Source organism: Dasypus novemcinctus, chromosome 5, assembly GCF_030445035.2.
Source record: "Dasypus novemcinctus isolate mDasNov1 chromosome 5, mDasNov1.1.hap2, whole genome shotgun sequence".
NCBI classification, from domain to species: Eukaryota; Metazoa; Chordata; class Mammalia; order Cingulata; family Dasypodidae; genus Dasypus; species Dasypus novemcinctus.
This window is the reverse complement of record NC_080677.1, coordinates 35,916,815-36,201,989: the sequence shown is the minus strand read 5'-3', so window position 1 is coordinate 36,201,989 and position 285,175 is coordinate 35,916,815. Positions and strand designations below refer to the sequence as shown.

Here is a 285,175-nt window from a genome sequence, read left to right as displayed (position 1 = left end):
TGTCCTTTGCCATGCCTTCCACGGGACTCAACGCCCTAATGACGTGGCCCAATTAAAGCCCTAATGATAACTATGCCCAGGTACAAACCAGATTGCAAACATAATCCAAGATCTGTTTCTGGAATTCATAACCATATCAAACATCAAACTGCTACACATTGCAACATGTCTTCTTGCTGTTCTGATTACATCACCTCACTGATGTTTCTTTTTTTTTTAATTTCTCACCTCCCACCCACCACCCCCGTTGTCTGCTCTCTCTGTCTGTTCACTGTATGTTCTTCTGTGTCCACTTGGATTCTTGCCAGTGGCACCAGGAATCTATGTCTCTTTTTGTTGCGTCAACTTGCTGCGTCAGCTCTGTGGGGGCAGGCTGTGCTTTTTTTGCATGGGGCGTCTCTCCTTGAGGGGTGCACCCCTTGCACGTGGGGATCTCCAACATGGGGTACACCCTGCATGGCACAGCAGTTCTTGCACTTATCAGCACTGCACGTGGGCCAGCTCACCACACGGGCCAGGAGGCCCTGGGTTTGAACTCTGGACCTCCTACGTGGTAAGCAGATGCTCTATCAGTTGAGCCAAATCCACTTCCCTCACTGATGGTTCTTTACAATCACTTTTGTCTAGATTTGTGATACTGTCCAATAGAACTTTCAGGGACAATGGACATGTTCTCTAAATCTGTGCTGTTCCAATATGGCAGCTACTAACCACATGTGTCTATTGATCACTTGAAATGTAGCTAATGTGACTGAGGAACTGAACTGTTAAATGTATTTCATTTAAATTCATTTAAGTTTAAATCGCCACATGTGGCATGCGGTGACCATATCAGACTGCAGGTCTCAAGCAGTGGTTCTCAAAGTTGAGTGCAGGAGAATCGCCTGGAGGATTTGTTAAAACATTGCAGAGTCCTACCCTCAGAATTTCTGATTCAGTGTTCTGGGGCAGGGCCTCATAATTAGGATTTCCAACAAGTTGCTAGGTGACGCGGGACGCTGCTGATCCCAGGACCGTGAGAAATACTGGCTTTGAGATTCACACTTCCCTTCTAATATCAATAGGGGGTAGCAGAGAGCAGCAAATACAGTCTTCAAATCTCTCCATTTCAGTCTAACAAGTAGCAGGAGGGCTAAAAAGTGAATTGTTAGATTTATATTCTACATGTGACCTTGGCAAGAAGTCATTTAACTTCTGCTGGATCACTAGCTGCAAAATGGGAGAAATAACCTATAAGGTAATGGGATGACTTGATTCATGTTTGCTGAGAATTAGAATTTCCAAAGGAAATTGAAATGTTTAAGTTACAAATTATTCTTGGAATTTCTTCTTCCTATGACTTAAAAAAAAATAAATGCCTGCATTTTAAATACTTCTGACTCATTCATAAACACTGGTTGCCCTTGCTGAATTTTCAGTTGTTTAATGGTTTAGAGGATAATGCTTTCAGTGCATTCATTACATCCAGAATGTATAGTAACTCCAAACCCAAGTGGTAGGCTAAGGGCAAATGAGAAGAGTCCTTCATGGAAGTGTCCACCTTCTGAGGAGGCTCCTGATGAGGGAACATCCTTTAAGATTGTTCCGTTTGTTCATTCCCCAAGGAGAAATGTCAAAGAATGGTCCCAAAGCTGCTGGAATAGGTACCCTACACATTCAGTGGTCAGCTCCTGGGAATCACCTTTTGTAGACCCATTTTGATCATTCATCCATCATTTACCGAGCATCAGTATGTCCCAGATACTGTTCTGGATGGAGACTCAGTGGTGACCAAGAGAAGAACTGTCTCTCGTGGAGCTTGAATTCTAGACTAGTGCAACATGTGATCACACCAGTGCTCCCTGCCGTGACCACTTCTGGGTTCTCAGGCTAATGAGAGACTCCCCCCCTGACCAACCCCACTGGCCTCGGCTTAATTTGCAGGGGCAGTTCCTCTGCTACCTATAACTGAGGAATTAGTTTAGGAATACCTAAAACTGTTTGTTTTGAAGTTCTGGAATGAAATTTGTTTTTGGAGATCTTTCATAGGCTTTTTGGATATTGGTGCTATAATGATATTTTAGGTTTTTTTTTTTTGTATTTTAATATTTAAACATTTTTCATTCTATGTATAATTTTCCCACAAATATCATGTCACCTCACTAATCAACACTGCTCTCAAATTTATTCATTTATTCAATTGTCATTATTAATTGAACTATACAAGTTTAATGATACAAATTAAATATCAAGGCTTGAGCATAATGAGTTCTTAATGTTAAGGTGTTTATTAGAATATATTCCTTTAGGGTAAAAAAAAAAAAGAGTAGCTACTGATTAAGGAAGAAGGAATGGCAGAAGGAATGGGCTTTGTGGCTATGGATGTTGTTTTAAATTTTAGTTTTCAAAATCAAGTAAACGGAGCTAGCGAGGACTTAAATCGAGAAACCTGAACTGCAGCCTGGCATTGCCACTCCCGAGCCATGTGGCAGGAGCCAGCCATTTCCCTCTCTACATCACAGCCTCCTCATTTATAAAATAGAAGAGAGGGAAGGCTAGAGAAACTCAACAGGATGAACGCTAAAGTGTCTTCTGGTTCTCATACTGTGTGACATGGGGGTGACACTCTTACCTAATTTCCTTACAGGGATGCCAGGAGGACTATTCTAAACCTGTGTAAGAGCCAGAGGCAGCCCTTTGCCTGTTTTGTATGGACCAGGAGCTAAGAATGGCTTTTATGTTTTTAAGTGGTTGAAAAAATCCAAAGAAAAATATTATTTTGTGACAAAAATGATGTGCAGTTCAAATTTCAGTGTACATAAATAAAGTTCTCTAGGAACAGAGCCACGCTTATTCATTTACATATTGTCTATGGCTGCTCTTGCGCTGTACCAGAAGAACTGGAATATTTGTGACAGAAACCGGATGACCCACACAGCCTTAAAATATTTATTATCCGACACTTTACAGCAAAAGTTTGCCAATCAGTTCCTTCAATCATGGTTGACCTCCATTCTGAACTGAATTGAAAGAACAAGAATTCTTCAGAGAGTTTAAATTATATGAAATGTAATTTTCTTTATTGAGTACTTTGGGTTCTTACCCTCAATTTCACATCACACTATTCTGTAAAGACTACAAATGCTGTATTATGTGACATAGTAAGTTACGTGTCCATTGCCTATGAATTGCTCTGTGGGAATGTCAGAAAAGACCTTCCTGAAGAAAAATATCTAGTAATCCTCTCAAGAGATATTATACACAGGAGAATCACAACATGAAGACCCAAATGATGGAGGATTTCATAAATCCCCAGGCACCAACCATAAAGAAAAAGATTGATATATCTGATTGTTATCATTTTAAAGTTCTATATGAAAAAGACACAAATTTCTTGTTTAAAAAAATTAAAAGTTGCAGAATTGCCATATATTGTTAGTGGAAAAGCAAATGAGACAGCCGCTTTGGAATTTTCAGCAGCTTCTTCTATTAAATATACATGTACCATATAATCCTACCATTCTACTCCTAAGTATTTAAGAGAAATTAAAACATGCTCCCATAAAGAAATGTACTCAGATGTTCGCAATAATGTCATTTGTAATAGCCACAAACTGGAAACAGCTTAAATTACCATTAGCTTGTGAATGGATAAACAAATTGTAGTATATCCATATAATGAAATACCACTCGACAATAAAAAGAAACTATTGATAGACATGACACCATGGATGAATCTCAAATGCATTATATTAAATGAAAGAAGCTAAACATACTGAATGAGCCTATTTATAGGCTATTCTGGAAAAGGCAAAACTATAGTGACAGAGCAGACCAGTGGTTGCCTGGCACTGGAGGATGGGGCAGGGAATTGCCCACAAAGGGATACAAGGGAGCTTTTTGGAGTGAAGGAAATATTTTATACCATGGTTTTTGTGCTTATATGACTGTATACACTTGTGAAAAACATCAGATTGTAGACTTAAAGTCAGTCATGCATGTCTTTTATAAATTATACCTCAGTGAAGCAGATTAAAAATGAAAAGGCACAGACTAGAAGAATATGTTTGATCTGTTTGTAACTGATAAAAGATTAGTACCCAGAATATCTAAAGAATTGGTAGGGAAATGCAGATTACCCCACAATGAAATATTTTCACACCCACCAGATGGGCAAAGATGAAAAAATCCAAAATAATCAAGTGTTGGTGAAAATGAGAACACCAGAGCTCTTATACTTTGCTGTTGAGAGTATAAATAGGAAAAATGGTTTTAGAAAACAAAATGGGCATTATCTGGTGAAGTTGAAGATGCACAGTCCTCAGACCCAGCAACTTCACTTTTCAGTATATGTTATTTTTTTTTTTTTAAAGATTTATTTATTTTATTTTTATCCTTCCCCCCCGCCGGTTGTCTCTTTTCGGTGTCTATTTGCTGCGTCTTATTTCTTTGTCCGCTTCTGTTGTCGTCAGCGGCATGGGAAGTGTGTGTGGTGCCATTCCTGGGCAGGCTGCACTTTCTTTCGCGCTGGGCAGCTCTCCTTAGGGGGCGCACTCCTTGCACGTGGGGCTCCCCTACACGGGGGACACCCCTGTGTGGCACGGCACTCCTTGCGCGCATCAGCACTGCGCATGGGCCAGCTCCACACGGGTCAAGGAGGCCCGGGGCTTGAACCACAGACCTCCCATGTGGTAGACGGACGCCCTAACCACTGGGCCAGGTCCATTTCCCTTCAGTATATGTTATTGATTGACCTGGCCCCCCAAGGATGTGCTGCAGTCCTAATCTCCAGTACCTCAGAATGTGACCTTTCTTGGAGTAGGGTGATTATTGGCAGAATTAGGAAGTTAGGGAATCTGATGAGGTTCAACTGATAGACAGTCTGCCTACCATATAGGAGGTCCAGGGTTCAGTACCTAGGGCCACCTGGCCCATGTGGTGAGCTGGCCCACGCTCAGTGCTGCTGTGCACCAGGAGCGCCATGCCACGCAGAGGTGCCCCATGCACAAGGAGTGTGCCCCGCAAGGAAAGCCACCCCACGTGAAAAAAGTGCAGCCCACCAGGAGTGGCGCTGCACACACATAGAGCTGACACAGCAAGATGATGCAACAAAAAGACACAGACTCCCCACGCTGCCTAACAAGAATGCAAGTGGACACAGAAGAACACAGAGTGAATGGACACAGACAGCAGACAAGGAGGCGGGGCAGAGAAATAAATAAAAAATAAATCTTAAAAAAAAAAGAATTAGGCAAGTTAAAATGAGGTCATCCTGGAGCAGGGTGGCCCTTAACTGGTGTCCTTGTAAGAAGAGGAGATTCGGGTGCAGAGGAAAGAGGGGAGAAGGCCAGGTAACGACTGAGGCAGGAACATCATGGTTTGCCAGGAGAGAAGCAGGGAACTCATCTTTCCCACAGACTGAGGAGTAAGCAGGGCCCTGCCGACACCTTGGTTTTGGGGTTTTAGCCTCCAGAACTATGTGACAATAAAGGTTTCTTTTAGGTTACCCTGTTTGGGGTACTTGAGTATGGCAGCCCTAGGATAGTCTCTCCTGCACATGTGTTCCAGGAGGCCCCACCTAGAATGTTCAAAGCAGCATCCGGAATAACCCAAATGCCCATCAGAAACAGAACAACTGGGAGCAGAGGTGGCTCAAAGCGGCGAGTGTCCACCTCCCATATGGGAGGTCCTGGTTCGATTCCCAGTGCCTCTTAAAAACAAACAAACAAATGATAAAACCAACTCAGGGGAACTGATGTGGCTCAGTGGTTCCCACATGAGGTCCTGGGTTCAATCCCCAGCACTGGTATCTCAAAAAAAAAATTAGAATGACTAAGCCATGTGTGGTATATAATGGACTATTAATCACTAGTGAAAATGAATAAACCTAAGCTACAAGCACCAAGAGGGATGAATTTGCCCACAAAATGTTGACTAGGAAAAGCACAGTGCAGGGAGCAGACATGGCTCAAGCAATTGGGCTCCCGCCTACCACATGGAAGGTTGATGGTTCAGCTCCCAGTGCCTCCTGTAGAAGATGGCAAGCTGGCACAAGGGGCAAGGTATGGCAAGCTGACACAGCAAGATGATGCAAAAAGAGATACAAGAATTGAGGCCTGCACAGGCCCCAACCTGTCTGTGGTTTGAGGTTTCTATCTGCCTCATAAACCAAAGTGGAGGATTTGTCTTCTAGGAAGACTATGTCATCTTTTCCTTTGAAAAAGCCTCCTACATAGCTGACTTTGGCATTTGCTAGGAATAGAAGGGCAGGGATTGAGCTCTTGTGAATTGACGTGTTCAACTGAGGTGGATAGAGAAGAGACTGATAATAGCCAGAAAGTCCAGAGTGGGGTGTAGATATCTCCAGAGCATGTTACTGTTAACTCAGCCTGGGCTCATGACGTCATAAATGGATTTCCTAATAATAAATTAATGACAAAAGGTGCTACCTCTTTAAAAAAAAGAAACACAAGAAGAAAAACGAGAGACAACAAAGCAGGGAGCAGAGGCTCCCAGTGCCTCCTAAAGAAGATGAGCAGAATGGCAAGCTGGCGTGACAGGCAGTTATGGCAAGATGACACAACAAGAGAAACAAGAGGAAAAACGTAAGGAGAGACACAACAAAGCAGGGAATGGAGGTGGCTTAAGCAATTAGGTGCCTCCCTCCCACTTCGGAGGTCCCGGGTTCAGTTCCCAGTGCCTCCTAAAAAAAAGAAACAAAGATGACAAACAGATACAGCAAGTGCGAACAACAAGGGGGTGGGGAGAGATAAATAAATAAAATAAATAATTTAAAAAAGAAAAAGCACAGTGCAGAAGAATACATACAATGTACCATTTATATAAAGGTTTCAAAAGCATGTGAAAGTACACACTAGGGGAATATATACAAACAGATGTAACAACTATATAGAAAAGAAGGCAAAAGAATGATTATACAAAACTGAGCAGAGTAGTTGCCTCAGGCAGGAAGAGTGGGGTGCTGTGGGGAGCAGCCCTCCAGCAACTTTTAGAGTTGGTCATGTTTTATGAAGCTGTCTGGAAGGTGCATTTAATTATTATTCTTTATACTTTATGTACACATACTACGCATTCTTTGGTAGTTTTCAAATATTATTTTTAAGTGGAACAAAAGGGCTTCTAAAAAGAAATTTTAAAATAAAAACAACTGAAAAAATTGGCAAAGGCTAGGGAATGGACAATTCATAAAAGAGGAAATCAAATGCCTACAAACATATGAAAAGATGTTCAACCACACTAGTATTTATGGAAATGCCAATGAAAGGAACAAAGATATGGCAATAGTAAGTCCTGGGTACAGTATGATAATATTTAGGTAAAATTCGAAAACATTTGGAACAATACTATAAATTGTTTTTTTGTTTATTTTTTTAATTTCTCTCCCCTTCCCCTCCTACTCCCGCTCCAGTTGTCTGTTCTCTGTGTCCATTTGCTGCTTGTTCTTCTTTTGTCTGCTTCTGTGTTGTCAGTGGCATGGGAATCTGTGTTTCTCTTTGTTGCATCATTTTGCTGCGTCAGCTCTCCGTGTGTGCAGAGCCATTCCTGGGCAGGTTGCACTTTTTTTCGCGCTGGGTGGCTCTCCTTACGGGGTGCACTCCCTGCACGTGGGGCTCCCCCACGCGGGGACACCCCTGCGAGGCATGGCACTCCCTGTGTGCATCAGCACTGCGCATGGGCCAGCTCCACACAGGTCAAGGAGGCCTGGGGTTTGAACCGCAGACCTCCCATGTGGTAGACGGACGCCCTAACCACTGGCCCAAGTCCGCTTCTCTATAGCAGGCGTCTTGGGGGCACTGAATGACACATGGACTTCTTGCCAGGTTCTAGATCCATCTGATTCCCTATTTTACTAGCCTGCTTCACTACAGGGCAGTTAGTAATCACCCAAAACTATCTAAAACACCTGTTTAGGGGACCCAGGAGACCAGAAGAGCTTCCTGCAGCATCCTTGGAATAATGGAAGGAGGAGATTGCCCATCTGCAGTGGCGATGCATCAGTAGAGCCCTCCATGGCACAGAGGCCATTGTGCATCCTCCACAGGTGGCACAAACCACGTCAGGAGCTATTCCATGGCTGGAGTCAGAAACTCCATTTCCCAAAATCAGGGGTCCATGGTTACGTGCTTCTATCACCTCCTGCACAGCTTCCAAGTTATTGAGAAAGCTACATGAAGGTCACAAAAGCTACATGAAGGTCACAGGAAAACTCGGCTGCCAGTGGTGATAGTGGGAAACAAGGCAGATCTTTCCCCAGCCAGGGAGGTCCAGGCAATTGAAGGGAAGAAGCTGGCAGAGTCCTGGAGCGCAACATTTATGGAGAAAATCAGTTGACTCGAGGCATTTTCCCCAAAGTCATCCAGGAGATCGCCCGTGTAGAGGATTCTATGAGCAAGAGCATCACTGGCGTCTCATGTGAGCCCTCAGATATGGGCTAACTGCCCTGTTCTTGCTCCTGGCACTTGCCAGGCTCAGTGGGGCAGGTCCTCAGGACTTCACAGGTGTGGTTGCCAGCTGTGACCCTGGCCCTCTGGGCAACGGTGTGACACCCTTGTGTTTGCACAGTTTCCCCAGGCTCCAGTGGTCTGGGTATCAATGCTTACAAAGGGGTAAAGATGTCTAATGTGCCCTGGCCACTAGAACCCCATTTTTGCTGACCAAGTTCTTTTAGAGACTGCAAAGGTGGGAGATGGGTCCTGATCATTGTTCACCCAGTACCCATCCTCTTGTCAGGGTTTCCTTGTTGGCTGGCTTAGGGAAGTGAGGGGCTCCTGAATCGGAGCTGTCCCCCTAGGACCACCACGTTTATATGCAAATAAACAGACACCTTACAAAAAATAATTGGGGGGCGCAATCACTCTGCAGTCTGGCACCAGCTTTCCCTTCTACCCTTAGGCCTCCTGACATGAGGTAGGATTACATAAGATTCTTCTGGATTATTTAAGATTCTTCTTAACTATTTTTCTGGTAATTCCTTAGGTTTAGAGAAAAAGAGCTAAAAGTATTCTCACTGTTATACATTGATTTTTAGTTTTGGACTACTGATGGCCCTCTAAATGCAGGAAAAGGTCTAATCTTCTCAGTGCCATGTTCATCTACTGTATTCTTGGTTTACATCATGTGCATAACACCCACTTCTTTTTTTTTCCTCTCCCCTCCCTGCCCCCCCCCCCCCCCCCCCCCGTTGTCTGTTCTCTGTGTCCATTTACTGCGTGTTTTCCTTTGTCCACTCCTGTTGTCAGCGGCACGGGAATCTGTGTTTCTTTTTGTTGCGTCATCTTGTTGTGTCAGCTTTCCCTGTGTGCGGCACCATTCCTGGGCAAGCTGCACTTTCTTTCATGCTGGGCGGCTCTCCTTACGGGGCGCACTCCTTGCGTGTGGGGCTCCCCTATGCAGGGACACCCCTGCGTGGCACGGCACTCCTTGCACCCATCACACTGCACATTCGCCACCTGCACACAGGTCAAGAAGGCCCAGGGTTTGAACCGCGGACCTCCCATGTGGTAGACGGACGCCCTAACCACTGGGCCAAGTCCACTTCCCAATACCCGCTTCTTGATATACCATTTCTTTACCTCCAGGCACAATATATTTTAATTTGCAAAGGAAAGTTTTTTTCTGAGCCTCATAAAGTAGTGGAAAGACAATGATGAATCAAACTAGCCAGACCCATGGAAATCTGTGTACTCTTCCTTAAGCTCTTGCTTTTCTCAGGCAATTAATTTTATCTTTGGGGACTGAAATTTGAAGAAAAATTATGACTTACAGAGTTAAAATAATAACAACTCAATCCTCTAAGGCTCTTCAAATGACTCTAAGGGTCCTAAAGTCCCTATAACAAAGGAGCCTTTACAGGAGCCAGGAGCTGAGCGAGAGGATGCAGCTCTCTGCTCAGCACAGTGTGGCTCAGATCAAAGCCAAACTGGGAGCGGCTACTGCTGTTCCCTACGTAATGGGTGACCTTTACTGTCAGCCGGAAGCAAGTCTTAGGGGGACTAAGAAAGATAAAAACCCAGTTTTGAATGCTGTTCCCTACAAGATGGGGTAGATATTCAAAGAAACCCCTTTCAATACAACACAACTAAAAATACCGAATAAAATGTAAAAAAAACCTTTTTAATGCATGATTGAGCTGGCGGGAAACTAATGGAATTCTCTCATGACCTATCTAAGAAAACACAAATCCACAGAACAGAAGAAAGGAAGTGTGTTCCCTGGCGGTACAAGTGGCCCAGGGCTTGGGTTTAAAGGCCCGCTCCTGTGGGTAAGGATGGAGGCCGCTCAGGGGAGATCACGCTGGAAACACATTCCCCTCCACACATACGCCTTCCCTCTTAAAGCCAGTGTCCTCGACTAAGACCCTCAGTGGCCGTGGCAGAATGAATCCTAATCCGCATTCCTGCGAGTGTGAACCCATTTGTAAGATGTTGTTTTTAGTTCAACTGTGGCCAACTGAATCAGGGTGGGTCTTAATCCGTATCACTGGAGGCTTTATAAAGAGGAACCAGAACCGGAAGTCGGAAGAGCAGACACAAGGAGGAGAGATGGCCTGTGACGCTGGGCAGACATAGAAGCCGAAGAACCCCAAGGACTGCTTCAAGCCGGTGCCAGAATGCTGCAGGCTTTGGAGGAAAAGCATGGCCTTGTTGATGTCTTGATTTTGGACTTCTTGCCTCTGAAACCATGCGATAACAAATGCTTGTTAGTTAAGGCCACCCATTATGTGTTCATTGTCATAGCAGCAAGGCAAATTGAGATAGTTGGTGAACCGGAGAAAAATCCACTGCACGGGGGTAGAGTGGAGATTGTGCTGAGTGGTCTCAGGATCCTGGAGGAATGAAATGAAGAGCTTCCTCTCCATAAGCCTACACTCCAGTGGTTTTAGAATTGGAAGTCAGAGTGAAAAGTCCGAAAATTCTATAAAAATTTCATTTAAGGTGGTCTTGGATGAGTAGTGTCTCCGTGAAGGAAGTCTAAGCCTCATAGAATTTCCACAGATCATGCAATTACAATGAAAATTAAAAAACAAAAAAAGTCACTAAACACACATAGCACACATTTCACATAGCACATATTGAATCTGCAGAAGTAATAAAACAACCAGATGAGCAACTACTGCAGATATTGGAATTATCAGATACAAAATAGAAATGAAGTATGCTTAGAATATTTAAAGTTATAAGAGAGGAAACAAAGTATGCTGAAGGAATAGAAGTGTAGTGAAAAACTCGGCTGGTCATTGTCCCCAGTTCCTGGGGAAGCAACCTCTGAATGTTTGGAATTTCCCATGATAGGAGTGTCTTTCATTATTCATGGTGGACCCAGGACCACATCTGAGAGTTCGTGTGCTAAGGATGCAACAGGGAATGGCCAGCCACACCTGCAGGCTTAGGGTGGCGGCAGGCCATACCAGAAAGACTGACCAGGTGATTAGGGGTTGGGGCTTTGAGACATGTCACATTAGTGTTAGACCTCAAAGCAGGGACTTTATGGATAACCAGAGATGGCATCAAGACAACTTCAACTCGAGTTAGGCAAACTCACATTTATTACGTCTGCAGAGGTAAGGAGCCAAGGCCAGTCTAAAGTGACTAGACCCGACTCCCCTTGCTACAGTTTTCTTGTTTAAATACCCAAGTTACTACTTAGCATTTGCTTTGATTATGCATTAGTTTTTATGCATATGGATGAACACACATAGCTGGTTAATAATTGTATGATTAGTATGTTTAGGAAATCATGCTTGCACATACAATGCATGATCAAGAAAGGGGCAGATAAGTCCACCCCTGGGTGGGAATTTTACTATGTTAATTAAGCAAGTTGAAGTGAGGACAGCAAGGGGCTACTTCTGCGCAGGTCCGGCCAGCTGGTTGAAGCTGGTTTTTATACTTCATTGCTTCAACAGGATATTCTTGACCACCAAAAATGGAATTTGGCCCAAAGAGAGGGTTGTATTTCATTACCTTCTGATTTACATACAATTCTTTGTATCCTAGCAACAGGGAGAGAAATAAGTTACTTTCAGGTATTTGGTCATCCTACATCCATCATTAGGATACTTCCCCAGCCTGGGCGGGGCGGGGGAGACTGCAGATTAAGCTCAAATGTGAACATTGATTCTCTCAATCATGCATGCGTAATGAGGCCCCATATGAATTCGGGACACTCAAAGCCCAGATGAGCTTCCATGATTGAGAGGTTATGTTGCTGGATTTTTCTAGTTTCTCGGTTAAGCTACAAAAAATGGATTTTAAGTGTGAGCCAGTTTAGTTAGGCCAGTAATTTATTAAGAAGAGAAATGGGAGAAAATAACAGATTTTGGGGGCCAGGTAGAAAAGAAAGGAGCTATAAAGGGATAAAGAGAGCTGATTTACAGACTACAATTCCCCATTACAGATTACAAAATGCCCAGGCTTGCCCGCACGCTGATTCGGGAGGGGGGGTGTGGCAAGAAGGCAAGAACGTTTGGCGCTTGCCTTTTAAACCAGTAATTATTCCTCTCCTTTGCTAATGACAGGGAAGGAGTCTCAGCTCTTTGCTATTTTGATTGATTACCCCACTCCTCACTCCCCCGAAGGACCCAACGATAAGGCCCCCTGGATAATATCTGGGGTTTCTCCTTGATTACGGAGGAAATCTCGTTCTGAATGGGAGTTCTAAGGGTCTTCCAGCAGCCATCTAGTAGGGTACTCACAGGCACGTGGATTTCCTGCCAGGTTCCAGATCTGCCTGTTGATTCCTAATCTACTAGCTTGCCTCAGATACATCTCTTTGCCAGGGGGAGGGTGACGTGTTCTGACTCCATGTAACAAGAACACAGAAGCTTGTACTGGAGACCCTCCCAGACTTTGCCCCTGTGTCTCTTCTTTTCACTTCTTATTCATACATGCTTTTTCCTTCTGTGCGGCATGCTTCTTTTCTTGTTTGCCTGGACCAATTCCTAGTTTAGACGTCCCTTCATCCAGGAAGCCTGCCCTGATACCACCCTCCAAGTCTGGGTTAGGTAGTTCCACTACGTGTTCCCATGGCAGCCTGTACTTAAATACATATCACAGCACTTAACACACAAGATGGGAATTTGTCTAGATTTTGTTGTTTACACAGCACCTGGCATATAGTAGGTGCTGAATAAATACATGAATATAATGAAGCAATACAAATACTACAGATGTTATGGGTCCCTAAGTATCTCTGATATGGTCAACTTCCTCCTTACAGCAGCAGCTTGACTAAAAGCAAAGTAACAACAGAGAGAGCCAGGAGGGAGTGAAGTGTCTTCAGAAGCCACTGACACTAGACTGGACTTGGACCAAAACTTTTCCCGACTGTAGGGACATGAAATGCCCACTTCTCCCTCTCACCAGTTATTTGTATAGATTACTAGAAAGGGTGGGGTAGAATTGGCCAACAATCCATCCTGGAAGTTTCCACTACAGCGCACACAGGACCCTAAGAGGAGTAATCATTAGCCTATGTACGTGCTGCTCACCGCTGTTCTGGGAACCCACACGATTCCCCCCATATGCTCCTACTCACTGTCAATCATTTACTAGGCGACAGGCACCCTCGAGCTGCTCTGTGCATTAGCTAGACCCCTCTTCGTGCTGTCTAGCCCTAATAATCTTTGTTTCCTCACTCTGTGGGTACAGTTGCTGCCCGATGGCTGTCACCAGGACATGTGAGTAAATAAATGGCATGGCTGCTGGATTTCTGTGTGGTTTCTTTGGAATATCAAAAGTATTCAGTCATTGAGAATCGAATTTGGCTCAACTGACAGATTGTCTGCCTACCACATGGGAGGTCCAGGATTCAAACTCTGGGTCTCCTTACCCATATGGTGAGCTGGCCCCCTTGCAGTGCTGATGCATGCAAGGAGTGCCGTGCCACATGGGGTGTCCCCCATGTAGGCGAGCCCCATGCACAAGAAGAGCCGTCCCACGCAAAAAAAGCGCAGCCTGCCCAGGAGTGGTGCCCACATGCAGAGAGCTGACGCAGCAAGATGATGCAACAAGAAGAGACACAGATCCCCAGTGCCGCTGACAAGAATGCAAACAGACACAGAAGAACACACAGCGAACAGACACAGAGAGCGGACAACGGGGGGTGGGGGGAGAAATTAAAAAAAAAAAAGCATTCAGTCAGCCTTCCCTGGCTTGACCTTCCTGCGTGCGTCACAACTGGTATAGTCAGCAGGATATTCCAGAGAATCCCACCGGGAGTAAGGTGGTTGGAAGCATGTCAGCCATTCCAGATATTACAGCAAAGCCAGGAGTTCTGAACCATAGAAACTCACAACCAGCACTCCAGAAAGGTGGATAAACTGTTTTATTATGTGTGGGCCCAGAGGAGAGTCAATCTCCAAATTCTGAGCCCCGTTTTTCCAGTTTTCATAGGTTTATATAGGATTTCAGGTGGGATCAGCATAACTTTTGTTCATTGGCTAACACATTGCTAGGCAAAATTTTGCAGGCAGGAGGGTTACAGAGGCAGAATGCAGCTGCAAGCTTGCGGGCTGATTTACAGAAGCAGCGGGTGAAGTCACTTGTTTGATATCTTCCTACTAGGACATGTTTTCATAGGTTGATTTACAGAAACAGGGGCAGGAGTTATTTATTTGATATTTTCCTACAAGGCCATGCCCTCATAGGCTGATCCACAGAAGCGGGGGCAGGAGTGACTTGTTAGATATTTTGCAAGGTTATGCATTTTATTTCTCAACAAACCCCCCTCTGATACCCTTATACACTTTTTATAGGGCGCCACTTATACTACGTGGAAAAACAACTTAAGGTAGTAAAGCATTCTGCAAGACACAAGTTCACTATTAAGATTAGTGTCCTTTCAGCTACACTCCAGTCTCTGGGAGCTGTAGCTGCCAGTCCAGTCCCAAACAGCAAGCCAAGCAGTTCAAAGAGGAGTAGGAACCAAAGGAAACAGGAGTCCATCTAGTCAGGTGATGGCGATTCTCAGTGGCTCTGGGCAATCCGGATTTTCAAGGGACAGTCAGGTACAGGGCGAGTTGTCGAATTGTTTTGTTTCTTGTTGAACTGTGCCCTTTTAACTCCAGTATGATGAATCCAAGGGCCAATACCCAAAACTCTGAGAGCAGTGGGGGTTATAAGGATAAGAGTTGGCCTGTCCTGGAGGCTGGAGGGGCTCTTTTTCAGTTTTTGTGACACATACTATTAAATAATTACAACCATGACTAACAACATTGTACGTTTGTCTAATATTATGCTGAAACATTGGTAGATTTCCAGGAATTTTATATACTTTTTAAGTATTCATATGAGCTTTTTACTCATATAACTTTAATTAACAGAGGGTTAAATAACCTTTTTAATTTTATAACACTTTTAAATACTTCCCATTCAACTTATAACATATTAAAGGAAAAGAACAAATCTTTTGCAATAGTTTGAAATAAAAAGATATTTTTCAGGATCTGATTTTGAGAAAGCAGGTTTGAACATTATGTTCCTTAAAAAGAGATGAGATTTGTTTGTTTGGTCTTTTTTTAAAGAAAACCAAGGAAATGATAAGGTTAAAGTACAAGAAGCTCTTTTGATAAAAGAGACTTTCTTTGTATAATGATTATTCAGGAGAAAAACTTTTTATAAACTTTTACTAAAACAGACTAATGATTTGAAAAACTTTGTCACACTAACAGAGAAAGAATAAAATGTTAACTTTGCATCAGTATACTATTTGATAGTAATGCTTTTTAAATTTTTAGATAGACCCATCAAATGTTACTTAACTTTAACCATAAAAATTGCCTTTTTCACAACCCTTCTGCACTTTCTGTATTCATTCAGGTTTTGTTCCACATTTTACTCTTTCTTAATAATCAATCATTTTATTTTAGGACAAAATTATTTTGTTTCCGTAATAATAAAAATACATTCTATATACCCTACATACATAAGTTACCAAAATGATTTTGGAAACTGTCTCCAAGCAAACCTCTTACAACACATAATTATGATTAACACTAAGTAAACTTGTTAAAATAATGATTCAGTTTGGTTATAGCAATTATAACCTTTTTAAAATTTTAAATACCTAGTGGCCTGCAATACTAGAAACAGTCTTTTAAAAACAAGTTGGCAGCGGAGGCTGACTGCCAACAAGTTTTCCTGTTATAAAATTACTTTTTGTTGTTATTATTAATTCAGATTTTTTTGTTGTTTTGTTTTACCCAAATTAGGTTTCCTAATGGGATGGGATCCTAAGACAGGACAGTTTTGTGTATTTGGGCTAGGATTTTTTTTAACTGCTGGAGGATAGACTCCTGGCCAGTTTTTCCTAGGAGCCTGAGATTTTCCTTGAAGGTTTGAATAATTGGGGGTGGTTGTTTAAACAGAACTTCAAAAGGGGTCCAGAGGTGCAGTCTGACTTTAAGGAGAGCTAATGGGAGTAGATTTACTCACCGGAGGCCAGTTTTTTATTTTTATTTTTTACAGACCTTGGCTAAGGTAGTTTTGAGGGTTTGACTTAAGAGTTTACTTTCCCTGAGCTTTGGGCCTATATGCTCTGTGGAGTTTTTACTTAATTCCTAACGTTTTGCTAGTTATTGGACAATGGCTAACATGAGAGCTGGGCTATTGTTGCTGCTTATGGATAAAGGTATCCCATGCTGGGGAACTATTTCTCCAAGCAAAGTTTTAGTTACTTTTTGTTTTTCAGTGCGGGTGGGAAATGTCTTAACCCAGCCTGAGGAGGTGCACATTATTAGTAATAAGCACCTATACTTTTAACCTGGTTTTATTTCTGCAAAGTCTGTTGTTAAGCTTTTAAAAGGGGCAGTTTCTGTGTGTTGGATGCCGGCTGGGGCCTGGGAATCCTGGTGGTTTTCAGCACAGGTTTGGCACCTGCTGCCATCAGTGGTGCAGAGCGAGGTCATCCGGGCAATGTAGCAATATTTTCTGAGCAGGGCCTTTAAAGCAGTTTTTTTTTTTTTTTTTTTTAGCAGTTTTTTTTTTTTTAAAGGGGATGAGCTGGTGGCATTGTCGAACAAGGGTGTAGGTGGCCCTGTCTGGGATGAAGACTCGGCCATCCCGGAATAGCCAGCCCCCCCTGGGGTCTGGGGTCCCTCCCCTTCCTCACCTACTCCTGCTTTCCCCGGGTACAGTTCAGTCTTTCAATGCATTGTTTTAAAAGGGACAGGTGAGGCACCAGCGGTGGGGCTGCAGCTCGAGCGCCCCCTTGGTTGCCTGTCGAGCCGTCCCGTCGGGCAGTGCATTTTCCCAGCAACAGCGTCCGTTTTCCTCCGATGCTCCCGACAGCACAGGACGGCGACCCTGCCTGGCCTCCAGACCGCCTTCAGCAGTTGAAGGATTTTCCTTTTTAATTTTTCCTGCAGTTAGGAGTCCCCTCCTTATAAATTGCTCCATGGATAGGTACAGCAGTGAATGCATCCTCAGAGTTAGTTCACCATTTGCCGGGTGGCCAGTTGTAGGGTTGGAATCAGGCCCAGAGTCCGCTTGCTGTGCAGACCACCCCCCACCTCCCCCCAGGCAGGGGAGCGCCTTCACTACGTATGTAGCTGCAGCGACTGCGCACTCGGTAAGCCTCTTCTCATTTCTGACAAAACCGCTGCCGTGGTGAACAGCGTTTGATCTGGGCAAGGAAATGGCCTGTCCTGGAGGCTGGGGCATCCGGTACACACCTTCGTGTCACTTTCGCGCAGTTGCACCCACGAGTTCCTCTTTCGGTCGGCAGGAAAGTGGCAGGGTTTAGGAAAAGAGGTGGGGGGGGGGGTTCTTGTTTGTTTGTTTTAAGCTCTGCAGGAGCTGAGTCCAAGTTAATTGAGTCCTTTAAATCCGGACACATAAACCAGGCAGCCCCAGGTGGTATTGGCAGCATCGGGGAGTTTCAGGGTGACGTGTTCCCCCTTTTTGGGGTGGCCTTTCTCGATTGGTTGAGTCTGGATTTTGAAGGCCGCTGCTAACAGGGAGACCTGCTGTTGCATTTGCTTTTTGTTTTCCCCTCAGCAATTTTCTAAGTCTTTGTTTGATGGCCAGTGCCGCCTGGACGACGAAAGCTGCACTGACCATTCTCTGGCTTTCTGGGGCCTCTGGGTGGAAGGTGGTGTAAATCTTGAAGGCTTTGTAAGTTGCTTATAAAAACCTTCCGGAGGCTCTTCGGGCTTTTGAGTGACAGGGGCCGTTTTGGACCTGTTTGTGGCCGCCTGGCTCCTTCCCCTTCCCCTCGCCTCCCCTGCAGGGCAGCCCCCCTGGTCTGTGTGACAGTCCCAGGCCTGTTGGATTTCTGGGGCCACCGCTCGGGCCCCTTCCTCTGGCTCCAAGACACCTGCCGGGCCTGTTCTCTCCACTACTCTCTGGCCCCTGCGGGTCCTGTGTCTCTCCTCCGTACTGGAGGAGTTGGCGGCAATCAGCCCAAGTAGCAGTGGGTTTGGAAAATGGACTCCATGAGGTGGATAAGAGCCTGAGGCTTTTCTGAGTATGACGGGGTGCGGGGCTCCCAGTTTAAAGATCTGCAGTTGTGAAAGGTTGATAAAACAGGCTTGGCCTCCTGGGCTAGACAGTCTCGTCTGCACTGATCTGGGCTGGGCCCTGTGTTTCCCAGAGGGGCATCTGAAGTGCAGGCTATGCAGATCGAAGATTTTGCCAAAGGGGTCTCAGGATCCCCCCTCGGGGGAGGCTGGCGGGCCCAGGGAACTGAAGGTGGAAGTCTCTGGGAGATCTGCCTGCGGAGGCTCCGGGGCAGGGAGATGCCCTGGCACAGCTGGAACATTCGGCAGGGTAAAGTGTCTTCCTCTGGAGGTCCTTGTAGAATAATAGGCTTTCGAGGTCTGGCCCTCTGAGCTACTGGGACCCTGCTCTGACTCTTCCTTTCAACACAGAATCGAACCTAAGGGGGCAGGGTCTGGGCAATTTTTAATCAGGAATTGATGTAGGGAAACTGATCAGGGTGTCCGGGAGCTTCAGTGTCTGCCTGCCAAACTGCATGAGCCTTGGTTACATCTAGGGCTCCTTTTGAGGGCCAGGTTACACCAAACGTGGGTCACTCCAACTCACACAAGGTCCGGAGAGTTCTGGGGGACATACGGACACCATAATCCCCAGAAAAATCTTTCTTGAAGTTTTTTAACATAATCTCTAAGACTGTGCATCTGGACTGTAATGATCCCATCCCTGAACCGGTGTTTTAGGACAAACAAAGGAGTGGGGCCCCTCACGAGGACACTCAGATGCCCGCCTGTCCACATCTCTCATGAGAATTAAGGCTCATCTTAGCTAAGGCATCTGTGTAGAGTTCGGATTAGCCGTTATGCCATATGTTGTAGCCATGGAGTGCAGGTTGTGCCCACTTGGGCTCCAAAGCACAGGCCGTGGAGCCACAGACTGGATCAGCAGAGCAAGCCTCTGCAGTCCCCATCATTCACTCAATCACTCAGAGGTTACACAGTCCCACCAAGCTACTACTCGACCCTGGGATCTCAAATCTCGAGATTTTGGGAGGTGATCAGTCTCCCCTTCCATCCGGAGATGGGCCTGACTGGGACTCAGAACCCTAGGGATTTACCTTTCCGACATTTCCTAAAGTTCAATCCACCTCTCCTCTGAGTCAGGCCAGGGTGGAGGACATGGCTCACAGGGATCCTTTCCCTGAAGAAGGCCCCATCAAAGGAACAGGTGGCACCGCCTTGTTCATGTGGAGATCTCTGCTGGCCATGCCCACCAGTCCCAAACTGGAGGCTCAAGGGGCCAGGTCAGTTGGGTTTCCCAAATGTTACAGCAAAGCCAGGAGTCTGAACCATAGAAACTCACAACCGGCACTCCAGAAAGGTGGATCAACAGTTTTATTAAGTGAGGGCCCAGAGGAGAGTCAATCTCCAAATTGTGAGCCCCATTTTTCAGTTTTCACAGGTTTATATAGGATTTCAGGATCAGCAGAACTTTCGCTCATAGGCTAACGTGTTGCTCGGCAAAATTTTGCACACGGGGTTAGAGAGGCAGAATGCAGCTGCAAGGTTGTGGGCTGATTTACAGAAGCGGTGGGTGAAGTCACTCGTTTGATATCTTCCTACTAGGCCATGTTTTCACAGGCTGATTTACAGAAACAGGGCAGGAGTTATTTATTTGATATTCTCCTGCAAGGCCATGCCCTCACAGGCCAATCCACAGAAGTGGGGGCAGGAGTGACTTGTCGGATATTTTGTAAGGTTATGCTTTTTATTCCTCAACACAGATACTGTAGGGGAGACCCTACAGTACACAGGGAGTCTGGAGGGAAATCCCAGGTGGTTGTGCACTTCTATGTGGTACACGCTTGCCCAGCTGAGAGACGATTAGGACCCGTGAGGGAGTTGGGGGACGCCCCATACATTCCCATTGGAATGGAGCAGTTAGAGAAGAGAACAGAGGAAACTTTTATTAAGAAGAAAGAGCAATGTGAGGTGGCTACAGCTGTTGCATGGCCTCTCTTCCTTGCCTTGTGTGATAGTACAAACAAGCAGCAGCCAAAGCAAACACAAGGCGACTGGAGGAGGAGGTGGGGTTGGAATGGGATCTCCGACTAGTACAAGTAGATCAGAAGGAAGATTTAACTAAGAAATTGGAAGAAGCACAAGAACAGGTGCAGACAATGGCCTGTCAATACGATTGGGTTAAAGGAAAGGAGAATTACACCTAGAAAGAAATTTGCAGACTTCGGCCTCTACCTTAGTGACAGGTCTCTCTGAGCAACTAGATAATGAGATAGTGACTCAGATGTAGAAACTATAGAAGACTCTTTAAATCATGTTAAACCCCTTGTGCAAAGGAAGGCTAAATCACAAATACAACAACCTGCACAAGTAGAAGTGCTAAATAAGGCACTTGCTGGTGAAACCATGCTTGTAAGAAAACATTCTGCTACAGAGTTAATTAAGATAAGGAAAACATTCCCGCAGCAACACTGCAGACCCACTGGGCCTGAATGGTGTGGCTGTGGGCTAATGGGGGCTGAGAGAATTAAACTGCTGGAAGAGTAGAAATTAATTAATGTTCTCTGTTTTGTTTCCATTCTAATTCTAATTGGGCCTGGATAGCCACATTGATAAAATTAGTGCTGTTAAAGTTTAGTAACTTTAAACTGGACAACCTTAGAAAGAAAGAAAAAAAATAGAAACTTCTAGCAGCTTTTATAAGCCTGCAATTAAAAATATATTACAAAAACGAAAGCCTGTGACACTTGTGTAAACTGTAGAAAAGTTTAAACAGGATGTATGTTACTTTAATATGTTTTAAGTCTTAGTCACATTTTATTTTGATCAGAATTTTTATCAAGGTGTTAAAAGGAACTTTCAGTTTCTATGTCAATAGCTTACTTCTGAACTTCAAGCCTAAATGTACTCCTGAAGAGAAATCCAAAATATGTGTTAAATATCTGTCTAAACTGCTAAATTAGTGCTTAACTGCATTTATACTGCTCAAGTATTCCTAACTGGTTGCTGATTACTACTAAAAGTGTGTCCAAGAGCAAATTTGCATATTACAGGCAACATGGATCCCAGAAAAGATCTTAAAAGCAGTAAAAATCAGACATGTTGAAACGATGGAGGGCTTGGAGACAGTCATACCAAAGCAGTAAGAATTGTGACTCAAATTAGTGAGATTTAGATTTCTGTTGGTGTGTCTTAACTCTTTTTGTGTTTGTTTTTTCAATGTATATTTTAATACCTCCAGATGGTAACATTAAATTAACAATGTGGGAAGCAGATGTGGCTTAAGCAATTGGGCTCCCATTTACCATATAGGAGGTCCAGGGTTCAATGCCCAGGGCAACCTGATGAAAGGCAAGCTGGCCCGTGTGGCGAGCTGGCCCAGGCAGAATGCTGCCCTGTGCAGGAGTGCTTGCCCAGGCGGAGAGCTGACACAGCATGATGACAACAAAAAGAGACACAGAGGAGAAACAATAAGAGATGCAGAAGACCAGAAAGCTGAGGTGGCTCAAGAGAATGATCACCTCTCTCCCACTCTGTAAGGTCCCAGGATCAGTTCCAGGAGCTGCCTAATGAGAATACAAGCAGACACGGAAGAACACACAGCAAAAAGACAAAGGGAGCAGACAACGTAGGGAGGGGGGAGAAATAATAAGTCCTTTAAAAATATATAAATTAATTAATTGATTAACAAATAAAAAATCTTAAAAGAGCTCTATTCAAATGGCCAAAAATTCAATAAGCACTCACATTGATAAATAAGTGTGGATACTAAAAAGATAAATTAGCATTATATGTGTTAAATCTTTAAAATGATGAAAATTATAAGTTTTGACTAATGAAATTACTACAAATTTATTTTTTTTAAAAATCGTTTTTGCCTAAATTGAAACGATTAGTTTAAATTTTCTTCACAGAACAGAATGAGGGATATAAGACTTAAATGGATATAGAAAGAAGTAAAAGGTTTATGGAAGTGCTGACTAAAATTTGATGTTTGTTTAAGGGAATGTGTTTTATACTAAGATAAGATGGCTGGATTGTATAAAATCAGAATGGAAGTATGTAGGACAAAACTTCAATGCATATGGCAAGTTGTAGAAGGTATTGCAAAAGGTAGCATTGAGTAAGGGAATGAGTTTTGTGAAGGTGAAATTTGCCTTGAGATAAGGTAACCAGTCTATGTGGTTATGTATAGTTATAAGAAGTTTGTAAAAGCATTGTTTAAACCTAAATATTTATATGGCTAATTCCAAGACACCATTATTAAATAAAAACTGAATTAATGTCTATAACAAAAAGTAACTTCATAGCAGGAAAAGATGTCAGAGGCCACTTCAATCTGCATATTAAAATGGTAGTAGGAAGAAGATAATCTTGATTCCATTGGGAATCTTAAGTTTTCATAAAATAATGAAAAAAGTAGTTTTTCCTGTACTGCGAAAATAAAATAACTATTAACTAATGCAATCATGGTAAATGTATAAAAATGAAAAGTAAAGTAAAATATTTAAGTTCATTTGATATGTTTTAAGTTGAATGAAAAGTGTTTAGAAACATAAAATTAAAAGGAATTTTCTAACCTGTTAAAGTTGTGTGGGTAAAATGTTCATATGACTGTTCAAAGATTGTATAAAATTCCTGGAAATTTAACAATGTTTTCTGCATAATATTAGATTAAAAATATAATGTTGTTAATCAAGGTTTTAATTATTTTAAAAAATGGTATGTACCACAGAAACAACCTCTTTTCCTGGAAATCAAGAAGTAGATGCTTTGGTTCATATTCATCTGATTTGCCCCACCTCCACTGAAGAAGCAGCTCTATGGCTGCAGGAAGAGAGTGGCCACAGGGGCTGCCAGAAGTGGTGCATAACAGTAGATTATTGTAAATTAAAGTAACACCACTTCCATGCAACAATCCCAAATATTGCTGGTTTGTTGCAAGAAATTAATACCCCCCCTAATATCACTATCACTTTGTTTTAGAACTTACTAAGGCTTTCTTTAGTATCTCCTTAGGCAAGTCAAGCCAGCCTGTATTCACCTTCCTGTGGAGAGGCCAACAGTGGATTCGGCATTGCTTCCCCAAGGCTATGTGCATAGCACAATCATCTGTCCTGGCCTGGTGGCAAAGGATCTGGCTGTGTGGAAGAAACTGGCTGTAACCCTACTTTTGTTACATTGATGGTATTATGTTAACCAGTAATTCTCAGAATTAAAAGAAGCATCAGAGACAATGGTTTCTTATCTTAAGAACCTGGGATGGGCAAACAATTAAGACAAGCTGCAAGGGCCCTGATGCTCTGTCATACTCTTAAGTGTTGTTAAAGTATAATGTTTTCCCACATCACAAACTCCAAAACAATTAATGGCCTTTCTGGGGTTATTGGAGTACTAAAGACCCTTCATCCCTCATTTAGCTCAGATATTAAAACCAGACCCTTCATCCCTCATTTAGCTCAGATATTAAAACCGCTGTATGTGTTAATCAGGGAAGGTTGTGCATGGAAATGAGAACACCAATCTGCAACAGACTGATTTTTTTTAAAAGTAAAGAGGGCAATAACACAGGCTCAAGCAGTAAAGGGGTGGACCCTGACTTACCCTGTGAATTGGATGTGCCCAGCACCAGTACTGGCTTTGGGTGGGGTTTGTGGCAAAGGCAACATTCCAACCAAATATTCCTTATGTTTTTTGTTTTTTTTAAGATTTATTTCTCTCCCCTTCCCTCCCACCCCGGTTGTCTGTTCTCTGTGTCTATTTGCTCCGTCTTCTTTGTCTGCTTCTGTTGTTGTCAGCAGCACAGGAATCTGTGTTTCTTTTTGCTGTGTCATCTTGTTGTGTCATTTCTCCGTGTGGGCAGCACCATTCTTAGGCAGGCTGCACTTTCTTTCGCGCTGGGCGGCTCTCCTTACGGGGTGCACTCCTTGCGCGTGGGGCTCCCCTATGCGGGGACACCCCTGCGTGGCAGGGCACTCCTTGCGCGCAACAGCACTGCGCATGGGCCAGCTCCACACAGGTCAAGGAGGCCCGGGGTTTGAACCGCGGACCTCCCATGTGGTAGATAGATGCCCTAACCCCTGGGCCAAGTCCGCCACCATACTCCTTGGTTTTAGTCACAATTGTGGAAAGGTGCCAAAGTACAATATAGTCCCTTAGAAGAGCAACTATGTGCAGTATACCACACCCTCTTGCAAGTAAAGGGCATAAACCGATAGTGTCTGGCCACTCTGAAGACTACCATCCCTATCCAGGGGTGGACTGCAAATACAGGAAACAGGACAGGAACAATGGACTGTCATGGGCTGCGCTCTGTGGGGGAGAGATCAGTGGAAGGACATCTGGGACTCCTGCCAGTGGGGGCAGGTAACAGTCTCTCATGTCTCTGCCCACTTCTCTAACACCCCTCTCAGGACTATTGAGGCAGATGTCCTCACAAACATCCAGAACCATACCATTGAGATCCAAGAAGCTGCAAAGTAACTACACAGGAAAAGTGGACATCATGGCTACCAAACCCTGTGGCAGCAATTCCAGCTGCCTGTTACTCACCAACAGCTCGTGGACATCAACAACAAGAGTCCATCATGCTCACTCCAATGACTGTGAAGCACAGACTCCAGTAACACAATGGCAAATGAATTACCTCAGTCCCATCCTGCTCTTGGAAGGGACAAGGTATTCTCTCACTGCTGCAGACTCTGCCATGGGATTCTTGTAACCAGCTGGCTACCATTCGCTGTCTAGCGAATGCAAGTGCCCTATATGTTATGCCAGCCCAAATTGACAGTGGCCAAAGAACTCCATTTACCAGTCACCTCATGCAGTCTTAAACTATGGGATTTTTATGGAAAGGATGAATGACTTTTTAAAGCAACAGATAAAAAATGATAAGGGATCTTTACAACAATGAACTGAGTTTAAATTAAGCAGCTTGGGTTATGCCCCAGCTCAGTTAAGATGCTAACTGCAGGATCAATGCAGGCATTAAGATTACATTAAAGCACTGCCTTACAGTCCAAAAGGGGGCACAATAATAACTTAATATTGCCTATGCCTCAAACTATACAAATTGGGGAAAATGAGGTCATTTGGCTGTGGTACTGGCCTCTGCCGCTTCACTGGTTGGGAATATAGAGTCCATGGGAAATAAGAGTCACCCAAAACACTGTTAGAAAACCACAGTAATTAATCTGGGGTCTCCTTTCCTGTTAGAACTCTGTGTGTGTCTGTGCAAACTCTTCTTATGCCTAAACTGGTTTTTAACCTCACTGAAGGAAACTCAAAAAATTTGGAAAGAAAAAAATGTATGGTATTATAAACTTCCTCATAAAGCCCCCCCACCTGGTACTTTGTTGGCTACTAATGAAAGTGTTGCTTGTATACTGTTAGACCAGCATAATCTGCCCTAGTCTGTATAAAACAACAAAAGGATATCTGTAATATGAAACCGTTACCCCCAAATTATATAATTTCATTGTCAAGCATTAATGTTCAATGTTGTGCATATGTTACCTCTGTTACTCTGTTGTCTTTTATATTGTTGTTGTAGAATCTGGATACAATATTCCAATGCCCTAACCGCTCAGGTGGTATCTTGGAAGATTTACATGTAGAATGGAAGGTGGAAAGGGCATGGAGTGGAGAATAAGGACATGAAATGCCCACTTCCCCCTCTCACTAGTTATTTGTATAGATTACTAGAAAGGGTGGGGTAGAATTGGCCAACAATCCATCCTGGAAGTTTCCACTACAGTGCACACAGGATCCTAAGTGGAGTAATCATTAGCCTGTATATGTGCTGCTCACCGCTGTTCTGGGACCCACATGATTCCCCCCATATGCTCCTACTCACAGTCAATTATTTACTAGGCTACAGGCACCCTTGAGCTGCTCTGTGCATTAGCTAGACCCCGATTCGTGCTTTGTTTCCTCACTCTGTGGGAGCGGGCGCTGCCCGAGAGCCGTCACCAGTACATGGCTGCCTCTGGCCTTCCATGTGGTTTCTTTGGAATATCAAAAGTCCTCAGTTGACCTTCTCGGGCTCAACCTTCCTGCATTACACCCACAGAGCTCAGAAACCTCCCCGTAACTTAGCAAGATGGAGTGCTCCAAAGTTCATTGGCTACACTTTTCAGAATGTCTTTGTCGTGTGAATTTGTGATGCTGCCAGAATGGATCTGCTGTGACTGTGGGAATATCTTCCTTAGGAGTGACCAAAAGATGCAGAGTTATAAAGGCAGGATCTGGCATCAAACTTAACCCACTCTGAAGTGTCCCCTGACCTCCTCAGGCAGAGTAGATCCCCTGTGCCCCAGCCCTCTAAGCACTCTTCTGTGGTGGCAAGTGTTCATACAAGGGACTGATGCACCAGAATGTAATCTTCTCAGGCAGGGATCAATCAGCGAAAATAAGCTAATGCTGGAAGAGATATTTTGCTCTGGCCCAGCCCTCATGAGTTTAACCAGCAGGGGTTATATTTATCTGCTATGAAGAATTGCTCATCTCATAATAATTACAAAATGAATGATCCTCAAAAAGTTGGGATTAGGAAAAAGAAAAGCTCCTGTCCTGATCAAGATGGCAGAGTGAAGTGACACGCTTCACTTCTCCATCCCACCCCCAGCCCTTCCCCACCCTGACCAGAAGCTTTGAACAACCAGCAAGAACTGGCAGAAACATCTCCCTCAAAGTTCTAGAAACAGTTAAAGGACTGTGGTAATAGTGTAACTGAGGGTTAAGAATTAACAAATAATTATGATTACTAAATCGTTACATAGATGCTGTTATATTATAAAATAGCCGAAGGTTAATACTGGGAATTACTGAAGCTAAATAGAGTGGCCTCACCCCTGTTTATGGTTACTCTAGATTAACCTCAACCTTTTGTAAGCTTACTTTTGTGATGGTAATTCTAGATTGATCTTACACGTACTTATAGATTATGCTCACCCTAGTGTATGTTTGTTATTGGGGTGGTAACCACTCTATCCACCTCTGTTTAATATTCATATGAAAAACCTTGCAAAGATCTTTGTTCTGTATACCCCTACCCCAAATCCTTGTGACTGACCCTGGTTTGTTACCATACCCACTCCCATCCTCTTCTGCCCCTTGATGTCTAGTAATAAAGGAACCTGTGTCCAGATCCACCTGTTATTCATTAGTACCCTGATGTTATAAAATATTAGAATTTCTAAGAAGAACAACAAAAATAAATAATAAAATAAACATTAGAATTCCTGCAGATCTGAGAGGCAGTTTTGGGCCATTAGGCCACTGTGCTCCTTTGCTTGTGCAATCAAATAAACTCTTTCTCTCTCTGAAACTCCACTGTCGCAGGAATTAGTTTTTAAGGAGCCTTGGGGGAAGCAGATGTGGCGCAATAGATAGAGCACCTGCCTACCATATGGGAGGTTTCAAAGGTTCAATACCCAGAGCCTCCTGGCTCATGTGGTGAGCTGGCCCAGGCGCAGTTCTGCTGCACGCAAGGAGTGCTGGCCCACGCAGGGATGCCCCCGCTCAAGGAGTGGCCCCTGTGCAAGAAGGGCTACCCTGTGCGAAACCACAGCCTGCGCAGGAGTGGTGCCATACATATGGAGAGCTGATGCAGCAAGATGATGCAACAAAAAAAGACACAGATCCCCAGTGCCGCCTGATGAGAATACAAGCAAACACAGAAGAACACACAGCAAATGGACACAGAGAGCAGACAACGGGGGCGGGGGGGAGTTGGGGAGGAGAAAGAAAGAAAGAAATCTTTTAAAAAAGAAAAGGAGCAGTGGGAGAATGAACCCACTTTTGTTCAGTTTTAACAGAGAGAGCACTGAATCAAGAAAAAGGCTACTTAAAAGTGGTAGGGGAGAGATGATGTAGCTCAGTGGTGAACCTCGGCTTCCCACATACAAGGTCCTAGGTTCAAACCCTGGCCATGGTACCTCAAAAAATAAATAAAATAAATTTTAAAAAAAAGGCAGTAGGATCTCATGGCACCTGGTTGGATGGGGGTGGTGGGCTCTGACTTAGCAGTTGTGTGGGGCCTGCCACAGAGACTCTGAGTTATCCAATACCACAGATCACTGATGAGACAAAAAAAGTCTCACAGGCCAGGTAGGTGTGGAAGTAAAATCTCACTGACTTTCAGAGTGGATGCCCTCCCTACATACACGCCCCTGCGTTGTGCCCTCACAGCACTTCCAAGTTGGTCCCTCTAGACATTGTCATTCCCAAGGGAGGACAAGATGAAAGGACCCCTGACGTTGGGCAGGGTGGTGGCCTGTAGACCCCTCTGCTCCTCCTGCATCCAGACTTAGATTCCTTCAAATACCACTGCCTTCATAGCCATCTCCAATTCCTCCAGGAGAAATGCTGCTGTTTCTCACAGCATTTTGGATTCTTCTCTTTCAAATACAAATCCATTGTACTGAGGCAGGTTAGCACAGTGAAAGGGGGAAGGCAGCTGGCCCGGCACACAACACGGCCAACACACCACATGGCCGTGAGACCCTGTCCAGAAACCTCCTGAGAAGAAGGCTGCCGGAAGGACCCTGCGAGATCCCAGTCACGAGAAACTTATTTGGAATGAGAATCCCATTCGGGGTCAAGGGAAAGCCCCAGATATTCTCAAAAGGCCTCATCATTGGCCCCCTGAGAAATGACAGGTGGGGCAACCAGTCAGACAGCAGACTTTAAAAAGCCCTACCGGGGGTCCCATTGTGCAATTCACTCCATAGTACTTGCATGGTCCATGCCTCAGACCACGCACTTTCTCATTTTCTTGTTTCTTAATTCTTTACTCCCTTGCTTACCCTATGGCATGTCCTTAAATTCTTTTATGGGACATGAGCCAAGAACCTAGAAGCTCAGAACTCAGAGCCATCTGGTATCAGTACTTTTGACATTTACTCAAATCATTTCTTTCTGCTCCTGTCTGGGAGCTCCTTAGGGGCAAGGACTATGTTTTATTCACCTTTATCCTCACTGGCCCTAGCCCAGTACTAGGCACCAAAATGTTTGTTGGCTTGAACCTTAATGAGGATCCTTGGTGAGGGAACGAGTCAGGTATTTATTCAGAGAGATCTATAATGTGCAAACTGCATCTAGACTTACTAGCATAAAGACAAGAAAAAGTAGGCTGGGCTAGTAGACCTTAAAATCTCTACCAATCCCTGTAGAAGGAAACAATTGCTTGACTGCTTGGCACAGCCCAGCAATCCGGGGAGAAAATGTGGATGTGCAGAGGCCAGGCTTCTGAACAAACAGTGACTGACAGCGTCAAGGGCCTCTGAAGTCTGAGGACACCTTACTGCCCAAGGCAAGTTGTGGGAGTGTATTTAGATGAAGTGTTGATCTAAGGACATTTTCCAAATGGTTTCCTTACACCTCTGTACCACCCCCCCCACCCCCCAGCCCTTAATACATTTTCCTCCTTGGATTTCAAATTTGTAAGGGAATCTTTACCTTTTTTTGGTAGGAGATGGGTAGAAAATTATATTCCTAATTCTAGTCTAAATCAACAGCCCAATTTCTATACATTCAGTATCGAGAACTATTTTAGTCACTGTAGAAAGAATAGTTGAAAGAAATAACAGGATTTTAAAAATTGACTTGAAACAGTTTACGTTCTAGTGGAGACTATATATATATATATAATACTGCGTCATTAGGACCTAGGGAAAAGCACCTAAGTATGCTTGTCCTCTGACACCCAAAAAAATCCCAAGCGCTATTTATCCCTTCCAGGTCACACCTTCCTCACCCGGCTCCCCACTCCACCCACCGCCCGAACGCCGAGACCTGGCACCGCCCACACTCCTGACGTCCAATACCCCGGCCGCGCCGGGCTGGCCCGGCCAATCGAAAGGCGCAGAACCTGCTTTGGGTTCCGCGAAGCTCCGCCCCGCGACGTCACCGCGCGGCGCCCGCCATGGGCCCGGGAGGCAATGGGGCCCGCTGGCTTGGGGCGCTTCTGTGGCGTGGAGCCCTTCCTTGGAGAGCGAAGTCCGCGGCACGCTTCGGGCCACGGCCTCCGCTGCTGGCCCTAGGGCGACCTGCTGCGGGGCCGGCGCTCTGCCTGGCCCCCGGCCCCGCGCGCTGCTTGCACGTCGGTTCCCGGACTGAGGAGCGGGCGGACGCGGCGGCCGGCGAGGGGTACCCGGAGTCGGGCGCTGCAGGTACGGCCGTGGAGAGATGATGGTGACCTCGAGCAGTGTTCCAGCCGAGGAAGCTCTGCGGTCTCCTTTTGATGCTTTCCTCTTAGGGTCAAAACTTCTGCAGCTCCGGAGCTGTATAGGAATGTAGAGCTTGTTGGCACCAACCTTGCTGTTTCACAGTGAAGAGGCTGGAAGGCCAAGAAACTAACAGACCTTTCGAAAGCCCCTCGCATCCGGACGGTCACATCGGACCGGACCCTCGGCGTCACAACCTCACCGTCCTTACCACCTCCCGCCCCGCCCCCCCCAACCCCCAGTCACAATTTTTCCGAGGGTTCCCGGGAATTGGCTTGTCAGGAGTGTGGGGGCGGGAGGATTTTGAGGGAGAGCCAGAGCCTGGGGTTTTTTAAGGTGGGAAAGAAGCGCTGATAGAGATGAGGTCAATTTAAGATCCTCTGATCATTGCAAACGCTTAGAAACTTGACAGGTGGTAAACAAATCACGTCTGTGAAAGGTTCGAGTGTGGAAGGGAGAGGTCTTAATGTATTTAGCCGCTAGGTCCTTAGAAGTCAGTTTTAGAACTTAAGAGGGCTGTAAGTTTACAGACTGTAATACTCCCAGTTGAAGAATCAACTCTCTTAATATCTACAGAAAATGATTTAGATTGCTACAGGTAACAATTGTTATGTAACCCAAATGGCTTTTTAAGGAAAACTTAAGGGTTCCAAATGAGAATGACTGTTCAAATCTCAGCTCTCTCATTGACTAGTTGGGTGATCTTGGGCCACATACTAATTTTGCTAGGCTTAAGTTTCTAAATCTTTCATGTGAAGGGAATGGACCAAATACTACCTAAGAGCCTCTCTACCTCACAGTCTTTGACCCTCTGTGACCCGGATTCACTTTAACATGCCCTAGAATATCACCCCTTTACCAACTTGTGCTACTGTTTTTGTCTGTTGTATAAACATTTCTTTTTCTTCAGGCACTAGTGACTAGAAATTCATCAGTAACTGATGTGTAGCTCTACTTTAATGTGGTAATAACAAAGGAGGTATGGTGGCTTTGTGTAACCTGATGATTTGACCATAAAACATGGTGCTATATGAAACCACTGTTCAGTTCAGCTTCCAGGCGGTCTGGGCCCTGCTATCTTTCAAAACATTTCAGATCTAAACACGCTCATGGAGGAGCAGTTTCACTGTCAACTGCCTGCAGTTCTGGGCCATCTGACAAGTGGAATCTGTATGTATTTCAGGTAACACTAGTCCCAAGTTTGACATTGATATGCTGGTTTCACTTCTGAGACAAGAAAATGCAAAAGACATTTGTGTGATCAAGATTCCTCCAGAGATGAACTACACAGATTACTTTGTGATTGGGAGTGGAACCTCCACCCGACACTTACATGCCATGGCCTACTACATTGTGAAAATGGTAGGATGTTTTCTTTTCTCTTTTGGACCATTAGCTGAGTGGAATAGTATCATTGTATTATGCTGAAGAGCAGCTTTTAAAGAGAGAATAAATGAGGTTACTTAAAACAAAATCTTAGAATTTGTATAAATGTGTTTTTTGTTCTTTGGTAGTGAAAGGAATGGTGACAAATATCCAGACCTATTAAGTCAAAGAGTATTTCTAATTTTGTCTATTGTGACAAGGGAAAGAATATTAAAAACAACCTGAAGCAAGCTAAAAGACTGTATACCGAAAGGGATTTCTAGGGTTGCACTGTCTAATATGATTATACCACTGGCCACATGTGGTTGTTTACGTATAAATTAAAATTTATAATTCAGTTCCTCAGTTGTACTAGCCACATTTCAGGTGCTTAATAGCCATAAGTGGTTAGTGGCTACAATATTGGACAGTGCAAGTTATAAAATATCTCCACTGTAGCAAAAAAGTTCAGTTGGGCAGTGCTGGTCCAGAGTTTTAATTAAAATGTTTGACGATATCCAGTATTCTCAAGCATTGTGTGGGTTTTAGAAAGGTAAGGATAAAGAAGATCTTAGTCCTTGTCCTCTGAGTTCATAGGTCTAGTTGAGGAAAGGGAAGGCAGTTTATTTTTCTGACTAGATTGAATATGAATCAGAATAAGGAAGAAGCTCTACTTAGAAAGCCTCCAGCTGATTCTGATAACATTCTCCAGGGGAGCATATCTCTCTCACCCTATTAGAAATTAGTGATAGAGAGGGCAGTTAAGACCAAAAGAATATCTGGGATTGCCTAGAGAAGGGTAGTAAAATAAGAGAGCTGAGGATAGAGCCCTGGCATAAGATGATAGAGCACAGGAAGATTTAAAATAAAAAGGGATAGTTGGAGAGACAAAACCAGGAGAGCATGGAGAAGAGTTTTAAGGTAGAATACCATGGTTTCTATCAGATGTAATAGTGAGGTGAAGCAAGATGAAAACTTAGAAATGACCATTGCACTTGGGGATATAAAAAGGAATGACAGGTTTTTCAGAGATCTTTCTGTGGAAGTGAAAGGGCAAGGGAATGAAAATTACTTTTATAAAAATTTTCAACAAGAAGGGAAAGAAATGTCAGGTCTACAAAACTTTTTATTGTTGTAAAGAAGGTTAAGAACTGAGACCATTCATGGGAACTATTGGGAATGGAAACATGGGATGATAAAGTCCCATTTCCCATCATGAAGTTAGATGAGGTGGAATCGTAGCATTGAGAAGGTGTAGCCTTGAACCAGGAAGGCGGCATGTCTCCCCTGAAACTAAGGGAAGCTGGGGTGGACAGAGGGATGATGTTAGAAGGAGCCCGCGTCTGCCCCAGCGGTGCTGTGGTGAATGGCAGGAAGATTCAGGGCAGAGTTGTCAGAAGGATGAGATGAAGGGGGGAATTAGTTATCCCAAGTTACTAATCATGGGGTGAGTTATAGCTACGAGGAATGACTAAACTATTTCCCCAGTTCAAATTAAACCAGTGAAAAATACCACCAGATCTTCAGTAAAAGCACAGACCTACCCCATACCCCTTTAATTTTTACCTGGCTTTTCACAGTACAAATACCTGAAATGTAAAAATGAGCCGCATGTTAAGATTGAAGGGAAGGACACTGATGACTGGCTTTGTGTGGACTTTGGTAAGTTATTTTGACACATTTTACAGATAAATATTTGGTAGTGCATTAATTTTGAGTTGGTTTTAGTTGTAAAAGGCTCAAGATCAAATTGCTGAGTGTTTTTCCATTTTTTTTGAAATTGGTTTAAAGTAACATAAATTTTATTTAATTATAACATAGTTGGCCTTACAAGTAAAATCGTCACCTAAATAAAATATGCTAGATAGCACTTCTGGAGAAAGATACATACTATATGGGGTATATAAAATTAACACAAGTTAGGAAGATGGTGGACAGCATGATGGATAACATGGTAGAAGATGCTTGGAGTGGTGGCAGGGTGGAGTACCTGTGACTTGGGCCTTACCTAACTCAGATGAGGAGGATGAAGGGTTTTTCAGATGCTAGAAATGACAAGAGCAGAGACCTGGAAATTTGAAAAGGCAGACAGAATAAGTATGAATATTGACATATGCATAGTTTCAAAGTACTACCCCACAAGATATTTACTAATTACAAAGAGAAAAATAACTGTAGGTCAAGACCTGGAAGGAGTGTAAGATTTTACCTTACTTGCAAGGTAACAAATTAGCCAGGTGGTTTCATGGAAAGACAAAAGATTACTGTGAGGTTAGAGATGAAGGACAGTTTATTACTTGCGGCAATAGCAGTAATCAGCATCAGAACTATGCCACTTCCCCAAACCCCAATTCCTATAAGGCAGTCCAGAGGGCCACATAGTACCTGCACACACAGTGGGTTGTTCCGGAGAGGAACTCTAAGTTTAGGGAATCTGAGTCTTTTATAATGGAGAATAAATATGCATGCCTGTTGCTCTGATAGGAGACACACACTCTCTTTTTAAAATTTATATTGTGATTAACATAACATACATAACATGAAATTTCCTATTTTAACCACTTTCAAGTATAAGATTCAGTAGTGTTAGTTGCATTCACAATGTTATGCTACCAGTTGCAGTCATCCATTACCAAAACCCAAAACTTTTTCATCATACCAAACAGAAACTCTGTACCTGTTAAGCATTAACTCCCCAGTCCTCTTTAGGGACCCAGTTAACCTGTAATCAATCTACCTTCTGTTTCTATGAATTTGTATAATTCAATATTTGACCTTTTGTGCCTGGCTTATTACACTCGATGTGATGTCTTTAAGGTTCATCCATGTTGTAGAATGTATCAGAACTTTATTTCTTTTTATGGCTGAATAACATTCCATTGCATGCATATACCACATTTTGTCTATCAGTTCATCTATTGGTAGACCTTGAGTGCTTCCACCTTTGAGCTACTGTGAATAATGCTGCTATAAACATTCGTGTGCAAATATCTGTTCGACTCCGTGCTTTCAATTATTATGGGTATACACCTAAAAATGGGATTGTTGGATCAAGTAATTATATGTTCTTAACTTTTGGAGGAATCATCAAACTATTTTTCATAGACGCTGTATCATCTTACATTCGGACCAGCAGTGTACCAGCCCCCTTTGACCATATCCTCTCCAACAATTTTATTTTCTGTTGTTTTTTTGTTTTTTGTTTTAAATAGTAGCCATTCTAGTGGGTGTGAAGTGGTATCTCATTGTAGTTTTGATTTGCATTTCCCTAATGGCTAATGATGTTGAGCATCTTTTAATGTGCTTTTTTGGCCTTTGTATTTCTTTGGAGAATTGTCTGTTAAAGTCTTTTGTCCATTTTTGAGTTGCTTGTCCTTTTGTTGTTGATTGTGAAAGTTTTTTTAATATATTCTGGATATTAAACTCTTATCAGATATATGGTTTCCAAATATTTTCTCTCATTCTGTAGATTGTCTTTACTTTCTTGATAATGTCCTTTGGTAGAAAGCCTAAGAATCTGTTGTCTAATACAAGATCCTGAAGATATTATGTTTTTTCCTAAGAGTTTTATAGTTGGAGCTCTTACATTTAGGTCATTGGTTCATTTTTATTTTTTCCTTATTTTTAAAGAAGCTTTAGATTATATAAATGTTAAATCGAAATTGATTCATTTTGAGTTAATTTTTATATGTGATGTGAGGCAGGGGTGCCCTTTGTTTTGCATGTGAATATCCAATTTTTCCTGCAGCATTTAAAAAAAAAATCTACCCTTTTTATTAACTTTTTCATTGAAGGAAGTTTGTGCTGTGATTAGACAAACATAGGTTCAAACCTTAACCTTTCCTTCATTGAGTGAACTTGGCACACTCGTCAAATATCAATTGGCCGTAGATGTGAGGGTCTGCAAATCTGTTCTTTGTGCCAGTACTACACTTTTTTGATTACTGTAGCTTTGTAATAAGTTTAGAAATTGGGAAGCATGAGTCTTCCAACTTTGTTCTTTTTCAAGATGATGTTGGCTATCTGAGATCCCTTTGCCCTTCCTTATTAATTTTTAAATTTATTTTTATTTATTTCTCTCCCCTTTCTCCCTCCCCCCGCCCCAGTTGTCTGCTCTCTGTGTCCATTCACTGTGTGTTCTTCTGTGTCCACTTCTATTCCAATCAGCGGCACTGGGAATCTATGTCTCTCTTTGTTGCATCATCTTGCTGTGTCAGCTCTGTGTGTGTGTGGCACCACTCCTGGGCAGGCTGAACTTCCTTTCGTGCTGGGCAGCTCTCCTTATGGGGTGCACTCCTTGTGCGTGGGGCTTCCCTACGCGGGGGACACCCCTGCATGGCACAGCACTCCCTGCGTGCATCAGCATTGCACGTGTGCCAGCTCCACATGGGTCAAGGAGGCCCTGGGTTTGAACTGTGGACCTCCCATGTGGTAGGCGGATACTCTGTCCATTGAGCCAAGTTCGCTTCCCCCATATTAATTTGTTTGTTTGGCTTTTCCATTTCTGCAAAGAAGACTGTTGGATTTTTTATCAGAATCCATTGAAACTGTAAATCACTTTGTTGTTTTTTTTTTTTAAAGATTTATTTTATTTATTTAATTCCCTCCCCTCCCCCGGTTGTCTGTTCTCTGTGTCTATTTGCTGCGTCTTGTTTCTTTGTCCGCTTCTGTTGTCAGTGGCACGGGAAGTGTGGGCGGCGCCATTCCTGGGCAGGCTGCACTTTCTTTCGCACTGGGCGGCTCTCCTCACGGGCGCACTCCTTGTGCGTGGGGCTCCCCTACGCGGGGGACACCCCTGCGTGGCAGGGCACTCCTTGCGTGCATCAGCACTGAGCATGGGCCAGCTCCACACGGGTCAAGGAGGCCCAGGGTTTGAACCGCGGACCTCCCATGTGGTAGACGGACACCCTAACCACTGGGCCAAGTCCGTTTCCCACGTAAATCACTTTGAGTAGAATTAATATCTTAATATATTTAGTCTTCCAATCTGTAAATACAGAATATTTTTCATTTATTAAGGTCATCTTTAATTTCTTTCCACAGTGTTTTGTGGTTTTCCACAAAGTCCTTTATATTCCTTGGTTGAATTTATTCCTAGACATTTCATTCTTTTAGTTGCTCTTGTAAATGGAATTGTTTTTTTGATTTCCTTTTGGATTGTTCATTGCTGGTATATAGAAACACCACTGATTTTTGTGTGTTGAACTTGTATACTGCCACTTTGCTAAATTCACTTACTATTTCTATATCTTTCTTGTATATTCTTCAGGATTACCTACATGTAGGATCTTGTCACTGCAAATAGTGGAAATTTTAGTTCTTCCTTTCCAATTTGGATATCTTTTATTTCTTTTTGTTGCTGAGTTCCTCTGGCTAAAATTTCTGGTATGATACTGAATAGCAGTAGTGAAAGTGGTCATCCTTGTCTTATTCCTAATCTTAGGGGGAAAGCGTTAAACATTTATTTTATTAGTATAATGTAAGCTATGGGTTTTTCATATATGCCCATTATCATTTTGAGGAAGTTTCATTCTATTCCTAGTTTTGAGTGTTTTTATCAAGAAAGGGTGCTGGAAAAAAAAAAAAGAAAGAAAAAAGAAAGAGTGCTGGATTTTGTCAAAGGTCTTTTTTGCATCATGTGTGTTTTTTCCTTCATTCTATTAATTTGGTGTATTACATTAATTGATTTTCTTATTTGAACCAACCTTGCATTCTAGGGATAACTCTCATTGATCGTTATGTATAATTCTTTTCATATGCTGTTGGATTTGGTTTGCTAGTATTTTCTTGAGGATTTTTACCTCTATAGTCTTAAGAGATGTAGGTCTGTTGTTTTCTTTTCTTTTGCCAGCTTTATCTGGCTTTGGCATGAGGGTGATGTTGGCCTCATAGAAGGAGTTAGGGAGTGCTCCATCTTCAGTTTTTTTTTTGGAAGACTTTGAGTAGAATTGGAGTTGTCTTCTTGGAATGTTTGGTAGAATTCCTTTGTGAAGCCACCTTGTCCTGGAATTTTCTTTGTCAGGAGGTTTTTGATAACTGAGTTAATCCCTTTACTAGTAATTGGTTTGTTGAGATCTTGTATTTCTTCTTGAGTCAGTGTACATAGTTTGTGTGTTTCTAAGAATTTGTACATTTCATCTAGATTGAGTTAATTGGCTTACAGATAGTTTTGGTATCCACTTACAGAATTTTTTTTTTTTTGAAATACCAGGACTGGGGATTGAACTCGGGACCTCATGTGTGGGAGGGCAGCAATCAACCACTGAGCTATGTTGGCTCCCTTGAGTTGGCTTTTTTTTTGTTTGCTCGTTGTTTGTTTGTTTTTTGTTTTGTCTAGGAGAAACCAGGAACTGAACCCATGACCTCCTATGTCAGAGGCAGGCACTCAACTGCTTGAACCACATCCACTCCCTTATAGTCATTTTTTAAAGATTTTATTCTCCCTACCACACCCCATTCGTTTGTGCTTGCTGTCTGCTCTCTGTGTTTGTTCGTTGTGTGCTCACCTTCTTTTTAGGAGGCACTGGGAACCAAACCCAGGGCCATCCCATGTGAGAGGGAGGCACCTAATTCTTGAGCTGCCTCTACTCCCCTGCTTGTTGTGTCTCTCGTTGTGTTTTCCTCATTGTGTCTCTTTGTTGCATCATCTTGTTACACCTGCCTGTCATGTCAGCTCACTGTCTTCCTCATCTTCTTTAGGAGGCATGGGAACTGAACCCAGGACCTCCTATATGGTAGGTGGGTACCGAATTGCTTGAGCCACATCTGCTTCCTTCTGGTTTTTTATTTCAGCAGGGCTGGTAGTAATGTCCCTCTTTTCATGTCCAGTATTTGTTATTTGTATCTTCTCTCTGTTTTTCTTTGTCAGTCTAGCTAAAGGTTTGTCCATTTTGTTGATCTTTTCAAAGGACCAACTTTTAGTTTTGTTGATTCCTTTATTGTTTTTTTGTTTTCTGTTTCATTTATCTCTGCTGAAATCTTTATATCCTTCCTTCTGCTTGCTTTGGGTTTAATTTGCTCTTCCAGTTTCTTTTTTTAAAATTTAAATATTAATTTATTTATTTCTCCCCCCAACCCCCCTGTTGTCTGCTCTCTGTGTCCATTTGCTATGTGTTCTTTCAGTGTCTGCTTGTATTCTCATCTGGGAACCAATCCTGGGGCCTTCTGGAGTGGGAGAGAGGTGATCATTCTCTTGCATCACCTCAGCTCCCTGATCTTCTGTATCTCCTTATTGTCTGTCCTCTTTGTTTCTTGTTGCATCATCTTGCTGCACCAGTTCTCTGCATTGGCCAGCACTCCTGTGTAGGACGGCACTCCCACATGGGCCAGCACTCCGTGTGGGCCAGCTTGGCATGCAGGCCAGCTTTCCTTCACCAGAAAGCCCTGGGCACCGAACCCATACGGTAAATGGGAGCCCAGTTGCTTGAGCCATATCTGCTTCCCATTTCTTTTCTTCATATATTTTTATTACAGAAGTTGTGCATTTACAAAACAATCATGCACATATGTAGAACTCCCATGTAACACCCCTTCACCATGGCATACCATACCATTGTGGAACATTTGTTACATATCATGAGATAACATCATCAGACTATTATCAACAGCTGCAGTCCACAGCGTACATTAGGCACATCCCTTCCATACTCCCCCATTATTAACACAGTACATCTTTGGCATTAATGCAAAAATATTACAGTATTGCTGTTAAGTATGGTCCATAGGTTACATTAATTGTATTTTTCTCATGCTTCTCCACATTCCCACCACCCTGCAATAGTGACATATAGCTGTTCAGTCATAGAAGGACATTCTTACATTGGTACTATTAAACACAATTTTCATCCACTTCTGGGTTCACTGTATTATTCAGTCCTTAGATTATTCTCTGGCTTTCTTTCAGTTGTCTAGTTCTTCCAGTTTTGAGGCTAGGTCTCTGATCTGACGTCTTCCTTTTTTCTTTTTAATTAATTAATTTATTTTTCATTCTCCCGCCCTCCTGAGATGGCTCCCTCATCTGTCTGCTTGTCATCTGCTTGTCTTCTTTAAGAGGCACTGGAAGCCAAACTTCCCATGTGGGAGTCAGGTGCTGAATTGCTTGAGCCACATCCGCTCCCTACTTTCTTCTTTTTTAGTGTAAGCATTTAGAGCTATAAGTTTCCCTCTCACCACTGCCTTTGCTGCATCCCGTAAGTTTTGGTATGTTGTATTTTCATTTTCATTCACATCAAGATATTTCCTAATTTTGCTTCTGATTTCATCTTTAACCCATTGGTTGCTTAAAAGTATATATAATTTCCACGTATTTGTGAATTTTCCATTTTTCCCACTGTTACTGATTTCCAACTTCATTTTGTTGCATTGTATGATTACAATGTTCTGTTTTTTAATTTACTGGGGACTTGTTTTGTGACCCAACATATGGTTGTCCCTGAAAAATGATTCATGTTCATTTGAGGAGAATGTGTATTCTGCTTTCAGTAGGAGCAATGTTCTATATATGTCTGTTAGAAGATCTAGTTGGTTTAGTATACCATTCAAGTCCTGTACTTCCTTATTGATCTTCTGACTGAATGTTCTATCCATTATTTTAGAGTGGTGTGTTAAAGTCTCCTTCTATTAATGTAGAACTGTCAGTGTTTCCCTTCATATCTGTCAGTATTGCTTCATATATTTTGGGGCTCTGCTTTTAAATGCACATATATTTGTAATTGTTACATCTTTCTTTTTAATTGTCCCCTTTATCAGTGTGTAATGACCATCTTTGTCCCTTGTAACTGTTTTTAACTTAAAGTTTATTTTATCCAATGTAAGTATAGCTGCTCCAGCTCTCTTTTGGTTATTACTTGCATGGTACATTTTTTTCCCATCCTGTCACTGTCAACCTACTTGTGTCTTTGACTTTAAGATGAGTCTCTTGCAGACAGCATATGGTTGGATCATGCATTTTTTCCATTCTGCCAATCTGTCTTTTGACTGGAGAGTTTAATCCATTTAAAATCACCACTGATAATACAGGTCTTCTGTTATTTTACTATTTTGCCTTTTCCCTCACTTTTGTTAAAGCCTGCTTTTATATTTATTTGCTTTTTTGTATTGTACCATATTGAGTGTTTTCTCATTTCTATCTGGATATATTTTTCATCTGTTTTTCTTTTGGTTACAATAGGGTTTAAATTTTTTTTTTTTTAAAGATTATTTATTTCTCTCCCCTTCCCCCCTCACCCCGGTTGTATGTTCTCTGTGTCTATTTGCTGCGGCTTCTTTGTCCACTTCTGTTTTTGTCAGCGGCACGGGAATCTGTGTTTTTTTTTGTTGCGTCATCTTGTTGTGTCAGATCTCCGTGTGGGCAGCACCATTCCTGGGCAGGCTGCACTTTCTTTCGCGCTGGGCAGCTCTCGTTATGGGGTGCACTCCTTGCGCATGGGGCTCCCCTACACGGGGGACACCCGTGCGTGGCATGGCACTCCTTGCGCGTATCAGCACTGTGCATGGGCCAGCTCCACACAGGTCAAGGAGGCCTGGGGTTTGAACCGCAGACCTCCCATGTGGTAGATGGACGCCCTAACCACTGGGCCAAGTCCGCTGCCATAGGGTTAAAATTTAACATTCTAAATACATGACAGTTGTATTTGGTTTGATACCAACTTAACTTAAATAGCATGCACATATACTTTTCCTATTCCTTTCTGTCCCCCACCATCTTTTTTGTATTTGTTAACCACTTACATTTTTGTACATTATATGTCTGAAATCCTAGAGTTATCATTTTTTATGCATTTGTATTTTAGCGCCTGTAGGAAGTAAGAATTGGAGTTACCCACCAAAAATACAATACAATAATACTAACGTTTATAATTACCCAGATGGTTGCCTTTACCTCAGGTCTTGATTTTTTTATGCTGCGTTGAACCTCTCACTATCTAGTGTCCTTTTGTTTCAGTCTAAAGAACTCCCTTTTGCATTGCTTGTAGAGCACGTGTAGTGGTGATGAATTCCCTCAGCTTTTGTTTATTTGAGAATATCTTAATATCTCTCACATTTGAAAGAGAGTCTCGCCAGATATAAAATTCTTGGCTGGCAGTTGTTTTTCCTTCAGCACTTTAAGTATTTCAACGCATTCCCTTTTGCCTCCATTTCTGATGAGAAATTGGTACCCAGTCTTACTGGGATTCCCTTGTAGGTAACATGTTGTTTTTCTCTTGCAGCTTTCAGAATGCTCTCCTTGTATTTTGCATTTCATACTGTAATCAGTACATGACAGTGTATTTTTCTTCATGTTTATCCTCTTTGATATTCTCTGAGCTTCTTGGATGTACATTTTCATGTCTTTTGCTAAGTCGGGAAGTTCTCTCTTGTTATTTCTTTGACTATGTTTTCTGCCCCTTTCTCAGTTTCTTCCCCCATTACACATATTTTGGTGCACTTGATTGTGTCCCAGAGCTATCTTAGACTATTTTGGCTTTTAATACTTCTTTTTTCTTTCTGCCCTGCAGCCTGACTCATTTCAAGTGCTTTGTCTTCAAGTTCACTGATTCTTCTGCCAGCTCCGGTCTGCTCTTGAAATTCTCCTGGGCATTTGTCATTTCAGTTATTGTGATCTTCAACTCTAGTAGTTCTGTTTGGTTCCTTTTTAAAATTTCTCTTTATTGACATTTTCGTATTTCTCATTCATTGTTTTCCTGATGCAGTGTATTTCTCTGTACTTTCCTTCATCTCCTTAAGCATTTAAGATCATTGTTCAGTATGTCCACAGTCTCGTTGTCTTTGTTGTTGTTTTCTATATTTTTATCCTCTTCCTTTGAATGTCCCATCATTTCCTCTTCTTTGTCTCATACTCGTTTGTTGCACATTATACATTTTATTTTTTTAAAATGTTAACTCTGGGATTTACTACCTGGGATGTCTGTTTCCTGGTTTTGTAGCCAGCTGGTGATAAGACAGATTTTTTTTTTTTTTAAGATTATTTATTTATTTAATTTCCCCCCTCCCCCGGTTGTCTGTTCTCTGTGTCTGTTTGCTGCGTCTTGTTTCTTTGTCCGCTTCTGTTGTCGTCAGCGGCACGGGAAGTGTGGGCGGCGCCATTCCTGGGCAGGCTGCACTTTCTTTCGCGCTGGGCAGCTCTCCTTGCGGGGCGCACTCCTTGCGCGTGGGGCTCCCTTACGCGGGGGACACCCCTGCGTGGCAGGGCACTCCTTGCGTGCATCAGCACTGTGCATGGGCCAGCTGCACACGGGTCAGGGAGGCCCGGGGTTTGAACCGCGCACCTCCCATGTGGTAGACGGATGCCCTAACCACTGGGCCAAGTCCGTTTCCCAAGACAGATTTTCTTGAGCTTCATTCAGCCCTCCTATTGGAAGGTCTGTGCAAGGTGAATGCACTGTGCAGAGTTTTCCCTGTTTTACTGGGCTCTGTCTTGTCCTAGTCTTTTGCTTGTTAGGTGACTTGGAGTTCCCCTGTTTACAGGAATTTGGTTGTCCCTTCTCTTTCACAGGGGACATACCTCCCTCTCCTGAGTATTGGCAGGTCTTTATCCTAGACTCTCCACTTCTGTAGTCTGGTACAGTTCTTTCATTGTGTCATGCTGCTCCTACCTGGAGGGCAAATTCTAAGAGAATCACTCCTAGAGGAATCCTTTCCCAATTTGGCTTTCCCAGCCTAAACAGCCAGGAATCCACAAAAGGGGCACAGAAGAGCTCTCAAGTGCTGAATTCACTTATTAGTTCAAGTAGTTTCCTTGTAGATTCTTTGAGAATTTTTATATAAGGGATCATGTCACCTGCAAATAGAGATAGTTTTACTACTACATTTGCAATTTGAATGCTGTTTTTATCTTTTTCTCTGTTCCTAATTGCTCTAGCAAGGACTTCCAGTAGTGTTGGATAGCAGTGGTAAAGGTGAGCAGCCTTGTTTTGTTCCTGACCTCAGATGCAAGGCTTTCAGTCTTTCACTGTAGTGTATAATGTTAGCTATGAATTTTTCATATACATCTGTGACAGTCTGAAATTATTTTATGAATCTTGAAAAGAGAAAGATGTTTGTAAACTAATCTTTTTCTCTGGGTGTGATACTGTTGCCAGTTTTGTCTAAGTTCTTGGGCTGCAGAAATGAATTTCAAGAGCATGTTGGGTGAGTTAGGCCAATGATTTATTCAGGGAGGAAGGGAAGAGACAATGGGGAAAAATAACAGATCATGGGTCCCGGGTAGAGAGGAAGGGGCTGAAAAGTGATAAAGCAGACTAATTACAGACTACAATTTCCCGTTATAGATTATAAATACCCAGGTTTTACTTGCGGGTTGATCCATGTGGGGGAAGAGGGCAGCCATAATCCGGGTCCAAAGAGGAGAGAGAATTCAAGGCTTGTGCCTGCTTTTTGAACGGTTAATTATTTCACCCCTTTGCTAATGGTAGGGAAGGAGTCCCAGCTGTTTACTGTTTTGGTTGATTACCCCACCCATCAATCCCCCAGGAGGGCCCAATTATAAAGTCCTTAGGGAATATCCAGGGCTTCTCCTGGCTTCTGGGGGAAATCTTGTTCGGAATGGCAGAATCTTGTATGTGTATGTGTGGGGGGTGGGGGTGGGGTCTTCCAGCAGCCATCTTGGGTTTATTGATGTCCACATGTACTTCTTGCCAGGTTCCAGATCCATCTATTGATTCCCTGTCTTACTAGCTGGCTTCATTACCCTTTTGATTGCATCAAATTTAGCTGAGGAGCCTTTGTTTAAGATTACTGGATGAGATTGCTTTAGGGTTTTTATTCTGCTGCATCAGTAAGGCATGACTCAGGTTGAGTCCGTGCCCCTTTGTTGGATCTGATATAAACAGACTGACATGAACAGACAGACACACAGAAAGAGAAAGTTGTCATTTTTTATCTTGTCATGTGACAAAAAGGAGAAGGCTCAAACTGCTGAGGCCCCTGGGGAGAGATGAGCCATTTGCTTGATAATTTACAGCTGACCTTGGAAAGAGAGTGGAACAGCTGAGACTGATAGAGGAAACCCAAAGAGACAAGCCCTCTGCCAGCCTCCAGCTGAAATTGGGAAGAAGCAGAGCAGCTGTGCATGAGAAAGGAAAAGCCTAGAGGGGAAGGAGAAACCTGAGCAGAGATAGGCAGTTATCTTGCTTCACCACGTGGCAAAATGCCAGGATCAACTGTAGCCAACTTTGGTGAGAAAGCATCTCTGAAGGTGCTTTAAGTTGGACTTTTTTCACAGTCTGGGAACTGTAGGCTTTTACTATAAATAAATGCCCTTTATAAAAGTCAACAGACTTTTGGGTACTTTGCATTGATAGCCCTTTGGCAAACTAATACAATGTCCTTTATTATTTTGAGGAAGCTACCGTCTGTTCATAATTTTCTGAGTGTTTTTATCATGAAAGGATATTGTCCAATCACTTTTTCGTATCAGTTTAAATGATCATGGTTTGTTTTTGTTTTCCCTTCATTCTGTTAATGTGGTGTATTACTTTTTTTTTTTTTTTTTGAGGTTCTGGGGCTGGGGATTGATCCCAGGACCTTGTATGGTAGAAACCGGTGCTTTTCCATAGAAGCACATCAGCTCCCCTGAGTTGGTTTTTCCATTTGTTTGCTTGTTGCTTGTTTTTGTTTTTAAGGGGCACTGGGACTGAACCTAGGACCCTCCCATGTGGGAAGCAGGTGCTCAACCACTTAAGCCACATTCGCTCCCCATACATGACTTTTTTTATGTTGAACCACACTGGAATTCCTGGGATAAATGCCATCACGTTATAAGTGTTTAATTCTTTTAAGAAGCTTTTGGATTCTATTTGCTTGTATTTTATTGAGGATTGTTGAATCTATGTATATATATATTTTTTAAAGATTTATTTTATTTTTCTCCCTCCCCCCCCCCGCCCCCACTTGTCTGTTCTCTGTGTCTATTTGATGCATCTCCTTTGTCCGCTTCTGTTGTTGTCAGCGGCACAGGAATCTGTGTTTCTTTTTGTTGCATCATCTTGTTGTGTCAGCTCTCCGTGTGTGCAGCACCATTCTTGGGCAGGCTGCACTTTCTTTCGCGCTGGACATCTCTCCTTACGGGGCGCACTCCTTGCACATGGGGCTCTCCTACGTGGGGGACACCCCTGCATAGCAGGGCACTCCTTGCAAACATCAGCACTGCACATGGGCCAGCTCCACACGGGTCAAGGAGGCCCGGGGCTTGAACTGTGGACCTCCCTTGTGGTAGACGGATGCCCTAACCACTGGGCCAAGTATGCTGCTCCTGTGATTTGTTCTTTATGACCTATTGATTATTTACGAGTGTGTTGCTTAATTTCCATATACGTATGACTTTTCTAGTTCTCCCTCTGCCTTTCTTTTCTAGCTTCATTCCATTGGTGTTGGCAAAGGTACTTTGTATGATTTCAGTGTTTTTAAATGTATTGAGACTTGTTTTGTGATATAACATGTAATTTGTTCCTAGAGAATGAACCATGTACAATTGAGAGGAATGTATCTGTTGTTTGGTGAAGTGTGCTATGTGTGTCTACTAGATCTAGCTGATTTTAGTATTGTTCAAGTCTTCAGTTTCTTTACTGATCTTCTGTCTAGATGTTCTGTCCTTTGTTGAAAGTAGTATACTGAGCCCTTCTATTTTTTTTATTTTTTTCATTATTTTTGTTTTACACATACTCAATATTCAAACATACACTCTCCCTTCTCCCCTTCCCCTGGTATCTTCTACTTTCTGGCTCTGCGTGCTTTCTATTTCTAGAAATCTCTTGTGACATACAATATTTATCATTATGTGTCTTCTTACTTCATTGAGCATAATGTTTTCCAGTTTTCCTCTGTTGAAGCACATGTCTTAGAATTTATTTCTATGGCTAAATAACATTCCATTTTTATATATACCACATTTTGTATTATCCGTTCATTTGTCAGTGGACACTTGGGTTGTTTTCACCTTTTGACTTTTGGGAATAATGTTAGGAATAATGTTAATTCTATATTCAGCTATTTGAGGAACCATATGGCTTCCTTTAGTGGCTGGGCCATTTTACGTTCCCATCCACTAGGGTCCCAGTTTCTCCACATTGTTTCCAATATTTGTTATTTTCTAATTTTTTAAAATTGTAGCCATTCTAGAGGGTGTGGGATGGTATTTCATTCTGGTTTTGTTCTGTTTTTTTTTTTAAAGATTTTATTTAACCCCTCTTCCCTGCCCCTGTTGTCTGCTCTCCGCCTCTACCCCGCTGTGTGCCCGTGTCTGCTTGCATTTCCACTGGGCAGCTCCAGGAACTGACTCTGAGACTCTTGAAGTGGGAGGGTGGCAACCTTTTCCCTACGCCACCTCAGCGCCCCGCTCTGCTGTATCTTGCTTATTGTCTCTCCTGTGTCTCTTGTTGTGTCATCTTGCTGCGCCAGCTCTCTGCATTGGCCGGCACTCCTGCACAGTGCGGCACTCCCACATGGGGTGGCACTCCACATGGGGCGGCACTCCATATGGGCCAGCTTGCTGCCCGGGTCAGCCTGCCCTCACCAGGAGGCCCTGGGCATCGAACCCTGGACCCCCTGTATGGTAGACGGGAGTCCAACTGCTTGAGCCACATCTGTTTCCCTCATTCTAGTTTTGATTTGTGTTTTTCAATGGCTAATGATGTTGAACATCTTTTCATACACTTATTGACCTTTTATAATGTTCTTTTTTTTATTATATCCCCCTCCCTTGTGGCTTTTTGCATGCTGTCTTGCTCTTTGTGTCCATTTGCTGTGTGTTCTTCTGTGTCTGTATTTATTTTTATTTCCCCTTCCCCTTTGTGGCTTGCTTGCTGTCTGCTCTCTGTGTCCATTCGCTGCACTCTTCTATGTTTTTGCTTGTCTCCCTTTTTTCTGTTGCGTCACCTTGCTGAGTCGGTTCTCCGCGGCGCCTGTGGGCCAGGTGGCACTCTGCGGCACTTGAGGGTGAGCCTGCCTTCACAAGGAGGCCCTGGGACACAAACCCAGGGCCTCCCGTATGGTAGACAGGAGCCCAACTGCTTGAGCCACAGCCGCTTCCCTATATATGTTCTTTTGAAAAATGTGTTTTCAAATTTTATGTCCTTTTTTAAAATTGGGGTGTCTGTCTTTAGATTGGTGTTCTTTATATTATCTGGATGTTAAACCCTTATCTGATACATGGTTTGTACCTATTTTCTTCCATTCTGTGGGTTGTCTTTTCACTTTTTTTTTCAACTCTAAACTTCCTTTAATCTCGAACTTACAGGACAATTGCAAAAATATTATAAAAGTCATACAGAGATTTCCAACATAATCCCCACCCAGAAACCCAAATATACCAAGTTTTAACATTTTTGCCATATTATCTATGTAACTCTATCCATCAAATGATCTGTTTTCTAAAAATTTGAGGAGGTTATATTTCATGCTGTTTGAACACATACTACTTCTATGCCCATGTTCTATAACCAAGAATATTCACGTATGTAGTCACCTTAAGCCCAGCTATCATCAGTTCAAGAAATTTAACATTGACATAAATCTTATAGTCATATGTCCCAAAAATGCCCTTTTGAGGCCATTTCTCCTCTTTTATGAGATCCCACCCAGGATTATATATTGCATTTAATTGTCATGATCTCTTTAATCACTCTTTTAAAATATATGTATATTTATATATATATTGTGTAAACTTTTGCATCTCAACCACTCCCAGGCATTCAGTGGGATTAACCACATTCACAGTGTTGCACTACCTTCACCACCATCCATTACCAGAATTTTCCCATTACAACAAGTAGAAACCCTAAACCCATTATGCATTAACTCCTATTCCTCCTCTTCCCTGCCTCTCCCCCCATCCCTGGTAACATATACTCTACTTTGTTTCTAGGAATTTGCATATTCTAGCTGTTTCAAATAAAATATATGATAGTATTGTCCCTTTGTGTCTGGCTTATTTCACTCAGCCAGAGGTCTTCAAGGTGCATCCATGTACTGGTTTATATCTGAACTTCATTATTTTTTAAGGCATAATTCCATTCTATGTATATTCCACATTTTGTCAATTCATTAATCTGCTGGTGGTTGATGTGTTGCTTCTACCTTTTGGCTATTGTGAAATAGTTATGAACATTTCCGTATAAGTAACTTTGATTCCCTGCTTCCAATTCTTTTGGTTATATATCTAGAAGTGGAGTTTCTACTTCTGGGCCATATGGTAATTCTATGTTTAAGTTTTTGAGGAATCACCAATCTGTTTTCCACATCAGCTATACCTTTTTACATTCCTACCAACAATGTGCTAAGGTTCTTATTTCTCCCCATCTTCATCAGCACTTATTTTCTTTTTTTTAATAACAGCCATTCTAGTAGATGTGAAGTTATACCTCGTGGTTTTGATCTACTTTTCCCTAATGACTAATAATGTTGAGCTACTTTTCATATGTTAATGTTTATTTTTGGAGAAATGTGTGTTTAAATCCTCTGTTTCTTAATTGGTTTCTCTTTTTGCTGAATTGTAGCAATTCTTTATATATCCTGGTTTTTAAGCCCTTATCAGATAACTGGTTTGCAACTGTTTTTCCCATTCAGTAAGTCATCTTTTCACTTTCATGATAACTTTGATGTAGAAAAGATTTTGATTTTGATGAAATCAAATCTTGTTTCTATTTGTGCTCATGCATTTGGTTTAATATCTAAGAATCTATTGACAAATACCAGATCATGAAGATTTGTTCCTTTGTTATCTTCTAAGTGTTTTATAGTTTTAGCTCTCATCGTATAGGTCCTTGATTCGTTTTTAGTTGATTTTTTTGTATATGGTGTGAAGCAGGGTTTTCCTAGCACCATTTGTTGACGCAACTGTTCTTTTCTCACTGCATGTAATAATAACCCATGTTGAAAATCAGTTGGTCATAGATGTATGGTCTATTCCTAGACTGTCAGTTCTGTTGCATTGGTCTATTTGTTTATCTTTATGGCATTATTACACTTTAAAAATAAATCAGCTCCCTTCTGGCCCCACCTCTTCTCTAATGAAGTCAGTACCACACAATTCGTTTTTGTCTGTTTTTTTTTAAGATTTTTAAATTTATTTCTCTCCCCTTCCCTGCTCCCCGCCCCCCATTGTCTGTTCTCTCTATCCATTCATTGTGTGTTCTTCTGTGTCTGCTTGGATTCTTTGTCAGCAGCATCAGGAATCTGTGTCTCTCTTTGTTGAGTCATCTTGCTGCATCCGCTCTGTGTGTGTGACACCACCCTGGGCAGGCTTCACTTTTTTCGCACTGGGTGGCTTTCCTTACAGGACGCACTCCTTGCGTGCATCAGCACTGCACATGGGCCACCTTATCACATGGGTCAGGATGCCCTAGATTTGAATCCTGGACCTCCCATGTGGTAGGCAGACTCTCTATGTTGAGCCAAGTCCCCTTCCCCCACACAGTTTTGATTACAGTAGCTTTGTTATTCAATTTGAAATTGTAAAGGGTGTCCTCCAACTTCAATCTTTTTTATAATAGTTTTTGTTATTTGGGTTCCCTTTAAGTTCTATGTGAATTTGAGGATTTTTATTTACTTATTTATTTTTTCATTTCTGTAAAGAGGCTGCTAGAATGTTAATAAGGATTTGTAGCTTGCCTTGGGTAATAATTGACTCTTTAATAGTATAAAATTTTTAAATTTTCTTAATTGTCTCTTTAGATTGTTCATTGTTAGTATATAGGAATGCAAGTGATTTTTATATGTTGATCTTGTGCTCTGCCATTTTTAACTCATTTATTAGCTCTAATAGCTTTTTTCGTATGAATTCCTTTGGATTTTCTATATATAAGATCATGTTATCTGTAAATAGTAATAGTTTTACTCATTCCTTTCCAATTTGGATATATTTTAACTTTTTTTCTTGCATAATTGTTCTGATTAGAACTTCTAGTACAATATGGAATAGCAGTGGTGAAAACAGGCATCCCTGTCTTATTCCTGATGTTAATGGGGAAGACTTTGAGTCTTTAATTATTAAGTATGATATTAGTTATTGGTATTTCATAAATGGCAGCCTTTATCATGTTGAGAATGTTTTCTTCTATTCCTACTTAATGTTTTTGTCAATAAAGGGTTCTGGATTTTTGTCAAATGCCTTTTCAGTATCTATTGCGATAACCGTGTGCGTTTTTTCCTCTTTCATTCCATTTATGTAGTGTAATATGTTGGTTATTTTTCATTAGTTGAGTCACCCTTGCATTCCTAGGTTAAATCTCATTTGGTCATGGCGTATAGTGCTTTTAATATGCTATTGGCTTCATTTTGGAAGTATTTTGTTAAGGATTGTTATATCTATCAATCAGTAGATAGATAGATACTTTAAAAGGTACCAGGGCTGGCGATTGAACCTGGGGCCACCTATGTGGGAAGCCAGCTGTCAATCACTGAGTCACATTGGCTACCTACATCTATATTCTTAAGGGAAATTGGTTTGTAATTTTCTTTTTTTTTTGTTATTTTTACTAGGGATTGGTATAGGAGTGATACTGGAACTACTGAATGACTTAAGAAGTGTTCCCTTCTCTTGAATTCCTTAGAAGAGTTTGAGAAGGAATGTTGATAATTCTTTTTTAAATGCTTTGTAGAGTTCACCAGTGGAAAGTCTTGGACTTTTTATAGAAGGTTCCTGATTATTGTTTCAACCTCTGTCCCTTTAATAGGTTTGTCAAGGTTTTCTATTTCTTCTTGAGCCAATTTAGGTAATTTGTATATTTATAGGAAATTTTGCTTTTTTATCTAAATTATGTAATTTATTGAGTACAGAATTTATAGAATTCTCTTATAATTGTTTTCAATAAGGTCAATGATTTGGTTTTAGTTATTTGGAACTTCTTTTTTGTTTTTCAATCTGGCTAATTTTATTGATTTTTTCCTCAAAGAATCGCTTTTTTGTTTTTTCTCTCCACTGTTTTTCTTCTCTTTTTTAAAACAAATCAATTTTATTGATACATTTTAATAAAGCATACAGTTCACCCAAAATGTACAATCAGTGGTACTTGGCACAATCACATAGCTGTGCAGCCATCACCCCAATCATTAGAGAATTTTCATTATTTCAATAGTAACAATACACTCACAACACTCCACAGCAAGCATTATGATCATTCCCACAAGGCAGGTGAGGGGCCCGTGGCTTGGGGAGATTAAGGCCAAGCTCACTTAACAAGCAGTAGCTGGGAAAATGGACTTGGCCCAGTGGTTAGGGCATCCATCTACCACATGGGAGGTCCGCGGTTCAAACCCCGGGCCTCCTTGACCCGTGTGGAGCTGGCCCATGTGCAGTGCTGATATGCTCTAGGAGTGCCCTGCCACACAGGGGTGTCCCCTGCGTAGGGGAGCCCCACGCGCAAGAAGTGCACCTGTAAGGAGAGCCGCCCAGCGTGAAAGAAAGTGCAGCCTACCCAGGAATGGCGCCACCCACACTTCCCGTGCCGCTGACAACAGAAGCGGACAAAGAAACAAGACGCAGCAAATAGACACAAAGAACAGACAACCGGGGAGGGGGGGGGATTAAATAAATAAATAAATCTTAAAAAAAAAAACAAAAACAAGCAGTAGCACAGTCCATCCGTCATCCCTGAGCCCCAGGTGGCTGTTTGCAGAGGAGTGCCACGGCTGGGGATGCCGGCCTGGCGCGGTTTGGGCTGCGGCATCAGCAGGGAAGCATGATTGCTGTTGTGCTTGTTGGATTTTTATTGTTTCCAGAGCCCTGGCTCTGCCTGACTCCAGCTTCCTTCTCCCTGGAGCCCTGCACTCTCCTCTCACAGCTGCCTCGTGGTCGATCAGCCTGGTTCAAAGCAAACTCTCCAGCTTATCATAGACTTCATCCATGTAGACATCAGCTCACAACCTTCCTCTCTCCCCCAAATTCCTTTTTAAGCCTATCTTCCAGTCTCTAGCTCTCTGAGACAGCTTGGTTTGCTTGTTTTGTCATGTATTATCTGCCTTTCAATGCCTGGCTTGCTTCTCTCTACGTAAGATCCTCAAGATTCACCCATGTTATCACATGTATTTGTACTGTATTCCTTCTTATAACTGAGTATTATTTCATAGTATATATATACCACATTTTACATATCCATTCATCTGTTGATGGGCATTTGGATTGATTCCACCTTTTGGCAATAGTGGATAATGCTGCTATGAACATTGGTGCGCATATATCAGTTTGTGTCCATATTTTCAGGTCTTCTGGATATATACCCAGCAGTGGAATTGCTGGGTCATATGGCAAATCTATAGCTAACATTTTGAGAAACCACCAAACTGTCCTCCAGAATGGATGGATCCTTTTGCATTCCTACCAGCAGTGGATAGTGTTCCCACTCCTTCACATCCTCTCCAGCACCTGTAATCTTCCATTTTTTTAATAGCTGCCAGTCTCATGGGATTAAGATGGTATCTCATTGTCGTTTTGATTTGCATTTCCCTAATTACTATTGATTTTGAGCATTTTTTTCATGTGCTTTTTAGCCATTTGTATTTCTTCTTTGGAGAAGCATCTCTTCAGTTCTTTTTGCCCATTTTTAAAATGGGTTGTTTGTCTTTTTATTTTTGAGATACAGGAGTTCTTTATATATGCAGGATATAAAATCTCCTATCAGATATATATATGGTTACCAAATATTTTCTCCCTTCGAGTAGGCTCTCTTTTCACTTTCTTGACAAACTCCTTTGAGGAGCAAAAGGCTTTAATTTTGAGGAAGTCCCATTTATCTAATCTTTCTTTTGCTGCTCGTGCTTTGGGTGTGAGGTTCATTAAGCCATTTCCTATTACAAGGACCTGTAGATGATTCCCTGAATCATTTTCCAAGGTCTTTATGGCCTTGGCACTTTATATTTAGGTTTTTCATCCATCTTGAGTTGATTTTGTATAAGGTGTGAGATGGTAATTCTCTTTCCTTCTTTGGCATATGGATATCCAATTCTCTAGACACCATTGGTTGAAGAGGCCATTCTCTCCAGTTCAGTGGGCTTGGTGGCCTTGTCGAATATCAGATGATTATATATATGAGAATCTATATTGGAACTCTCAATTTGGTTCCATTGGTCAGTGTATCTATTCTTGTGCCAATACAATGCCATTTTCACTACTGTAGCTTTTATTGTATGTTTTGAAGTCAGGTAGTGTGATTCCTCCAATTTCATTTTTCTTTTTCAATATGTCTGGCTCTTCGGGGCCTCTTTCCTTAACAAATAAATTTCATAGTTTTTCTAGTTCATTAAAAAATGCTCTGTTGATTTTTATTGGAATTGCATTGAATCTGTAGGTCAGTTTTGGTAGGATAGATATCTTAATAATATTTAGTCTTCCTATCCATGAACAGGGAATATTCTTCCATTTGTTTAAGTCTTCTTTGATTTCTTTGAACAGTGTTGTGTAGTTTTCTGTGTATAAATCTTTTACATCTTTAAATTTATTCCTAGGTATTTGTTTTTTTTACTTACTATTGTAAATGGTATTTGTTTCTTGATTTCCTCCTCAGATTGCTCATCATCAGTGCACAGAAATGCTACTGGTTTTTTGCATTGATCTTATAACCTGTGTGTGACTTTACTGACACATTTATAAGTTCTAGAAGCTTTGTTGTCAGTTTCTCAGGGCTTTCTATGTATAGGATTGTGTTGTCTGCAAATAGTGGAATTTTGACTTCTTCCTTTCCAATTTGGATCCCTTTTGTATCTGGTTCTTGCCTCAGTGCTCGAGTGCACAGTATTAAATAGAAGGGGTGATAGTGGGCATCCTTGCCTCATTCTTGATCTTAGAGGGAAAGATTTTAGGATTTCACCATTGTAAATGATATTAACTGTGAGTTTTTCATATATACCCTTTATCATGTTCAGAAAGTTTCCTTCTATTCCTATCTTTTGCAGTGTTTTTATTAAGAAAGGGTGCTGTATTTTTTTCCAATGCTTTTTATGCATCTATAGATATGATCATGTAGTTTTTTTTTTACTTCAATCGGTTTATGTGGTGTATTACATTAAGTGATTTTCTTATGTTGAACCATCCTAGTATACCAGGAATGAAACCTACTTGGTCATGGTGTATAATTTGTTTAATGTGTTGTTGAATACAAATAGCAAGTATTTTGTTGAGGATTTTCACATCTAGGTCCATTAGAGAGATTGTTCTAATTTTCCTTTCTTGTGGTGTCTTTATTTAGTTTTGGTATTAGGGTAATGCTGGCATCATAAAAAGAGTTGGGCAATGTTCTTTCTATTTTGATTTTTTGGAAGAGTTTAAGCAAGTTTGGTGTTAGTTCTTTCCAGAATGTTTGTAGAATTCACCTGTGAAACCATCTGGCCGAGGGCTTTTCTTAGTTGGGAGGTTTTTAATGACTGATTTTCTCTTTACTTGTGATTGGTTTGTTGAGATCATCGATTTCTTCTTTCGTCAATGTAGGCTGCTTATGTTTTTCTAGGAATTTGTCCATTTCCTCTAAATTGTTGTTCTTGTTGGAATATAGTTTTTCAAAGTATCCTCTTATGATAGTCTTTATTTCTGTGGGGTAAGTGGTGATATCCCTTTCTCATTTCTTATTTTGTATATTTGCATCTTCTCTTTTTCTTTGTTAGTCTAGCTAAGGGTTTGTCAATTTTATTGAACTTCTCAAAGAACTAGCTCTTTGTTTTATTTTTTCGAGCGCTTTATTTTCTATTTCATTTAGTTCTGCTCTGATCTTTGTTCTTTCTTTCTTCTTTCTTTGGAGTTAGTTGTTTCTTTACTAATTCCTCCAATTGTACAGTTCTTCAATTTTAGCTCTTCTTTTTTAATGAATTTATAGATATGAATTTCCCTCACAGTACAGCTTTCGCTGCATCCTATAAGTTTTTATATGTTGTGATATTTTCATTAGTTTCAAGGTAGTTATTGATTTCTGTTGAGATTTCTTCCTTGACCCACTGTTTTTCTAAGAGTATGTTATTTAACTTCCATATCTTGGTGCCAAATCTGGGTTTCTGGTCCTTGCGGATTTCTAGTTTCATTCCACTGTGGTCCAAGAAATTGTTTTGTATTATTTCAATCCTTCTGAATTCATTAAGACTTTCTTTGTAGCCTAGCATGTGGTCTATCGTGGAGAATTATCCATGTGCACTTGAGAAGAACTGTATATCCTGCTGTATTTGGGTGCAGTGTTCTGTATATATCTATGATGTCCAGATCCTCTATCATATTGTTCATTGTCTTTGCTTTATTCTCTTTTGAGATGTTCTGTCCAGTGGTGACAATGCTGTGTTAAAGTCTCCCACTATAATTTTTGAGACATCTATTCCTTCCTAGTTTTTAGTGTTTGCCTCACATATTTGGAGGTGCCCTTGTTAGGGGCATAAATATTTATGGTTGTTCTTTCTTCTTTAAAGATTATCACTTTCACTAATATATAGTGTCCATCTTTGTCTCTCACAATAGTTTTGCATATGAAGTCTATTTTGTCCAATATTAATATAGCTACTCCTGCCCTTTTTTGGTTATTGTTTGCCTGTAAGATTGTTGTCCAGCCATTCACTTTCAATCTCCTTGAAACCCTGGGTCCAAGATGAGTTTTTTGTAGATAGCATATAGATGGGTCATATTTCCTTATCCAATCTTCCAATCTGTGTCTCTTAACAGGTGAGTCTAATCCATTGACGTTCAGTGTTATTACTTTCAAGGAATTACTTATATTAGCCATATTTTCTTTGGATTTGTGTTTGTCATTTGTTGTTGGATTTTTAAAATCTCTTTTTGTCGTTTTAGTTGTTCTCACACTCTCTTCCAACTCTGTCTCTCCTGTTTTTTCTTTCCTCCTGCAGAACTCCCTTTAGTATTTCTTGAAGGGTAGGTTTCTTGTTGGCATACTTCTGTTTATCTGTTTATCTGTGAATATATTGAATATATTGATCTTTCCATCACTTTTGAATGCTATGTTTGCTGGAGAGAGTATTCTTGGCTGGAAATTCTTTTCTTTTAGTACCTTGACTATGTCATACCACTACCTTCTTGCCTCCGTGGTTTCAGATGAGAAATCAGCACTTAATCTTGTGGAGCCTCCTTGGTATGTGACGGTTCTCTTTTCTCTTGCTGCTTCTAGTATTTTCTCATTGTCTTGTGCATTGGATAATTTGACAAGTATATGTCTTGGGGTAGGCCTGTTGGAATTTATGCTGTTTGGGGTGCATTGTGTTTCCTGGACATGTACATGCATCTCCCTCAGCAGGTTTGGGAAGTTTTCAGTCATTATTTCCTCCAAAACCACTTCTGTCCCCTTTCCCTTCTCTTCACCTTCCGGGATGCCTATAATGCATATGTTTGCGTGTTTTGCATTATCATTCAGGTCCCTAAGTCCCTGCTGGATTTTTTCTATCTTTTTGTCTATCAGTTCTACTATCTGTTTAATTTCAGATGTACTGTCTTTCACATCACTAATCACTACTTCTTTCCTCTGTCTCTTCAAATCTGCTGTTATTTGCTGAGAGTGTATTTTTGATTTCTTGGATTGTGCTGTTCATCCCTGTCATATCCATTATCTTTTTGTGTATGATTACAATTTCTTCTCTACATTCTCCAAGAATTATTTTTTTTTTTAAGATTTATTTATTTATTAATTCCCCTCCCCTCCCCCGGTTGTCTGTTCTCTGTGTCTTTTTGCTGCGTCGTTTCTTTGTCCGCTTCTGTTGTTGTCTGCGGCACGGGAAGTGTGGGCGGCGCCATTCCTGGGCAGGCTGCACTTTCTTTCGCGCTGGGCGGCTCTCCTTTACAGGTGCACTCCTTGCGCGTGGGGCTCCCTTACGCGGGGGACACCCCTGCGTGGCAGGGCACTCCTTGCGCGCATCAGCACTGTGCATGGGCCAGCTCCACACGGGTCAAGGAGGCTCGGGGTTTGAACCGCGGACCTCCCATGTGGTAGACGGACGCCCTAACCACTGGGCCAAGTCCGTTTCCCAGTATTTTCTTAATATCCTTAACCTTTTTTTTAATTTCATTTAATTGGTCCATGTTACATGTTTTGAGCGCTTTAATTAGTTGTTCGGTGTTCCACTCCTCTTCTTGGTTTTTCGTTTGTTCAGTGGATTGGGTCATGTTTTCCTGATTATTGGTATGGTGATAGTTTTTTGTTGCTGGACATCATTTTATCTTGATGGGTTTATTCAGTTAATTAGTTTCTTCCTGCATGTTAAGTCTTTGTCACTTTGTTCTTCTTATCCTGTTTCCTTGTTGTTGGTAAGTTCCCATGAGGAAGCACTTATTTTGTAGCAGCCTCCCCAGATCGACGTCCAGACACCTCCTGCTTTGTAGGTTCGCAAAACAGCCTGATCTGGCAGGATTGCGTCACCTCTCAGCCGATCCTGGGGTTCATGTCGGTCTTTTGTGGAGAGCTGAGTGGATGCTTTTTAGGCAGCTGGCAGGGCCTTGGTGAGCCCTGCATCCAGCTCTCCCTCGTGCTCCTGGGACTGCAGGAGGACTGCAGGGTGGGGGTCCCTGCTCCTAGCAGCCTGGCTCACAGTAGAGCCCCCTCACTGGCCATGAGGACAGACAGACACTAACCGCCTGCCAGTGGCTCGGGCTCCATCCTGCTCTCACACTCCGTCCCGCTCTCCTCTCCATTGTTTTTCTGTTCTCTATTTCATTTACCCCCACTCTAGTATTATTTCTTTTTCTTCCGCTAACTATGAGTTTACTTTGCTCTTATTTTTCTAGTTCTTCATAAGAACCAGAAGTTAGGTTATTAATTTGTTTTTTTTAAAATTTGGGCATTTCATTGCTATAAATGTCCTTTGCTGCATTCCACAATTTTTTGCATGTTGTGACTTTGTTTCCATTCCTTTCTAAATATTTTTCTAACATCTCATAATTTCTTCTTTAACCCAGTGGTTGTTTTGAGTGTGCTTTTCAATTTCCATGTTTGGAAGTTTCCCAGTTCTTCTTCACTTTTAGATTCACTACATTGTGGTCAGAGAAGTTAGCTTGTTTGATTTCAGTATTTTTAAATTTGAGAATTACTTGTGCTAAACATATGGTCTGTGCTGTTGAATGATCTTTGTGCACTGGAAAAGAATGTGTATTCTGCTGCTGTGTGAAAGGTTCTAGATGTCTATTAGATGACTGTGGTTATAGTGTTAATCAGGTTCTCTTTCCTTGTTGATCTTGTTATTTTTTGTATTGAACATAGTGTATTGAAATTTCCACCTATTACTGTAACACTTTCTTCACATTATTTGTTTGTTTCCTATATTTTGGGACGCTGTTGTTAGGTGTGTGTTTTTAATTGTTGTATTTTCTTGTTGAATTGACCCTTTTATCATTATATAATCTCCTTCTTTTTCTTTTTAGATTTATTTATTTATTTAAACCCTCCCCCCCCAGCTGTCTGTTCTCTGTGTCTATTTGCTGTGTTGTCTTCTTTGTCTGCTTCTGTTGTTGTCAGCGGCACGGGAATCTGTGTTTCTTTTTTGTTGTGTCTTCTTGTTGTGTCAGCTCTCCGTGTGTGCGGCACCATTCCTGGGCAGGCTGCACTTTCTTTTGCGCTGAGCGGCTCTCCTTATGGAGCACACTCCTTGCGTGTGGGGCTCCCCTACGCAGGGACACCCTGGCATGGCAGGGCACTCCTTGCGTGCATCAGCACTGCACATGGGCCAGCTGCACACGGGTCAAGGAGGCCCGGGGTTTCAAGCGCGGACCTCCCATGTGGTAGATGGATGCCCTAACCATTGGGCCAAGTCTGCCGCCTGTCTTTTTTTTTTTCATTAAAAAAATTTTAGTGAAGTATATCATTCATACATGAACATAATTACACACTTATAAAACAATAAGTGTATAGTAAAAAGTGTTAGCTTATAAAACAAACATGCAGATCATCATACTGGGCTCCCTTACATCACCCCACGGCCAGTACCTTGCATATTTGTGACAAACTGTGCCTATATTTGGTGTATTTGCCTCCCTACCCACCTGATTATTCACACTGCGTATTATACATTTGTTATAATTCATGAGAGAACATTTTCCTACTTGTCCTGCTAAACCACAGTCTATTCTCCACCACTGAGTTCCTGTGTTATATAGTCCTATACTTTATATAGTTCAAAGTGTACACTCAGTGGCTCTCATTTTCATCACAGAGTAGTGCTATCATCCCCAGTCAGTTTTAGAATGTTTTCATTACTCCAAAAGGAAAAGTCCCATTCCCCCTTAAACCACCTCTTGTTGTCCCGTATAATTCAAATCTTCTTTGCCATTGTTGCAAAAATATTACAATATTAACTATCATCCATAAGTTACATTAGTAGTAATTTCCCTATGTATCACCATATTCTTAACATTTTGTAAAAAGGAACATTCTTAAATTTATACTGTTAACCAGTCTTCATCCACCATTGAAATCACTGTTACAGTCCCTAGATTATTCTCTGGCTTATTTAAATTGACATTTATATCTTGCAGACTATCCCTTTCAGCCACAATCACATTTCTAAATTAGCAGTTTTATTCACTCTGTTACCATCAACTCTATTCATTCCAAAACTTTAAAAATGAACTTTATAAAAATTCTAAATACATTTAACATCAGCTCTCATTCTCAACCCACATTGTCTCCTACTAGCTTATACTCTAGAGTTTACCTCTGTGAGTTTACTCATTATATTTAGTTCATAAAAGAAAGACCATACAATATTTGTCCATTTTGTGTCTGGCTTATTTTACTGAACATAATGTCCTCAGGGTTTACCCATGTTGTCATACGCTTTCTGATTTCATTTCTGAATAGTATTCCATTGTATGCATACACCAAATTTTGTTTATACATTCACTGGTTGATGGACACTTAGGCTGTTTCCTTATTTTAGCAATTGTGAATTATGCTGTTATCAACGTTGGTGTGCAAATGTCTATGCAGGTCCTTGCTTTCAGTTCTTTTCAATATATTCTAGTAATGGGATTGCTGGGTCATATCAGCTTCTTGAGGTACCACCAAACTGTATTCCACAGAGGCTACCCTATTCTACATTCCCACCCACAGTGGAGTGTTTCTATTTCTCTACATCCTCTCCAGCACTTATAGTTTTCTGTTTTTTAAGTAATAGCCATTCTCTAATGTGTGGGAAAATGTCTTTTTAAGTATTTTGCCCATTTTTTAATTGGGGTGCCTTTTTTTTTTTCCCTTGAGATACCAGGGACCTCTCGTATGGGAAACCAGTGCTCAACCACTGAGCCACTTGAGTTCCCCTGAGTTTTTCATTTGTTTGCTTATTGTTTGCCTTTGGTTTTTTTAGGAGGCACAAGGAGTCAACCTGGGACCTCCCATGTGGGAAGCAGGCACTCAATTGCTTGAGCCACATCCACTCCCCTGCGTGTCCTTTTATCATGGAGTTGTATGATCTCGGATATCAAACCCTTGCTGGATATGTGGCTTCCAAATATTTTCTCTAATTGCATAGGTTGCCTTTTTAAAAGCAAGAAGTTGCTTTTAAAAAGACTTCTTGACAAGTCTTTTGAAGCACAAAAGGTTTAATTTTGAGGAGATCCCATTTATGTTTTTTTCTTTAATTGCCTGTGCTTTGGTGTAAGGTTTAAGAAACTACAACTACTGGCTGTCACAAGATCATGAAGATGTTTCCCTCCATTTTCTTCCAGGAGTTCTAATAATGTTGTAGCTTTTATGTTTACATCCTTGATCCATTTTGAGTTAGTTTTTGTAAAAGGTGTGAGATAGGGGTCCTCGTTCTTTCTTTTGGATATGAATATCCAGTCTCCCAGCACCGTTTACTAGAGAGACTGTTCTGGTCCAGCCGAGTGGGCTTGACAACCTTGTCAAAAGTCACTTGACCGTAGATGTGTGAGAGTCTATTTCTGAGTTCTCAATTTGGTTCCATTGGTTAATCTGTCTTACTTAACTTTATACCAGTACCATGCTGTTTTGACCACTGTAGCTAAGTAATATGCTTTGAAGTCAAAGTGAGTCTTCCGACTTAATTTGTCTTTTCTAAAACATTTTTGGCTATATGGGGCCCTTACCCTTTCAAATAAATTTGATAATTGGCTTTTCCATATCTGCAAAAAAGGCTGTTGGGATTTTTATTGGGATTGCATTGAATCTGTAAATCAGTTTGGGTAGAATGGATATCTGAATGTTTCTAGTCCATCAACACAGAATGTCTTTCCATTTATTTAGGTCTCCTTAAGTTTCTTTTAGCAATGTTTTGTTGTTTTCTGAATATAGGTCCTTTATGTCCTTGGTTAAGTTACTACTAAATATTTTATTCTTCTGCTTGCTATTATAAATGGAATTTTTTTTCTGACTTCCTCTTTACATTGCTCATCAATAGTGTATATAAACATTCAGTATGATAAAGGGCATATATGAAAAACTCACAGCCAACATCATACTCAGTGGGAATAGTTGAAAGCTTTCCCTCGTTAAGATTAGGAGAACAAGACAAGGATGCTCACTGTCACCACTGTTATCCAACATTGTGCTAAAAGTTCTAGCTAGAGCAATTAGACAAGAAAATGAATAAATAAGTAAAAGGCATCCAAATAGGAAAATAGAAAGTAAAATTCTTACTATTTGCAGATGACATAATCCTCTATTTAGAAAATTCTGAAATGTCTATGCCAGAACTAATAAACGAGTTCAGCAAAGTAGCAGGATACAAGGTCAACATGCAAAGTTCTCCGTTCCTTTTCTATAGATTTTTAAAAATGTTTATGATTACCGTAGGGATTACATTTAATCTCCTAAATCTTATAATGGGTTTTGGTACCAACTTAAAATTTCATTAGCCTACACATTCTTTTCCCATATCCCTCATCTTTATATTCCTGTCACAAATCACATCTTTAAACACTGTGTACCTAGTAACAAGGGTTTGTGCTTATTTTTTGTGCATTTGTAATTTAAGCTATATAAGACAGTTATTACAAATGAAAAATGTAATATTACTGGCATTTATATTTACCCATATTGTCACCAACATCAGAGGTCTTTTTATTTCTTCAGCTTAGTTACTTGTCCTTTTCTTTCAACCTGAAGGACTCTTTACCTTTTTTAAGGCAGGCCTAGTGGTAAACTCTGTTTTTGTCTACCCCAAAAATATCCTTATTTCTCTCTCATTTAGGACAGCTTTGCCAGATCTAGTATTCTTAGATAATTATTTTATTTCAGCTCTTTAGGGTCCCCCCAGTGTCTTCTGGCCTCTTGGTTTCTAATGAGAAACTGGATACTAGTCTTATGAAGGATCCCCGTTGCTTGTCATGTGTTAGCTTCCTCTTGCTGTTTTCAGTATTCTTGCCATTTGACATTCAAGTTTGATTATAATGTTTCAAAGTAGATTTCTTTGGGTTCACCTGCTTGGCATTTGTATGCTTGATGGTTTCTCAGGCTCTGTTTTTTTCTTCCCCATTCTTTTTTCTGTTTAGACTAGACTACGTCAATTTTTTCTTTAAGATTGCTCATCCTTTCTTCTGCTTCTTCAATCTGCTGTTGAAACGTTCCATTGAATTTTTTCATTTCTGCTGATGTACTTCTCAGCTCCTGCATTTCCATTTGGTTCTTTATAATTTGTCTCATTATTGAAATTCTCATTTTGTTTATAATTGTACTGATTTCCTGTAGTTCTTTGCCCATGTTTTTAGTTCTCTAAATTTATTTTAAAGAGAGTTTATCTAAGATATTTGATTAGTAAATTACAGAGACTGAGCTTCTTCCAGAATAGTTTCTAATTTTTTTTCTTGTGACTGGGCCGTACTTTACTGTCTCCTTGTTTGCTCTGTAATTTTTTTTGAGAACTGGGATATCCTGTATATTATGTTGTGGTAACTCTGGAAATCTCATTTTCCTACTCTTCAGTCCATCAGACCAAGAACTTATTATTATTGAAATAATGAAAATGCTCCAACGATTGATGAATGCAAAACTATGTAATTATACCAGATACCATTGATTATACACTTTGGATGAACTGTATGCTTATTAATATGTACCAATAAAATACTTTGGTCTAAAAAAAGAAAAAGAGAGGGAAAGGAAAAAATACTAACAGCAATACGAAGCAGCATACTGCCTCTCCATGTCTCTTGGTAGATGCTGTTGGGAAGCCAGATCTGTTGCTGTCAAGTCAAAACAGAGGCCAGTGTCTGTGCTCATCCCTTTCGCATCTACCAGAAAAAAAAATTTTTTTGAGAGAAAGGAAACCAACCAACAACATAGAAGAAAAGGTACATAGATTCTGTGTCCTGGTAGATGGTGTGAGCCCTGAATCCACTCCTGCCAAGAGAGCAAAACCAAGGCTAGCATCCAAGCTGGCCCCTCAGGGATCTGCCATAGCAAACCACATAGGCAAGGCAAAGAAGAAACCTAGTTAAATAAGAAGGTACATTGTCTTTTTACATCCCAGCAGATGTTAGAGCGAGGCCAGAAGTTGCTGCTGCCTGTAGGGCCATCACCAAGGCTAGTATTCTCACTGGTCCCTCAGGGATCCTACTAGAAAAAGAAACATCCATATACAAAGGAAAGAAAACCAATGAAAAAGAGTGCATGGGCTCTTTACATCTTGGTGGTGAAGGCTAGAAACCTCTGCTGCCAGGTGAAAATAAGGACCAAACTGAGGCCAGAACTGGCCAGACTCTTGGGGATCTGCCAAGCCAAGAAATGCTGACACACAGAAGAAAAAAAAAATACCAACCAATGAAGGTGCACTGGCTTTTTACATCCTGGTGGCTACTAGAAGTCATTGCTGCCCAGAGGGCCAAAACCAGGGTTGGCATCCTCCTACACTGGTCCTTCAAGGGTTCCCCCACCTTCAACCCTAGTGCTCAGAAGACAGGGGTTTCCTCTGCCTGCCCTGGCCCCAGCTGGCCACTCCTGGAACCCGGGCCATGCTTCTGCAGCCACAGTTTTTATACAGCTGCTGCAGGGCGAAGGAATGGGCGCTGGTTGCTAGTTTGCACTTTCACTCATAGATCCGAATTCTCCATAGCCTCCCCCTTTGTTTGGCACTCCCTGTGACTTCTCAATCCCCTTTTCCAGCTTTCTTCTTCTGGTGGAGGGAACCATCTGTAAAACTTTCTATTCCAATATTCTGCCTCTGTCAAAGTTTCCTATTATTAGTGTACAACCACTCTTCTTTTCAAATCCATCAGTATTTGCTTCATTGTAGTCTGGTGTTTTGTTAGGTGCATATATATTTACAATTGGTATATTAATATCTTTTGGGCGAACTGATCCAATATATACTGTCCTTCTTTGTCCCTTGTAATATTTTTACACTTTAAAGTCTACTCCAGGACAGCAGATGTAGCTCAACAGATAAGAGCGTCCGCCTACCATATGGGTTTGATCCCCAGGGCCTCCTGACCCGTGTGGTAAGCTGGCCCACGTGCAGTGCTGTGCGCGCAAGGAGTGCCATGCCATACAGGGGTGTCCCTGTGTAGGGGGGTCCAATCCTTGTGCCCCATAAGGAGAGCCGCCCTGCGTGAAAAAAGCACAGCCCACCCAGGAGTGGCACCACACACATGGAGAGCTGACACAGCAAGATGACACAACAAAAAGACAGTTTCCCAGTGCCACTGGATAATGCAACCTACTTATATTTTTATGTAACATTTTCTGTAATCTAAGTATCTTTTAAAAATAAAAATATTTTTAAAAAGCCTAATCTGTAACAAGCTCATTTGATTTCATTCTAACTTAGCTTCAATAGCATATACAATATTCCTGTATCCCATCACTCCCCCATCTTTGTGATTCTTGTGATAATTACATTTTTTTAATTACTTTTTATGCATTTGTGGTTTAGGTACTCTAAGAATTAAAAAAATGGAGTTACAAACTAAAAAAATACATAACTGGCATTTACCCAATGTAGTTAATTTTACCAAGATCTTTTTCTTTTTGCAGCTTCAATCTACCATCTTTTCCTTTGAATCTGAAGCACTCCCCTTTATCATTGCTTGTAGGGAAAATCTAGTGGTGATGTACTCCTTCAGTTTTTGTTTATCCCAGGCGGTCTTAAGCTCTTCCTCATTTGTGAAAGACAGTTTTGCCAGATACAGAATTCTTTGTTGGCAGTTACTTTCTTTTAGCACTTCTAATATGTCATCCCAATGCCTTTTTAGCACCATGATTTCTGATGAGAAATCAGCATTTAATCTTCCTTGCACATGATACATTCCTTTTCTCTCCCCGTCTCTTGCATCTTCCAGGATTCTGTTTCCAGCATTCAAAAGTTTGAGGATAATGTGTCTGGTGTGGATCTAAAGTTTATTCTGTTTGGAATTTGAGCTTCTGGGTTTATCCCAAGTTTTCGGCCATACAGTCTAGAACAAAGGACCACCAATGCTTTGCTCAAAAGATGTGCAAAACTGGCCCAGGGAGAATTGACTCCTAAGAGAAACCTAATAACCACCACCTTTAATCACTTGGATAATGTTAACATCAGCAGTAATGTTACATATAGACATTTTGTAGTTCCTCTATGGTGGACTGAGAAAGGCAAGTGTTACTTCTATGATATTTGTCTAGAGTTAGGCCCACAACCATAATTTGCACTTCTAACAAGTTCCCAGGTTTTGCCAATATGGGGACTTGCTAATACCACACTTTGAGAAGCACTACTCTAGTTCCTAGTGTTAGACTAGCTGAAGCATAGTGAAATCTCAAGAATATATGCAAATGAAAGCCTTCATTGTAATTCTTATCTGTCCCCAATAGGCAGCATGGTGATTCATTTGATGCTTCCAGAAACCAGAGAAACCTATGAATTAGAGAAATTATGGACCCTGCGTTCTTATGATGACCAGTTAGCTCAGATACCACCTGAGACATTACCTGAAGACTTCATTCTTGGTATAGAAGACAACACCTTATCCCCGACTCCAGTGGACTTCAAGTGTGAATAAATGACGTGAACTGCTTTAGTCATTTCAGATTTTGAGTTACTTCTCTGAAAATCTAGCTTCTAAATCCCATCTAGTTGGTCAGTAGTTAACACAGGCTTTGTCTACCTCATAGGCACTCATGCCAACACCTGGAGATTGCTGCTAAATGAGCTTACTACTAGCACCTAAAATCAGTACAAAACTTTAATATGTTGTTGCTATTCCTAGAGATCCCAGCTGGATTTCCTGGAGTTCAACACCACTATGTATCTCATTGGTAACAGTAGAGGGCAGTAGTAATATCAAAATTCTAAGACAGGGCTTCTGAACTCTCCCAGAGTATTCTAGATGACAGAAGAATGCAAAAATATAGACAAGTTTCAGGTCTCATGCACCCTAAAGTCAGGCAAATTTGCTATGCTACTGAAAGATAGGCATATTTGTGGGCAGTGTGGAAAAAGAGATGCTCAATCTAAAATTTTAAAAAGCAGAGTATTAGAAAAAATTCTTTGAAACCTATAGTTCTTTCTTCCTATGCAATAGTATCACCATTAAGTACCATAGAATGGAAAAATACCAATTTACAAATAGGTAGTGGTGCTTACTCTTAAGACTGACGTGTATTAAGACCTAAATTTCCATTTGTTGTCTTGGTATCACTGAGCCTCATGAATCCCTAAGTACAAAACCCTGCATTTCCCTGCACTCACCAGGTACAACTCCACCCCCACACCCCATCTTGTGAGAAAGGCTCCTCAGCAGCTTAGTTCTGCTACCAGCTAGACCACTGCATTCACCTTGTCTGCAACCTCAAGGTTGCACTTGCCTGCACAATTATTCCAACAAGCTAGTTACATTCTTTCAGTGTAACTGGGGGTCACCTCATTCTCTTGTTACTATAGAGCTTGCCTCCCAAAGCCCCTGCTGGTTTACTCTGCTCCCAAGAACAACCCCATGTGACCCTACATGGTGCTGTTTCCTCGTCTTACCCCAGGCTGGAGTATATGTGACAAACTGCTGCCAATTACACGTGTCATGTGTTCTGGATGCTCAGAGCCTCACTGAGGGCAGGACTGCTCAATGGGGTGGAGAGGTGGCCCACAAAACCTGCAGTAGTAATAAATTCTTAAGTTCATAGTTTGACCAAATTCAGAATATTCGTCTGGAAACAAAACAAAATATACTATGCATGAAACTGCACCTAGTGATGAAAAACTTTATTTTGCATAAAGGTCTCTGGAAAACGAAGCTGTGTTGGGGACACGTTATAGATGAGGAATGATCCATACATAGTACAAAACTCAATTACAGAATTATTTTCTAGCTATTACCAGATACTCCAAATTACCAATGCTTAAAGTAAAACATAATTTGCCACACTAAAAGGCTAGAAGTGAAATATGACATTTAAACCAGCAGATATAAATGCAGCACCTATGTGTATTTTTAAAAAATCAAATACTGGAAAAAAATCAAACACTGAGGAAGAGCTCTGGCCTTAAATACATCTCACCTGAAATCCAACCATAGAAAGTCTTGTCTTTGATTTCTAAGCAAATTTAATTCATTGTATGAAAACAAATTATGAATGACAGATGGATTCGGTGACAAAAAAGGGCACTTTCTGGCTAAAACTACAAAATAAATTGGTTTTCTGAAAATATGTAGGAAAACATTTCAGACCATTTTCAAAATGTTTAATTGGTACACTGATCATCAGAAAAACTTACCTATTCTGTAGAAATTTATCTTGACATACAAATGAGGCAAAATTAATTTTATAAAAGGGTTACACCTGCCATTTAGGTCAGTGTAACATGAAGACTGTGATCATCTGATGAACCAAAAGCGGCACAGAAACAATTCGGAGAGCGCATGGCCAGGGAGACCACCCATAGCCACACAACTGTCCATTCAGGCTCTGCCTTCAGATGAAGGCCTGGGCAAATAAGGTTCAGTATCAGAGGTCACATGTTTTATCACAGTCATTCAAATATATTCCAAAAGTTGTTTTCCTGTATTCCCTACCTTTTGACTTATTTTCAAAGAACTGGGTACAGAGTATACAGAAATGTTGTTTCATTTAATATAAAATATCTTAGGTGGCCTTTCTTTTCTTCATTTATCATTGTTTAAAAACCTTCAAAATAGCTTAGTGAGGCCCATGACAGTGCCTATCACACGTAGATGTAAAGCCTGTTGTTGCCTCTGAAAACAACGTCACACCATCTTTCACTGCCCTGTGATTTTCATAAAGAATTTGGGGGCCTAATCATAAAGCGCAGACCAACTGGCTAAAGTGTACTGGCAAAGTAAACATCCTGTAAGACAAGCTGAGGCTTTCTTTTTGCCAGCTCAAAATCCACAGGGGCTGCATCTCTTCATTGATACACTATCTTTAGGTAGTGATAGTCAAAAAGCTCAAAGCATTTATGCATTCAATCACATAGCCGAACAAAAATACTCAAGTCTCCTGAAGCCATTTAAACTAGCCATTCCAAAACCTCCTGCATGACTTTACTGTTAGTACCATCAAAACTTTCCTGACCATAAATGAAAAATAAATGGTATTGCTGCTCTCCAAATATAGGCACTGCTCCATATCTTTGAACGTTTATTGGATTTTCCAACTAATAACTGTGTCAAAAGCCTCAAAAAAGCCTGAAATTATTTTTCCAAGTCTACTGTCACCAGCCAGAAGTAAAATTCTTTCCTCGGTTACTTGCCTGTTAGCTGGTAGCTAATTAATTTTTTCTTTTTAAACAAAGGTTGGGGTATTTTTCTTTATAAAGTATATAAAATTTTCAAAAAAAAAATTGTTTTTCATTGCATTACTGAATACCTGAGGTAGTTGAATAAAAATGCACGTTTAATACCCCTGCCAACACCATTCAGCACTTCCCTTAGGTTATTCATTTTAGTGTTAGATAAAAATAACACCAAGAACAGTTTTTCTATGCTAATGACTCTAAGTTCTTCTTGTGATAATTCTATTCTGATCCAATTTTAACAATTGGACTTAGGAACTATCCATTTTAATTTATTTATTTGATGAATTTAGTGGCTGCATCCTTAAACCAATCTCTGGCATTACTGGCAGAATATTAAGAAAAAATTAGAATATTTGTTACACTGTAAGAATACAACAAAAGGGAAGTGCAGAGCTGTTCTCTCTCCCTCCCCTCCCCCCTTATTTTTTTTTTTTTTTAAAGCTGGGTGTCATACATTTCAGAGAGCATAAAAGTATACATTCTCACAGAGGCAGGAGTTCAAAAGTTTGCCTGGTCCTCAAAGAAACGACTGGCTAGGTAAAAACTTGTGCGTGTGATTCTGGATAGGGGTTCAGCGCCCATCTGTTGGTTAAGCATTCTGTCTTTGGTTTGGCATCTGCCTCTGTGGTGGGCTGTTTCCTGAGCCTTTACTTCCGTCTTGATTGAGGTGGTCCACTTTGCAGAGCCTTCTGCTGTTGGTGCTGCTTTACCTGAGTCAGAATTTCCTGAATTTTTCTCTGGGCAACCTGCAAAAGGACAGAGCTTTGAAAGACTACCTGATCAAAAATTGCTAAAAGTTATTCTCCTTTCCCATGTCAATGACTTCTGTTTCCATTTGAGAAAAAAGCAAAAAACCTTGCTTATCACATTAGAGCCCACTTGCCTGGCAAGCATAAAAGTGACCAGTTATTTTGACAACCACTTGGTCATTCTCATCAGGCGTCTGATCACGAGGGACCACAACTTCTGCACTTGACAAATTCTGGAGCTCATTCACCTGAAAAAAATTAATACAAAAGCACTTACTATGTGTCAGGCACTAATAAATGGCTTTACAAGTCTTGTTTAATCCACTAATCCTATAAGGTTAGTATTGTCCCCCCTTCGATATAATTAAAACTGAAGCTCACTGAAAGAAACTGATTTGCCCAAAGTTATACAGTGAATGAATAGTAAAATCAGATTCAAAACCAGAAAGTCCGATTCCAAAATTCATGCTCTTAATCACTGAAAAATCCTTAGTAGCTTTGAAAAACAACTTAAAAGTTGTGTTAGAAAACTTGAAGCAGTTTGCTTTGTTCAGTTACAGATATACAAGTGTAGATATTTTTTATAGTTTTTGTTTCATGTTAGGTGTCTGTGCAATAAAAATTAAAAGCTGATAGTATAGCAATTGAATAATGCTTAGTGCCCACAGCAGATTGAGTTATCTACCCCAGAAATAAGCATGTCCTTAACTCATTTCTGTATTGTAAACTCATGATAAATAGGACCTATAGAAGATGTTATTTTTAGTTAAGATATGGCCAACTGAATCAGGATGGTCTTAACCTTACAATTGAAAGCCTCATAAAGAAGGCCACAGAGAAAAAGCCAATGGGAGGAAAATTGCCACCTTAGGCACATTATCACATGACAGAAAATCCGAAGTCCCAGAAAGTCACATTCTTCAGAGAGAAAGCATCGCCTTGCTCATGACTCAACTTTTGCACTTCTAGCCTCAAAACCATGAGCCATTAAATTCCCATTGTTTAAGCTGTTTAATGGAAACTTTAAGACAGTGCCTCGTAGAAACATGGGTCAGCCCTCTCACATAAAGTGGTCTGAGAGAGAGAGATTACTTTTGGTAGTCACTGATCCCAACACTCAAGAGGAACAAGAGGCAGTCTTTTCCAAACCTTGCCAAGATGGTCCTGGGTTTTTATGAATTAGCCAAAATTCAGGGACTTGGAACGCCTAAGTACCTTTCAACGCTTTCCCTTTCATACCACTGCACAGGTTTTGCTGAAGTACTTGCCGTTTTGCCTCCTTTTCCAATAACTCTGCCAGCAGCAAAGGATGGCACTCTGATATGAGCTTCAAGTTTCACCTCTTCTTTAGGACTAACAAAATTTTCTTCTTTAATTTTTCCATAAATTCTTCCCTGAGCCTAAGAATGAGAATGTATCCTATCAATGTCAAATATGTAGGAAACATAAAAGGTCAATTAACTTTAAAAAATGGCCCAAATCCAACTGGAAGAGCATGTGCTTTGCAATGATACATGTGCACTTGATAGATTCTTGGAAATAGTATAAAAGATGAAGCAAGTGTGGAAACCCTAGAAAAGGTTAACAATAATTATCATCCATCATAGGCAAAGCAACTGGTTGACTGATGAAATATAAACCATATTCTTCCAACAAAAATAATTAAAGGCAATTAATTAGTAGCCAGTATAACGAAATAAAGAAAAATTTTGTGGAAAAATGGCCACTTACACTCCAATCCTAAAGGCAAAACCTTTCACATTAGCAATAAGTTAATTGCATTTTTCTTGAGCAAGAGAAACTCTGGAAGAGCTGTAGAGCCAGCTCTGCCAGGCTCACAAAAAGCGAAACTCATGTCGAAATGGGCCAGTGAGAAACCTGCTGACAGGAATATTTTCTAGTTAAACATGTTTCTTAATCTTGGCCAGATGGTTTCTACTTTGAGTAAAGAGGCTACAAAAGCATCTGATATTTTCACTAGTGCTGAAATAAGCTTATTTTAGGGGATTACAGCATAAAACAAAACCCATCTTATCTTCCACTCATCCTCAAAATATCAGGCCATGGAAATAGCTATTATTGAACACAGACAAAGAATGCTAGGAATATACATTTTATTCTATAACAGAAGCTCTTGAGTTCACAGCTAAAAACAAGGGTTAGGAAGTTTACTGTTCCTTAAATCTCTGAAATAAAATATTCACATGGAATTATCACCAACCACATAATGAGATTTAACCATTATAACTTCTCTTATATGTTACATTTAAGACAACTGCAAATTAGGGTGTTAGTAGAAGATACGGGGAAAACAACTTTGAATTTCCCAGCATACAAACATTATAGGAATAGCAAGATAGTAATTCCATTCATAGAACAGTAAAGCTTAGCACCAAGAAGAAACACACTATGAATGACATTTTGTATTTATCTTCTAAGCTGTCAAACTACAAGTGACTGACCCTGAAGGTTCAGGAGAATTTGCAACATTTCTGAGGTATGATTTGAACTGCCTGGACCACAGGGCTGGCGTGAGGGAGTAAATTTCTTAGCCTGATTGTGAGCCTAGTCAACTGCCAGCACCCACATCACAAAGCACCTCCTTTATTTCCTGTTCTTCCTGTAAATGAAGTGAAAAAAAAAGCTTTAACTTTTTAATGAAAAATAGCCCAAAGAAAATAAAGGTCAAAGAAAGTCATGGTTTAAAAATAAATAAAGGGAGATGGGGAGAAAGGTAGGCACCATTACTGGCCACATTTTAGAACTAAGGAAATGAAGGCTTAATTAAGGTTAAATAATTGCCCTATTGCACAGCTGTAAGTGGTAAGATCAAGATACGGATTTTGGGATAAATCATATACTAATGGTATGTATTTGGGAATTTCAGGATTTGGCAGGGTCTTACCCTCATTCACCCAGCCCCTGCAGAATACCACACCACCTGCACACTTACATTTTGCTTCCAGTACATCAGACACTATTCTAAGCACTTTTCATATCCTCACAGCCCAACTTACAATGTGGGTCATCTTATCCCCATCTCTCAGATGAGAAAACTAGCCAAAGAAGAATTCAGTAACTTGCCCAAGGTCACACAGCTGCTAATGGCAGAGATGGGAATTAAACCAGCTGCCTGGTTCCCAAGACCCTGCTCACTGCCCTGCTGCACCGCTACCCTCAGCTCAGGAGCGGCACACCCCAGCCCCAAACGCCCCAAAGCCCATGAACTGCGTGCAGGGAGTGGTTCCACACGGGCACAGAGGCCGCAGGAGTTCCTGCCATTCCCACCTCTAAAATGCCAAGGATTGGAGTGATTTGTGGAGACACCATGGATGAGGTATAAAAGAGTTAAATCAAGGGTAAGAAAATAGGGCATTTTAAGGAATGGTAGGAGACATTTGGAAACGAGTTCTCCAAGGCATATTAACCAGAGGGTTTGATAAATTTTAGTCTTAAAGTCTCATCTTAACCTATAACAGGGCATTGAGCAAATTCATTTTTAGAAGACAGGAAAACCCAACAAACCTTACAAGCAACCATTAAAGAACTCTCAAAGTTAAACCAGAACATTCTGGTTTAATCATTTTTACAAGTAATTTGGATAGGTTGCTATGTTTCATTTAAGTGAATTTCCATTAAGAGATTCTGCTCCTGAATATCAAATATATTTAAAGGAAAAGCCAAATTAGAGTTCTTAAAAAGAAGACATTAATACTCACTACATCTGTTTGTTACCTGTCCATAAAATCTAGAGGTCATACCTTGAATTGAGCCTCTGGAGGCCCAGTGATAATCACCATCCTCACTTTAGCATCTGGTGCTTCAGCTGGCGCAATCTGTAACAGACCCATCAACAAGGAACTGTGACGCTTCTGAGTGTGAGTGCTAATGGCAGAAACCCAATGCAAACTAGCTTAACATGTGCACATGACTGACAAATGTAGAAGAATAAGCCCACTGGAAGGAATTTATGGACGGAAAGTGACTAATGTAGGTTCATTACGTACAGCTGCTGCCAGTGTACTTACACTGTGCCTGGCTCTAACCTAAAGACTCCACATGCACAGTGTGGTCCTCGGCTTTTTCACAGATACCTCCTGGACCACAAGTGCATGCAACAAGCTCCCCAGGAGATTCTGTACACTAAATTTTGAGGCCCCACAACTTTTTCTGCTTTTATGGAAAAGGACAGTGCTTTCTAATACTACCTAGGTTACTAAACCACTTCTATAGAATTTAAAAAGAAAATTCGATTTATTTCTGAAGTTGTTTTTATATTTTTTTGCTAAGTTCACAAATCTAAGACTATTAGTAAGTTCTCCAGAGAATTCCGTCACTCAAGATGATTACAATTATTTGATACAGTTTCCTTGACTTTTGCCCACGTTTCCAGACAAAAGAATGTTGTTGTTGTTTTTTAAATGTAATCATGCTTTCTCTTTCCCAACCTCAAAATGAAGCTAACATTTCTGTCCCCTACAGTCAAAGTAATATTATTCCTACTTTATGCTGGGCACTGATTACTCCATCTATAAAACAAGTAAATTACTTTAAATTAGTCGAAGCTCTCAGGATTATTCACAGGAAGCACAAGGAAAGAAGATACTCTTTGCCTTTTAAGCTAATTTTCTTTTTTAAAAAATATCTGTTCAATACCAATGTAAAGAGGGCTGGGGTTAAGGGCACTCATATACTGTCCTTAGTCCTAACTCTACACTGCAGTTAGTAATGAAATAGAATAATGTATAATCTCTCAAAAGCCTGAAAAATGCTTATACTCTTTGACCCAAGTCCACCTCTGTGAAGTTAAAGAGAGAAAGCTGTATATACCAATTTTGCTAAAAGAACTGTGTTCACTGACGTACTGTGAGGGATAAATTAGGAAGAATCTAGATGTCCAATAACAAGTTATGGTTTAATGATAATGAATATATGGAAATTAACATACTTAAATCTACCCCAAAGTATTAAGAGTGGCAGGGAGGGAGCAGATGTGGCTCAAGCAGTTGAGCGCCTGCCTCCCACATGGAAGGTCCCGGGTTCAGTCCCGGTGCCTCCTGGAAAAACAAAAACAACAAGCAAAACAAATGAAAAACCCAACTCAGGGAAGCCAATGTGGCTCAGTGGTTGAGTGCCGGCTTCCCACATAGGTGGTCCTGGGTTCAATCCCCAGCCCCTGGTACCTTACAAAAAAAAAAATAATCAGATTATGTTTCAGACATTTTGGAAACAAAACCATTTTTCAACCTCATTAAAAAATCTCCATGGAAAACACAAAAGAATAAAAATTGAGCCTCTTAATACCCAATTTGCCCTGTGCAATAACTGTTCATTGCAATTTTTCCAAAATGGATCTACTAGGTTCTTTTTATGAAACAGCATGTATCAAAAGACTCATTTTTAACTAATTAATCAGGGAACCAGGAGGATAGGAAAGCTGATTTCACCATTTGCTCTCTTACCATGCCCTTCTCCTTTACTCTTTTATTTATTTTGGTTGGATTTCCTGTACAAGTATTTTGTTATTTTTTGCTGTAAGAGAGTGTATGGGGGCTATTTATGTGTGCTATTTTTAAGTTTATATGCAGTAAAATTCACTTTTTTGATGTACAGTTCTATGAGTTGACACATAATCACCACCACAAGCAAAACACAGAACAGTTCCATCATTCCCCACTTCCAACTTTTAGCAACCACGACTTGTTCTCCATCCCTGTAGTTCTGCCTTTTCCAGAATGCCATACAAACAGAATTATATAGTATGTGGTCTTTTGAATCTAGTTTCTTTCTGTTAACACAATGTATTTGAGATTCATCCAAGATGTGTATCAATAGCTTGTTCCTTTTTATTGCTGAGTAATATTTTCTGTATGGATGGACTAATTTATCCAGTTACCAGTTAAAGGACATTTGCTTAATTTCCATTTTGGGGGCAATTATGAAGATGATATAAACATGTGAATAAAGGTTTTTGTATACATTTTCATTTCTTTTGGAAAAAATACCCAGGAGTGGGACTAGTGGGTTGTATGTAATTGTACTATAATCATTTAAATAAAGTTTTTTTTTTGTGGTAAAGCATATATAAGACCAAAAATCTCTGATAGAATAACATTTTCCTGAAGAAAACTATCAATATGACAAGCCTTTGTCAAAATGTTATCTTAAAACAATCTACATATTTAATATCATCTCTCAGTATATTAAGATAATCTTCAGAACAAACATCTATATGGCAGGCACCATTACTTATCCTCTGATATTTGTTACCCTACCTTTCAATGTAATAAAATGTTCAGAAGGCCACAGACAGACATTTCCCACCTGCCTCTCCAGCTATATCTGACCCTGTGACCAAGTTCTGAGCAATAGAAGGTAAGTAGAAATTCCCTCCTACTGCTAACAGGAATCTTCTTCAAGAAAAGGTCTTTCAGGTCCCTCCTCTCCTACTGGCTGAACGACAGACATGGCTGTTAGTGCGCTGAGTGGTGCGCCATCCGGGACATGAGGACCAAGTTGAGCTAGAATGAACCTAGGTCCAGGGACTTGGTGGGGCAGAGTGATCCTAACGATACCGGCCCTGGATGCTTACTTCTAGGCTGCCTTTTTCCACAGAGAGAAACAGACTTACTTTAAGCCACTCTTGTGATTTTTTTGGTCACACCTTTATATAACCCTAATCTACCCTGCCACAGCTAATTCAAATTATAAAGTGACAAAAGAGACTCACATTTCTGTAACTTTATTTAAAGTACCAAAAGAGCCAAAGATAAGCAGAACGGTACCTTAATAGAAGCTCCAGCAAAGCGAGAAAGCTGTTTGATGTGCTGCCCCTGCTTGCCAATAATGGCGCCGACCGATAGGGCTGGGATAAACAGATGAACAGTTTCTGTTTCTGATTGCTGTTGGAAAAGAGACAGGGCATGCATGCTTATTTGCTACACATCAGGCTTTTATTATGGTTGGCATACAGCTGGGGACATGTTCACACAGTAGGAATATTAGGAAAGTTTTAGGAAAAACCACAAGTTGACATGAATTTACGCAGCAGGTTGAGAAGATCTCACATATATTCATCCTCACAAGATTTGCATTTAAATTTTCACTTGGAACACAGTCTTAAAGTTTAAAATGCATTTGCATTATATATTTAAAAGATATGTAGACTATAAGTTTAAACATACTAGAATGGAGGGACAAGGCTGAGTTAAAAATTAAATAAGATCCCCTCACCACCATATCCAAAGTAGATTCTGAAAAGCAAACGAAACTCTGGGCTACACGCTGGCAAATATAACAACATCCAAGGGCGCGAGCTACACACCTTACTCTAACAGCCATGTAGGTTTTGCTTCTTATTCAACACATGTAATGGACCATTCTCTAAGAGAAAAACTCCTGACTCTCATCTGACTAAATTGTATGGAACCTTACTACTATCTTCAATACTTATTGATGAGCATAGGACAAGACTGGAGAAAAACTAGTTTACATTAGTGGTTAAATACCAGAAGATACTTTCTCATATAATTCTTTTTTCATTCCAGCTCTGCCTTTGCTTTGCACCTTGCATGTGGAAAAACTGGAAACCAACCTGAACACTTACTTCTAAAATATTGTGAATCAATTTTATCTCTATACCCCATCCTCCTACTTCTTCCCACCTCGACACACCTCTGCCCTTACTGAGTCTTCTTTCAGGAATGCTTGCAGGGCTAACGGACAAATTCACTCACAAGGACAGTTCCTAAAAGGCCATTCCAAGGTTCAATGGCACAGGTGAGCTAAGAGTTCTAAAATGCAGAAGCAGTACACAAGTCCATGCAGCTTGCACTTTATTTACATATGCTTCCAAAGATGTATTTATTCCAAGAAATACTTTAAGTTCAGCAACAACTAAATAAACCAAATAAAGCAAAATATACGTTTGTTTAAAAACAAAAACACCCTTTATGTGCCTAAAAACTAACATTTCTAAAGATGTTAGAAAATACTTCGTAATGAGAAATTTACACAGGAACTACTTGGTAAGAACACATTTCCTAGGAGTCTCTCTCAAGTTTTCTTGTATTCCTACTATATAGAATACTATATATTCAATTCCCAATTACTCAAAAGTTAATTCGTCAATACTGTAATATGTATACTTGGAGCCATAAAACAGCTCCAGTCTAATTTGTAACTTTTTATCCTAAACTCTTCTCAAATCTTAAGACTCAAACAAAAATATGCCAACAGTTTTGTTTTCAAAGCCAGGGAAATCTTTAGAGTTTTATCATTTTAGCACTTTTTGAAAATCTTAGTCAAAAGAAGAAAAAAGCAGGGCATGGATATAGCTCAAGCAGTTGAGTGCCCACTTCCCACTGAGATCCTGGGTTCAGTTCTAGGTGCCTGCTAAAAACAAAGACAAACAACAAGCAAACGAACAGAAAAAACAAAAAACAAAAAACAACTCAGAGGAGCCAATGTGGCTCAGTGGTTTAGCACTGGCTTCCCACATATGAGGCCCCAGGTTCAATCCCTGACCCGGGTACCTAAAAAAAGAAGAACACCGCAATAGCATTAGATTCCATTGTTTTGACAAATACAGAAACAAATTTTGTTTTAGCTTTGGTCTGCCCAAATAACATTACCTCTCTTACCACACAAAAAATTACTAGTGACACTAAAGTCTATTTGTTTTTGTCAGTCCACAGTATAGAAAGAACACAGGACACCAGATATCACAAATTTCTGGAGAGATACTAATCATTAACAGCACAGTGCCATGGATGGCTGGATAAGTCACTCCAGTACTCCCCCAACACTGATTTACCAGAAGGCTGTTCCATGGGACAGGGTTTACTCACTATTTGGTAGGAATTTTAATCACGTTGATTTAAATTTGGGAGTCCCTCCTTTTCTCTAGACTCCCATCTGTAAAGTTCACAAGTGAAAAATCAATCCCACTTGAAAAGTTGTTGGATTATATTCTTGCTTCTACTAAATTTATTTAAATTTTTAATCAAGAAAAATCTCATACTTCAAATGAAAAGGCCACTTAACTGTTTAGCAATCCTACTACTGGGTATATACCCAGAGGAACTGAAAGCAGGGACATGGAACATGCACACCAAAGTTCACAGCAGCATAATTCACTATTGCCAAAAGTTATAAACAACCCAAATATCCACCAACAGATGAATGGATAAATAACGGTATATATACACAATGAAATATTACTCAGCTGTACTCAGAATGCAGTATTAACACCGGGATAACATGGATGAATCGTGAAGACCTTACTGTTGAGTGAAACAAGCCAGGCACTGAAAGACAAATATTAAATTACCTCACTGATATGAATTAAGCAACTCGAGCCAACTCACAGAGCTAGAGTCTGGAAGGTAGGTTTACAGATGACAGAAAGGGAGAAGGTTGTGAGCCAATACCCACATGGTCAAAATCTACGATAAGATGGCAGGGTGGAGCTGTGCAGTGATGCTATTGGGTTGGGTGGTGCTGGTTTGTGAGGGGGGTAGCGGGGGAGGGTTGGAGGAGGGAACAGGTGAACCCTGGGGATCTGTGGGTATGTGGTTGAAATGACAACACTGGGAATGTTCTTTTGGCAAATATGGCAGGGTAGGGTTACTGGTTTGGGTGCTGGATGTGGGGGGCATGCAAGACAGGGCACACCTGGGGCAGGCTTCTAGGGAATGAATGTTCAGCTCGTCACAGTATGTTGTATTAGGGGGTGGAGACCCACATAATGAGTGGGAAGGGGTTGGACTTCCATCCTGGGGAGTCCTGCTATGTTCTCAAACAGAGCGGTGGGAGTTTCTCGAGAGCATACACAGTGCCTAACGGGGGAGGACAGACCAGTATGTCAAGCCCTCAATGTTGTAACTATGTATCTATGTAACTATGAATCTTGTTCTTCAAAGAGTACAGCTTGGTGGTTGCCATGAGTCCCAAGGGGAGGGGGAGGGAGGAATAGAATAGATGGAACATGGGGCATTTTGGGGGCAATGGAAGTATTCTATGTGATCTTGCAATAATGGATACAGGCCATGTTAAATTTCATCAAAATTTATAATAGTGTTTTGTCCAAAATGTAAACCATAATGTAAATAATTGACCATGGTTAGCAGAAATGTTTCAATATAAGTACATCAGATGTAACAAATGTAGCATCCACATGTAAAATGCTATTAAGAGGGGGAAGGGAAAAAGGGGGAAGATGTGGGGTATACAGGGGAATTCCTTATATTCTGTACATCACTTTTCTGTAAACTAAAGCTTCTTTGAAGACAAAATGAAAAAAATAAGACACTGGGGGGAATAAACAGAAGAAAATGTCACTGTACATATAAGACAACAAATCCTACAGTGATGAAAGTGTCAAAAATTTTTAATTTTATATATTATTCCAAATTTTAAAAGAAATTTTATTTTATTTTTTAAAACTATCATTATTTCACCTTATTAATTATAAGTGGTTATTTTGTTGGCTTCAACTTTGAAGACATTTTGAATCACAGAAGGGTTATACCTGTGGCAGGGGAGGATCACTGGTGCGGGATGTCAGTGATGGGGGGTGCATGGGAGGAGGTTCACCCAGGGCATACTTGTAAGCCATATAAATGTGTTCGAGTGTTCACGGGGCATTGTCACACTGGGTGGAGATTCACACAATAACTGAAAGAATATAGGATTCCCATCTTGGGGAGCTCAGCCATATTCTCTAATGGGACGGCAAGAATCCTGAGTACAGGGGCTGTGACTAGTGAAGGAGGATGGATCACTAATGGGCCCTGATATTGACGACTGTACTTATGAATCTTTACTTTTGAAATTGAAACTTAGCCTAGTATATAGGGTACCTAAGAGTTACCTCCTGAGAGCCTCTTGTTGCTCAAATGTGGCGTCTCTCTAAGCTGAACTCAGCATATAAATGTATTACCTTCCCCACAGCATAGGACATGGCTCCCGGGGATGAGCCTCCCTGACACCAAGGGAGTACTACCAAGCACCAACTAGCAATGCAAGTGGAAAAAGACCTTGACAAAAAGGGGGGAAAGGTAAAGACAAATGAATTTATATGGCTAAGAGACTTCAAAATCAGTCAGGAGCTCATTCCAGAGGTTACGCTTATGCACATCTCAGTAGGATCTCACTGACTGCCAAAGTAAATACTGCCTCAAATAGTGGGGCTCCTGAGGGCTCTGGAGACATCCAGACACTATAGGCAGGACAGACAGCTCAGGAGTTTGGTGCCCCGACAGTGGGTGCTACTTGGGAATTTTATGTTCCCCAGTGTGACATAATTGGAGTCGGTTATGGTTTCCCTACACATGGCTCTTCTGCCCCTTCTATTTGAACTACAGTTAGTACTAGAGTTGATAGATGTATGTCCAAGAGACTTAAATCTTTGAGCTGTCCCTGTGCCAGCTAGGCCCTGAATCTCAACAGAGTTGCAACACCTACTCTCCAGTTCATTGGACTCACCCAGGACAACTAACAAGGAGATGATGATGGACAACGACCATCCTAAGGAACAGAATGAGCCTGCAACTAGAAGAGTCTCATCCATCTGCCCCATAGGATCTAAGCCCCGATTCAATTAGAGGTGGAGTGGACATCACCATCCCAGAATCCTCAGGATTGGGGAATGAACGATAGACTAGAATAGGCTTACTGGTATTCTATTATAGACTTATTGTGATTCTAGCAATGGAAGAACTTTTATCATGGATGTGGAGGTAGTGGCCATTAGATGTTCAGAGGGGAGGGAAAAGGAAAAACAATTGTAATATGGGGGCATTTTCAGAACTTGGGAATTGTCCTGAATGACATTGCAATGGAAGATGCAGGCCATTACATATCTTGTCATAACTTACAAAATTGTGTGGAAGAGAGTGTAAACTACAATGTAAACTACAATCCATGCTTAGTAGCAATGCTCCAAAATGTGTTCATGAATTGTAACAAATGCACCACAATAATGAAGGATGTTGTTAATGTGGGAAAATGTGGGCGAGGTAGGGAGCAGGGCATATGGAAATCCCCTTATATATTTTTTTACCCCCTATATTTTTTATGTAACATTATGTAATCAAGTATCTTTAAAAAATTTTTCTAAGTATATTTTAAAAAGAATTTTTATAATCTTTAGTTTCCTTCCTTCAAAACTAACACTTTAAAAAAATGAATTAGTAAACAAAACTTACCCTACAGAAATAAGAGGATTGGTTCTTCAAGTAAAAGGAAAATCTTCTGCCCATTTAACAATTTTAAAAAGGAAAGAGAAATGGGAAAAGATACCTAGACAAGATAAAAACTAAGGTATGATGATGTGCTAATAGATCTGAAAGTTTGTCTATGAATTACCAAAATCACTTCAATCAAAAAAAAAAAATTGGGAGGGAAGCAGACTAGGCCCAGTGGTTAGGGCGACCGTCTACCACATGGGAGGTCCGCGGTTCAAACCCTGGGCCTCCTTGACCCGTGTGGAGCTGGCCCATGTGCAGTGCTGATGCGCACAGGGAGTGCCGTGCCACGCAGGGGTGTCCCTCGCATATGGGAGCCCCATGCGCAAGTTGTGCGCCCCGTAAGGAGGGCCGTCCAGAGCAAGAGAAAGTGCAGCCTGCCCAAGAATGGCGCTGCACACACGGAGAAATGACACAACAAGATGATGCAGCAAAAAGAAACACAGATTCCCGTGCCGCTGACAACAACAGAAGCGGACAAAGAAGAACATGCAGCGAATAGACACAGAGAACAGACAACCAGGATGGGGGGGCGGGAGGGGAGAGAAATAAATAAATCTTTTTTTAAAAAATTGGCCTACTGATAACTCCACGATTAACTACCTCAATAAAGGGCCAACCTCAATAATTTTATTAAGTCTTTCAAAGAATGACAAAGACCCAGAGAAAAAAGGGAGATATGAGAAACTAGAAAAGGATGGAGAGACATGATATATTTACTTAAGCTTTAAAACAAAAAAACAGGAGCATACTACAAAACATGTTCTAATTGGCTTTTTTTAAAGCTACATAATATACCTGGGAATCTTTCCATGTCGTTCATATGTCCCTACCTCATTCAATTAAGAGCCTATTCCCTCAAACAGATACACCACAGGTGATTTATTCCCTCCCTATCAAGTGTGTGCACCTGTGTGTATGTCTACTTTCCAATTCTCAATTCATCTAATGCTGCAATTCAACCTTTGTATGCAAATGTTTGTGCCTTTGTACAAATAACTTCTATTATATAAATGCAAAGTGCCTAAACATTGAAAACCAATATATTCTTAAATCATCAAATAAGCGGCTCCCACTCAGTCCACAAAGAATGATGCAATTATAGTTAAGACACTTGTGACACACTTGAAATGCTATTTTGCGTGTGTTTTAAAACAGAAAGTAGAAAGAGATGTGTAAATTTCACGCTGAAGTAAGTTTCCCCTGCACAGTGTTATGCATTACCTCATTTACGCCTCACAACTTCCCCAGTTGATAGGGCCTATCGACATTCCCATTTTAAAGGTGAGAATACCGAGCAGAGAGGTTAAGTCACTTGCCCAAGTCTATACAATGACAAATGGTGGATGTGCTCTGAAATATACATAAAACTGTAAAAGTTACAAGGAGGTGCTGCCTTCCCAGGTAGTGCCACTCTTCTCTTGATTTGCCTTGGCAGAACTTCCTGAGTCAAAAGAACTTTCTTATGTGTAGCTGGCAAAAGCCTAAGCCTCTGATCATCTACATACTAAAAAAGGGAATCTAGAGACAATATATTTTTAAAAAATCTTTATTCTGAATAATAGAGATGATTACAGTTTAAGAATGATAGGAGGGAAACGGACTTTGGCCCAGTGGTTAGGGCGATCGTCTACCACACGGGAGGTCCGTGGTTCAAAACCCTGGCCTCCTTGACCCATGTGCAGTGCTGATGCGGGCAAGGAGTGCCCTGCCACGCAGGGGTGTCCCCCACGTAGGGGAGCCCCATACACAAGGAGTGCACCCGTAAGGAGAGCCGCCCAGCGCGAAAGAAAGTGCAGCCTGCCCAGGAATGGCGCCACCCACACTTCCCATGCCGCTGACGACAAGAGAAGCGGACAAAGAAACAAGACGCAGCAAAAAGACACAGAAAACAGACAACCGGGGGAGGGGAGGGGAATTAAATAAATAAAAATAAATCTTTAAAAAAAAAAAAGAATGATAGGAGAGGAAAGCAGTAGGTTTGTTGACTCGCCTCCACCCATCCATGTTCAAATGTCTTGAAAATGTTCAAGACACTTTCTAACTTATAACTTAAGAGTTTCAATGTTTTTGATAGCACACTTTGGATGAATTGTATGTTTTATTAATATGCATCAATAAAATTGATTTGCTTAAAGAAAAAGTTTCATTGTTTAACTCCACAGAAAAATTAACAGAAAAATCCATAATTCCTTCATCTTTACCTGACAATTATTCTACTGCATTTGAGGATACTTTAAAAGACCTTCAGAACATCGTTTCTAATTCATATAATGATATAATCAAATCTTTGAATCTCTATGCCCCTGTACAAATACAAATCTCTATGCCTCTGAACCTATGTACCAGAACTGCTGGATCAAAGAGTATAAACATTTAAAACCGTTATTTCCAAATTACTAAGCTAACTAATTTTAAGGCCAATATATTTTTTAAAGGGGGAAATCATTTTAGTACAAACCATGTCTTTCACATTTATGAAAGATAAAGCAATGTATGATCTAGAACCTACACCTAGTTTCCTACAAATTAAAACTGTTCAATCTCAGTTCTTCCTAAGTTTCTTCCTTTATCTGTAATATACCTGTACATGTAATATGCATGTACTCATATTTATATGTACAAATATAAATATAAATATTTATATTAACCCAAAATTCAACTCTAGGAAATAAGAATGATGCAAGTCACTCATTTCTAATCATTTGAAACTGTTTCTTCAGTATCTGTGTAAAGAGATATATTAAATTTGTCCTATTTTTTAAAATATATTTTTTACAACTTGGTATTTCTTTGGTATTCTTCATGTTTGTGGGAAAATGTAACACACTGCAGGTATTAAAAGAGTTGTCAGTTGACTGAAATCCCCTGTATAGCTCTACTAGCATTCTCATAACAAACATATCAGAAGAGGATGTGCCTCCCCCAAAACTCTTGCCTGTAGAGATCCATGATAGAGGCCCGTCCTGCACTGCTTAGCGAAGTCACATTGTTACTATTCATCAGCCAAGGACGGCAAATAAGTTTATTACATTCCTCAGTATTTCCAAGTGGTAAGGACAGAACCTCCGTATGGAAGGCATTATGTTGCTACCTGCCAGTGTTAAGCAAGCACCACAGACCATCTATCCCGGGTGGGGGGGGCTTTTAAGGTCTTTCTTATTTTATAACTGGATATACCAACTGAATTGATGTTAATACTGACCATAAAACTAAGGTCAATATTAGCATTAACTTATTTTGTCATTCTGGTTCTTAGAATAAAACAACCAATGAGTTAGTTTTTAACCACATTAAGAAGAAAAATGTGAGTATAAGAGTCTAAATTTTTGGTATGAATGAAAATATACCATGTTTTTATGAACTATATGCATTGGGGGAAGTTCAGGGGGTGACAAAAATCCTTTCAATGAGAATAAATCTAAGGCGTAAACTCACCCAGAACTGCTCCAGAATTTTTGGCCATAACAGTCTTATTATTTGCTCCCTGGAACTTGTTCCAGAAAGAATTTTATCATGCTTACAAAAGACACCTAAATCTAGAATTTAAACAAAGCAGGTGAGAATATAAGAGCACAGGGACCCAAACAGAAAAGATGAAGCCAAAATATGCTAAATTTGGCTCTATGCTTCCTAGCAGCTAATTAAAAAAAAAAAAAAAAGAATTGTATGACTTACCATGACTATAAGAGAAAAACAACTGACTTGCTTAGTTAAAATGACTTTTCCTAGTCCAGAGAGGGACTTCTGAATGAATGTCCACAGAGGACACTAATATAGCAGAAATCATCCTCAACAATATTCCTTACAGTAAAAGTTTCAGACTTCACAAGCTCAGCCTTGGCACTTATCTTAGCCTAGAAAACGTTGAAGCCTCAAAATCTGAACCAAAAAAAAAAAAAAATCTTTCTGACATAGTGACGAAAGGCGACTGACGTTTTGTTTTGTTGGCTTTTTGGGGGGTGATAAGATGGAAGGCAACAGAAGTCAGTGGAGAAGAGCTTAAAGGAGCAACAGGTAACAGAAAGAAGGAGCAAAGGCATGAAAGATTCTTTCGTAGATAAGAAAAATGTCCTACACTAGGATGAAAACAGAAGCAACAGACCTCGTCAAATAGAAAAAGCAGAGATAGAGAGAAGCAAACTAAGTGTTTCTCTATACCAAGAGGCAGTGTCCAAGACTGATGAACAGTAGTGTATGCTCTTGGCAAGAGCACTATAATGAAAAGTCGATTTGTCAGAAGTCTGACACTCAAAGACATATCTGACCATCATCCAATTCCCTCTGCTCCAGTTCCACACGCTCTAAGCACCATGAGTGAGTTCTGTGGTACAAATCATTCTTATATGAGATTCAGCAGAGTAAGTCACATTTTCAAGATTTGGACATCCCAGATAAGTAAAGAAATTTTACTTGTAGGACTAAAAGCCAGAGAAATGGGTTATGATAAGCTTCTCCCATCTGCAAATTTAGGTCTCTGAGATCCAGCATGAAAAAGCCCATGAACATTATTCTTTCCTGTTACACATTCTTTGCATGTAAGTTAATGTTAAACTTCATTCTCCTGAATCCTTGCTAAATGCTCTTTTTAATATATTCTTTGGGGTGAAGGATACTCACAGGACACATGCTGCTTTCCAGTGGATTTCTGCCAGATGCCTATCAGCAAAACTTCCTTTGGACTTTTGGCAGAATCCATGCTATAGGTTGAAATAACAGAAGAACAAAGCAGCTCAACTGAAAATTTGCATAACTGGTGAAGTCTGCCAATGAGTAATTCCTAATCATCTATGTGAGGAAATTCAAGAATGAGCAAACAGTAAGGTTAAGTGTATTTACTTTGTGGGGAACAAAATCTGAGACATCACAAAGGCATGGAGACATGTATGCTAGCCAGCTAGCCAACAAGATCTGCCTCCAAGCGCCTGGAAGGATGCCAGTGTTTCTCTTTGCCTTATAAAACAGAGATGGGGCCTTTTTTTTCCTAAATGGAATTTGGTCTGGAATTAGGTTTACTCAACTCCATGACCTGAACAGACTACTGAGGTCTTTAAAAACAAACAAAATAAGTTTTTTGTTTTTTTTTTTTTTAAAAAAAGGCTTCTTCCCAAAACTAAGTAATCATGCCTCTTAGAAAGAGCTAAGGGGGAAGTAGATGTGGCTCAAGCAATGGGCTCCCATCTACCATATAGGAGGTCCAGGGTTTGATACATAGGGCGTTCCTGGTGAAGGCAAGCTGGCGCATGTGGTGAGCTGGCCCATGTAGAGCACTGCTCCATGCAAGAGTGCTGCCCTGTGCAGGAGTGCTTGCACATGCAAAGAGCTGGCACGGCAAGTTCATGCAACAAAGAGACACAGGGAAGTGGACTTGGCCCAGTGGTTAGGGCGTCCGTCTACCAAATGGGAGGTCCACGGTTCAAGCCCCGGGCCTCCTTGACCTGTGTGGAGCTGGCCCGCATGCAGGGAGCGCCATGCCACGCAGGGGTGTCCCCGCGTAGGGGAGCCCCACGTATAGGGAGAGCCACCCAGAGTGAAGGAAAGTTCAGCCTGCCCAGGAATGGCACCGCACGCACAGAGAGCTGACGGAGCAGGATGACGCAGCAAAAAGAAACAGAGTCCTGTGCCGCTGACAAGAACACAAGCAGACAGACGAACATGCAGCAAATGGACAAAGAAAACAGACAACTGGGGTGGGGGAGGAGGAAGGGGAGAGAAATAAAATAAATAAATCTTTTTTAAAAAAAAAGAGACACAGAGGATAATAAGAAACACAGCAGATCAGGGAGCTGAGGGTGGTGCAAGAGTATGATCGCCTCTCTCCCACTCTGGAAGGTCCCAGGATCAGTTCCCAGAGCCACTTGATGAGAATAAAAGCAGACACAGAAGAACACACAACGTATGGTCACAGAGAGCAGACAATGAAGGGAGAGGGGAGAAATAAAAAAATTTTTAAAAATAAAGGGGGGAGGGTAAGGGAGTTTTTTACTTTGAAATTGTTTACCAAAAAAAGAGCTGTACCAATGGTAAGAAGTCCTAAGTAAGGCTAAAAGAATCAATCCATGAAACCATCATCTGATCTTACAACTCTTATATAATATTTTTGTTTTTTAAAGAGCACCTTACTTAAATTGGCTAACAACTAGGAAAGTTCTTGCCCTGTTCATATGCAGGCAGACAGCAATTTTAAGGTTATGTTATCCTTCTGGAAGATTCCAAAGCAGCTACCAAAATTATGAAGATAACAGTCTTCAGGCTAGCTTCTCTCATCCCAACTGCAAACTGTCAAGACCATCCAACTATGGCACTGTGTGCTGTGCCAATTCCAGCTCTTGCTCTGCTCACTAGCTGCCAATTCCCTCTTCCCTACTGTTGGGAGCATTTCTAAACAAGGCATTTCCTGTCATTTATAGACTAGAAGTTTGCCAACTAAGTACTGCATGAGCCAGCTGTTAGGCAGGAATTAGAGATAACCCCCACCCCCAAGATGGCTCCGTCTGCCTGCTTGTTGTTTCTGCTCGTTGTCTGCTCACTGTGTCTGCTCATCATCTTTAGAAGGCACTGGAAACTGAACCCGAGACCTCCCATGTGGGCACCCAACTGTTTGAGCCACATCTGCTCCCAGAGACTTTTTGTGTGTGGGAAGATCCAATTCTTTGGCTTTATTGGAAAAATCAGCCTGGCAGGTTCTGGGAAGAAGACTACAGTGGGGGGAAATATGGGGAGGGAGGGACGTGGGGGAGGAAGGGGGACCTTGACGGATTTGGGAATGGAACAGTGGCAAGGGATTTAACCAAAGTCACGGTGCATCAACTCTACTTTCACGTTACAAAGCAGAAATGATAAAATATAAGTAGAGAAATGAAGCAACTCTGAAAAGAGGAAGCAATACAGAAAAGAGTTGTGTTCTTTAAAATATTTAGTCATCAAAATCTACTTCTTGCCAGGCAATATACTTTTAAAGTCAAAGCCAAGATTCACTGTCAACCTACAAAACATCAAGGATAAAGAGATGCCCTGCAAACTTCTCATCAGCAGCCACAAATATCAAAATGCAATAGAGGAATATCTTAAGAGTGCTGAGAGCAAATACTTGTCAACCTTTAATTCTAACCCAGTTTTCAAAAAATGACATCACAGACTCTCACATATCCATAATACTAGGTACTTCAGGAAGAAGAAAACTGAACCCAAAAAGAATAATCAGAAAGAAGCAACGGTAAGGAGAGAAACTGATAAAATTTAGTTTCAGTCACTATTTCATATGAAAATAGTAAGTTTGCATTTCAAAAAGTAGTGGAGAATTTTAATAGGCAACTTTCACCTCCTTGAGTTTAAAAAAAGAGAGCAAATCTTAATAATAAATTAATAATAAAGCTTGATAAAAGTGAGGCTACTCCAACTAAGTACTCTGCTCACCAGCACCATCCTCTAATGACGTTAAATATGCTAAAACAAAACATGTTAAAGAATATTCCCCTTAAACGTTAAATCAGAAAATTAACTGGCAGCTATTTGGAAGTAGAATTTACACTAATTGGTCTCCAGAGACAATAAAATTCTCTGAGTAATGACATTTCTCTTTACTAAGATGTAAATAACCTGTAAACGTGAAATCTGGAACATGAAATTGTCCCCTCCAGAATTAGAATCCCCCCTTTTTAAAGATTTTGTTTATTTATCTCCCCAGCCCTCGTTGTTTGCAGTCACTGTTTGCTCTCTGTGTCCATTTGCTGTGTGCTCATTTCTCCTTAGGAGTCATTGGGAACGGAACCTGGGATATCCTGTGTGGAAGAGAGGTGCTCAATCACCTGAGCCACCTCATCAGCTCCCTCATGTGTTTTCTCTCTCATTGTCTTTCCTCTTTGTCTCTTTTGTTACATCATCTTGTTGCATCAGCTAGCCACACCTGCCCACTGAGCCAGCTTGCCTTCTCCAAGAGGCACCAGGAACTGAACCTGGGGCTTCCCGTGTGGTAGGTGGAAACCCAACTGCTTGAGCCACATCTGCGTCCCCTCCTATTCTTTTTTAGAGACTTTCAAAGCATGCTTCCTCCCTCCCAGACACTGAGAGATTCCTTTAACAGGTTATTACTGCTAAATCCAGTGGGGCAGAGTCAAATAGCTTTCAGTTCTTCTGTCTCCATTAATAATAGACCTGGGTTTAGCTAGGCACATGGCTGCCCCAAGAAGAGACTGTTTCCCAGCTTCTCCTGCAGTTAGCTGTGACCAAAGGGCTATACTTTGGCCAACGCAATATCAGTTGAAGTATATAAGAGAGATGTTGAGGCAGTGTCATTTGAGGAGGCAGCTGATTTCTGATCTTTCCTCCTCCTTCTTAGCCAGAATCAGATCCCATGGCTGGAGTTTGAGCAGTCATCCTGGGCCAGGAAATGACAAACTATGACAGGATGTGGGAGAACTACTACCAGCCCTGGATTGTCTGCCATTTAAGTTGTCTCATGAAAAAGGGAAACTCGTTTAAGCTAATTTTTCTTTTATAACACACAGCCAAACCTAAACTTTTTTAAAAAAACCTTTATTTTGAAATATTTTCAAACTTAAAAGGGAATTACAAAAGATATTACAAACCCCATATAGAAAACTCCAACATTCCCCTATACCCTAAGATCCAATTTTAACATTTTGCCACATTTGCCATTGTCATTCTATCTATCAATTTTATGTCTACCTACCCACCCACCATCTGAACACTTGAGTGCCAGTTGTATACATCATTACATCATGCTCCTTTAACAAGGATATTCACTTACATAAGCACATTAAGTGCAGTTTATCCAGTTCAAGAAATTTAACATTGATATAAAACTTACAATCTATATATATATATATTTTCTTCCTATGTCCCAATAATGTCCTTTTGAGCCTTTTCTCTGCTCGTGCAAGGTCCCATCCAGGATCATGAACTGTATTTAATTGTCATTGTGTCTTCAGTTTTGTTTTTTTTTTTAAGATTTTATTTATTTATTTCTCCCCATCCTCTCGTTGTTTGCATTTGCTGAGTCTATCTGTTATATGCTGGTCTTTTCAAGAGACACCAGGAACTGAACCTGGGACCTCTCATGTGGGAGGGAGACACCTAATTGCTTGTGGGAACATATAAACTTTCTCACCTTAACCACTCATAAATATACCATTCAGTAGGATTAATCACATTCACAATGTTGTAGTAGCCTCACTACCTTCCATTACTAAAACTTTCCCATCTCCCCAAACAGAAAGCCTATACCCATTACACAGTAACACCCCATTACAAACTATACTCTACTTTTTGTCTCTATAAGCTTGCAAATTCTCCAATATTTTCTTTGTAGTTACTATGGGGCTTAAATTTAACATCTTAAACCTATAACAATCTTTTTTTGCTTTGATACAAACTTAATGTCCATACTATATAGAAACTACGTTCCTATATCCCTTTATGTATTGTCACAAAGTACATATTTATGAGTGTGAAACCACTGATTTATCATTGCATTCTATATATTTGCCTTTCAGATCCTATAGGAAGTAAAAAAGGAGTTACAAATCAAAAGCACAATATTTTGTTTTGCCAGTTATATTATTAATGAATAGAAGTCATGTACACTAAGACTCTGTCAAAAAAAAAAAAAAAAAAAAAGTAACCTGTTTTTATGAATCTCATAATACCTTACAATATCATTGGCACTTAATCTTATTGAGAATCCCTGGCAGGTGACACGTTACTTCTCTCTTGCAGGTTTCAGAATCTTCTCTTTATCTTTGGCATTCGATAGTTTGATTTTAACAATGTGCAGTATAGGTATATTTCGGTTTACTATGTTTGGAATTCACTGAGCATTTTGGATGTGTATACCTGTGACTTGCATTAAATTTGGGAAGTTTTCAGTCATTATTTCTTTGAATATTCTCTCTGCCTTCTCCTTCTTTTGGATTCCCACAATATGTAAACTAGTATGCCAGTGGTTCTTCAGGCTCTGTTTACTTTTCTCATTCTTCCTTTATTCTGCTCCTCAAACTGGATGATTTCAATTGTCTTATCTACAAGTTCACTGGTGCTTTCTTCCACCAGCTCCAATCTGCTATTGAATTCCTCCAGGAATTTTTAATTTCCGTTTATGGTCTTTTAGCTGTCTGTTTGGTTCCCTTTCATAATTTCCATTTCTCTTTGTGTTCTTCTACCATTTCCCTGATTTCCTTTAGTTCATTGTCCATGTTTTCCTTTAGCTCTTTGAGCATATTTAGGACCATTTTTTAAAAGTCTTTATCTGAAATGCTCCAGGTCTGATTCTCCTCATGGATGGTTTCCAATGCTTTAATCTTCAACTTTGCCTGGGCAATCACTTCCTGTTTCTTTGAGTTTTTTGTAACCTTTTGTTGAAACCTGGACATTTTAATATTTTAATGTGCTATCACTGGAATTTAGACTCTGAGACATCTGTTGCAGAAACATATTTGGAAAAAGAGGGCACAAGCTCAGAATACAACAATCTGGTGGTTTCAAAGATGGGCAAAGGAAATTCTCATTCTTAAAAGGGATAAAACACAGACAATCACAGCAATCTATGTTCTTTGCAGGATTCCAATGAGCAATTTACTCTCCATGTATTCCAGGCAGTGATTTAATATATCCCCAACTTATTACACCTGGATATTTCCCCTAAATGGGAGCATGAGGTACCACTCAAAACAAACAATAAAACAAAAGCCAAATGCGTAAAGGAAGAGATATAAAAACAAATTCACAAAGGAAGATCTTGAAATGTTAGTTTTCATTCATATGATTTACTATCTCCATATCACTGATAATGCAACTGAATTATGACTATTTTCAAAATAATTTATCACATCAAGTACCTGTTGTACTGCAATATTTTCACACTATCATTGGTCTCTCTATTTCTAACCTCAGGGGAAATGCTATTCTTAAAAAGTAAATATAAAGAGATATATTTCTTATATCTTCTACTTCTTTACCAAAAATTAAATTAAGACAGCTTAACATTTACACACCCACAGATATACTTGTGAGCTAAATTATCTGAGCTCACTGGTTCAAGAAGTACAAGCTATATCCAACAAAAGTTACTAAGGATAACTCATTTTGAAAACTCCCCCTTCTCCTGGCAAACCTCTACTTTATTCCTAGAACCTTCAAAATGGAAATATGTCGTCTTTCCCAACCTTTCAAAGCAATTAACTTCTAGGTGACAAACAGGATGGAAACCTTTTTTAAAAAAACAAGTGTTGACAACCCAATCATCCAAAACTTCGTGTACTCTACAAAGAGGCAAAGAAGGGTCTACTGACAAGACTTGGAGAGCACATGATGGCTCCTGACTGATGACAGGTTACGTGGCGACTAGGTTTTACATTAGGATTTTTCACAATTGGTTTTTAAAGCCGCCTAATAATAAAGTCTGACTGTACCCTGCTCAGCCGTAGAGAAAGTCAAGGTATAATATCTTACCTCGAACTGTGGATAAGGAGGACTCATAGCTGAAGGGGGTCCTGAGGTGGGAGGTGGTATCCCTGAAGTAGGTGGAAACAGGCCCAAGGCATTCAGATTTAGTCCAGGAATTAAATGTGCTTGAAGCTGCAATGGCAAAAAGAGCCCTTAATTTTACAATTAAAAGATCAAGCAAGCATCTGTGACAATATTCAGGTTGTGACCTCTTGTTTAATGAAGAAAAAATGTTCTTATGACTCAAATTTTAAAACAAAGCAGACATTCAGTGTGCCTGCACTTGAGTATATAGTTGACCTTTGTTTATGCTGTTTGGTATTTTTAAATCTGTGCACTGGTTTGGCCCCTCCTTGATCTGCAACTCCACTGAGGTTTCTCAAGGGCAGGGAATATACTGCCTTTTTCCCCCTTACCACCAGCTCCTCACTGCTTAGATAAGAGTACATCAGTGGGCACACAAGTACTGGCAGGCAAATCTTATAATACTTGAAAAGGTAAACAAATACAAGCATACCTCAGAGATATTGCAGGTTCGGTTCCAGACCACTGCAATAAAGCAAGTCACAGAATATTTCTGTTTTTCCAGTGCCTATAAAGGTCATGTTTACACTATAAGTTTATTAAGTGTGCAACTGCATCTAAAAAACAATGTACATAGCTAATTTAAATATGAGACACAAAGTGTGCACATGCTGTTGGAAAAATGATGCTGACAGACTTGCTCAATGCAGGGTTGCCACAAACCTTCAATTTGTAAAAACAAACAAAAACATGCAATATTTGCAAAGTGCAATAAAATGAGGTCTGTCTGTATGATTTGTTCATTGTAAAGCAAACAAAGTACACAGAACAAGCTATTGGGAAATCTCTAAAGACCTAAAACAAAGTCAAACCCTTTGGAAATCAGGTCCCTATCCCCATGTACCTGCTGCCACTAACCATTATTTTTGGAATGGGTACAGAGGTCAGAAAGAAGATTCTGCTTCAGTTTAACTTTATAAGGGTTAAGATTAAGCAAGTAGAGGTGGAGATAGAGTTGAAACTTGAAACACACATGAAAATCTTTTGAAAAGGCCTGGAGGGGTTGGATTTACTCCCAGTCAATCTGATACATCTGGACAAGCAGTCGTGTGGGCTAGCATGGCTAGCCTTCTAGGTTTGTTTCACAATGGAAATACTATTTTGGCATTTCTCTTCTCTTAGGTTTAATGCTTCAGATGAGGCCCAAATTGAGGAATTTTCTTTTCAATCATTTACTTCAAAATTCAAGATGTACTTCTGAAGTGTTCCATTTTCAGCACCACATCTTCCATTAAGGAATGTTAGCAATCCACTTTAATAGCCTTAGTTGCACTATACAGATTGTTTTACCATTTGAAATTCTTGTATTCCTAATGTTTATGTGAGTAACCAAATAAGTTTTAAACTAGTATTCATAGCAATAGCTTTTATATGCACTATAACTTCTGCAGTATTAATAAGCATGCAAGGTAGATAGTAGCTCCACTTTAGAGACTGGGAAACTGAGCCTCAGAGAGACTAAGTAAATTGTACAAGAGAATAGGAGCTGGAATTCAAAGCCAGTACACATATGTGTAAAGCCTACATCCCCACTACATTAAACTGCCTCAAATTAACACTGTAAGGGAGACATCAACCTTTTTAAAGTAGGTATCAGCCTTATTTTATGGATAAGGAAACAAAGGTATAGACAGACTAAATAATTTGCTAAAAGCATAGAAAGCCAAGCCCGATGCCAAAACCTGTGTTTCTCCCTCTATCCCAGGCTATTTGTTATCATGATAAAAATCCATTAGAAACTATTTCTTCTAACCAGACCAATAGAGAAATCAATATTAATGCAATTGAGAACACCTTTTAACAATTCATCAACAAGAAACATGTCCTTCAAATTAAAACTAACATTCATAGAAGCAATATCATTTTCATAAGACTCCCTTATTTTCTTCATTATCTCTTCCTCAGCTTTGGCACATGTTTCAACATTGCCTTTAACTGTAATAGTGCGTTCCGGATTATAGAGCGTCAATTCCTGCAATCTACAGATTTAAAAAGAAGGGAAAGAAAAATATAGAGACGGTTAATAATTATTTAGCCACTAATGGCAATTAAAACCCAACTGAGTAGGCTGACAATATGTAAAAGTGGGTGGTCAAACATGATGGGAAGTGAGTAAGCCCAATTACATGAATCTACGAATTGTAAAGCAGTAGGAGAGAAGAAAATACTTCTTCCCACCTTCTCAATAAAAATTACTAGGTATACACAGTTCAATTAAGTCCATGTTTTAAACTTACTTTACATCTTGAACACTTAAAAAGTTCAATGAAATGACAGAAGGTTAACTACAATTTTAGTGGAAACCAAGAACCAAGAACATACCTTTGGTATGTTCCTAGTCTGTTCTGACTAATTCCGGGCATGATCAACTGTACTGACTAATTCTCATGCAATTGCATTTTCTGGGTTACAATGCAAGGAAGAAAAATGGAAATATTCCAAAAAGGCAAACTACTGCTCATGTGTCAAACTTACTTTTGCCAGTATTTTTAGAATTTAGTTCAAAGTAGGTTGAAGGAAATAATAAAAATCAATTCACCTTGACCAAATAAGAAAATGGTCCTTGATGACCATTTAGACAACTGAAAAGTTAGATTGCTGCAATAGTATTCAAACCTCCCTGCTTGATGCAGGTCTGACTAAAGTTTCAAAACCCACTAAGATTACACTGGAGACCACCTAAGCCTAAGCTATTGAAAGGTCAGAAGAGGGAAAGCAATGGGAGATATTTACTATAGAAAACATGACTAACTGCTTATATTGAAAGGATATGGAATGCAGCATAGCTCTTCTCCACATTCCCAGCACTGAAATTCTCATTTTCATGATTAGCAAAACGTCTTAAACTAAACTTGAGACAGATGAATGGATATTCCTTAACTTTTTCTCAGACTTGCTAAAAATGTTAACATCTATACAATTAAGATTATTTGTCTGAGTCTACTAAGAAGTATATCATTTTAATTTCCAGTCTCGACCCACCCCGCCCCCACCAAGCATTCTGTACTACAGTTTTTAGAATAGCTGCTTCGAGAGTAGCTTTTAACAGTTTTTTTTTCTTCTTTTAAAACCCTTTCCTGTGATTAAAAGTCAAGAAAAGGTAGTGTATTAGTCAAAGGGGTACTGATGCAAAACACCAGAAATTGGTTGGTTTTTATAAAGGGTATTTATTTGGGGTAGGAGCTTACAGATACAAGGCCATAAGCATTAAGTTACTTCCCTCACCACAGTTTATTTTCACGCATTAGAGCAAGATGGCTACAGTTGGCTGTGAGAGTTCAGGCTTCCTGGGTTCCTCCTTTCCTGGGGCTGGCTTCTCTTACCTCTGTGTGCTTGCTTCCTGGGGCTCCAGCTTAAGGCTTCAGCATCAAACTCCAACATTAAAAACTCTCAATTTTGTCCTTTGCCCTGCCTTTTATCTGCGAATCTCCACCCACCAAGGGGCAGGTACTCAATGCCCTACTGACACAAGAGGTTTATCTGATAAAGTAACTAAGTAAACCTCTGAATCCAATATAGTCTCATATGCCCAGAGGAAAAGACCAGTTTGCAAACATAACTCAATCCTTCTTTTTGGAATTCATCAATAATATCAAACTGCCACAGGTAGGATCATTTCATGTTTTTCTTTTTCTTTCTCTACTATCAAACAGGAGTTATCTATTTCCTTACCACCTTCTTCTTTGAAAACCTGCATTGGTCTTCCCCAACACTTCTTCCCCAGTTTATCAATATCTTCCCACCTCATATTTTGATTAACTCTGATGGAAACTAAAAACAGTCACCCTCAAAAAAAGCAGCTCTTTCCAATAACCTCAGAGCATTCGCAGACCCTGTATGCAGGAGTTGGCCTCCAACATGGCTGCCAGTGGACTCCTACCATAATGCACAGGGTAACTCGTGGCTTTTGAAGCTATGTAATAAGAGACCATGCAGTTTCTGTTTTGCTCTCCTGTGCAGAGGCCCATGTGGTGAGGGGCTAGGCCTCCCATTAACAGCCACATCACTTTGGCATAAGCATTATAAACCCCAAATCCCACCCCACCCCCAGCCAAGCTGCTTCTGAATCCTTGACCCACAGAAAATAGGTGAAATAATAAATGTCGACTGTTGTTTCAAGCCATCAAGTTTTAGGGCAATTTGTTACACAACATTAGATAATCAGGGTTATATGCTCCAACTTTGTAAAAAAAAGTCAGAGAACCAGGGTTAATACTTCAGCTAGGAAACATGAAAGCAAAGCATTTAGTTCTCCCATCCTTTTCAGTGGGAACAGATAACCTTTCAATATGGATTAGAAACAGATAGGGAAAGCGGATGTGGCTCAAGTAATTGGGTTCCCATCTACCATATGGGAGGTCCAGGGGCCTCCTGGTAAAGGCAAGCTGGCCTGCACAGGGGTGCTGGCCCACACAGGGGCTGGCTTGAGCTGGCGTGGCAAGATGATGCAACAAGAAGCAAAGAGGAAAGACAATAAGAGATACAGCAGACCAGGGAGCTGAGGTGGTGCAAGGGACTGACCACCTCTCCCCCACTGAAACCTGAAGAGAAGACAAGCAGACACAGAAGAATACACAGCGAATGGACACACAGAGCAGACAGTGAACGCAAAACAAAGGGGAAGGGGTGATAAATAAATAAATCTTAAAAAAAAAAAATAGGCAACAGACTGAGTTTGAGAAATTAAATGTAAGTATGGGAGTACAAGGTAGCTGAAAAACAGCTATAAAGTAAAAGAATATACAACTTAAAAATGGTGTTTGAAATTTTTCTAATTCGAAAGAAAGTGAGACACACTTACGGAGATATTGTGATTTTAGTGTCTGTGTCTTGTTCAATTTTTTTCAGGTTTCTTCCTTCCTTACCAATAAGCCGGCCTACAAAGTTATTATGGGCTAAAATCTTCAAGGGAATCTCTTCTGTGCTGTAAATAGAAAAACGGTGATGAAATCTGGATAAACCTATTGTTTGGTAAAAAATATTATTCACTCATTAAATATTTACTTCTTACCTACCCATATGGGAAGCATTAAGATAGGTACAGTTTAAAGCTTGCCAACCATTAGCCTACATTCTAGCTATAGTACGAATAAAGGGGACAAAAACTCATTAGCAAGATAGAAGTTATTCACCTCAGAAAATGCACCTTCAATGTGAAGGATTCTATTAGCTCTTTTAACACCACTTACTTAAATCAAGAGTCTAACTCCCAATACTAAAATATAATACATAAATGCAAAACGGTATGATCTTAGTATACATTTTAAAATATATACCCCTATACCTAGAGATGCTTGCATAATTTATAGAGGGAAATTAGAAGAAACTCAACAGTGGTTACACTTCAGGGGAATAGTGTAAGGGCCGGGGAGAGGGGTTTTCACTTTTCATTTTGTACCTTCCTGAATTTCCAAGTCACATACCTATCATTTGCTTTAAAATGTCATTGAAATTATCTGGATACTGAGCTTTTTAATTTTCTCTATACTGAAAAATAATTACAACATCATATATAATACTTTATAGTTAAAACCTATTTAAAGATCCCTAACAATTTAATTGTTGGGGATAAGGTTCCCAGGCTAACTTAAATAGCTTACCATGAATTCTACTTCTAGCATATCAATGTTTTATAAGCTAAAAGTAGCACAGAACCCAACTGCCAATCTTAACTTCCTGTGGAAAAGATAAGAGTTTTAACCTGGAACACCCAAATAAATCTCTAGTTTACCTTGGCATAGGATTATGTATTTCCCCTACTTCCATACTCCCTACTGCTTCCAGGGCAGGGCAACAAGAAATACATGATGACCTCTTGAGTAGAGGACAAGTGAGGCTTTGGGGCCCCTGCCTCAATCCCAAGCCTATTTTTCAGTCCTAGGTGGGCTTCCCATGTGCCCCAACGGCCTTCCTCCACAGCTAGAATCCTTCTCCCCATTATCACCTATGCATCCCGTTTCCAAACATGAATGAAAATAAAATATTTAAATTCCAAAGACTAATGCTTCACAACTAAGTTGATAGTGCCATTTTAGCTCATCAAGACAGTTATGTCCCTTTGTTGGCAATTCCCAAAAATTGTATCATAGAAATCAGAAATAAAACAGGATCACTATAAACCTCTTCATAGTTTAATCCTCTTTACTCACAATTTTATATCTTGAGCTTCCTTATGCATAATCTCTAAAATAGATTTACAAGCTGCAGAGGTGCCTTCAGGGGTAGAGAGGATAGTAATTGACTTCTCAGCAGCACCTGCATTCTCTTTACGATGGACATCGATCCTTAGGGTGGGCACAAACAGAAAGGAAAACAAGATCTGTGAGCATGTATTCATAACAGAGCTTGTAATTACCAACTGCAAAGTCATAGCACTTATGGGCAAGGAGTGAATGACTCACTTCCTCCAAGAGCATAAACTCTTGATAAGCTGTCAACACTGATGCCTTAGAAACAAGTTTTAATTCCAGGAATGGTCCTGGTGCCCCGCTCTCCTCAATCCAACTGAGCAAGGGCATTTTTCCTTTCTGCCCAAGGTGTATGTGCTTAAAGCTTCGTTTTATATGCCATAGAACAAACATCTCATGTCAAAGAGTTTGGGTTCAGACAAAAGGTTTTCTTCTGCTCTAAAACAAACAGAACTGGAATGCACGCTAGGAGAGCTAGAGCTAGAATCTCACAAGCCAGGTCAAAGTCCTGAACAAAATATCCACGATTACACTGTATGAGCAGATTTCTCTCATCTGCTTTCCTTTGCAAGGTTCTATCTACATTTTGCTAACCAGAATGGAACCCAAAGAGATGGCAATTCTACTTCAAAGAAAGCAAATGGCTGAAAACCATAAAATGATGTACAGCCTCACTGTGTAATTACATATGTGTCAAGTAAGACAAGGTACTATTTTCTTCCAGATGTGCAAATATTTTAAAATAGATTAAATAAGTAGTAGTGAAAGGATGGATAAGTGGGCACAGTCACACTTTTGGTGGGAACGGAAAGCTAACTGGTAGGTCCTCTCAAAAGGTAAAACACTTATCTTTTTTTTTTTCTCTCCCCTCCCTCCCCATCCCCGGTAGTGTGCTGTGTCCCTTCGCTGTGTGTTCTTCTGTGTCACTTGCATTCTTGTTAGCGACACTGGGAATCTATGTCTCTCTTTTTGTTGCATCATCTTGCTGTGTCAGCTCTCCGTGTGTGCAGTGCAACTCCCTGGGCAGGCTGCACTTTCTTTGCACAGGGTGGCTCGTTTTGCAGGGCACACTCCTTACATGTGGGATTCCCCTACAGAGGGGACACCCCTGTGGCATGGCACTCCTTGCGTGCATCAGCACTGCATGTGGACCAGCTCATCACACAGGTCAGGAGGCCCTGGGTTTGAACCCTGGACCTCCCACGTGGTAGGCAGACGCTCCATCAGTTGAGCCGAATCCACTTTCCACTTATCATCTTTTGACCCAGCAACTCTACTTCTTGTAACAGCTAGCTATAGCTATATCCTCATATGTGGGCCAGTATTCATGTACAGCAGGGTTTCTTACCCGCAGCACTACTGACATTTTGGACCACATAATTCTTTATTGTGGGTGTGACCCCATGCATTATAGGATATTTAGCAGCATCTCTGGTCTCTACCAAATAGATGCCAGTAGCACCCTCACCCCCACCCCTCAGATTGTTAAAACAAACAAAAGTGTCTCCAGACACTGCCAAATGCTTCAGAGTGGTGGTGAGGGTGGAGGAAATCTCCCTGGTTGAGGACCAGTGATGAAGAAATGTTCACTGTAGCACCGTTTGTAAAAGCTGGAAAGAAAGAAAAGTGAAGATATCTTGAAAATGCCCCTTAGGAGTGATGGTTCAAGAACAATATACCCATATCATACAGCTATTTTTAAAATGTGGTAAAATTACAAGAACAAATATGACCAAAGGTCCTTGATCTAAATGGAAAATGCAGTATGAACCATGATACACACGTAAGTAGAAGCAAAGCAAGTCCTATGAGGAAGCACCCAAACTTGATGGCTACCTACAGCGGTAAGATGAAGGGTTAATAATTTCTTACTTTGTATACTTGTACATTTTAAATACAAAATAAATACGTTGTTTAGAAAGTAAAAGGAAGAAAAGCACCACCCAAAATAGTGTGGTTTGGAAAACTAAGTCCTATGAATCCCTCTGGCCACCCAAACACTAGAAGGTAAAGTTTGTGGCCATCAGAATGAGCACTGCATCACACCAATGAAACCAACGGCTGCCTTTCATTTTCCTGAATGTTTTTTGGTTGAAAAATGGAAGATTTACCTCAGAAGTAAAACCTATAACTAAAGGTTACAGAAAATGTAGAAATGAAATGAATACGGGCTACCTGGAAAAAATTAAAAATAACATTACTTAGGTAACTGTCCCTATCTCAGCATATATGTTTCCAGCCACTGTTTCAGCACCCAATCACTGTAAGTAATGCCTGTCTCTGGTACATGTTAATCTCCCTCCTTTCAGTTTATTTCCACCCCTTCACAGTGTTAACAACTACTAAACTCTGATCCCCTGGGAGAAGAGAATGTTGCTTTGCAAATTAAGGCAGCCCTCTGAGGCCATTCTAGTAATGGAGACTCTAATGACTACTTTCAATGGCAAGAGTTAATTAAATCCACTGGCAAAGATCTGGAAACGAATCACTGGACATAACAAAATCACTTCCCTTCCTTCTTATCCTCCATCTTTCTACTTTAAATAAAATAAACAGTACAATTTAAAGCAGGACAGCTCTTTTGTCTCACGAGACAATGAACGGCGCTAAAAAGGGACAACACACAAGAAAGGGAAACCAGTTTCTGCAGGTAAAGGTGGATCAAGGAAAGTAAGAATCCCTTTAAGTTTTAAGATTAAAATGGGAAAACTGATCTAGACTATGGTTCAACTGTCTTCCCCACCCCCTATAAAAGGAGGTCAGGATCACTGATTTTGCAACCAAATGTCTCCTGCTTCAAAGCAGGTTTGGATGTCACTGCAGGTGGAGTGGGTACGCAACCACCACTAAATACAGATATTAATATTTCTGGTACTGCATGAGAAATGAGTCAACTCGTTCACAGCAGTCATGGTGGCATGATGAATACAGATAGCCCCTTAACCCTGCAGCAGTAAACATGTAAGCAAGGGTACACACAACACCGTAATTCTACTTTCAAAGCCCATGCTTAATGCCTTGGATTACACAAAGTGAAATTATTCTCACTAAATTTTAAAAGCAAAATAACCCACAGTCAACTCTGTAGCTGGCCCAAGGCATTTCCTTACTCTCTTGTAGAATGATGTTGATTGCACTCAACCCCTTCTCCCTAGCACACTTACTTAGTCTTCAAGATATATGGCAGCCACAGTCCCAGATACCTGGTAGCATCTTACAGAACTAGTGGTGGAGAGAGAGTTCATCACCAAGCTTCTTTGGGTCAAAACACCCAAGTACTGCACAACAGGATGGCTTTAAAGCAAAATAAGTAGTAGAAAATGTAGTGGAGTTTCTAAATTAAGAAAGTACCTAAGTATATTTGAAGGGCATTAAACTTAATAGTCTTTTCACTCCTTCAGGAAATACAAGAGTCTTCTATATATCAGGCAGCGTGCACAGCATTAAGGCTACTGTGGTAAACAAAAACAAAGAGTTCCTGCTCTCCTCTCTTCAAAAATTAGCTTCAACAATTGACCAAGAATCTTCCAATCCCCTAAAACCTGCCAATGAAAACTGTCAAACAACATCCTGAAGAAAAAGCCTAACTGTAGGATAATTTGGACGATAAAATGAACAACTCTTTACTGAAGGAAAGCAAGACTGAAAAACCATCTATACTTTGAGACCACAGATGAAATGGACTAGACCCCAAAATTTACTTCTAAAAGCACTGAAGATGGGTATCATATGTGGGGAGTGGAGGATAACCTAGAAGTTACCCTCAAATCCACCAGGTCCACCCCATTAGAAGTGGATTAGGGGAAGCGGACGTGGCTCAACTAAGAGAGTGTGCACCTACCATATGGAGGATCCAGGGTTCTATACCCAGGGCCTCCTGATCTGTGTGATGAGCTGGCCCACATACAGGGCTACCACCTGTAAGGAGTGCTGTGCCACACAGGGGAGCCCCTGTGTAGGGGAGCCCCATGCGCAAGGAGTGCACCCTGCAAGGAGAGCCACCCGCATGAAAAAAGCACAGCCTACCCAGGAGTGGCGCTGCACATACAGAGAACTGATGCAGCAAGATGATGCAACAAAAAAAGAGATGTAGTTTCCCGGTGTCACCTGATAATACAAGCGGACGCAGAAGAACACACAGTGAATGGACACAGAGAGCACACAATGGGGGGGGGGGGGGAGGGATAAACTAAATAAATCTTAAAGAAAAAAAAAAGTGGATCTGGTACCATTTGTTCTCCATCCATGTGTGAAATTGAGATTAAGGTTTAGCCCCTAATTTACATAAACAGTAATGTATTGAATCAAAAGGCTTTTCCAGATTCATAAGTATTGTACAAGGAGGGATCATATCCACGTTCAGAAGGACACCAAATACCAGAACAACACACCCTGTTATTAAAATCCAAAGAGAGAAAGCGGATTTGGCTCAACTGATAGAGCATCCGTCTACCATATAGGAGGTCCAGGGTTCAAACCCAGGGTCTCCTCACCCGTGTGGTGAGCTGGCCCACATGCAGTGCTGACATGCACAATGAGTGCTGAGCCATGCAGGAACGCCCCCATGTAGGGGAGCCCCACGTGCAAAGAGTGTGCCCTGCAAGGCAAGGAGTGCTACCCAGGACAAAAAAAGTGCAGCCTGCCCAGGAGTGGTGCCGCACACACAGAGAGCTGACACTGCAAGATGACACAACAAAAAGAGACACAGATTCCCGGTGCCGCTGACAAGAATGCAAGCAGACACAGAAGAACATGCAGCAAATGGACAGAGAGAGCAGACAAGGGGAGGGGATAAAAGTAAAAATAAATCCTTAAAAAAAAAAAAATCCAAAGAGGACTGTGTTGCTAATAGTGGGTAAGGAAAAAAGTGTGCCAAATGTACACTATGAACCATGGCTAGTAGTTAACTGTCTGATGATATTACCCCATAATGTGTACAAACATTCCACCAGTGTGGTGTGTTGGTGAAGGAGTGTGGTATGGGAATTCTACATATGTTCATGATTGTAAGTTCACAACCTCTGTAACAAAATATATTTAAAGACAAATAATAGGGGAGCAGAAGTGGCTCAAGTGGTTTCCCATGTATGAGGTTCAGGGTTCAATCCCTGGCCACGTACCTCCAAAAAAAAAAACCAAACAAACAAAAACAATAGGTTAGGGGGAAAATACACCAAATATAAGATATGGACATAGTAGTAATATTTTGACAATGCTCTTGCACAGTCTATAACAAAGGTTACAATGCAAGGTGTTGGTGGTGTATGGGAGGCCAGTATGATGTTATGAATGTTTATTTGGTAAGTTCACAACTTTTCCTATATACTTATTGTTTATATGTTCATGTATGAGTGACATGTCAATAAAATAAAAGAAATCCAAAGGGGAAAACATTCACGCCCACCCCCCACCGAGGAGACTCACTTAGACTGCGTCTGCTTGGTGATGTTCCGAATGGTGGCACCTTCTTTTCCTATAATGGCTCCAACGAACTGGGTGGGAACCAGCAGGCGCAGAGGCAAGTCGCACGGCTTCTGCTTGGAGGCTGATCCTGGGGACGCCTGCCTCGATGAGCCCCTCTGCCCAAACCCACGGCGCCCCTGAGGCTGCTGCGAGGGGTTCTGCTGTGCGGCCATTTCGTCAGGGATGTAGGCCACCTTCAGCGTGAAGTTCTCCAACTGGAATCCATTCAGTTTGTCTAAGGCTCTGAAGGGTGACAAGGGACAAGGGATGGGAAGAAAAATCAAGCTACAAAACAAACCTTGAGGCAAAGCAACACTCACTTTCCTCACTCAGTTATTAGCTCTGAAACCACTGAATAAAGCCACTAAACAACTAGCCAGCTCCAGAACTTGATCTGATTTGGAAGTTTTAAAACATACTATTCCATACGCAGATGCATGCACACTTTCAAGTACACGCAGGAAAAAAAAAAGGCAAACAGGTTTCTAAAGGAAGATATTTGCCTATCCAGTAATGAAAAATAGAAAGTAAAAATCATTTCGCCAAATTCTTGATTACCCTGGTATTCATGAGGTTGTTACTTAGGAATATTCAAACAAGCAAGACAGGAATGAGTGAGCAGTCCTTGTCCAGGCTAATCCTTCCAAGTCATAATGGAGAACACATTATCAATATATGCCCCACCCCAGACTTCACTCTGAAAAAATACAAATAATTTAAACATGCTAAACAGAAGAACACACAGCGAATGGACACAGAGAGCAGACAACTAGGGGGGGAGAGGAGCGGGGAAGGGGAGAGAAATAAATAAATCTTAAAAACATAAATTTTTAAAAATGTTAAAAAATACAAATATTTAAAACATGTTAAGAATTAAAGGACAAATATCTTAAAACCACTCACAAAAGACTGATAGAATTTAATACTTAGGGATAGTCAATCACTCAACAAATTCTCAGTGCCTATTATAAACCAGACCCTGAGAAAACAGTGGTTCCTGACCTTGCAGAGTTTATGATCTGATTTGGGGCAGAGAGACAAGAGTGGGGGTCAACGAAAAAAACACATGAGCTATTTTCTAATTATTTGAATACACATTTTGGATCCATTTTGGAGGGAATTTTCTCCTATTTTTTAACCTTATCATAACATATATAGAAAGGTAGCCAAAATTTAAGCATATAGCTCAATGAATTTTCATAAACTGAACACTCATGGAAGCAGCATCCAGAATCAGAAAGTGAACATACCAGCACCCCAAAATCTCCACCAGTGTCATCTTCCTCCCTCAGAACAACATAGATTAATTTTGCCTGTTTTTTGAATTTTACATAAATAAGTATATATGCATACATAACCCAGGTAGTTCTTGTGTGTGGCATCTTTTATTATGTTTGTAAGATTCATCCAAACCATTGTGTTCTACTAACCTATGGATTTTTTAAGTGAAGAACACAATAGAAAAAAACTGGCACAGAGGATAAAACCAGGATTTCAAAAGCACAAATATAATCCTAGTAACACATACCTTTCTAACTCCCCTAATATGCAACAAAATGAAACAAATACAGCAAAAGGAAAGGAGAAAAAAAAAAAGTCCGCACACCTTCCTTAGGGTTAGATTCTTTACAGATTTTGCTCCAATGGGCCCTGAGTTCAGCCCACGCAGGAAAAGAGAAACAGGCATGAAATGGACTCTCTTTAGTTGCTCAGTGTTCTGGCTCACACAGTGCTTTCCTTATTTGGAAATCTACTTTCAATTCTTGACTTAGATGGAAAGAAAAAGGAAAAAGATGGTCCTTGCACCAAAAAGGGCACCACAAACACAAAACTGGAAGGCAGCCCTAGGCATCCAGGCTGAGAAAGCACAATGACATTCTCGGGACCCAGAGTTTTGCCCTCCTTCCCCAGTTTACACCTCACAGTTACATGGCTATCCCACATTCTCTAACATATGAATGAACTCCTATTGTGAAAATATTTCTGTCATATAGACACACAAAAGTAACAAGAAAGTGCTCTTTTGCCAACACCAAACCCTCCCAATGCCTTTACTGAAACCGCTGTCAACGGTGACAACCTCCACACGTGGACGTCTCCTTTCCAGGTTTACACGTGTGTGTGCAAGTGTTCAGTACCTTCCTTAAAAGCATAACTGGGATCATGATGTACATTGTTTTGAGGCTTGCTTTTTACAATTATTATATATCCTGGAGATATTTCCATGTGATTTCTGTGTCAGAGGGCACTCTGTTCCTATGCTTCATAGGATGCAGCAGGCATATATCACAACTTATTTTACTGATCCCCCGATGACAGAACCTGAAGTCAACCTATCGTTCCTTGCCTTCCTCCCTTCCCCCTTTTTTTTCTTATGGGAATATGGATTAAGAACCCTGAACTATTTTTGTTATTTCTAAAGTTATACAACTGCTGAGAAAAATTTTATTGGTATTTATAAAATATATATTAAGTGTATATTTACTGTGAAGCGGACTCGGTGCAGTGGTTAGGGCGTCCCGTCTATCACATGGGAGGTCCGCGGTTCAAACCCCAGGCCTCCGTGACCCGTTTGGAGCTGGCCCATGAGCAGTGCTGATGTGCACAAGGAGTGCCGTGCCACGCAGGGGTGTCCCCACGTAGGGGAAGCCCACGTGCAAGGAGTGCGCCCGTAAGGAGAGCCACCCAGCATGAAAGAAAGTGCAGCCTGCCCAGGAATGGCACCACACACATGGAGAGCTGATGCAGCAAGATGACGCAACAAAGAGAGACAGATTCCCACGCTGCTGACTGACAACAACAGAAGCGGACAAAGAACACGCAGCAAATGGACACAGAGAACAGACAACGGGGGGGGGGGGGGGGGATAAATAAATCTTAAAAAAAAAAAGTGTATATTTACTATAGAAATGTATATTCACTACAGAAAGTTGGAGTTGCGGAAGTTTCAATTAGATATTCATCCAAAGCAACTTTAAACCTTTTCAAAGGCCAGAAGAAAATAGATTGAATGTTGTTTCAAAAAATAAGAAAAGCTGAACCCAATGAGGACTCACCTATATCTATGGACATAAAAATCAGTAAAAGTTCATTATTATATCCTTAAAAAGAATATAATATAAAAAGGACATAAAGCTGGGTATTGCTGGCTAGCTTCAGAATGCTTCAAAAAAAGGCAAAATACTTTTTTCTTGAGAAAGAGAGAGGAAAGGGAAGAGAAGGGTATATCCATGGGAATAAACAGAGGTAACATGTAAGCCATCAGAGGCTTCTATACCCAGGAGCTATCAAAATAAAGTCACATAGGTCCCAAATTTCATTGTTCTGCTTTAAAGAGATTTTCCTTCCGGGGGGGAGATAGGGATAGATACACTTGCTCATGTGTTCAGATGCCTAGTGAATGCATTACAATGCCTAGGCCAGTAGCTCCAAACACAGGCTGCTTCTGTCGAGAGCAGACACCCACACTACGTGTACTATACTGCCTGCCGCCTAAACAGAGTTTACGAACCCCCAAACTTCGACATGGCTGAAAAGGAACAGTAACCTAACTGTAAAGCAATAACTCTCTCATGAGGGAAAGCCCTAAGTTTCTGAACTGTAAGTGAAATACTAAAGCATTTCCATGCATACAGTCTGGTGTACATGTCATTTGGTGGTCTAATGAGTTTTTAAGGAAAACAACTAATATTTCCATCAAACTTACTAAATACGCAAGACATTTACAATGAAAGATTCCTCATTGCTCATCATAATTATTCAAAACATATGCATTCAGTTCAACATCATTCAAGGAAGCTTATTCGAAATGGTCCAATTTTCCACCATTACTTGACTCTCTGTTCCGATGCTGCTTTAAGAAATTTTCAGAAAAAGGTAATTTTGCTCCTTAGTAGCACTTACCTAAAAGATTAGACATACAGTCCCTTTCAGCTCTAAAATTCCACATCTAAAATCTCCTCTTCCTGATTTCCAGACCTCACTGTTGAACCCTAACAGAGCAAGGTTTAGCCATTATTATAATGTTAGATTACTCAGCTTTCTCCTTGTACCAAGAATAAGTGGTTTATACTAAATATCTATGTATTTTAAGGAGTTTTTTCGTTGTCACACACACAAATTCCCCAAGGAGTAATACAGAGCTCTCACTGACTACTTTATCTGAACATCACTGGAAGAAGGCAGGAAATAAGCGTTCCTGAGATCTATGCCTCTCTTGCAATGAAGAAAAAAAGGTACATTTGCTAAACACATATTTAAGGATATAATGAGACAAAAAATACAATGTATTTTCCTTACGCGTATTATTAACCTTTGATTTTGTTTAACCACAAGGTGGCAGGAATTCCCAAGTTAAATTTTGTCTTAGAGAAATAGCCACACATTGAGGAATCCTCTTAAAGTGGCATTCTTAGAGTTTTAACTAACAAAAAGAGGTAATTACAAACACTTTTTAAATAAGTCCTGAAATCCTCATTGTAAGTGGCCATTCATCATCTGAAATGCAGATTATACACTAAATAACAACTGGATATTATCAACAGCAATGAAAATGCTCCAAAAATATGTAATAGCTGCAAACTTTTGAGCTCTAAACTTGGTAGGTATCATAAGTGTTTGGGGGACATTACCTTATTTCCTCTCAACAGCCTCATGAACTGAGGCCTCCAATTATTCCTATTTTAGATGGCAGTGACTCAAGGAAGATTAACTTGACCGAAGTCATAGCTAGAAAAGTGCTGGCACAGAGTACATTCTGTGGAATTGGACTCTGGAATGTAGCCTCTTAACCTCCACAACACGCTTGTAACTTCACAAGCACACACCAGGTAAAGACTCTCAAACAGCAGATGCTAAGAGAAGAGGTCACTGAGCGTATCAGCTCAGCCCTCGTTACCTGAAGATGTGCATAATGGGGAGGGAATGGAGAAATCCCACCCAGCAGGCTTAGGTAGCAGGTAGTCCTGCTGGAGCCCACCCAGCAGGCAGGATTCTGTGGCCTTTCCCAGCTCTAGCCAACTCAAGATGCTCCAGAAACAGTGGGGCAAACAAGAGTTACTATTTACTGAGTGCAGGTCCTTTTGACAATGTTATTATAAATACTTGCATATACACATGAATATATTAGTTTCTTTTCAACCCTCATTTTGCAGCTGAGAAAATGGAAGCTCAGAGAAGTCAAGGTTACCCAGTCAAGACTGCCTAACCAGAGTCTATGCTTTCTACACTACACCCAAATCCAATGCCTCACAAGTAAAATTAATTTTCCTCACAGAAAAAGCATGCACTACACATCCCTTTAAGTACAAAACTCTCAGAAAACTTTGGATGGACACCAATTTTCATAACATTGTATCGTAAAACTGATTTTCTGCATTCTTTAGATTTAATTTTCTCTGAATACCCAATCACTTTATAATTCTCTTTGATCTTTGGAATCCTTAAACAACAACAATAATATTCATATAAGGTAGCTCAATCTGGGCAGGAACTAGAATTCCCTAATACCCTCTTTCACCACTGCGAAGCATGTTCTTGACAGAGACTTGCCCTTCGTTCTTTGGCAATTTTTGGTCAATAGTAATGAATAAATGTTAACTAATTAAATATTAGAATAAGAGCTGTGATGACTTTTTCCCTAAATGAAATACCTAATTTATTTGTTTTGTCTTCCTAATTACATAAATTATAGAATTCCTAACAGACGTGCCCCCTTCAAGATTGACAGGGCACTGCCAGTCTCTAACAGCCACTACAAAGAACTTATAGAAATTAAGAGTTTCCACATTCAGCTTGCTGTCTTTAAAATTATTTTCAGTGATAACTCTGCCAGTCTTACCCTTCTTGTACTTGTACTCTTAATGCTTTGGAATCAAACAAAAAAAAAGATAAGGCTAAGTGCCAATTAACTTGTCCCTACTAAATTTCATTTTATGATGTCTCTTCAAAGCTAGCTTGAGTCTCCAATGTACGTTCTCCCCTATGACTAAATAACTATTATGTTTAGCATTTCTTCCCTTTAATAGCTACGCTCACCTAAGTTTTCATGCAGGTCAACTACAACAGACCAACTCCATGTATCCTCAGGTTTATTATATCATCCCATATTTTCCATCCAGAGGACTTAAACTATTAGAGACTGAAACAAGTAAAACAAAAGAAGTCTCAGTTCTCTCACTGCCCTCACTTTTACCTGATACTGAGTTGAACTGTGTCTCCCAAAGTTCAAGTCCACTGGCACCTCAGAATACGATCTCATATGGAAATAGGGTGTTTACAGGTGTAATAGTTATGTTAAGATGAGGTCATACTGGGTTACCTTGGGCCTTAAATCTAGTAACTGGTGCCCTTTAAGAAGGTGATATAAAGACACAGAGACAGGGAGAAGGCCAGGGAATCAAGGAGCAGAGATTGGAGTGATGCAGCTACCAGCCAAGAGACGCTAAGGACAGCCAGCCACCACCAGAAGGGAGGAAGATGCCAGGAAGTATTCTTCCCCTGAGGCTTCAGAGGTAGCACGGTCCTTCTGACGCTTGACCTCAGACTTCTAGCCCCCAGACTGTGAGAGAATATTTATTATATAAACAGGACTCCTGGTTTGTAGCAATTTGTTAGGACAGCCCTAGGACACCAGTATAACCCCCAACGCAGTGTGGGTATAAAATGCAAATTTTTCCTGTTCCTCCTCTTACTTGACATGGTTGAAGAACAAGGTTTGCTTAAGGGAAAAAATCTGTTTGTTTTACAATGCACACTACAAATGGCTAATTTATATAATATCCAAGGAACACATACAAATTAATTTTTTAATGGTGAAAGGATACAAAGAAAATAGCTTTTGAAAATATTAAAAGATGCTCGGCCTCATAAGAAAATGAAAATTGACATAATGATATGTCACTTTTATGGAGAAAAGGGCTCTCACACAGTGTTAGTGGGAATTTAAACTAGTTCAAGCTCTACAAAGGAAAACTTGCCAATATCTAAAAAATAAATTAAAAATGCTTATAAATCTCAATGCTGCATTCTACTTCTAGGAATTTGTCCTATCAATATATCAAACACATGTAAAATGACATGTAAAAGAGGATTCACTATAGCATGGTTCATAATTGCAAAACACTAGCAACAATCTAAACAATCAGTTTGGGACTGAGTCATTCCAAATCCATACAAAGACTATGCAACTACAAAAAAGACATTTATGTGTGTAAAAAAATCAAATGCTATAGCATCATGTATCAAATATACACATGTATTTGTCTTCCATATGGTTATTGCCGAGGAAGGGAACACTGTTGTTGGGGAGAAATGCTGGGAGGAAGATTTGTGCTACATACACCTTTGGAACTTTAAAATTTTGAGCCATGTGACTATCAATTTCAAAAATGAAGTTCCATTTGTGTCATGCAAATTTTTATCTCATTCCCAGCCCTATCTTTCCTTTCCTGGTCCTCCATAAGTGGGCACTGCCTCTGTCAACCTAGCTGATTTCCCACTCTTACAGTCCTTTTTTTCTTTCTTTTTTTTCTTACAGTTCTTTTTGCCTCTCCCACTTTAGGCTTGGGCCAGCCAGCATGGTAACCTTTCCACTTTCTCCACATCAAGAACACAGTCTGTTCCTGCCTGTACTGTGAGCTGGTGGTTAAGATTTCATGGTGTGCTGACACTTGGCATCCAGGATCGTGTTTTGAGCAGATCTGTCAAAAGCAGAATGTGTGATCCCCACTTTCTCTAGCTAGCGCTCAGTGGTTCATTAGATCATTTGCAATGGTATTTTCCTAGGGGAGAGTGTTTAATCTGTGAATTACTACCTATTAATTTCACTGAAGTGTTCTTTTTCCACAAACCCAAAAGCAAGTTAAGTTACATTAGCCCAATTACACTCCAAATGACCAGGGCAAACATTAGGAAAATCAGTGAGCAAGGAGACTTAACATTCAACACTATTAGCTTAACACAGAATCAACTCAACAACTTTGGAAAAAATAGCTGTACATTTAAGATACCAAGAAGGGGAAAAAAGTCTTTATGTAGTTTGGGAACAATATCCAGGCCCAGAGGCTTTTTTGGTTTGGGTTTTTTTTCCAAATAGGATATAATTTAGCTTCATATCACATAATTCCATTATTGGCATAAGGATACATTGAAAATGCAATAAAATTTTAACCAATGCAGATTCTCACTGAACATTTAAATTAAAAAAAAAAAAAAAAAAAGCACAATCGTAGGATCAAACTTTGCAAAATAAAGTTTCGTCCTACTACCCCCCAGCCCTTCTCCAAGTTATAAATACACAAAGTCATTGTACATAGCCTGGTTATAACATTTACAGATAAAATTTCAAACTGCTTACTGTCTAGCTTGGTCCTTACTGGAATAGGTTACATTTACGACAGCAGTTTCCGAGTCCGTATTCACTGGAGGAAGACAAAAACAACAAACAAAAAGAAAATAAGTTAATTTTCTTCCCATTTTTTTCCCTTCTACAAATTTGAAAGCAATTTAGAAGACATGTACCTTGCTCACAGCTCTCCACCACTCCATACTGGACTAGTAAACTATCCAGAACCTATCCGGAGGGGGAGAGAAAATTACAAACTTTGAGTTTCCCAAGTTACTAGGAAGGGCAGGAATATATTTTAAATCACGAATTGTGATGGGCAAAAAGCCAAAAGATGAGCTGGGGCTTTTCTGTCTACAGAACAGAAGGAAGGACACCACAGAAGGACAATATGGTGCCATCCCTCCCCTGCCCACCCCTGAATCCAAAGCTGGCAAGTCGAATCCCACTCCCACAGCTACCCACGAAGTAAGAGGGCTCAGCAAAGCGTTCTCAGCCACAGCCACCTAGTTTCTGAAGCTAAAGGAAAATGAAACATATATTTTTTTCATAATATCTAATGCATTACCATACTTCCTCCTTATGTAAAAAAATCACTTGAGACAAGGGCCCAAGTTTAAAAGCTAACTGTTACACATTCCTTTTCAAAAGTCTTTTTTTTTTCAGCTATAAACAGAATAGACTACTCTCACAGCGTGCTAGCAAAATGAAGAAATAACATAGTTGATATTTTACCTGAAGCCTTGATTTAAAGAATAACATAGGTATCATATACATACATAAGTGGTTAAAAGAAGGGGGAGATAGGTGACCATTTCTAATTCTATATTGGGTTGGAAAATGTACAATTTGGAAATACTTACGTTTAACCATCTTTCCTGTAAGTTGTATTATTACATCATGTATGTTATTCTAATGGAGAGGCTACTAAAGAGTAATTCTAATTTTATTACAGTATAAACACCACAGGGTACCTCTCCTTGCAATATAAACCAAATTTAACTGTCCTCAGCTTCCCAAAGCTATTATAAACTTTTCTTGAAAAACAAGAAAATAAAGTTCTACAAATTAATAGCAAACCACTTTCTCACCAATTTAATTGTAAAATCTGAAGAGTGTTCCCTTAAAAATGATTTCTGGTTCACATAACACAGTAGAAATACCCTAAATAAAATTTTTAAAAAAGATATTTTGAATTTATGCCCCCCCCGCCCCCGTTGTCTGTTCTCTGTGTCCATTCACTGTGTGTTCTTCTGTGACCGCTTCTATCCTTATCAGCGGCACTGGGAATTTGTGTCATGTTGTGTCAGCTCTCCGTGTGTGCAGCACCATTCCTGGGCAGGCTGCACTTTCTTTTGCACTGGGCGGCTCTCCTTACAGGGCACACTCCTTGCGTGTGGGGCTGCCCTACGCGGGGGACACCCCTGCGTGGCACGGCACTCCTTGTGCGCATCAGCGCTGCGCATGGGCCAGCTCCACATGGTCAAGGAGGCCCAGGGTTTGAACCACGGACCTCCCATATGGTAGGCAGACGCCCTATTCATTGGGCCAAGTCTGCTTTCCCCTAAATAAATTTTAATGATAATTTCATAATAAACTTTAGCAATTTCTTCAACTTATGTGGTTATCTTCTAGTGGTTTAAGCTTCTACTGGTTCCAGTTTGAAATATATAACAAAGTTTGGAGATTAAAAAAAAAAAAAAGATTAGCATCAAATTTATGAGCGGAATGATTATTCACAGTTAGGTTTCAAAGTAGTGAACGTCATTTGAGTGGCAAACACCAGTAGAGCACACTGTGGTGGACTGGAGCATTATGTACCTCAGAAAACCATGTTCTTAAACTTAATCCGTCCCTGTGGGTGTGAACCATTGTAAATTGGACCTGAAGAGGGTACTTCAGTAAAAGTGTGGGCCACCTCAATCAGGATGGGAATTCATCCTATCAATGGGGTCATTTACAAGTGGAATGAAAGTCAGACGGTGAGAGAAAAATCCATGGGAAACAAGATGTTGAAGGTCAACGGACCCTGGAAGGGAAGGTGGAGGCCAAGAAAGGCTGCCGTGTGCACTGCTATGGGCCAGCGGAGCGAGGACCAAGGACCACCGGCAGCCAGCTCCAGAACTCCAGCCTCTGTGAAGAGAGCATCGTCTTGATGCCACCTTCATTTGGATTTTTTACTAGCCTCAAAACCATGAGCCAATAAATTCCCATGGTTTAAAAGCCAACCCATTGCATGGTATTTGACTGAGCAACCAAGGATACTAAAACACACTCTAATCTATGTCACTGATTATAACTGCTCTTAAATCATTACTCTTAATTTTTAGATTTTTCTTCAGAGCACCTAACTGATGCTATCTGAAATATTCATTCGTTTGTCTGGCTCCCCCTCTAGTATAAAACCAAGGATTTTTTTGTTTACCACTTGATCCCCAGCACCTAGAATGTACAGGCACAAAGAGGCATTCAAGTATTTCATAAGGGAACTGACTTTCTCAGGATGAAATTCTAATACAGCTTATTAGGAAAAATACTCTTCATAACAGTTCTTGCCTATTTTAGAGGTAAATTTTCCATATAATGTTGATCACACTTTGTAAAGGAGCCAACAATTAGGAAATCTCTCAACAATGACATGCAAAGGTAAAATATACCATGTACTTTTTAAAACTTAAAAGAGCAACCTACTTATATACAGTTTGTCAAAGTTTGGTCATTTTATGAATACCAAAAAGGAAAAAGATTATGTTCTCAAACTAATCCATTCCCGTAGGTGTGAGAACCTGCTGATTGCACCGTATCAGTGATGCGTGATCTGGTTGTGTTCTCTGCCCTGCTGCTGGGTCTTAAATAAATGGAGACACAGAGAAAGGAAGCTACCATTTCTGATCCTGCCATGTGAGAGAAAGGAAAGGGAGGACTCCAGGTTCACCTACAGTTGCAGAAAGGCAGAGAAGCCCCAAGAGGCTGAGAGAGGTCCTGGAATCTGGAATCAGCAGAGAACAGAAGCACGGAAAGAGGCCCTCATGGAAAAGCTCAGGGCTGAAGAGACAAGCCTGAGAGCCCACAGCTCAGTTCTGGAGCCAGGAGATTCTGGAGGGGAAGGCAAGGATCTCTGCAGTGATCAGCCACCATCTTTGCCATGTGGAACTCAGGATCACCAGTAGCTGATTTGGTGAGAAAACATCTCTGCTGATGCCTTGATTTGGGCATTTCATGGCCTCAGAACTGTGCACTTTTACCATAAATAAAGTCCCCACTACAGAAGCCAACCCATTTCTGGTACTTTCCACTGGCAGCACTGTGGCAAACTAAGATGCTGTTCTTAAAACGGAAACTAAAATTTTCAAATACCAAAATAGTTTTTTAAAATTTCACATATGGGAAGCAGATGTGGCTCAAGCAACTGGGCTCCCTCCCACCACATGGGAGGTCCCTGGTTGGTTCCCAGTGACTCCTAAAGATGACAGTGAGCTGACGCAACAGGCAGGTGCAGCGAGCTGATGCAACAAGAGACACAAGAAGGAAGACATGATGAAAGGCTCAAGAAAGTAGGGAGCAGAAGTGGCGCAAGCAGTTAGGCACCTCCCTTCCACCTCGGAGGTCCTGGGTTCATTTTCCAGTGCCTCCTAAAGAGACGAGGATGAGGAACACACACAGCAAGTGCAAACAATGAGGGACTGGGGAAAATAAAATAAAATAAATCTTTCAAAAATAAAAAATAAATTTCACATGTAAGTTAACAGAATTCTAACAAGGTATTTTAATTCACCGTATATTAAGTAATTAAACAGCAGGAAGGGTGTATCCACCATTTAAATGTTAGTTTTTAAGTGAAGGCCACTCCCAACAGCAGAGCTTTATGGCAACTTGGATTGGGGATGGGGGAAAATAGTGATTATGGTGGTAGAGGAGGTGCAGAATAAGTAAAGGACAACTCTGTCCCTTTTTTATTTAACGTTAATTCAAAAAGAAATATCACTCTTAATTCTTCCAAAAAGCAATTTGTTCAATAATTAGATGAGGCCATCTCCACTTAGTTTAGTTTACGTACTTTAATTTTTTATTTCTCTGGGGACAACACTGTAAGTTAAATACCTGTGCTCTATAAACAATGTTGACTAAACCTACAATAATTCCAGTGAAACAAATATTCTCTAAATGCTCCACTTGTGAAGAGTGGTATATAAATGGTGTGTATTATACAATCTAATTTTTAACTTTTATAAGTCAAAGAAATGGGATTAAAGAGAGACTCCCCAAACAACTGAGTGGAGTGAGATGCTTCAAATCACCACTCCCAAATAGAAACTCTGAACAACTAGCAAGAAGTGGCAGAAACATCTTTCTCAAAGCTCCAGAAAACAAAGGATTGCAGCAAAAGGGTGAGCATCAAATAAAGAAAAAGGCAACTTAAAAGCTGCAGCATCTTGTGGCACACTGGTTGGCCCATCACCATCCCCTCACCAGCTCAGCACTGCCTGTGCTCCTAAGATAGTCCTGGGTCCTGGTTTGGAGGGACCAGAGTAACCCTTGTGCACATACTGGGAGAGCATGTATGTCTGGCCCAGTCTGCCTAGAGGTGGTCTGAGGGACTCACCCTAGAGTTTGCCCTACATGCAGAAGGCAGCTCAAAGAACACTGTGGGAGAGCAGTCAAGCCACAGTGCCCGGGGCAAGGGATTACTGGCTGTAGGACATAATAGTGAAGGTGGGGAAAAGTGAAGAAATGGTTCCTAGGGAAAAGGAGATATTATTCTCATATGTGAATAAATGGGGGAATTCCTAGGGTCTCAGAGACATGCCCAAGATAAGACGCATGTGCAGAAAGGACCAGTGAGGCCCCTATGCTTTGGCATGGAGTTATGATATAAACTGAAGGAGAGCACTCACACAGGTCAATTTGCAAAGACTGAGAAAGGTCTTTTTTCAATTTAAAAAAAAATTGTTTAAGCTTCTGGCATTCCAAGCAATCTGTCTTAACACTAGCTAGAAAAAACATTAAAGAACAGATGCCTCAGGGTCTAAATTCCAGCGATAACACATTAAAATATCAAAGTATCCAGAGGTTGCAACAAAAGGTTACAAAACATATAAAGAAGCAGAAAGCAATGGTCCAGGCAATGGAGAAGATTAAAAAATCAGAAGGGGGAAACGGACTTGGCCCAGTGGTTAGGGCGTCCGTCTAGTCTACCACATGGGAGGTCCACGGTTCAAACCCCGGGCCTCCTTGACCCATGTGGAGCTGGCCCATGCGCAGTGCTGATGCACGCAAGAAGTGCCCTGCCACACAGGGGTGTCCCCCGCGTAGGGGAGCCCCACGCGCAAGGAGTGCACCCGTGAGGAGAGCCACCCAGTGCGAAAGAAAGTGCAGCCTGCCCAGGAATGGCGCCGCCCACACTTCCCGTGCCGCTGACGACAACAGAGGCAGACAAAGAAACAAGACACAGCAAACAGACACAGAGAACAGACAACGGGGGGAGGGGGGGAATTAAATAAATAAATAAAATCTTATTTAAAAAAAAATCAGAAGGCATCAACAAGGATGACCAGATCTGGGCATTCCAAAAAGACTTTTAAAAAAATGGTCCTTAATAGACTCAAAGAGCTAAAGGAAATCAGAAAAACGATAGATGAACACAAAGAAAATAGCAACAGCAATCAAAATTATGAACCAAATAGAGCTGAAGACCATAGTAACAGAAATTAGAACATCCCTAGAGGAGTTTTAACAGCAGATTGAAACTGTCAGAAGATAGCATCAATGAACTTGAAGATAAGACAACTGAAATCATCTAATCTGAGGAGAAGGAAAAAAGAAGAAAAAGTAAAGAAAGCCTGAGGAATCTGTGGGGCACCATCAAACATACCAATAAATGCATTATGAGAATCCCAGAAGGAAAAGAAAGGGACAGAGAGAAAATTTAAAGAAATAAATTTAACAAAAGAAATTTAACAGAAGAAATGGCTATATACATCCAAGAAATCAATGAACTCCAAACAGGATAAGCCCAAACAGATCTACACCATACCATATCATAATTAACTGCCAAATATCAAAGATAAAGTGAATTCTGAAAGCTGCAAAAGAGAAGCAACATATTATCAACAAAGGAGCCTCATTAAGATTAAGTGCCAAATCCTCATCAGAAACCAGGGAGGAAAGAAGTCAGTAGAAAGACATTTAAAATACTGGGTCCAAAATTTGCCAACCAACAATTCTAAATTCAATAAAACTGTCTTTCAAAAATGCAGGAGACGGAAGCGGATGTGACTCAAGTGATAGAGCTTCTGCCTACCAATTGGGAGGACCTACCAATTGGGTTCGATCCCTGGGGCCGCCTGGTGAAAAAGAAAAAAAGAAAGTGTGCCTGTGTGGCAAGCCAGTGCCTGTGCAACTGCCTGTGTGGTGAGTGTCTGTGCAAGTGAGTCACGCAGCAAGATGATGACACATCAAAAAGAGAGACGAGGGGAGAGCCAAGGTGAAGCACAGCAGAAACCAGAAACTGAGGTGGCACAATTGACAGGGAACCTCTCTCCACATCAGGGGTCCCCAGGATCAAATCTCGATGAATCCTTGAGGAGAGAAAAGGAGAAGAGAAAACAACACAAACAGCAAAAAGAGCAGGGTGGGAGGAGGGGAAGGGGGACAATAAGTAAATAAAAAAAATCTTAAAAAAAAAAAATGTGGGAGAGATTAGACATTTCCAGACAAACAAAAGCTGAGGGAGTCTGTCATCACTAGACCAGCCCTACTACAAGATATGGTAAGGAAGATATGGTAAGGAGAGTTCTGCAGGTTAGAAGAAAAGTACACAGACAAGGGATTAAAGAAATAAAGATCTCCTATAAGGGTAACAAATGCCTATGCTATTATATTTTTGGTTTGTAACTTCTTACTTCCTACAGGATCTAAAAGGCAAATGCATAAAATATAATGATAAATCAGTGGTTTTTGACTCATAATGTATAAACATATAATTTCTGACAAGAAAAGATGGAAGGGTATATAGGAATACAGTTTATGCATACTTTTGAAGTTAAACTGGTATCAAAGCAAAGGAGATTGCTATAGATTTGGGATGTTAAACTCCATAACTATTAATACAAAGAAAATATTGGAGAATATGCAAGCTCACAGATAGAGACAAAAAAATTGGCATATAGGTTGCCAGAGGTAGAGTAGAGGGAATGGGGTATTAATGCATAATGGGTATAGGGTTTCTGTTTTGGAAGTTAGGGAAGTTTTAGTAATGGAGTGTGGTGAAGGAACTACAACATTGTAAATGTGATTAATCCCACTGAATGGTGTGCCTGGGAATGGTTGAGATGGAAAAGTTTATATATGTGCTCCCAAAATTAAGAAAGTACAACCAGACAATGACAGTTAAATGCAATACATGATCTTAGATGGGATCTAGCAAGAGAGGAAAAAAGACTCAAAAGGACATTATTGGGACATACAAAAAAAATGTTGGAATATAGACTAGAAGTTTTATATTAATCAAAAACTTCTTGAATATTGCACTTAAGGTAGTTACATAAATATTCTTTTCTTAGGAAATGTACACAACAGTATTAAGTGTTCAAGGAGCATGGTGTATACAACCTACCCTTAAGTGTTCAGAAAATACATTTATAAATAGGTAGGCAGACAAGTATAGAGATATGAATAGATGAACTGATTGGCTGATAATGGACAGAACGAGATGGCAAATTGCCAAAAAAAAGAAAAAAGAAAAAGAAAGGTTAGATGTGAGTATCTGGAAGGTTGGGGGTAAGGCAGATTTCTCTGTATGGGGTTTGTATTATTTTTTATAACTATCCTGTAAATTTGACAGTGCTTCAAAATTTAAAAAAAATCAAGGAAATTACAGCTTCAAACATATATTATACAAGATTTAATACATTCAAAACAAAATACTTATATAGTTAAACATTCTATTCCTAAGACATAATGAATGTTACTGATTAATAACTAACTGGTGTGTAAAATCTCTAGAAATTAATTAGAAACTACAATCCTGCACAGTAAAAAGGGAGCATGTTGTTGCATGTAAATTAGATTTAAATAAAATTACTCAAAACAATCTATATTCCTTAAAAGAAATAGATCCAGATAATAAGGTAGTGTAAGAAAGCCCCAGGAATTGAAGATAGCTAAATAAAAAGGCAAATTCAACTCACTTGGAACTCTGGAAGATGACAGAGACTGAAGAAAGACCACAAAAGCTGAAGTGAATTTTTTTTAAATTAAAAAGGTAGGAGAGTGGCACAGACCTCCCTCCCCAACACTCAGTCCCGTGCGGTTTGAGAGACACAGCATGGCAGCACTCCAGCCCAGGCTCCTCCAGCCATGGCCACTGACCACAGGGCCCCCCACGGCAGTAAATTAGAGCCCCACACACATTCAGGCACAGGGACCTAAGATTGCACAGTCTCAAGGTGGGGGCTTAAGGTCAGCATGCACAAGCATACAAATCGGTGCCCCAGAAATCAAAGTGGTCCATGTTGGAACCACTGGCAAGCTGCCCATGCTCCCAGCCTGGTCCCTAATTGCTGGGGCACCGAAATGAAAAAATCAGGTGGCCCCATCTAGCTCAGGAGGTCACGATCGCCTAAGGCAGAAGTTATCAGAAGTAGAAAAGTTGCATGGGATGAAAAAGGGAAACTAAACCACTAAGGCAAGATTAACCCATGGGCTAAAAGCTGGAGGGGAAAGGTGGCCCAGAGCACAGGAGAGGAGTTGGCCAAATCAGAGCAGATTGGAAGGAAAATTTTGTATAAAAACAAACAGATCAAGACTCCCAGAGGAGAAACAGAGAAAAGGAAATCCTCTTCTGGAGGGGAAACAAATGCACATAATTGGATAATCCTAACAGGTACTACACATGCCCAGGGCAAGAGACAGATACAGAAAGACCTGGGAAAATTTGTACAGTTAGACAAAGCTGTACCAATGGTTCAGTACAAACTAGACCAAGCTTTGAAGAAGACATGTAACAGGCAAGAGGGAAAAAGAAATTGCCTTCCTGAGTTGGCACATCAAAACAATCAAATACCCTAGACATTAACAAATGATCATAAGCCATACAAAGAAACAGTAAGAGATGACTAGTCAATGAACAAATTAAAACACCAGAGGAAACAGACAGTTGAACAACTAATCAATGACATTTAGCTAAATTTCAACAATCAATTCAAGGAGCGAAAGGAAAATATAGATAGAAATAAACTAAATATACATAGAGAAGATGATGTGTGAACAAAAAGAGGAATTAGAAAGCTTAAAAAGATACATAATGGAATTTATGAAGATGAAAAACAATAATGGAAATTTAGAATAGGTAGAAGAAAGAATCAGCAAATTAAAAGACAAGACAATCAAAATCATACAGATAAAAGAGCAGATAGAGAAAAGAATGAAAAAAAAAAGTGAGCAGTCTAAGGGACCTGTGGGACAACATGCAGTACACCAACATGTGCATTATGGGCGTCCTCAGAAGGAAGGAAAAGGAAAAGAGGCAGAAAGAATACTTGAGAAAATAATGGCTGAAAATTCCACAAACCTTACGTGTTCAAGAAGCACGATGAGCTCCAAATAGGATAAACCCTAACAAACCTACTCCAAGGTACATACTAACCGAAATGTTGAATGCAAAACATAAAGAGAGAGTTGTGAAAGGAGCAAGAGAAAAGCAATTTGTCAAATGGAAGGGATCCTCAATAATACTAAGTGTCAATTTCTCATAAAAAACCACGGAGGAGGGGTGCGATGTAGCTTGAGGGGTAAGCGCCTGCTTCCTATGTCCTGGGTTTGATTCCAGGAACCTCCTAAAAACAAACAAACAAAAACAACTCTCACTGGAGAGCAGCTGTAGCCTAGTGGTTGAGCACCTGCTTCCCATATATGACATCCTGGGTTCAGACCCTGGTACCTCCTTTAAAAAACAATAACCATGAAGCAAGAAGGCAGTGGTTAAAATTACTTAAGATACTGAAAGAGAAAAACTGCCAGCTCAAAATTCTTTATCTGGCAAAAATAATAATAATAATAATCCTTCAAAAATGAAGGCAAGTTTACAACATTCCTAGATAAACAAAAACTACAAGAGTTTATCACCAGGAGACAAGAAATGCTAAAGAGAGTCCTTCAAACTAAAAGGAAAGGACAAGAGGTAACTAGTAGCTTGGAGTAGTATGAAAAGTGAGGATATCCAGTAAAGGTAATTACATGGGTGAATGCAAAACTCAATAGTATGGAAACAGTAATATAGGGGGAAAAAAAAATACAATAGTATGGTATCCTTAGTATGCAACTTTATTTCCTATAAGATTTCAGAATACAACTGAATAAGAAAAACATATTTCCATGCTACAGACATGAAAACTACAAAGAAGTAATGTGTGACAAAAACAACATAAAGAGGTAGAACAGTAAGGTACAGGAGCAGAGACTGTATGCAATTGAAATTTAGTGTCTTTTCAAACTAGTACATTATAAAGATTTTTAAATACAAATCCCAGAGCAACCACAAAGAAAATATTTAAAATATATAAACAAGCAGACATGAGAAAGATAAAAAAAAATTTCAACTATACACAAAAGAAGTCTGCAGTAAAAGAAGGGGCACAATAAAGATAAGGCATAAGAAACAAAGGACAAAATGACTGAAATGAGTCCTACTTCATCAGTAATTTTACTGAGTATATATGGATTAAACTCCATAATCAGAAGACACAGATTGGAAGAATGGATTAAAAAAGCACAATCCAACTATACGTTGTTTACAGGAGACTCACCTTATAGTCACAAGACACAAATATGTTGAAAGTAAAAGGATGGAAAAAATATCCCATGCAAATAATAGTCAACAGAGAATTAGGGTAGCTATATTAATATTAGACAAAATAGACTAAGTAAAAAACTGTTACATGAGACAAAGGACACTATTAATAAAAAGGATCAATCTACCAAGAAGAAATAGCAATCATAAACATCTATACACCTACTAATCATAGTCCCCCAAAATATATGAGGCAAACATTAAATAAAACTGAAGGGAGAAATAGACACCTCTACATGAATAACTGGAGACCTCAATATATCACTGTCATTAATGGAGAGAGCATCTAGAGAGAAATAAATAAGGAAATAGAGGGAAGTGGACTTGGCAAAATGGACAGGGCATCCGTCTACCACATGGGAGGCCCACAGTTCAAACCCGGGGCCTCCTTTACCCGTGTGGAGCTGGCCGGTGCTCAGTGCTGATGCACGCAAGGAGTGCCCTGCCATGCAGGAGTGCCCCCTGTGTGGGGGAGCCCCACGCGCAAGGAGTGCGCCCCGTAAGGAGAGCCGCCCAGTGTGAAAGAAAGAGCAGCCTGCCCAAGAATGGTGCCGCACACACGGAGAGCTGACACAGCAAGATGACGCAACAAAAAGAAACAGATTCCAGGTGCTGCTGCCAAGAATAGAAGCGGTCACAGAAGAGCACATAGCGAATGGAAAGAGAGAACAGACAACCGGCGGGTGGGGGGAGAAATAAATAAAAATTAAAAATTTTAAAAAAAAGGAAATAGAGAACTTGAACAATATATAAACCAACTAGATCTGACAGACAGTTAGAGGCTACTGTACCCAAAAACAGAATATGCCTTCTTTTCAAGTTCACATGGATCATTCTCCAGGACAGATGACATTAGGTCACAAAATAAGCCTCAATAAATTTAAAAGAGGGAAGCAGACTTGGCCCAATGGATAGGGCATCCGCCTACCACATGGGAGGTCCGCGGTTCAAACCCTGGGCCTCCTTGACCCGTGTGGCACTGTCCCACGTGCAGTGCTGATGCGCGCAAGGAGTGCCGTGCCATGCAGGGGTGTCCCTGTGTAGGGGAAGCCCCAAGCGCAAGGAGTGCGCCCCGTAACGAGAGCAGCCCAGCGCGAAAGAAAGTGCAGCCTGCCCAAGAATGGCGCCGCACACACGGAGAGCTGGCACTACAAGATGAAGCAACAAAAAAAAAGAAAAAGATTCCTGTGCCTCTGACAACAACAGAAGCGGACAAAGAAGATGCAGCAAATAGACACAGAGAACAGACAACCAGGGTGGGGTTGGGGGAAGGGGAGAGAAATAAATAAATAAATCTTAAAAAATAAATAAATAAATTTAAAAGATTTAAATTATACAATGCATCTTCTCTGACCACAATGAACGAAACTAGAAATCCACACGGAAAGGTGAAAAAAGTACACTCTTAAAAAAAGAAATAGGCCCAGTAGCAATCTCAGTACCTTGCGGAAAACAAATTAACAACAGAATCCAGGGGCATTCTGGATTCTCGTACCTGTGCACGAGAGTTGGATTTCAGTGGGTATCTGATGTCTTACTAAGTTTTAAGCACAAGTTTGGGAGGAAATGCAATTGAAAGAACGGGGAGGGTGTCAATATCTCATGAGATTCTTCAAAAGGCTCCAATCCCCAAATGATTGGGCGCTGCTATAGTAATTAGTTTTTCTTCAATTTGACAGGCATGCATTGTCTGGATATGAGTTTCATGTCAAGTAGGGCTACCACTACACCCTGCCACTCTAACCTATGGAACCCTCAGAGTAAAATTTGGTATAAAGAGTCACACAACTTAACACTTGATAAGTTCTGATGTTTTGCTTCATCCTGCATTAACTAGGAAGAGACTTCAAATGTTCCTATGATCTTTCACATATACTACCTGCCCCTAGATTCTTAATCTTGTCTCAGTTCTTAAAATATCTCTATTTTCTACCTTTCCCATCTACCTTAGCCACAAATTGTTTCTTTTAACAGTCTTGTTTAGAGGTTAAAAAAAAAAGAATTGTGCCACACATTTTCAACATTTCCACAAGTCTCAAACACACCAAAATTGTCATAAATAAATGATATTTTATGTGAGTTGTAAAGGAAACATTTCTCTGTGCTTAGATTAATTCAAATCCAAACTGGATGGGAACAAGTATCAAAGAAATTTAAAGCCTCAGACGAAATGTCTTGGTGAAATTCCTCTTTGTATACATTTAGGACATTATATATTCAAATGTTCAGCTTTTTAAAAAAAATGATAATCAAAATTCTACTTTAAAATGTAGAAATTTTTTAAAAAAATCATATCTGATAAGTGCAAAAATTACCACATTCCTGAACATAGTGGTAAATAATTAGAAACTTCCATAGTAGCCAAAAAGTGGAAGCAACCCAACTACCCATCAAATGGTAAATGGATATATTGTGGTATATAAATACAATGAAATATTACTTGCCCATAAAAAGGCATGAAGTACTGATATATGCGACAACACAGATGAACCTTGAAAACATGCTAAGTGAAAAGAGCCAGTCACTAAACATCACATATTGATTCCATTCATATGAAATGCCCTTAATAGGCAAATCCACACAGGCAGAAAGAGTAACAGCTGCTTATAGCTCAAAGCAGGGAGGTAGCAAGGGGGACACAGGAGGGACTTATAGCTAAAGAATGTACAGAGTTTCTTTCTGAGTTGATGAAACTGCTCTAAAATTGAGTGTGGTGAAGGTTGTACACGTGCAAGCATACTAAAAACCAGTGAATTGTACACTTTAAAAGGGTGATTTGTATATTTGTGAATTCTCTCTCATTTCTTAATTCTTATCTGTTTATTAAAAAAAGAATTAAGATCAACATGACCAGGTAATGGCCTGGTTGTTTTCATATTATTTTGCGGTATAACTGAAATAGAATCAACTGTACATAAGCTGGTCAGTTTTGAAATATACTCAGGAAGCTATCACCATATGAAAAAAACAAATATTTCCATCAGTCCCCAAAGTTTCCTCATGCCCCCTTATCTTATGGCCTAGTTTTTTCATACATAGAAGGCTGAAATAAAGTCTGTTGAAAAACTGTCTTTGTTCCTCATGTTATCAGATTTCCTGGGCCAAGCCTACCGTACTCCCACACACAAAAGCAGACAGATTTCAGGTGATATCTCCAAGAGCTCCTCTGAGTAATTCATTCTCTGCAAATACACCTTCAAGCTTATTATTCTTTATCCCCACTGCTCAGGTCCCATCACCTCTGAACTATATGAACCAAGAGCGTGATGGGCACCAGCCCAACATGCCACGATTTATACTCCTGCCGGAAGTCAGTACCCTTAAGTGGCTTCAAATGACCTGTAGAAACTGTTACAGCTTTACCACGGCTTTACCAGTGACCTGGAACCTGCCTCCGTCTTCCATCATTTTCAATACATTTACCCCGTTTCTGTGCTCCAGTCACCCCTCGAGAGGGTAAAGTGGCCCAACCTCCCTCCCACACAGCATCTGTGCTTACCCAATCCAGGAACCTAAGGCAATGCCACTTTATAATCTCTCCACTGGTCTTTGTTCTCCCGCTAGACTAATGATTATTACCCAGAGTGATGTGATAATGTGTCAGATGTGTCACAGGAATCTATTCATAATAGTTACACTGGCTTCAGAGCCTAAACTGGCAGATAATTTATAATACATATATGATCACAGAACACTGCAGGTCATCCTTATTTGTCTTAGCGTTATATTTTCCTCATGTGTTTATGAGGATCAAACACTGTTGGGCATCACAGCTTGGGCACTAATCTCTAAACTAAAAGTATCCCCTTGGACATGAGTAGCACCTTCCGTGTGGCTCCTACAAACAAATGCACTCACCTGTCAACTCTTTAAGGGCAGGGACCATGTCTTAGTTGCTTTCTATCTCAACGACTAATTCAGGGAGGAACAAAAACAAACAAAAATTAAGGGGCTAGCTAAAAGGAAGTCACAAAATGATTTCTGTTCTAAGTGCAAGGAAGTGAATACCAGGTTCCTCTAGAAGTCCACAGCACTATCGGTAAACATGCATTTGTCATGAATTCATACAAAAAGACGTAAAGTGAGAAAGCCACATGCATTACAAAAACCAAATAAAGTTTTAATTTATAATTAAAATAAAATTGAAAGAATATTTAACACTCTCTTGTCCCAACATACATCTTACACCTTACCAAAACATATACAAACACACAATTACACACACCCCTATAAATATATATCTATAGCCTTCCAAATACCAAAACCAATCTCAGACCTTTGAGTAAGAGTTTCCAGAAAGATGTCAGTTTGACCATTCCTTTCAAAAAGGAGGAGAACATAAAAATCCCTAGAGTCAATTCTGTAGAGATAGGGATGGAGAGATGAAGGAAACGTCCTTTAAATACAGCTCAGCAGATATTTTACAGAAACAAGAACCACTTTTTATTCTTTTTCATTTATCTTTGAGAAGACTAGCTATATTAAGATAAAAACAAAAGACAAAACAAGCAAATAGGGAGCCTATGTGGCTCCCTCTTTGAGTGCTAGCTTCCCATTCACAAGGTCCAGGGTTCAATTTCAAAAAAAAGAAAAAAAAAAAAACCCCACAACAAAACAAACAAACATCCCAAGCAAACCAAAAACTCTATTTGCAGACCCAGTATTCATTTCTAGTAAATAGTCCTATAAAATTCAAATACAAAATAATTTAAAGAGATATCCACTTTAATGTAGATTTTTCTAAAATGCTATCATCATAATCCTTTAGACAACACATAAAACATTCTCTCATACCCAAATCTGCAAAGGACTTTCAAGGCAAGAAGCCCTGCCCTCAGACCAGATCACTGGTCCTTACATATTATCCTTATCATTGAAAAACAGCCAGAGGGAAGCTCAGCCTCGGTCACACCACAGAGAGGTTCCAGTGGCAGCACTGTGAGAGAGAAAAGCCCAAGACTTTCTACCACCTGAACATTCACAAGTTAAATCCGCCACTATGGAAGACCATTTGGCGGCTCCTCAGAAAGCTAAGTATTGAACTATATCATATGACCCAGCAATTCCACTACTAGGCATATACCCGAAAGACTGAAAGCAGGGTCTCAATCAGTTATTTGCATACCTATTTTCACAGCAGCATTGTTTACAATTGCCAAAAGATGGAAGCAATCCAAGTGCTCAACAGCCGATGACTGAACAAGCAAAATACAGTATATACGTACAATGGAATATCATTCAGCCATAAAATGGAACGAAGTCGATACATGTGAAAACATGGAGGAACCCTGAAGACATCATGTTGAGCGAAATAAGCCAGACACAAAAGGACTAATATTGTATGACCTCACTAACATGAAATAATTAGAATAAGCAAATTCAGGGGGTCAGAATCTAAAATGTAAGTTACCAGGGAAGAGGTAAGGGTAGGGAATGAGGAGTTAATGTACAGAGTTTCGATACAGGCTTATTATAAAGTTTTTATTTATTTATTTTGTTTTATTCCCCCGCCCCAGTTGTCTGTTCTCTGTGTCTATTTGCTGCATGTTCTCTTTGTCTGCTTCTGTTGTTGTCAGCAGTACGGGAACCTGTGTTTCTTTTTTTTTTTGCGTCATCTTGTGTGTCAGCTCTCCATATGTGCGACACCATTCCTGTGCAGGCTGAACTTTCTTTCGCGCTGGGCAGCCCTCCTTGCAGGGCGCACTCCTTGCGCGTGGGGCTCCCCTACACGGGGGACACCCTGCATGGCAGGGCACTCCTTGCGTGCATCAGCACTGTGCATGGGCCAGCTCCACACGGGTCAAGGAGGCCCAAGGTTTGAACCTTGGACCTCCCCTGTGGTAGTCGGACACCCTAACCACTGGGCCAAGTCCGCTTCCCTATCATAAAGTTTTGATAATGGATGGTGGTGATGGTACCATAACATTGTGAACATAATTAACAGCACTGTATTATATATTTTAACGTGGCTGAAAGGGGAAATTTTAGGTTACTAGAATTTTTTTTTTTTTTTTTAATTCTCTGGTTTAGGGAGAAAACATTTTGTGGACTTAAATCATAAGTAAGTTGATTCCATCTTTGGCTGATTATACCTACAATCAACTGAGGAGACTGCCTTCAACACTGAGAGAGTCTCATTCAATCACTTGGAGGCTTTAAAAGAGAAGTGACGCTTTCAGCAGTCAGAAAAAGGAGTTTCCACCTCTGCTTCAGCCAGCCAGCTTCCCCCGAGGAATTCAATGAAAGCCTTCATCTGCGTTTCCAGCCCGCAGCCCGCCATGTAGGCTTGCCCCTCCCCAAAGTCGCATGAAACCATTCTCATAAAAATCTCCTAATATTTACAGATATCTCCCATCAGTTCTGTTTCCCTAGAGAACCCTAATATGTTGTTTTTAATTTTTACAAAAATAGTATATTCCTTTAATGAATGAATGACGGGAAGGGCTAGACCAAAAACAAACAAAAGGTAAAAAGAGCATTCTAAGCAGAGGGACCATAAATGCTAAGACTTAAAGGTAAAAGACTACTCTACTGAAGATCTGCCAATAATCCAACATAGCCAAAGAGCAGAGGGAGGGGCCAAGGTGGAGGGGGCGCTCAGGAACCAGCGTAGGGTAGAGAAGGGGAAGCAGAGAAGACAAGCGCCTCAGAAGGCAGCCTGAACGTTATCCTGAAAGCAATGTGGTGCCTGTCTGTTTTAGAGAACAATGTAGCTGAAGTATGGTCTGACTGGTGGGGATTGGATAAGCATGAGTCATGCAGGGGAGTCAGGGATTAAGGACAAGGTCCGCAGAAGTTTAGACAGAAGCCCATTGAGATGCACTGTAAGTGCAAGGTACACACTGGATTTCAAAGACCTGGTGTGAAAAGCATAACATAAAATAGATCGATAACTTTTTATATTGGTCAACTGCTAACATTTTGGATATGTAGGGTTAAATAAAATATATTTTAAAAATTTTAAATATGTGTACCAGCTACTAACATTTTATGTATACTGCCATATCTACTCCTCAGAATTATCCCCATTTGTGGCAGTTTAAGATTATTTTATGAATCCCAAAGAAAGAAAGATTACATATGTAAACTAATCTACTCCTCTGGGTATGATACTCTTTAATTGGATTACGTCAGTGGGGCGTGATTCATGTTACGTCTCTGACCTCTTGCTGGGTCTGATATAAACGGACACTTGCACAGACAGATAAGACAGAGGAAAAAAGGATGCTGGCATATTTCATTCTGCAGTGAGAGAGAGAGAATTGCTTAAGCATGAAGTCCCCAAGAGGGTAGGACCATGAGCAGCTCAAGAGGACCCCAGCCCTGCTATATGCCTCATAGCTCATAGTTAAACTTGGGAAAGAGTGGAACAGCCAAGACTGATACAGAAGGCCCAGAAAGAGACAAGCCCTAGGTCAGCTTGCAGCTGAAATCAGGAAGAAAGCAGAGCAGCTGAGCTTGAGAGAGGAAGCCCAGAGGGGAAGGCAGAGACCACCCAGAATCACCTGCCACCTTGCTTCAACACTGGCAGCTGACTTTCATAAGAAAGCACCTCTTATGGTGCCTTTAGCTGGGCTTTTCATGGCCTTGGAACTGTGAGCTTTGACCCCCAAATAAATACCCTTTATAAAAGCTAACACATTTCTGGTACTTTACATGGGTAGCCATTTTGCAAACTACCATTTTACACATGAAGAAATTGAGGCACACAGTTTTAAGTAATTTCCTTAAGTATGACATTCCTAAACTTGTTTTCTGCCAATCTGTCATCTTAGTTGCCTATTGAGGTTGATAAACACAAACTTAGTTTATTCTTTTTAACTGTAACATGGAATCCCACATTACCAGCTATTAAACTTCTATCTTGGGAGTGGATATGGCTCAAGCGATTGGGCTCCTGCCTTCCACATGGGAAGTCCCGGGTTCAGTTCCCAGTGCCTCCTGGAGAAGATGAGCTAGACAGCAAGCTGGCGCAACAGGCAGATGCTGCAAGCTAATGCAACAAGGTGATACAATAAGGAGACACAAAGAAGAAAGACAATTGAGAGACACAACAAAGGAGGGAGATAAGGTGGACTAAAGCAACTGAGTTCCTCTACCCCACATGGGAGGCCCCAGGTTCAGTTTCCAGTGGCTCCTAAAGAGAAGACGAGCAGACACAGTGAGCATACAGCAAATGGACACAGAGCAGTGCAAACAATGGGGGAGGGGGGGTTAAATAAATAAATATTTTTAAAAACGTCTTTCTTTTCTTCAGTTACAGTGTTCCCTGAACCTCCAATATAGGCCTTGTATAGCCTACCCCAATATGATGCTGAGTAAGAGTCTGTTGGAAAGCTGGGACAGCAGCAACTGCCAGGTTTTCCTTCCACCTTTAACACCTAAACCACAGAAAGGACTAGGGGAAGTGAACTTGGCCCAATGGATAGGGCATCCGCCTACTACATGGGAGGTCTGCAGTTCAAACCCCGGGCCTCCTTGACCCATGTGCAGCTGGCCCATGCGCAGTGCTGATGCGCGCAAGGAGTGCCCTGCCACGCAGGGGTGTCCCCCGTGTAGGGGAGCCCCACGCACAAGGAGTGCGCCCCGTAAGGAGAGCTGCCCAGCGCGAAAGAAAGTGCAGCCTGCCCAGGAATGCAGGAATGGCGCCACCCACACTTCCCATGCTGCTGACGACAACAGAAGCGGACAAAGAAACAAGACGCAGCAAATAGACACAGAGAACAGACAACGGTGGGGGGGGGAGGGGAATTAAATAAATAAATCTTAAAAAAAAAAAAGAAAGAAGTCTGGGTGCTTATCTGGAGTGTTATGTGATAAAATGTTTCTAGAAAGCAATTTGATACCATCTTTAGAAAAAATAAGCCTTAAGACATTGTTAAGTTCATTTAATTACCAACTACACATAAGAGGGAATAATGTGCAGTCATTAAAAACGGCAGGGGGAGTGGATGTGGCTCAGACAACCCGGCTCCCTCCCACCACATGGGAGGTCACTGGTTTGGATACCGGTGCCCCCTAAAGAAGACAGTGGGCTGGCTCAACGGGTAGGCGCAGCAAGCTGCCGCAACAAGAGACCTGGGGAGGAAAAACAGGATGAGAAAAACAACAAAGGAGGGCGTGGAGGTGGCTCAAGCAATTAGGCACCTCCCTCCCACATCAGAGGTCCCAGGTTCAGCTCCCAGTGCCTCCTAAAGAAGCAAGGAAGACAAGACAGAGCAAGTGAAAAACAACAAGGGGGTGCTGAGAAATAAATAAAATCTTTTTAAAAATACTTAGGGAGAGCAGATGTGGCTCAAGTAGTTGGGCATCTGCCTCCCACCTGGGAGGTCTCAGGTTTGGTTCCCAGTGCCTCCTTGAGACGACAAAACAAACAACGAGCAGGCAAAGAGCACAGGCAAAGAGAAAATAGCAAGCAAGTCAATGAGAAAGACAATGAGCAAAAACAAAACAAAAAAACGATCAGGGAATGGATGTGGATCAAGCAGCCTGGGTTCAGTTTCTGGTGCCACCTAAAGAAGAAACAAGCAGAGAAAAAGAGCACAGACGACAAGGGAGCCATCGGGGGTGGGGTGGGGGGGGTGGAGTAAAGAGTCCAATGGTATTAAAATATTTAAAACAAAATTTAAAACATTTGTTGTGGGAAGTGGCTGTGGCTCAATCAGTTGGGCTACCGTCTACCATATGGGAGGCCCTGGGTTCATGTCCCAGGGCCTCCTCGTGAAGGCAGGTTTGCCCACATGCTGCGAAGAGCTACAGGCCCGCAGGTGCTGCCCAGTCTGCAGGTACCATGGGAAGTCAACTCAGCAAGGTGATGCAACAAAAAGGGAGACAAGCAAAAAAATGCAGAAGAACGCGCAGCGAATGAACACAAGAGCAGACAGCAAGCAAGCTGCAGGGGTGGAGGGGAATAAATAAGAAATAAAAATAAATACAGACACAGAAGAATGCACAGCGAATGGACACAGAAAGCAGAGAGCAAGCAAAAAAAAGAGAAAAAGACTCAAGGGAGGGAAAAAAAAAATTCTGTTGTTCAAAGGACACTATCAAGAAAACGAAGGAAAAAAAATAACCCACAGTAAGGGAGAAAGTATTTGCAAGTCATACCTGATAAGAGACTTCTAACAAAAACAGAATTCTTACAAGTAAATAATAAAAGGACAATCTAAATGAAAAATGGGCAAAGGATCTGGACATTTATCCAAAGAATGACAAGTAAATGACCAGTATGCACATGAAAAGATACTCAACTTCAATAGTATAAAGGGAAATGCACCAAAAAACCACAATGAGATACCACTTCATATTTACTTAGATGGCTATAATCAAGAAGGCAGATAGTAAATGTTGACAAGGTTATTGAGAAACTAGAACCCTCATACATTCTGATGGGAATGTAAAATGGTGCACCTGCTTTGGAGAACAGTTACATATAGAGATGGCATATGACCTAGCATTTCTAATCGTAGGTATAAACCACAGAGATCTGAAAACATAAGTTCACAAAAAAACGTGTGTATGAATGTTCATAAAAGCACTATTCACTGCCAAAAGATGGGGATAAAAACAAATGCCCATCAACTAATGAACAAATAAACAAAATGTGATACTTCTATACAATGAAAGATAGCTCAATCATAAAAATAATCACTGTTACAATGTGGATGCACCTTGAAAACATAATGCTAAGTGAAAGAAGCCAGGCACAAAAGACCACATTCTGTATGATTTCATTTGTATGAAAGGTCCAGAAGAGAGAAATCCAGAGTCAAAAAATAGAGTAGTTGTTGCCAGGGGCTGCAGGGAAGGGAGGAAGGGAGGACAAAAAGTGACTGCTAATGTATATGGGTTACTTTTTGGGGTGTTAAAATGTTATGGAATTTAATAGTGGTTGATGGTTGACCAACCTCATGAATATATTAAAGCCATTGAATTGTACAATTTAAAAGGTTAATTTTACAGTACATGATTTCTGTCTGTCCTTCAATCGATCAGAGGTACCAGGCATTGAACCTGGGACCTTGTACATGTGAAGCAGGCACTCAACCACTGAGCTACACCCCCTCTCCTTTCTCAGTTTTTAAAAAGAAAAAAAGTTTGAAACCTAATACCATCATATAAAATTATACATACAACATGACATAAACATACGGGGAAAAAAAGTCTGTCATACTAGACAGAGCACCGACTTCGAGGATGGGTTGGGAAATTGATAACATGGTAAATTCCCCAAGTATAGAAAGGCTTTTCCAAAACTGATGGTCAGTTATGAATTCAACAAACATCATCTGTACCACGTGAATTTTGAGTTTAAAATATGGCTCTAGACACCTGGGGGAGGAGGGGAAGGGGAGAGATATAAATCTTTTTTTAAAAAAATATGGCTCTCATGGGGAAAAATCCATGCAATTTAATATAGTTCAAGACTATTATCCTAGATTGCTGTCCAAGTTGTCGATAACACACTCAACTGATTTCCTGCTAACCGCCTTTATTTATTTATTTTTTTTAGCTTTTTTTTTTAAAATTTTTTTATTTTTTATTGACTTTGTAATAATATTACATTAAAAATATATACGTGAGGTCCCATTCAACCCCATCCCCCCCCCCCCCCCCCCCAACAACACTCGTTCCCATCATCATGACACATCCACTGGATTTTGTAAGTACATCTTTGGGCACCTCTGCACCTCATATACATTGGTTCACATCATAGCCCATACTCTCCTCCATTCCATCCAGTGGGCCCTGTGAGGATTTACAATGTCCGGTGATTGCCTCTGAAGTACCATCCAGGGCAGCTCCATGTCCCAAAGACACCTCCACCTCTCATCTCTTCCTGCCTTTCCCCATACCCTTCGTCCATTATGTCCACTTTTCCCATTCCAATGCCACCTCTTCTATGTGGACATTGGATTGGTTGTGTCCATTGCACCTCTATGTCAAGAGGAGGGTCAGATTCCACCTGGATGCTGGATGCAATCCTCCCATTTTCAGTTGTAATCACTCTAGGCTCCATGGTGTGGTGGTTGTCCTTCTTCAACTCCATCTTAGCTGAGTGTGGTAAGTCCAATAAATCAGATTGTAGGTGCTGGAGTCTGTTGAGGCTCAGGATCTGGCTATCACATTGTCAGTCCAGAGATTCAAATCCCCTAAATATATCTTAAACCCCAACATTAACTGCACCTCCAGCACATTGGCATGAAAGTCTTATGAAGAGAGATCCCATCTGAGTCCAGATTCATCACACATAAACACCATTTCCAAAGAGGGGCCATCTGCCCTGGTAGTTAACCCCATCGGCCATGACCATAACTCCCGTGGGTCTCTTTAGCCCTCAAAGGAACCAATATCTGGGGGTTGTATCTGCTTTATCTGTCTCTCTGACTCTGCTCAGTTGTGCATGAGGGCAAACCTTCTGCCAGCCTCCAGACTCTTTTTTAGAAACTCGTAGCCATATAAACTCATTTCTCCTTTCCATTTCCCCCTTACTTTAGGTCAAACAGCATTTTAAAGTCATGGTATTTTATGTAGACATGGATATTCTGCTGATCCGCATTGAACCTTCCGTATAAGGTCATTTTCCAGTTGCATCATCAGTTGGTAGTTGATAGTGGTCCCTCGTTGCCAGGGAGGCTCATCCCCGGATGTCATGTCCCACGCTGGGGGGAAGGCATTGCATTTACATGCTGAGTTTGGCTTCGAGACTGGCCACATTTGAGTAACATGAAGGCTGACAGGAGGAAATTCCCAGGCACAAAGTTGTTCTAGGCCTTGTTCTTATTTTGGGTTTATCAGCTCACAAGCATAGTCATTAGCATCAGGGGTTCACTGTTGAACCCTCACTCTCTCCCGGTCCCCGCCACTGTACCTGGGAGACTGTCGCTGCTCCCCTAGGGACCACGACAGAGCACCACTGGCCAGGAACCCAGTACCCCCCCTACTGTGGTTTTTAATTGTTGCCACTATGAGTATATCCAAACATTACCATGCACCCTGGACATATGTTCTGTACAGCTCCCTGTCAGCCATATATCACCTGCCATTGGTACCCCATACCAGTATCCCTCCATTGCCATTGTTGAAACACTCTGTGATCCAGAACTCCCCGAAATTTGAAGCCCAATATAATTTCATGGTCCCTTTAAATTCAAACATCCTTGAGGTCTTCACACCTTAAAGATGCAATCCTTGATCACCCCGGTCTCGGTTAGCACCCCCAACCTCCTAGTACCTGGCTCAGAGACTTGTCCTTCCTGTAGTTTAACAGGACACTTGTCCATGTCTGAATCAGGCCTTGCAGTCACAGCTGCATCTAGCACAAGTCCTAGCACCGGCTTTGGGAATCCAACACCGTAGAATCCCGCCACCTCAGGCAGCCTACGTGTGGCCACCAAATGCTGCTCTGATTCTTCACAGAAATCATTCCTTTCACCCCAGCAGCTTCAAAGGTAGATCCTGTTTCAACATGCTAAACCTGAGTTTCAGAGAGGAGCGTGACTAGCTCCGCCAGCAAGAAGATGGAGGATGAGGACCTGGACCACTTGGTGTCAGTTGAGGCTACGCTACACGTTTCTCAGACTGGAAAATGTTTCTTTAAAAAGCTCTTCCTACCTAAAGAAGGGCAGAAAGTTGGCAACTGTTAAGCTGATGGATGGGTACACAAGGATTCATTAAACACTCTACCTGAATATGTGCAAATAATACAAATAGAAGTTCTTTATGCTCAACAAAACGATGCCTTATTTTAAACAGTCAAAGTTACAAATTAATATCATTATTTCTCAACATTTTTAACAAACCTCAGGCAAAGGTATAACATTTGCATCCTTCAGGAGAACTTCTCTGGGTGGTGGGCACTACACACGCACTTAATCACTAACTTCACAGACAATAAAAACAGGTTCACAGAAGAGCTACTTCCCTGTCTTTTAGGAACAGTGTTAACTTTCTGGGCTAAAAATGAAATCTGATTTTCTTATTTCATCAGATTTTCTTTTTCCAAGATTAAGTTTCCCAAGATTTTAACTACACCATAAGTGAAAGTACTCATGTGTTTTTACATTTTAGGATCAGAAATAGTAAAACTGCTTTTAAAAAACAACACACACACTGCAAGCACCATTAAAATTTCAATCCTGACCGAAGGTTCAGCAAAATACAAGACAGCCCACTTACATCAAAACCTGTATGTTATCTACCACCCAATCATTATCCTCCCACCACCACTTTTTATACAATTATAATATCTTCTAAAGTGAAACAAAAATGTCCTACCCACTAAGTTAGATAATGGTAGGGTTGCATAACATAGTTAATATATTATGCCACTAAACAGTACACTTTAAAATGGTACATTTCTTGTTATATGAATTATATCTCAAAAACTTTGAAAAATAATTCCATGATTAGAAAAAAATAATGTCCAGAATGGATTCAGGCTTTACATATCAGAGAAGCTTGTACAATTACATGGGCATTGGAAGAAAACTCAAGTCATACACCAAAATAAATGCCAATAGATCAGAGATAGATTTTAATTTTTTAAAGAAAGAAACCATTCAATTCTGGGCTAAAAATGGGTGAGAGAATTTTGGCATGACTCAAAATAAAGAAAAAGGAAAAAGGTTGTACAGTGTGATTTCATAAAATCAAAAAGATCTATCAGCAAAGCATATCATGAACACATGAAAAGGAAAAACTTGGCAAATATTTGCACATACCATAAATATAGAAATGAGTGGATGAACACCCCAATAGCACAGAGGCAACCAGGAAAACACATGATTCCAATCGAAATATGCCGATGATCAATCTTCAATTAAATAAATAAACTGTAGAATTAGTCTTTGTTCCTGAATGGATTGTTAATGGTAGAAAAAGAAAAAATACTAAGTTTTTACAAGGACACAATTGGTGAGAGAATTGCTCCAGTCTACTGTAGAGGTAGACTGTACCAAAAATGAAATGTCAAAATGTTTTAAAAGCACCAATTAAAAATAAAATTTAAAAAAACACAGAAAGTAATGGATATCTATTTTTTTTTTTAAAGATTTATTTATTTATTTAATTCCCCCCCCTCCCCTGGTTGTCTGTTCTTGGTGTCTATTTGCTGCGTCTTGTTTCTTTGTCCGCTTCTGTTGTTGTCAGCGGCACGGGAAGTGTGGGCGGCGCCATTCCTGGGCAGGCTGCTCTTTCTTTTCACGCTGGGCGGCTTTCCTCACGGGCGCACTCCTTGCGCATGGGGCTCCCCCACGCGGGGGACACCCTTGCGTGGCAGGCACTCCTTGCGCGCATCAGCACTGCGCGTGGACCACCTCCACACGGGTCAAGGAGGCCCGGGGTTTGAACCGCGGACCTCCCATATGGTAGACGGACGCCCTAACCACTGGGCCAAAGTCCGTTTTCCCTGGATATCTATTCTTATACCAAGCAAACCCATTAGAATTTTATACTAAGTTTATAATCAAACTGTCTTACTACAAAATATGTAGAGAGACATTCATAAAAGGACTGCTTACAAGAATGAAAAACTGGACAATGAATACACCAAAGATAAATTGTCAATAAAAAATTAAATTAAAAATCATTTTTAAAGTATCCTGGCATTAAAAAAAAAAAGCCCAAATGCATCTCTACAACATACCTATTGGCATTAAAAACACATCTTACAAAACAGCATTGATTGTATTGTCCCATTTATGTAAACATCGACATACATATATAGCCAGAAATAAAGCATGTTCAGAAAATTCTTCACTAAGTGACCAAGTGGAAATTTTCATTTTGTTTAGCTTATTCTGTAAAAACATGTATTTTCTTTATAATTATGACAGCAACTTTTAGTTTAGGCCATGCTAAGAGGTGTGAAGTTTTTCTTTTTGGATTAAATGAAATAATTTTAAAACTTTTTGTGATGATGAATATGGAACATTGTGATTATACTAAAAGTGAGTGATTATACACTTTAGATAGATCAAATAGTACATGAATATATCTCAATAAAACTCCTTAATAATTAATTGTGCAAGAATAGCCAGAAATAGTACCTATGTACAAAAGGGGTAACAAAGATTGAAAGGTGAAAAATTTTCTTCGTCTTTATTATTGAAATAATGAAAATGCTCTAATAATGACTGAACATAAGAATGCACAACTGTGATTATATCAAATATCATGGATTATACACTTTGAATGAACTGTATGCTTTATTACTATGCATCAATAAAACTGATTTGTTAAAAAAAATTTAAACACTTCAACAGAAGAATTATGAATAGAAAATGCATACATAAGGACCAGACTTCTGGGACAATGACAAGCTAGAAAGACATGGGACACTCTTCTCTCCCAGAAAAATAGCCAGCGGACAGGCCGAAATGCCTGGGGAAAAAATCTTCTAGGATTTAGGATGCCAGGCGAAGGCTGGACACTGCCCAGAAGACAGAGGGAAAAGAGAAAAGAATCAAGAAGGCAAGACTGAGAGTTAAAACCAGCTGCTGCTATGCTGGCACACCCCCGCCCCCGCACACTAAAGATGCTTGAGAATTCTCAGGCCTCTGGGCCAGCTACAGACAAAGTGGTCTCAGGGATCCACCGTCCCAGGAAAACGGAGACAGAAGGACACAGGCTAAGGGTGACTCAGCTTTTGACCCACAAATTTGTCTGCTACGTTCGACGAACCTTCCAGGCCAGGTGGAGCCATGTCACTGCCTGCCTTGAGAGATGGCTCAGGACTGAAGACATCCGACCTCTCAATCTCCCGCTCTACCACCCAGGACTGATTGTTGAGGCCGCACCACCCCTAGAAATGAGAGGCAGAGAGACACAGCCTAAGGCTGACTCAGCACCTGCTGTGTCCCCCGAGTCCTTCTAGGCGAGGTGGAGCCACAGGACTGTTTGCCTTGGGACCCAGCTCGGGACTAAAGAGTTCTAACCCTCCCAATCTCCCTCTCTACTAACCGGGGTTGATTGCTGAGGAAACAGAGGTAAGTGGAGTTATTTCCTACCCAGGAAAAGGGAGGGGCTGCCAGTGAAGGCTGGAGAACTGCCTCAGAGGAAGTCTCAATTACAAGACTCATAGCCTCTAGGCAGGAAGCTCCATCACATTGACCCAGTCCAGGTTCCATCAGACACACTCCAACCAGGCATTCAACTGAGAGGGCTGCCAGATGGTCATCTGCTGGCAGACCAAGGAAGTGCGTGTGAGAAAATAAAAAGTAAATAAGTAAGAGAGGCTTTTTCCAGCCTTTATACACTCCTTCTCCAAGGCCCTAAGAAGTGGGTCTGCAACCTACTATTGGGTCCAAAGCCCAGTTTTGAGCAACTAACAGGGAAAATCTGACAGATCCAGGTTGAACCAAGAAACAAAAAGCAGCATAACATACAATCTCCCACCACTAAATGCCTGTGAAAGACAAAGAAACGGAGCGTCTGAGCAAACTACCACTGTAATCAGATGCCTAGAGAGCAGGAAAAACTCATAAGCCGTATTAAGAAAATGGAGGACATGATCCAAGGAAAGGGATATACCAAAGCCCCAAAAGAGATGCAGAATTTTAGAAAACTGATTAATGAGATACATACAAATTTCCAGAATCAAATTAAGGAATTGAAAAACAATATGGCTAAAAAATATATAAATGACATCAAGAAGACAATAAGCAAGCACAGAGAAGAATTTAAAATCCTGAATAGAAAATAACAGAGTTCATGGAAATGAAAGACACAATAGGTGAAATTAAAAAAAAACACACAGTACAGGCATACAACAGCAGACTCAAAGTGATAGAAGAAAGAATAAATGATACCAAAAACAGAATTGCTGAAATTGGAGAGAGAAAGAAAGCGAGAGAAAAGAATGGAAAAAACTGAGCAGGGGCTGAGGGAGTTGAATGAAAACACTCAATGCAACAAGATACAAGTCATGGGAGTTCCAGAAAGGGAAGAGGAAGGAAAAAGAGCAGAAAGTATATTTGAGGAAATAACAGCTGAACATTTTTCAACTCTCACGAAAAAAAAACCGAACTTACATGCCCAAGAAGCATACCATATCCCAATCAGAATAAATCCAAATAGACCTACTCCAAGACACATACTACTCAGAATGTCAAATGTCAAAGATAAAGTTCTGAGACAAGCAAGGAAGAAACAAACCATCATATATAAAAGATGCCCAGTAAGATTTATTGCGGATTTCTCACCAAAAACCATGGAGGCAAGAAGACAGTAGTATGATACAATTGGGATACTGAAAGAGAAAAACTGCCAGTCAAGAATTCTTCATCCAGCAAAATTGTCCTTCAAATAGGAAGGTGAGGTTAAAACATTCACAAACAAATAAGAACTAAGAGAATTTACTTTTTTTAAAAAACTGACTTTTGAAGGAAATACTAAAGGAAGTCTTAGAACCTGAAAGAAAAAGACAGGAGAGAGAGGCTTGGAGGAGAGTATAGAAGGAAGAACAGGGAAGCAGATTTGGCTCAATGGACGAAGCGTCCACCTACCATATGGAAGGTCCAGGGTTCAAACCCGGGCCTCCTTGACCCATGTGGAGCTGGCCCATGCGCAGTACTGATGCACACAATGAGTGCCCTGCCACGCAGGGGTGTCCCCCGCATAGGGGAGCCCATGTGCAAGGAGTGTGCCCTGCAAGGAGAACCGCCCTGCAAGAAAATATCACAGCCTGCCCACGAGTTGCGCTGCACACACAGAGAGCTGACGCAGCAAGATGACACAACAAAAAGACACAGATTTCCGGTGCCGCTGACAAGAATGCAAGTGGACACAGAAGAATACACAATGAATGGACACAGAGAGCAGACAAGGTGGGGGGGGGGGGTAAATTTTATAAAAAAGAAAGAAAGAATAGCAGAAAAGATAACCTAAAATAAAGACAAGTGAGAAAATACATGGATACAGAGAAGGCTGTCTTGAGAAGGAAATTTACAGCCCTAAGTGTGCATATCAAAAAAGAGCTAAAATCAAAGATTTAACCAAGCAACTGGACAAACTAGAAAAAGAACAGCAAACTAATCCCAAAACAAGCAGAAGGAAAGAATACAGATTGGAGAAGAAATAAATGAAATTGAGAACAACAATAACAGAAAACAGAGAGAATCACCAAAAGTAAAACCTGTTTCTTTGAGATCAATAAAACTGACAAACCCTTAGCCAGACTAAAAAGGGAAAAAAAGAGAGAAGATACAAATAATTACAATTAGAAATGAAAGGGGTTTTTAACTGAACCCACAAAAATAAAAAGGATAAGAGGATCATGAAAACCTGTATGCCAACAAACTAGACAAGCTAGATGAAATGGACAAATTTCTAGAAATGCACAAAGGAACAGGCTACACTGACACTACAAGAAATACAAAAAGTTTTTTTTTTTTTTAAATTACATTTAAAGAGATTGAGTCCATCATCAAAAATCTCCCAAAAGACATGGAGCTGCCCTGGATGGTGCTTCAGGGGCAATCACCGGACATTGTAAATCCTCACAGGGCCCACTGGATGGAATGGGGGAGAGTATGGGCCATGATGTGGACCATTGACCATGAGGTGCAGAGGTGCCCAAAGATGTACTTGCCAAATGCAATGGATGTGTCATGATGATGGGAAGGAGTGTTGCTGGAGGGGGGAGAGGTGGGGTGGGGGTGGTAGGGTTGAATGGGACCTCATATATATATATTTTTAATGTAATATTATTACAAAGTCAATAATAAAAAAAAAAATCTCCCAAAAGGGGAAGTGGCTGTGGCTCAATCAGATGCGTTCCAATCTACCATAACGGAGGCCCTCACTTCACGTCCCAGGGTCTCCTCGTGAAGGCAGGCTCACCTGCAACGCTACGGGGTACCGCCCGGCCACAAGCGCTGTGGAGCGCCTCCAGCCCACAGATGCCACGGAGAGCTGACTCAGCAAAGGTGAGGCAACAAAAGAAGGGACACAAGCAAGAACACAGAAGAGCCCACAGCGAACAGACACAGAGCAGAAGGCAAGCAAGCCTCAAGGGGGGAAACGACAAGGCATGGGATTTAGTTAGAGTTTTAATCCTGGAGCCCGGGAAATAAGCATACAAGGGAACAGAGATAAGACTGGATTAGACATGACAGAGGCCCCAGGAAGAATTGCGAAAAGAGTACAGCAAGGTCCCAACTTGCACCCAGTATGTCCCAATGGTTACATTTTGTATTAACTATTGTACAGTATCTGTATTAGTCAGCCAAAGGGGTGCTAATGCAAAATACCAGAAATTGGTTGGTTTTTATAAAGGGTATTTATTTGGGGTAGGAGGTTACAGATACCAGGCCAGAAAACATAAGTTACATCCTTCACCAGTCTATTTTCATGTGTTGGAAGATGGCTGCCAAAGTCTGAGAGAGTTCAGGCTTCCTGGGTTCCTCTGGGCTCAGCGCCTCTGTTTACTCCACAAGACCAGCTGTAGACTATGAGGTTCGCTAGGCTTCACCTTTCTACATAAAGGTCAGCTGTAGACTATCAGGTGAATGGCTCTGTCTCTCCCCCCTGGGGCTCTGTCTTAAGACTTCAGCATCAAACTCCAACATAAAAGCCCTCAACTCTGCCTTTTGCCAGGCCTTTTATCCGACTGGCACAAGAGGTTTACATGATTACTTAATCAAGGAAACCTATGAATTCAAAAGGTTTCCAGAGGAAAAGATCAGTTTACAAACATAATCCAATATTTCTTTTTGGAATTCATAACTATATCAAACTGCTACATTTGCTAATACACAAAATGTTAAATATTGTTACCATATAATTCAGCAATACCAGTTCTAGGTACTTTACCTATGGAAACTGAAAACATATGTCCACACAAATATTAGTCATAATAGCAAAAAAAAAAACCCAAATGTCTATCAACTGGTAAATTAAATGTAGGATATCCAAACAATGGGATATTTGACAATAAAAAACAATGAAGTATATCAGTATAAACTCATGTTTAGCTTAACAGAGACACAGATGGTTATATATAGAAATATTTATAGACATATGCATATAGATATACACATGCATGTATATCCTGCTCTGTTAGTTGAGAGAGCCTAGAAGCAATGACACATACTAACAATAAGCATGTGGAGTACCTGGATCTTGGTTTCTCAAAAGCATTCTCCCATAAGAGGAATAAGGGTGCCTGAGAGTAATGGCTGATCCTAAGACTGGGGCAGGAAATAAACAAGATGAGCCTAGAATATCTTGCTGTACCAGAAAGTAAGGAAGAGCTCAAAAAAAGACAAAAAGGCCCAATGACATGGGTGTGTGAAAGGAGCACAGAAACCAATTGAACCAGTGACCAAGGCTGGAACAGCAAGAAAAATATAAAATAGTCCTGGGTTACAATCCAAAGAATAAATAAATATCCATGAGAACAAACTGGTATAAATAAACGACAGAACAAACAAATGAGGGAGAATAGACACATCTCTGTGAATAATTCCATATAATTTATATAGATATTCTTGCCTCAAGGAGGAGGAGCCAAACCTTCCACTCCTCGACTATGGCTTGCACATAGTGACTTCCTTCATACAGGGTGGGAGGGCAGTGGGATAACTTAACAGGGGAGAACCCTGACAAATACTGCCTCCTCTGGGTGATCAAGGTTAACAGCAACAGTGCTAAGATATGTACCCTTGCTATGATGTTAGGAGGATGGCCCTTTACCTCTGATCTTCCTCCCAAAATCCCATAACCCGTCTAACCATGAGAAAAACACCACACAAGTCCCAACTGAAGGTCATTCTACAAAACACCTAACCAGGAATCCTCAAAACTGTCAAGCTCACCAAAACAAGTAAGGTTAAGGAACTGTCGCAGCAAAGAGAAGCCTGTGGCAGACTGGATTTATGCACATTCTTAATCTCTTTTTATTCAGCAGTTTTACTGAGATATATTCACATACCATGCGATCTATCCAAAGTGTAAAATCGATGTTGTACATTCATCAGCACAAAAAAATTTAGAATTTTATTACTCCAAAAAGAAAAACACCACACCCCTTAGCATTCCTTCCCCAGCACTAAATATCCACTAACCTAATTTCATCTTCATAAATTGATTTATATTTTATATAAATGGGATCATACAATAAGTAGTACTTTGTGTCTGGTTTCTTTCACATAGCATAATGGTTTTTTGTCTGATAGTAACATCTTGTAATATTTACATTTGTTCAGCTTCAAAGAAAAATGGCCTTATATATGCAATTTTACCCATATTTCACATGCAGTTTTACTGTTATACAGTTCTACTTTACATTTTTTAGTTTTCCATTCAGTTATATACATGACCTTACAGTTTCCCTATAATCCACTTTCATACCCACATAATAGTACAGCTAGTTAAAAACATTATGTTGTGTTTTCATCTATCGTATTCATTTCAAAAGATTAACACACATGCTTTTTACCAATTCTGCACAAGTAAACCCTCAGCTTTCCATTCTCTAATCTCATTCTATTTTCTAGTGATGAATATTCAAGTTAATAACTCCATGAGATTACACAATATGTTTATAGTTCATAGTTGTGCCATCATAGAGTATTTGTCCTTTTGTGTCTGGCTTACTTCACTCAACATAATGTCCTCCTGGTTCATCCATGTTCTCATATGCTTTACAACTTCATTTCTTCTTACAGCTGCATAATATTCCATTGTGTGAATATACTACAGTTTATTCACTGGTTGATGGACAGTTGGGTTGTTTCCAACTTATGGCAATTGTGAATAATGCCACTATGAACATCTGTCTGCAGATGTCTACTCATGTTACTGCTCTTAGGTCTTCTGGGTAAATGGTATTGCCAGGTCAAGTGGCAAATCTATAGCTTCTCAAGTAACTGCCAACAGTCCTCCACAGCGCCTGTACCACTCCACATTCCCAGAAACAGTGAATAAGTATTCCCATCTCTCCATATCCTCTCCAACATTTGCGGTTCTTTTGTTTTTAATAGTTGCTATACTAATAGATATTGCTATACTAATATCTCAGTAAAGTTTTGATTTGTATTCCCCTAATCACTAGTGATGTTGAACATTTTTTTTTTAGCAATTTTTATTTCTTCTTTGTACAAGTGGCTATTCAAATCTTTGCCCATTTTTAAATTGGATCGTTTGTCTTTTTATTGTTGAGTTACAGCATCTCTTTATATATCATGGACATTAAACCTTAAAAGACTTGATTTCCAAATATTTTCTTCCATTGAGTGGGGTGCCTTTTCACCCTTCTGATAAAATCCTGGGGGTGAGGGTGCAAAAGTGTTTAAATTTTTTTTTTTTTTTTTGGTGAGGAAGTACCTCTTTAAAAAAAATTTTTTTTTAAATTTCTCTCCCTTCCCTGCCCCCGGTTGTCTGTTCTCTGTGTCTATTTGCTGCGTGTTCTCCTTTGCCCACTTCTGTTGCTGTCAGCAGCATGGGAATCTGTGTTTCTTTTTGTTGTGTCAGCTTTCCGTGTGTGCGGCACCATTCCTGGGCAGGCTACACTTTCTTTCGCGCTGGGCAGCTCTCCTTACAGGGCACACTCCTTGCGCGTGGAGCTGCCCTATGTGGGGACACCCCTGTGAGGCACGGTACTCCTTGCGCGCAACAGCACAGCACACGAACCAGCTCCACACGGGTCAAGGAGGCCCGGGATTTGAACCGTAGACCTCCCATGTGGTAGACAGATGCCCTAACCACTGAACCAAGTCCACTTCCAAAAGTGTTTAATTTTGAGGAGGTTCCATTTATCTATTTTTTCTTTTGTTGCACATGCTTTGGGTGTAAGGTCAAAGAACCCACCACCTACCACAAGGTCTTTAAAATATTTCCCTACATTTTCTTCTTGTAAGTTTTATGGTTCTGGCTTTTTATATTTAGATCTTTGATACATTTTGAGTTGATTCTTGTAAGGAGTGAGATAGGGGTCCTCTTTCATTCTGTTGGTTATAGATACCCAATTCTCCCAGAACCATTTGTTGAAGAAACTGTTTTGTCCCACTAATGTGGCTTTGGTAGGTTTGTCAAAAAGCAGTTAGCAGTAGAGGTGAGGGTTTATTTCTGGACTATCAATTCTATGCCACTGATTAATGTTTCTATCTTTGTGCCAACACAATGCTGCAGGCTTGTAATAAGGTTTCAGAGTCAAGCAGTGAAATTCCTTCCACGTTGCTCTTCTTTTTTAGAATGTTTTTGGCTATTCGGGTGCACTTTCCCTTCCAAATGAATTTGGCAATTGCCTTTTCTATTTCTGTAAAGGAGGCTGTTGCAATTTTAATTGGTATAGCATTGAATCCATAAACCAATTTGGGTAGGATTCACATCTTCACGGTATTTAGTCTTCCAATCTTTGAATATGGAACATCTTTCCATTTGTTTAGGCCTCCACTGACGTCATTTTGCATTGTTTTATAATTTTCTGCATATAGTCCTGGACTTCTTTGGTTAAATTGATTCCTAGGTGTTTGAGTCTTTTGTTGCTATTGTAAATGGAATTTTTTCTCAGATTTCCTCCTCAGGTTGTTCAATACTAGTGTACAGAAACAGGACTGATTTTTGTATGTTGATCTTGTTTCCTGCCACTTTGCCAAATTCATGAGCTCAAGTAGCTTTGTTACAGACATTTCAGAATTTTTTAATATAGGATCATGTCATCCACAAAGAGTTTTCCTTCCTCCTTTCCTATTTGGATGCCTTTTATTTTTCTTATCTAATTGCTCTAGCGAGAACTTCTAGTACAATATTGAATAACAATGGTGACAGTGGGCATCCTTGTCTTGTTCCCAATCTTAGAGGGAAAGCTTTCAACCTTTCCCCATTGAGAACAATGTTGACTGTGGGGTTTCTTTTTTTAGTTTCACACATTTCTTTTATTTATTTACAATTTATGGCCAGTGCAAATCAATTCCATAAAACATGAAACCATAAGGAATCAAAGTATAAGTATGCAAATTTAAAAGACACTCGGCACAAAAACGCAAACATAAAAGTGGGTTTGTTCACACACACAGTGGCAGGAGATTCAACAGATCTTGTTTCAAAGGATGGCAAATACAAATTTTTTTTTTCTTGAAGACTGTGGCCACATTAGATACTAGCTTATCAGTGTGTGTTTATGTAAACCAAAATTTGTTACTAAAAATATTTTTCCATGTTGACATTGTTTTAAGAGTTACATTTTCAGAACTAAGTCTGCTCTCAGGTTTATAGCCGTTATAGCCGGTTTCTACCCATCTAAAAACTGACTGATATAGAAAGTGTTCCAAACGTAACTGTTCTGATTCTTTAAGGTTAAAAAAAGTATTTTCCAAAGCAGTTTTAAAAAATTATTGCAACTTAATTATGCTGGTGTGCTTTCAGTCTTAACATTCCAAATACTTGATCTTCCATCTTCAGAGTCATTATTACTTTGCCTCTTAGTGTCAAGATTTTTAAATATACCTCCCCAGTAAATCACCTTTACATTTTTTAATTATTTACCATCAGCAGTCAAAGCAGCGTTGGAGCACTGAGGTCATATTTATGGCTATTTTATGGAATCGGGTCTATAAGTGGATTTGGTGCCCTCTTGTGGATGGGAATGTCTGAGTGAGACCATGAAAGCTCTTTATCAAGTAGGCACAGATTGGGTAAGATTCTAGTCTCTCCTTGTTCTTCCATGTGTCACTGACCACATAATAGTAAGTGCAACACGAAATCAAAAGCTCCAGAGAGGGGAAGTGGATTTGGCCCAACAGATAGGGTATCTGACTGCCACATGGGAGTTATAGGGTTCAAACCCCAGGCCTCCTTGACCCGTGCGGAGCTGATGCGTGCAAGGAGTACCAAGCCATGCAAGGGTGTCCCCTGCGTAGGGGAGCCCTACCCACAAGGAATGCGCCCCGTAAGGAGAGCTGCCCAGCATGAAAGAAAGTGCAGCCTGCCCAGGAGTGGCGCCGCACACACAGAGAGCTGACGCAGCAAGATGACACAACAAAAAGACACAGATTCCTGAGCCGCTGACAAGAATACAAGTGGACACAGAAGAGCACACAGCAAATGGACACAGAGAGCAGACAACTGGGGGGAGGGGGTAGAATAAATAAAAAACAAATCTTTAAAAAAAAAAAAGCTACAGAGAAGAGAGTTCTGTTCGCAAAAGCACACCAAAGGACTAACAATTTGAAAAAACTTCAAATAGACATTATCATGCCTTTTATCATATTGAGGGCTATGAATTTCCCTCTCGACACTGTCTTCAGTGTATCCCAAAGTTTTGATAAGTTCTATTCTCATTTGCATTCATTTCAATATTTACTGATATCACAATTTCTTCTTTGACCCACAGATTGTTTAGGAGTGTGTTGTTCAGCCTCCACACATTTACAAATTTATCTCTTTCTTATCTATTATTGATTTCCCATTTCATTCCATTATGATATAAGAGGGCGATTTGTAGAGTTTCAATCTTTTTCTATTTATTGAGAACTGCATTGTGAACACAGGGTCAATCCAGGAAAAAGATCCATGGGCACTTGAGAAGAACATTATAACCCGCTGAGTTTGGGTGCAACATTTTGTATATGTCTTTTAGATCTAGTTCATTTATCATATTGTTCAAGTTCTCTGTTTCCTTTTTGATCTTCCGTCTAGCTGTTCTATTTTGTTCTATTTAATGATGTGTTATGTTGAAGTCTGTGATGTTTATTGTAGAGATGTCTATTTCTCCCCTTAAGCTTTGTCAGTTTGCCTCATATATTTTTGGGGCACTGTAGGTACATTGATATTTATGACTTATTTCTTCCTGGTGGACTGTCTCTTATTATTATATAGTAGCCTCTGTATCTCTTATAATTGTTTTGCATTTAAAGTTTGTTTTGTCCAGTATTAGTACAGCCACTCCTGCTCTTTTTTGATTACTATTTCTGTGGTGGTCTCTTTTTCCAGCCTTTCACTTTTATTTGGTTTGTATCCCTGGGTCTAAAATGAGTCTCTTGGATGCAGCATATCTATGGCTCATGTTTTTGCTTTTTGGTTTTGTTTCTCCCAATTTATTCTGTCAGCCTATATATTTTGAATGGGGAGTTTAATCTATTCACATTTCAATGCATTATTTACTTCCATCATTTTATTTTTGGTTTTCATGTCACATTGTATTTTCATCTGTCTTTTTACTCTTTTGGTTATCCTTTCTGCTATTCTTTCTTCTGTACTATACTCCAAGCCTCTCTCTTATTTCCTATACAGGTAGAGTCTTTTTAATGAACTGTCTTAGTTTCTGTTTGTGAATGTTTTAATCTCACCTTCCTATATGAAGGACAATTTTGCTGGATAAAGAATTCTTGGTTGGCAGTTTTTCTCTTTCCGTATCCTAATTGTATCATACCACTGTCTTCTCACCTCACTTTCTGATGAGAAATCTACATGAAGTCTTACTAAGCATTCCCTGTATGTGATGGTTTACTTCAACTATTATTTTATTATTTTCAGCCATTATTTCCTCAAGTACTCTTTTTGCCCCCTTTCCCTTCTCTTCTTCTGGACACATATGTTGTTGCATTTCATGTTATCATTTAACTCCCTGAGCCCATGCTCAATTTTTTCCATTCTTTCCTCTCTTCAATTTCAGCTGGTATGCATTCTGCATCACTTATTCTTTCTTCTATCAAGTATGCTATTGTGTGCTCCTAATGTGTTTTCTATTTCATCTGTCATGTTTTAATTCCCTTGAGCTCACTTCTTTTTTATAAGGGTTTTCAAATTCTTCTCTGCTCATTCAGAGTCTTCTTGATGTCCTTTATCTCTATAGCCATATTGTCTTTAAACTCAATTTGATTTTGGAAATTTGTGTGCATCTCATTGTCTCAAATTCTGCATCTCACCTGGGTTTTTGATACATTCCTTTGCTTGGGCCATGTCTTCCATTTTTTTAGTATGGCTTATAATTAATTTTAGGCATCTTATTGGGGTGGTGAGTTTACTCAGATGCTCGATTTCTTTCTCTCACACAGGGTTTTAGTAGCCGGAGGTTGTTTGATTCTTGGTTCTACCTGGTTCTTTAGGACTGTCCCTGTTACTTGATCAAATCTGGGCCCTGGACCAGTAATGGGTTGTAGAACCACTTCCTAGGGACTTGGGGAGGGAGGCTATAAGGATCAGAAAAAGCCTTTCTTATTTACTTTTAATATCCTGGCGTGCACTTCTTCAGCCTGCTAGGAGATGGCACTCTTTTGCAGCCCTCTCAGTTCAATGCCTGGTTGGAATGTGTTTGCTGCAACATGGTCTAGGTCAATCTGATAGAGATTCCTGCCTAGAGGCTAACAGCCTAGTAATTCAAACTTTCTCAATGGCAGTTTTGCAACCTTTGCTGGTAGCCCTCTCCTTTTTCCTAGGTAAGAAGCAATTTCACTCTCCTCTGCCTCAACAACCATTCCAGGTCAGTAGAGAGGGAGATTGAGAGGGTCGGATCTCTTTAGTCCCTTGTGGGCTACCAAGGCAAAACAACGGCATGGCCCCACCCAGCCGGGAAGGGCTCATGGGGAACAGCAGACCAAATCTGTGGGTCAAAAAACTAAGTCAGCCTTAGGCTGTGTCCCGCTCTCTCCCATTTCCTAGAAAGATGGATCCCTGGGGCCCCTTTTGTCTATAGCCACTGGCCCTGAGACTTGAGAATTCAAAATTGTCTATAGTGTGGGGAGGGTACAGGTATTTCAGCTGTGGCTTTTAACCCACAATTTTGCCATCTTTTCCTTTGCCCCTCTCTCCTCTGGGTGGTGTCCAGCCTTCCCCTGGTGTCTAAATTATAAAAGATTTTTTCCAGGCCATTTCTGCCTTTCCTCTAGCTATTTTTCTGGGAGAGAAAAGAGTCCCATGTCTTTCTAGTCTGCCACCTTCCCAGAAGTCTTGATGTTTTTCATCTACATTCCTGAGGCTGTGAGCCTGTGGGAGTTTGAGATTATTTATGAATCTGAAAAAGAGAAAGATTTTGTCTCTAAACTAATCTGTTCCTCTGGGTATGATACCCTTTGATTGCATTAAATTCAGCAGAGATGTCTGATTAGATTTCCTGTTTAAATTGGGGCTTTTAGATTTGACTAAGTAAGAGTGAGTGACTCAGGTTGCGTCTCCACCCCCTTGCTGGGTCTGATATAATTGGATACTCACTAAAGAATACACAGAGAGAGTGCTTTGCCATTTTTGATCCTGCCATATGACAGAAATGAGAATGCTCAAACAGCTGAAGTAGGGGGGAGAGATGGAACATTTGAGTAACAGCTTTCAGCTGACCTTGGGGAGTGAGCAAACAGCTGAGACTGATATAGGAAGTCCTAAGACACAAGCCTATGCCAACCAGCAGCTGAGTTTAAGCAGCAGCTGGGCCCATGGAGCCTCAAGAAGAGGAGGAAGTCCAGAGGGGTAGCCTGAAAACCAGCAGAGATTGCCCACCATCTTGCTTCACAAGTGGCAGCTGACTTTGGTAAGAAAATTCCTCTTATGGTACCCTGAGTTGGATTTTCCACAGCCTTGGGACTGTAAGCTTTTACCCCTAAATAAATATCCTTTATAAAAGCCAACCGATTTATGGTACTTTATCGTATCAGCACCCTTTTGGCAAACTAATACCTTTTAAATAGTACCTTTATAAATAATACTTTTTGAAGATGATAGTTTTATTTATGGTGGGGCTAACTGAACTACAGTAGGCCTTAATCCACATTACTAGAGGCTTTATAAAGAGAAACTATAAGTCACAGAGGCTAGAAAGGAAAGGACATCACCATGTGATGGGAGGCAGAAATAAAAACCAAAGAATCCCAGGGACTGCCAGCAGCCAGCACCAGAACGATACAGACTTTGGCAGGGAAAAGAGCAAACTTTGCCTATATCTTAATTTTGGACTTCTAGCTTTAAAACTGTGAGCCAATAAATTCCCACTGTTTAAGCCAACCCATTGTATGGTATTTGTCATAGCAGCTCTGGCAAACTAAGACAGAGCCTAAGGAGACATGATGACTAAATACAGCATGGTATCCTGGCTGGATTCTGGAACAGAAAAAGGACATGAAGTAAAACTAACAAAATATGATTACATATATTAGAATGGCTACAAGTAAAAAGGCTGACTATACCAAGTATTGGTGAGGATGTGTAAGCAACTCATACCCTGCTGGTGAGAACAGAAAAAGGTATATTTTTGAGCCATTTCTTTCTAAGTTAAACATATGCCTACCACATGACCCAGTCATTCCATGCAAAGAAATGAAGCATGCACCTATATAGAGTCCTGCACTTAAATGATCATGTTGGGACACACAACATGGTATATCCCAAAATAAAGAATGAAGTCAGACCATTTATATAAAACTCTAGAAAGTGCAAATTAATTTAGAGTGACAGAAAGTGGAATAGCGGTTCCTGTGAGAGGGAAGATTACAAAAGAGCATGAGGAAACTTTTTGGAGGTAATGGATGTGCTCATTATCTTGACTGTGGTGATGGTTGCACAGGTGTATACAGATGTCAGAAACTTATCAAATTGCATAGTTTAAGAATGTGCAGTTTGTTATGTCAATCATATCTCAATAAATTTGTTTTTAAAAAATCTAATATGGCTCAAGATGTTATAAATCAATAAGAAAACGAAAATTATCTCCAAAGTCTGACATGAGAAAAGACTCTAGGGTTTAGGGGGGAAAAACAAAACAGAAAATTAAATAACATGCAATTTGATCTACTGTTTTTAAAAACTATGTGCATACAGAGATGGAAAAACAAAGAAACTGAATGCTCAATCCATAATCCCAGTAAAATGTGGAAAAATCTATCAGACATATACATAAAGAAAAGGGGCCATGAACAGAACAACAAAAACTAATGGTCAATATACATTTTTAAAAATTCACTATCAATGAAAGAGATAAAATTGACCATTAGTTATTTAATAGAAAACATTCAGGAGAGGATAAAACAATCACTCTCATGCATCAGTGAGGAAGTATAAAGCAGCACAAAATTTCTACAAATAGTTTTGTAACATCAAATAGCCTAAAAATCCACAACTCTGATCAACTAATTCAATTAGTACCTGCAAAGAAATTAGAGTGTATAACTGCAAAGAAAATGGAGTGGTAAATAAACCATAATATTTTTGTACTTTACTTTCCAAGTTTAATTCAAGGAGCCTGTATAACATATTAGAGCAGTAGGGGGTGCAGGCATTTAAGTCATTCCTTTAACGGGAGCTTGAAAAAAGCAGCTCAAAACTGAGATACCAATTAAACAAGACTCAATCTATCCTTTGTCCAAAATATTAAGGATATAAATGAGGCAACTGAGCTAGAGAAAAACTCTGCTAGACTGCGGGAAGCTACCACACTTGCATCAGATAGCTCAAAGATTCAGGTAGCTGGCAACCTCCTCAGTTCCTTGTAAGGTACAGCTCCATGACATCTCAGAAGCTTACACACGAAAGAATTCCCTCAAATGCCAGCTAGATCTAAATGCATTATCTATAAGGGAAAAACCACCCTTATCCCCTTCCCGCCCTCCATATGGATACCAAGCCACACTGACAGGACACAAACTTCTGTCATTGTTGTAAAGCCTAAAAACATCACAGCTGTTGCTGTCAGTTTGGGGTATAGGGGCAGGCTATCATTGCAGTTTTGGGATTTTTTTATCTCAAGTTTACAGATACTGACGTAACCTCAACCCCTCCATGACACTTTCCAGGGATGCAAGGATAGTTAGGACAGCTATGATGGGCTTCTAAAGACACTCAGACATTTTAACCTATTCCCAGTAAGCACATGCTCACCCATATTTTTTTTTATTCCCCCCATCCCACCCTATTGTGTTTTTGCACTGCTCTGTGTCCGTTTGCCGAGCACTCTCTCTGTCTGCTTGTCTTCTCTTCTTGTCTTCTCTTTAGGAGGCACCAGGAACCAATCCCAGAAGGCACGCCATTACTTGAGCCACCTCAGCTCCCTGGTTCACTGTCTTCCATTGTCCCTCCTCTGCGTCTATGTTGCATTATCTTACTGCACCAGGTCTCTGTGCAGGCCAGCTCTCCCCGGAGGCCAGCTCACTTTCACCGGGAGGCCCCAAGAATCGAACCCAGAACCTCCCATACAGTAGACAAGAGCCCAATGACTTGCGCCACATCTGCCTCCCACTCATCCATTTTTACCTCTTAAAACTCAGTCTCAAACAAAAACATAAAAATGGGAATTACATTATAATGACGGAGATACTACAGTTGCCTTCCTTAGAATCAAGTTTCATAAAGGCAATACAAAACTCCAAGAAATGCTTCATTTAAAAGATTACAAATCATGGGAATGCGTATGGCTCAGGGGTTGAGCACCTTCTTCGCATGTACAAGGAGATCCCAGGTTCAATTCCCAGTACCGCCTAAAAAAAGGTTTAAAAAATTAAAAAATGAAAGATCACAAATCAAAAAATTTCTGTAGGTAAATGCGCGTGCGCACACACACACACATATACATATATATGGCACTGACAGTAATTTGTAGAATAGCACAGTCCATACACTGGTTGAGTAAACTGTAACTTAGAGAAGGTAAACCAATAAAATCAAGAGGAATATGAGGTTGAGGCAAGAAAAGGGAACATTATTGTTTTTAGATTTGAATGTTCATTAACCTCTACCTCTAGCACTTAACCCTTCAATGAACTGAATTCAAGAAACAGTTCGGTAAATCTCATTAGCAACCATCCTAGATATTAATGACAAAATATAGTGTACTCAGATTAATATAAAACATTAGTATTTTCTGCTAACCAGCTTAACTAGTTCTTAAAAAAAATAAATACAAAGTATTTAAGTCTGGAAATGATTTTGAGGGGAAAAAAGATAGGAAAAAATTAAGAGACTTGGTTGTCGCTTACTTGTCAACTGACAGCCAGTAATGCTCAAGGTATGACAGGTGTGGCCAAAAAGAAGGCAGAACCAGCAGTCTCTTCCACACTGATCCTGTAAAGAACTCCCAATGTTCAGCTAAGCCCCCAAAGAGAAAAGCAACACTTCCTGTGAACATGTCGGAGTTGAGCTAAGGAAAGGTTGATCCAATAAGTAGGGCTGCCACAGCTGGAAAATCTTTTTGAAAGGAAAATATAAATAAAGTTAACTAGCTTACTCTATATAGAGACCAACAAAAACATATGAATACTAATGATGGTTACTTAAGCATTGGAGGATTATGGGTAATTTTTTTTAAACAATGAACTCAAAAACATGTCTAATTTTAAATTGCTGATGGTTAATTTCTTAAGCGCTCATGGTAAGATGAACCTGACACCTGACTTCCTTAGAGCACTCAGCAAGTCTCACAGTCTTGCTTAGACTTTGAGTTATGTCCTCTCAGCTTCATGACCAAGGAGAACTTGCTGTCATCTATTCTCACTGTGTGGTCTTCCAGATGAACCCTTGCCCCACAGAAAGACAGTCTGTGCTCATCACTTCACTGCTAATCACCTTTACAGGCCCTTCATGTTAGCACCAGGCAATGCAATTAAAAAGCCAGAAACCCTTCCTGAGAAGCCCACTCCCACTACCTTTTAAAATGGAAACAATTAATAGTTTAAGACTCTTAATACCTAAAAGCTAGTTCAGATGTAATCAAAGTCTCCTGTCCAGAGCTTGCAGGCATATAATCTTTCATTCACTGAACAAATGGCAAATGTCAAAAGAAGAGGCCCACACTGCACAGTTCATAATCAATAAGCACAGTTCAGATCTATTTATAATACTGTGGCAGTCTGAGATTATTTATGAATTCCAAAAGAGATATTGATTATGTTTGTAAACTGGTCTGTTTCTCTGGGCAAGACACCTTTGATTGTATTAAATTCAGCTGAGATGTCTGATAAAATTATGTTAAGATCAGGGCTTTGAACAGACTCTCCAGTTCATTGGTCTCATCCAGGCCAACGAACAAGGAGGTGATGATGGACAATCACCGTACCAAGGAACCAAGAGAGTCTACATCTGCAAGCAAGTCACATCCATCAGTTCCATGGAATCAGAGGCCCCTCTCAATTAGAGGTGGAGTGGACATCACCATCCCAGAATCTTCAGGATTGGGGAATGAACTATGGACTAAAGTAGATTTACTGGTATTCTACTATAGACTTATTTTGATTCTAGCAATGGAAGCAATTATATCACTGATGTGGAGGTAGTGGCCACTGGAGGTTATGAGGGGAAGGAGAGAGAAAAACAGGTGTAATACAGGAGCATTTTCGGGACTTGGGAATTGTCCTGAATAACACTGCAACAACAGATGCAGGCCATTATATATCTTGCTATAACCTACAGAATTGGGTGGGAGAGAGTAAATGTAAACATTAATGCACACTTAGTGGCAATGCTCCAAAATATGTTCATCAATTGCTATGAATATATCTCACTAATGAAGGATGCTGTTAATGTGGGAAAATGTGGAAGGTGTGGGGAGTAGACTACATGGAATACCCTATGTTTTTTACATGACAATTGTGTAATCTAAGTATCTTTAAAAAAAAAAAAAAAAGATTAAGGCTTTGATTCAACCACATTAGAGTGCAACTCAGCCCCCCTTGGGCTGGTGAAACAGACTGTCACATGGAAGTAGATAACACAGAGAAGATACACAGAGAATCCTGCCGCCCAGGAAGAGAGATGAACCTCAAAGTTTACAGCTGACTTTGTAGAAACAGAACAGCTGAGGCCGGAGAGAAATAAGACCCAGGAAGAGAGATGAGCCCTGTGCCAGCCTACAGCTGAGACTGGAAGAAGATGGGACCGTGGAACCTTAAGAGGAAGAAGGCTGAACCCTCACCGACGTCACATGCCATCTTGCTTCAACACGTGGCAAATGACTTTGGATAAGAAAGTACCTCTTACAGTACATTGAGATGGACTCTTTAGGGCCTTGTTACTGTAAGTTTCTATCCCAAACAAATACCCTTTATAAAAGCCATCAAAGTTCTGGTACTTTGCATCAGCACCACTTTGGCTGACTAATACAAATACTATGCTAAGTTGTGAGGCCAACTCTCAAAGAGATACCAAAACAGAGAAACAAACTGCAAAGGGTCAGGGGGGCTAGAACATGGGAGGGACAGATGAGATGTTTATATCAAATAAACTATGCATCCCGTAAATGTGTGCTCTTCATATTGGGAGGATTTTTATATTTAAAAGAAGTAGCATTCTTAACGGAGCAGAATGAAACAAAGATTCATGGAACTAAGATGGGCAAGCTCTTCAAAGAACATGTAATCTGAGAAGGCAAATAATTTTCATCTTGCATGCCAGCCCCAATCAATTGATTGTGATTACCTGGAGCACTGTGTGTGAAGATTTATAAGGTTGACTCTCAGCTCAATGGGAAACGAGTCTCTCCTCAAGAGAGTTCTTCCTGCTAGGCGAGGGTGACAACACCAAAGTGCCACTGGATTTGCCATCATCGATCCTTGAGAGGCCAGAAGTTCTTTTAAGTGGTACACTAACCCACACATGCTGCTTCCAACAAATTTTGGTGAACTGAATGAAGAATATATCCTTCACATATGTATACCACAATTTTTCTGGTTTTATTTTTAAAACTAAGAGAGTTGGGATTCTCATTCTCTAAGGGGAAGGAATCATCAGACTAGTTCACATATCAGGTCTTTTAGATATAGAAAAACCTTCATGATTTAAAAAAAAAAAAACAACTACTTTCCAAAAGGATGAAGCAACTTAGAAAAGGAAATTCAACTTAAGATTTTAACAAATATCCATGAGAGAAAAGACTACAAAATCCGTGTAACATAGAGGTGACCCTTAAACCCATGAGCTCTCAACACCAGTCTAAACTCAGTCAGGAGAAAGTAACTGTGGCTCTACCATGTACTACAAAGTTCTGTCTAGAGTGACAAAGAAACACATGTGAGCAAAGGTCTTAGTAAACATTAATTCAACAGCAAGTCAGTATGGTAGGATAAAATTCCTACCATACAGAAAGAAAGCTATGACTTATGAAAGACTTTCCCATGTTTAATTAAGAAAGAAAAAAACATGACTATATCATGTCTTTTGTGGGAGGAAAAAATCATGACAACTATTTGATATCAGAAATACTTGTTCAGTTGGGCAACTTCAAGTAGTATTAAATGACACTGGAATATTGGACATGCACAGAGCATGCTCAGTGGTGATGGGCATCAGATTTGCTGAGGAAGGAGGGCATGGAGGTAACAATGGGTGCAGGCTCAGGTCAGCTTAGCACTAACCCATCCTAGTGAAGCTGACATCTGCAGGAGCAGCCTGCTGTGGAACAGCAGTAAGTAGCATCCCTCACTGGCAGTTCTAACTCCTTTGTACTCATTTCTTCAACACAAATTTCTGAAACTTTCCTTTTTAAAAAAACATAATAATGAACTGAGCTTCCCCAAAAAGCAGTAAACTGACTTTTAAGATAACTATTAGAAAATCTAACAACAAAAATACCCTGAACATTAAAACAAGCAACCAAAGCAAGACTAAAATACCTGTAACATTTCTTTTCCAAAACAGAACTTGTTCCCCACTAGTGGAAGGTCAAAGCTTGTACCAAGATTTCCATTTGCCACACACACGCGATATTAAAAAAAAAAAACAAAAAACCAAAAACGTAGTGACTGATATCTCCTGCAATAAACTCAATGACCTAGAGCAATACTTTCACATCCTATTTTCATATAGCTACCCACCTCCCCCAAAATAGTAAAGTAACTATTTTTTAAAATATATTATGAGCTAAGTTTCCAACCAAGAGTTATTTGATGGGTGAGCACTGACCACTGTGCTGGGGCTTTGATGACAACATTAAGCCTTTCCTACCCCAAAGCTGAGAGTCGGGGGGGTAGAGACAACCCAGAAAGCAACTAAAATGTAACCTACTAAGCACTACCATGGTGCTAGACATGGGAGAAATAGAAGAGAGGTACCCAATCCAGGTGTGGCAGAAAAATAAAGGATGGCTTTATGGAAGAAATGACATCTAATTTGAGGGTTAAATAAGTAACAGGAACTAAGAAAGCCAGAAAGGAGCAAGTGGATTCCCAACAGAGAAAATGTGTATGGGAAAAAAAAAACCCAAACAAAGCCACTGATGTGTTTGAGGAAGTAAAATACTTCAATATAGTGGAGCACAGAAACTCAGAATTGTAGCCAAGAGACAAATCCCTAGAAGAAGTTTATTAATTAATAGCATACATGCCTGCTAGGGGTGAGGCTCTTGTGTTATTGCTAATTCTCACAATGACCCTGAAAGGACTGTATTGTTAATTCCCTTTTCACAGATGAGAAAGAGTCTGGGTATGATTGAGTCACCTCTGTCCAAAGTCTCACTGCTAGTAAGGCAGTAGTGCCTCAAAGCTCCCTCTCTTTATATTCCATTGTCCTGGGGCTTGCTTGGTGTTCAGAAATGTAAACTCCATTGTTTCTACTTTTCATTCTATGAAAACACTTATCCAGATGTAACTGGAGAACATCCAAGGTCTTGGAAACATTTAGAGCCAAAAAAAAAATCCATTTGAGAAGCCGACTGGGGTAAGCTATCAAAGCTGTCCCGTACAAGAGACCCACCTCTGGTACACAGTAAGAGCACAGATATGTTCAGTGCAGACTTAAAAAAACAGGCAGAGGAAGAGGCATGGAGGGGCCAGGCTCAGCTGCCCAGAGAAGGGAGATAAAAGGACATCAGGCACATGCGAGACCGGTGTTGCCATCTGGCGGAGGTCAGTCTTGAGACAATGGAAGAGAACAGAACACACGCCAGCACCTTCTCAGCTCTGACCATCTGACTGTAGCTCTTTTTTGCCATGTCTCAAAACGCACTGACTCTTCCCTGATCTTACACCACACATGTGCCTCCTACTTTGTTATCTGATAGGAATAATACATCCTCTGCACTACAATACCTCTAGGTTCCAGAGAACTTTATCTTCTTGTACTGCCCTCTGAGTAGAGTGTCTACATTTGGGGTTGTGGCTCTATCATGAGTTTGACATCTGAGTACTGACTACACTGTGGTTCTACTGTAGTAAGCTGAAAAACTATCCCCAAATAGGTCTACCTCCTAATCCCCAAAACCTGTGCTAACTAACAGATGGGATTAATTAAGGGTCTTGAATGGGGAAATCATTGGGGGTTATTCCAGAGGACCTGATACAAACACAAGGACCTTATAAGAGGGGCAGAGATGGAACTGGAATCAGAGAGAAGGTGATGTAAGAGACTGGAATGGTGCCCTTTGAAGGTGGAAGAAGGGGCCACCAGCCAAGGAATACAGGCGGCCCCTAGAAGCTGGACAAGTCAGAGCCTTCAGAAGGAATCAGCCCTGCCGATACTGACTTTAGCCCACTGAAAATGAATTTAGAATTCTTGCCCCAAGACTGTAAGGGGATAAATTTGCCACGTTTGAAGTCACCAACCTTGTGGTCATTTGTTACAGCAGCCAGAGTAGACTAAAACACCTACCCTTGTTTTATATTCACATGTAAAGCAAATTTTCTCTGTATCAGTCACTCTTGAATTGCTTTAAAATATTCTGGGGAGTTGGGGAGTGAGGGGTATGGGGAATATAGATGAAATAATCCACTTTAAGCATAATGCCACATTTTGCTGGTCACAAATAGGTAAATCCATCTAAGGTGAACCTACTTGTAACAAAACTCAATTCTGTAAAACAAAGAACAAAACGTTTCTGAGCTAGATCTAATCAGATATTTCTGGCCTAATCACAGCTGGCTTATCCTACTCCTACAAGATACAGATTTTTTTTTTTTTTTTTTTTAAAGGAAGTACCAGGGAATGAACCTCGGACCTTATACACAGGAAACAGGTGCTCAACCACTGAGCTACACCCAATCCCCAGGATACAGATTTTGAGAGCTACAGTGCTACCAACAGAGAGCTTCCTCACAGCCTAAGCATCATCTCTACCACACAATCACGACTGAAGGGAACCATTCCAATTAAGGCTGACCAGTCCCGGAAAGCAAGGCATCTAATAAAATCATTTCCTTCCACATAGTTGCATTGGCTAAATGTACCAACATTTTTAAAGAAATATCTAAAGACCCAAAACCTTTCCATTTCACATGAAAACTTCAAAAGATACTGATTACTCTGTGCCTGGGCCCATGCCCCCAAAGCAAAGGCAGTTGAGTTCATTTCCATTGTTAAACAATACCATAATTTTTATTGAAAGTTATATTCACGGGAAAAAAAGGAGTGCTGGGATTAAAACATTTTAGCATGTGGCTGGGGAGGGGGTAACAGAACCTTCCAAGAGAGATTTTTTTCAGAAACACACATTGGACGACTGCAGGAAGTGAAAGGGGAATGAGATGAAAATGAGGCAACCACAAAATCGAGAGCAGCACTGTTCAGAATGGTCCAAAAGATAAGTTCAGAAGCAGAGATTAAGTGTTTCAAATTTTTATACCAGAATGAGTAATTTTATGGCTGGTGATTCTGCTAATAAAAATTGTGATCTTGTCTTTTAGACTTCACAATATCATTTTTCTAATAATTTCTTTTTATTTATTTTATAGTAACAAAAAAGTCTGTGATCAACTCGACAGGGGGGGAAAAGCCCTTCATACCCAGTTTTGGAAGGAATAATCTAAAGTAGTGATTCTCAAAGAAATCTTTGTTCCCTAAGGGGTGCTTTTAGAAATCCGCAGGTCCTCTGGGGCTACCATCTTGACTTGGGGAGAGGGCCTTACTGACATTGATTGGAGGGACCAGATATGCCATAAATCCTGTTGTGTGTAGGAGAGTCCCCCCCCCAATAAAGAGAAATTTCATGTCCTACAGAGCATTTGAAGGCCTTGGGCATTCATGAACTTGAAAAGCCCATTTCTCTGAGCCTACAACTCGTATATTGCTCAGATTTAACATATCCTAAAACTTCCAAAACTGCAACTACCATGTAAATTAAGGTAATATTGTATTCTGGTCTGTTTACCTTATGGAAACTCACATAATTGACATCAATACAACTTTGAATGGCCCACATATCTTTATCAGCATCAGTATTGGTCCAATGAGGGTTACCACATATGGCACAAGCACTTGACAACTTCATTGTGCCTTAAGCTCTGGTCTTGCCCATGCATCTATGTATTGAAATATCATTTATATAAACTATTTCCCTTTTATTTTTCCTTTCTCATATAACTAGAACATTATAGTGACTTTCAAATTATATATCTAAATGGGTTATATTTGCTATGACGTTCATTTCAAGATAGTAACTGGGACATTACAAAATACTTGTTATAGAAGATGGATGCAGATCTGAGGGCTGAAAACACAAGTCTATTTAAATAGCTAAGAGCTTGTTATAATTCAAGAATAAGAGGAATTAGAGTAAATTTGAAAAAAACATATACTGATGAATATAGTATTGGACGGTCATAAATAGACTTGCAGGGCACCTAAGAATCATCCTTTTTAACATGTGAGCTGACAGAACTACATGCAGTTTACATGAAGTAATGGCCAAGAAAAGGAGCCCTTGGGTCACACTGCCTGGTCTGAATCCTACTCAATGTCAGCTACAGCAAGACCTTTGCAAGTTACTTTTCCCTCCATTCCAAAGTTACCTCCTCTTTGAAGAGGGGATAGCACATGTTCCTTCCTGTGTCTTGGGTTGGCTGTAAGAATTATATGAAAACCTACCTAAAGAATTTTGCAAGCACTACCCAATTATATACTGTTAAGTTAATCTGAAATTTGAAGGCAGAGTAATAAAGGACGGAAATGAGGGCTAAGAATACAATATTAAGGGGGGGAGGATAAATCAAATACGGGTCTTGTTTAAAAGAAGTCAGAAATATCATATTCATTACCATCAACAAGCATAAGCTAATTAAACAATTTCAATCCCTTTTAATATATACTTGGAACACTTTGCAGGGTGGCAGGCCTGCACAAAACCACACAAGACCAAGAAAGAATCTAGCAAGATGAACACAGAGATCTCCATTTGGGTTGGTAACCCAGTTCTGAAAAGTATCACATACCCTCAGGTCAACCAACCTTACTGAACACCTCCTTTTGTCCACCAGACTCGATGGTACAGGAACTGAAAACTGAGGAACTCTAAAGAGATACCAGTGGCATATACATTAGACATTTAGGCAAAATTACAGCAAGTTAAAGCCTTTCTCATTGACATGTAGGAAGGAATTCCAAATAGTAAGAGTTTTGGATAAAACAAAATAAGTCATTCAGCAATGCAGAAACACAACAGAGTAAAATGCTCTTAGCATTTGAGGCAACCCTTGTCTTTTTGGTAGCTGCTGCTAAAATTAAAAAAAAAAAACAAAACACAACACCTAAGAGCTTACGAGTGCCCAGATGCTTTACTTTTTCTAAAGACCTGCCTGGGGACTTCTTTCTCCCCCATATGAACGCTGGATATTCTGTTCATTAACAACAGAAATAGGAAGCAATAAGGAAAGGAGAACAAGTGAAGGTTTTTATACATTTGAATTTAAATGATCTTACATCTGGCATTACATATATATCTTCAGATCTGAATCACATGGACAGTTCAAATACAATTTCTCCTTTAGACATGTAAAGCCCTATTCTACTTTAATTCAGCTACCTACACAAGTTTAAAAAAAAGGGGGGGAGGGGTTAAAGCAAATTATTTTTGAGAAGTTATTCTGTTCTGTTCTTGAGGAACAAAAGACTCAATTACTTCTTTTTTTAAAAAAAACTTTTTATTTTGAAATAACTTAAGCACATAAGATAGTTGAAAAATAATGCAAACCCCAGATAACTCCAAAATACCCAACCCAGAGCCACAAACTTTTAATGTTCTGCCACATTTGCCTCATCATTCTATTAATCTAGCCATCTACTTATCTATTTTCTACACATCTAAGTGTAGACTGCATATATCATGATCCCTGAAAACTTAACACTTCAGTTTACATTTCCTAAGACCAAGGATATTCACTTATATAACCATCTTAAACAAAATTATCAAGTTCAAGAAATTTAGTATAGATATAATACTTTTTTTTTTTCATATGTTGCCAATAATGTCCTTTTGGGCATTTTCTCTTCCATTTTTAGATCCAGTCCAGGTGCATGTATTACCTTTAGTTGTTACTGTCTCTTTGATCTCCTTTTTTAAATTGTGGAAACAGACAACATGAACTATCTCAACTACTCTCCAGCATACGATTCAATGGGGATTAATCACACTCATGATGCCATGCCACCCTCACCACCACCTCCTAACAGAACCTTCCATCACTGCAAACAGAAACCCTGAGCCCATTATGCAGTAATCTGTCCCCATGAATCTGTAAACTACAGCCATTTCACACTCAATTCACTTCCCTTGAAATTTAGAAAGAACAAAAAACTAAATTCGTACAAACAATTTAACTTTAATTCCAGGTTCTGGATCCAGATAAGATGAAGCAGACACATTCCATCCTGTTTTTCCCATTGAAGGCAGTCATAAAACCTCTAGAGACTGGATGGAACAGCTCTTGATAAGTAAATGATAGCAAGTGGACGGGGGAATCTGGAATGCCTCTGAACCCGAGGTGACTGTCCCTCATCTTTTTTTTTTCCTCCAGTATTCCCTGGCCTGGACTAAGGGATTACAGATTTTAGAGGTTTTACCAGCCAGACTGAGAGAACTCTAGGCTATGCCCTCTAGTTCTGTCCTAAGGAGTGGGAAAGAATACCTAAAACTCTGGGGAAAGGAATCTTCCTCCCTGATCAGATGAACTACGGTTCAAGAAGAAGAGTTGAACCCCACTGATTTTTCACCTCTTTCTTCCTGCCACTCAGCCTTTGAAGTCAATGTTGTTTCAGGAAGTACTAAAACCCCAGCTTTCTGGCTGAAGGACCGAAAAGAGAAACTCCAGAGGACCAAAAAATACTAAACATATCGTAGAGAAAGGAGGACAGGAAAGTGACCCTACTCCTGATTTTAGCCCCGAGATATGCATGCTAGAATCTGAACCAAAAGAACACACCAAAGACTTTGAGAATGAAACTATGGGTCCCAGAAAGGCTACCACTGGGTGGTGCACACACAAGACAGATTCAAGAACTTTAGCAAAGCCTTTGAAAACAGAACTGAAATAGGAAACATTACTCACAGAAATGGTTGCAACTTGTAGCCTGACCCCAACTGAATCGATTACCTCCTACAACAAAATATCAACCTTCTCTGTGGGATTTAAACATGACCCAGAGTCTCAGATAATATACAAGATGCTGCAGATGCAATCTAAAATTACTCAGAATATAAAGAAGTATGAAGATCTTAATTCATACGAGAAAAGACAATTAACAAATGCAAAAATACAAAGAATGACACAGATGGTGAAATTATCAGGCAAAAACTCTTAAAAAGCTACTATAAAAATGCTCCAGAAAGGATGAACAGTTTTGGAAAGAAGGGAAAGAGAGAAAGCATCTAAAATATAGGCGATATAGAGAAAAAATAAAATTCTAGAACTCAAATATAAACTGAAATAAACTCACTGCATAGACTATTGACAACAGAGGAAATTGTCAGGACCCTTGAAGGCATATCAGTACAAATTATTTAATTTGAACTGAAGGAAAAAGAGCAAAATGGGAAAATAACGAAAAGTTCTAGCAGTCATATCATAGGATGTCCCAAAAAGAAAAAAAAGTATGGTGTAGAAAAGATATTTTAAGAAATGATGGCTGACACTAATGCAAGGTGTTAATAATAGGATGGTCTATAAGAATTATTTTATACATGGTTTTTCTGTAAACCCACAACTTCTCTAATAAAAAAAACCTGTTAGTCTAAATTTAAAAAGAAGAAATGATGGCTAGACATTTCCCAAAACTGGCAAAAGACATATATACCTATGGATTCAAAAAGGTCAGCAAACTCCAAACAGGATGAACCCTAAGAAATCTATCCCAAACACATCATAATCAAATTGCTTAAAAAAAAAAAAAACAAGGACAAAGAAAAACCTTGGAAGCAGGCAGAGAAAAATGATGTATTATTTATAGGGCAGTGGTTCTCAACTAGGGCAATGTTGTCCCCAAGGGGATGTTTGACATTGTCCATATACGTTTTTTTTTTTTTTTTAATTTTTTTATTTTTTATTGACTTTGTAATAATATTACATTAAAAATATATATGTGAGGTCCCATTCAACCCCACCCCCCCACCCCCCCTCTCCCCCCCCCCAACAACACTCGTTCCCATCATCATGACACATCCATTGGATTTGGTAAGTACATCTTTGGGCACCTCTGCACCTCATATACATTGGTTCACATCATGGCCCATACTCTCCTCTATTCCATCAAGTGGGCCCTGTGAGGATTTACAATGTCCGGTGATTACCTCTGAAGCACCATCCAGGGCAGCTCCATGTCCCGAAGACGCCTCCACCTCTCATCTCTTCCTGCCTTTCCCCATACCCTTTGTCCATTATGTCCACTTTTCCCAATCCAATGCCACCTCTTCTATGTGGACATTGGACTGGTTGTGTCCATTGCACCTCTATGTCAAGAGGAGGCTCAGATTCCACCTGGATGCTGGATGCAATCCTCCCATTTTCAGTTGTAATCACTCTAGGCTCCATGGTGTGGTGGTTGTCCTTCTTCAACTCCATCTTAGCTGAGTGTGGTAAGTCCAATAAATCAGATTGTAGGTGCTGGAGTCTGTTGAGGCTCAGGATCTGGCTTATATACGTTTTTGATGGTCATAATTTATGTGTGTTAGTATGTGTGCTGGGGGGTGGGAAGATTACATCAAGTGGGTAGAAGGCCAAGGATGATGCTAAAGATCCTACAATGCATAACACGACCCCCTACAACAAAGAATTTTCTAAGCCAAAATGTCAATATTGCTGTTCCAAAGTGCCAGGAGTGCTGCTATTGAGAAAACCTTTTAGAGGAAAACAACTTCAGTGACTGGGGATTTCCCGTCAGAGACCATGGAAGCCAGAAGAAAGTGGCACACTGTTAAGGTGCTTAAAGAAATGTCAATCCAGAGTTCCAAATTCAGCAAAACTTTCTATCAGGAATCAAAATGAAAGAGACATTCTCATTTGAAAGAAAACTGAAATAATGTGCTATCAGGAGACCAGCTCTAAAAAAATTCCTAGGGGAAGTTCTTCAAACAAAAGGGAAATGAAACGAGAACAAAATTCAGAAAATCCAGAATGAAGGAAGACTAGAAATGGCAAACATCTAAAACAGACTGTTCTCCTCAAATTACTTTAAATATGTTAAACTACTGAAAGTAAAAATTTTAACCTGATAGACAATAAATGGTAGGCATAAATATAAAATACATCAATCATTACATTAACTTTAAAAGGTCTAAAGGGACCAATTCAAAGACACACTTATCACAGAATGGATAAAATAAAACCCAACCATAGAGACAACCAGGAAGATGGCAGCAGAGTAAGGAGCTCCTAGAGCCAGCTCCTGCTACAGGGCACTCAGTAATCACCCAGAGCCATCTAAAGCACCTGTTTGGGGACTTCAGGAGACCAGAAGAGTATCCTGCACATCCTTGAAAGAATGGAAGGAGACTGTCCATCTGCAGAGAAGCTTCACAGGCTGAGCACCCCATGCCCCGGCCAGTGCCCAACCTCCACTGGAGGCACAAGCTGCCTCAGGAGCTATTCTGTGGCTGGAATTGGAAGCTCCACTTCCCAAAAATAGAAGAACCGACTTCAGTTACTGAGCAATAAATTTGATGGGTGTGGCAGATTGATACTGTTTATTAATTCCCAAAACAGATACTGGATTAAGTTTGAAAACTGGTCTGTCCCTCTGGGCACACTAGATTATACTGAATTCAGAAGTTTCATTTTTACTTGATTAAATAATGATTAAGGCTTTGATTGGGCCACGTCAGTAGGACCTTACATCCCTGCCCCCTTGGTGGGTGGGGACTCACAGGGAAACTGCACCACAGAGAAGGGAGGTTGGAGTTTAGTGTTGGAGTCTGGGAAGTAAGCACACAGAGAGAATCTCAAGAAGGGAGACAGAGCCAGTTGCCTGATAGTCTACAGCTGGCCTTGTGGAGAGAGCAGGGAAGCTGAGCCTGGGAAGAGAGGAACCCAGGAAGCCTGAACTCTCTTGGCAGATGTTTGGCAGCCATCTTGATCCAACACATGGCAAGAGACTTTAGTGAGGGAAGTAACTTATGCTTTATGGCCTGATAACTATAAGCTCCTACCCCTAATAAATACCCTTTATAAAAGCCAAAGATTTCTGGTATTTTAAATCAGCACCCCTTTGGCTGACTAATACAGCGGGTTAAAGTATAATCCTAAGAACAGCTGAAGTTTGAACATGTCCAAGTCAAAAAGAGGCCAGTAGCCACCATTTTAACTCTGCCTCTGGCACAAGGGGAAGCGGGGCAGACTGAAAATCACAGTGCTGGTAGGGACCGGCTTCTTTCCATCCACATGATGTTACAGCTATAGCGTAAGCCCCAGCCCCACCGCCAGCAGGGAGGAAGCTGGGAATACCTAAAACCAGCCTCTCTAGGAAAATACAGGCCACACTGCAGAGGCTGATGATTATCCAACTCTGGCAGCATAAGCCACCTCAGGAGCTGTGGCTGGAACTAGAAGGTCCATTTCCCAAAAACGGGGGAAGAAGAGACAGTTGGACACCAACCTCAATTACTAATTAGTAAATTTGGTGAGCTAAAGTATAATCCTTAGAACAGCTAAAGTTTGAACCTGTTCAAGTCGGAAAGTAGCAGGTAGCCGCCATTTATTACTCCACTCCCAGCATGAGAGGAAGCCAGGCTGACTGAAAATCACAGTAACATTAGGAACCAGCTTCTTTCACCCAGGCTGGCCTGCAGCCCTAGCGCAGGCTTCAGCCCCACCTCCCTCCAGCAGGGAAGAAGCTGGCCGGCCCGGCACCACCCTCGCCAGATATCTACAGGTACATTCTGCTGGCAAAGACTGAATAGTAAGAAGTCTATCAAGGCAACTGCGGTCATTCCAGACCCACACAGCATAGATTGCTGCTCACACCAGCAGCTCCATCCCTACCCCAGACAGGAGAGAAAGGGGCGTGAAGCTTCATCAGTATTTCTGGGCAACTACAGCCCAGGCTTGCACTACTTAGGATTATTATACATGGCTGTGCCTCTGTCCCTACCCCTGGCAAAGGATTAAATTGGGAGAAGTTTCATTGGTCCCTGGGGCAATGAGGGTAGCTTGAGAATCCACAACTTACAGCACCAACTACATCCTTGGTTCCTATATACAACTAGCAATGAAGAAAGGCCAAGAAAGCCTTAAACTAAAGAGAGAAACTATACCCAGAAGAAATACATCTAGTAAGCCACATGCCAAGACACCAACAAAAAATTACAATTCACACCAAGAGAAAGGAAGATATGGCCCAGTTAAAGGAATAAGAGATGCTTCCAGATGACATAAAGAAGTTGAGACAACTAATCACAGATGTTCAAACAAATCTCCTTAATAAATTCAATGAGATAGCTAGAGATTAAGGATATTAAGAAAACACTGGATGAGCACAAAGAATTTGAAAGCATACATAGAAAAATGGCAGATCTTATGGGAATGATAGGCACAATAAATAAAATTAAAATACATGGTAATCATATAATTGCAGATTTGAGGAGGCAGAAGAAAGGACGGTGAGCTTGAAGAAATGGTCTCTGAAAGCGAACATACAAAAGAACAGATGAAGAATGAAAAAAATTGTCCAGGTTCTCAGGGGACTAAACGACAGCAAGAGATGTGCAAACATATCTGTAATGGGTGTCCCAGAAGAAGAGGAGATGGGAAAAGAGACAGAAGGAATATTTGAAGAAATAATGGTAAATAATTTCCCAACCCTATTGAAGGACATAGATATCCATGTCCAAGAGGCAAAATGTACTGAATAAATCCGAATAGACCACTTCCAAGACACATACTAATCAGAATGTTATGGCAAAGACAGAATTCTGAGAGCAGCAAGAGAAAAGCAATGCATCACATATAAGGGATACCCAGTAAGATTAAGTGCAAATTTCATCAGAAATCATGTAGGCAAGATAGTGGTATGATATACTGAAGATGCTACAAGAGAAAAACTTCCAGCCAAGAATCTTATATCTGGCAAGACTGTCTTTCAAAAATGAGGCCGAGTTTAGAATAGTCACAGATAAACAGAAACTGAGAGAGTTAGTAACCAAGAGATTGGCTTTGCAGGAAATACTAAAGAGTGTGTTACAGCCTGAAAAGAAAAGACAGGAGAGAGAGGCTTGGAAGAGAATCTAGAAATGAAGATCAATAAAAGTAACTAAAAGTGTCAAAAAAGTGATGAAAATAAAATATGACAGATAAAACCCAAATATTTAGGAATAAACTTAATCAGCAATGTAAAGCACTTGTATTCAGAAACAACTCATTGTTTAAAAAAAAATTTAAGACCTAAATAATAATATTCTATACTCATGGATTGAAGATTAAATATTGTCAAGTTCACTCAAATTGATACACAGATTCAATGCAATCCCAATAAAAATTCTACCAGCATTTTTTAAATAAATGGAAAACATGATTATCAAATCTCTTTGTAAAAGTAATGGGTCCTGAATAGCCAGAAACATCTTAAGAAGGAAAAGTGAAGTTGGAGGACTCTCACTTCTGGACTTTAAATCACATTACTTAGCTACAGTGGTAAAAACAGCATGGTACTGGCATAAAGACAGACACATGGACCAATGGAACTGAACTGATGGTTCAGAAACAGACCCTTGCATCTTATGGTCAAGTCATTTTTGACTAGCCTGTCAAACACACCCAGCAGAGGCAGAACAGTCCATTCAACAAATGGTGCTGAAAGAATGGGATATTCATAGCCAAAAGAAGGAAAAAGGACCCCTATCTCATGCCTTATACAAAATTAACTCAAAATGGATCAAAATCCTAAATATAAAAGCAAGAAGCATAAAGCTTCTAGAAGAAAATGTTGGAAAATATTTTAAGATCTGGTAGTAGGTGGTGGATTCTTAAAGGAGATAAGAGGAGGACTGAGATGAACCACTGATGCTTAATACATGTTGAAGTTTTAATTAACCTTACTGTAAGAGTGTGGAAATGTATAGAGTTGGTGGTAACACAATATAGTAACACCTGGTTTATAAATGGGAATGTGTCTGAAAAGGGTAGTCTAGGGATGCAAATGCCAACTGACAGAAAACTAGAGAATAACCTAGGGACTGAATAACAAAGTAAAACCCAGAGTTGGATGAGAATCATGGTTAATGATATAGATGCAAGAGTGTCCTTTGTGAGCTAGAGCAGATGTACATCACTACTGTAGGGTGGTGGGAATGTGGAGAAGCATGGGAAAAATAAAACTGGAGTGACCAATGGACTGTGGGTAACAATAATAATGTAGTATTCATGCATTTATGCCAAAGATGTACTGTATTGATAATAGGGGAGTGTGTAAAAAGTGTGCCAAATGTACATTATGGAGCTGGTATTATCTGATGGTATTATCTCATAATCTGTAACAAATGTTCCACCATGGTGTGGTGCTTTGATAGAGGGATATTGTACGGGAATTCTGCACATGTGCATGACTGCTTTGTAGGTTTACAACTTCAGTCATTAAAATGTATTTAAAAAATAATAATAGGGTGGTTTCGAAGAAAAATGCACCAAATGAAAGATAAGGACTATAGTTAGTAAGATTTTGACGATACTTTTTCATAATCTGTAACAAATGTCTCACAGTAATGTAAGGTGCACTGAGTTGGTGGTGCACTGATGTATGGAACTCAGTATGATGTTATGCATGTTTGCTTTGTATGTTCAAAACTTTGTATGTTACTATACACTTACTGTTTATGTATATTCATGTATAAATGATACAAAAAATAATAATAATAGGGTGGGTTGGAAGGAAAATAGACCACATGTAAGATACTTTGGTTAGTAGTAATATTTGAGGGTGCTCTTTAATCATTAAAGGGAAGTGGATTTGGCTTAATGGATAGAGCATCTGCCAACCACATAGGAGGTCCAGGGTTCAAACCCAGGGCCTCCTGACCCATGTGGTGAGCTGGCCCACATGCAGTGCTGAAGCACACAAGGAGTACCGTGCCACGCAAGGGTGTCCCCCGCAAGGGGAGTCCCCCATGCAAGGAGTGCGCCCCTCAAGAAGAGCCGCCCCGTGCGGAAAAAAAAAGTGCAGCCTGCCCAGGAGTGGCACTGCACACAAAGAGAGCCGATGCAGCAAGATCACGCAACAAAAAGAGACAGTTTCCCGGTGCTGCTGACAAAAATGCAGGTGGACACAGAAGAATGCACAGCAAACGGACACAGCACAGACAACGGGGGCGGGGAAGAGGGAGAGAAATAAATAAATCTTTAAAAAGAAAAAATCATTAGTTAAAAAAATTTCACAGCAATGCAAGGTATTGGTGGTAGGGTGAGGTAGGAGAGCCCTGAATGATGTTATGTATGTTTGTTTTGTAAGTTCACAACTATTACTATACACTAATTGTTTACGTATGTTTACGTATGAGTGATATACCTCAATAAATTAAAAACAAAAACAACCAACTATATGCTATCTTCAAAAACTGACTTCAACTGTAATGATGTAGGGAAGTACAAAGTAAAAGGATTCAAAATCTAATCAAAAGAAAGCTAGAACGGCCTGGGTTTGATCCCTGGGGTCTCCTGGTAAAAAGCAGGCCTGCATGGCAGCTGAGTGCCCACCTGAGTCACACAGCAAGATGAGGACATAACAAGAGAGATGAAGGGGAGAGTCAAGGCAAGGCGCAACAGAAACCAGGAACTGAGGTGGCACAGGTGACAGGGACAGGGAACCTGTCTCCACATCAGAGGTCCGCAGGATCGAATTCCAGTGAATCCTAGAGGAGAAAAACAAAAAGAGAAGACAAAAAGAGAAATACAGACGATCACACAGCAAGTAGACAGATAGCAAAAAAAAACAAAAACAAAAACAAAAAACCACAGGGTGTGTGGGGGGGAGCTAGAGTAGCTATATTAATTTCAAACAAAATAGTCCTCAGAATAACGAAAACAGCAGAAAAGGAACAATACATCATGATAAAAGGGTCACCTTGAAGCCATAACAATCCTAAATGTGTCTGCACCTAAAAACTGAGCTTCAAAATACATGAAGGAAAAAAATGACAGAACTGAAAGAAACAGACAATCCATTATTATAGTGAAGAATTTCAACACTCAAAAATTTCTCAGAAATGGACAGAAAAAGTAAAACAAAAGTCAGCAATGGAAGCTGAGGTTCGGGTATTTATGTTGTGTGTGTGTGTATACACATATGTTTCCACAATTTAAAAAAAGAAAACTAAGGAGATTATGACGAGTAAATGTATTATAGGATTACTGGATGGGATCTAAGATCAAGGAGAAAAGACTCAAAAGGACAATATTGCGTCATAGAAAAATTGAAATATAGAATGTAAGCTTTTATATAATGTTAAATTTCCTGAGCTTGATATTTGCATTTAAGGTGAATACCCTTGTTCTTAGTAAGTATTATGTATTCAAGGACTATGACTTGTGCAACCTACTCTCAAATGTTCAGAAAATAGAGAGAGAATGATAAAGCAAAGATGGTAAAATGTTAAAATTGGTGTTTCTGGGTATCTAGGAGGTGGGGATACATTGGAATTCCCTGTATGGGGTTTGTATTATTTTTGCTACTGTCCAGTGAGTTTGAAATTATTTCAACAATGACAATAACAAAAACAAAAAAGAAATCACAAACAACTGCCACAACAGATGCAAGAAAAAAGATCCTCACATTTTCTGATTGTGACTGCCAAGTTGAATGGAGGAACACAGGAAGTACTTAAAAACACGGGGAGAGGGAGGTAATTTTTGCTACTCAGAAATAACACTGTAAACAATAAAAGTCTTTTTACTTTACAAAAGGAACGTAAAATTTGAATTTGTGTGAGGAAAAAAAGTAAGGATTTTAAGATGTGAATACTACCCAAAGAGATCTACAGATTCAAACAGCCCCAATCAAAATTCCAGCAGCCTGCTAGAGAAAATCCTAAGGACTGAATAACACAGTGAACACCGAGGTGGATGGGAATTGTGGTTAACAGTACCAGTGCAAGAATGTCCTTCGGTAAACTAGAACAGATGTAGGTCACTATTGCAGGGTGGTGGGAATGTGGAGAAGTATGGGAAAAATATAAATAACATAACTAGAGTTAACAGCAATACTATAATATTCATGCATCAATGCCAAAGATGTACTGAGTTATTAATAGGGGGTATGGAGGCTGCTTCCAGGTTGTGTGCCCAGAAGCAGGAAGTTGTCAGACCAGCCACCTCCCTCGGTGGCCGCCATCCTTGGGTGGCCGCCATCCTGGAGGCAGGAGGAACCCCAGGGGGCGCAGGCCATGCACGCTCTAAGCATCTAAATGTCTATTCCTGTGGACACGCGAGGGAACAGAGTTTGCAGCTGAAATCGGGAAGAAAGCAGAGCAGCTGAGCCTCAGAGAGGAAGCTAGCAGGGGAAGGAGAAACCTGAGCAGAGATCGGCAGCCATCTTGCTTCACCATGTGGCAACATGCCAGGATCAACAGCAGCCAACTTTGCTGTTGGTGCGGATCCAGGGATATGTGGTAGCGTAATTGTGACTTTATCTCCTTTGCCAACTTGAAGTCCTCCTTAACAGGAAGTGTCTACAAATGCTGACTTAAACTCACTGAGCGTCCTGGAAGGAGGCACAAAGTTGCTTCTCAAGGATTTTTTGAGTCGCAGGCAGTGCTCCTCGCAGTTCAGCAGAGGTTGACACTTCCGTTCATGGCCCCATGCAGGAGTAACACCCTTCCCAGTGCTTCCTTTTCTTTTAATTTTAGTAAATTACCAGTAGTAGATATCTTTTTATTGATTCAGGAATCATTTTAGATGGTATTAGTATTTCAGATTCCCATTATGAAACTGCTGTACTCTAGACTAGTGTACCTCAAAGTGTGTTTGGGGACCAGTGCTGTTCTGTAAACTTTTTGTTACTAACCCAAAATTAAATATCATTAAAAAAAAAAAAACAAAACAAAACAGGGAGTATGGAAAAAACATGCCAAATGTACACTATGGACCATAGTTAGTTAGTGGAAAGAGTCTGATGATATTATCTCATAATCTGTAACAAATGTTTCACAAATGTGTGGTGTGTTGGTGAAGGGTTGTTGTATAGGAATTCTACTCATGTACATGATTGTTTTGTCAGTTCAGTAATACAAATATATATTTTTAAAAATTCCAGCAGTCTTTTTTTTGCAGAAATGGAAAAACCAATCCTCAAATTCAAATGGAACTGCAAGGGGCCCCAATATCCAAAACAGTAATTTTTTAAAGATTTATTTATTTATTTCCCCTTCACACACACACCCCACCCTATTGTATGCTCTCGTGTCCATTCGCTGTGTGTTCTTCTGTGTCCACTTGTATTCTTGGCGGCACCAGGAATCTGTGTCTCTTTTTTGTTGTTGTTATGTCATCTTGCTGCATCAGCTCTCAGTGTGTGCAGCGCCACTCCTGGGCGGGCTGCACTTTTTTCACACAGGGCAGCTCTCCTTGCAGGGCGTACTCCTTGTGTGTTGGGCACCCCTACATGCGGGACACCCCTGCATGGCATGGCACTCCTTGCACATGGCAGCACTGCATATGGACCAGTTCACCACATGGGCCAGGAAGCCTTAGGTTTCAAACCCTGGACCTCCTATATGGTAGGTGGACGCTCTATCAGTTGAGCCACATCCGCTTCCCCCAAAACAGTTTTGATAAAAAAAAAAGTTGGAGGACTTCAACTTCTTGATTTCAAAATGTATTACAAAACCACAGCAATCAAACAGTGTGGTACTGGCATAAAAACAGACCAACGGAATAGAAGTAAAAGCCCAGAAATAGACACATGCATGTATGGCCAATTGATTCAACAAGGGTACTAAATCCACTCAATTGGGAAATAATAGTCTCTGTAAGAAATGGTGCTGAAAAAATTGGATATCCATATGCAAAATAATGAAAGTAGACCCCTACCTCACACTGTATACAAAAATTAATTCAAATTAATCAATGACCTAAATATAAGAGCTAAAACCATAAAACTCCTAGAAGATAATGTGGGACAAATCATCATGACTTGGGATACTGCAATGGATTCTTAAACATGACATCAAAAACATGAGCAACGAAAGAAACAACAAGGCTTCATCATGGATTAAAAATATTATGCAAAGGACATTATCAAGAAAGTTAAAAGACAACCTACAGAAAGGGAGGAAATAGTTGCAAACCATCTACCTAATCAGGATATATATAGATATAGATATAATGAGGATATATATACATACATATATATATAAAACTTTTATGGTTAAAAAACAAAAAAACAACTGAATTTAAAACAGGCAGAGATCTTAAATAGATATATCTGAAGGCAAAATACAGTCAATGAAAAATAAATAAAATAAATAAAAAACAGTCAATGAGCAAATGAGAGATGCTCAACATCATTAGCCTTTAGGGAAATGCAAATAAAACCACAATAAGAAACTACTATACACCTATTAGAGTAGTTAAAAATACAAAGTATCACCAATACCAAATGTTAGTGAGGATACCAATTTGGATCACTCATATTGACAGTGAGAATGCAAAATGGTACAGCAAGCCTGGTAACTAGTTTGTCAGTTTCTTATGAACATGTGTTTACCATAACTCCCAAAATATGAGTGGCTGAGAAGAGAATATGACTACAAAAGGGTATCATGAGGAAGTTTTACTGGTGTGATGGAGCTATTCTATATCCTGACTGTGACGGTGATTACACAAACATATACATATTAAAGCTGAGAATTGTATACCCCCCAAAATGATTTTAATGCATGTTAATTTCAATCAAATTTATTTCCAAATGTTACTGTAGCATGTCAGTGGCCAGCAACATGTCATAAACCACAAAAAGCATCAATGCAGAGAGGAGAGAAGAACTAGTGACACTTGGTGAATCACAGCCAGGGACAGAAAGAAAAGGAAGAATCAACGATCACTTCAAGGCGAAGCCTAAATAACCTAAGCAATGTTAAAATTCACAGAAAAAGTAAAGAAATTATTTCAGAGGGGAGTTGAAAAATTCTCACCTCGAGGATAGCCAAGTGACTGTGTCCAGTGAGAGGCAGAAAAAGCAGTAGAAACAAGTAAAATTTCCAAGAAAGTATAAAGAACAAAAATGAGTAAAATTATAGGGAAATGTTCATATTTAGAAGTGGAGAAAAACATGGCAGGGGAAGGCATACACAGGAGTATCCAAGACAGAGACATGCAGGGAGAAGAAATGAGGGCATGAATGCTGCACGGGGCCAGCGGATTTGGTACCAAGCAGGGCCTAAATACCATTTCCCACTGAAAAGGAAACAGGACTCCTTGGAGAAAGGGCTGATTCCAATCCTGGAAGAGGAAATATACAAGACAAACCTGGGATTTCCTATACCAAAAATTAAGGAAGCTATCAAAGAAGTAGCATCAAAAGAACATGAGGACCAATTTGAAGAAGATTCCACAGGTTTCTCAGAATGAAATAATTTGCAGTAGTTTTGAAACCATTTAAACCCATAAACTCATGATGACACACACAAAAACTCACTATTTTCATAGTGTGAGAAAACATCCATACTTATAAAAGTTAGTAAATGAATGGCAAAATCAAGCATTTATCTGTCTCTTATAGATACGGTAACTCTGTGTAATCAAGTAAATAATGAGGGCTCTTTAAAGAAGCATTCCAACTAATAAAATGAGGCAATGTCAGAGTTAGAATACTACTATACAGGAAACCACAAAATAATGAATCTAAACAATAATCAACGGCATTTCACATCCCAAAGAGAAATAGCCATTATGTGGCTCCTGATGGAAGAAGACATAACCACACACTACTTTGCTTTATTTACAAACAAAATGAACTTCAGTCTCATTCGGGCCCTACAAAAGAAGAACATGTTAAATCACCACACACTATGTACTTCAAGAATGTGGAACATTCTACAGAAAAAGAACAAACAGCCTGACATTTGGCCTGCTTATACACACACGCACACACAAAGAAGAGGAACCTATAGATTAAAAGACTTGAAAGAGTTTAACCAAACAAATTTGGATCCTGACTCAAAGCAACTTTAAAAATATATATATATATTTTAAATTGAGAAAGTCATGGAAATTTGAATGCTGACTAGATTTGGAGTTAGTAATTTAATATGTTGATTTTTTTTTTTGAGGAGTCCCAGGTATTGAACCCCAGACCTCATATGTGGGAAGCAGGTGCTCAAACCACTAAGCTGCACCTACTCCCCGTGTGGATTTTTTAAAGAGACCATCTTTTAGAGAGATATACTGAAGTATTTAATGAAGAGGTATGATATCTAAGATTTGCTTCAATATAATCTGGAAACAAGGGAAAAAGGTAAGGGCACAGATAAAACAAGAATAGCTCTTATACTGATAATGGTTGGAACTGGCTTTCATTATATTAGTCTTCTTCTGTATATATTTTAAATATCCTATAATAAAAGTTTTAAATCAAGGGCCTGTAAACCTTTCAGATGCCCATCTCACAGTAACTATGGAAGCACAGGACAAAAGTCAAGACACTATTGTGCAAACACATGGTACACATGAAGGTAGCAGCTTAGGACCAGAAATGCCTGTCCAGTGCTTTCCCACTCACATACAAGTCATAGGGAAGTTCTGGTACTCTCCTGCATACCTTTTACCAGATCATTTCTAATGAGGTACAGACAGACCCACCCCAGAGCAACAACACATAAGGAAATACATTGTTCACGGTTTTCTAAAAGGAAGAGTTTACCAAAAATGTCCTTAGATTATCTGTCTAAGCCCTTTCATCATTCATAACCACATATTTCTTCCAGCCCCACGGAGGACCCAGTTTCTAGTGGATTCACTAATTCTGAAGAGCATGGTGAAAGCAGATAAATGATATGGTCAACAAACAGAAATTTACCTTAAGTAACCTGCTTAAGAGAAGCAACTCTACCAATTTCAGTTGTGCGACCCTGGGCAAGTTACTTCACCTCTCCTGTTCCTCAGTTGCCTCATCTGTAGAGTGAGGACCTGGGACTGTTGTGAAGATTAAAATGGGTTAATTCAGTGCCTGGCACATAAGCGCTAAGTATCAGCTATTTACCGGCTAGTATTTAAAATCAGGAATTCGCAAAGAAAGGTCACCTACCTGGGTTAAGAGTTTCCTCAAACTAATAAGTTCCTTCAAAATCATTAGGTGAAAACGAACTCGCTCTAACAACCGTTCTTACTCAAATTCTCTGATGTCATAGTGATTTTCAAGCTGCGCCACAAAACCTTCCCTAGGGGCTAGGGGTCAAAGAAGAAACCAGGAGGCAGAGCCCTGAGCCAGCTTTAGACAGCATTACCTTCAAATATATATTCACATACCAGGTTTCTGCCATATAATCTCCTTAGAAGGAAAGAGAAAAGTTTGGAAATCACATACACAGAACGCCCTGTTTATCTGCTACTAAATTATTTAGTATTCCAAGCTGATACAAAAGGCCAACTCTACACAGGTTGTTTCTAGTATTTAACATCACTGCCTCCTGTCCTCCCTGCCCCAGTTCATATGCAATGCCATCACGGCCACTGTTTCTACAGATGTCTTCCTCCGTTTGAGTTAAAAGTACCTCAGATCATTAGCTTTACATTGTCAGTTACACTCCAAATGCTTTTGTCTCACCCAATTTCTACCTGACAATAATTCAGGTATCCAGCAAGGACCAAACAGCATCTTATCGCAATGCCAAAACACAACCAGCCCTTGGACAGCTGAAGATGAATGACAGTTTCCTGCTCTTGAAGATAACAACATTCAACAGTCTTCAACTAACAGACTCATGGCCCCTAAGTCTCTTCATCGGGAAGCCATCCCATTTCACACCCCCACCCCTACCCCAGGAGTCCCCCAATTCTCAGTACACATACATCTAAGGCTTACAGTAAGGTCTCCCTCTGAGCTATTTTATATTAGCTATAACATTATTTTGTGACATTCCCCCCCTCCTGATCAGATTAACATGGTTAACTACTTTCAGGTTTGCTTCCTTCTCTCTTCTGAATAATGACTTCTTTAGTTTGTCTTTTTGTCTGCCAGAATTTTACTTAATTATTTCAGTATTTCTACCTCCTAGAAGCACAGCCAGGGAAGTCTCCTGTATAGAAAAGCTTTCCTTCTGCATTCAGAGCCCATACAGAAAGGAAATAACAGACTTCATCACAGCATTAGGCACTTTAAGAAGCTGTTAATAATCATGTAAACTTCAGACTGCTGCAACTCATACTCCCTAAGTATGCTTCTAAGCTTAATATGGATGATATAATCTTCCCCATTATAATGATGTGGCCTCATCTCACAAGAAAATGACCATTTTCTGATGTTAATACCTCATTTATTAAGAGTGTAACTTTTTCATCTGAAATGTGGACCTCTCTCTAGAGCTTTAGCCCTTCTATCAAGACAGTAGCTGGGACTGACTGGAGTACAATCTACAGGGAGTTCCCTGCCTCTCCCTCTACATCTTACTATTAAAACATACTCCCTAGCCTACCTCCAATCCACAAAGGAATAAACTTCTTGTCATCATGAAGGAAGCCAAGGGGTTTCAACATTCCATATACCCTAGAAATTAACTTTTTAGCTAACAAGCCAAATGTTAAATAAAGTGTACTGGTAGAGGAATCCAATAGCCCTAACAAAAGAAGTCTTTTGAGATTCCTGAAAGAATCACTTAGTTCAAAAAAACTGCTTCAAGCACACACAGAAGCACCAAAAAGACCTTAAAAAGGAGCAACCACTTAGGATAACTCTGTTCTGAAAAAATAATATCTTATATTGTAATTTCCAATCTGTAGCTTTGGTCTATTTCTCTTTACTGCACAGGTTGTTTGTTTTCCACATCAAGAACTAGAGACTAACCACCCACTGGTAGGTCAGAAGCCTGGTTGCAATTACAGGATGTTTCAGGATGTTAGGAAGAACAGCACTTTCCCCCTTACATTTAGCCCAGGGGACAGCTTCCGCTTCCTGTCACCAATCACACCAGACAACACATGTGGTAGAAAGAGAACTTACACTGCAGCACCCTCTTCAGAATTTCTCTCCGATATTCATCTTCCCAGTTCAATTAAGTCTAGGAAAAATTGGATATCCGGGTTCTGAGTTAAAGCCAAGATACATTCTGGATTTTCTACCAAGATTGTGGTTTTAAAGTATGCATTTTCCCCCATAAGTATCTGTCAAACCACATTCAAATCTTTGTCTTGGAAAAGATAGTCACCCCAGTCCTGGAGCGTCAGGCACTGGCAGGCACCCAGAACCTTATGACGACCAACTCTGTGGGCTCGCACTGTTTCCCACACAGTAACTTCTGGGAAAGCATCAATCTAATTTGCTCGTCTGATCCCAAAATTAGAACCTAGATTGACCCCTTTATGACCACCTCATTTATGTAATTAATGGATCTTATGTTTCTCTTCATAGAGGGTATCTCCTTTTTTGACACCTGGTAAGTACCTGCATGGCATATATGACTTTGCATTTTCTCCCCCCAACCCTTCCAGTCCTTTCCCCTTCCAGTCACAGAAACACTCCATTCCTAAAAGTTAAAAGGCAAGCCTCTGAAACTGGTTGTGAACTTGTGCCTGATCAGTACATCTTCTAACATTACATATTTTAGAAGGCCTGTGGCCCCTCATTGCAAGTAGACATGCATTATAAAAGATCCCCTCTTTTTGAAGTGAGTATAGATGATGGCGTTCAGAATATGCTGTCTCTCCTCCCACTGCTGAGGATGAGGACCCCACGTAAGTCCCCTAAATAAATGCTCATTACTCACCAAGCTAGACTTGTCCAAGTCTTTCTTTATGTATCCCTATCAGTTCGGTGGGAAGCTGTCAATTTACATAGCTCCTCACCATATCCGAGACACCTATTAGGGATTTTTATTATTTGGATTTGAGAGAAGAAAAGATAGCAAGATTAGGAACAACTTTCTCTTTGAGAAGTCCTTTCCTAAGGGCTTCGCAATTTGGTGGGGATTTTTTGTTATTTTTTTAAAGATGTATTTATTTCTCCTCCTCCCTCCATTGTCTGCTATGTCCATTCGCTGTGTGTTCTTCTCTATCTTCTTGTCTTCTCTTTAGGAGGCTCCAGAACTGCTCCTGCAACCTTCTGGAGTGCGAGAGAGGCAATCATTCTCTTGTACCACCTCAGCTCCCTGGTCTGTTGCGTCTCTTATTGTCTCTCCTCTGTGTCTCTTTGTTGTATTATCTTGCTGCACCAGCTGTCTGTGTGGGCCAGCACTCCTGCACAGGGCAGCACTCCTGCCTTAGCCAGCTTGCCACACGGGCCAGCTTGCCTCCACCAGGAGGTCCTGGGTATCGAACCCTGGACCTCCTATATGGTAGATGGGAGCCCAATTGCTTGAGTCACATCCACTTCCACGCAATTTGTTTTTTAAATGTAGAAAGACATTTAAAAACGGGGCCTGAGACACTAGTAAACTGAAAGAAAAAGATTATCATCAAAGCTGTATTTTCCAGAAACAGGCTCTCCCTCAAATCCTCAACACACACCTATACCACTATTAGAGTATCTGGGGACCTGGAGCTCTGTACTATCAGGACCATTTTTGTAGAGGAGCCCTTCCCCCTCTGTAGTCTCACCAAATCCTATCTACTCTTCAAGTACCTCAGGCAAGGGCAGCAGAGTGGAAAAGAAACCATTCCTTCTATTTCCCTTCTACATTCCACATATTTGGGGGGAAACAAACCAACTTAATTCTCCAGCAGCAGGTCCTTCCTAAAGCTAGTTTCCCATATAGTTACATTTGTGAAAAACACTTAAGTCATGAAACATTTAGCCAATCCAAGGCTGATAAGTGCTTTTTCATCATTCAAAAAGAAAGACAAAAAGAAAAAAGGCTAGGACTTTACAACCTGAAAAATGTAAGATATGCTACCCAGAGAGCTCGATAATAATCACTTCTATCATTTACAGCAGTATATGGTGGTCAAACAAGGGTACAGATAACGAATCCAATGACAGATCTTATAAACTGCCACACAGCATGTTATCTCCTGGTACTTACCAATCATCTCCTATGATCCCAGATTCTGGCATCTCTTCAATGACCTGTATGCTTTTTTTTTTTTTTAAGGTTTATTTTATTTATTTCTCCCTACCCCCTCATTGTTTTGTACTTGCTCTGTCTGTTCACCTTCCTTGCTTCTTTAGAAGGTACTGAACTGAACCTGGGACCTCCAATGTGAGAGGGAGGTGCCTAGTCACTTGAGCAAAGTCCGTTCCCTGCTTTTTTGAGTCTCACATATGCTTTTTCTTCTGGTATCTCTTGTTGTGTCATCTTGTTGTGTCAGCTTGCTGTCTTGCTTGTCTTCTTTAGGAGGCACCAGGAACCTTTGCTCCCTGCTTTGTTGTATCTCTCCTGTTTTTCTTCCTATGTCTTTTGTTGCATCATCTTGTTGTGTCAGCTTGCCATGCCTACCCATTGCGCCAGCTTGCTGTCTTCTTTAGGAGGTACCAGGAACCATACCAGGGACTTCACATGTGGTAGGCAGGAGCTCAATCACTTAAGCCACATCCACTTCCCTGTGACCTGGATACTAAGCTCTCCAGATCCATCTCTTAGCTTTGTGATGCTGAGGCTGGGACTCTGCACACTCTATTGCTCCTTTGTCAGCTGTTCCCTGTTAGTTTCCTCCAATAGGAGACACTAGAGGGAGACTGGAAAGCAAGAGTGGGAGAGATGGACATGCTCCCTCCAGGTTACCACTTGTTCCTATCAGCAGCAGTTGGTTTCAGCTCCTCCCTGCTCTGAGCACTCCCAGAACCAGCCTTATCACCCTTCTTCCCCTTCCCCAGGTACCAGTCACAGCCAGGAGGCATTTCTTCCTCAGAAATCAGAGTCCCTGCTACTCAGGGCTCTTCCTCCGTAACCTCAACCCCTTCCATTTGATACCCAGCACTTAGGTGGTAGGTGCTCCCACAGCCACTACCTGCAGATTCTCTTTGTATTCCTTCAGTCATCCAATACCTATGTGATTCGACACATTAAATTCCCTCTATGAAATACCTCATGTGCTTTCTGTGCTCCTGGCTGGATTCTGTCAAGCACAAGAACTTAAGGTTGAGAGATGGTGAGTTTCTTACACCAAACACTACTTTAAGGGCTTTAGTATGCCTAAACCCACATAACGCTCATACCATAATCACCCCCATGTTAGAAAAGAGGAAGATAAGGCTAAAAGAATTTAAGGAATCCATTTCAAGATTACGTAACTAGATCACACAACTAGAAAGTAGTGGAGCTAGGATACGATTCCCTATCTGACCCCAAAAGCTGCTATATTACTTTAAAAAAATATATAAGACTTTTCCAGGAACTCCATGCTGCTCTGCTTCCAAGGACTATTTACACGATTAACAAATAGCTTACTGTAAGCACATGCTTGCTTTTTTTGTTATCCTCAAAAGTCTTATCCTATAGCAGCACCCCTTTCCCCTTTTATTCATGTCACTCTATTAATGAAACTATCATTTATCCTGTCAAATGTTCCATATTCTGACTTGACTAGTTGTTTCCTCATGGTATCATTTAATCTGTCCCTCTACCTTCTCTATTTCTAATAAACTCAAGCTTAGAATGAAGTATGAGCAATTAAAAAAATAGATGGGATTTCATCAAAATTAAAAACCTTTATGCAAAAGACATTCTCAAAAAAGTAAAAAGACAGTCTGGAATGAGAGAAAATAGTTACAAATCAAAAATCTGGTAAAACTTTTATCTCTAGAATACATAAAGAAATACCACAACTCAACAAAAAGACAAAAACCTAACTTAAAAATGGGCCATCTTAAATAGAAATTTCTCAAAAAAAAAAAAAGACATACAAATAGCCATTAAGCGCATCAAAAGATGCTCAACATCATTAGCCATTAGGTAAATGCAAGTGAAAACCAAAATCAGACACCACTTCATACCCAATAAGTTGTGGAGAAATTGGAACTCTCATGCACTGCTGGTGGTAATGTAGCTGCAATGGAAAATAGATAGTTCTTCAAAAACTTAAAAAGAATTACCATATTACCTAGGGGACTCAAACAAATAGTTATACATCAATAATCATAGCAGTATTATTCACAATAGCTAAAAGGTGGAAACAATGTATCCATCAACGGGCAAATGGATTAAAAAAATGTGGTATATACATACAAAAGAATATTATTCAGTCCTAAATAGGAATGAAGAGAGATTTTTTGGAAGATGTCATCAGAGTAGATAGCCAGGGCATAGCTCTCTTGTAAAAATAGCAGAGGAGAGGCAGAAACTGAAGGAGCTGCTTTGGAGAAAAAGAAATAAAAGGCAAAAAAATAGAAGAGGAAAAAGTAAAACGTTAGCTATTTCCTGATGATATGATTCTATACCTAGAAAATCCTGAAAAATCTACAGCAAAGTTACTAGAGCTAATAAACAAGAGTTTGGCAAAGTGACAGGATAGAAGATTAATATGCAAAAATAGTAGCATGTCTTTATACCACTAATAAACAATCCGAGGAGGTAGTCAGGATAAAATTCCATTTACAGGCGCTGCCCACCGCACCCACCTCCACCGGCCGCAGGGGTTCCACAGTGGCAGGGGAGCCCAGGCCCACGCAACAAGGGTGGGCGCGCTCCAGTTCGTCTCTGGGAGTGATTCTGAGGGTGCGAGCCCAGGTGCAGTTGGAGCCATCTTCTCCCACGGGGTAGAGAAATGAACGCGCCCGTCGACGAGGCAGAAGGAGGGGGCTGGAGTTCACACAGGTGCAGCCTCCAGCCATTTTCCACCCTGCACGTCTTGAATACATTGCAGGTTGCCTCTCCACCTGAGTTTTTGACTAGTTTGGTCAGTGACTTTTAAAACAATAAAAAATATCTACTACTTCTCTGGTCGTGCTCCTGAAGTGGATTGAAACTACTTTGCATTTTCAAGCTCCTGCCATAGCCAACAGTGGCCAAGTACAGCCAAATGTACAATGAATATTATCTTCAGACTGGCACTGTTTCATAGGCCAGAGAGCGCTATGCACCAGCCTGGTAAAAGCTACTCCCTAGTTTCTCTCTAGGGTCAGTGATACTGCAGCTTCTGTGAAGAACATACGAAGTGGAGCAGTAAATATCAGAACACTCTAAAAGCTAAAAGAATTTCCAACTTGGTGCAATAATCCTGAACGAAACCTGCTGCCCGAGAAAGTACCAGATCACCAGAAGCATCTGACGAAGCATGACTGCCAATCATTGAAGAGCCTGAAATGTGTCTTCAAAAACTCAGATAAGGGAAGTGGACTTGGCCCAATGGATAGGGCATCCACCTACCACATGGGAGGTCCGCAGTTCTAACCCTGGGCCTCCCTGACCCGTGTGGAGCTGGCCCATGCGCAGTGCTGATGAGCGCAAGGAGTGCCCTGCCACGCAGGGTTGTCCCCCACATAGGGGAGCCCCATGCACAAGGATTGCACCCCGTAAGGAGAGCCACCCAGCAAGAAAGAAAGTGCAGCCTGCCCAGGAATGGTGCCACACACATGGAGAGCTGACACAACAAGATGACGCAACCAAATGACAACAAGAGAAGCGGACAAAGAAAAACATGCAGCAAATGGACACAGAGAGCAGGCAACAGGGTTGGGGGAGGAAGGAGAGAGATTAAGTAAAAAAACAAAAAATGAAAGAAAAAAAAACCACACAGACTCCCCGTGCCGCTGAGGATGATAGAAGCGGTCACAGAAGAACACACAGTGAATGGACACAGAGAGCAGACAACCGGGGCGGGGGGTTGCAGGGGGGAGATAAATAAATAATAAATCTTTAAAAAAAAAAAAAAACACATGAGAAGACGCTCAACCTCATTAGCTATTAGGGAAATGCAGAACAAAACTACAAAGAGATATCACTTCACACCTTACAGAATGGCCACTGAAAACAAAAACAAAAACCAGGAAACCATAAGTGCTGGAGAAGATGTGGAGAAATAAGAATACTCCTTTACTGTTGGTGGGAACGCAGAATGGTATATCATCTGTGGAAGTTTGGTGGTTCCTCAGGAAGCTAAATATAGATCTGCCACATGATCCAACAATCCCACTACTAGAAATATATGAAAAATTGAAGGCTGGGAGCAGAGGTGGCTCAAGTGATTGTGCATGAGGTCCCAGGTTCAGTTCCCAGTGCCTCCTACAGAGAAGATGAGCACACAGTAATGGACAGAGAGAGCAGGCAGCAAGCACAAACAATGAGGGTACAGGGAAAATCAAATAAAATAAACTTAAAAAAAAAAAGGAATTGAAAGCAGAAACGGGAAGAGATACTTACACACCAATATTCATAATGGCCTTATTCAAAATTGCTATAAGATGGAAACAACCCAAGTATCCATCAACCAATGAATGGATAAACAAATTGTGATATATACTTAAGACAGAATACTATTCCCCTGTAAGAAGAAATGAAGTCAGGATGCATATAAAAACATGAATGACCCTTGAGGACATTCTACTGAGTGAAATAAGCCAGACACAAAAGGAAACACATTACATGGTCTGACTAATATCAACTAAATACAATGAGTACACTCATGGAGGTAAATTCTAGAGTAAAGGTTACTAGGAGATAGAATGTGGTTTGAGAAGGGGCCAGGAACTAAAGACACAGAGGGTCTCAGGGAATCACCTCCCCAGAAAAGGGGAGAGAGGGGGACACAGACTAAGGCTGACTCAGTTTTTGATCCATAAATTTGGTCTGCTGTGTTCCACGATCCCTTCCAGACTGGGTGGGACCATGCCACTGTTTACCTTGGTAGCCAGAGAAGGACTGAAGAGATCCAACATTCTAAATCTCATCTCTACTGACCAGAACTGATTGCTAAGGATGTAGAAGGGAGTGCAATTATTTCCTAACTAGGAAAAGGGAGCAGGATGCCAGCAAAGGTTGGAGAACTGCCTACGAGAAAGTTTGAAATACCAGGCTCATAGCCCCCAGGCAGGATCCTCTATCACATTAATTCAGTTCATGCTGCAGCAAACACATGATGACCAGACTTTGAACTAAGAGAGCTATCAAAGAGTGCCATCTTCTGGCAAACTAAGGTAGTTCAAGAGACAAAATTAAAAGAGTAATAAAGTATTTTTCAGGCCTTTACAGGCTCCCTCCCCAAAACCCTAAGAAGCAGATCTACAAGGATTACTGGGTCCAGGACCCAGATTTCAACAACAAACAGGGACAATCCTAAAGACCCAGAAAAGGTTGAACCAAGATCAAAGAACAGCAATAACACACAACCTCTGCCACGAAATCCCTATGAAAGAGAGAGAATTTAGTATCTGAATAAACTCATATCCTAATCAGAAGCCTAGACATCAGCAAAAAATTAGAACCCATACTGAGAAAATGGATGATATGGTCCAAGCAAAGGAATATATCAAAGCCCCAGATGAGACACAGGTAGATTTGAGACAGCTAATCAACAAGATGCACAAAAATTTCCAAAATCAAATTAACAAGCTGAGAGACAATGCAGCTAAAGAGCTAAAGAGCATCAAGAAGACATTAGTGTGCAAAAAAAAAGAATTTGAAAACCTAGATAGAAAAGTTAACAGAGCTCATGGGAATGAAAGACTATAAGAGACATCAAAAACACATTAGAGGCATACAACAGAGCAGATGTGAAATGAAAGAAGAAAGAATAAGTGGGAAACGGATGTGGCTCAAGCAATTGGGCTCCCATCTACCATATAGGAGGTCCAGGGTTCGATACCCAGGATCTCCTGGTGAGGGCCACCTAGCCCCTGTGGAGAGTTGGCCCACATGGAGTGCTGCACTGTGCAGGAGTGCTGGCTCACACAGAGAGCTGATGATACAACAAAAAGAGACACAGAGAAGAAACAATAAGAGATGCAACGGACCAGGTGCAAGAGAATGATCACCTCTCTCCCACTCTGGAAGGTCCCAGAATCGGTTCCAGAAGTGCCTAATGAGAATACAAGCACAGGAGAACACACAGCGAATGGATACAGAGAGCAGACAATAGAGGGAGGGGGGAGAAATAAGTAAATCTTAAATTTAAAAAAAAAAAGTTAAGTGATGCAGAAGACAAAACAGCTGAAACTGAAGAGAGAAAAGAATGGAAAAAATTGGAGGGTGGGGGCCTCAAGGAGTTGAATGAAAATGCAAAAAGCAACATGTGTTTCATGGGAGTTCCAGATGGAAAAGAGAAGAGGAAAGAGGCAGGAAGAGTATTTGATTTAATAATGGCTGAAAATTTCCCAACTCTCAGAGAAGCAGATGTATTGGCTCACGTGGCTGAGTGCCTGCATCCCATGTGTAAGATACCAGGGCCAATCCCCAGTACTCCTAAAAAGAAAGAAAAAAGCAAGCAAGCAAACACATGAGAAAACCAAGTGAAGGGAGCCATCATAGATACAAAGTCCCGGGTTCAACCCACCCTGATACCACCACAAAAAAAATGCCCAACTCTCATGAAAGAAATTTACTTACATGCCTAAGAAGTGCCGTGTATCACAAACAGAACAAATGTGAATAGACCTACTCCAAGATACTTGCTACTCAGAATGTCAAACATCAAATATAAAGAGAAAATTCTGAGAGCATCAAGGAAGAAGCAAACCATCACATCCAAGAGACACCCAGTAACAGTGCTGCTTTATCATCAGAAACATGCAGGTGAGAAAACAACAGTATGATACAATTAGGACGCTGAAAGGCAAAACCCGCCAGCTAAGAATTCTGTGTCCAGCAAAACTGTCCTTCAACTATGAAGGTGTTTAAAATATTCACAAACAAATAGAAAATAAGAGAGTTCATAAAAAAGAATCTACCTTCACAGGAGATATTAAGGAAGCCTTACAGTCTGAAAGAAAAATACAGGAGAGAGAGGCATGGAGGAGACTACTGAAGACAAGAGTAGCAGAAAGTTTAAATAAAAGAGTAGAAAGACAAAAATAAGATACAATATATGAAAACCAAAACAAAAGGAAGTAATGCATTTACAGTAATACTGAATGTGAATAGATTAAATAACCCAATCAAAAGATATAGGATGGGAAGCAGGTGTGGCTCAGGTGATAGGGCATCCGCCTACCATATGGGAGGACCCGGGTTCGGTCCTTGGGGCCTCCTAGTGAAAAAGAAGAAGAGAAGGCATGCCTGCGTGGTGAGCCAGTGCCCACATGGGTGCCCACGCAGGGAGCTGAGTGCCCACGTGAGCAACCACGCCACAAGCCAAGTGCCTACACAATTGAGTCACGCAGCAAGATGATGATGCAACAAAAGAGAGACGAAGGGGAGAGTCAGGAGGAAGCGGAGCAGAGACCAGGAACTGAGGTGGTGTAATTGACAAGGAATCTCTCTCTACATTAAAGGTCCCCAGGATCAAATCCTGGTGAATCCTAGAGGAGAAAGACGAGAGGAGAGGAGAAGAGAAAAAAGGGAAAGAGATAGAGAAGACCACACAGCAAATGGACACAGACAGCAAAAAGATCGGGGGGAGGTGAGGGGGAAAAAACAAAGATATTTTATCCATTTTGTCAACCTAAAACACAAGGCATCCATATGCTGCCTACAAGACACTCGACTTACACTTAGGGATACAAACTGGCTGAAAGTGAAAGGCTGGAAAAGGATACTACATGCAAACAATAACCAAAAAAGAGCAGGGGTAGACATATTAACATCAGACAAAACAGACTTTAAATGCAAAACAGTTATGAGGTTCAGAAGGCCATTACATATTAATAAAAGGGACAATCCAGCTGGAAGAAATAACAGAAATATCTATGCACCTAAACCATGGTGACCTAAAATATTAAAACATGAGGCAACTCTGGCAAAACCAAAGGGAGAAATAGGCATGTCTACAATAATCACTGGAGACTTCAACACCCCACTCACATCATTAGACAGAACTAGACAGAAGATCAACAGGGAAACAGAGAACTTGAACAATGTGGTAAACGAGTTACACCTAACAAATATATACAGAATGTTGCACCCAAACTCAGTAGGTTATACATTCTTCTCAGGATCCCAGCGACCCTTCTCCAAGATGGACCACATGTTAGGTCACATACAGCTCTCAATAAATATAAAAAGACTGAAATTACACAAAGCATCTACTCAGATCATACAAGAATGAAACTGTAAACCAATGAAAACGTAAAATTGAAAATGTGATTTTCAATCAGTGGGTCAAAGAAGAAATTGAAATACGTAAATATATTGAGACAAATGAAAACAAATACAAAACTCATCAAAATGTATGGGACACAGCAAAGGCAGTCCTGAGATGAAAATTTGTAGCCCTAAATGCATATATTTTAAAAAGTTGGGAAGCGGATGTGGCTCAAGCAATTGGGCTCCCATCTACCATATAGGAGGTCCAGGGTTCAATGCCCAGGTCCTCCTGTGAAGGAAAGCTGGCCCATGTGGTGAGTTGGCCCACGCGGAGTGCTGGCCCATGCAGAAAGCTGGCACAACAAAGAGACAGACAGAGGAGAGCTAATAAGAGATGAAGCAGATCAGGGAGCTGAGGTGGCACAAGGGAATGATCGCCTCTCCCCCACTCTGGAAGGTCCCAGGATCGGTTCCCAGAGCCACCTAATGAGAATACAAACAGACACAGAAGAACACACAGGAAATGGACCAGCAGACAATGGGGGAGGGGGAAGGTATACGTAAATAAATCTTTAAAAAAAAAAAATTAAGAGCGAGCTAAAATCAAAGATTTAACTGAACAACTGGAGAAACTAGAAAAAGAACAGCAAGCCATCCCCAAAGCAAGCAGAAGGGAAAGAAATAATAAAGCTTATAACAGAAATAAATGAAACTGAGAACAAAAAGAAAAGAGAAAATCAACAAAACCAAAAGCTGGTTCTTTGAGAAGATCAATTAAATTGACAAATCCTTAGCTAGACTAACAAAGAAACCGAGAGAGAAGACACAACTAAATAAAACCAGATATAAATGGGGGAAGTTATGACTGACCCCACAGAAATAAAAAGGATCATAAAAGGATATTATGAAGGAAGGGGATGTGACTCAACTGACTGAGCTTCCGCCTACCACAACGGAGGTCTGTGGTTCCGTTCCCAGTACCTCCTAAAAAAGACAGCAAGCTGGCGCGATCGGCAGGTACAGCAAGCTGACACAACAAAATGATGCAACATGAGACACAAGCAGAAAAACATAATGAGAGACACAACAAGGCAGGGAGCAGATGTTCCCAGTGCCTCCTAAAGAAGATGAGCAAGACAGCAAACTGTTGGCGATGGGCAGTTACAACAAGCTGTGCAACAAGAGACACAGGAGGAAAAAGTATAATGAGAGACACAGCAAAGCAGGTAACAGAGGTGGCTCGAGTGGTTAGGCACCTCTCTCTCACATTGGAGGTCCCAGTGCCTCCAAAAGAAAATGAACAGACACAGCAAGTGCAAATAAAAATAAATTCTTTAAAAAAAAAAAAAAGATATTATGAGAAACTATATGCCAACTAACTAGACAATCCAGATGAAATGGACAAATTCCTAGAAATTCACCAACAATCTACACTGATGCTACAGAGTTACAAGAACTGAACAAACAAACCATATTTAAAGAGACTGAATCAGTCATCAAAACTCTCTCAACAAAGAAAAGTCCAGGACCAGATGGCTTCCAGGTGAATTCCACCAAGCCTTTCAAGAAGAATTACCACCAATCCTGTTTTAAACTCTTCCCCCAAAAAAAACAGAATAGCCCTAATATCAAAGCCAGACAAAGCACTACAGAATAGAAAATTACAGACTCGTCTATCTAAGGAACACAGATGCAAAAATTTTCAACAAAACACTTGCAAATACAATCCAACAGCATATCAAAAGATTTATACAACAAAACCAAGTGAGATTTATTCCTGGTATACAAGACTGGTTAATATAAGAAGATCAAATAACATAATATATCACATAAACAAACTGAAGGGAAAAAACCAAATGCTTATCTTGATCAATGAAGAAATGGCATTCGAAAAAAATCCCACATCCTTTCTTGATAAAAAACAGTTCAAAAGATAGGAATAGAAGGAAAATTCCTCAATATGATAAACAGCATAAATTTAAAACCCACAGTTAACCTTCATACTCAATCAGGAACAAAACAAGGATGCTCACTGTCACCACTGTTATTCAACATTGTCCTAGAAGTTCTAGTTAGAGCAATTAAAGAAAAGAAAGACAAGAAAAATAAAATAAAGACAAGAAAAATAAAATAAAAGGCATCCAAATAGGAAAAGAGGAAGTAAAATTCTATTTATGGATGACATGATCCTATAATTAAAAACGTTTGTAATGTCTATGACAAAGCTAACTAAATTAATAAATGAGGGAAACGGACTTTGGCCCAGTGGTTAGGGCGTCCGTCTACCACATGGGAGGTCCGCGGTTCAAGCCCCGGACCTCCTTGACCCGTGTGGAGCTGGCCCATGCGCAGTGCTGATGCGCGCAAGGAGTGCCCTGTCACACAGGGGTGCCCCCCGCGTAGGGGAGCCCCATGCGCAAGGAGTGCACCCCGTAGGGAGAGCCGCCCAGCGCGAAGGGGGGAGCAGCCTGCCCAGGAATGGCGCCGCCCACACTTCCCGGGCTGCTCATGACAACAGAAGCGGACAAAGAAACAAGACGCAGCAAGAAGACACAGAAAACAGACAACCGGGGGAGGGGAGGGGAATTAAATAAATAAAAATAAATCTTTAAAAAAAATAAAAAATAAAAAATAAATGAGTACAGCACAGTGACAAGATGAAAGATCAACACACAAAATACTACTGGACACTAGTATTGAACAATCTGAGAGGAAATCAGGCAAAAATTCCATCAACAATAGCAACAAACAGACACAAATACCTAAGAATCAATTTAACCAAAGAAGTACAGAACCTATAAAAAACAATTCTAAAAGAAATCAATGAGCTCTAAACAAATGGAAAGACAGTCCATGTTCACGGACTGGAAGATTAATATCGTGAAGATCTCAATCCTACCAAAACTGATTTATAAATTCAATTCAATACCAATCAAAATTCCAGTAGCCTACTTTATAGAAATAGAAAAGGCAATTACCAAATTTATTTGGGAGGGAAAATGCACCCAAATAGCCAAAAGCATTCCAAAATAGAAATGTGGAAGGAATTTCACTTCCTGACCTTGAAACATATTACAAAGCTACACTGATCAAAACAGCATGGTACTGGAATGAGGACAGACACATCGATCAGTGGAAAAGAACTGAAAGTCCAGAAATAAACCCTCTTCTCTACAGTCAACTACTATCGCAAACCTACTAAAGCCATGTTAATGGGACAAAACAGGGAAGCGGACTTGGCCCAGTGGGCAGGGCGTCCGTCTACCACATGGGAGGTCCACGGTTCAAACTCTGGGCCTCCTTGACCCGTGTGGAGCTGACCCATGCGCAGTGCTGATGCGCTCAAGGAGTGCCCTGCCACGCAGGGGTGTCCCCCGTGTGGGGGAGCCCCACACACAAGGAGTGTGTCCCATAAGGAGAGCTGCCCAGCGCAAAAGAAAGTGCAGCCTGCCCAAGAATGGTGCCACCCACAGGGAGAGCTGAAGCAGCAAGATGATGCAGTAAGATGATGCAACAAAAAAAGAGACACAGATTCCCATGCTGTGGACAAAAGAATACGCAGCAAAATGGACACAGAGAACAGACAACTGGGGCTGGGGGTGGGGGGACAAATAAAAAATAAATAAATCTTTAAAAAAAAAAAATTACAAAAAAAAAAAATGGGACAAAACAGTCTGCCCAACAAATGGAGCTGGGAGAAATGATTATCCACAACCGAAAGTATGAAAGAGGACCCCAGCTCACTTTTACACATCAAAGGACTTTGTCAAAAGGGTGAAAAGGGAACCAATTCAATGAGGAAAAAAAAAAACCTGACAATCACGTATTTGATAAGGGTTTAATATCCATGATGTATAAAGAGATGCGACAACAACAATAAAAAGACAAAAGACCCAATAAAAAATGGGCAAAAGACTTAAATAACAATTACACAATACTAATACAAATGGCAAAAAAACACATGAAAAACTGTTCAACATCACTAGCGATTAGGGAAATGCAAATCAAACCTACAATGAGATATCATTTCACACCTTTTAGAATGGCCACTATTAAAAAGGCAAAAAACTACAAATATTGGAGAGGATGTGGAAAGATAGGAACACTTATTCACTGTTATTGGGAATGCAGAATGGTACAGCCACTGTGAAAGGCTGTTTGGCAGTTCCTAAAGAAGTTGAAGATAGATTTACCACACAATCCAGCAATACCAATACTGGGTACATATCCAGAAGAACAGAGCAGTGAAATGAACAGACATCTGCACACCAATGTTCACAGCAGCATTATTCATTATTCCCAAAAGATGGAAACATTCCAGTGTCCATCAACCAATGAATGGATGAACAAACTGTGGTGTATTTACATGATGGAATATTATGCAGCTATAAGAAATGAAATCATAAAGCATACAACAACATGGACGAACTGGAGGAAACTACGCTGAGTGAAGCAAGCCAGACACAAAAGGATATTATATATGGTTGCGCTACTATGAATCAAATATATTGTGTAATCTCATGGAGTTAATAACTTGAATATGGGTAATCAGAAAATAGAATGTGTTTAGAGAATGGAAAGCTGAAGGTTAACTTGTGCAGAATTGGTAAAAAGATGTGTATTAATCTTTGGAAATGAATAGAAAATGTGAATGCACAACATAATGTTTGTCAATAGCAATACTATTATATGGGTATGATAGTGGTTTAAAGGGAAAGTCTATGGTCAAGATTATTATTAATACTAAAAGGAATGCCTAAAAATGTAACATGGGAATGTGCAGCATAGTAAAAACCACATAAATAAAACCCCTTTACTTTGAAATTTAATAAATGTATGTTATTACATGGTGTTAATATCAGACAAAAAAAAATTACGCTAAGTGAAAGAAACCAGCCACAAAGAATAATGTATTGTATAATTCCATTTATATAAAATGTAAATATAAATCAATTTATAAAGATTAGTGGCTTTGTAGGGCTGGGGAAAGATAGCAGAATTGAGAGGTGACTGCTAAGGCATGTGGAGTTTTTCTTTTTGGAGTAATGAAATTCTTTGCAATTTTTTTTGTGGTGACGAATGCACATCATTGTGATTATACTAAAAGCCACTGATTATATGCTTTGATAGATTGTATGGTATGTGAATACATCTCAATAAATCTGCTTAAAACATAAATGGGGGGGAAGTAGATGTGGCTCAAGCAGTTGGGCACCCACCTACCACATGGGAGGTCCAGGTTTGGTTCCCGGTGCCTCCTAAAGATGAGCAAGTCAATGAGCTGACATGATGGGCTGGCACGGCAAGCTGATGCAATGAGAAGATGCAAAGAGGAGACACAACAAGGAAACACAATGAGAGACACAACGAGCAGGGAGCAGAGGTGGCTCAAGTGATTGGGTGCCTCCCTTCCACATGGGAGGTCCCAGGTTCAGGTTCCAGTGCCTCCTAAAAGAAGATGAGCAGTTGCTGCCCTTGCAGCAACGAGTTAGACACTGCCCCCTACCCCAACAAGCTAGGCGCTACCTCCCGCCATAACAAGCAAATGCCACAAGCCAGGAGACGCCACAACCTGCAGGGAACAGATGTGGCTCAGGCTGCTGGGCACTCGCCTCTCATGTGGGAGGTCCCGAGTTCGGTTCCCAGTGCCTCCTAGAGAAGGTGAGCAAACACTGAGCAGACAGAAGAGAGAACCCCACCTGTGGAAGGGAGAGATAAAGAAAAATGAAGTAAAAATCTTTAAAAATAAACAAACGAATAAATGAATGTGTAAGAATAGCCACAAATAGAAGCTATGCACAGCACAGGGAAGCATAGAGAGATTGAGAGGTGAAAAATTTTCTTGCCTGGATTTTATTATTATTGAAATAATGAAAATGCTCTAATAATAACTGAAGTGATGAATGCACAACTATGTGATTATACCAGATACACTTTGGGTGAAATGTATGCTTTATTAGTATGTATCAGTAAAACTGATTTGTTTAAAAAATAGTAATATTGTATATTTTTGCAGCAATGGCAGAGAAGATACTATATCAATTCTAAGTGTAAACTATAGAGAAATATAAGGGGTCATGGGATTTTTTTCCTTTTGGAATAATGAAAACATTCTAAAATTGAAGTGATGACAGCACAACTCTGTGATAAAACAATCACTGAGTGTACACTTTGGATAGATTGTACAAGGTACAGTACTGTATAATACAGTGAACCCTGTAGTGGATGATTGATTGTGTTTAATGGTACAAATATGAGAACTTCCTCTAATGATGGATAACAATTATACAATAGTAACACAGGGTGTTAATAGGGTGGTTTATGGCAAAAATACACCAAATATTAAGATACAGACTATAGCTAGCAGTAACATTTTAATGATGTTCTTTCATCATTTGCATCAAATGTTCCACAACAATGTAAGTTGTTTGCTGTTGAAGTGATGTATGGTAATCCTATATGATACACATAATTGTTTTCTAAACTCATAACTCCTCAAAAAAAAGAAATGAAGTTTTGGCACATACTACAACATGGATGAACCTTGAAAACATTATGTTGAGTGAAATAAGCCAGACACAAAAGGACAAATATTGTATGATTTGACTTAAATATCTAGAATAAGCAAATTCATAAAGGCAGAAGATCAGAAGTTACCAGGGACTGGCAGGGAGTGTAAGGGAGAAGGTGGAAAGGGGGAATTTTTGCTTAATGAGTACAGTTTCTGTTTGGGCTGATGAAATGTTTTAGTAATGGAAAGTGGTAGTAGTAGCACAACATTGTAAAATTAATTAATGCCACTGAATTATATATTTAAAAATTGTTTAAAAAAATTAAAAAAGAAAAACTAAAGTGAAAAAATAGTTAAAATGACACATTTTTAAATATGTATTAATGTTACCACAATAAAAAAGTTAGATTGAAATTGAATCCAGTCAAACCTTTTTTTTTATTTTACAAGAACATTTCAGAAGTGGTGCTATGTTTTTGTTTTTTTTTTTAAGGAGGTACCAGAGATTAAACCTAGGCCCTCATACTTGGGAAGCAGATGCTCAACCACTGAGCTACACCCACTATGTATTTTCTATTGAATCAAATTGGGAAGCACATAATGTATGGCTGTTCCACTTTCAGTGATTTCAAAACGCATGGCTGTTCCACAGTGGACTCAAAGACTGATTCCTCTATTATAAAGAGAGTCCTAAACTGTAAATGTAAAATTATCACTTTCTATAAAAAGGTTTGGCAGGAAACTGCCAGCATACTTCATGTGTAAAATAAAATACAGGAAGTAACCCTTCTCAAAAAAGGACATAACAATGTTTACTGAAGTGTTCAAAGAAAGGGAAAACCACAACAGCTCGTCCTATTCCTAATAAACCCTCAATAAATTTATTTTTATTGATCAGTATTTCAAACAAAAATTTTTTTAAAGGACTGAAGGTCAAGAGCGCCAAAGTCTAACTCCAGTTTCCTGCAATTCAGCATGTATTCGTGCTTAATTCTTTGAAGCCTATTTGCCCATATTTGCCCATCTGAAAATAAAAATGTGAACAACCAGACCTTACCTCATAGAACTACTGGGAGTATAAATGAAATATAAAAGTTAAGGAAAAGTTAAATATAGCAAATACAGATTTATTCTCACCAATTAGACCAACTTTTACCAAGAATGAGGAAAAATACAAATAAAAGCTTGAGATGCCACCAAAAGGAACTGGCAATCTAAATTTGAAAGAGGTACCATGAATGAATTACAAACTCACTCTGTCACTAGCCTACAGCAGATACAGTAGTATTCTAGTAATTCACTTAAAGCTGACTGATGCCCTGTGGCTTTCACTGAAAGCCACATCATATTCAATGAAGTTCCTGAACAGAGAATACTATTTAACATGACCCAACTTACAATAAGGAATCAAACCAGTAATCTTGGTTTCACTAACTGATTTAGGGATCTATCCCCAAAGCTACTGAGTTCCCCAAACAAGTGCTAATCTAAAGCAGCAAGTGCATGGAGTTTAATCTTTTAAGTCATAGTCTCCGTCTGCAAAATACATTTTTTATGTAACTTGAAAAATATTCAGCATATATCAAACACCAACACCTTCTTTCAAAGACTAAACTCAATAGTACTGTTCTGAAAATAAATGTTACATAAAATATTCTGAGTGTAAATAAATCACTACCAACCAAGGGATCTGGGAAAGCCAGGCCTCAGACTCACTTCCCTCAACTCATCACCTGAGAAATGGTTTAACCATACTCTGCATTTGATGAACACTCTGGTTTACTGAGTCATCACATGTGATTTCAGAAGACTAATCTGAAACACAAAGGGCAGTTACTCTGATTTTACCTTAAAATATATAAAAGTCCAGGGGTTTCCTTGTACCACCTTCTACAAGTTAGGTTTTAAGTACTTTCAGGTTCTATCATCTGGAAGAGTCAGACATTTTCTTTTCTGTCTTTAACTACTGGTGTCTCAAAATCTCACCATTATATCCTTATTATGTTTTAGAAATTGCTGGCAGAGGCTATTTAATTGTGCTATTAATTAGTGGTAGTCCAAAATCACTTCAAGGCCATCATCTGAGCAAAAGGAAGCAGAAGAGTATTTTTAAATAAAATTTATATATCAGGTATTTCTCTTAAGAAATTTACCAGTAGGGAAATTCATATTTAAATAAAATTGGCAATTCCTCAAAAAGATCTCAAATTATCAGGATGAGAGTGAATGAGGAAGATTGCCCAGTTACCTAAGAAGCTATTTCAACATTAAAAAATTAAATAAAATACATCCCAAAGAACAGATTTTAAAAGTTATACTGTGCCCTTAAGAAAGGAAACCCCCATCAAGGCAGACCATAAGAGAGGACGACTCTGCGTTCCAGCACACCTGGGAGTTGGGATAGGAAAATAATCTTTGGAAAAACCAAGAGCAATAAGCTTAGATACAAGATCTTAATTTTAAATACAGAAATTCTTACCTCCCACTGTAAGTGAGGCGGAATATTTCGTATCTGAAGTTTCCGAATCCTGCAGAAGAATTAGAATGTTTAAAAAAAAAAAAAAAAAACCCATACACATATAAAAGCTAAAGACATTATCCAACATGGAAGTTTAGAAACTACTTAAAATATTTTATCTTATATTAAATACAAACCAATATATAGGAAGAAAATGCAGCCCAAGAAGGAAAAATGATGAGTTAACGCTATTACAGAATGCACATTGAGACCATTTGGAGAGCCAGAATTATTGGATTGCTATGGCTTATTTTTAAAAACAATATGAGAACGTTTTCTCTTAAATGATAAAAAATATGTGATGCTAATATAGGGTGTTAATAATTGGGTGGGTTGGGGGAATAATACACCAAATGTAAGACATGGGCTATAGTTAATAGTAATATTTTGGCGATGCTCTTTCAGTTTTTAACAAATGTTTTACAACAATGCAAGGTGTTGGTGGTGGGAAATGTATGGGAACCTTGTATGATGATATTCATGTTTGCTTTGTAAATTCACAAATTTTAGCCAACATTTATTGTTTATTTATGTCTGTGTATGAAAGATATACTTCGATAAAATTTCATTTTAAAAAACCATTAAAGTTGGCAGTTATGCTTAAAAAACATTTTCATCCAATGACTATTCTAAACTTAAACCTGGTAGCCTCAAATTAAGTATTCCAGGACACAAAATCTTAGTCCAGGTGTTCTTAATCTGGATTGCAAGGAAGCGGTCCATGGATAGAATTCAGGAAATTCATGAAACTGAACAGGGATGGGAAATCTATCTTTATTTTCACAGTCCCTAAATGATTTTAGCATTTCCTTCAAAAATAATAAACTACAACAGAATTAACGGTACTTATAATTTGTCATCAGGAAAAATCACGTATTTTTCATATCACATTAAGTTGTTGCAGACATTGAAAATCATCTACATACATTCCTTTGAAATTAAGACATGTTGCTAGAATGCTACTTACTGTTAAGAAGCACACACCACAAGTTTAACATTTTGCTAATTGTATTTCAAAATAATTGCTTTCCTTTGTATCCCTATGTATTTCACTCTATACATTTAAAAACATCCTAAGAAGTCCTTAAGTTTCAGGCTCCCAAATATGTGGAAGGTACAGAAAATAAGAATTCCATCTTAGTTCAAACACACACAGACACACACACACCTCTCCCTTTTACCTCTCCCTTTACCTCTCCCAATAGTCAAAGGTGGGAGCAAGGGAGAAAGAGTGGGGGGAAGAGAATAACTGGACATTAATAAACTATGCTAGATTGTACTGTAGTTGCAATACACCAATCACCCCCTTAAGGGATAAAGGAATTTAGTCAACATGTTATTAAAAAAAAAAGAGAGAGGTGAGAAAAAGAAAGACTAGCAATTGAGCTTGACATCTCAAGTCAAGTAATTAAATTAATAACTGTTATAATTAGAAGTACAGTGAATTTCTCTTTCCCGGTCACTTAATTCACTTATTTTCAAGTACCAAGCAAAACGGCAGTTCAGATTAGATTCCATACCTAGCCCTCTGCCTCTTTTCCTTTCTCTCAAAGCAAAAGAATAAATGCCACAAATACTGCTTGTCCCTTAGGGAACTCTAAAAAACGTATAGTTAACCAAGCTCAGGGACACGTGTTTATAATCATAAAATGGAGAAGGAAGGGAGAAGCTCTTTAACCTTATTGTCAGGAGACAGTAAAGCAAGGCATAACCAGAGGACAATACACAAAAATGATGGTAAGGGAGAAGAGCAATTTAAAAAAAAAAATGTCCAGACCACCCAGTCTCAGAATTCACAGATCTAGAGCTAGTCTGGAATTTGCTAATAATTGTTGCAACTGAGCTATGGGTATTAACTCTGGGTTTTTTTGTAAGTTTGATATTTTCTATAAAGCATTCAAAAATTACACCCAAATTAAACTATTCCTAATATGTAGATTTCAAAACTGCTATTTATTGCTACAGCTACCAGAAAAAGCTACTCATAGTGTATAAATATTTATCCTAGGTAACCAAGGAGGAGGTAAGAATTATTTCTACAGTAATCAAACACCTGATAAAAGAATCAGCAGCACAATGTTAAGAAAACTACGTATTCATCCATGGTCCTCATTTTTTCATGTGTACATGTTACTGAAATTTTTCCCCAAAAGCATGCATGTAAATGTTAGATGCATATAAATGTTAGATAAGTTAGATGATTATTCATATCACTAAACAAATATCTACTTGACTCACAAGAAATTCTTTAAATAGAATACCACCTTTTGAACATTAAAAGCAATCTATTAGTCATGTTCTCCCAAGGCCTTGATACCCACTCTTCTAGATGTCCCACTTACTGGAAGTTACTCCAAAATAATTACATCCCCTAAATGGTTGTACGAAATTATTTAAGTCTCTCAAACTCAAGTTTCTTTCAGACAAACAGAATTATTTCCGTACAGTTAGTGTTCTGACATTTAGAACAGTTCTCTCCCTTTACCTAATAACTAATCTTAAACTCTGTCCATGGTTTCACCTCTGGTTCCTAACTCTATGTTCCTCAGTTAGTAAAAAATCCAAAAGGTTCAACAAAAGCATCCACCACATGGATGTGTGGGAGTACTGTATATTGTATATATGAATTACTGTGATCTAGGGCTCTTGTGAAGAGAAGCTCAATAATTAGGAAAAAAAAAAAAGAAAAAGATAGGATGTAGAATTTTTCCAAATCAATACGTACTCTATATCTAACCTTTAAACCCATCGCTATATTCCATTTTACTAGTAAAGGATCCTGACATTATATTGGGCTTCACTTTTCAGGAAGTTTTGGATCACAGAGTGGTTCAACAATGGCAGCGGAGGAATACTGGTATAGGATGTTATTGACAGGTGATATATGGTTGACAGGGAGTTATACAGGGCATATGTCCAGGGTGCATGGTAATGTTTGGATATACTCATAGTGGAAACAATTAAAAACAACAGCTGGGGGGGTACTGGGTTCCTGGCCGGGGGTGCTCTGTCGTGGTCCCTAGGAGAGCAGCGGCAGTCCCCCAGGTGCAACGGTAAGGACCAGGAAGGAATGAGGGTCCAACAGTAAGCCCCTGATACTAATGACTATGCTTGTGAGCCTATATGCCTGAAATAAGAACAAGGCCTAGAGCAGCACTGTGCCTAGGAGTTTCCTCCTGACAGCCTTCATGTTACTCAAATGTGGCCAGTCTCGAAGCCAAACTCAGCATGTAAATGCAATGCCTTCCCCCCAGCGTGGGACATGACACCCGGGGATGAGCCTCCCTGGCACTGAGGGATCACTACCAAGTACCAACTGATGATGCAACTAGAAAATGACCTTGAATTAAAGGTTCAACGCGGACCAGCAGAGGAGTTAAAAATGCTGTTTGACCTAAATAAAGGGGGAAATGGAAAGGATAAATGAGTTTATATGGCTATGAGTCTCTAAAAAAAGAGTCTGGAGGATGTCAGAAGGATTGCCCTTATGCACACCTGAACAGAGTCTCAGAGACAGATAAAGTAGCTACAACCCCAGGTATTGGTTCTTTTAAGGGCTAAAGAGACCCACAGGTTCTATGGTCATGGCAGATGGGGTTCACTGCCATGTCAGTTGGCCCTCTTTGGAGCTGGCGTTTCTGCATGATGGAGCTGGACTCAGATGGGATCTCTTCTCACAAGCCTTTCATGCTACTTTACTGGAATTGTAGTTGGTGCTAGGGTTTAAGATATATCTAGGGGATTTGAATCTCTGGACTGACAATATGATAGCCAGGCCCTGAGCCTCAACAGACTTCAACTCCTACACTCTGATTTATTGGACTTACCCTACTCAGCTAACATGGAGTTGAAGAATGTCAACCACCACACCATGGAGCCTAGAGTGCCTACAACTGAAAGCAGGAGGATTGCATCCAGTATCCATGTGGAATCTGAGCCTCCTCTTGACATAGATGTGCAACGGACACAACCAATCCAAGGTCCACAGAGAAAATGTGGCATTGGTGTGGGAAAAGTGGCCATGGTGGCTGATGGGTGCGGGAAATGGGAGGAAGAGATGAGATGTGGAGGCGTTTTCGGGACTTGGAGTTGTCCTGGGTGGTGCTTCAGGGACAATTACTGGACATTGTAGATCCTCCCAGGGCCCACTGGATGGAATGTGGGAGAGTATGGGCTATGATGTGGACCATTGACCATGAGGTGCAGTGATGCCCAGAGATATAATTACCAAATGCAATGGGTATGTCATGATGATGGGAGAGAGTGTTGCTGGGGGGGGGGGGGGGGGGGAAGGTTGAATGGGACCTCATCTTTTTTTAATGTAATATTTTTACAAAATGAAAATTTAAAAAAAAAAAAAAGCATCCATCACAGAAACACATCACTCCCACCTGAAAAGGGCTTGAGAAAATCTACCCCACTTAGCTGATAAACTATGCCCATCAAGTTGGCTGTACATAATTAAACTATTACCACCTGCTTCACTGATCACCTCCCATTCGAACACGGAGAAATCAGTTATATTTAGATTTGATTCCAAATACTTGAGTCAAGAAAATAGCTATTGATATTTTAATAGGTTGTTTCTACTATATAATTACCAAATGGTTATAATTCAATTTAACTATCAGGAAAATAAGTTTATTTACTACTACACAGATAGTAATAAAAAATAAATAATAGTATATAAGGGCGGCGGACTTGGCCCCATGGTTAGGGCGTCCGTCTACCACTTGGGAGATCCGCGGTTCAAACCCGGGGCCTCCTTGACCCTGTGGAGCTGGCCCATACGTGGTGCTGATGTGCGCAAGGAATGCCGTGCCACGCAGGGGTGTCCCCCGCATAGGAGAGCCCCACGTGCAAGGAGTGCACCCTGTAAGGAGAGCTGCCCAGCTCGAAAGAAAGTGCAGCCTGCCCAAGAGTGGTGCCACACACACAGAGAGCTGAGGCAGCAAGATGATGCAACAAAAAGAAACACAGATTCCCGTGCCGCTGACAACAGAAGCGGACAAAGAAGACGCAGCAAATAGACAGAACAGATAACAGGGGTGGGCGCGGGTGGGGTGGGGGGGTGGAGGGGAAGGGGAGAGAAATAAATAAATAAATAAATAAAATGCAATTGGAAAAAAAATAGTATATAGGGGGAAGCGGACTTGGCCCAGTGGTTAGGGCGTCCGTCTACCACATGGGAGGTCCGCAGTTCAAACCCTGGACCTCCGGGAAACGGACTTTGGCCCAGTGGTTAGGGCGTCCGTCTACCACATGGGAGGTCCGCGGTTCAAGCCCCGGGCCTCCTTGACCCGTGTGGAGCTGGCCCATGCGCAGTGCTGATGCGCGCAAGGAGTGCCCTGCTACACAGGGGTGTCCCCCGCGTAGGGGAGCCCCACGCGCAAGGAGTGCACCCGTAAGGAGAGCCGCCCAGCGCGAAGGAGGGAGCAGCCTGCCCAGGAATGGCGCCGCCCACACTTCCCGTGCCGCTGACGACAACAGAAGCGGACAAAGAAACAAGACGCAGCAAAAAGACACAGAAAACAGACAACCGGGGGAGGGGAGGGGAATTAAATAAATAAAAATAAATCTTTAAAAAAAAAAAAAAAAAAAAAAAAAAAAAAAAAAAAAAAAACCCTGGACCTCCTTGACCCGTGTGGAGCTGACCCATGCACAGTGCTGATGCGCACAAGGAGTGCCGTGCCACGCAGGGGTGTCCCCCACATAGGGGAGCCCCACGTGCAAGGAGCGCGCCCCGTAAGGAGGGACGCCCAGTGTGAAAGAAAGTGCAGCCTGCCCAGGAATAGAGCCGCACACACTGAGAGCTGACACAACAAGATGATGCAACAAAAAGAAACACAGATTCCCGTGCCACTGACAACAACAGAAGCAGACAAAGAAAGAACACGCAGCAAATAGACAAAGAGAACAGACAACTGGGGAGGGGGGAGGGGGGGAGAGAAATAAATAAATAAATCTTTAAAAAATATATATATAGGATGCACATTCATAGCAGCAGGGGCTAACCAAGCCATCTTCTTCACTGCTGCATTCAGAGCCTGGCACCTGATAAGCAATTCAATCGATGGTTAAATTGAAATTTATTATAATAAAAGATCCACCATCCAGAAACTAACATTTCCAATTATTTTCTTACAGCAAGGCAGTAAGAAGACTAATTGCCAAACTTAAGTTTGGGAATGAAAACCAGAAAAATACTAAATTATGTAAGCATTCTCAAAAAAACAAAAAAAACAGAAAGCTAAAAAATGACACATGGACTGTATAGCATAGGAAACCCTCATAGGAAAAATGAGTATGGGTAATATTGCATATGTAAGACTGTTTTTCTTTGAAACCAAAAAAATGTAAGTGTTACAAGATGTTAATATCAGGTTGATAAATGGGCAAAATACAAACAAAGCAAACTATGGACAGTAGTATACAGTAATATATTAACATATGGACAGTAGTATATAGTAATATATTAACAATCTTTAATAAATAGCAAAAAAAGGAAATATGCTAAGTGAAAGAAAACAGACAAAAGGTACTACATATTGTTTGACTCCATCTATACAAAATACAAACACAAATAAATTAGAGAGATAGAAATAGAAGTTATGTATGTCAGAGGAAAGAGAATGAGAAGTGACTACTAAGAGGTAGAGTTTTAGTTTGTTTTTATTATTTTCAAGTAATGAAAATGCTCTAATAGTGATTGAAGTGATAATGCACAACCCTGCAATTATACCAAATACCACTGATTATACACTTTGGATGGACTGTATGCTTTATGATTATGTTTCAATAAAACTGACATTAAAAAAAAATTTTTTCAACACAAATCTATGTAAGGAACTTAAGTATTTTCCCAAAAGAAGGGAAACTGCAATAAAGTTTAAGTTCTCAGTTTAACTGATAAAAATCTTTTAAAAATGCCTATTGTACTTAAAATATTTAGTTAGCATGGAAAGTCAATAATAGTTATTTATTAAAAGTAGATTTAAGGAAGCGGGTGCAGCTCAGTGGTTGTATACTTGCTTCCCCTGTATGAGGTTTGGGGTTCAATCCCCAGTACCACGTTTAAAAAAATTTAATTATAAGATAAAGAATGAGTAGAAAGGCTCCTGTAGATTCCAAAGGACACTTTGAGATCTTTAGTAATCGATGGAACTGATTTAACTTGACTTTATAGAAATTTTCAAAATGACACCAAACTAGAAAAGTTAATGAAATGACTCTCCATACAGCCATCACCAGTTTCATCAACTATGATCAACTTATCCTGTCCTTCTATCCCCTACACCTGTAACAAGTCTCACTCACATACCATGTCCTCCTGAAGGACATCAGTAAACAGCTATAAAAGATAATGACCTTTTTGTTTGTTTCAACATAACCACACCACCATTATTGCTCCCAAAAGTGATTTAACCAAAGTTCCTTGATATCAGATATCCATTCAGCATTTATTTCCAATTGCCTAATATTTTCGTCAATTTGTTTACATCAAGACCCCAACAACATATGCTTACATTTGATATATTTCAACTCTATGTAATGCAAAAGTTCCCTTTCACTTTTTTGTGTGTGCACCATTTATTTGGCAGTCCCAGGTCATAAACTCTGTAAAATCACTAGGGATTTTATCAATTACACCATTTTGTGTATTTTTTCCAGTATATAAATAACTTATTATGCTGTACTTAATATACTATAATGTACATTTTTTTATTACAAAGCATAAAACATCTGTGAAACCACACCAAATGATTACAATGCCACAGCTGAAACTACGGTGTCTGCATGCTCCTCCCACATACCAACTGCCTTCCACCCAGACTGTTCCACTGTCCTGAATTTTGTGTTTATAACTCATGCCTTTTATTTATAAATCATTATCTCTGTAAGATAAGTCTTGAAATGGACAAAACACTATTACCAGTCCTTTGCAGAAAAACACCTAAATACTAAATATCGAGTCACTGTTAAATTTGCCTACGTTTTTTTATTGTGTTTTGGGGATTTTTTTTTTAAAGATTTATTTATTTATTTCTCTCCTCTTCTCCCCCACCCGGTTGTCTGTTCTCTGTGTCTATTTGCTGCGTGTTCTTTCTTTGTCCGCTTCTGTTGTTGTCAGCGGCATGGGAATCTGTGTTTCTTTTTGTTGCATCATCTTGTTGTGTCAGCTCTCCCCCGTGTGTGTGCAGCACCATTCCTGGGCAGGCTGCACTTTCTTTTGCGCTGGGCGGCTCTCCTTACGGGGCGCACTCCTTGCGCATGGGGCTCCCCTACGTGGGGACACCCCTGCGTGGCTTGGCACTCCTTGTGCGCATCAGCACTGCGCATGGGCCAGCTCCACACGGGTCACGGAGGCCCGGGGTTTGAACCGCGGACCTCCCATGTGGTAGACGGACGCCCTAACCACTGGGCCAAGTTCGCAGCCCTGTTTTTGGGATTTCTTGTGGGGTTGTTTTTTCTTTTTTACCAACTGGTTTGTTCAGATCTGGATCCAAGGGTCATCCACTGTATATGGTTGATTATAGTTTCACACCGACTGGATTTTGCTGAATGAGCCCCATGGTGGTGCTTAACAGGTTCCTCCGTCCACAAGACTCCATTCATTCATTTACTCATTTGTTTAAGAAGAGGCAATACAAGGTCATAGTGAATATTTTAAAATTCCTTCAGGAGGTACATTATCTCTGGGCATCTTTCTGGAACAGTGGTAACTACCAATGATCACTGCATAAATCCATTATTTCATTCAATGTTGAAAACCACAATTTCCTCATTTGATCATTCCTGGCTAGAATGCCATAAAGAGCAACTTCCCCTCATCAAATGTTTGGGTACTCTGAGGGATAGTAAGGCAGGATAAATACTTGATTCTTTCCTTTTTGCATCAGATGGTTTTGTGGCCCATGTCACGTCCCCTCAGCTCACCTCTGATTTCATCCATAGCTATGATGAACAGTTTTATACACACTGAAGTTGTTCCACCTCCTTACCACTAAGCATACAGTTCTTTTTTTACCTCAGGGCTTTCTCCAAAAATTAAGAATACAGAAGTAGCTCAGCCACTCAGCCACGTGAAAGATGAAAACCCTAAGGACGATATTCAGGGTTTTCAGCCGGGTTGGAAGCAGGGGATAAATATCCCAGCCTTTATCTCTTAGATAGGAAATTCTGGGAGACATTCTGTATATTTCTCAAAGATCCGCAATTCTTATAACAATCTCAATGTGCCCTTCATTAGCTTTGCCAAATCCCTTATCTCACTCTCCCCATTCCCTCACTCCTGCTTCTTGAAACTATGTCCAAAATAAATAAGCTTTGTGCAAATCCTTGTCTCAATGTCTGCTTTCAGAGGAGTTTAAAGACATCATTATTTCAAAGTTTTCAGAAGGAATTGGTGCCCTGGCATCATCCAAAGATGACCAGGTTTAAGATTTATTTTTTCACTATCATTATGAATTCATGAATTTTTTAAAAATGTTATGCCTATCAACCCATTTTCTTTAGCTTATTATCTTGAAATAATTTCCAACATACAGGATAGTTGCAAAAATAATACAAACCCCAGAGAATTCTAATATACACCCCCCCCCCATTTCCCCAGATACCTATTATCCAACAATTTTAACATTTTGCCACATTTGCTGTATCATTCTATCAATCCATCATCTATTTTCTGAATATTTGAGAGTAAGGTGTACATCGTATTCTTTAAACACATAATTCCACATACATTCTTAAGACATTACTTTTGTAATCAACAAGTACAGTTATCAAGAAATTTAATGTTGAAATAAGGCTTAGTCTATATTCCAGTTTTTTCTTATGTCCCAGTAATGTCCTTTTGAGTCTTTTCTCCTCCATTCTCAGATCCCATTCAGTATCATGTATTGCATTTCATTGTTATCATCACTTTGGTTTATCTTTCCTTTTAATTGTTGCAACATATATACAACAAATCCTCCCATCCCAACCCTTCCCAAGCATATCATGAAGTGGGATTAATCGAATTCACCAATGTTGCAGTACCCTCATCAACACCCATTACTAGAAATTTCCATTCAACCTATATAGAAAGCCTATAATCATTTTCCATTAACGCCCTGTTGCAGTTTGATATGGTTATGAACTCCAAAAATAGATATTGGATGTTTGTAATCTGATCTGCACCTGGGCATGACTGAGTTATAATTAGGGCACTGATAAAAGGCATGGCAAACGCGCCCCGCAGGGGTGTCCCCCGCGTAGGGGAGCCCCACACGCAAGGAGTGCACCCATAAGGAGAGCCGCCCAGCGCGAAGGAGGGAGCAGCCTGCCGAGGAATGGCGCCGCCCACACTTCCTGTGCCGCTGACGACAACAGAAGCGGACAAAGAAACAAGCCGCAACAAAAAGACACAGAAAACAGACAACCGGGGGAGGGGAGGGAAATTAAATAAATAAAAATAAAATCTTAAAAAAAAAAGGCATGGCAAAGAACAGAGTTAAGGGTTTCTAATGTTGCAGTTTTGATGTTGGAGTTTGATGCTGAAGACTTAAACTGGAGCACTGGGAAGTCAGCATGCAGAGGAAAGAGAAGCAAGCCACAGAAGAAAGGAACCTTGAACCCAGAGAAAAGCAAGCCCCAGGAACATAGGAACCCAGGAAGCCTGAACCCTCACAGACACCGGCAGCCATCTTGCTCCAAATAGAGTTTGGTGAGGGAAGTAATTTATGCTTTATGGCCTGATATTTGTAAGCTCCCACCCCAAATAAATACCCTTTATAACACCCAGCAGGTTTCTGGTATCTTGCATGAGCACCCCTTCGGATGACAAATATACTCCCTATTACCCCTGTCCTCCACCCCGATAACCTGCATTCTAGTTTGTCTTTATGAATTTGCATATTCTCATAATTTCTTTTTAGTTACTATGGGATTTAAACTTAGCTTCTGTAACAATCTTGATTGGTTTGATACCAACATAATTTCAACAGTATACATAAACTATGCTCCTATATCCAATTGTTCCCTTACCTTTACAAAGTCCTTGTCACAAATTACATATTTATACATTATGAGTCCAAAACCATTGATGTGTCCTTACATTGTATGCATTTGCCTGTTAGGTTCTGTAGTAAGTAAAAACTGGAGTCAAAAATCAAAAATATAAGCAAAATTAAAACAAAGAAAATATTTTTAAAATACAAAAACAAGTCAAAAATACAATTGTATTGGTACTTATATTAACCTATGTCGTTTCTCTTTACCAGAGATCTTTGCTTTTACACGGCCTCAATCAAATGTTTACTGCTCTTTGTTCTCAACCTGCAGAACTCCCTTTAGCATTTCTTGCAGGGCCAGTCTAGTGGCAAGAAACTCCATCAGCTTTAATTTATCTAGGAATGTCTTAATTGTTCCCTCATTTTTGAAAGAAAGTTTTGCTGGATATAAAATTCTTGATTGGCAATTTTTTACTTTCAGCATTTTTAACTGACTTCCCATGCCTTCTTGCCTCCATGGTTTCCAATGAGAAATTAGAACTGCTTATTGAAACTCCCTTGTATGTGACATGTTGCTTCTCTCATGTCTTTCAAAGTTTTCTCTATCTTTTGTTTGGAGTTCACTGAGTATCTTGGATGCTTATATTCATGTCTTTCATTAAATTTGGGAAGTTTTTGGTCATTATTTCTTTGAATATTGTTTGCCCCCTTTCTTCTCTTTTCTCTGGGACTCCCACAATGAGTTTATTGGTATGCTTGATGGTTTCCCATAGGTTCCTCAAATTCTATTCATGTTTCTTCATGCTTTCTTGTTTTTTGCTCCTCAGACTAGATGTTTTCAATTGTCTTATCTTAAAGTTCACTGATTCCCTCCTTCCATCAGCTCCAATCTGTTCTTGAACACCTTTAGGGAATTATTTTATTTCTGTCACCATGGTCTTCAGCTGTTTGGTGCCTTTTCCTAATTTTCATCTATTGATATTCTTGATATTCTCTTTGTGTTCAGTTGTTGTTTACCCGATTTCCTTTAGACCTTTTTTTTTTTTTTTTTTTTTTTTTTAAGTCTTTGTCTCGTGTGTCTTAGGTTTGGTCCTCCTTGGTGGTGCTTTCTAAAGCACTAATCTTTTTCTCTGCCTGGGCCATCACTTCCTGTTTCTTAGTCTATTTGGTAATATTTTGTTGAAACCTGGACATTTTGATATTTAATGGGTTATTGCTGAAATTTAGATACTGGAGTATGTGTTCCTCAAGCTTGTATCCAGCTAACATTTTGACAGAGCTTTCACTGAGTGCCTAAAGAGGAGGAGGAGGAAGAGGAAAAAAAGAAAAATAAAACCCTTTTCCCAGTCTTTGCAGATTTACCTGTGGAGGTGCTCTCCTTCAGAGCTATCCACAAATGAGTTTAGAGAACTGTTTCCAGTCAAAGCATAATAGTCTCCTTTTCTTTTCTTTTTTTTTTTTTAAGATTTATTTTTTATTTATTTCTCTCCCCTTCACCCCTGTTGTCAGCTCTGTGTCCATTCGCTGTGTGTTCTTCTGCGTCTGCATGCATTATCTGGCAGCACCAGGAAACTGCGTCTTTTTTGTTGCGTCATCTTGCTGCATCAGCTCTCTGTGTGTGCAGCGCCACTCCTGGGCTTTTTTCACTTGGAGCGGGTCTCCTTAGAGGACACACTCCTTGCGCATGGGGCACCCCTATGTGGAGACGCCCATGTGGCATGGCACTCCTTGCGCATGGCAACACTGCACGTGGGCCAGCTTACCACATGGGTTAGGAGGCCCTGGGGATCGAACCCTGGACCTTCCATATGGTAGACGGATGCTCTATCAGTTGAGCCATGCCCGCTTCTCTCCTTATTTTCTTATGCATCTTGTCTTGAGCATGAAATGTGGCCTAAGGAATTCCTTCATTTACATGGATATGAATTGTCCCTCTTTCCCATAACTTGAATGATCTCCCACAGCATCCTGTAAGAGCTCTGTGATCTGCCTTCTACACACAGGGCAAGTTCTGGGATGGTCAATCTGAGACCTGGTTCAGTCCATCAAGCTACCACCAGACTTAGATACACATACATGCTCACAGTATGTGCACAAAGGTTATCCTGCTCCCTCTAGAAATGGGGCCAGCAATCTGCTCTAGGAGGGAAGACTGGCTCCACACAAAGTTGCTGAGGGAAGTTGGGAAAGGGGCCAGACAGGGCACCAGGATATCTTACTGCTTTTTAATGGCCTTTTCCTTGATTCAGTGCTCATCTTTTACTGCAATCCTTAACTGTTTTCTGCAACTTTGAGAAAGCTATTTCTATTCTTGTTGATGCTCAAGATGTTTTGTCTATTCTTTCTGATGTTCAAATTACCCCCTCTCTGACCAGCTAATGGGATCCTCTTCACACTGGCTCCAGTATCTTTTACCAAGAGAACTCTTTTGCTATCTGTTAGGACATGAGATTCCAAGTCCAACTTGTAAATTTCCTGCCCCAGACTTGAAATCAGCCATAGCTACAGGGAGCCCTGGTAGCTTTTGGTTAGACACAGTACATAGAGACCACAATCTGGTCACTAAGGGTGCTCATTGTTATTGGGTTGGCCATTTCTCCTAAGGCAGAGCTAAAAAATACATATTCTGTTTAAAAATGAAATACATCATGAGTTCATACTAATTCTTTCCAATTCAAATTTTAGATTACTAGATTTTTGCCTAACATCTTTATATTTGCATCTTTTCTTCCACTGGAAATTAACAGATATAAATAAGAATATAAACAAGAAAAGGTTTCAGGTCTATTATCTCATTCAATCCTCACAACCAGAATTTTACAGATCATGAAACAAAGGCAAGAGTTTACCTTGTCCAGGTACACACAGCTAATGCATAGCAGGATCAGAATCTACCTCTGGGGATTCTGGCTCCTAAGTCTGTGTTCTTAACCATATTATTCTGCAATCTTACCACATTCACCTCTAATTCAACCAATAAGATAACCATATCAAATAACTTCAGAAAATACACAGGGTGCATGTTAAATTCAAGAGGTTAAAAGTTATGCTAAAATCCTAAGCAAAATTTTCACTTTACTCCATAGCTTTAAACCATGCAGTCATAATTTATACACCAAGACTTAATACTGACATTAAATGGAAAGGTTATATTTTAATACTAAGAAAGCAGGAAGGAAGGAAGGGAATTTTGCTGAAAACTCAACTGACTTAAGCTATCATGGAGATTATATACACAGATACCTGGGCACCTTAAGCACTTGCGAAGCTAGTCATTTCATATTACATCTTAATAAAGGACAGATAACAATGTATTAAACTTGAAAACTTCCTTCCAAACTACCTAATAGCTCTGAATGTTCATTCTGTCTTTATCTTATGCCTCCCAAAAGTATCTGTCTCACCCCTTTCTTTCCAACTCATACAATTAAGTGGGACTCACTGGTGTTCCCACTTTATAGATAAAGATGCTGAGACTCAGACTGTGATCTAACGCTGCTAACATAAGCAGCCAATGGGAAGAGAAAACCAAGTATACCTTGCAACATGTTACTTTTTGTCTTATTTTCTTACATAAAGACCTGAAACACAGAGTACACACTGAGACAGATGGGACATTTTCAAATAAAAAGTCAAGCCACCTGGACTCCAAGCAATAAAGTACAGCCTTTCCAATCTGCCACTTGGTGGCACTCTGTACTAACTGTAGATTTTTATTCTGGCTGTGCCAAACCAACTCAATCTGTGTCCAAAGGGAAATTTTGTTCAGCCTGGCTAAATTCAGTATTGCTATATTGTAATTACAGCTATCTTTCCTTGTTTTATACAGTTAAGAATTAGCTCTTTAAAAGGTCAACTTCGATTTTAAAGTTTAATACTCCAAGAAGGTAAATAACTGGGTAAGTGATCAGTCTCAGGTTACTGGTGATAAATGTCAACTGGCACAACCTTGCCTCACTGCTGACTTGGCAGTCTTCTATCAAATCCTCTGACAAAAGGTAGAGCTCCAACCCAAGGATTCTCTTTCTTATGTTATTTCCTTCAGTCAGGTTGTAACATGCTCAAAGATTTAGCTACAAGTTTTAAAATAGGGAAAACTAGGAAGAACCTGGAGGACCAAATGAAAGGGATTGGCTATAATTACAATATAGACAATGAAATATCATGGAGATGATATAAATGTGAAAGAATATTTAATGAGGAATTATATTCATGTCATTGTTCATTGAAAACAGCACATTACAAAAACAAAGTATACAATATGATCTCATTAAAAATTGTGTGTGCGCTTTGGATAGAATGTACAAGGTATGGGACTGTATAACACAGTAAACCATGTGGTAGAAGACAGACCATGGTTAGTACAAATATGAGAGCATTCTCTCACGAACTATAACAAATGCACAATACTAATACATAGTGTTACTAATAGGGGATGTATGGAAAAAATAGTTCAAGTGTATGCTATGGATCATAGTAGTAATAGTCTGATCATGTTCTTTCATAACCTGTAATAAATGTTCCACAACAATGTAAGGTGTTGGTGGAGGAGTGATACATGGGAATTCTGGCCATTATGCATGATTGTTCAATAAGTTAACAGCTTCTCCAGGATGCAATCAAAATTTAAGCACATACACCCAAAGCATGAGCAACAGAAGAAAATACAGATAAATGGGATCACCTCAAAATTAAACACTTTTGCACCTCAAAGGATTTCATCAAAAGGGTCAAAAGGCAGTCAACTCAATGGGGAGAAAATATTTGGCAATCACATATCTGATAAGGGTTTAATATCCATGATATATGTTTATATAACAAAAAGACAGACTACCCGATTAACAAATGGTCAACAGACTTGAAAAGACAATTTTTCAAAGAAGAAATACAAATGGAGAAGAAACACATGAAAAAATGTTCAAAATCACTAGCAATTAGGGAAATACAAATCAAAATTACAATGAGAGATCATTTCACATCTACTAGACCGGCCACTATTAAAGTCAGAACACAGTAAATGTTGGAGAAGATGTGGAGAGGTAAGAATGCTTATTCACTGTTGGTGGGAATGTAGAATGGTACAGTCAATGTGTAGGACCGTTTGGCAGCTTCTAAGGAATTTGAATACCTGCCCTGTGATCCGACAATACCACTGCTAGGTATGTACCCAAAATAACTGAGAGCAGTGACATGAATAGACATCTGTACACCAGTGTTCATAGAAGCATTATTTACAATTGCCATAAGGTGAAAACAACCCAGATGTCCATCAACTGAAACACAATATACAAATTGTGGCATATACACATGATGGATTATGCAGCAGCAAAAAGAAACGAAGTCGTGATCCATATGACAACATGGATGAACCTGGAGGACATTATGTTGAGTGAAACAAGCCAGACACAAAAGGACAAATACTGTATGATAGTGTTACTATGAACAAATATATTCTGTAAACTCATGGAAATAATAATTAGAATCTTGGTCACCAGAAAATAGAAGGAGGGTAGAGAATGGAAAGCTGAGGGTTAATCTGTGTATAATTGGTAAAAAGGTTGTTTATAAATCTTTGAAAATGAAGAGAAATGGTGAAAGCATACCATAGTGTTGAGCTATTGTTATATGGATATGTGGGTATGACAGTGGTTGAAAGGGAAAGTCTAAGGTATTGTATATTACTAGATGGAAAGCTAAAGAATGTAACATGGGGGAAGCGGACTTGGCCCAGTGGTTAGGGAATCCGTCTACCACATGGGAGGTCCACGGTTCAAACCCCAGGCCTCCTTGATCCGTATGGAGCTGGCCCATGCGCAGTGCTGATGCGCTCAAGGAGTGCCATGCCATGCATGGGTGTCTCCCACGTAGGGGAGCCCCAAACACAAGGAGTGCACCCCGTAAGGAGAGCGGCCCAGTGCGAAAATAAAGTTCAGGCGGCCCAGGAACGGTGTTGCACACACAGAGAGCTGACGCAGCAAGATGACACAACAACAACAAAAAAAGAGACACAGATTCCCGTGCCGCTGACAACAACAGAAGCAGACAAAAGAAGAACATGCAGCAAAATGGACAGAAAACAGACAACAGGGGTGGGGGGGGGGAGGGGAGAGAAATAAATAAAATTAAATCTTTAAAAAAGAAAACAGGCAAACGGCCTTGGCCCAGTGGTTAGGGCGTCCGTCTAGCACATGGGAAGTCCGCGGTTCAAACCCCAGGCCTCCTTGACCCGTGTGCAGCTGGCCCATGCGCAGTGCTGATGCGCACAAGGAGTGCCCTGCCACGCAGGGGTGTCCCCCGCATAGGGGAGCCCCACGCGCGCAAGGAGTGCGCCCCGTAAGGAGAGCCCCCAGCACAAAAGAAAGTGCAGCCTGCCCAGGAATGGCGCCGCCCACACTTCCCGTGCCGGTGAGGACAACAGAAGCGGACAAAGAAACAAGACGCAGCAAATAGACACAGAAAACAGACAACCAGGGGAGGGGGGGGGAATTAAATAAATAAATTTAAAAAAAAGGACAGTTTAAAAAAAAAAACAATGTAACATGGGATTGTATAAAATAGTGAAACGTTATGTAAAACAAATGTGGGTGATATTGCATATATATGATTGTTTTTACAAAATATTTATATTAATACAAATATACTAGAGAGAAGGGGAAAAAAAGCAGCTATGCATAGCAGGGGAAACAGATTGAGAGGTGATGAGATTTGTTTTTGTTTACTATTATTATTGGAATAATGAAAGTGCTCTGGGAATAAATGGGGTGATGAATGCACAAATACATGATTACACCATTTATTATTGATTGTATTTATGCTTTTGGATGTATTTATGCTTTATTAATATGTATCAATAAAATTTGTTTAAAAAATTTTTAAGTGTGTGTATATGCACATGCATAGAAATAAGGAACAACCACTGTAAGCTTTGATGGTAGAATCTTGAGCAGCTTTCATTTTCTTTAGCTTTTTTTGTTTTGTTTTGTTTTTTTTAAAGATTTATTTATTTAATTCCCGCCCCCCCCCCCCCCCCCCCCCCGGTTGTCTGTTCTTGGTGTCCATTTGCTGCGTCTTGTTTCTTTGTCTGCTTTTGTTTCTTTGTCCGCTTCTGTTGTCATCAGCCGCACAGGAAGTGTGGGCGGTGCCATTCCTGGGCAGGCTGCACTTTCTTTTCACGCTGGGCGGCTTTCCTCACGGGTGCACTCCTTGCGTGTGGGGGCTCCCCCACGCGGGGGACACCCTTGCGTGGCACGGCACTCCTTGCGCGCATCAGCGCTGCGCATGGCCAGCTCCACACGGGTCAAGGAGGCCCGGGGCTTGAACCGCAGACCTCCCATATGGTAGACGGACGCCCTAACCACTGGGCCAAAGTCCGTTTCCCTTCTTTAGCTTTTTATGAACTAAATTTTACTAATTGTTAAGGGGGAAATGAGCTACTATTTCCAACCCATAGTGTAACATAAAAATGAACCAAGAAAATCCAGTTATAGATCCCAACAGTTCTAACTAGCTCTGTAACCTGTCTCTCCTCCCCACAAAGATTTTATAGTCGGGCAAAAGATATTAGACATTTTAGATTAAGTCTTAAGGAAGTGGCAGTAGAAATCAAAAGGGAGCAAAGCTGAAATCTAGGAGTAAACAGGTAGACCCCAGGTTAAGAATCCCTTTGAAAGATTGAGTACCACCTACTGCTCTATCAGGAGAGCAAAGGTATTCCAAAGAAAATTATATTTATACCAATAGCTAACAGGGGTGCCAGATCCTAGTGAATTGAATACCAAATGGAAGAAGGAAAAAAAGTCCTTCCTCGACTGTAAAGTTAAAAAGATGTTACTTTAACTATGGTCTAAGGATCACCTATATTAGAATTACCTGGAGGCTTAGCTAAAAAAGGGGGTGCCTGGGCCCCAAAGCTGAGGTAAATTAGACTCTCTGGAGGTGGAACGGGGGAATACGGTTCCACACACACTGAAGTTTAGTGGCCACTGAGGACTAGTTACCAGGGTGAGCCCCATGAAGGCAAAGTCTATTTTATTCACTGTTGCACACACCAATGAATAGCAAAGTGCCTGGCTCATAACAGGCAATTATGCAACACTGCTTAAACAATGAATAAAAGAAGTTTCTTTCACTGTTACAGTTCTAAGTGAGAATCTGAGGTGATCCTTCCATCATCTCCCAGCTCCCACATCTCCATGGGAACAACATCTATGTTTTAGTCTCGTTTTAGTCCCCATAACTAAAACAGAGATATATTTATCTTTTAAAGCTGCACACCTTACCATTTCATCAGTGTACAAGAGGGTCTGAAAAGCCATAAGTGTGTGGATAAAAACTGGACCAAAGCAAAGCAGTAGGCTAGCAGAGTCCACAAGACTGAATGTTCATTCTGTGCAAATCTGTTAATATTAACGGTTGCATTTCCACATTGCTGTGTCTCTTTATTACAGGAGACTTCTCCTTCAAGGCAGAAATATGGTCAAAGATCTATCTACCTCCTGTAGAAGTTGGGAAAACAGAACGCTGTCCAAAAACTAATAGTTGAATTAATAGGGCACAAACTGATCCTCGATCTCAGAATAACCAGTTTTCTGTAATCTAAATAGTGAGACCTATCTCGAAATATGCCTTTAAACAAGTTTATCACCAGTATTTCAGCCAATCACAAAAACATATTCAGTTGAACAGAGAGTTACTATTTAAATAAAAGCCTCACTGCCTGTATGACTTAAAAGTATAGATTTTTCAATAATATAACATTAACATAATAGCAAATCACACACATATCTTCCTTAGGTGGTCACAAGGGAATAAAGTACTTAGATACAAAACCTGCATTGTGCTTGAGTCATTGAAAATTAATCATTCCTACATTTTTCCACAGTTACAAAACTAATTTTATAAATACCACTACATTTTTTCCAGTAAGATTCAACATCCTATTTTTAATAAATGATTCAGAAAGCTATACATCTTGAACTTCTCTGTTCAATAGAACAGCCACTAGCCACATGTGGCTACTGAGCACTTAGAATGTGGCTAGTCTTAAGTGTTCTGTAAGTGTAAAATACATACTGGATTTAGAATACTTAGTATCAAAAAAAGAATGTAAAACATCCCAGTACTTTATGTTGATTACATGTTTAAAGAATAACATTCCGTATATACTGGGTTGCGTAAAATATTAAAATTCATTTCACCTGTTTCTTTTTACTTTTTCATATGGCTACTAGAAAAGTTATATTATATAGAGTTCACATATTTCCAATAGACAGAGATGATCTAAAACTTAGTATACTTGATACCCAAAGGCAAAATTGATAAAATTTTATTTCATTTTGTCACAGAAATTTCAAGAATATTCAAGAGACAAAGTTTTATACAGATACTTGCTTTTCACATAAAACTCATCATCACTAAGTGAACTGCACCTGCAAGGTGTTTAGCTGACTCAACTTTTTAAACTGCTGTATTCTAAATATAGCTTTCTACATGAACAATTTTTATTTCATATTACTGCTAAGCAAATGTGGTCCTTTTCTAACAGCGTGGATTTATTTCTGTGACAAAGTTGTAGGTGATCACTTATCCAGTTATATTAGCTTGTCATCAACTTTAGAAACTATAATAATCCCACTAAGAGTTTGAAAAATGAAGAGGGTTTAAGACACTTTCTTGTTTCCAACAAGTTTCCACATGCTTTTTATTTCCAATTTTGCTTTATATAATCAAAAACAAAATATGTAAACTGTTACTGTTGATAAGAAGATCAATATGAAAATTATCAGTTTCATGCACCTGAACTCTTACATAGCAAGAAAATTAACCACAAAGAAGGTAGACAAGTTTGAGTCAAATCTCTCTGCTTAACATTCCTCATCCTGGGCAACTCAATGCTTTCTCTTCTTCAAAGATATATAATCTAAATAGATTTTGAAGATAACACTTCTCCAAGCAGAAAATAAAAATCACCTTACCAGTCTCTGATAGAGCAAAGTTTTCCTGTTAAATAAGCTATTTTACTTTTTTGTGAGATAAAACAAGTATGTTTACAACACATAAAGAAAAGATTGAAGAAACTGACTTACTTAAATGCAACATGCTTCCCATTTATGTCCATTTTTCCCCCAAACTGGAACGCACCCCCATTAATCAACTATTTGAATCAAGTATTTTTCCTTTAAATAAAAACTTAGTCAAGACACACCTATTTCTCATTTATGACATGCTTGCCAATTAAAAAACATAAAAATCAAACCTGATAATGGTCATATCTTTAGATTTATCTTGTCCTCTGGAGATAGGTATATGTTAAATGACAATACAAAAATACAATCAACAAGAAAAATCAGCAAAATCCAGAACCTGGAAAACTGCAGTATAAACATCCAAGTTTTTTAACAACTAAATATCAAAGAAAAAAAAGAAGGAAAGCTAGACATTAAGAAAAACTTACGACATATTAAACAGTGGCAATATATGAAACATTTAAATCCTAATTCAAACAAACTGAAAAATAAAATCACAATCAGGAAAATGTGAACACAGACCAGAATATTTGATATTGATAAGTTAGCGCTAATTTTTTAATGTATAATAATGGTATTACCATTATGCTTTTTTAGAGATACATGGCAAAGAATTTAGGGATATAACATGCTGTCTTGAACCTGTTTCAAAATGATCAGATAGGGATGGCATAGGGACGTAGAGATAAAACAAGTCTAGTCATCAGGTATTTGAGAATATACCATTCTCTCTACTTTAGTACTCTTGAAATTTTTTGGTTTTTTTCCCCCAAAAATCTAGGAGTCACCACCTTCAGAAATGGCAAATTCCATTAACTCAAACTCTTCAGTTTTTTATACCAAGTTTTAGAGGAAAAACATGATTTACATTTTTATGATTTTCTGATAATAAATAAGCCTTAAATACTTTTCACTCATGTGACCTGCAATCACAGTAGCAAGTTTACAGGCATTTCGCACACTGTACAGATATAAGGTTCCCAGGATTGCTGCATTCGACAATATTCAGTCTCCTTTTCTTGCACAGAAAGGATAATACAACTGGATTTATTTTGCTGCAATAACTACAATGTAACTTCAAATATAGGATATTCACAAAAATCTTGTTTTATAACAATTTATGTTTTAATGAAACTATCTGTACTGTTCACTTGAAAGAAATCCTGTTCTATTCAGAAGATTCTCACAATTCACACTTATGCCAAGTCTGATACAAACAAAATGGATACTGTAGATAAACAGCTTAATCCTCTAGTTAGCAGAATTTGGAAAACAGCATTATCCAGGATAAGATTATTCAGTTCCAGATTATTTCTACCATAATCACAATTAAACAATAAATTTTAAAAACTTCAACTATATTGATAATGAAAACAGTAACATTCCACTTGTTCAGTGACTCTTGATGGGTAAGAGACTGTGGCAGGCACTTGAAACATTTTCACTGTATCTTTACACCAACCGTGTGAGGTAGGCATTAATACTCCCAAGAGGTTATTTTAAGCAATGTCAAAAAGTCTATGACACAGCCAAATTCAAACCTATACCTCCTATGCCCATGCTATTTCTACTTTAATTTTAGACATTGTCTTGTTAGTGTCTATATAAGAAAACAACAACAAGAACAAACAGCTCTTTAGGAAAACTATCAAAGATAATTATAACAACATAAGCCCCAACCTTCCAGCAGAAACATATGAAATTCAATTTACACTCACAATTTACAGAGAAGGCCCAAAAGAGGTCATGTGGACACAAAATAGAATATTTCAAGGCAAGGAAATCTACCCTAGCCACCACCTAATATAACTTATGCTAAGACAACTATCTATACTAACTGACAATAAAAGGCCCAAGGCATATGATGGTTTAGAAAGGTCCCTAGGGAAGTGGATATGACTCAAGCAGTTGAGCACCCACCTCCCACATGGGAGGTCCCCAGTGCCTCCTAAAAACAAAGAAACACAACAAGCTAACGAGCAAGGAAATCAACTCAGGGAGCCAATGTGGCTCAGTGATTGAGCATCAGCTTCCCATATATGAGGTTCAGGGTTCAATGGTTCAATCCCTAACCCCAATAGTAGGGGAGGAAAAAAAAGTTACCCGTTTTTCTACAAGGGCCCCGTAGATTTGTAAGAGTTGTTAAACCAAATACATGATATTCTTAGAAAGTATAAAACATTAATCTTTTAGTTAAAAATACTTTACAGTAACCTTCTAAATGAGGTGTATTCATTTTATGTCAGTAATTATATTTCACACTTCCATTAAAATAAATTCTAAGAAAAGATGACAAATTTCCAGAAGCAATAATAGGAAAATCTACTTAATACACTTAAAAAATTAAGGTACTAGAAAATGCAAGGCCTCTCCTTTCCATCATATTGAGAAGTGTTATAATACATACAGTTCAAGTTTAACAACTCTAAAAAGTAACATCTTAAAACTGCCCTATCACAACAATCTAGGATGTGTTACCAGGGGATGTAATATCATGCTTTAATCAATATGATTATACCCAAAGACACATTACCTAGGATTTTAACATATCTTCAGGTTCACAGAGGATACAATTCTCTCAAAGGATAAAATACTTGGTCTTCTCTGTATTGATATAATTGGTCAAACTGTTTAACATACACCAAGAAACAGAAAGCCAGGAACCATGAAGCACTGAGGTGGAAATGATCCTCACCTTTGCACAATACTGGGAGAGTACATCGACCCATCAAGCAATTAAATTGGTCCTGCCCACCCCACCCCCAAAATGTTTTCAAACCTTTACAATTAGAAAAAGCATCACAAATGTAATCTGGCATTAACAGTTTGCACAGAGCACTCAACTTTGGTGAGCTGGATTTTAGACCTTGTAAAAATGTTGAAATATAACTGTTTTGAAAATGCATAAGCTTTTAAGAACATATTAAGTGGCCGAGCACTTTAAAAATGTCCTGAAGACTGACTTGCAGAAATAAATGCAAAACATAAGCTATCGGAACAGACTGTCCATCAGGGGATGGCACACCAGGACTCCGAAACATCCCTAACCAGACATCTGTTCACATACCAGGTCATTTTTATTTTTATACACGCTTCAGTAGGGTTGGAAAGGGATGTAGGTTAGTTTTTTTTTTTAATAAGGTCCTACATCATAATATAGACTTAATTAGCTTGCTTTAATGATGATTAAAACTTGAACACATCTTAAATCTTAGAGGACAGCATCAATTCCAAGCATTTGGGGTTCTAAATCCCTGCTCAATGGATTTATCTGTTGGACATCATTTGAAGTTATTTATTGGCAGTCGCTGTGTAGAAAACTGGCAGTTTGTCAGAACGTTAAGTATACAATTACTATATGACACGGCAATCCCACTTCTAGGTATTTAAACAGATATCTGTACCCCAATGTTCATCACAGCATTATTCACAGTAGCCAAAATGTGAAAGTAACCTAAGCAACCATCAACAGATGAATGGACAAAGTACAGCATATCCATATGATGGAATTTATTATTCACCCATAAAAAGGAATGAAGTTCTGATATATGCTACAACATGGATGAACCTTGAAGATATCACAATGCGTGAAATAAGTCAGACACCAAAGAATAAACATTGTATGAGTCCACTTATATTAAATGCCAAGAATGTGCAAATTTATTGACAGAAAATAGATTACAGGTTGCCAGGGTTCCCAAAGGGTAGATGGGATAGGGAGTTATTGTTTAATGAGCACAAAGTTTCTGTTTGGAGTACTGAAAAAGTTTGGGCAATGGATGGTGGTGATGGTAGAACAGCATTGTGAATGTAATACTACTGAACTGTATACTTGAAGGTGATTAAAGTGGGAAATTTTATGTTGCATGTGTTACAATATTTTTTAGCTTTAGAAAAAGTTATTTACCCTTTAGGTGTCTGGAAATTTTGATGTTTGAGGATTTAGGAAGCCTTGGGATACATAAAGTGGATAACTAAAAACTTATTCATTTAATTTTATCTTCAGTCTGACAGTAATTTTCCTATTGCTTTTTCTGCTCATATGTGCCTCTTGGTCTACCTTCTCAAGAGTCTATAAATTAAGAGTCAGACAATTACGACACTGAACAGACAGCATCAAACTAACCAACCAAAACCAGTTCTGATTTACTTGTAATAAGCCTAACACCTTAAAATTCTGTAGATAAAAAGACTTTCACAACCATAAACACTTCCACCTCTTTCAGCAATTGCTAATAACCTAACTTGCTAGTTTGAAAGATGCTGTCCATCTATGCATTTAAAGTAATTGCCAACCATGACAATGCTTAAAAATATATTAATACATGTATCATTTCCATGAATCTGCTTTTCAATTGAAGAAAATTACTGTAAAGTGTTAATTTCTTTCATAAGGGTAATTAATACTTTTCTGGGCATGGTATTTGTCACTGGCCGGGTTCAGTAATTAAGTTGAAAGAAAATGAAATTCAAATAAACAATAAAAGTCAGGTTATAAATATCAATAATTTTACAGTACAATCTTCTGAAAAAGATTTATTATCATTAGTGGTAAATTAACAACATCTTGGAAAATAAGCTTTGTCCAAGATTATTTATAAAAAACTAATTTGCAAAAATCCTAACTCCTTATATGGGAACTTTGTATTTTATGCATAATTTTTCTGAAAACCTACAACTTTTCTATTAAGAAAAAAAATTCTTAGCATTGTGCTTTCTTAATTATTAAAATAACAAGAAATATTATATCAGTATACTCAGACTTTGTTGAGACCAAGCTCCATACTTTCACAAGTTAGTGTTTCAAATTTAATCGAAAAGTTTAATCCGGCCAGCCATCAATAAACCATTTTTCCTTCTCAAAAAAAAAAAAAAAAAAAAAAGTTTAAGTCTAATTTAGGTATTTTGATGTTATTTTACTAAAATACTTCTCTAGTCATTTGATAAATTTAGTGATTTAAGGTGGCCATTTGTAACCAATTTAAAAATTACAATAAAACCAGGTAGTTAGAATGTTACATTTGATCATATTATTTGGAAACAATTTAGTAAAATTTTAATCTCTTTTAGTTAATTACACTATTGTAAAATTTAAACTGGTTATGAAAACAATTACTGGTTATGAAAAAAATTCTAATGTGACCAAAACTGAATGCATCAGATCTATATATTCAAGCAGAATAAATAGCAATATTTAAAAAATAAATATTTAAAGTTCAAGACATAATCTTAAATTATGCCGTATTAAATTAATAGCTACAACTGCACTGAGGTATTTAATAACATTGAACTATATAGTTTAAGGGCTATTTATATTAGTCAAATCAAGAATTAGTCAAAGTAACATGCACTAAATGTTTTAGATTTCTATGGAATTAAAATACACCAATATTACATTTGTTGAAAATTAGTACTGTACACTTCAAATATTTGTCACTAATAGTTTAAGAACTAAACAATAATTTCCGAGTTTCAAATCAAGAACATTTTCCTTCAAGATTATAAAGTTTCAATTATTTTTTAAATTATCAGTATTTCAATAAGTTTCTTCAATACAAATACTAATTTTGAAGATAAAAAGCAGTTTAGGCTATGTAAGAACACAATTAGAATTAAATTTAGAGCACTGAACAAATTACAGTTAGTATTATGTATTATGTACATACTATTTAAAAGGACTGCTCTATGATTCTCAGAGGTTTGGGTTTGTTTTTTAAGATTTTATTTATTTCTCCCCCACAGCTTCCACTGTTTGTGCTCGCTGTCTGCTCTCTCTGTTTGTTGTCTGCTCATCTTCTTTTTAGGAGGCACCCGGAATGGAACCTGGGACCTCCCATGGGGGAGAGGGAGGCACCCAATGCCTTGAGCCACCTCCACTCCTGCCTGTTGTGTCACTCATTGTGTTTCCTCACTTCTCTCTTCATTGCATCCTCTCATTGTGTCAGCTTACTGCGCCAACCTGTCGTGTCAGCTGTCTTGCCTGTCTTCTTGAGGAGGCACCAGGAACCAAACCCAGGACCTCCCATGTGGTAGGTGGGCACCCAACTGCTTGAGCCACATCCGTTTCCCAGTTTGGGGTTTTGTTTGCTTGTTTAAATTGCAAACGCATTTCTTCTTCCATCATATTTCATGGAGGTAAATCACAAGCTAGAGTTTTCTGAAAAGCAGAACAATCTGTAACAAGTACTAAGAATGAAACCTAACATATTGTTAATATGCTATTAGTGAGACACTTAAACAACTTACAATGTATTTTCAGCTTTACTACTGGTAAATACACTTTATTCCTAAATCATCTTGGAGATTCCACTACTTTTTTACATTGCACATACTATAAGCCCAAAATTTCCCACCTCCCATTTTCCAAACTGCTTTTCAAAACTTCAGAACAGCAAAGTACAAAGCTGGGTATGGAGCATTTATTCTAAAAAGTTTGCATTCATAGATGCTCATACATCCATAAAAATCTTTCCCGGGATACAAGAAATCACACCGGGGTTGCACTGGGGGAAGGAAAAAAAGATTATAAACATTTTTCTGATTTTGCCATGTGTAAAAAATATATGTGTGTGTGTCCTGTGTGTATGTTTTGTTTTGAGGTGCCAGGGCCAGGGACTGGACCTCATATGTGGGAAGCCGGCACTCAAACACTGAGCCCCGTCGGCTCCCCTGAGTTGGTTTTTCATCTGTTTTGCTTGTTGTTTGTTTTCGTTTTTCTCAGGAGGCGCTGGGATCCAAACCCAGGACCTCTCATTTGGGAGGAAGGTGCTCAAGTGCTTGAGCCACATCCATTCCCTATACTATATTTTTTAATTCTTCTTTTTTAATTACCATAGAAAAAACTAGTTTTACTTAAACCTTGTAGATTCTTTTTGGTTTGTTTCGGTGTACACACCTTTCACTGAGATAACGAAGAATAAACAGGAACACTGAAGAAATTTATGGCATTTACTGGTTTCAAAACTATTATACAGATAATGCTTTAAAATGCAATAGAGTGGGGAAATGCATGATTATGAGCTAAAATGAACTTATATTGGTATGCAAAAAATAACCTACATGATTAATGTTTAAATGATGTTGGGAAGCAGATGTGGCTCAAGCAATTGGGCTCCCCTCTACCATATGGGCGGTCCCGGGTTCAATTCCCAAGGGCTCTCAGCGAAGGCAAGCTGGCCCACACCACGGAGAGCTGGTACAGCAAGATGATACAAAAAAGGGAGACACAAATGTCTTATGATGATGGAAGAGATTGTTGCTATGGGGGGAGGAGTGGGGTGAGGGGGTTGGGGGGTATATGGGGACCTCATATTTTTTTAATGTAATATTAAAAATAAAATAAAATAAAATAAATAAAGACAAAAAAAAAAAAAAAGGAGACACAGAGGAGAGACAGGGAGAGACGCAGCAGACCACGCAGCAGACGCAGCAGACTGATGAGGTGGCTCGAGAGTTGAGTGCCTCTCCCCCACACTGGAGGTCCCAGGATCAGTCCTTGTACCTCCTAAAAGAGAAAGATAAGAAGAAAAGACAAGCAGACATGGAAAGAACACAGAGTGAACTGACACAGAGAGCAGACAGTGAGTGCAAACAACAATGAGGGAAGAGGGGAGTAAAAAAAAAAATCAGTGACATACACAATATATAATAGTTATTACAGATTTTCAGGTGCAGAGCATGAGGTTGGACCTAATTTTCACTCCTCTAAGATACCCCCAGAAAAGTCAAATTTATTAGATTTATTGCATTTTAGGCAGCTAAAGACTACAGCGAGTTACATACAAAGTTACTCATCTAAAATGAAGCACAGCATACAGAGTTCATCTAGTATTGTGCCCATTAGATTATCATAATCATTTTTCATCTCTGCTGAATCTTGCCCTCAGCACACTTTTGACAATTTGAGCAACAAAATTATGATAGTAACTTGTTATAATCTAGAAAATAAGAATCAGTGACTCCATACTAATCCAAATAAAGTAGTTTGGGGAGAATAAAAAGCTCTTCCTTACTGTAAAATTCCATCTAACAAATGGAAAAGAAATAAGAGTATTAGAAAGCCACTATTTGGGAATCACTAGAGTAATAACTGTTTCAGACAAGAATCATCAATGAATACTAAAACTAGTAAAAGTATGATGAGAAACAGGATCTTTCCATTGTCGCAAAATGTCCTCCCACAAGATTCTTACAAAGAAAAGAATAGTAACTTTACACTGGAGAAGGCTGGCAGACCTCACCTTGACCAAGTGATCCAAGTTCACACCACCACTACGTGGGACAAAATCACCATCACATGCCTCCTGATAGGATGCACTGAGGATAACATGACTTCTGAGGCATCCCACCAAAAATACATAACCTGGTTCTAATCACGAGGAAACAAAATAGCTTATACCCTTCAAAAACATGAAGGTCATTGTAGCTGTTTGATATGGTTACGAATTCCAAAAATAGATACTGGATTATGTTTGTAACCTGGACTGTACCTGGGTGTGATTTAAGTTATGATTAGGGCTTTGACTGGGCCACATCATTAGGGTGTTGAGCCCCCCCCTCTGCCCCCAACAAGAAGTAGACTCATAAACAAAAGACATGGCAAAGGACAGAGTTGAGAGTTCTTAATATTGGAGTGTGATGCTGAAGTCTTAAGCTGGCATCCCGGGAAGTAAGCACACAGAGGAAAGAGAAGCCAGCCCCAGGAAGGGAGGAACCCAGGAAGCCTGAACCGTCACAGACATCAGCAGCCATCTTGCTCCAACACATGAAAACAGACTTTGGTGAGGGAAGTAACTTATGCTTTATGGCCTGGTATCTGTAAGCTCCTACGCCAAATAAATACCCTTTATAAGAACCAACCGGGAAACGGACTTGGCCCAGTGGTTAGGGCGTCCATCTACCACATTGGAGGTCCGCGGTTCAAACCCCGGGCCTCCTTGACCCGTGTGGAGCTGGGCCATGCGCAATGCTAATGCGCGCAAGGAGTGCCATGCCACGAAGGGGTGCCCCCCGCGTAGGGGAGCCCCAAGCGCAAGGAGTGCGCCCCGTAAGGAGAGCCGCCCAGCGCGAAAGAAAGTACAGCCTGCCAAATAATGGCGCTGCACACACAGAGAGCTGACACAACAAGATAATGCAACAACAAAAAAAAGTGTACTTGTTCACCGTGGATGAAATGCATGATTAATATGTACCAATAAAATTGATTTTTTTCTAAAAATGTAACACGGCGAAGAAAAAAAAAGTATACCTATCAGGATCGAAAATGTCACCAACATTGCCATCTCCACACTCATTTCATTCAGCATCAGTTATCACAGTTGATAACTCCTCCTCCTGTAAACACTTTCATTAACACCTTCAAGTACTTCTTTCTCTCAAGGTTCTCCTGCTACCTCAGAGGACTGTGCCAGGCTCCCTCACTGCTTCCCCTCACCCCACCATTCCCTCGGCTCTCTCCTCCTCCATCTACGCTCATTCTCTTGGTCTCTCATCCAGTCCCAAGACTTTAAGTACTACCTATTCACTGAAGACTCCTCCAGTGCCAAATTCCACATCTAGCATGCGTCTCAAACTTAACAAGCCCAAACTGACCCCAATGTCCCCCCCACCACCACCAGGCAGTCGCCAGTCTTCCTCACTGTCTTCGTTAACCAGAGAACTGCAAAGTACCAGAAATGGGTTGCCTTTTATAACGTGGATTCTATTTAGTGGTAAAAGCTTATGGTTCTAAAGCTGTGAAATCTCCAAATCAAGGCAGCAGCGAGATGCTTTCTCAAAGGTCCTGCCAGGTCCTGCGAAATGGCGGCCGATCTCTGCTGTCATCCCTGCCTTACCCTCCAGAATACTGTCTCCCAGAGCTCAGCTGTGGACAACCAGGCACAGGGCTTGTCTCTCTCCAGGCCGCCTAACTCAGTCTTGGCTGGTCCACGTTCTTCCCAAGTTCAGCCGTAGGCTATCAGACGTATGGCTCATCTCCCTCAGCCTTGAGCTGCTCTGGGGGCCTAGCCTCTTGGGGGCTTATGCTTAAGCTCTGGCCAATAGTGATGCACTAGTCCTCCCTCACACGGCAGGGTCAAAATGGTGGCTTCCTTTCTCTCGGTATCTGACTGGTATCTGACTCTGTTTCCGTTTATATCAGCTCCCACGAGAGGGTGAAGACTCAACCTGAGTCATGCCTCACTGACACAGTCCAATCAGAAGTCCCAAACCAACCTTATCGAGTAATCTAATCAAAGGCCCCTCAAGGACTGTTTGGCAGTTCCTAAAGAAGTTGAATGTAATTTATATAGTTTTGCCATGTGACCTGGAAATACCACCACTAGGATATTCCCAGAAGAACTGAGAGCAGTGACTCAGACAGACAACTGCACCTCTATGTTCACAGCGGTGTTATTCACGACTGCCAAAAGATGGAAACAACCCAGCCCATGGATTAACAAACTGTGGTGTATACACACAGTGGAATGATGAAATTGTTCTAAAATTTTCTGCAGTGATGAACACACAACACTGATTATATGAAAAGCCATTGGCTGTACTCCTTGGATGGATTATATGGTATGTGAATATATCGTAAAAACGTTTTTTAATCAAAAAAAAAAAAAAAAAAAAAGGCCCCTAAACCAAATTTAATGCGAATGGCCCCACGCCCACAGGAATAGATTCATAAAAGAACATAATCCTGGGATTCACAAAATTCAAACTGCCACCCTTGTCTTAATTAGTGGAAACGCCATACTTCCTGTAGCTTGAGCCATAAACTGTCCAGGTACCTCTGACTCCTCTCTCACTCCCTACATCCAGTCCCTTCACAGTTGCTGTTGGCTTTGTCGTCAAAGAAAAGAGTCTAACCACTCCTCACCACCACGATAACCCTGGTCCTAGCCACCGCAATCTCTGGCCGGGATAATTATATCAGTCTCTCTTAACTGGTCTCCCTGATCCCCTCTCCACCCACCACCATCCCCTATAGTCTATTATCACAGTGACCAGAGTTTCCTTTTAAAGATAAATCTGATCAGAATTGTCCCTTCTTAAAACAATTGCTTCCCATCTCGGCAGAGGGGATTTGCCAGAGCTCCTCTCCTTTGCACCCCACACCTGCCAGCCCACAGTCCTAACCTCATCCTCTTCCTCTGCAGCTCTGCTCCAGCCGCACAGGCCTCTTTTTTTGCTGCAAATGACTGAATACAGAAAGCTACTTCCTCCATCTTCCACTGTTAGTGCCCGTGAGCAATACTGCTGTTCAACAAAAATGCCATTACTTCCATCTCCTTGTGAATGAGCAATCTCAATCTCCTATGTATAATTGATTAAAAAATACATGTTGGAAAAAATGAGACTGGTCATGTGTTCAGAACAGAATTTTTTTTAATGAAATGATCAGCAGGTGGAGTTCTGAAATACATTCTTCTACAAAAGGTATTTCCTTTCTCTTTGTATTTTGATGACTTTTCTTCGTATGAAGATTATATGTTCTTGCTCTTTTATGAGATTACTTAAGTCATGTTTCCCTCTTCGATTTTTTTTTTTCAAGGTTACATTCAGTGCTGGTCTGACCACAGCTGGGCTTGCTGTCCCCTCCACCTCTACCCTTTCGGCATCTGCTCATTTCAGTTCCTCACCTCCCAAGACTGCTCAGGCAGCACCTTACTGGAGACGACTTCTCTCATCATCCCACGAAACAGCAACAACAGCCCCCTCCACGTGTCCTCATTTCTTCTTCCTCTATTTTATTTCTCTCTATAGCTCTTAGCATGCCTCACAGTATATTTATTTTGTCCATCTCCTCTCCATATATCAGTGCTAACCAAAAGAAATATAATGCAAGCCACATACGTAATTTCAGATTTTCTAGTAGCCATGTCGTTTGAAAAAATGGTGAAATTAATAGATTGTTAACACAGCCAAAATATTATTTCAACATACAACTAATAGAAAACATTATTAATGAGATTTTACATTTTTTAACTAAGAAATCTGGTGTGTATTTTACACTTACAATACATCTCAACTTGGGCCAGCCACATTTCAAGTGCTCAGTAACCACATGTGGCCCATGGCTTCCCTCGTGGACAGTACAGCTGCAGGAACGCAGGGATTCTTGTCTTTTATTCACTTCTGTCTCACAAGCACCTAAAGCAGTAACTGGCACATGGAAGACATTCAAATATATGTTGAATACGTCACGTTAGCACTAGTAAAATCTAAGATCAGCACCAGGCAAAATAGCAGCATTTAAAACTGAAAATAAGGGAAGGAGGTATGGCTCAGCCAGCTGGGCACCCACCTTCCACACAGGAGGTCCCCAGTTCTGGTCCCTCCTAGAGAAGATGAGCAGACGCTGCACAGTCCCATCAAGCTAGATCCCACATCCTCTGCAATAAGCTAGATGCCTAAAAAAGTAGATACAACAAGCCAGCAGATGCCACAGCCCATGGGGTATGGATGTGGCTCAGTCCACTGGGCACTCGCCTGCCATGTGGGAGGTCCCAGGTTCAGTTCCCAGTGCCTCCTGGAAAAGGTGAGCAAACAATGAACAGACAGATGAGAGAACCATCTGGGGAAGGGGGGGATACTTTTTTTTTAATTGAAGATATAATAGCAAGGTACCAATCTTTCTCAAACCAAGCAAAATACACAGAATGGAAAAGACTTTGTAAAATACCATGACAGACCATTATTGTACTACAACTCTCAAAGGAAAAGAAAAAAAGAAGATAATTGACTAAGACAGAAAAAGCATCTATCTTGTGACAGAAACAAAAGTAGCTGTTTTTTTAAACTTAGCTAATATTTCTTAGGACAAGGAAAGTTGGCTGAAAAAATACTTTGAAGATCATTCTTACAAATATATAAACATCTAGCTTTAAAATATTCAAACTGCCTCAAGAACCTCTGATGGTGCTCTGACGGTGCCCCGAGACCCTAGTTAGATTTCTTTAATGTTTTAGAAATAGCAAAAGGTATAGACCACTACTTGGGCCCTTAGGCACGCCCACAGTCAACAGGAAAGCTTCACTTTGGTTTGAGGCACTTGAAGACTGACTGGGGGCCCCAATGATCACACTCACCTCACTTTGCTCAAGTGTATTAAGTGTGCCTTAACTCTTTATTCTAAATATTTTATCTTTTGTACACCAAATTTTTCCTGTGTTTAGAGTTTCTTACATTTTTTTCCCTCTTCTCATACCTGTTTTTCACATACTGACTAATGCAAAATTCCCTATCCCGGCTAACAAAGAATGGAGTTGCATAAAATCCTCACTTGCTCTTCCCATCTGTCATGATATGATTAAATTTATAGTAGTAGTAGAATACTTGGTCCAAATAATTTCAGACAACACATCAGTATAGAGCAGCAATTCCCAAATTGCTTCAGGAGGTACAAAAAAAAAAATCAAAGCTATTTTTATAATAGCAGTAAGATATACCATTTGCCTTTTCCACTGTGCTGACATTTGCACTGATGGTACAAAAGCAATGGTGAACTACAACAATGCTAAGTGTCAACAATAGGGGGTATATGGGGCATGGGGTTTCCTTTTTGGAGTAATGAAAATGTTCTAATAGTGGTATGGATTGTGTTGATGAATGCACAGCTCTGTGATTATACTGAGAGCCAATGATTGCACAATTTGGATGGACTGTATGGAGTATGAATATAGCTCAACAAAATTGCTTAAAAAAAAAAAAATAAAAGGGGGAAACGGACTTGGTCCAGTGGTTAGGGCGTCCGTCTACCACACGGGAGGTCCGCGGTTCAAACCCCGGGCCTCCTTGACAGGTGTGGAGCTGGCCCATGCGCAGTGCTGATGCGCGCAAGGAGTGCTGCGCCATGCAGGGGTGTCCCCCGCGTAGGGGAGCCCCACGCGCAAGGAGTGCACCCATAAGGAGAGCCACCCAGTGCGAAGGAGGGAGCAGCCTGCCAAGGAATGGCGCCGCCCACACTTCCCGTGCCACTGACGACAATAGAAGCAGACAAAGAAACAAGACGCAGCAAAAAGACACAGAGAACAGACAACAGGGGAGGGGGGATTAAATAAATAAATAAATCTTTTAAAAAAGATAAAAATAAAAGGTTGGTAAGCAGTGTGGCCCAACTGATAAGAGTATCTGCCTACCATAAAGGAGGTCCAGGGTTTGAACCCAGGGCCTCCTGGCCCGTGTGGTGAGCTGGCCCACGCGCAGCGCGGCCACGCACAAGAAGTGCTGCACCACTCAGGGGTGTCCCCTACCTCGGGGAGCCCCACACGCAAGGAGTGTGTCCCACAAGGAAAGCCGCCCCACACAAAAAAAGCACAGCCCACCCAGGAGTGGCACCACACACAAGGAGAGCTGATACAGCAAGATGGCACAACAAAAGAAAGACACAGATTCCCAGTGCCGCCAAGAATGCAAGCGGACACAGAAGAATACATAGGAATGGACACAAGATAGCAGACACAGGAAGGGGGGCGGGGAGGGAAGGGGAGAGAAATAAATAAAATAAATTAAAAAAAAAAAAAAAGCAATGATTGGTCAAACTTGCTAGCCCCTTAGCACAAATCAAGACAATGAGGCAAAACTGTACTAATAGTCTCTGTATTCTTCGCTAGCATTTGCAGCAAAAAAAGATGCAAGTTTCATTTTAACATGTCTTGTTGAACCTGTAAAAATTATTTTTATTAAATCTCAACCTTGAATACACAATTTTTAAATATCCGTGTGTGGAAAATGGAAGTATGCATAAAGCAGTCTGGCGCATATCATGGTTGTCTAGAGAAAAAGCACTTGTGCAGTTGTACAAGCTGCAAGACAAGCCACCCACTAAATGAAATAAAACAGACACAAAGGGACAAATATTTTATGATTCCACTTATATGAAATATTTATATTAAATTCATCGAGATACACAGTAGGTTATTAAGAAAAAAAGTATATTAGTGGTTATAAAGGGCTGGGGGAGATTATTGAATAATGGGTGCAGTTTGTTTGGGGTATGAAAAGTTTTAGTAATGGAAGATGGTGACACATGGCACAACACTGTAAAAGTAACACCAGTGATTTATACACTAAAAAAATTAAAATGGTAAATGTTATAAATGTTACCACAATAAAAAGAAATAAAAATAGATGAAACAGCCACATTTTTATGGAGTATTACTTTTACTTGAAAGAACTACAAACTACGGTTATTCAAGCATTAGTATCTAGTGGACTTTTTTTTTTCCCTCAAAAGTGAACCTGTCAGGAGCGAATGTGGCTCAAGCAGTTGAGCACCTGCTTCCCACATGGGAAGTCCCAGGTTTGGTCCCCGGTGCCTCCTAAAAACAAAGCAAACAACAATCAAACCAACAAAAGAGCCAACTCAGGGGAGCTGGTGTGGCTCAGTGGTTGAGTCCCAGCCTTCCCACATCTGAGGTCCTGGGTTCAATCCTCAGCCCTGCTGCCACAAAAAAAGAAAACAGTATTTCTTACCAATGATAAATTTTTAAGTAAAAATTAGAATTTTGGGAAAGATCTGACACCATAAGCTTGACAAAAGATCCATTCATAAGCAGAAAAGATATATTCAAACCACACGACAGACCAATGGATTTTAATGTACAAAAAGTCCACCAATTTTTCAGATTCCACATTGTGACTAGCCTTTAAAAATCTACCACTTGTCAATTTTGGTGTAGGATGGAAACAACCCAAGTGTCCATGAACCGAATGAATGAATAAACAATATGTGGTATATACACAGAATATTATTCAGCTACTAGAAAGGAATGAAGTCCTAATACATGCAGAATGGATAAACCTTGAAGGCATCATGTTGAATGAAATAAGCCAGACACAAAACGTGTGTCTCAATGATCTGAAACAATCAGAATAAGCAAACTCATAGAGTCACAATCTAGACTATAGGCTACCAGGGGACAATGTGAGGATAGAGAATGGGAGTTAAGGCTTAACTCTGGGGTTCCCATTCAGAACGATGGAAATGTTTTGATGAAGGACGGTGAGGGTAGCACAGCATTGTGAATGAAATTATCAGCACTGAAATAAATATCTGAATATGAATAAAAGGGGAAACATTAGATTGTATATATGGTAACAGAATAAATTTTAGGGAAACGGATGTGGCAAAAATTGGGCTCCTGTCTACCATATAGGAGGTCAGGGCAGGGCTTCCTGGTGAGGGCAAGCTGGCCTGTGTGGAGAGCTGGCCCACGTGGGAATGCCGCCCAGCATAGGAAAGCTGCCCTGTGCAGGAGTGCCAGCCGACGCGGAAACCTGGCACAGCAAGATGACGCAACAAGAGACACAAAGGAGAGAAAATAAGATGTAGCAGAAGAGGGAGTTGAGGTGGTACAAGAGAGTAATCACCTCTCTCCCACTCCAGAAGGTCCCAGGATCGTTTCCCGGAGCCGCCTAATAGAATACACGCAGACACAGAAGAACACACAGTGGATGGACACAAAGAGCAGGCAATGGGGGGAACAGGGGGAGGGGGAGAAATAAATAAAATAAATCTTTAAAAAAAAATTTTTTTTAAAGAAATCCATAGAACTACAGTACACAAAAGTAAACTCTAAATTATACCATAGACTTTAAATAGTACAATTATTAAAATGTGCCATCATCAATGGTAACAAATGTTCCACACCACCGTAAGGTGTTGATGGTGGGGTGGTATATGGGAATCCTGTATTTTATGCATGATTGTTCTGTAAACCCACAACTTCTCTAATAAAGAAAAAAAAACCCTGCCAAATGGCATTACCTACACTGGTTGAACACTTAAAGTTACATGAAGAATAAGAATAACAGTCACTCCAACAAGCACAAAGGTTGCTCTAGCCACCCTCTAGCTCAGCCTGGACCAATATCCTGCCTCATACTTGAACCTCTCTAATCCCAAACAGCTTGTAGTTTCCTACACACACCAAGATATCACACGCTTACATGCCTTGCTCCTGCTGTTCTTTCCGCCCTTTCCATCTCCATTGCACATGGCTAGCCTCTGCTGAGCTTCACACTGTTCTCTGAATCTATACCTGGCCCGCTGTACCACAGCCAGGCTAAGCCTAATGTGCCTCCTGTGTTTCCGGGGCATCCCACATAAACTCCACGATACTATTATAGCTTCTCTTTCCCTGCAGAGATTTTAACCCACCTTTAGGAGCACTGCCAGAACAAGCCTCTGCTACTGATGAAAATAAAAATAACATCAAGCAGGAATTGAGACAGAACCAAATGAAAACCACTGTTCACCATGTACTTTTCAGGTCAAATGTCTTATCCTTCTTATTAGCTCCTGATCTCTAACATGGAACAGACTATAAACACAGGTGCTCAATCTATGCTTGTTAAATTAAATCTTTATATAAGCCATAAAGAATGAATTCATTTCTGAAACTCAAAAAATGCAGAAATAGGTAAAGTAATACACCAAAAAATGGAAATTCAAAATTTCAACCCCACTTAACTCTCCAGAGGAAAAGAAGCTTCTCCACCATTTTTGCAAAACCAGCTAACTTTTACAAGATAGACATTTGGACATCAATGAAGAGGGCTCAATAACCTCTTAAATAGTTTTAACATCAGTTTCTTTTAATTAAGTTCTGCAATCATCATCTGCCCAGCTAGGGTGGTCAGCTAAGGAGCACCTTCCTTTTTAAGCTAATTCTTTTTTTAAGATTTATTTTCTTTCTTTCTCCCCCTTTTCCCCCCATTGTCTGCTCTCTGTGTCCATTCGCTGTGTGTTCGGCACCTGCTTTGCATTGTCAGACAGCAACAGGAAACCACATCTTTTTTTTGTTGCGTCATCTTGCTGCATCAGCTCTGTGTGTGTGCAGTGCCACTCCTGGGCAGTCTGCGCTTTTTTCACGTGGGGCGGCTCTCCTTGCAGGGTGCACTCCTTGCACGTGGGGCACCCCTACATGGGGGTGCCCCTGCGTGGCATGGAACTGCTTGTACACAGCAGCACTCCATGGCCCAGCTCACCATGCAGGTCAGGAGGCCCTGGGGATCAAACCTTGGACCTCCCATATGGTAGGCGGACGCTCTATTAATTGAGCAACATCCACTTCGCTTTAAGCTAATTCTTAATGAAATTTCAAGAAATGTGATTTAGTAAGGTTCCCACTACAAAAGAAATATGGTTTGTCAGAGTTACGATACAAAATTCAAGATACTAAGTATGGGAGGATACAAGCACTAGGTACTTGAGCTATAAGTTATAAGGGCTAAATTTGTATAGTATTTAACAATTTTTATGTGCAAGGGGCACAAATGAAATAGCAGAGATTTGTCAGAGTCAGTGCAACACCCATAGTACAGAAAGAACAAGGCTGTTGCTAGACTTATATAGTCCTTTATGCTTAAAAAGACCGTTCTTAACCAAATTATCTCATTGCATGCGCCAATAAAAGAAGCTATTTCTTGTCTAATTATGACTAACCATGTCAGTATAAAGTTAAAAATTTTTGCAGAGCGTTCTCAAATTTAAATGTGCATGCCTTTGACATAGCAACTCCCAGTCCAAGAATTTTACTTATAAAAATACACAACCCATGGGAAACGGATTTAGCCCAGTGGTTAGGGCGTCCGTCTACCATATGGGAGGTCCGCGGTTCAAGCCCCGGGCCTCCTTGACCCGTGTGGAGCTGGCCCATGCGCAGTATAATGCGAGCAAGGAGTGCCCTGCCATGCAGGGGTGTCCCCCGCGTAGAGGAGCCCCACGCGCAAGGAGTGCGCCCCGTGAGGAGAAGCCGCCCAGCGCGAAAGAAAGTGTAGCCTGCCCAGGGATGGCACCGGGGTGGGGGTGGGGAGTTAAATAAATAAATAAATCTTTTAAAAAAAAAAATACACAACCCAGCCGCGTGCTTGGCCCAGTGGTTAGGGCATCCATCTACCACATAGGAGGTCCATGGTTCAACCCCATGCCTCCATGACCCATGTGGAGCTGGCCCATGCGCAGTGCTGATGCGCACAAGGAGTGTTGTGCCATGCAGGGGTGTTTCCCGTGTAGGGGAGCCCCACACACAAGGAGTGCACCCCATAAGAAGAGCCACCCAGCATGAAAGAAAGCGCAGCCTGCCCAGGAATGGTGCCGCACACACAGAGAGCTGACACAACAAGATGATGCAACAAAAAGAAACACAGATTCCCGTGCCACTGATGACAACAGAAGCAGATAAAGAAACAAAACGCAGCAAATAGACACAGAGAACAGACAACTGCGGGGGGTGGGGGGGAATAAATAAATCTTTAAAAAAAAAAAAAATACCCAACCAGGAGTCTGATGGCAAACATAGAAGGATGCTTAACTGAAATTACTATGAAAAGAAGAATGGTTAGATCAGGGGTTCTTAACCAGGGGTTGTGAGCTTGAATTTAAATTTAAAAAAAAAAAAAAAATTCTTTTGGGGCTATGTTGGTGCAAGTGTGATATAGTTATTAAATAAAACACAGTATAGTATATTATACTATACACTATACTAGCAAAGGGGTCCATGGAACAAAAAGGTTAAGAACCCCTGGGTTAGGCGGCGGACTTGGCCCAGTGGTTAGGGCATCCTTCTACCACATGGGAGGTGCGCAGTTCAAACCTCGGGCCTCCTTGACCCGTGCGCAGCTGGCCCATGCGCAGTGCTGATGCGCGCAAGGAGTGCCCTGCCGCGCAGGGGTGTCCCCTGCGTAGGGGAACCCCATGTGCAAGGAGCGCACCCCGTGAGGAGAGCCACCCAGTGCGAAACAAAGTGCAGCCTGCCCATGAATGGTGCCACCCACATGGAGAGCTGACACAAGATGACTGGGACAAAAAGAAACACAGATTCCTGTGCAGCTGACGACAATAGAAGCGGACATAGAAGATGTAGCAAATAGACACAGAAAACAGACAACCGGTGGTGGGGGGGAGATAAATAAATAATTTTTAAAAAAAAGAACCCCTGGGTTAGATTATTGCATACCCTTACTGAACAATGAAGCTGTCGTTATTTAAAAAAAAAAAAAACAAAATAACAGAAGGATTTGTACCTATACTTAAGATTCTTCAGGGAAAACGGACTTGGCCCAGTGGTTAGGGCGTCCGTCTACCACATGGGAGGTCCGCGGTTCAAACCCCGGGCCTCCTTGACAGGTGTGGAGCTGGCCCATGCGCAGTGCTGATGCGCCCAAGGAGTGCCGTGCCACGCAGGGGTGTCCCCCGCGTAGGGGAGCCCCACGCGCAAGGAGTGCACCCGTAAGGAGAGCTGCCCAGCGGGAAAGAAAGTGCAGCCTGCCCAGGAATGGCGCCGCCCACACTTCCCGTGCCGCTGACGACAACAGAAGCGGACAAAGAAACAAGACGCAGCAAATAGACACCAAGAACAGACAACCGGGGGGGGGGGGGGGGGGGGGGGGGGGATTAAATAAATAAATAAATCTTTTAAAAAAAAAGATTCTTCACAGTGCAGTATTTAGTAAAAGCACAATCTATAAACTGTATGATTTGATTATTCAAAAATGTTTGTGGATACATGCATAGATGAATTTCTGGAAAATAATATACCAAGCTGCCAGAAGTAACCTCTGAGAAGTAACATAAGGGATAGAGAAGATTGGAAAACACATTTTCACATTTAACTTCATGTGTTTTTAAATTAATTTGATAGTATATATATGTAAAAATGCACCAAGCCTGTCACTAATGACATACTCCTTTGTATCTAGGTTATACTTCAATCAAAAAAGGGAATACATGCTCATTGTAAATAAAAATAAAAAGATAACACACAGATTTCTACTTATGAGTCCACATCCCAAAAAGATTTTTCCATATTTCTATTATGACCACTAAATCTAACCTACATCCAGCCTTTGCATCTGAATCTCAAGAGGAAAAATACAATAGCCAACACTGAAGAGACCACTGGGTATTACTATTTTGATGCTTTAGACACATTATCCCACACGATCCCATGAAACATTATTTCCATTTTAACCCTCCCTCTAACTCAATTTCCTCATTTTTTTTTAATTAGAGAAGTTGTGAACTTATAAAACAATCATGCATAATGTACAGAATTCCCATACAGCATCCCTCCACCAACACCTTACATTACTCTGGAACATTTTTACAGATTACTAAGAACATGATCAGACTATTACCACTAACTATGATCTACAGCATACATTTGGGATTTTTTTCCAAATGCCCCCATTATTAACATCATGTATTAGTATGACATACTTGTTATAGTTCATGAGAGAACACTCATATTTGTACTGTTAACTCTAGTCCACCTTCCATCACCTGGTTCACTGTGTTAAACAATCGCATACCTTGTACAATCCATCCAAAGTATACACTCAGTGGCGCTCACTTTCATCACAGAATTGTGCAATCAGCGCCTCAGAATTTCCTCATTCTTAGTCAATACTTGGCACTTAGTAAACAGAGCAGGAATTCAAACCCAGATCTAAGACCTTATATCTCACGTTCTTCAGGATATACCCTTCGGTTCAACAAGTGCACACACGGTAAATTATCAGGGCTCCTAATCAAGAGGTTTCAGCACAATTTTTCCCTCCTATTCTCTCCTGATCCAAATATACCAAATTTAGAAGACTTCCTTCTGCAAGCCAGGGTCTTAGGAAGCTTGGCAAGAAGCTGGGACAAACCCGCCCTGCGGACTCTGCTCCAGACTCCACCACCCCTTTTGCCATCTAAGAACATCTGAGTCATAATCACTTCCAGAGACAAAAACTATGACATCTTCCTCTCCATGCCCATGACCTACTCTCATACTTCCTCTTGGGCCCCCTCCAGTTTCCCAGCATCTTTTATCTTATGATGAAACTGCTAAAAAATGCCCTGAAACAAATAATAAAGTTCCATTTTCTGTCTGAAAACAGGATTTTTTTTATTCTGCAGTAAGCCATGGATTCCAGACTATCTGTGCCTTTTTCCTTAAGGAAGAAAACAAGCCCTTCAAAGAAGTCAAACAAGATTTCTGTACTCCAGAGAAGGCAAGAGACGGGGCATCTCTGCTCCAACTTGCCACTGCAAATATGATCAGGCTGCTGTCTAAGCTACTTTGAGGATTTGGACGACTTAAATGGGAGGAACGAAGGCAGGGCAGAGTCGCAGGACCTGAAATTGGGTCCCGCTAATCACCTGCAGGGCCTTGGGCAAGTCACTTCTTCTCCCAGAGCTTTAGGGGGAATCCTTTGGTAAAGCAACTAATACCACTAAAGAAATCTATTGTGCTACCTCATTTTTACTGTTTTCACTCTATTAAAATAGGCGTTAGTCTCCTCAACAAATGGTGCTGGGAACTAAATATCCATATGTAATAGGATATTACATATCTGTATAAAAAAAAAAGACCTCAAAATGGATCAAAGGCCTAAATATAAGAACAAGAACTATGAAACTCCTAGAAGAAAATGTAGGGAAGCATCTTTAGGACCTTCTGTTCGGCAATGGTTCCTTAGACTTTATACCCAAAGCACAAGCAACAAAAGAAAAACCAGATATACGGGACCTCCATCAAAATTCAAAAATTTTGTGCCCCAAAGTATTTTATCATGAAAGTGACAACCCACACAATGATAGAAAATTTTAAGAAACCATATGTATTAGCCAAAGGAATGCTGATGCAAAGTACAAGAAATCTGTTGGCCTTTATAAAGGGTATTTATTTGGGGTAAAAGCTTACAGCTATAAGGCCTTAAAGAGTCCAATTCAAAGTACCATAAGAGGTACTTTCTCACCAAAATCAGTGGCCATGTGTTGAGCCATAATTGCTAGCATCTCTGCCTGGTCCCTCCCTCCTTCTTCCTCTTAAGCAGGACTTCTTAACCTTTTTCTTTGTTCCAAGGACCACTCTGCCAGTCAGGTGAAAATGACAGACCCCTTTCTCAGAATGTAGCGGCCAACAGTTTTATGTCACTCAACTTCAGAGATCAGAGAAAATAAGGATATGTTGATATTTTTCAATTCTAGCTCATGGACCCCCTGAAATCTTTCCACAGACCAGTTAAGAACCCCTACTCTTAAGGCTCTGTGGGCCCAGCTTCTTCTGATCTCACCTGTAGGCTGGCATAGGGCTCATTTCTTTCCGGGCCTTCTCAGCTGCTCAGGATTCTGTCTTCTTCAGCTGCAAACTATCAGACGAACGGCTCTTATCTCCCCAGGGCTGCAGGATCAAAGTTCTCTCCTCTGGCATCAATGGAGCTTTCTCTCTTCCTGTGTATGGTCTTGTATGTTTTCTAGAGTGAGTGACCATTTTTATCTGCCCACCAAGAGGACCTGGACTTATCCTGAGTTATACCCTGCTGACATGGTCCAATCAAAACCCTAATCTTAACGTAATTTAATCAAATGCATCTCAGCTGAATCTAATACAAAGGGTATCATGCCCAGAGGAACAGATGAGTTTACAAACATAACCCTTATCTTTTCTGGGCTTCATAAATAATCTCAAATTGCTACGCCATATATCTGATCAAGGTTTAATATCCAGAATATTAAAAAAAAATTCAACTTAACAAAAAAAAATTCAACTTAAAAAAAATTTTTTAATGGGCAAAAGACATGAATAGACAACTCCCAAAGAGGATACACAAATGGCCAGAGAGCACATGAAAAGAGGCTCAACATAATTAGCCATCAGAGAAATACAAATCAAAACTCCAATGAGATATCATTGCACACTCACTAGAATGGCTACTTTAAAAAAAGAACATTACAATAGTTGGAGAGGATGCAGAGAAATAGCTATCATTGATAGCTGGTGGCAATGTAAAATGGTGCGACTGCTGTGGACAACAGTTGGCCAGTTACAAAGTATAGAATTACCATATGACCCAGCAGTTATATCCAAAAAAATTGAGATCAGAGACTCAAAAAGATACTTGTACACCAATGTTCATAGTGGCATTATTCACAATTAACAAAAGGTGGAGGCAACCCAAACATTCACCAATGTAAAAATGGATAAACAAAATGTGATATATACATCCAATGGAATAATATTCAGCTTTAAAAAAGGAATGAAGTTCTGTTACAACATGGATGAACCTTGAAGAAAACATATTGAGTGAAATGAGCCAGACAAAAAAGGATAAACATTGTATGATCTCACTTACAGGCAAATTAGTCAGTAACTAGAATATAGGTTACCAGGGATAAGGGTGGGGAATAGTGCGTTAATGCTCAATTGGTACAGAGTTTCTGTTTGTGGTGAAGGCAAAGTTTTGGCAATGCATGGTAATAACAACAGCACAACACTGTGAATCTATTTAACCCCACTTAATTGTACACTTGAAAGTGGTTAAAATGATAAATTTTACGTTGTAAATATGTTACCACACTAGAACTGTATAACACTAAAGGTAAGCCCTAAAGTAAATTATGGTCTATAGTCAACAGTATAATAATAATAATTCTTCATCAATTTTAAGAAAGGTACCACGCTAACACAAAATGTTAATAGGGAAAACTATATGGAGGGGGGTAATGGGAACTCTGCAGGTTTTACATGATTTTTCTATAAATCTACAAGTCTTTTAATAATTTTTTTTTAATAGTAGGTGTTAACTACAGTCCACAGTTTGTATAGTTCTATGGGTTTTGGCAAATGTGTATCTACAATTACACTATCAAACAGAACAGTTTTACTGCCCTAAAAATGCCTCAATACTGGTTCATCAATTTTAACAAATGTACCACACTAAAGCAAGATGTTAATAAAAGGAGAAACAAAAAGCCATAAAAGGAGAAACAAACAAAAACCCATAAAAGGAGAAACAGAGATAGGAGCAGGGAACCTGAGAGGGAGAAGAAGTATATGGAACTCCTTACTTTCTGGCGTAATTTTTCTGTACCTAAAATACCTTTAAGTAGTAAAGTTTATTTAAAAAAAAAAAAGCAGGTGTTTAACACATTCTGAAACTAGTACACTATCAAAGGACTTAAGTAGACAAAGAAAAGTCATGAATAGAGATATTCAGACAAAGTCATCCATTTCAATATCAAGCGACCTAACATATCACCTACTTTTGGTGACTATTGTGGCCAAAGACATGATTCATAATTTGAGAAGGAAGATACTTTACCAAGGATCAGAATTTTAAATGTGCAAAAAATGAAGGAAATTAGGTACTTCCAAAAGATATCATTATATTTCTTATAGAGTTCTATGAATAAAACGGAAGTGATGTTTAATTTTTGCCAGCATCCTAACTAAAGTGAAATCCATAAATCAGGGATTCTTAACCAGAGGTCCATGGAAAGACTTCAGGGGATCCGTGAGCTCAAATTGAAATAAATCAACTTATTAGTCTTTATTTTCTCCAACCTCTAATTGAAATCTAGCATTTCCTTCACTTATGAATGCAATAAATTACAGTAATATTCATTTCATATCACTTTACAGTTGTTGCATATCTCAAAAAATTGCTTACACTCATTGAAATTACAGTAGTTATTAGACCAATGCTAGATCACATGTGATCACAGTCCTGCTGTGTACAAACTATTGTGCAATGTAGCTGGCCAACTATCTGGCAATACAATATAGGTAACAAACAGAAGGAGATCTCCCAAGCCGTATCTTTGATCTTTTGAAGTACACGGGTGCCATTTTGTAATGATAAATCACAAGGCTGGCACACTTACAGACATTGAAAATTTTACTCTGCAGTTAAAATCAATGTAATTATAATGAAAAATCTTGAAAATACAAAGCAAAAAATACAGCCTCATGAAATAAAGCATGCCTAAAATAGGTAACATATTCAACATGAGCTACGTGATTATTAGCAATTTCAACCAAGCCATTTGTGCTGAAAATCTGTTAACCATGTCAGTCATGTTTTTAGGTAACCTATCATATCAAAGAAACACAGCTATGATGTTTTAATAACCAAGACATGAAAAATAACAGGTCAAAATTGTCTTATGTGATAAACACAAAAGGCACTTGCACGTTTTATCCAGACAACATGGCTGCCTTTGTTGCACAGAAAAAATGCCTGTTCTTTTCCCATCAGCTCAAGAAATCTGTTACCTAATCTGTGCAGACAACTCAACACCTAGAAGTCGTCAGCTACCAAATGGTGAAGTCAAGCATTCTCACTTTGGCTGCCCAGTGACTGTGTTACATTCAAGTATTTCACTGTCTACAATTGTTGGTTAACAAATAATTCAAAGTAGGTAAGTTGTTTTCATTGATTGCTAAAATTTTACAAAACTGGTCAGTTTAAATGAGAATTCATAACTTTTCATAAGTAGGTTACTTTTTAAATTTATTTTTTTAATTTATTTCTCCCCACCCCCTCACTGTTTGCACTTACAGTGTCTGCTCATCTCCCTTGTTTCTTTGGGAGGCACCAGGAACCAAACCTGGGATCTCTGATGTGTGAGGGAGGTGCCTAATCATTTGAGCCACCTTCATTCCTAGTTTTGTTGTCTCTCCTTATATTTTTCTTCTTTTTGTCTCTTGTTGCATCACATTGCCACGTCAGCTCATTGTCTTGTTTGTCTTCTTTAGGATGCACCAGGAACCTCCACTCTCTGCTTTGTTGTGTCTCTCATTATGTTTTCTTGTGTCTCTTGTTGCATCATCCAGTTGCATCAGCTTGCTGACCTGCCCATCGTGCCAGCTCACTGTCTTCTCCAGGAGGCATAGGGAACTGAACCAGGGACCTCCCACGTGGGGGTGGAAGCCCAATCTCTTAACCCACATCTGCTTCCCAGATAGGTTACTTTTAACACAAACAGACACGCTGGCTACAACTGTGTATCAGGCACGCCCACCGTCAGTTTGTCAATCCATGCAATCAACGTTTATGTCTCTCAGTTGCTGATATTGTGCCTGTGATCCTAGTGATGTCTGCAAATGTCCACATGCATTTTTCTTTTGCCACTAGGTTTCTAGGAAAGTTCTAAAATCCGACTTCATGCACAATTCCAGGAAAGACATTGAATTCCAGAAAGGACATGAATCCTGATCTACTGCTATAATTGGCTTTTGTGAGAGTTAAAAATTACATATTTATATGCATATTTATCAATTTACTTAAAAACCTTACAAAATACTGTTAAATTGTCATTTAAATTATATATTTTGTCTTTTTTTTAAAAAGATTTTATTTATTTCTCTCCCCTTCCACCCCCCTTGTCTGCTCTGTGTCCATTCACTGTGTGTACTTCTGCGTCCATTTGTATTATCTGGCAGCACTGGGAAACTGCATCTCTCTTTTTTTTTTTTTTTTCTGTGTCTTTTTGCTGCGTCTTGTTTCTTTGTCCGCTTCTGTTGTCATCAGCGGCACGGGAAGTGTGGGTGGCGCCATTCCTCGGCAGGCTGCTCCCTCCTTCGCGCTGGGCGGCTCTCCTTATGGGTGCACTCCTTGCGCGTGGGGCTCCCCTACGCGGGGGACACCCCTGTGTAGCACAGCACTCCCTGCGCGCATCAGCACTGCGCTTGGGCTAGCTCCACATGGGTCAAGGAGGCCCGGGGCTTGAACCACGGACCTCCCATATGGTAGACGGACGCCCTAACCACTGGGCCAAAGTCCGTTTCCCTGCATCTCTTTTTTGTTGTGTCATCTTGCTGCGTCAGCTCTCCATGTGTGCGGCCCCACTCCTGGGCAGGCTGTGCTTTTTTCACACGGGGCGGCTCTCCTTGCAGAGCACGCTCCTTGTGCGTGGGGCTCCCCTACGCGGGGATGCCCCTGCATGGCACGGCACTCCTTGTGCGCAACAGCACTGTGCATGAGGCAGCTCACCACACGGGTCAGAAGGCCCTGGGTATAGAACCCTGGACCCTCCATATGGTAGGCGGACGCTCTTTCAGTTAAGCCACGTCCACTTTCCTGTATTTTATTTCATAGACCCAACTTAAATTGAAATGTCAAAGGAAAGGAAGTATGATGAAAGGTGATATTATTTGGTTTTACTTGTATTACTGAAAGTGATGAACCTCAAAAACTACAGGGTTTTTGTGCCAAAAATGACCATTTAAACAGATGTTGAACCATGTTAGGTTATCAGGTATTGAAATTATGGTAAAGTTATAAGACATAATTTTGAATAATCCTAAAATTTAAAAACATGCCGATGTTGACTGTCATGAAACTATCTGCCGCTATACTCTGAGAAGAATTCCATGGACTTCCCCTGACCGGCAAAGGGATCCGTGGAACAAAAAAGGTTAAGAAACCCTGCCATAAATGGTTTAGCCAATAGTTTCAACCTCTGGTCATCAAATCAGTAAGTATTTAGACCAAACACAAAGAAGCACTGGAGTTAGTCTACATTGTTTTGGAACTAAGGCAGCTTCAGAAAATTTCCCAAATATTAACTATGTTAATGAAATGTAAAATGGGCTATCTGTAAGAAAGTGAGCTGAGTCAACAGAAGTGTTAAAGCACATGCATAAGTCAAATATAGGATGTCTTAGGTATTTCTTGTCCATTGGGCAAGAAAGTCTACTAAACTTAAGAGACTCTTGCAGTTATAGTATGTTATAAACAGAAGGTGCTCACAGGCATTTCTGGAAAATAAGAAAATGAACCAAGATCCTAATAAACTCTGAAGAAAAGGTACATTGTAAGTTGCTCCTGTATTCATAACTCACCATCTATTTACAGCAGAACCAGAAGGCTGATATTTAACACCACCTCCACTCACTTACTCATCTATCTAAATCACAAACTCTCAGCAATATTCTACGCAGTTGATTACACCTTCCTTCTCCACAGGCTTGCTTTCTTCTCATTTCCCTGTTTGCTTACTTCTGCTTCACTGGCCTCCCTTAGTCCCCTTCACTGGTTCCTCCTTCCAGGCTCAGTCCCTTGGCAATTTTATCAAATCCATGGTTTCAAATGTAAGTCAACGAAGGGCAGTGGACTTGGCCCAGTGGTTAGGGCGTCCGCCTACCACATGGGAGGTCCACGGTTGAAACCCCGGGCCTCCTTGACCCGTGCGGAGCTGGCCCATGCACAGTACTGATGGGTGCAAGGAGTGCCCTGCCACGCAGGGGTGTCCCCCACGTAGGGGAGCCCCATGTACAAGGAGTGTGCCCCGTAAGGAAAGCCGCACAGGCCGAAAGAAATGGCAGCCTGCCCAAGAATGGTGCTGCACACACAGAGAGCTGACAAAAGATGACGCAACAAGAAGAAACACAGATTTCCGGTGCAGCAGTCACAGAGGAACACACAGAGAGCAGACAATTTGGGGGGTTGGGGGGGAAGTGAAGAGAAATAAAAAATCTAATAAAATAAAATTAGCCTTGGATCCAAATAGGAAGCCCCTAATTTTTACTCACACTCCCTACCATTTTCCCTGAGTTCCAGGCAGATACATCCACTGGCCCACTCAACTTTTTCATTTAACTTTCTATTAAGTATTAGAAGCATAACATGCCAAAAGCAAAGCTCCCAATTTCCATCTAAGTACCTGCTCCTTCCCCAAAACTCTTCCCCCATCCTAGTAAATGAAACCACCTTTCACCCAATTGCTCTGGCCAAAAAAAAACCTGCTGTCATCCTCGAATCTTATAACTTTCATCTAATCCACAGACAAATCCTTTTGGCTCTTCCTTCAAAATTTGTAGAGAATAACAACTTTTCATTACTTCTTATGCAGAAGTTACTTTCAAACCCCTATATTCTGAAAATCCTGCTGACAAGGTTAGCCCTGCATCTGGAAACTAAGATTTTAGAAGGGTTCCCACCATTAAGGACAAGAGTGGTTCTCTGTGCCTAAGCCTGTACCAAACACTATGGTTTATGTTTAATACCTGCTTTCACCATGGAAGTCCAGAATTTTGGGACATGCTGGGCAGGGTGCCTATGTGATCAACTTCCATTAAAAACCATGGGCAAGAGGCAGTGTGGCCCAGTGGTTAGGGCGTCCGTCTACCACATGGGAGGTCCACGGTTCAAACCCCAGGCCTCCCTGACTCGTGTGGAGCTGGCCCATGCGCAGTGCTGATGCACACAAGGAGTGCCATGCCATGCAGGGGTGTCCCCCGTGTAGGGGAGCCCCATGCGCAAGGAGTGCACCCCGTAAGGAGAGCCACCCAACGCGAAAGAAAGTGCAGCCTGCCCAGGAATGGTGCTGCACACACGGAGAGCTGACACAACAAGATGATGCAACAAAAAGAAACCCAGATTCCAGTGCCGCTGACAACAGAAGTGGACAAAGAAGATGCAGCAAATAGAGAGAAGAGACAATCGGGGTGGGGGGTGGGGGGGGGGGAGGGGAGAGAAATAAATAAATTGATTTTTTTTTTTTGAAGTGGGCAAAAAAGAAATAAAACAAAAACAAAACAAATACCTGGGCACTGAGGTTATAATGAGCTCCCCGACTGGCAACATTTCACACAGGTTGTGACAACTTGTTGTTGGCCAAATTAGTCGTGTCCTATGTGATTCCACTGGGAGCAGACCCTTTGAAGCTCATGCCTGGTTTCCCCCAGACTTCATCCCATGTGCCCTTTCTCTTGCAGATTATGCTCGACATCCTTTTACTATAGTAAACCACAGCTATATGAGCTTAAAGAATTATCAAATTTAGGGGTAATCCTGGGGACCCCTAACACACTTCCAAAGCTAATATCATCATCTCTTGCCTGGATATTATCATGGGGTCTGACTCCCCATTTCTAGAGCTAAATGCAATTTTCAATTGTTTTATGTTCCAAGAATCTCAAATCCATTACTCCTCTCCCCAATGTCTGGAAATAATCTACAAAGATGGTTATCATCCATTCCTCCCTCTTTATACATTCAAGTCATTCTACTACCAAGAAATGGAGTCTGCATCCACACACCCTCTTGAATCTAAGGTGGTCTTGTGACTTGCCTTGGACAGAAGTTAACAACGTACCAATTCTAAGCCTAACCTTTAAAGGGCTTAGCAGCTTCTGCTTCCACTTGGGGCAGCCAGTCACCGTGCTAAAAAGAAGCTTGGGCTACTATTCAGTGATGAGATAGCATGTGAAGAAAGGCCACTTGTCCCCAACAAAGCTACTAGAGCTAATAAAACGAATTCAGCAAAGGGGCAAGGTACAGGAGCAATATACAAAAATTACTAGTATACAATAGTAATGAACAATCTGAAGATAAAATTAAGGGGAAAATTCCACTTACAATGGCAACTAAAATGATCAAATAACTAGGAATAAATTTAACCAAGGATGTAAAGGACACACATACCTGGAAAATTACAAAACATTGCTAAAAGAAATCAAAGATGACCTAAATAAGTGAAGGAGGAACATACCATATATAAAAATTACTAAGAGTGGATGAAAGACATAAATATAAGAAGCAAAGCTATATAGGCAATGATTTCTTAAACCTGACATTAAAAGCACAAGCAACAAAAGAAAAAAATGGGACCTGCTCAAAATATAAAACTTTTGGGTAAGTACTCTATTGTGAAAGTAAAAAGACAACCTACAGAATGGGATATAGTATTTGGAAAACACATATCTAATAAGGGTATAATATCCAGAATATATAAAGAAATCCTACAACTCAATACAAAAAGACCAACAACCCAATTAAAAAATAGGCAAAAGACTTGACTAGATATTTCACACACAAAAAAGGATACACAAATGGCTAAAAATCACATGAAAAGATGTTCAACATCATTATCTTTTAGGGAAATGTGAATCAAAACCACAATGAAATACCAATCCACAACACTAGAATGGCTAGTATTAAAAAAAGGAAATAAGTGTTGAAGAGGATATGCAGAAATGGGAACACTTATACTTTGTTTATGGGAATGGAAAATGGTTCAGCCACTGTGGAAGACAGTTTGGTGGTCTCTCAGAAAATTAAATACAGAATTACCATATGACTGGGCAGTCCCACATCTAGGTATATTATCAAAAGAAATGAAAGCATAGCAGCATTATTCACAATTACCAAAAGATGGAAGCAACTTAAGTGTCCCTCAGCAGATGAAAGGATAAAACAAAAAGTGGTATATCCATGTAATGTTTTATTATTCTGCCATTAAAAGGAATGTAGAGAAAAAGAAAACAAACAAAAAAGGAATGAAGGGGAAGCAGACGTGGCTCAAGCAACTGAGCTCCCAACTACCACGAGAGGTCCCAGATTCGGTTACTGGTGCCTCCTGGAAAAGATGAGCAAGACAGTGAACTGGCATGACAGGCTGGCACAGGGAGCTGACATGACAAGCTGACACAACAAAGAGACACAAAGAGGACACACAATGATAGAGACATAGCAAAGCAGGGAGCAGAGGTGGCTTAAGCAATTGAGCTCCTCTCTCCTACATGGAAGGTCCTGGGTTCAGTTCCCATGCCTCCTAGGGAGAAGATGAACAGACGCAGAGAGACAGCAAATGGACACAGAGAGCAGAGAATGAGTACAAACAATAGGAGGGAGGATGGGAATAAATAAAAATAAATCTTTAGAAAAAAAAGGATTGAAGTTCTGATACATGCAACATGGGTGAACCTTGAAGCCAGACACAAAAGGACAAATATTGTATGCTCTCACTGATATTTTATAATTAGAATAAGCAAATTCATGGTCAAAACTAGAATACATGGGAGCAGATGTAGTTCAGTAGTTAAGAGCCTGCTTCTCATGTAAGAGTTCCTAGGTTCAAACCTGGTACCTCCGAAAAACAAGCAAACAAAAAACTAGAATATGGTTATTAGAGGCCAGGATGAGGGTAGGGAATGTGGAGTTACTACTTGATACAGAATTTCTCTTTGAGATGATGGAAGCACAGCATTATGAATAATTACCACCACCACTGAATTATATAGTTGAATGTGGTTAAAAGGGGAAATTTTAGGTTATATGTAAATAATTAGAAAAAAAATTTTTTTTTAACTATAGGACAATATACATTCAACAGTGAATCCCAGGAAAGCGGATTTGGCTCAACTGATAAGAGCGTCCGCCTACCAGGATTCAAACCCAGGGCCTTCTGACCTATGTGGAGCTGGCCCGTGTGCAGTGCTGATGCACATAAGGAGTGCCCTGCCACGCAGGGGTGTCCCCCGCATAGGCAAGCCCCACGCACAAGGAGTGCGCCTCATGAGGAGAGCCACCCCACGTGACAAAAGCGCAGCCTACCCAGGAGTGGTGCTGCACACATGGAGAGCAGTCACAGCAAGATGACGCAACAAAAAGAGACACAGGTTCCAAGTGCCGCTGACAAGAATACAAGAGGACACCGAAGAACACACAGCGAATGGACACAGGGAGCAGACAACTGGGTGGGATGGGGGAAGGGGAGAGAAATATCTTTTTAAAAAAAAAACAAAACAGTGAATTCTAACATAAACTATTGACTGTATTTATTGATACAATTATATTAATAGCCTTTCATCAATTGTTACAAAAGTACCACACTAATGCAAAGTGTTAATAATGGAGATGGGAGGACATGGGAACTCCGTATTTTCTGAATGATTCGTCTATTCTATAAACCTACAAATGCTCTAACAAAATTTAATTAATATAACAAAAAATAAATTTTAAAAAAGGCCATGTAGGGGAAGAGGATGTGGCTCGATCAGATGGGCTCCCACCTACCATGAGGGAGGCCCTGGGTTCACGTCCCGGGGTCTCATTGTGAAGGCAGGCTCGCCCGCATGCCGTGGAGAGCAGACTCAGCAAGGAGACACAACAATAAGGGAGATAAGCAAAAAACACAGAAGAGCGCACAGCAAACGGACACAGAGAGCAGAGAGCAGAGAGCAAGCAAGCCGCAAGGGTGGGAGGGGGGATAAAAATGAAATTTTTAAAAAGGCCATGTATGAGCATCAAGGTGCCAGTCATGTAAGTAAAATTTTCATGGACCTTTTAGCCCACTTTGTGTATGATTTTAAAAGACACCAGGTGGAACAGAACCAACCACCTACCAGACCCATAGAATCATGAGAAAGCATAAGTTTTTGTTGTTTCAAGTTTGGGGGTGATTTGTTAAGTAGCAACAAATAACTGAAATGCCAAAATTTCAATAGAATCAACTCCCTGAACAATTAAGTGATAATGCCAAGTATTCTTCCAACTTATAATTCCACTAGAGTCCTCAAAGAATAATTCTACAGTACTTTCAAACTGTTTCCTAATCAAGTTAAGTGGTCTCAGGATAGTTCTTCAACACGTGTAGTTTATGAACTATGTGTCCCCTTTTAGGGCAATAAAATTCATGAACTATATTAATAGTTTTAACAGTAATTATTTACCAATATAGAATGCCTGCCAAACACAACTTCAAGCCATGATAAATCACAGCCTCAATTTTAATAGAGAACCAAAAACTAAGCTTGCCACCAGCCTTCAAGCAAAATCCTGGCAGTCCAAGCCAATCTGGAAACGCCATGGGGTGAAGTGGCCAAGTAGCAACATCAATCCTACCCCTTGGTCACTGCTACCACACTGCCACCTCCCGTCTTATGACTCTGGAGGCTTGAATCAGAGGCAACAGTCGATAAAGGAAACCTGGCTAAGAATAGCACAGCTAACCATCTCCTCTTTCCGCCTCTCTCTTCCTCCTAACCCAAACCAACTGCCAAAGTTACTGAATGGATAATTCATGCCTCTCAAAAATTAGTTACTGCTAGAAAAATTACTGCCTGAATGCTGCTAAAGACAATTACAATGAAGTCACTTCACACATATGAACACAGCTACGCAGCTTCACTTTAATACAAAGCTCCAGTCCTATAACGACACATTAACTGCAGTGGTGTGGCTCATAAAAGGATTTCAAAGCATGGCATAGAGCATTTCCCCTTGCTAATGGTCCAAATGAGGTAGCCATGAAAAGACAACTCAACTACCATACGACAAAAAAAGATATTCAAGTCAAGTTCCTTACAGGAAAAAATACCAGATCTCTGTAATTCCAAAAGATATTTTTCAGTCCTAGCTGATAACCCCTTTACTTCAAGCAGAATGGCAAAACTTCAAAATAAAATATGCCCCTTGTAGTTTATTATCATGGGATTTGGTCTGAACAGACAAGGTAAGTGATCACACAATTCCACAGGAAAGCCAGAAACAGAAGCCAAGATTCTCAATTCCCACTGGCTTTTGCTCCAAACACATGTCACATTTCCATAACATCTTCCTCCCGGTTTCTGTGGACAGTAACACAGTAGAAGCTACTTACCAACAATAATTCCATTTCTTAAAAAGCCTAATAAGACCAAAGTAAGAAATCCTTAAGCCTGCCTCACTCTCTCAAACAGTATTAAGGAAATGATAGAAAATTTGGAAAAAGTTCTCCGGCTAAAACCACTTACGCACCTTATACTGAGCGCTCCAAAGATAACCCTGCTTATAATTCCTTTCCAGCCATGAAAGTGCCCTAGCATTCAGAACAGTAAGTCTCTGCGTGTGAGAGAAATCCCCCTCATTCACAAGAGTCACCTGTACCACACTGATAAAAAAGGAGCAATACAGTTAGTTGTAGCTGTGTTTAAATGTTTATCATTAAAAACACCTTTTGTGGTCCTGAAACTTTAAAGGCTGTCCAGCCAGGGGATGCCATTCCACTCTAAACTTAACAGCTATTAAAACACAACACTAATCTTTAAACAGCCACTTAAAGATATGTATTAAAACCCCAGTGATTTTATTAATGCTCTATCCAATTTACATGTTAAAAACAAGATTTTAACATGGAAATAACAGTTTGCTTAATCTGTTTTTAAGAAAACAAAAAACAAGGACATTTGAGCTTAGGTACCACATCTGTTTTAGAGGCTCCTTGCTGGAAAAACATTAATAACTAAAATGCCCTATTATGTTTACCTTTATTCAAACATATTATGGCTACAAATAAACCCAATAAATTCTAACAGCTAAATATGGAAGTAGCTTAATAAAAATGGTTAAGCTATAATAAAAAAATTTGAAAATATGAAAATTTTCATAATTTTAAAAAGTCCTGAAGAATTAAAACCACCATCATCTCAATTCCCCAATGTCAGCAACTTTTCCCCTCTCCCATGCCCAACTGCCCACAACATAACAAAAAAGACATCAGCACTATTTACATAACCACATAGGGGCACATACAAGATCACTGTCCAGTCGCTCTCCCAATCAAACTCAACTAGTCTTTCAAAGCCACAACTTTTCCACTCCCAGCCTTACCCCTAAGGGGTGGGAGGAGGGATTTCTTGAGCCTATACCTTAGAGTGAAGCCAAGTCTTCATGTGTTACATCTTTTATATTTGCAACAGAAAGTGCAACACTATCAAAGATCTCCAATCCAATCTTCTCCATTATAAATGCAGGAAACCTCAAGCTCTGCAGAAAATTGCTATACTCTTTCCCCCAACTGAAGGGTATCTGAATGCAGAAAAGCAACATTCCTTCCACATTCCCTGGAGACTCTGGTAATCAGGAACTAAGCTCAGTCTGAACCAAACTCAACAATGCCCCTGCCTGAAAGGGTCCCGCCCAGCTCTCTAGCAGTAAGAGCCAGACCAGCCAGCCTGTCAACCATCTAATCGCCTCCTGTGTAGTCCCTGCAAGTCCATTCATCCATCTCGGAATGCTGTCATAAGCATTCTCTAGCACCAGGTTCCCAACATGCCTTGCCCAGCAAGTATAAAGGTCATTGCTGTAGGTGTGCCTGCCTCAGATACTCACAGGACGATGGGATGAAATGCAGTGACTAAAGTCCAGCGGGGTCACTTGGCAAGGATTGGTCTGCAGCATTCAAGCTGCTGTCATGGCAACCCTGACCTATGTACCATCTCTTGACCTTCCCATAAGCGCAAGGCATGTGGGTCACCAGTCCTCCTTTTCTCCCTCTCTGAGAGATTCTGCAGACAGTGGAACATTCCAGATAAGTGAAATGCCATCAGGGGTCCCAAGCTCAGTTAAAATAGAATTTTAAGATAGATTTTCAGTAAATTTCCCTGGACAGAGAAAGAAGACTCTTACTACTTTCGTACTTTTGTTTTTAGTCATCTCAATACCAGCAAACTTACTTTGTTCTCATCAATCAGTAAAAAGTTGTTTCTAATGTACTTACCTGTTTACTTCACTAGAAAGATAGTAGGGCCCATCATTTAAAATCCTGAGCATTTTAATGCTAGTGAAACTAAGTTAGAAACTGTCATGTAATTGTTAAACTGAGGAAGCTTCCATTAATACTCTGCTGGTAGTAGTAATAATTTTACCTTACGTGCTTCCATAAGAGAAAAATAACAAGTAACTAAGTATGTTTTAGGCCCAGCAAGAGCCTTAAGACGACAACAGAAAGGTGTTGCCAGAGAATGTTAATTTAATTCCCTGCAAGTGTGGAGAAATTCACACCTCATTGGAAAGAATAAGCAAGAGGGGAAAACAAAGTAATCTATATTTACATGTAGGCCGATAAACTGTATATGAAACAAGACACTTAATGTTTACATTTAGAAGTTCTCCCAAATGTTAAAAGGCCAGTCCAATACAACCATTTTTTATTCAACATTTGCAGAAAATTAAGACATAGTAGCTAAACATGAAACCAATTAGAATTTGCAGAACGTGCTTACATTTTTTTTCTAGGTAACCAATTTACGCACAATGCTTTCAAAAGAAACAACTCTTTAAGGAGATATGACTTCAATTTTTCAATTCCCGTAAGCTGAGATCAATTTAGACACTTTTTAGCGCCCATCCTACTATTTTAGAAGGTTAAAAAAAAAATTACATTCTATTACATGAAATAACTTGACCCCTCCCAAAACTCCCAACCAGAACTAGATCTATCACGTCTCACAAATCCTAATGAAAATTAAGTCCATGAACGAGAAACCCATAAAAATCTGAACCAGCTCTCTACCAAAACATTACTAATGAAAATGCTTTTCATGGAAGAGATTCCAGTCTCTAGAAACACAAAGGTATACAGATAAACATTTTGAGTAGCCATCTCTTGAGGCACCAGGGAAAAGCACAGCAACCCTTCCTGCCTGCCTTCCAGCACACATACCCCTCACCATCAATAACTAACCAGATACTCACTGCAGCCCTGGTTTAAATTAATTTGAAGATTAACTCTGATGAAGAGTGAAGAACGGGAGTGGGGAAGACAGAAAACCCAGAAAAGCACAGGCCGACCCCAGCACCACTGTGCAGCACCTTTCCGGTAGGTTCCAGAGCCTGGCCTGCTCTAGAGAAAGGAGCAATTTCTCCCAATACTCCAGAGGCTACAACACTGTAGATCTCGGAGAAAATAAATCCCCAGCTTTTAAGGAGAACAAAGATTCGATTTTCACGATCTCTTGATGGGTGTCTGTGGGCAAAATGTATCAATCAAAAGGAAAGCAGGAAAACAAAAGAAGTGTCTGCAGAAGCCGGTACAACTTTGGAGTGACCGAAAGGCGCTTCTGGACGGGAGAAGCCGAGGCGTGCACTCACGTGTTGCACCCCCGGCTGACCAGGGAAAGGCAAGCCTCAGACCTGCAGGCGGCCTCCTGGCTCCGAGTCGCCGGCTCGGCGGGAGCAGGAAGGGGCGCCACACCCGCGCGTTTCGGCAGCTGCTTTGCCTATCCTGCACCTAAAGGCAACGGAGTCACCCCTCGATTCCTAAATTCTGCAGGTTCCCAAAAAACTCCCCCTCACGTCCTTCGTTTCCCGCTGAACTATCTTGGCCTACCCTGCCGGATAACATTCAGCTGTAGAGCTTCCTTGAGAGGCTTCTGTACTCAGTCACAATAGTCCAAGTGCAGGGGATGGAGACACCCCTCTGTTCCTGCATTCCTTCCCTGCATTACACACACACACACAGCTGCCATACACTCAGTGCAAGGGGAAAAGACGAGAAACGCGAGCCCCTGAGCAGCCCGATGAGCACAGGAGGAAAAGGAGAAAAAGAAGTTGTTCTCAGCTGTGTGGCAGTCTTTCCTCCCAAGAACGGGTGAGACGAGAATAAACAAACTCACCTTTGCCTTTTTGGGACTGAGTGTTCAACTTCTAGGAGTTTCCCATGCAGTTCCACTTTACCTGCGGACAAACAAGCGGTGGGAGACAGTTGGGGGGCGCGGTGGCTCGCCGGGCGCGGGGGACCCGCACAGCCCAAGCGGCGGCAGGATGGCCTCGGGAGGGCCCCAATGACCACACGCCCTGGACGCGGCTTCAGGCCCGGAGGGAAGGCGGCCACGGCGCGGGGCGAAGGCCCGCCGCCCCACTCGGCTGTGTTCTGTATTTTAAACTTACAGATGGTTGGGGAGGGGGGCTCGACCGGCTGGACCCCCACGCCCAGGCCGCCCCCGCCCACCTCAGCCCCGCAAGATGGACGCGGCCCCTCCTCCCGCCCCTGAAGTCTCCCACAGGACAAAGTCGGGGGCAGGGGGTCGGCTGCACAGGCTCGCATCAGGAGGTGAGGGCACCGGGCTCCACCTGAGGCCGCCGGGGAGCACTCCGCGGTGGGGTCGGGGAGGACAGCGAGCGGCGGGAAAGGGTCGGGGGCCGCAGGACCGGAGAAGAAAGAGCGAACGCTCAGAGTTGCAGCTCAGCCCGGGCTGAGCGCCGCGCTCGCCACCCGCCTGGATTAAGGGGAAAGTGAAAGGCCCCGGGCTCACGGGGGGACCCCAGCGCAGCCTCCCCAGCGGGCGCCCCCCGCCCCACGCCCCGCCACGCAGTCTTCCGCCCTCGCCGCTCCGCCACCCTCGAAGGCCGCAGCCCCGCGCCAGGTCCGGGAGAGCCGCGGATGGCCGCGAAGTCGTGGGGGCTCCCTCCCTGGCGACAACCGGCCGCCCCCGCCCACCTGCCCCTCTCGCACTTCGGACGGAGTGAGGTTGAAAATGGAAACCAGGTCGCACACGCTCTCCCGCAGGGTCGAGAGCAAGCGCGGGGAAGCCGGTGCGAAGCTCAGGCGCCGCGGCCTCCCTCGGCAACCGGGTCCAGGCCCCTCTCCTTTCTCCCACTCCCAGGGTCTGAGGCGAGGGACCCGCTGCGGACGGCGAACCCAGCTCCATAAATCACCCACCAGAAGGAGGAAGGAGAAGCAGGCGTTCACACTCGCCCCCCAAGGCCCGGCAAGCCGGAGCCTAGGAACGCGCCTGGGCCGAGCAGGGCGCAGCGGGAGCCCCGAGGGGGGCCCGGTGCCGGCGGCCGGGCGCCCCCACCCTCGCTCACCAACTCCGCACCCAGTCCCTGCACCCCTCCTAGCCCCGGCCTGGGCTTTCTTGACAGCGCGTTGTCCTTCCCCCGGCAAACCCCAGGCAGAGGGGAGGAGCAGCCGCGGGGGGAGCGGAGTTGGAGTCCAATTTTCAGAAAGCACCCCGGACCCCACGCGTGACGGCGCTCGGGCCTCACACCCCGCGCCGCCCGCTCCCCGCCCTCGCTGGGCCTGCGCCCGGGCAGCCGCCGCGGGCCTGGCTCCGAGCGCCCGAGCTCCGCGGGTCCAGGCCCGCAGCGCAGGGCTGGGGAAGGCGCCCCGGCGGGGCCAGGCCGGGGCCGCGGTCAGGGCCCACCTGAAAGCGTCTCGATGGCCTTGAGGGCCCAGCTCTCGTCCGGGCAGTCCACGAACGCGTAGCCGGTCTTCACCAGGAAGGGTCCCGACGCCGGAATCTTGGCGTCCTTGAAGATACTTTCTAGGTCCGAGGGGACGGCGTTCTCGCTGAGGTTTCCAATATACAGTTTGTTCATGGTAAAGATCGATGGTTTAAAAAATTTAAGAGAAAAACGAAAAATTAAAACCACCCACGGCAATGGATGGATCCGGCTGTTTTTGTTCTTGTCGTTTTCTCGCCTTTAAAATACGCAAAAACTGTAAAAAAAAAAAAAAAAAAAACCAAGGTCAAGAACGAGGAGCGAAAAAAGCAGATCCGAAGGTTCTTGTTTCTTCTTTTCTAAGTATTACCAAAAAAAAAAAAAAAAAGAAAGGAAAAGAAAAAGCCTTGCTACAACCCAAACGTATCGAGTCCTCTAACTCTGAGGAGGAGGCGGGATTAGCGAGAGAAAGGAGGCGGGCGGGGGGGGGGAGGTGGAAACTACTTTTTGTCTCTTCCTCCCCAACCCTTTTGGCTTCGGCCAGCGAACTGTGAAAATATCACACTACGTGAGGGTAAGCGTCGCCTCCCGGTAAAAAACACCCAGAAGGGTGACGGGCAGGAGGGAGGGGAGAGGGGGAGGAGGGAGGAAAGAGCAGGAGGCGGAAAAAATCCGCTCCGAGTGTCCGGCTTTTTGAATGAGCCACGTGTTCAAACTACAAATCAACGTCTCACGTGAGGAATCCCAGCGCCTCAATTAGAGTGGGTTTCGGGGGAAAAAGGAGAGAGGGGGAGGGGAAACGAGATTAGGCGGAGGACCCTGAGAAGGGGGAGGAGGAAGAGGAAAAAAAATCGCTCGAGGAGCCGCAGCCGGGGAGCCGAAGGGAGCGGACTGTCACTCGGCGAGTTTGGAAAGGGTTATCTCCTCGGGGCGGGTCCTTGGGGGAGGGGGAGGGCCAGAATATTACATTTTTTTTTTTAATGAGAAAAGGGGTGGGAGTGCTAAGTAGGCGATTCCTCAGCTCTAGATACAGGGGTCTTAATCATTCGATTTCCTAAAATAGGAAATTAACCACACCAGAGTCAGGCTCCCGAACTCGCCCCGTGGCTTTGATGACAGTAGGAGAGTAGCCTCGGCCCAGCCGCGAGCACGTTTCCTGGGTTGGTAGGGGCGGAAACGCAGCGAGGGGTAGGCGGATGGGGATGGGAGAAACTGGCAGAGGCGCCCCGCTTTCTCCACCCTTCCCGGGACAGGGCACCCGGGAGGTGGGGGCGCGGGCCCCGGGCCGCGCAGCCGGGTGGGGGATGGGAGCCTCGGCGCCCGGGGCCGGGGTCGGGGAGACCCCTCCTCCGCCTCTGCTCGCGGGGGCCCTGCGCCGCGCGCCCGCTATTGGCTGCGCGCTCCGAGCAGGCTCCGGGATAAATGAGGCCGGGGGCGGGCGCGGCTACTGGTGGGGGAGGGGGAGGCCGAGGGGCGGAGACTTCAGGCGCGGTGAGGGGGTGGCCGGAGCAGCGAAGTCAAAGTGGGAAAAGTCGGCACTTAAAGGGAAACCATCTCTTCCTGTAGGTCATGGAGGGGGAGGGCGGTGGGCAGGCTGGTACTTCCATTTAAATAATTTTAGTTGGAGAACTTGGGACTCTTAAAACAGGAAAACAGCTCTGTGTTAACGTTACCCCGAGGTGGTAGTTGTGCTTGAGAAATTGTCCCGCGTCTCTTTCTGCCTCTTTTTCTGCCCGCATTTCGCTCTGAGAGCCATTCATAATTTTCCCTGTGTGTAACGAGTACAATGGTGGGTCTGTGGGGGAGGGTCTGGGCCCGGTGGAGCCTTCTGGAGCCGACGAACTGTGGACTGGAGAGGATGACTACGGAAACGAAGGCAGAGTGAGAAATCTCCAAGTGTCGATTAATAATTGTATACTCCACTTAAAGGTTTAATTGGTACCAGATCCTTCCTTGTATATTTTTTACAGGTATTCCATAGAAAACTTATAAAATGTTACTTTTTAAAAAGTGAATGAAATTCTGTATAGCATGGAAATGTAAACAAGAATCATTTCATGACTTAGTATTCTTACTGTAGAATATGTATTGTGTAATAGAGAAAATATTGTGATTTACTCTAGAAACAATTACAGCCGTTAATGGAGTTCGTTTCTTTGTTGAACAAAACAGTGTAAGACATTTAAAAGTATGTATTTTCCAGAGATAAAAGATGATAGATTATTTCTTTGGGAGTGGGGGAGAATGTAGTGCATGATGTAAAGTTTTTACGTTTGTCTTTTTAAAGGAGCTTATTTTATAATATTGTCTTAAGTAACCGGAAGGTGTCAGATCATCCATTTTAAATGCAATTCTAAGCCTTTTCTTTCCTGCCAAGCAAATATAACTTTTTAAACGTAAACTCACTTTCACAGTATTTTCGTTCACATTTAATTCAGTGAGATATTTTTACTTTATGAGATTTGGAGCACAAATGTTGTGTGTTTATAAATGTGCTAATGTCCTCTATCTTGAAAGAACATTTTAGTGGTGAAATTTCTTTTTAAGTTTATGATTAGGTTTAACTTTTTACAAGAGTTTTCATACTTATTTCATGTTTTTTTAAAGAGAACCTTGTTTCTAAAATATATATACATGTAGCTTTCTTATGACTTATGCAAAGCATAAATACTATCAAACTATAAATTTTCATGTACCTGTTGCATGTGATCAAAAGCTATTTGGAGAAATATGCTCTTCATTCATTTAGTAATATTTGCTTTTCTAAGTTACACTTAAGTTTTATAAACTAACCATTTAAGTCTTCTACTAGTTTTTCGTAAGAACAAATCTATGTTCAGCTTGCTTCCAACGTCAGTTGGCTTCTGGATTGCAAACTATTTGTTCTTATTAAAATTGAGAACTAAGGAAATATCTGCTTCTAAACCCAGGTATAAATTGTTTATTTTCCATAAATACTAGCCCATGCTTGTCTGTCACTATCAGACACATGTAACAGCTGGAACTTAAAATAAGTGTGTGCTATTTGGATGAAATATGGTCCTGGGACACTTGTGAACTTAGTCTGTGTATTATTCTAACAAACTGGATACTCCGTGTAGGACCTTAAAAACATACACTAGTTACATAAGCTCAGACACCAAAAAAGGAGGTGGGTGACAATCCACGCCACTTAAAATCTTCCAAGCATTCGGGGGATAAGTACAAACTGAAGGGCTGAGTAAAAAGAGAATAGGTAATTGTTTTTATTGGCATTTCAAGTGCAACAATATTTCTGGTAGACTAAGACTGAATATAAAATCAATCTAACTTACAGCCTTTTAATGAGTTTCACACAAGAAATTAACCGTCTATGGGCTAGTCCAGGTACTTCCTGAAACAGTTGTGGCTCCTAATTAATGTTAATTCCTGGAAGAAAGGACCCGCACCCGTGGTCTCCACTCTCAAATGCTGCTGAGTTTTTCCAACTGCAGCCTCTTTACTCTTTGGACAGCTGCACCTCCTCCTTATCTGCTGACCTGGGGACAATAAAAAAGGTTTCTTATGGGTCAGTGTAATATTAAAGGAGAAAAAGTAAGTTAGAAGGTCGGTCACCGTTGCTTTAGTCACAGGTTATCGGTGAAGGCTGAGCAGGCAAAGAAAGAGGAAAGTGCGCTGCTGTTCCTACACCACCTTCCTCCTGTTTGCCTTGAGACAATCCTCGAGCCGGAGCCCTGCGCGCGGAGGGGCGCACAAAGCCCGCCGCGTCGCCTGGGCCTCAGAGGAGGTATCTGAACACACTTTTCTCCTTCCCACAGCTTTCCTGGACTCTGATCTGTTTAAACCAGGAGGCGTGATAAGTGATACCGTGGCTCTGCCCTCCCTCCGGAATCTGCCTCCATTTATTTTTGTTTGAATTTTTTTTTTTAAAAAATGGTGCCCCAGGAGATGAGCAGATGGGGTTGTTTCCCTTTTCTTCTGGCTCTGCCCGAAGAAAGAGGGCGGGATCCTTGCAGCAGACACTGGGGAAGGTCCTCCGCCGCGCGCTCCGCTCGGGGGGCCTTGACCGCTGGGCGGCCCTCCTGCCGCACGACAGCCGGCCTCGGGCTCGGCCTCGGCTTCTGGCCCTCCGCGACCGGGGTAGGTGCGCGGGCCGAGGGAAGTTTCCAGCGTTCTCGCGGCGGCACGACCCACCTCGAGTCCTGCCGCCCCCTCCGCCCGCCCGCGGGCCGCCGGGACACGCGGGGCGGCGGGGGCTGGACGAGCCTCCCGCACCTCCGGCCGCGGCTGTGCGCGTGCGAGAGGAGCCCCGGCGCTGCAGGATGCTCGGTACCCACGGAGAACGGACACGAAGCCCTGGCTAAACCCTGCGCCTCTGCCTGGGGCGGGGCCGCCCCGCGCGCAAACGCGGCCCCGGGGCGGGGCTCCCGCTCTCCCGGGGGCGGGCTCGCCGGGCCCTAGTTGAGCAACCGGCGTCGAGAAAGACACCGCCCCTGGCAGGGGAGGGGGCGGAGGGTGGCCTCCCTCTCGCCCCATTGGTGGAAGGGCGGCCAATCACCGCCGGATGCCGCCGCTGGATTCGTTTGCTGGTTTCCATTCATTGGTCCCCGAGCCGTCCCTGCATTTCCATCCTTTGTGGCGCGAAAATAACCCTTTGCTCCCTCTCGAGGGTTCTGTTGTTGTGGAGGGGTGAATTAGGTCTCCCTCTTCTTGCTCCCGTTTTTCTTTACACTTTAACTGCTCGCCTTCAACCCCAACCCCTAAGGAGAAAAGAAGGAAGGAACTGGAAGGGGATGTAGACAGGAGTGCGGGGTGCGGAGCCCGCCCCCTGGGCTGACCGCGTGGCGCACGCAGACGCCCCCCGCCCCACGCTTCCCCCAGCGTCCAGTCCTCGGAGGTCGTGGGTGTGCGCCTTGCTCGGCAGCCGGAGTCACAGCTTCGTTTCCGGGCTCGTTTCTAACATCTTAGAAATTACACTTTTTTAATTAAAAAAAAAAAAACCGACAGAAGTAAACGTTTCCAGGTACCTGGACTTTCCTGGGCTTCTAGAGAAATCGACTTGTACTGGCCCCTCCCTTTCTAATTCTTTTTGTGGTCCCAGGGTTTGTTTTTAAGCAAAACTAAACAACCCCTCGGGAAGAAAAGCAAACGAAAATTTTCGGATAAAATCAACTATGCTGGGACCACGTTTTCGTTGAAGCTGCCCTAGAACAAATGAAGCTGAAAGTGAACTTCAAGGATTAATACTTTCTGTGGCTGAAATATTTTTACTGACGTTTGGTGGAGACGGTGAGGAAAAAAAAAAGAATTTAGCTTGGAAAATCCAATATAAACGAAATAATAGTATTTAAATTGGTTAAGTGAAAAAGTAAACAGCCACAGTGATGTATTCTAGATACTGGTGTTTTGGGTGGGTTTATAATTACTTAAGTCAGTTGCTACTGATCTTTTCCAAAATAAATTAAAAATCAGAACTCTATGGCCATGGTAGAAAAGAAAGAAGTGCACATTTATTTGATATATCTAAGTTCATAACAATAAGCTTTCTCGTTCTTTCATTATCTGGAGGAAAGGAAATGTCCCAATTTGCAATAAAACAATTTGTTCGAAGGTAATTTAATTGCTTATTTTTTAATATCCTGACAAAATACTTGATTTGGTTAAAACTGGAAAATAATGCCCAAGCAAATATTAGAAACTTGAGAAAATTTGTTTAAATCAGTGAATTCAGAAATACTCCCTTTATTGTTAACTTTTAGCTAGTAGTGCAATTATATCACCCTTTTTTAAGTTTCTTTTAGAAAAACATGCTTTCTTTAGTTCTGTTACTAGTTTTAGTCTCCAAAACCAACTAATTCAAATAATATAGCCATCTATCTAAAACAGTTATTTGAGCAGCCTTTGAAAACAAATCTTAAATACTGAATTGATTAGTAAAGAAAAATTGTTTTCAAGTAAAACTAAGCATTACAGACAATATTTTGTTTATATTGTGTTTAATTCAACTACATCCAACTAATATGGTAAATAGATAACATTTTAGAAGTTTTCAGATAGTTATTCCTCAGAATCACCAAAGTAACTTGCACATTTTTTTTTGAGTTGGACAAATTAATAAAAACTTAGATTGAATTTATAGTATAAATGCTGGAAGATTATACAGAGTTAATTTAGAAAACTAACATCTAGGAAATGTTAAATGCAAAGACATGATTACTTGTAAAATGACTCCAGGCTAGGGATTATATATTCTATAATTTTTACATTTGAAAATAAAGTAGGAAAAAAAGCATTTTTTCAGATTTCTATTTTTAAAAAGTTTAAGATATAATCTCCACAAGTCAAAACTCTAAAACATGGGATCCTTCCAAATGTTTTCTTAAATTCAAAGATTTATAAGCAGTATTTTTTTCTTAAACTCTATTCTAGTTGGGGGGAATTGAAATTTTAAATTTTCAAATACTAAGTCAGGAGTGGGACTTTTAACTTATCTGGTAAACTTTATACATGATTCCTTCTATTGCAATTATATCTTTAATTACACTTCTTCACTGGGCTAAAATCTTAAAATACTATTTATTGTTACAATTCTTCTGGGGGTGGAGTGGAAAGTTACCTTTAGTGAGAAGGCTGTGTGGTAATTGGTGTGTACATGTGTATTTGCTGACTAGCCTCAGAAAACAAAGAAGGTAGGCATGGGCTGTGGGGGGTTGGAGGGTGGAGCTAGGGGGATGGGAAGTCTGGGGAGACCTGGGTATTTAAATGTTTCTCGATTGCAGCTCATTTATCTTCCAGGTTTCCTTGCCAAGGGTGGAGGGAAGGAAGTAGAGAGAGAATGTATTAACTAATGGAGTAAAATGGGACAGTAATCCAAGCATGAAATCCCACTGGAAAGAACAATAAGAACCTACTCTCCTCTCTAAAATAATCAGAAAAAAAAGCACATGCTGAGGTTATAGCTAGTTTTCAGCATTTTCTAACACGTTTAAAAGACACATCTTAGGTTACTGTTTTCATTTGTAGACCCTTTGTTTTTCTGACCAATTCTTCAGAATCCCTTTCATAATCAAAAGAATAAATGTGGTCTAGAAAAGACTTAAAAACTAAAGTTCCCTTAATGAAACAGCAGACTTCATATGTACTACAAATCATCTCCTTCAAGATTATCTCTGAGGTAAAGTCATGAATTTCTCATGCTGTCTATAAATGTAAAGTTTATTTTCAGATTTAATAAGGTAGAATATATTTGGAAATTTCCAACTTGCAAGAATAATGGTAGATCAGAACCATCCACTTAGACTCATTAAAATTCATTCCTTCTTGAGCTCAGTTTACTTTTTGGTAGTGAGCTCCCAACTTTAAAGAGGAAAGCAGCTGGCTTTGGTAAGGTTTTTGTTTTTATAGTCTTTCAGAATATCTCAGCTAACAGAAAAAAATCTCAGCTGATGTTCAGAAAAGACTCTGAGGACATAGATTTAGCAGGAAAAACAAAATCTGAAATCTTTATCAAAATTGATAGATATAAAGATTTGTCCTAAAATTAAACTGACACATTTACTTCTTTTTTTAGAGTATGTTGCTTAGAAATATAAAAGTTGGTAGTATTTTTTGCTCTTTTTTCAATTCACTTAATGTTGATCAGTTATTTTTTAAGTCAATAAATACAAAATTTTGTTTTGCTGTTAGGTTTCATTTAATATCAGTAATTGAAACTGAAAATTTCCAATTCTTTATTTTGCTTATTGAGGGTCCTGTGTCAATTGAAGGAAATTTTCTATTTTTTATAATTATTTTCTTTGTAGGGTAAACTATTCATATTTCATTTGTAATCTTAAAAAAAAAAATGTTTCCTAACATTCTTGAAGACTTAGAGAATGATTTTAAAGGAAATAAATCTTTACAATGTAAAATATGAATAAAGACTTAAAATGTATACAATTTGATGTAAACAAATATGAAAAATATTACCTATTGAATATTATCCATTAAGCTAAAATAAATACATGGTCTCTCTTTTATAAACATTCTAATTATAATCCATCTATTAAAAATCTAATTCCTAAAAAGGACACTAAAAAAGTAATATAGGTCATAAAAGCAAGGCAAAACATCAATGTTGTTACATCAGAGATAGGTATGTTTTCTGTTATATTGTCAACATTTTGTTATGGGACAATTAAGTACAGAATGATGGCACCATCTTTTGTTTTTGTTTGTAGAAAATTGCCTGGAATTTTGCTCCTTGATTCTATTACTATATCTCATATTTCTTTGGTACCAAGATTCAAATGATATCTTTGATTTTCATTTAAATGAATGGGCATCTATAATAAACCAAGGAGAAAATAAAATAAAGAATTTTAGTGTAGGACAGTATAGGTTCTTATCTCTGGTAACCATAGAGTTACAGTCAAATATTATTTTAATCCAGAGCCAATAGTATGATTTTTTTTAAAAACAGATTAAATTGAGTTTTGTTTTAAATATTAATAAAACAATAACAAAAAAAGTTGACTGGATGTTTTTATCCAGGAAAATAAATAGACAATAGAGTTAAAAGAAACTTTACTCTTTTCCCTCAACAACAAATCTTCCAACAGAAGGCAGTTTTGTCTGGTTTGCAGTCAAGTCAGTAGACTCTCACTATACACATATTCCTGTCAAGTGGAGATTTGTGAGAGTAAAGCAAGATAGAACTTGTGTTCAAATTCTGAGGTTTCAAATTAAAACAAGCAAAGGAAGCACAATTTTATTAATTTTTTTCCCCTATCATCAGAACACTTCAATATGCTGTTTTTAAAACTTGGGAGATAAGATTAACTTTAAAACAGAACTGGCATTAGGATGCTGTTACTATTGCAATTTAAATAATGTAAATGAATTTTCAATTTTATATTTTTCTGTGCTGTACTTCCTATTTTTAGAGAATTATTATAGTTAGGTAGTATATTACACATAAAATAAAATACCCAGCAACATTATTAAAATATAAATGTAATCAGTTTTTTTTAATGTTGCATCAAGTTGATCTACAAAACATGAGTTATCACAAATCCTTTCTGCTGAATTGTTCTACCACTTCTGTTTTTTCACATGATCCATATGTGGATATTTTATTTTAAACAAAGTAAGCAGCATTATTTGAGAAAATTTCCCTATAAAAGAAAGAGCTGGAACATACTGGTCTGCTGTTTCTGTGAAAACAAAAATGTTCTTTGAAATTTAAATCTGGTGAGGAAACCCAGATTTTAAGTGAAAGCTGGGTCCCATTATTTAGTGGCTTTCCTTTATTTACTGGAGAGCAGGGGAGCTGGGACTAAACTGTGATGCTGTTTCAAGAATGGCCAACAGTAAAATTTTAGTGGGTATAAATGTTTCAGCCAAATGATAGCCTCTTCCTATTACTGTTCCTGCAAAAGATTCTTTTTTGCTTGGTTACTAACTATCCCTAACTTATTTCATTACAAACGAAGGGTGGGGTAATGTTACATTAGGATAACCAAACCTTTTAACACTTTGAGCCTTTAAACAAATGAGGAATGGGAATTGCTTTTTTTTAATTATTATTTATAAATCAGCTTATTTATAGATTTTATCTTTTCTTAAAGCACACTTTAATTGGCAAAGATATTTACATGGGTATACATGGGAATTCATCCCAGTCATTTTACAGTATATACTTACAAACCACACCCTAAGTTTTCTGTGCCAAGTTGCTTTGGATGTAACTATTGACAGAAAAAGGCCTGATGATCAGGCTATTTACACATACACAGTAAATGGATTTACTTTTTCATGTCTGCGCAATACAGGACACACAAGGAGGCTGAGCCTCCCAGAGAATGCTTTGCAATGTGTTTATCAAGAAGGTTTAGACTGGCAATTGCTTTCTGAATAAATGAAACACCTTGTTTTGGTTAGACCAAGTGATACATTTATCTTTTTTCCTTATCTTTAGCAATGTTCTTCTAATAAAATAATAGATTGAGTACTCTCTGGATGTGGCTATTAATGGAAATAAATACATTATATCCCAGCACAGGGATGTAAAGCAAGACAAAAGATCAAAATCAGCATGTTTCTGGAACTCTGAATGAAACTAAAAATGAAAATATCATCCCACAACCAAATCCAATGATCAGGCTTAAAGTCTTTATTGTTTAAAATCTGTAGCAGAGTTAAAACTTAAATGTAACTTAGTATGCAGTTACTACTAGTTGTAATGGAAAGAATCTCTTTAATGTCTTTAATAACTTATAATTTCATTTAATGTTACTTTATGTGTTATAAAAAAACATTTACTTTGTTTTAAAAAGGCTTTTTTGTGTTTCTTTACAGTAAATTTAAAAACATGGAAATTAAGTAGACTTAGAGTTCATGTATTTTAAAAATCTGTTCTCTGGATTAGAATGCTAACTTTATTCATGAAAACTTCTAATACAACCTATTTAAAAAAAAAAAAAACAAATTCACTAACATTTATAAGCCCATAAAACAAATTTTGCTGCTTTTTTTGTATAAACTTACAGGCAATTTAAGAACATTGGAAATTTTTAATTTTATGTATATGTAGCTGATTATAGCTTAGGTATTTTAACAAATTCATTTCAAAACAATAAATTCCAAACAAATTGCTATAGTTTGGTGCTATCAAAGTGATTTGACAATATGATATGATATTAGGGACTCTGGATTTTGAATCCTGCTGTGGATATACCAATATAAATGTGTAAATAAATTCTTATTTTCAAAAGCCTAGGCTCCAGTGGATATAGAGTCAAGAAACCAGAGCCTCTGATGAAAAGGGAAGTAAAGTGTTTAAAGCACTTGTAACAGGAAAAGAACACATGAACCGGAAGGCATCTAGATTCATTATAGTAAATAGTCACGATTTCTTTAAAATGTAATTTTGGTAGTTAAGATTTTATCTTTGGAAATGGAAGCAGTTAGCACTTTTTATTTAATAGAGCAATTGAGGCAATGTATTATTATGTATGATAACCTAGTACTGGAAGACTCTAAGTGGGAAAATATCTACCCCCCTTTAATTATATTAAATTTTTTAGATACTTTTTATAAAGTTTTTTTTTTAATGAGGGGATTGTACGGAGTATCTTCTCTTATATGACTTTCTGTTGAACCTGTTTCACAGTAAGATGATTTGAAGGCTAGAAGGATTATTAAGGGTCTGTTGGATTCCCATTTTCCTTTTTTTTAGGAAATGAAGTCTAGAAAGTTCAATACAGTCAGACACACAGTTAGTTCAGCAGCAGGGCTGAGATGTGTCTACCACTGAATGAATTCATATAACATCCCTGAGCTGGAGATAGTAATAAACTTTTCTATTTTCGATAAGAAAACAGACCTGAGATAAGGTTTGCCCAGATCCAATATCATTACTTAAAAAAATAAAAATATGAAAGCACTGACATTTTTCCGACGAGAAGTTCTGCATGTCATTGAAAGCTAAAATGGAAATCCTTGAGGGTAGAAGAGCCATTGACAAAAATATGTTTCTTCTCAGTGACTTTAGTCAGAATCTCATTTAAATTATCCCAAACATGTAAAATCAGGTCAGTGTGAAAGGATCATATGGAAGAAGGTCCCATGATGTCTTTAACCCATGATTTCCCGCTATGTCTCTCAAAAGCTTGACTCGAGGCCCCAGCCACATCGGAACCCTTAGGAGCCAAGGAATCTGCATTAGCAAACACCTCACATACTCTTGGTGGTAAACTAAGAAAGCTCTCCTCATATAAAACTTTTTAAATGATGATTGATTCCAAACTAACAATGTTGAATTTTATATTCTTTTCGCTTTAGTGAAATTACAGGGGGCGCAGGTACTGTGTATTGTTTTTTCCATTTTGATGAAAACATATATTCCCCTGGTGTAATTCAAACATTTCCCTCCTCTCCTGTCTTCCCGGAGATTTGGACAACCAGCAGAAACTCACCTTAACACCAGTCTTCTCTTATTTGCTCACACCAGTAAGGAGTGGTGGCCACTGGCCATAAATCCTGCTAGCTTCCCACTCCTAACTAGATAAATGATCCACAGCCTGTTCCAATGAGAAGTAAAAGGGGCTCTCAGTTAAGGACTCGAAGTCCTTAGCTGTGCCATTGAATTAAAGGCTGTAGTCCTGTAGTTGTTTACCTGTGAATCAGTTGATCTTCATTAACTGCGGATGCCGCAGTGGCGCCTGTTTTCTATTGTGTGTGGCTGACCCTGCTTTGACCCTGGGTCAGTATTTCCACCGCCTCACCCTTTGTTTCCACAGCTGTAAAAGGAGCTGTACTATTTATACCACCTTTTACCTTTTTCACAGCACTAACACACTGAGTAGACTTTCAGCAAATATTTGTGGAATTTCGTTTTCAGAAAAAAGGCAATGGGAATATCAATGAAATTATTGGATCACTTCAGAAAGTTCTATAAAATGGAAGGGGGAGAGATTGCTGCTTGGCACTGTAAAATGATGCAGGGAGGGATATTTTGAGTATGTACAACTAGCATCAGAAAAAGAAAGTTTATTCAGATGTCACAGCTAAGTAACAGTTTATGGGGAAGGCAGTATAAAAAAGAAAAATCTATCTCCTGTAAGAATCCCTTACTGATGCCAGCAGACCAAAAGTTAGGAGATATTTTTCTCTACTCTCCAAGTAAAGCAAATAACTTTCATAGTTAAAAGGTTTCTTTCTGTTGGAATCAGACTCTTGTGCTTCATATGGACTTAGATAAGAAAGTATTATCGCAATATATGAGTAGAAGAGAATGAAAAAGAAAAACGTGAAAATATAAAAAATTCAAATCTGATGAGTCAAATGTCCAATTTCAAGATGATCTGTCAGTGTGTTTACTAATCATTACATTTGGCCTTTTAAAATAGTTCTCCAACTGCTTTCCTTAGTATTCTGAAAAATATATCAACCTGGATATTTTAATTTTGTAGAGAGTAATTATAGGTGGTTAGAAGAAAAACTGGAGCTCTTTGAGACCAATTGGAAGATACTCTAGACCTAATAAAGATAAACAAAGTATCATTAAATTTCGACCATGTATATTGTATTTAAAGAATTAAAACTGTTCACTTCAAATGTCTATATTTACTTTTATTCCTGATAGTTTCTTGAAATAGTCTGTGAGAATTATTTAGAAAGAAGACAGATATAAAATTTCATTTTTCATGCAGTGACTACCTACCCCTGGTTTGAAATTTTTCCTCTCAGAGTTGAAATCTTAATTTGAGCAACATTAAGAGAAACTTTCCTATAGAATTAAAGAACTTCAAAATAGTTGCTACTTCTTGCAAAAACAACTTTAGCAGTGGTGTACCTGAAAAGCTAATGAAAATTTATTTCAGTTCCTTAGCAAATACCTGTGTTAAAACTATTTCTCAATGTAAATTTATAGTGGGAATAGCAGGGCTTTAAAGTGGGAAAAAGAACATTCTGCACATGAATCTTTATTTAAAATATTTGAAAGAAGCACTTATAGGACTGACTCAGTCTTCAACATTCTGATTATAAATATCCCTATGTATTTTATCTGTTTAATTCATTCTCAAAATGATGGAGATAAGCTTGATGGGTCAGGTTGAATGATTTAGAAGCTATATCTTATTTTTTGCTTATTTAAATAACAAAGAAAAAATGCAGTTCATTGGAATTTATTGAAAGAGATTTGGCTAGTTCTTTCATCTATGATATTTCAAGATTATGCAGAGACTAAAATTTTCTGAATCAAGGCAAATTGAGAGGGAATTTCGTTAACACAAATTTTATTATGTAAAAGTAAATGAAGACCTTCTGTGATATGTTAACAGAAAAGCTTATTTAGTTTATAGCCCTAAGTGCATATAAAATTAAAGCCATTTAATCTGACCCCACTGCTTTGTAGTAACTAATAATGCAAATATAAGGTAAGAAATTTTTATTTTATAAAACTGTTATTATACTGAAAATTTTAAACCTTTTAGGATTTATTTTTATTTATTCCTCCCCACCCCCATCTTTGTTTGTTCTCCCTGTCTGTTCTGTCTGTCTGCTTTTTTTTTAGGAGGTACTAGGAATCAAACCTGGGATCTCCCATGTGGGAGGGAGGGATCCAATCGCTTGAGCCACCACCACTCCCTAAAATATTTTTTTGAAATGAGAAAAGTCATTATGTGTTAAAATCAGAACTAATAATTTTTTTGAAATAGAGAAAAGTAAACAAACCTAGGTGTATTTGTCCTTTTACTTCCTGAACTGTTCTGTTTTTCATGTTTAAAATCTTTTTCATGTTTAAAATATGTCCATGACATATTTAAAAGTAGACACATTTTGCACTTTAAATTTTAAACCCACCACATTTTCTTTTTTTCTTTTTGTTTTATAATATAATGAACTTAACTAAATATAGTCATCTATCAAGTATTCCATAGGGTAGCATATACTTGTAGGATAATCTCATTGAGTCATTATTTTCCATAGGCTTCCTTGATCCCTGCATCTAAATAATCTTTCCCTTCTCTTATTTCAGAATTTTAAAGTGTGGATTTACCACAGCACTGTATCACAAGACATTTATTATTTAAAACACTTGTTTACAATTTTCTAATTTTCTCTATTAGCAAGGCCTGATCTATCTTTGTATGTAAACTCCAGGAGGGCAGTGTTATTTTCTTGTTCTTTTGGTCTTTTCAGTTTTTTCACTGCTATCTTTCCAATACCTAAAATAATGCCTGACACATGGTGTATGCTCAAGGACCTTCCATTGAATGAATGCATGACACCATCTAGCATCTAGCCTTCTATATAACAAGTCCTCAATAAAAGTTGCTGAACCTACAAATGCAGGGTTCTTTTGTGCCAACACACACTTTACCCCATCCCAGAAAAAGGGATGTGGTGACCCTGTTTCAAAGAATATATGAGTTACTTTTAGATTAAGAGTATAGACTAATTTTTCTAAACCAAAATATAAAGAAAGTTTAGGTTTTTCAGTTTACTGAGTGTGACTAAAAATCTTTAGTCATAATTCGATATCAGTGCAATCATGTCAGATACAGCATCATCAATTTTCATCACTTCATATGCAAACTACCTTTTAAGAATTCAGAGCAGAACTGCATTTAAAGGAATTTTTAAATTTTTGTCATATTTGGCAAAACGTACCAAGTAAACGTTAAGTTTTTGTGATATAGTCCTAACATGTCTTAGTTTAAGAGAAGAAATGGCAAAATTAGACTGAAAAAGAGCCTGTTTGTGAACCTTAAACAATTCTCAGGTTTAAGAAGGTAAAGTTGCTGAGAACCATAGGTAACTCTCAAATGGAATTATAAGAAGTTACAGTTAACTCAATTAACCTTCCACTTCAAAATAGCTATTATTTTCGGATAGCAAAACATCTTTTGATTTTTGTGGAATCCTTAATTTTTACATGTCTTATTTTATGATGAACAAAAAAAACAGCACTGTCTGAAATTTGATATAATGTTATAAGGCTTCATTGTGTGGTTTGCTAACGAAAACATTTATAAAACCCCTAGATTCTGAAAATGATGGGTATAACCAGATACATTTTGCTGTAAAGCCTCTGCATTTATTGGTTATAATTTGAATGGGATGTGTTCAAGCCTGGAATTCTCTGGTATCATTGAAGAACATTTGGTAATGAAATGTTCACTTCTTTATTCAGCAAGTATTTGTACCCAAAAAGGTGGCAATAAAGTTCATTTGCTGTATGGGAAAAAAAGGTACAGGGCATTATGGAGGATGGAGATCAAGATATAAGGTGTGGTCCTTTCCCACCACCCTGAAGAGACAGGCAGCAAATAAACGTCACTTACATAATTCTTTAATATGTCAGTGATGGAACGATTTTATATGACCCATATCAAAACTTTTTTTTTCAGGGTCTATCTAAACTCTTGAAGATATCTATATGGGGTGGTTGATATGAAAATATCAAAGTTGCTTTCAGAAAACAACAGTTCTATCAAAATATATATATATATATATATATATTTTTTTTTTTAATTTTGACCAGGGGCCTCTTGGTTCATTGCATCCTAGAGGAGACTGGCAGTGAGGGGCCACAAGAAGTTTACTAACTACCATCCAAAGGACTTTTTGTCACCACCCACTACCCCCAAACATCTCTCAAGATTCAAAACACACTTTTGAATTCTGAATACCAGGATTTGGTGAACAAGTTCACACTCGTCCCACTGGTTTTTTAAAGCAATTTTTGAAACTCAATCACATATCCTCTTATTCTTGTACTTTCCGGGTTTTCTTAATCTAGTCTCTTATGATCCTCTTTGGATGGACACCTTTGGTCCTTTGTTACCTTTTCCCAGACGTCTGTCTTCCTTATGTTGTTTTGGAGCAATATTCAGCATCCAAGCATGGATTTGCCATAATATTGTAAAAGTAAAAGTTCTGTTTTCTGTCTTGTTACAGCAATTTGTATCACACAGGGTGCATAGTTTTCAGGCTTTTGGGAGCCACAATATTTCAAGCTAGTGCTTAAATGAAACTGTACACAATGACTCCTTGATCCTTCTCCAGCATAGTGGTTGTAACTCAGCGCTGAGTCCCTCATTTTTCCCTCTTCACCCTTTCTTAAGTTGAAGCTTGTTTTACAATGTTCTTAGGCATATTGGTGGAAAAAAATAGATAATTCTTAACCAGTGTATTAAAGAAGCAGTAAGTAGAAATTATTATTTCAACCGTTGTATTCCCAAAAGCAGGATATTCTTATCTACTAATTCAAATAATCACCTAAATCATGTCACACACATCACAAGTTTTGCCTTGTATATATTTTTTTAAGATTTATTTTATCTTCCCCCTCCCTCCTTGTTTACAGTCGCTGTCTGCTCTCTGTGTCCATTTGCTGTGTGCTCTCTGTGTCTGCTCATCTTCTCTTTAGGAGGCACGGGGATCCAAACCTGGGATCTCCCAGGTGGAAGAGAGGTGCTCAATCGCCTGAACCACCTCAGCAAACTGATTTGTTTTGTCTCTCATTGCCTTTCCTCTTTGTGTCTCTTTTGTTGTGTCATCTTGTTGCGTGAGGTCACTGTGCCTACCCACCGCGCCAGCTTGCCTTCTGCAGGAGGCACCAGGAAGCAAAGCCAGGGCTTGCCATGTGGTAGACAGACACCCAGTCGCTTAAGTCACATCCACTCCCCCTGTACATTTTAACTGGCGTTTCCTTAATTTGAAATTGAGGGAGTTGGGTTAAGGGATCTTTAAGACCTTTCCAGCTCTAAAATTGTACTGATTTTCCTGAAAAAGGAAGCTTTTCAGGATTACTTTCTTTATAGCTTAGTTTTCGCCATCAAGTATTTAAATTTTGCCTGAAAGTACACATATCAAAACCAACATGGAGATTTGTATTATAATTAGATTGATTCTGCTGGGAAGAAATGCAGAATATGTTAAGAGATCATCATTTTCACTTTAGAGAGTTATAATTGTAGAATAATTCATCTTTTAAAAACCTCATTTTTTAAAAAGGGTGAGAAGGGGAGGGAACTTTTGTCCCCAGACACCAGCTTCTAGAAATTCTAGCATCTCTTATGTTTTAAATTCACAATTTAAGTAATTTTAAAGTGCACAAGTCAATTTCATTGAGTATATATTACAATTTCATGCAACCATCACCACTGTCTAGCTCCAAAACATGTTCATAATCCCAAGAGGAAATCCCATCTAGCATCACTTGTAAGGAGAGGGGAAGCAAACATATTTTATGGACCCCTGGACATCATTCACTGTCTTGATTCTACTGTTTAAAGATTATAATTGAATTCTACTCAAATTATTTGTTCTCATTTTCATCTGCATGTAGGCTGAAACCATTAAGATTGAAGAAATTAAAACTACAATTGCTCAATTTTTTTAAAAAAGAAAGCTAATTAAACTTATACCTTAAAAATATATAAAGTAACTATCGAATAATGAGATACAGTTCTTTCTAAGATTAATGTATTCAGTAGTCCATTACTTTATGGTTTTGCCTCATATGTAATATTTTTAAATCTTTTTACTTTTCTCTCTCTTTTAAAAGATTTATTTATTTATTTCCCACATCCCCCCTCCCCCCCCCACTGTTTCTTTTGTTGCATCATCTTGCTGTGTCAGCTCTCCGTGTGTGCAGCGCCATTCTTGGGCAGGTTGCACTTTCTTTCGCACTGGGCGGCTCAGCTCTCCTTACGGAGCGCATTCCTTGCACATGGGGCTCCCCTACGCGGGGGACACCCCTGCGTGGCAGGGCACTCCTTGCGCGCATCAGCACTACGCGTGGGCCAGCTCCACACGGGTCAAGGAGGCCCGGGGTTTGAACCGCAGACCTCCCATGTGGTAGACGGACGCCCTAACCACTGGGCCAAGTCCGCTTCCCAGTTTTCTCTTTATATAGTAGACAATATGCTACTAGTTGCTAGTTGCATTTTCTAAAATATGAGATCATTATTTGTTTTCCAAGTGATCAATCTGATAACAAAAGGTTCTAAACTCACTTTGTTTTTAGCTAAGTGAAATTCTATGTGCTAGGAAAGCAGAAATAATAATTCTTGCCACATGTACTATAGAAGTGATCTCTGAGGAATTGTCACTCATTGACCTTTGATTCTTACTTTTAAATGTAAGATTTAGTTTTTATGTTTATCATAATTAAATATGCTTTAGTCACAGTAGTCCCCTTTTGTAAATTAAAAAGTTGGGATATTTTAATTTTTATTTAAATAAATGTATACTTTCTGAAAGACTGAAAGAGTAGTACAATAAATACCTATATACCTTTTTGAGTTATCTTTATGTAGGCATATATACTGTTTGTTTGAACTATTTGAAAGAAGACTGCTGTCACAATGACATGTCCCTGCTAAACACTTCAGCCTGCATCTTCTAAGGATGACATTTTCCCATAGAATCGTAAGGTCATTTTCACACTTAAAATTAGCATTCATTCAATATAATATTATCTAATCCAAATTCAATTTCCCTAATTAATCTCAAAATGTCTTTTATAGATGTTTTGTTTAGTTGGATCCAGGATGCAATCAAAATTGAAGCACATACACCCAAAGCATGAACAACGAAAGAAAAAATAAAATAGATTGTATTTCTTTCCAAAGAAAAAATACAAATGGTGAAAAACACACAAAAAAATGTTCAACATCACTAGCAATTAGAGAAATGCAAATCAAAACTACAATGAGATGTCATTTCACACCTATCGAAATGGCAACTATTAAAAGAGAACTACAAGTGTTGGAGAGAATGTGGAGAGATAGGAACACTTATTCCCAGTTGGTGGGAATGTAGAATGGTGCAGCAACAGTGGAGGATTGTTTGGAAGTTCCTAAAGAAGTTGAGCAGTGACACAGACATCTGCACGCCAATATTCATTGCAGTGTTATTCACAATAGGCAAACGTTGGAAACAACCCTGGTGTCCATCAGCTGATGAATGGATAAACAAACTGTGGTGTATTCACATGATGGAATATTATGCAGCTGCAAGAAGAAATGAAGTCATAAAGCGTATGACAACTTGGATAAACTTGGAGGATTTTATGTTGAGTGAAGCAAGCCAGACACAAAAGGACAAATACTATATGTTTGCACTATTATGAACTAAATATGTTACTTAATCTATGGAGTTATTAACTTGAATATAAGTCACCCCAAAATAAAAAGAGGTTAGAGAATGGAAAACTGAGGGTTAACTTGTGCAGAATTGGTAAAAAGGATGTTTGTAAATCTTTGAAAATGAATAGAAAAGGTGAAAGTACAATAACAAAATGTCTGTAACTAGTAGTACTATTATGTGGGTATGAAAGTGGTTTAAAGGGGAAGTCTAAGGTCATGTATATTATTAGAAGGAAAGCTAAAAAAATGTAACATGGAGCTGTATAACATGGTAAAGCCACATATGAATATGAATATGGGTAAAATTGAATATTTTTCTTTGAAGCTGAACAAATGTAGGTTAGTACTATAAAACGTTAATATCAGACAAAAAAACAACAACAAACATTATACCAAGTGAAGGAGACCAGATGCAGAGTACTATGTATTGTATGATTCTATTTATATAAAATATAAATATAAATCAATTTATAAAGATGAAATTAAATTAGTGGTTATGTAGAGCTGAGGAAAGAGTGCTAAGGGGTGTGGGGTCTTTCTTTTCAGAGTAATGAAATTGTTATAACATTTTTGAGATGATGAATGTACAACATTATGATTATACT

At 40.2% G+C, this 285,175-nt stretch overlaps 2 protein-coding genes across 4 annotated transcripts; one reads left to right on the top strand and one right to left on the bottom strand.

Annotated features, from left to right (window-relative positions):
- Positions 1-30,360: 30,360 nt before the first annotated feature.
- On the top strand, positions 30,361-66,964 carry MALSU1 (mitochondrial assembly of ribosomal large subunit 1). 2 transcript variants are annotated; one of them, XM_071215120.1, is made up of 5 exons: positions 30,361-30,627; positions 31,865-32,043; positions 33,627-33,708; positions 64,122-64,255; positions 66,750-66,964. In XM_071215120.1, exons 1-5 carry the CDS (start codon positions 30,381-30,383, stop codon positions 66,759-66,761), a joined length of 654 nt encoding a protein of 217 aa, XP_071071221.1. In that variant the 5' UTR covers positions 30,361-30,380; the 3' UTR covers positions 66,762-66,964. The 2 variants fall into 2 exon arrangements, with proteins under 2 accessions (XP_071071221.1, XP_004461406.1); XM_004461349.4 differs by lacking the exon at positions 64,122-64,255.
- Positions 66,965-68,118: 1,154 nt separating this feature from the next.
- On the bottom strand, positions 68,119-265,187 carry IGF2BP3 (insulin like growth factor 2 mRNA binding protein 3). Of its 2 annotated transcripts, XM_058296880.2 has the most exons (15): positions 264,927-265,187; positions 263,394-263,454; positions 203,418-203,466; positions 114,403-114,454; positions 114,239-114,302; positions 105,844-106,125; positions 100,381-100,515; positions 99,033-99,155; positions 96,075-96,210; positions 94,154-94,279; positions 77,222-77,338; positions 74,198-74,272; positions 71,705-71,836; positions 70,571-70,684; positions 68,119-70,433 (listed from the first exon to the last, which is right to left on the bottom strand). In XM_058296880.2, exons 1-15 carry the CDS (start codon positions 265,099-265,101, stop codon positions 70,335-70,337), a joined length of 1,740 nt encoding a protein of 579 aa, XP_058152863.1. In that variant the 5' UTR covers positions 265,102-265,187; the 3' UTR covers positions 68,119-70,334. The 2 variants fall into 2 exon arrangements, with proteins under 2 accessions (XP_058152863.1, XP_058152864.1); XM_058296881.2 differs by lacking the exons at positions 114,403-114,454; positions 263,394-263,454; positions 264,927-265,187 and adding an exon at positions 260,646-260,737 and having other exon boundaries at positions 70,190-70,433.
- Between the last annotated feature and the right edge of the window lie 19,988 nt (positions 265,188-285,175).

Excerpts from the sequence above, each read along its gene's own strand:
- IGF2BP3 (XM_058296880.2), bottom strand. The coding sequence starts at position 265,101 with ATGAACAAACTGTATATTGGAAACCTCAGCGAGAACGCCGTCCCCTCG. Across the intron at positions 263,455-264,926 it reads GGCCATCGAGACGCTTTCAG|GTAAAGTGGAACTGCATGGG; the intron begins GTGGGCCCTGAC and ends GTTTGTCCGCAG. Across the intron at positions 114,455-203,417 it reads CGCCTCACTTACAGTGGGAG|GTTCTGGATAGTTTACTAGT; the intron begins GTAAGAATTTCT and ends CCCTCCGGATAG.
- MALSU1 (XM_004461349.4), top strand. The coding sequence starts at position 30,381 with ATGGGCCCGGGAGGCAATGGGGCCCGCTGGCTTGGGGCGCTTCTGTGG. Across the intron at positions 32,044-33,626 it reads CCTACTACATTGTGAAAATG|TACAAATACCTGAAATGTAA; the intron begins GTAGGATGTTTT and ends GGCTTTTCACAG. Across the intron at positions 33,709-66,749 it reads CTGGCTTTGTGTGGACTTTG|GCAGCATGGTGATTCATTTG; the intron begins GTAAGTTATTTT and ends TGTCCCCAATAG.